Genomic DNA, 267376 nt, shown 5'->3' with positions numbered 1-267376 from the left:
CCATCAGAAAACAGTGTTCCTTAGAGATCATCCAGAAGATGCTTAATTTGTTACTGTTTGTCACCCCTTCCATCTCAACAGCCACATTCAGGTCTCACAGCCAAAGCCCATCCCCAGCCTTCCATGATGAACCTGAGCTCCACCATCTTGCAAAAGCCAAAATCCCAGAGTATTTCCTCCAGTTTGTTTCTGAGCTGCACACGATCAGGGGAGCTAAGCCTCTCAGAGCATGCTCCCAAGATGTCAGATTGGCCAGGAAGTGAGTTGCTGAGTGTGTGTTCGTTTTTAGGATGGTAAGTGGGAAGGAAGGCAGGCCTCGCTGCATCTGATCACAGGGCATCATAGAAATGTAGGGCTGGAAGGGCCCTCAAGAGGTCATCCAGTCCAGCCCCCTCCACTAAGACATTCTTTTATTGGTGCTCAACAATGAGGCTGAGGGTTTTGTCCCACTAACTCAAGTGCACACCAAATTACTAACCAAACCTTTGCTACAATAGCACCTAGAGGCTCCGATGGAGAGCGCTAAGCATTGTGCACACACGAGTCCCTTCCCTAATGAGCTCAGTCAATACATAGGACAAGGGAACAGGTGCATATAACCAATGGGATTGGGAGGGACAAGGTAAACCACTGTGATTAACATCATAGACAGAAGTGTTGGCAGGCCAGCTACAGAGCCATTGTAGAGGGTTCCGTAGGCAATATGGTGGAATTTGAAAGGAGCATATATTGGTTTGCAGATTTTTAGGGGCAGCTTCCCAATCATAGGGGCTGTGTGGGCAAAAGCACAGAAGGAGAAATTGGACTTAGGTCACCAAAAGTCTGGTGGCATTGGCAGAGCAAAGGTAGGAGTCAGTGGCTCAATGGCATGTGTTGTTGAGAGGGAGGGGATTGGCCAGGAAGGCCCTAAAGCTGAAGACTATCCATTTGGGTGTGGTGCCATGGAGAAAGGGGAAAGAAAGAAGAGGTGACAAGCCAAGAAGATTATCTTAGTAGCAGCATTTTTAATGGACTGGATGGGAGCAAAATTGCAGTGTTCGTGACTGCAGAGGATGAGGTAGTAGTAGTAGTCTACTCTAAACCCATGCTGATGTTGATGAGGGATGGACAAATTTTAGTTGTAGATGGATAATGTTGAATCCTGGAGAAGTATTGGGTGTGTGGGTTTAAAGAGAGGAATCTACCTGTGACGGGAGGTGGGAGAGAAGATTGTAGGTAGGAGGGACCTGTTGGAATTTGGTCATTTTATACTTGAAAAATTAGAGGGATGGTGGTGAGCTGGGGGGATTAGGTAGATTTTTGTCAACTTGGAATTTCCATTGAATGGAAACATCTGACATTTCAAAAACTATTTTGTTCAGATTCAGAACAAAAACTAGAAATGTCAGAATTTCCCATGCAAAGGAAATTCCCCCCAAAAATTGCTTTGGAAAAAAAACAACCATTTTTTTTAGCGCCCTCGTGACCAAGATGGAGTCTGCTCTGCAGGCAGCTCTGGCCAAGACATGGCGCATGCAGGAATGCAGCAGGAAAAATCTCTTCCACCCCAGGGGCACCTGTTTCAAACCCCCCAGAGTGAACACACACACCCACAGGAAAAGCACAATAAGTATAACAAAGGGAAATATTTATTTACAGAGGGATGAGAGGAGAAAAACAACCAGGGGAAGTATAGGGGAAGCAGTAGAACAGGGTTGCATCCAAACCAAGGTCCCTCAGGCCCAGTGGTAGCACAGTCTGAAAGGGCAGACACTAAGCAATGTGTCTGCACACAGAGTTCAGGAGTCCTGAGCAAAGTTCCCGTTCAGTGGTAGGTCTTGGGTGCTCCTGGTCGTCTTTGGCGCCTGTGAACTTTCCCCAACAAACCTCTTCGGTGCCCTCTTCTGCTACTCTGTGCCAAGCCACACAGAGCGATCACCTCCCACACTTAACTAGCTACAGCCTCCCTCCTTATTCCCAGTGCAGTCACAAGCCCCAGTACTCACAGCCCCATGCAGCTCTGGGCAGCAGTGATATTGGATCCAGCTCCGGCCTGTCCTCCTTAGGTGATTCCTCCCTGACATAGTGCTCCGGGCTCCTGTCCTGGGGTGTCCCCCACCGGTGGCCCTGTCCTTCCCAGGCAGGTTCTTTCTGCTTCACTTCATCCTGGGTCTCCAGGCTGCAGCCCGTCTCTCTCCCTAGCTCCAGAGCCACGCCCCTGAGTTTCCCTCTTTTCTCTTACTGCTCCCCCTCTCCCCTAGGAAAAAAAATTTAAAGGGGCCATGCTCTCTCAACCCCAAAGGGGTTACATTTATTTCATTTTTATGGAACAGCAGCCAGCTGCCCCTGCCTTGTGAGAGACTCCTTGAGCTGCCCCTGCCACAGAGCAGAGACCCTAGGCCTTAAGAGCCCCGGTTCAAGCTGGGGCATCCTGGCCCTGGAGCAGCAGGCCTCCCCCCAGGGGAGGTGACCGTAAACCAGGGAGAAATTTGCTGGGACTCAGCCTGCGGTTTGGCCACAGTTTGGCGAAACCGAAGTGTTTTCTTACAACATTTTGGTTTCAGTGAACAGGCATTTTCTGACAAGTGTTTTGTCAGAAGATTCCTGTCCAGCTCTAGGTTTACGCAGGGAGTTGGAGCTGAGTAGAGAGATCTCTGGAGGCCTCTGAGGATGGAGAAGTACAGGTGCTGGGCCAGGAAAATGGCAGTGCTAGAGGAGGCACGTAAACTCATTGTTGGGGAAGTCGATATGGCCATGGGATTCCTGCAAGAGGAATGGTGGTTGTTGGGGTTTAGCCGAGGGTAGGGTACTGGTGGGATGGATTCCCGCTAGGGGAGAACACAGAGTAGGAACCAGTGCCTGAGCTGACCAGCATGAGAATGAGGCGGGGTAGACATGGAGAGAGATGGAACCAGCGTGAGGAGGAAGGGGCAGGTGAGTGATGCTGAGAGACCGTTAGACAGGGAGACATTGGCAATAAAGGTGAGGGAGCAGTGCATGGTGAAGACCTAGTCAGCTGAGTGGCCACATTGATCCACGGCTACAGATAAAGAAGGTGGTGAGAGCGAAAATGTGTGGGACTGTGGGACTAAGGGCCTAATAGGACAGCAGCACAAAAGGGGAGGAATAGCTCTACATCTCTGCCATACAAGCTGTTATGTTCACAGCATACAAACAGAGAAATTAGATGGGGAAAAATGTTATGTTGCAATATTCCAGAAAGAATGACTGTATATCTTAAAATGCAGAACCCTAACGCACAAGAACCCAAAGCAGAGAGAGAGACAAAGCAGGTTGCTCCTTAAGGTAGAGAGGAACAACCCACCCACTTTGCTCTAAGCTGGTTCTTTGCAGACTGACTGCTAAAGTAACAAAACACAGGCTTCCTACAGAGCCCCCTAACCTGCAAGCAGGACCAGGAAGTCTCCATAAAATTTAAAGTGATAGCTACACTTTTAAGAGTTTTCAATATACCACCCAAGATAAACTGTCTGTTGAAAGCAGCCCTGCCCAACCTCTGCCACTAGTGCAGCATCCAGCTCTAACAGTGACTCAACTCACGGCTGTGCGGTCTGTGACCAGATCAGAGCTCCTGGCCCTATCTCTGCTTTCTGGCCCAGAACAGCCTGAGTGTGTCCCAGCATGCAGCCAAGAACATAGAATTACAAAAAAGGGGTGGGGGAGGGATAAGGGAAGGGGGCGGGAGGATTAATTTGAGAGAAGAAGAGCTAATTATGGATCTCTTGGTGAAGTGATGAGGACTGAGCAGTCTACAAATATTTGCGGGGTCTGAATACCATGGAGGGAGGAGGACTATGTATGGAAGTACAAACAGTAATAGGAAGAAAGGAAAGTTTAATATAGCTGGTTGACCGGGGAAGTTCCTCATGGTGAGGTGTATCAATCTGTGGAATGGACTCTCAAGGGAAGTTGTGGTCTTCTCAAAACCAGCCAACCACACTTCTTCATGGGTGAAGCTTTCCCCTGTGGCATGTACCTTTTGAAACGGGACGTATGAGCTCACTGAGAAATCCAATAAAAGCAGAATGTTCATTCGACAAGTGGATGAGCCCTGCACTTAGGACGGAAGAATCCCATGCACCGCAACAGACTAGGGACCGAATGGCTCGGCAGCAGTTCTGCAGAAAATGACTAGGGGTTACAGTGGACGAGAAGCTGGATATGAGTCAACTGTGTGCCCTTGTTGCCAAGAAGGCCAATGGCATTTTGGGATGTATATGTAGGGGCATTGCCAGCAGATCGAGGGACGTGATCGTTCCCCTCTATTCGACATTGGTGAGGCCTCATCTGGAGTACTGTGTCCAGTTTTGGGCCCCACACTACACGAAGGATGTGGAAAAATTGGAAAGAGTCCAGCGGAGGGCAACAAAAATGATTAGGGGACTGGAACACATGACTTATGAGGAGAGGCTGAGGGAACTGGGATTGTTTAGTCTGCGGAAGAGAAGAATGAGGGGGGATCTGATAGCTGCTTTCAACTACCTCTAAACTGTTCTTAGTGGTAGCTGATGACAGAACAAGGAGTAATGGTCTCAAGTTACAGTGGGGGAGGTTTAGGTTGGATATTAGGAAAAACTTTTTCACTAGGAGGGTGGTGAAGCACTGGAATGCGTTACCTAGGGAGGTGATGGAATCTCCTTCCTTAGATATTTTTAAGCTCAGGCTTGACAAAGCCCTGGCTGGGATGATTTAGTTGGAGATTGGTCCTTCTTTGAGCAGGGGGTTGGACTAGATGACCTCCTGAGGTCCCTTCCAGCCCTGATATTCTATGATTCTATAAGTAGCTCTCCCCTGTCCCTGTTCTCATGAGTACTCCTAGCTTACTGAGTCGACATCATCACCCCGCTGTGGCAGGACTCACCTGAGGAAGAGCATTCCTTCTACAGTGCGGATTCCTTCCTGCAAGCAGTGGGAGCACCAAGGCTGCGGGGAGATGCTGGTTTGAGGGCCAATACAACAAATCATTTGGGGATGTTTATGATCCAGGGCAATTTTTAAATAGTGTCTGTGCTGAACTGCAGTCTCCATAACCTGGAACCACATTCTAATCCGTGCCCGGCTTGACTTCAGCTGGTAACACCAGATACAGGGTTCTGACCCTAAACATATTGTGACAGACCTAGACCAGTGGGGTACAGGAGTCTGGTAGAAGGCAAATGTACTGGGCACTGGATGAATAGTTTTCTGTTCCCTGAGTAACCAGAGCAGGGGCTGCACTAGAGCAATCAGGAACCTGCTAGAACCAATTAAAACAGGCACACTAATTAAGACACCTGGAGCCAATTAAGAACATACTAGAATCAATTATGGCAGGCAGACTAATCAGGACACCTGGTTTAAAAAGGACCTCCCATCAGTTAGTGGAGGGTGTGCAAGGAGTGAGAGAGAAGGTGTGCTGCTGGAGGACTGAGGAGTACAAGCATGATCAGGCTTCAGGAGGAAGATCCTGCGGTGAGGATAAAGAAGGTGCTGGGGGGAGGCCATGGGGAAGTAGCCCAGGGAGTTGGAGTTATAGCTGTCATGCAGCTAATAGAAGAGATGTAGACAGCTACTATCCACAGGGCCCTGGGCTGGAACCCGGTGTAGAGGGCAGGCCTGGGTTCCCCCCAATTCCTGATTGGACACAGGAGGAGTTGACCTGGTCTGTGAGCAACACCAGAAGGGAAGGTCTAATTTAGAAAGGGATCTGGCCTGTCTCCGACCCACTAGGTGGGACAACAGAGACTGCAGAGATTGTTCTCCATTTTCCCCCATGCTGGCCAGTGATGAGGTTAGCTGAGTGAACAGCAGGTTTGAGCCTGTAGCAGAAGCAGCCAAACTGAGGGCTGCCGTGAACCTCTGAGGTGAGCAAATCCGCCAAAAAGTGCAGGACCCACCAAAGCAGAGGAGGAACTTTGTTACGATATGTTGAAATAAGGAGACCATGGAAAAAAATCCGTACCCTCCCTGGAGCTGGGGGCCTAGGTGATGGGCTCTTTCTTGCGTTTTATGTACTAAACCAGAGGAGACGAATGTGGACGGAGTTCCATGCATGGTGGAAGGTATCAACCAGGGTGGACAAAGAGAGAAAGGTGCCCGGACCAGCATATAGATAGTGGAAATGAGAATTGAGCGTAGGAGGGCAACGGCGGGGAAGGGCACCGAGATTAAGCACGGCCTTGGGAGGCTGAGGAGCTCTGATCTGATGCAGTAGGAAGCTAACAGAGGGATTGAAAGAGAATGTGATGCAGGGAGATGATTGCCTCTTATCACTCCTGTCCATCGAGAATGGTGCTGCCAGACAGAAAGGTGCAGTAATCTAGTAGAGAGATGACTGGGGTATGGAGACATTTTAATAGTGGGGTGAGGGATGACAGTTGGATTTTGGAGAAATTCAGAAGGCCCTAGAGAGAGACTAGATACATGAGGAAGGGAAAGGCAACCCAACAACTGAGCTGGGGCTGTGGGCCTACAACAAGAACAACAGCTGTGAGGTGGTTCTTGGAGGAAGAGGCTGGGGGCAGAGAGTAGTTCAGGTCAGGAGCGACCATCTGTAGGTGGGGTGTGGACGTCCAACAAGAGATGTTGGAGGCAGCTAGACACGTGAAATTGGAGGGAGAGGGAGAGGGACAGATTGGTGGTGGAGAGGTGAATTTGGCAATTACTGGAGTGGAAAGAGCAACTGAAGTCCTGGAAGAAGGTAAGATTATCAGGAGAGGGAGGAAGGAGAATGGAACCATGAGCCATCAACAACTGGGTGAGAGGCAAGATTGGTGGTGTTGCCAGCAAGGCCCCAGTGCTAACACACGGCCTTCATTTCAAGCAAGTGCACAAGTCCCACCAAGATGAGTGGGGCTTTTGGGCTCTGCTTTCAGCACTTGCTTACGAGCATTGCTCACTAGGGATGGCTTGCTAAGTTGGGGCACTGGGAGAGAACAGCACACGTACAGACTCTTGGGAAAGAGGGGCAGTGGAAGAGGAGATACTTTGATCAACAGTGTCAGACAGCGGAGAGACCCAGCCAGGTGGGTGGGGGAGAGCTAGGGGGCACCTCCTTTGTCAGAGAAAGGAGCAGATCTCTGACCACCTTGACCAGGGCAATTGCTGCACCTTTGCATAAATCTGTCTCAGCCAAACAGTATGGTAGCAAAGGTGGGAGCTCATCTCGAATGAGGGGTGAACTCTAGTCCCTGCCTCCCAATTCACCTTGGTAAGGCATGGACCTCAAAACCTAGCTTGACCCTTTTAAATGCTAACCTTATTAAAACACAGGCTTGCCCAGTTTTTTCCCTTTTTAACCCAAGTATGAGATGGAATAATAGGACCTTACTGCAACCCAAGGAGAAGAGTTAGGAATGTGAGAGTTAAGCTTCTGCAGCAACGCTAACTTGGCCACACTACACAGCCAGTCTGGTCTGTGGCAGAACTTCTGACAATGTTAACATCAGTATGGGGTAAAATAGGCCGTTTGCAGTGTTGCTGTAGCTGTGTTGGCCCCCAGGATTTTAGAGAGACAAGGTGGGGGAGGCAATATTTTTTTTTATTGGACCAACATCTGTTGGTGAGAGAGAGAACTTTCGAAGTACACAGAGCTCTTCTTCAGGCACCATTCCCAGTCCCAAAGAAGAGCTCTGTTTAGCTCCAAAGCTTGTCTCATTCACCACCAGAAATTGGTCCCATAAAAGATATTCCCTCCCCCACCTTGTGTGTCTCGGTGAAATAAGGAAAGCTGGGACTGAGAATAGGCTCCCAGATTGAAAAGGGCCATGCTTCTCCCTGCACATACTAACATGCAGACTATGATAGAGCATGGCCAAGTGAATGTGGCACTTGGAACCTGAACATCTGCATGTCCTCGTGATTTTTTATTTTAACATGAATTGTGCGGCTTTCATGTTGTAGGAAGGTAGTTTTTTCTGTACTTTAGCTACAGTACATCCACTAGGGGGCAGATGTGACGTATGTCTGAGAACCTTCTTTTTGTAGAAGTAAGAAGAAAAGCTAACTTTGGTCTGTCTGCATACACACCCATGGCATAATTATGTCTTGCCCTGTTATCAGAGGTCGAAGTGCTATTATTACAATGCCTTTAACAAGAAGTTTGCGTGGGGAGAGGAGGAGTTGAGTTGTATTTTAAAGTAAGTATCTTTTGTGGAAAGAAACTTTTCAAATTCAAACCTTTTTTCCTTTCAGGATTGCAACCGTTAACTAAATTTTCTCCTGTACTGAAATGGGAATCTCTGCCTTCCCGCAGGGATGCCGGGCATTTGTGATCTGTGAATATATACTTATTTCTTAGTTGTACAATTCTTTGCACTTCAGTGGATGGATAAATTGTGGAATGCATGCCTGCTCTTGTCTGACTGAGATTCAAGAGACCTACATTCTGCACCTGACTCTACTATGGACTTGGAGAGTGATCTTGGGCAGAACACTTTAACTGCTGTGCCTCAGTTTACCCATCAGTAAAATGGGGATAATACTAGCCCAGCTCAGAGGGTGGCAGCTGCCGGTTGGAGTTTTGAAATCTTGAGATGGAGGGCAGTAGAGAATGGCTGAGTGTTACTTTACACATAGTCAGCAAGTATGCAAATCCCTGTACTCTGCCTAAGGCAAACCAGCCCTCAGAACTGCTTAACCCCACCCCCCCCAAAAAAATGGCTGCCTCATACTTGAGGAAAGATGAGCATAGAGATGCTCTCCTCCTGAGAGGTTTCAGAGTAACAGCCGTGTTAGTCTGTATTCGCAAAAAAAAAAAGGAGTACTTGTGGCACCTTAGAGACTAACCAATTTATTTGAGCATAAGCTTTCGTGAGCTACAGCTCACTTCATCAGATGCATACTGTGGAAAGTGTAGAAGATCTTTTTATACACACAAAGCATGAAAAAATACCTCCCCCCCCCCCCCCACTCTCCTGCTGGTAATAGCTTATCTAAAGTGACCACTCTCCTTACAATGTGTATGATAATCAAGGTCGGCCATTTCCAGCAAAAATCCAGGGTTTAACAAGAACGTCTGGGGTGGGGAGGGGGTAAGAAAAAACAAGGGGAAATAGGTTACCTTGCATAATGACTTAGCCACTCCCAGTCTCTATTCAAGCCTAAGCTAATTGTATCCAATTTGCAAATTAATTCCAATTCAGCAGTCTCTCGCTGGAGTCTGGATTTGAAGTTTTTTTTTGTTGTAATATCGCAACTTTCATGTCTGTAATCACATGACCAGAGAGATTGAAGTGTTCTCCGACTGGTTTATGAATGTTATAATTCTTGACATCTGATTTGTGTCCATTTATTCTTTTACGTAGAGACTGTCCAGTTTGACCAATGTACATGGCAGAGGGGCATTGCTGGCACATGATGGCATATATCCCATTGGTGGATGTGCAGGTGAAGGAGCCTCTGATAGTGTGGCTGATGTGATTAGGCCCTGTGATGGTGTCCCCTGAATAGATATGTGGGCACAGTTGGCTTTGTTGCAAGGATAGGTTCCTGGGTTAGTGGTTCTGTTGTGTGGTATGTGTTTGCTGGTGAGTATTCGCTTCAGGTTGGGGGGTTGTCTGTAGGCAAGGACTGGCCTGTCTCCCAAGATCTGTGAGAGTGATGGGTCATCCTTCAGGATAGGTTGTAGATCCTTAATAATGCATTGGAGGGGTTTTAGTTGGGGGCTGAAGGTGACTGCTAGTGGCATTCTGTTATTTTCTTTGTTAGGCCTGTCCTGTAGTAGGTGACTTCTGGGAACTCTTCTGGCTCTATCAATCTGTTTCTTCACTTCCGCAGGTGGGTATTGTAGTTGTAAGAATGCTTGATGGAGATCTTGTAGGTGTTTGTCTCTGTCTGAGGGGTTGGAGCAAATGCGGTTGTATCGCAGAGCTTGGCTGTAGACAATGGATCGTGTGGTGTGGTCAGGGTGAAAGCTGGAGGCATGTAGGTAGGAATAGCGGTCAGTAGGTTTCTGGTATAGGGTGTTGGTTATGTGACCATCGTTTATTAGCACTGTAGTGTCCAGGAAGTGGATCTCTTGTGTGGACTGGACCAGGCTGAGATTGATGGTGGGATGGAAATTGTTGAAATCATGGTGGAATTCCACAAGGGCTTCTTTTCCATGGGTCCAGATGATGAAGATGTCATCAATATAGCGCAAGTAGAGTAGGGGCGTTAGGGGACGAGAGCTGAGGAAGTGTTGTTCTAAGTCAGCCATAAAAATGTTGGCATACTGTGGGGCCATGCAGGTACCCATAGCAGTGCCGCTGATTTGAAGGTATACATTGTCCCCAAATGTAAAATAGTTATGGGTAAGGACAAAGTCACAAAGTTCAGCCACCAGGTTAGCCGTGACATTATCGGGGATAGTGTTTTTGATGGCTTGTAGTCCATCTTTGTGTGGAGTGTTGGTGTAGAGGGCTTCTACATCCATAGTGGCCAGGATGGTGTTATCAGGAAGATCACCGATGGATTGTAGTTTCCTCAGGAAGTCAGTGGTGTCTTGAAGGTAGCTGGGAGTGCTGGTAGCATAGGGCCTGAGGAGGGAGTCTACATAGCCAGACAATCCTGCTGTCAGGGTGCCAATGCCTGAGATGATAGGGCACCCAGGATTTCCAGGTTTATGGATCTTGGGTAGTAGATGGAATATCCCAGGTCGGGATTCCAGGGGTGTGTCTGTGCGGATTTGATCTTGTGCATTTTTCAGGGAGTTTCTTGAGCAAATGCTGTAGTTTCTTTTGGTAACTCTCAGTGGGATCAGAGGGTAATGGCTTGTAGAAAATGGTGTTGGAGAGCTGCCGAGCAGCCTCTTGTTCCTATTCCAACCTATTCATGATGACGACAGCACCTCCTTTGTCAGCCTTTTTGATTACGATGTCAGAGTTGTTTCTGAGGCTGTGGATGGCATTGTGTTCCGCACGGCTGAGGTTATGGGGCAAGTGATACTGCTTTTCCACAATTTCAGCCCGTGCGCGTCGGTGGAAGCACTCTACGTAGAAGTCCAGTCTGCTGTCTCGACCTTCAGGAGGAGTCCACCTAGAATCCTTCTTTTTGTAGTGTTGGTAGGGAGGTCTCTGTGGATTAGTATGTTGTTCAGAGGTGTGTTGGAAATATTCCTTGAGTCGGAGACGTCGAAAATAGGATTCTAGGTCACCACAGAACTGTATCGTGTTCGTGGGGGTGGAGGTGCAGAAGGAGAGGCCCCGAGATAGGACAGCTGCTTCTGCTGGGCTAAGAGTATAGTTGGATAGGTTAACAATATTGCTGGGTGGGTTGAGGGAACCATTGCTGTGGCCCCTTGTGGCATGTAGTAGTTTAGAAAGTTTAGTGTCCTTTTTCTTTTGTAGAGAAGCAGTGTGTGTGTTGTAAATGGCTTGTCTAGTTTTAGTAAAGTCCAGCCACTAGGAAGTTTGTGTGGAAGGTTGGTTTTTTATGAGTGTATCCATTTTTGAGAGCTCATTCTTTCTTTCCCCGATTGCTGTAGAGGATGTTGATCAGGTGGTTCCGCAGTTTCTTTGAGAGCGTGTGGCACAAGCTGTTGGCATAGTCTGTGTGGTATGTAGATTGTGATGGATTTTTTACCTTCAGTCCTTTTGGTACGATGTCCATCTGTTTGCATTTGGAAAGGAAGATGATGTCTGTCTGTATCTGTACAAGTTTTTTCATGCAGTTGATAGATTTCCACTCCATACGGCTAAATGCAGTGCCTTGCATAATGACAGGTTTCAGAGTAACAGCCGTGTTAGTCTGTATTCGCAAAAAGAAAAGGAGTACTTGTGGCACCTTAGAGACTAACCAATTTATTTGAGCATAAGCTTTCGTGAGCTACAGCTCACTTCATCAGATGCATACTGTGGAAAGTGTAGAAGATCTTTTTATACACACAGAGCATGATTATCATACACATTGTAAGGAGAGTGGTCACTTTAGATAAGCTATTACCAGCAGGAGGGTGGGGTGGGGTGGGGGGAGGTATTTTTTCATGCTCAGTGTGTATAAAAAGATCTTCTACACTTTCCACAGTATGCATCCGATGAAGTGAGCTGTAGCTCACGAAAGCTTATGCTCAAATAAATTGGTTAGTCCTCAGGAGGAGAAAGAAAAAGGAGTACTTGTGGCACCTTAGAGACTATCTGACTTCATTCAGCAGAAACTGAATTTGTTTAACTGAGCTCTGAGCATTTGAAACTGTGTTCTCTGCCTGAGCCAGAGAGTCCTTTGTAAGCTTGCCATGTGTGCTCCTAAAGAGTGTCATTGTGCCGGGGGTCGGTCTCAGTCATTAAATGTTCACGGATGTGCCCAGTCCCCAGAGTTGCTTCAGCCAGGCTAGATAATCATCTCCAATGCTCCAATATATTTATATTGATGGTATAAAAAGGACGATGACCATGCTTGCTGTCATGACAACACTGGAGTGCTCCCTTGGCTCATGGTACTGAGTCTGGAGGCTACAGCCGGTCAGTTCTGGTCCCACTCCAGTGAACTGGGAAGCCGTAATCACTTTTGTTGTTGGGGTGGGGAAGAGTAGCAGCTGTAACCTACACCAGGGGAAGGGCAATGCAGAACTGGCAGCTTCCCCCTCTCAGCTGTGTTTATTGAGTGCAGCTGAGAATTGCACCCCCTTGTGAAATGGACAGTGTGTGTGCCCAACCCCAACAAAATGCAGAACCCGCAGTCAGAGACCCATATTGGAAACGTTGGCTCCAGAATTCCCATTGACCACGGGGTATGCTGAGTAGGTTGTAAGATGGAGGAGGGGAGAAAGAAGAAACAACCGGGAGAGCAAACACCCCAGAACATAACAGGAAATGTTGTATGTAAATGAGAAACAGGAAGCCATGAGTCACTGGAATCAGCGGGCTCCCAGGCAATAACATAAGCAAGTAAGGGAGATGAGGACTCTGCTAAGATGTTAATGGACTTCTCTGCATCAACCTGTGCTACAGAGGCTGTTGGGGAGATGCTCGGCCTAGAGCTTCTGTTTTCAGGTGTCTGACTGAGGTGTCAGAATAAGAGGTGATGGACTAAATACAGGGCCTGATCCTCAGCTGCTGTTTATTGGCATAGTTCTGCGTCAGGCAATGTACTATTCTGATTTGTACCAGCGGAGGTTCTGGCCCCAGGATCGAAAACACAATGTGAATGGTGTTCAGCAAGAGCTAGTTTCAACTGTGCAATGAATAGCCAATCAGACCGGTTTGGTCTATTTCTCTGTGTGCAAGGTATCCACAAAATGTGTCTGTAATAATTGTGACTTGTGGCTATGAACAAATACTTGCCTATGGATTCCTCTGCAATATCTGCTGGTGTTTGCCCTCCATAATTCTGGCTAAGTGATTGGTCTTCTAAGTCACATGGTATTGTTTCTGTTACCTGAAATTGGGCCAGCTAGTAAGCTTAGGGAGGACTAATGACCCACCAGAGTTTGGCAGAAAGCGGCACGTTATTATACTGATAGCTAAGCTCAGAAGAAGGGGCTGGGGGTCACACTCACATACTCACGCTCCCAGGACAGGCACAGCACTGGAGATGTCAGGATTCTTCAAGGCAAGTGTCCCACAGCGCAATGATGGATGGTGTGATGAAGGTAAGTCTTCCTGAGGCACAATAGAATGCAATGCGGTGAACCATTGGCCAGGCGGTCCAGATGAAGGGCCTTCATGGGAGGTACAAGCTTCTGAGTGCACTCCTGAGTGCATGGCCCCTTCCCCTTTTAAGGACCTGCTCCTCATGGCCTGCAACTAGAGATGACTTGGCCGCGTCTGGTTGGTCACATTCCACCTCGGCCAGTGCCCGTGCAGTGTCCGTGCATTGGGTGTGAGAGTACTGCCTAATTAGAGTCCAGACACCTTGTGTACCTGGGAGCTCTTCTGATCTTCCTGCTGTTCAAGCAGCCCATTCATCCCACAAGCATTCCAGGGGGGAGGGGGAAAGCCACTTCACAGGTATTCAAAGAGGGAGAGGAGACAAAAGGGCGGGGGAAGGTGTAACAGACCTTTTGAACATACAGGTTATACATAGCATACAGATAGCAGCTGCTGCTACAACAGTTTCTTTTGTCTGATTGGAAGAACTAGAGTTCCTGGATGGGAATGGTGACTGAACAAAGCTCAGACAGTGTGATGTTGCTCAGGGAGAGGTGGTGGCTCATGCCGCACGTACATTGGACAGTGCATGTTGAATGAGGCAGCTGGTCAATATTGATGTGACCAGGATCCTAGTGGGGGGCCAGATATGATCACTCAATTAGGGTGAACTGCAAAGAATGGGGCAGACAATCCCCATAAAGCTGGTGGATATTCCAGTACTTAGATTTACCAAGCCAGCATAAAACAGCTTCTTTATTACCTTACTGGTTACTCAGAAGTTCAAACAACACTGTTCCCTTAAAGTGATCCAGCCTCAGGCCTCCATCCAGGTACCCACATCAAATATGATGAAAATTTCTGTAAATTTTGTTTCATCATATAGAAGAGAAGGTTCTACTAATTCCAAAGGATTGGACACATTCCCCCCCCCCCCCCCCAGGTTATTGAATATTCCAGATATTACCCAAATTCACGTTAAAGCCAATTCTTATTACATAAACTAAACTTTTTCCAAACCCTCTCACTTTTATTTTTTAATAAAGATCAATATACATACAGACATGAGTTCAATTCATTGAAGTTCAGATTCATAGCAGAGAGGGTGAGCTTTGTAGTTGCAATGAGTTCTTTCAGAAATAGTTCACAGGTTATAGTCCAATGTCCAAATATCTTATTCAGGGTGTACCAGTATAACTGGGACCTCAGTTTTGTGACTCAAACTCCCCCTGATGAAGCCGAAGCAGATCTGAGATGACAGAATCAGGACCCAAGGATCTTTTATACAATTTCATGTCTTTTGACAAGTTGGGAGTTCAAAAGGTAATTAACATGACTTTGAAGGGGGTCTATCACTGGTACTTAGCTGTAGAATTAACATAAGGCAATTTGCTTGTTCTTCCACCATTCAGATTATTTGCCATACCTTTCAAAGAGATGAATATAGAGAGATCCTGTGTTTACAATTCATTCAAATGATGATAGGATGTTCTTTTGACGTTTGAATTATCAGAATATATAGAATCCTAGCATATCAGGGTTGGAAGGGACCTCAAGAGGTCATCTAGTCCAACCCCCTGCTCAAAGCAGGACCAATCCCCAGCTAAATCATCCCAGCCAGGGCTTTGTCAAGCCTGACCTTAAAAACTTCTAAGGAAGGAGATTCCTCCACCTCCCTAGGTAACCCATTGAAGTGTTTCACCACCCTCCTAGTGAAAAACTTTTTCCTAATATCCAACCTAAACCTCCTGCACTGCAACTTGAGACCATGACTCCTCGTTCTGTCATCTGCTGCCACTGAGAACAGTTTAGATCCATCCTCTTTGGAATCCCCTTTCAGGTAGTTTAAAGCAGCTATCCAATCCCTCCTCGTTCTGTTATCTGCTGCCACTGAACAGTTTAGATCCATCCTCTTTGGAACCCCCTTTCAGGTAGTTTAAAGCAGCTATCCAATCCCCCCTCATTCTTCTCTTCCGCAGACTAAACAATCCCAGATCCCTCAGCCTCTCCTCATAAATCATGTGTTCTAGTCCCCTAATCCATTTTTATTGCCCTCTGCTGGATGCTTTCCAATTTTTCCGCATCCTTCTTGTAGTGTGTGGCCCAAAACTGGACACAGTACTCCAGATGAGGCCTCACCAGTGTCGAATAGAGGGGAACAATCACATCCCTCGATCTGCTGGCAATGCCCCTACTTATACATCCCAAAATGCCATTGGCCTTCTTGGCAACAAGAGCACACTGTTGATTCATATCCAGCTTCTCATCCACTGTAACCCCTAGGTCCTTTTCTGCAGAACTGCTGCCTAGCCATTTGGTCCCTAGTCTGTAGCGGTGCATAGACAGGGATTGTTAATTACATTGTTGACCCTCCTCATACATATGTTTGTGTTTTTGTGTATTTACATCATCTCCCCACGTCTTTTGAGGGTTATTTATTTTGCAGGATGTTTAGCCATTTCTAGCCATGTGTCAATTGGTGTGTGTTTTTTTTTTTTTGATCCTCATTGTTTAGTAAGTTATTCTGTATCATCCAATTTGCATACTGAGTGAATCAGGGACAGGAGCTGCATGGGTCACCTTAACACTAGCCATTTGACTATGAGTGCTTCACTCTGCAGCCTTAATGTCCCTCTATAATGGGTTGTTTTTGTGATGGAATAAAACACATTAAATACCATGGAGTATTTGTGTTGCAATAAAGCCTATCTAGTCTGGATGCTTAAGGCACTGCACCTGCTGTTCTCATTGTGCTGGACTAGAGAGCCATGTCTGACAAAGTTTGACATTTACTGGGGATGGAGGAGGATGCTTGACCTCCCTGTCCAGGCAGAGCAGGGTGCACGTTTTAGGCCAGGTTCCTTGGCACCCAGAATTACCTGAAAGGGTTTTTCCCTTCCCTTCTGTTAGGACTTTGTCTCCTCTAGGAGGAGTAGGCTACTTTATGTTGACTCAGGTGTCAAAGGGAGGATATGACATACTGGGGTAAAATTCAGACCACAGAGGGCTGTATCACCCCTGTCCTGCAACCTTGGGCGCCTTACAATGGCTTGCTGAAGTAGTTCCCACCTGGGCCACTCACAAACAGCCTTCCCATATGCAAGCCACACACTGTCTGTGTGTAACTGCAGCCTGCCAGCTACACCCTGGCTCTCACCAGCCTTGGTTATACTACAGGGTGACCCCAACGCAGCCCCAGTCCTGGATCTTCTGTCAGAAATGTATGTCCTATACTGCCCAGCCATCTCCTGGAGAGGACAAATATTTTAAGTTCATTATTCCTTTAAGGGAATAATATATCTGCTTATTACTTTAAATGGAGTTACCCAGACACTTCAACTTAAGCACACTGAATTAGATAAGACAGTAAAACAAAGTTGTTAACTACAAAGAGAGAGAGATTGTGAATACAAGTAAAAGAGGCATAGAAGTCAGAAATGGTTACAAGAAAAATAGATAAAACACTTTCTAGTGCTAACTTAGCAAACTATATGAGATTCAAGAAAAATTTCTCACCATATGCTTCCAGCAAGGTTACTGACCAAACTCTTCAGGTCAAGATCCCTCCGCCCCAGAATCCAATAGTGGTTCTCCTTCGTCATCTTCGGTGCAATGCCAAAGGCAGACAGGGAGAGAGAGAGAGGTGCCTTGGGGTGGTGGTCCTCCTTTTTATAGTTTCAGTTACCTTCTTGTAAAACATTTCCATCAGAGCACCAGGAGACAAACCATCCTGATGTGTAGAAAGAACAGTAAATATGGCAGGTGACCAGCTTGGCTCAACAGTGAAATCCTTGCTGATCTTAAACACGAAAAAGAAGCTTACAAGAAGTGGAAGATTGGACAAATGACCAGGGAGGAGTATAAAAGTATTGCTCAGGCATGCAGGAGTGAAATCAGGAAGGCTAAATCACACTTGGACTTGCAGCTAGCAAGGGATGTTAAGAGTAACAAGAAGGGTTTCTACAGGTATGTTAGCAACAAGAAGAAGGTCAAGGAAAGTGTGGGCCCCTTAGTGAATGAGGGAGGCAACCTAGTGACAGAGGATGTGGAAAAAGCTAATGTACTCAATGCTTTTTTTTGCCTCTGTCTTCACGAACAAGGTCAGCTGCCAGACTACTGCAGTGGGAAGCACAGTATGGGGAGGAGGTGACCAGCCCTCTGTGGAGAAAGAAGTGGTTCGGGATTATTTAGAAAAGCTGGATGAGCACAAGTCCATGGGGCCAGATGCACTGCATCCGAGGGTGCTAAAGGAGTTGGCGGATGTGATTGCAGAGCCATTGGCTATTATCTTTGAAAATTCATGGCGATCTGGGGAGGTCCCGGATGACTGGGAAAAAGGCTAATGTGGTGCCCATCTTTAAAAAAGGGAAGGAGGAGCATCTGGGGAACTACAGGCCAGTCAGCCTCACCTCAGTCCCTGGAAAAATCATGGAGCAGGTCCTCAAGGAATCAATTCTGAAGCACTTAGAGGAAAGTGATCAGGAACAGTCAGCATGGATTCACCAAGGACAAGTCATGCCTGACTAATCTAATTGACTTCTATGATGAGATAACTGGCTCGGCGGATGAGGGGAAAGAAGAGGACGTGTTATTCCTTGACTTTAGCAAAGCTTTTGATACAATCTCCCACAGTATTTTTGCCAGCAAGTTAAAGAAGTATGGGCTGGATGAATGGACTATAAGATGGATAGAAAGTTGGCTAGATTGTCAGGCTCAACGGGCAGTGATCAATGGCTCCATGTCTAGTTGGCAGCTGGTATCAAGTGGAGTGCCCCAAGGGTCGGTTCTGGGGCCAGTTTTGTTCAATATCTTCGTTAATGATCTGGAGGATGGCGTGGATTGCACCCTCAGCAAGTTTGCAGATGACAGTAAACTGGGAGGAGAGGTAGATACGCTGGAGGGTAGGGATAGGATACAGAGGGCCCTAGACAAATTAGAGGATTGGGCCAAAAGAAATCTGATGAGGTTCAACAAGGACAAGTGCAGAGTCCTGCACTTAGGATGGAAGAATCCCATGCACTGCTACAGACTAGGGACCGAGTGGCTAGGCAGCAGTTCTGCAGAAAAGGACCTGGGGTTACAGTGGACGAGAAGCCGGATATGAGTCAACAGTGTGCCCTTGTTGCCAAGAATGCCAATGGCATTTTGGGCTATTTAAGTAGGAGCATTGCCAGCCGACCAAGGGACATGATCGTTCCCCTTTATTCGCCACTGGTGAGGCCTCATCTGAAGTACTGTGTCCAGTTTTGGGCCCCACACTACAAGGAGGATGTGGAAAAATTGGAAAGCGTCCAGCGGAGGGCAACAAAAATAATTAGGGGGCTGGAGCACATGACTTATGAGGAGAGGCTGAGGGAATCGGGATTGTTTAGTCTGCGGAAGAGAAGAATGAGGGGGCATTGGATAGCTACTTTCAACTACCTGAAAGGGGGTTCCAAAGAGAATGGATCTAGACTGTTCTCAGTGGTAGCAGATGACAGAACGAGGAGTCATGGTCTCAAGTTGCAGTAGGGGTGGTTTAGGTTGGATATTAGGAAAAAGTTTTTTTTCACTAGGAGGATGGTGAAACACTGCAATGGGTTACCTAGGGAGGTGATGGAATCTCCTTCCTTAAAGGTTTTTAAGGTCAGACTTGACAAAGCCCTGGCTGGGATGATTTAGTTGGGGTTGGTCCTGCTTTGAGCAGAGGGTTGGACTAGATGACCACCTGAGGTCCCTTCCAACCATGATATTCTACAATTCTATGTTCCATGCTGACTTTTTTCACCTGTTAGAGCTTTCTTTGTTTTTCTTTACTGCTGGATGACTCTGTTTACTACCCAAATGCAAATTAAGGCAAGCACATAATCCTTCCTTTGTTTAGGACAGACCTGACTTCTGCCTGGGCAGGGCTGTAGGGTTTGGAACATGGGTTAATAACATCATACAGGGGAATCTTTTAATTTAACATAGTGTTGCTACACACATTTTATCAGGACAATACCAACCAGCAAATTGAGTTTTCAGATGATACCTTACAAAGTCTACCTTGTACAAAGAGTATTACACTACTATGCAAGGTGTGAATACAGAGGTGTATTCAGTCACAGAAGGGGTCATGGCAGTTCTCTGAATGGTGCTGCTGACAGAGCCAATGATATCTGCTGTAGAAAACTCACTCACCTTTGCTTCCTGGCATCAGGTGAGAGGAAGGAGAAATTGCTAGCTACAAGGTATAGGAAATGAAGATGGAGGTCTGTCAAGCATTGACTGACATGGAGGGGAGCAAAAGTACAGCTAGGTGTGTGTGTGATGGGGGAAATCCTGGATTTTCTGAATGAAAAATGAACTGAAGTCCTCTTGGCAGTCTGCACTGAAGATTCTTCACAAGGAAATGGTCTAGATTGCTTGCTTTGTTTTTTAGGGTTTCACCTGGACAGCTTCTAAAGTCTGCAGGATGCTCATGGAGTGCTGAGAATTGGGGAAAATATATAAACCCCTTGGAAAAGTAATTCCCGAAACACTGCAAAACATTGTAAAAGACACCAGACCTCATGGAGGACACCACTTTCCAAGCTGTTTCCAAGGTACAATATTCCCATGACCACAAAAAATGAAGAAGTTTTCAAAATGTTGAAATCATTTGGCTTTCTCAGATGTACAAATCAAGAATATGTTGTCCAACAAGCCTCACACTTGCAAAAGCAAATTTTAAAACTTCTCCAGCAGAGGTGTATGACCAAAATTTCAGGTGGATGGAGTTAGTTCTGGTACTGTTCAAGTGGAATCAAAATAGGACTTATAACAAAGGAACCTCAACCTTGGCTACTCACAGGTGAAAGTGATGTTCGTTTTCTCTAATTATCATCTCCAGTTTACTTACAAGATTGTAGGCAGTGTGTAATTCACTGAAGCTACACAAGGCCAAAGGTTGCTGCTGCCGAAGCTAACTGAGGAGCACACATAGCCAGTATTGAACGTATGCAGTTGAAAAACGTGTCTCATTCTTTTGAGAGGGAGCAACTTGTGTCAGGGGTCCTTGGTTGCCAGGGGTCCTGAGATTAAATCTTGGGCAAACCATCTGAGATGGAGAAGGTGGTACCTTTTAAATCATATAAAATATTTCTTCAGACTAACTTATAAAATCCTTCACATGGGGGACATAGGCTCCAACACAATGTCTTGTTGATAAAGCAGTCTGTCTAAACATTTAAGTTAAAACCGTGCAACTTTCCTAGGTTTTAAAACAGATTTAGTTAAATTTGTATAAACCCATGTGTGACCTGGGAAATAGAGCACTGGACTGGGATTCAGGAGACCTGATTCTATTCCCTGCTCTCACTGGACTGTTGGGTGATCTTTGGCAAGCCACTTAACTGCTCTGTGCCTCAGTTTCCCCATCTGTAAAATGAGGATGATGATATTGATCTCCTTTGTAAAGTGTGTTGAGACCTACTGATCAAAAATGCTAGACAACAGCTATCTAGGCTACTATTTTTTCAGTATAAGAATGTTTTTTTTTTTTTTTTTCCAGTTTATCTTAAGTCATACGGAACAAACTATGGCACAGCAGATTTAGATTAAATCTCAGGATAAACTTCCTAACTGTAAGAACAGTAGGACAATGGAAGAGACTTCCTAGGGAGGTTGTGAAAACTCCTTCATGGGAGGTTTTCAAAAGGAGGCTGGATCACCATCTGTCTAGGATAGTTTAGATACAAGTCCTGCATCTTGGCAGGGGATTAGACCCTTGCGGTCCCTTCTAACCCTATGGTTCTATGAAATTTCAGCTTAACTGCAACAAGACTTTCTAAAACCAAAATAAGTATCCATACACACAGGGTTTCCACCAACTTAACTAAATGAGGTTAAATTCACACCTTATGTTAAACTGGGGCATCTTCCTCAAGTAGACAAGACCTTAAATTCAGGTCTGGGGTTCAAATTCTCAACATTGCCTGTAAGAGTGTGAAAGCTGTAGTCCCTTGAAATTTGATGACTGGCTCAAGCCTAAATCATGTGAGCAGAGATTTTCAAAGGAGCATAAGGGATTTAGGCACCAAAACACATTAAAATTCAATGGGAGTTGGGTTTCCTGAAAATGCCAGCCATGATTCTTCCCTGGATGTACACCATATATGGAGTCCAAATCAGAGTTCTGGCTTTTTGGTCCAGTTCTCTGTCTCACTTTGGATATAGTGTAAGTGATGAAGAGTTCAGTGCCTATTGGCTTAGACATTTAAAAATATCCTGAACTGAAGTGTGCCTGGTCCTCTCCCTTCTGGTGGCCAGGCCTTTCATAGAATCATAGAAGATAAGAGTTGGAAGAGACCTCAGGAAGTCATCCAGTCCAAACTCCCACCCAAAGCAGGACCCAACACCAATTAAAGCCTTAACTGGGATGATTTCTCAAGCCGGGCCTTAAACCTCTAAGGATGGAGATTCCACCACCTCCCTAGGTAACTCATTCACCACCCTCCTAGTGAAGTAGTGTTTTCTAATATCCAACATAGATCTCCCCCACTGCAACTTGAGACTATTGCTCTTTGTTCTGTCATCTGCCACCACTGAGAACTGCCGAGCGCCAACCTCTTTGGAACCCCCCATTCAGGTAGTTGAAGGCTGCTATCAAATCCCCCCCTCACTCTTCTCTTCTGCAGACTAAACAAACCCAATTCCCTCAGCCTCTCCTCGTAAGTCATGTGCCCAGCCCCTGATCATTTTCGTTGCCCTCCGTTTTCCATCCAAAAGTCAGTACACACTCGCTCTCTGCTGCTGTAGTCCAGACGTTCAGCATGAAATGATAAGTGCCTTAGAACAATGAATGGACAACTGTCGTGGGGGTAGTGAGACGGAACAGGGATGGGGTCAGGAGGGAGGGCATGTACTGCAGAGACCATAAGCTTGGTTCTGCCTGAGGGGTGGGATGGAAGGAGGGATATGGAGGCCAATGCAGAACAAAGGTGCTGCCGTTAATTGGCCAGAGTCAATTTATCTGAAAGCTTTCTCCACACAAAACACCTTGTTTTGCATGCACGGTTTTCCCTGTGGAAAGGTTTCAGGTCTAGAGTTCACTCTGGAAAGGGCTCTCAGAGAGAAGGTATTTTTTGTCTAATGCTTATCCACAAAGTAGTCCTTCCCCAGGAGGTGCAGATGTTCATTTTCTCTATGAAAGAGGCCAGATGCAAAGGTTTTTTCCTTTCAAAAGATTCACACACATGAGACTCCACATGCAAGGTCTCAACAGAATGTTTTCTGTCAACAGAGCTTTAATGACAAATACTGGGCCAGGCCCTTTGCCCTGTCCCACAGCCCAGCAGGGGAATCCTCTAGCCCAAGAACAGCCTTCCCTTCCATTGGTAAGCACAGGGACCAGCTCCTCTCATTTGCAATTGTATAACATCCTTGTGATAACTGCACTTATTGTTTTACATGGAAAATATCAGGAAAGTATTTCATGCTTTTTTTGGGAGGGTGGGGTGCCCTGTATTTTAAAGCAATTCAGCATCTGGAAAGGAGGAGGAGCCAGCACCATGTGACCTGCTACCTCTTCATTTACTGCTAGCAAGTGCCCAGTGACCACTGTTTTGAGAATCTTTGGGAGGATTTTTCTGTGTCCTATTGAAACAAACGATCAGTTCCACCAGCAGCCTGAGAGAAGCAACCTAACCGCCTGATGCATGTTCAGATACAATATGCATTGTGATGTCATTTAATGAGACAAGGTTTTGTTAGCAAAAACAAAACGATCCTGAAGATGGACACTAAGCATGCGCCGAAGTGATTTTTTTCGATCACATGTAACTTACTATCTAACCAATTTTTTTCTGTGTTCTTTACAGGTCAGATTTAAAGTGCCACTGCTCAGCCATTTCTAAATTATCTAGATGGAACACAAGGTAGTCAGATTTTAAGACAGCCCCTTCTCCCCCAATAATCAATCACCTTTGGGCACATATCAAGTATGGAAAACATGAGCACCATAGCTAATTGTATCAGAAAACTATGCAAACAGGTATTTAGACTGCATACTATTATGCAGCCTTATCTACTGGTATGACAAGAGTGATCATGTGCTTGCTAAAAAGTATTAACCACTTCTTGTCATGCCAGCTAGGAGTTTTATTGCAGAATTTTAACAAATAGCTGACATAAAACTGCCCAAAATGAACACTGCTCTCACCCACTGCTACTGCTTACAGGAGTTGTACTAGGTGTACAGTACCAGCAGTAGGTTAAGTGGATATTAGCAACAATACTATCACTTTTCCAGGAGCAAATGTCCAATGCAGGGGTAGGCAACCTATCGCATGTGTGCCAAAGGTGGCACGCAAGGAAGGCCGGTGCAACCACTAGGCAAACTAGGCAGTCGCCTAGGGTGCCAAGTGGTTGGGGGTGCCAAAAAGCAGTGCCCTGGCTCGGCAGGGAGGAGCCGCCTTCCGGAGGCACCAGAGAGCCACAGCGTTGGCTTGCGGGGGCGGCGAGCCCCAACCATAGAGGAGCCGGCACGGTTCAGGGGGGCAGCAGCCCTGCAAAGACGGTGGTGCTGCCAGTGGGGCGCAGCCGTGCCCCCTGCCCAGGCTGCAGCCCGGCCCCCACCCCTCGGGGGCTCCTGCAGGCTGCAGCAGATGCATGCGGGCGGCGGCCCCTGTGTGTCCCCTGGCTCCACCCTCGCCACGTTCGGGCTCTGCAGCTCCCGGGCATGTGAGCCGCTGATGAGGCAAGGGGCCCTGAGCCTGCTCCTGGAGGGGCAGCGGCAGCTCACACGCCCGGGAGCTGCAGAGCCCGAGCACGGCCGGGGGGAGCTGGGAGGTGCATGGGGGCCGCAGCCTGGGCAGGCGCACCCCTTGGTCTGACAGGCATGGGTATAGTAAGGGGAATCCTGGCCGGGGGGCAGTCAGGGAGCAGGGGGAGGGTTGGATGGGTCAGGAGTTCTGGGGGGGCTGTCAGGGGGTAGGGAGTGGTTGGATGGGGCATGGGAGTAACGGGGGTCTGTCTGGAGGCGGGGGTGTAGATAAGGATTGGGGCAGTCAGGGGACAGATAGGGGGTAGTGTGCTGGGGGGAAGTTAGGGTGGGGGGGTCTCAGGAGAGGGCAGTCAGGGGACAAGGAACAGGGAGGCTTAGGTAGGGGGTGGGGTTCTGGGTGGCAGTTAGGGGAAAAGAGGCAGGGTTGAGGTTTCTGAGGAGGGCAGTCAGGGGGTGGGAAGTGGGAGGGAGTGGATGGGGGCAGGGCTAGGGTGGGGCTCTCCCCGTCCTCTTTTTTGCTTGTAGGTAACCCTAGGGAAGGGGGAAGCTGGGGGGCGCATGGGGGCCGTCGCCCACATGCATCCGCTGTAGCCTGCAGAAGCCCCTGGGGGAGGTGCCGGGTCGCAGCCTGGGCAGGAGGGGCACGGCTGCCCCCTCTAGCAGCGCCACCACCTTTGGAGGGTTTCTGCCCCCCTGCTCTGCGCTGGCTTCTCCATGGCTGGGGCTCGCTGCTGCCGCAAGCAGGACGCTCTGGCTCTCTGGTGCCTCCGGAAGACGGCTCCTCCCTGCCAAGCTGCTGCAGCAGCCCAAGCCTGGCAAAGCCAGTGAGTAGACTCGGGGCGGGGGCTGCTGGGGTGGGGTGGGGAGGGAGGGTTCATGGGGGAGGGGGATGGGGGGCTGTGCAGCCTCCAGGGGAGTCAGGGGGTGGGGAGGGTGGAACCTGGTCTGGGGACCAGCCCCTGGGCACAGCTGGCCCCTGGGGTCTCTAAAGCCTCATTGCGATTTGCCCCTCAATGAACCAATGTGCGGGGGGGGCTGCAAGGTGGAAGTTTTGCCTAGGGCGCAAAATATCCTTGCACCGGCCCGTGGCAAGCTGATTTTCAGTGGCACTCACACTGCCCGGGTCCTGGCCACCGGTCCAGGGGGCTCTGCATTTTAATTTAATTTTAAATGAAGCTTCTTAAACATTTTAAAAACCTTATTTACTTTTACCTACAACAATAGTTTAGTTATATATTATATACTTATAGAAAGAGGACTTTTAAAAACAGTAAAATGTATTACTGACACTCGAAACCTTAAATTAGAGTGAATAAATGAAGACTCACCACACCACTTCTGAAAGGTTGCCGACCCCTGGTCCAATGTATGGTAACAAAACTCATATAAAAGCTAAACCAAATAACCTTATCTTGCATTTTACTGAAAGCTCAGGTTCTTTCAGATAAGCAAGTTCAGCTCTGGGAACTTATGGTGACAACATCTCCACTGATTTTAACTGCCATGGTGGAGTGTGGAGTATGGAGTGAGAGGCACCTCTCAGATAACAAGACCCCCCCACTGAGCTGCAGCTGAAAGCAAGAAAGCCAGGGCAGAGACTTGAGTATAGGTGTTATCTATCCATGTTGCCTGTGACTCTCTGGAGATGGGCAGCTGTGTTCTCTATTAGAAGGAACTCCCAAGTGGACTTTAGAAGTAGTCACAAGTAGAGCACACTGCAGCAGTCCAAGATGGAGCTGACATGATGTAGATGAGAGTTGTTGGATCTTCACTGGGGGGGAATGGATGTAGGGCTCTGTCCAGAGCCCGATAGTGAAAGGGAATATGATCCACAGATGGTGTTTGTCAAGGATTAGAAATCAGCCAGGAGGTAGGAATCGAAGAGCAGTAACAAACATCATTTGCAACTTGAAAAGAGGTTAATGGGTGCCCACAAGCATCTGTACCAGGAGGACTGGTGGTGTTAAATAGCTTAATGATTGGGGAAAGGGGAGGAACAGTGAAGTATCAGTTTGTGATGGACATGCAATTATTGGGTAGATTGCCCAAGCACTGTGATTGGTGATGCTGATTTCCTGGGATCTGTATCCAAATACAGCACTTATAAACAGAGTGGTGCTGTTAAAGTCAAGAGCTGCACTAGTGTTAAATTAAAAACTAATTCAGGGGTGGAGATGACTTGTAACGATTTATAAGATCATTACAGTTAAGTTAGAGCAACTCAGGGTCCTGTTCGTTAGTGCGGGGAGACATAAGTTGTCTGGGCAATTTAAAGCCAATACTAGCTACAACAGCAAGGTGTCTGTGTGAGTGTGTGTAGGGGGACCACATTTGTTATAGGGCCCATTGCCCATACCCACCTAGACTAAGCCACATCTGTTCAGAAAGGCCCAACACAAATGCACAGAAGAAATCCCACTGTTTCTCAGAATGAACAATAGGAGAGAATACTGTGATCGTGCATTACTGAGCCAACAGAGTGCTGTGCAGCTAGAGTGCCTATTATGAAAAGATAGGGGCATACCTTTATTTGTGCAGACGAAGCTAAATAAAACTGGGGATGAGGGGAGGGGTATATTCTTCTCATTTGATACAGGACCAGGGAGGGTGAGAAGTTGGGGAGAAAGGTGGCTTAAGTTTTCATCACCTTTGCAGCCTCTTTCTTGTGGAGTTGGCTCAGGGCCACTTTAGTTCCTGGTGCAACATACAGCAGTCTAAGTTGGTGTCAACGACACCCTGCTGCTTATAACCCCAAGAAGTTGTTCCAACATCTGGGGATTGCCCAAATGCGCCTACACTGGAACCTTGGGTAGGAGGGAAATGGGGGAGTCCGTGTAGAGTCATTGCCCCAGCGCTGTGTCACCTGGGGGATTCCCAGGTAGATGGTTAAGCCTGCTTTCTGGCTGTGTTGTGCCACCAGAGCAACACAAAATAGCTGTACTGAAGGGGAGAATTAGGGGCTTCCTCTCTAAATGATCAGATGCAATACTATTCTTCTCACTAGATACAGCTAGGAGTCTGGCAAGTACCGCTCTATCCTGGCAGTGACAAGCCGACAATTGTATCACTGCTTGGCAGATATGGCTTTCACTGCCTCCTGTTCAGCATTTCAGATATCTCAGAAATCATCCAAAGAGAAATGAGATTCGATGCAGCCAGCAGGGAATGAAGATTTATGTGGATGACATCATAGGTAAGGGAAGCCTGTGGAACAACTTAACCTAAGGCTAAAGCAAGTTCTGAAGGCTACGGAGAATGTGGGAATAAAATTATAAAGATATATGTGACAACAAACCGGCTATGGTTCTTAGGACATAGGATTGATAAAGAAGGGGTGAGGTTAACAATCGAAACAAAGCCATAGCTGAAAAGTCGCCTCCTACAATGTATCAGAACTGGGGCAGTTCCTCTGTATGGCTGAATGCTGGAGAATCTTCATACTTAATCATTCTCAAAAGGCCAAGTCCTTTATGAATTGCTTAAAACTGTGTGTGTGAATCTGGAATAAAGCACAGAGGCACACTTGTGGGGTTTTAAAATATCTGCTGACCACATTCCCAATGTTGGTATTTTATGATCTACAGTTCTTTCTGCAGATGCTGGTAGCTATGGTATTGGTGGGTTGTTACTCTAGTTACAGAGATTGGTGGAAATTGAGCAATTAGAATATGATTTAGAAAAATACTGGTTTGAAATTTTCAAAGTCAACTAGAAGACTTAGTCCCAGAGCATTTGTAGGGCTAAATAACCTAGAGGGCTTTGCAAATCTTGACCTATTATGCATTCAGATTCCAAGAGCAGGTGTGCTCAAAGAGAGAGAATATTTAGCAGGCATGTGGCCATGTAAGAGAGTCACAGGCCACTTGCGTGAACTTAATAATGTCATGTTGGTTACAGACCACAAAGTGCTTGTATTTTTAATAAACAGTATAGACCTAAACAAGATACATATTAAATACCAGAGATTGCTCATGTGTTTTGAGATATAAATGTATTGCAGAATAGGCACATAGGTGACTGTCCACCTTGTTAGAAAGACGAGAGAGGTGACTGAGACTGCACTGAGGAGCCCTAGTAATCACCCAGCTTCTCCAGAGGTGTGGGATGATGTAGATGCCCACATATGTGCTACTTAGCATATCCAGTCACTCTCACTACAGAACTGATTCAAATAGCTGCTTGAGCTGATGTACCACCAGAAACCACGGTTATGGTTGGCTTAGTTACTTATCAGAGGTTTAGCATCCAGTCTATGATTTTTACATAATAAGAGGTGAACTTTCTGAAGACGAAGGTCTGATTACGTACAGCATTTGTAGTGTGTTCTTACAGTCTTTGTAAAGGATACATAAGGAATATTAGGCCCTCAGAAATGCTGGAAGGAGCCCTAATGTCCGTGTGATGGCCCACTGTAGGGTGAAAACATGAATCTTGCAGAATGACCTGACAAAGACAACTCAAAGAACTTCCCATTGCTACAGGGCTACCTGATAGGCTTTGGAAAAGAAAACTAGATGTGTGTGAAGAAGAGACATGCCTGTTTGGTAACCACTGTTTTTCTAGATTTGTAAGAAGTCTACTTCTTGATAGAGTGGGGGTGGGCAAACTTTTTGGCCTGAGGACCACATCTGGATGGGAAAATTGCATGCACGACCATGAACTAGGGTTGGGGTGCAGGAGGGGGTGTGGGAGGGGGTGCAATGTGCAGGAAGGGGCTCAGGGTAAGGGGTTGAGGTGCAGGAGGGGTGTGGCAGGGGGCTCAGGGCAGAGATTGGGGTGCAGGCTGGGTTCAGGGTGCAGGCTCTGGCCCGGCAGCCGGGCTAAGGCAGACTCCCTACCTGCCCTGGCCCTGCAGTGCTCCTGGAAGTGGCTGGCACCATGTCCCTGCGGCCCCTGGGGAATGGGTGGAGGGCAGAGGGCTCCATGTGCTGCCCTTGCCTGCAGGCAGCACCCCCTGCAGCTCCCAGCCCCAGGGAACAGCGGCCAATGGGAGGTTCGGGGGAGGTACCCTCAGGATTCAGCCCGCAGGCCGTAGGTTGCTCATCCCTGTGCTAGACCCACTGGTCAACAGGGCTTAGCAAAGTTAAAAAGATCTTTTCTCAATTTGACATCTGGAAATAGTTTCTGACAATGGACCATAAATTGCCAGTTCTGAATTCCAACTTCGGGGGATATAGTGCATCAAGGACATTAACTCCAGACTTCACCACCCACAAAGGAATGCAGTGGCAGAGAAAACAGTACATATTAGCGAATTCTACAACAAAAAGACCCCATACTAGCTCTGTTGAGCTGTAGGGCAAACCTCCATGTTAGTCATCAGAGTTAACTCAGGGCAGCTGTTCGTGGGTTGACAGCTAAGAACAACATTGCTATTCTCAGAGGTAAATTTTAGGTCTGAGTGGCCCTGGTCAAAGGATGTGAAGCTGAGAGGTGCCAAATCTAAAAGGTGTTTTGGCTTTCTTCTTTAACTGTCAGAATGCTGACTGGAGCTTACTCAAAAGTAAACTCAGTCCTGAAAAAAATTCGATGAGAAGTACTGAACACCACCAGCTCCTAACAGTGAAACAAGCTGCACACAGCGATTCTATGTGGTCAAAACTAATTAAGGAATTCGGTACAGAGGAAGAGGAAGTATATTCAGCTGGTTCCAAGCCCAGCAGGACTGACATGACCCTATCTGCAATGGTACTATCACCACTGCCATAGTGAAAGCAGGTAATCCTGTTGAATCCTACTGAACAGCACTTTCCCTTTCTCGTATTTGAAAATTCAAGTGACTCAACTGGACAAAACCCTCCTCAAGGTCAGAAGACAAGACCTAACTGTAGGTGAAGCTGGGGTCTTTAATTTTTTTTTTTTTTTTTTTACATTTTTTGTTACCTTGTTTACACTGTGGGGAAAATGTGAGGATATGTTTCCTTAAATCTGTAGCAGAAAGCCAGGCAGGGGGAGGCTGAGGACAGTTGTAGGAGAAGCACTATAGGGAAACAGAGAGAGAACAACTTTAGGAATAATTCTGTTTTCTTTAGTTTAATACAGTTCTGTGTTAGAAGAAAGTAACTTTTTCTGTGGGGGCATGATGCTAACTGCTTGGGTTTAGGAACTTTTTCATGGTCACATGACACTAACTGCTTGAGTTTAGGAAGGAACTCTACTTGCATGGTCATAATATTCCTTAATTGGTTCATTGGAGTTTTACTTTATTTCAAGCATCTAGTCCGGTACCCAGTTGGTGGCAAGATAGATACAGATATAGATAGATTATATATAAAATAAATAAAAAAATCTAATAATAGGCTAGGATCAACTGTCAACCCAGTAGGCCCATGAAGCAGCAGTACATTTTGGCAAAGGTCAGGCATACTCCTTCAATTGATGGTTCAGCCCAAGCCTCCATTCATACATCTTGATGTTTTCCTTTCGCTTCCATCTCATCTGGATCGTGATGTAGTCAGTTCTCCTTCATCCAGAGGCTTATCTTGGTCAGGCCTTGGGAAAATAATGATGTTGTATAATATAACTGCATGGAAAAAAGACTTAGTGCTTAGTATCATCACCATATTGTTTCTACTGCAGCCCTTGCCCCCTTCAGGAATCTCTTGGGTGCCTCTCCTCATTGCCAACTCTGTGCTCCCTCATGCAGGGGTTCCCTTTCCCCAGCCCAGCTGACCAGAATTGCTGCCTCCTTCAGGAGGAACATCCTCACACAGGGGCAGAGACCTGTTCTTGCTTTAACTCTGAGCACTGCTCACTGTCTGCTGCAGGGCGTGGAGCAGGTGTGATCTGACCGACAGCAGCGGATGGCAGCTGGTGCCCTTTGAGTGGATGAGTAGGCCTAAGGCTACCACTATTGCCTCTACTCCTTTGCCCCATTCTCCTGCCTCCTTTTCCTTGCCCTTCTTACCCCATCCCCCAATTCCCTCTGATATCCCACTCTGCCCCCCGCTGCCTCTTCCCCTCAACTCCTTCTCCCCACTCTGGCTCCCACATACTCCCACTTAGCTCCTACCTTCTGCCCCCCACGTTCTGGCCCTTGCCCTCCCAATTCTGCCCACTACCCCCCATAGCTCTAATCCGCCCCCCACTCCTCGCATTGCCCCCCCATTCCCCCCTCGGCTCTAATCCACCCCCCACTCCTCACATTGCCCCCTATTTTCCCCTCGGCTCTAATCCCCCCCCCCACTCCTCGCATTGCCCCCCCATTCCCCTCTCGGCTCTAATCCGCCCCCCCACTCCTCGCATTGCCTCCCCATTCCGCCCCTTGGCTCTAATCCGCCCCCCCACTCCTCGCATTGCCCCCCCATTCTGCCCCTCGGCTCTACTCCGCCCCCCCACTCCTCGCATTGCCCCCCCATTCTGCCCCTTGGCTCTAATCTGCCCCTCTACTCCTCGCATTGCCCCCCCATTGCCCTCTCGGCTCTAATCTGCCCCCCCACTCCTCTCATTGCCCCCCCTTCCGCCCCTCGGCACTAATCTGCCCCCCCACTCCTCGCATTGCCCCCCCCATTCTGCCCCTCGGCTCTAATCCGCCCCCCAATCCTCGCATTGCCCCCCCCATTCTGCCCCTCGGCTCTAATCTCCCCCCCCCCACTCCTCGCATTGCCCCCCCATTCCCCTCTCGGCTCTAATCCGCCCCCCACTCCTCGCATTGCCCCCCCATTCCGCCCCTCGGCTCTAATCTGCCCCCTACTCCTCGCATTCCGCCCCTCGGCTCTTATCTGCCCCCGTTTCCCCCCTCGGCCCGAATCTCCTCCTCACGCTCCGCCCGCACAGTCCCCCCCCGGCTCTGATCTGCCCCTGACCCGCACCGCCTCAGTCCAGCCGCCCGCTCCCTGGCCGGCGCGGCCCCTTTAATTCCCTCGCTCCCTTCCCCCTCCCCCTCCCAGCCGCTCCAGCCTCCATTTTCCAGCGGATCCGGCACCTGGAGGCAGCGGCGGCGGGAGCGGCCCAGACCCCCCTGCCCGGGCATGGCTGCCAACATGTACCGGGTCGGAGGTAAGAGCCCCCCCACTCCAGGGGCCCGGGTCCCCCTCCCGCCGGCCGCTCCTCCCCGTGGGCGAGCGGCGCGTCACGGGCCCCCCACCCCGCCGGGAGCAGGGGGAGCCCGGGCAGGGGGCCGGCGGGGGCAGAGTTGGGGGCTGGCAGGGGACGGGTGCTGTGGGGTCAGGGGGCTGTAGGGGTGCGAGTAGAATCTGGGGTGGATGTGGGGCGGGGCTGGGTGGGTTTGGGGGTTGTAGAGCTGGGGGTAGAGTTGGTGGCTGGCGGGGGACGGGGGGTGGTGGGGGTAGAATCTGGGGTGGGACTGGATGGGTTTGGGGATTGTAGGGCTGGGGGTAGAGATGGGGGGTGGTGGGGGTAGATTCTGGGTTGGGACTGGGTGGGTTTGGGAGTTGTAGGGCTGGGGGCGGAGTTGGGGGCTGGCCGGGGATGGGTGCTGTGGGGTCGGGAGGGTTGTAGAGGTGGGAGTAGAATGTGGGGGGGCAGAGTTGGGGTAGATTTGGGGCTACAATTGAGGGGGGGCTGAGTGTTTGGGTGTGGTGGGGGTGGAGTTGGGGGGATGGCAGAGGATGGGTGCTCTGGGGCCAGGGATTGTAGGTGTGGAGGTAGAATTTGGGGCTGGGGTTAAGGGGACTGTGGGGGCTGGGTATGTTTAGTGATTGTAGAATGGTGGCTGGCATGGGATGGGAAGAGGGTTGTAGGGATGATGTGGGGAGGGTTAGTGTGTGTGGAGTTGGGGGAGAGGGGGTGGGTGGGGTTTGGGGATCTGGTGCTGGTAGGGGGTGGGTGTCATGGGGCTGGGAGGGTATTAGGGCTGGGGAGTTGGAGGGGGAAGGTTGCCTGGGGTGTGTATGTGGGATGAGGGCTTGGGAGGGGGTAGGGTTGGATGTGGTTCAGTGCTGGGGGTTGTGGAACTGGGGAGATGTGTGGGGGCAGAGTTGGGGGTGGGGGAGCATGTGGAGCAGAGTTGCAGGCTGAGTGTTGGGAATGAGCTTTCAGAGTAGAGTTGTGGGTTGATAGGTATGTAGGGGGTGCAGAGTTGGGGGATGTAGGAGTGAGGAGGTGCTTGTGTGTCTTTGCATGGGCTGAGGTGGAGGACAAGGAGAGGCCCTCTCAGTAGCTGGTACAGTGCGGGTGGGTCGTTGTGGGTGCATGGAGAATGGAAGTTTGTGGAAATAGTTCTGCTGGTTTCTGTCTTCCTCTCTCTCCACCATTGTTTTATGGTGGCTTTTGCTTGACTCCTACCTCTTCCCTTCTAGGCATCCTGCTCAGAGTCCCACACTTCTGTCTGACCCATGTTTAACTCATGTGAGGAGAAAGAAGAGGATACAGGAGTATGGGGTTGAATTTTAGGGAATTTAAACTTTGAAAGGGTGGCCTGGTGTGGATTCATCCTTAACTGGTTTCCTGGATGAAAGCTGTGCTGTGGAGCTTTCTTATTCCTGGGAGTGAGGTGGGGAGGAATAGTACAAGGGGGTTTTGTTCTGTATCAGTCCCCTGCATCTAAGAATGCCCCATTTCCTTTGGCGTCCAGAGGCCATTATGGTTCTACCAATTCCAGGAAAAATGGATTAATGAAGAAGATATGGCAGGAGTGACAGGCAAAGCAGAGAGTGGCAGGAGACCAAGTCCCAGTCCTGGCTTCCAACTACTGTCCTTTTTGCTTATCTCGCTCCACTCACCTTGGCCTACCTTTTACTATTCCCTTGCTTTTGGCTTCCCATTAGGTACCTGTTACTTTGTCACATCTACCCACTCCTCTGATTATATTTGGCTTGGTGAGGGGGTATGATGTGGCTCCCCTCTGTTGTAACTTTGCCTCTTTGGCTTCAGAGAGTGCTGAGCATAACTGCTATGGATTGGGTTTATTGAGGGCAGGATTGTGAAGGAGATAAATTGTAGGGGTTCGTGACTCTTCATTCCTGTTGTGATTTATAAAACAGATTATTTCGCAGGGATTGACCATTTGTTTGGCATTTAATGTCAGTCTCACAGGTCTTGCTGGAAGCTCATCTCTGGAGCATTGAATGCCAGGAACCCTGTTGTATGGGTCATATTGTTTAGGGAAAGGCTGTTAGCCAAAGCTACCACTCTCCATTATTTTACGTATGGATGGGGCCTTGACTTGACACACATTACAAGCCCTATATGGATGATCCAGCAGTCGCTAGATGACTATTACTATTAGAAGACATTAGTTCAGTCTGAGCTAATGAAGGAGGTTGTGTTGCTTGTATCACCTTGAAAGGAGAGAACCTCCCATTTCATAATTGGCTATGTGTGCACATCTTGAAAGGGCCATCTTCATACATTTCTGATTCCCTGCTGAATACTTGTTTTTGGTCGTCCAGGCTTATTGTCAGGAGTTACTTTAGCATCCATGGGAATTACTCCTGGGGGAATTCTGCGCCACTGCGCGTATGCAGAAGTCATGTGCCACACAGAATTTTTTCCTCTGCAGAAAATATATTCTGCTGGAAAGGTGCTGCAGTTGTCTTTCACTCACCGGGAACTGCTGTGGCACGAGAACAGAGCGGCCGCTCTTGGGTGGGAACAGTCCCAGCTCAGATAGGTAGCCTCTTTCTCTTCCCTTTCTCACAGCGCCTAGTCAATGGGGCCAGGTCAGGAGGAACGGGATATGGGTGGGGGGGTGGACAGTGTGGGGCACATGGGGGGGATAGATGGGTGGGGTGCAGGGCCACATGGGGATGGGAGGAGGGTAGCTGAGTGGGGGTGCAAGGACACATGGGGGTGAGGGAGTGCAGGGACACATGGGGCAAGTGTACCTGACTGAGTGAGAGACTAGGGGTCAGCCAGGGTCTCATGGTGGAGGCTCCCTAACAATCCCTACTCTCCCCCCCCCCCCCAAAAAAAAAAAAACCAAAAAAACCCCTGTTCCATACTCCTCCAACCCACACCCAACAACCCTCCCAAGTTCACACCCAGGCTCCTTCCCAGTAATGACTTCCTTTTCCCTCAGCTCCTCCATTACCCCTGACTCCCCCAAGCCTCTGCGCCGCTTCTGTAGGATGCGGTAAATACATTTCTGTATTGTAGTTTAAATGAATTATTACTCCGAGTTGTGTATTAATGTGCCTAGTAAGGAATCTGTTTGTCAAAAAACATTTCCTGAATCTTTTTTGTTGTCTGTAACAATACAGGCATCGTTGCTGAAAGGTATTTTGAAATAAATTAGCAAAATAATTGAGACTTGCATGATTATATTATTATTTTGACAAATAAAATATGCAGAATTTTAAAATATTGTGTGCAGAATTTTTTGGTGCGGAATTCCCCCTGGTGTAGGGAATGATGACCCTGGTATATTGACTCACGATCCAATGGCTGCCATAATCATAATGGGTCTGTACTAGGTAGATGGCAATACTTTCTAAACTTACTTTGATGATGGGATTGGCAGAAGTCATAGTGAAGATTACTTTGTTATGGTGTTGTCATAAACTTGTGCAAACTGTTTTCAGGGCTCACCTTTGCTGCGGCAGATGTGTGGAACCTATTTTATTTCTGTCCTTGGAAACTAACAGCATTTTCTAGTATAGACTACAATGCACCTAGTGGACCACTCTGTCATCCGATGAAGTGAGCTGTAGCTCACGAAAGCTTATGCTCAAATAAATTGGTTAGTCTCTAAGGTGCCACTAGTACTCCTTTTCTTTTTGTCTTTATGTGGAGCTTTCCATGGTGTTCTAGGATTTTGTACTCTCCAGATTGGATTACTGCAATGTGCTTTAGTTTTAGGTCACACCTGAAGGCTTCTAGAAACTTCTGCTGGTTCTGGATATGTTGCCATCTTAGTGGTGTTTGTTGGATTGGCCATATTAGTACACTTGTGTCAATACATTCCACAGACTTTAAATATCTTCCTGTGTACCACTTAAAATATTAATTTTCTTTGAATCCTTTATGGTTTGGTCCTGATCACTTTGTAGATATCTGTCCTTTTACACCAGGGGTGGGCAAACTTTTTGGCCTGAGGAACACAGCGGGGTTCCAAAACTGTATGGAGGGCCGGGCAGGGAAGGCTGTGCCTCCCCAGTCAGCCTGGCCCCTGCCCCCTATCTTCCCCTCTCCCCCACTTCCCACCCCCTGACTGCCCCCCTCAGAACCCATGACCCATCCAACCCCCCCTGTTCCTTGTCCCCTGACAGCCCCTTCCTGGGATGCCCCCCCCGCCAACCGCCTGCCTGGGACCCCACCCCCTATCCAACCCCCCCACTCCCTGTCCCCTGAGTGCCTCGTCCCCTGACAGGCCCGCTGGGACTCCCATGCTTATCCAACCCCCCTGTCCCCTGATTGCCCCCCGGAACCCCCTGCCCCTTATCCCACTCCCCACCCCCCCACTCCCTTACCATGCTGCTCAGAGCAGCAGGACTGGCAGCTGTGCTGCCTGGCAGAAGCTCGCAGCCCCGCCATCCAGAGTGCTGGCGCCAAGGTGAGCTGAGGCTGCGGGGGAGGAGGGATGGCAGGGGAAGGGCCGGGGGCTAGCCTCCCCGGCTGGAGCTCAAGGACCAGGCAGGATGGTCCCGCATGCCGGATGTGGCCCACGGGCTGTAGTTTGCCCACCTCTGTTTTACACGAGCGTGAGAGTTGAGATCAGTTAGGAAGCAATTTACTGATAGCTCCAGACTTGTATGTGAATGGGGCTGGGTACAGAGCATTCAAGGTGGGGCACTTTAAATCTAGACTTCACTTCTTTTGTTCTACAGAGCCTGAGTTACTGGCCTTCAAGGTATATTGCAACACCTCTTGATTCGGGCTCTTTTTTGTTCTTGGTCGTCGGCGGGGGGCTGGGGAGGAGGTGTAAGGTGGCTAGGATGGTTTTTTTTTTAATGGCTTAGGTGACATGTCTAAAAAGTTTTCTGGAACTGACATTGCAAATATAACTTGTTCATCTGCCTGAGGGTGGGCGGTGTCACAATTAGGGTTTATGCATTTATAGCCATCCTCAGAAGGGGACACCATCAACTTAGTCACTTATTTCTGAAAATGTTGAACCTGTTACTGATGTTGGTATCACATAAGATTATTATAACTGAAAGAGGTTAGATAACTTTTCTCTTTCACCAGTTTGATTAGTTGTGTACACTTGGCAGCACTTTGAGTCCAGTCAGTTCCACAAGAAGTAAGAACATAAGAATGGCCATATTGGGTCAGACCAGTGGATATCTAGCTAGTGCCAGATGCCTCAGAGGGAATGAACAGCGCAGGTCAATGTATCGAGTGATCTATCCCCCGTTGCCAGTCTCTACTTCTGGCAGTCAGAGGTTTAGGGACTTCCAGACTATGGGGTTGCATCCCTGATCATCTTGGTTAATAGCCTTTGATGGACCTATCCTCCATGAAACTCTCTAATTCTTTTTCGAACACGGTTATAGTTTTGGCGTTCACAACATCCCCTGGCAATGAGTTCCCCTGATTGACTGTGTGGTGTGTGTGAAGAAGTACTTCCGCATGTTTGTTTTAAATTAAGTAATTTCAGATGAGTCTCTGGATCTTGTTTAATATTAAGGAGTAAATAATAGTTCCCTATTGACTTTCTCCATACCATTCATGATTTTATAGACTTCTATCAAATCTCCCCTAAGTCACCTCTTTTCTAAGATGAACAGTCCCAGTCTTTTTAGTCTCTCCTCATATAGAAGCTGTTCCATACGCCTAATCATTTTTATTGCCCTTTTCTATACATTTTCCAGTTCTAATGTATCTTTTTTGAGATGGGGCAACCAGAACTTCAAGCAATAGGTGTGGTTGTACCATCAATTTATACAGTGGCATTGATATTTTCATCTTAATAGCTATCCCTTTGCTAATGGTTCATAACATTTTGTTAGCTTTTTTTTTTTTACTGCTGCTGCACATTGAGCAGATGTTTTCAGAGAACTATCCACAATGACTCCAAGACCTTTCTTGAGTGGTGACAGTTAATTTAGACCATATCATTTTGTATGTATAGTCGGGATTATGTTTTCCAGTGTGCTTTACTTTGCATTTATCAACATGGAATTTCATCTGCCATTTTGTTGCCCAGTCACCTAGTTTTCTAAGATCCCTTTAAAAAAAGAAAAGGAATACTTGTGGTACCTTAGAGACTAACAAATTTATATGCTCAAATAAATCTGTTAGTCTCTAAGGTGCCACAAGTACTCCTTTTCTTTTTTGCGAATACAGACTAACACGGCTGCTACTCTGAAACCTAAGATCCCTTTGTAACTCTTCACAGTCAGCTTTGGGACTTAACTAAATTACTCAAGATAGTTTTTTCTGCAAACTTTGCCACCTTACCGTTTACCTCTTTTTCCAGTTCATTTCTGAATATGTTGAACAGCACTAGTCCCAGTACAGATCCTCAGGGGAACCTGCTATTTATCTCTCTCCATAGTGAAAACTGACAATGTATTCTTACCCTTTGTTTCCTGTCCTTTACCCAGTTACTGATCCATGATAGGACCTTCCCTCTTATCCCATTACAGCTTACTTTTCTTAAGAGCTGTTGGTGAGGGACTTTGTCAGGGACTTTCTGAAAGTCCAAGTACACTGGATCACCCTTCTCCACATGTTTGTTGACATCCTCAAAGAATTCTAATAGTGTGAGGTGTGATTTCCCTGTACTAAAGCTGTATTGACTTTCCCCCAAAACATTGTGTTCATTTATGTGTCTGATAATTCTGTTCTTAGTTTCAACCAATTTTCTTTATACTGAAGTTAGGCTTATTGGACTGTAATTGCCAGGATCGCCTCTGGATCCTTTTTTAAAAATCGGTGTTATGTTAACTATTCTCCAGTCATCGGGTACTAAGGCTGATTTGAGTGATAGGTCACATACCACAGCTGGTAGTTCTGTGGTTTCATATTTGAGTTCCTTCAGAACTCTTGGATGAATACCATCTTGTCCTGGTGACTTATTACTGTTAGTTTAATCAGTTTGTTCCAAAAACTTCCTTAACTGACACCTTAATGTGGGACAGTTCCTCGGATTTGTCACCTAAAAAGAATTATTCAGGTGTGGGAATCTCCTTCAGATCCTTTGCAGTGAAGACCAATGCAAATAATTTGTTTAGCTTTTCTGCAATGGCCTTATCTTCCTTGAGTGTTCCTTTTAGCATCTTGATCTTTCATCCTTTCACAGCTTGTAGGCCTGTATTGTATATCAGAAAGGGTGAAAGAAAAACACTTAATTACCGTGGGTTTACAATTTTTATTATAGTACCTGATAAAACTTTTAAGGCTTTGTCTACACTAGCACTTTTGTTGGTAAAACTTTTGTCGGTCTGGGTGTGGAAAAAAAACACTCTGACCGACATAAGTTTAACCCACAAAAGTGCTGACGTAGACAGCACTGCGTCGGCAGGAGAGGCTCTCCTGCTGACACAGCTAATGCCGCTTGTTGGTTTTTTTTAAATTATGCTGGCAGGAGAGCTGTAGCGGTACAGCTGCTGCTGTAAGGTCTGTAGTGTAGACGTAGCCTAACTCTCTCTCCTGTTTTTTAAATTGACTAGATATTAAGTTGAGTATCCCTCTTTGTAAGGTTGCCTAAGCATTTCCATTCCAATTGGTCCTTTTCAGTTGTGTACATTTGTCATTCTTTTTTCAGCCAGAAATTTTCCATTTGTGTCCTCTTACAAAGTGGGGGTGTCTGTCTGTGTGTGTGTGAGAGAGAGAGCGAGAGAGTAATTTCAAAACCGATTTTTAGATGACAAAAGCAGCGTAAAATACATTTACAATTATTAATCAAAAGAAAAATAAAGCATATTTTAAACACTTCAGTAGTTTAGGGTAGGAATTTGAAATTTGATACTGTGTATTCCTGGGTAGGACTTTAGCCTTTTTTTAAAATAGTTTAGTGTCTGCTTTTATTTGCAGAGATCTAATAATCTTTTGACAATAATGTGGTTGTGATGTCATAAAGATAAAATTAGTTAACCACAGTGTCAAATGGGGGAGGGGGTTTGATACATTGGACTCTCACTATTTTATTCTTCTCTAACTTACAAACTTGATTCTTAAAAAATTCAGCCTTTTCTGTTTTTCTAGTGAAGTTTTAATAAGAGTCTTGAGTATCATGAGGTCTCATAGTACTAAGGCTCCATTACTTTACAAAATTAACTACAGTAGATCTCGAATACCATGAAGTATTTTTGAAACATCATTGCCTTGTAAAACTTTTTGTGTTCTTACTAATCCATAATTGGCCTGTTGGACTGTCCATCGTTACAGTAGAACCTCCTTAATTCTTACTAATTACCAAACAATTAGGAAAATCGTGTGAGAAGTTTGTTTAATGCTGAAATGCTTTTTTCAGTAAGAAAGTCCCTTTTTGAAGTAATTTTGATTACTCTAATTAAAGTTTCATACTTTAAAATCGTGCTTAGATGAGTGATTTCCATTAGCAGATAGCAAGTTTCTCTTGCTGGAAGTAGAAAGAAAGCTTTTTAACAAATACCCAGTAGTTGTGATAGAAGCTAATGATAAATTGGTGTTCAGTATTCAAATCTGAGCAAATGTAAGCCTTGAATATTTCTAATAAGCCTTTTCTCATCTACTTTTAGTAACATCATAATTTTGTGGTAAAGCCTAAATTGAACTTAATATGAAGAAAAAGTGTTGCTCACCCTTTCTCAAAAGCTACAAGAAATGTATCTCTCTTTTTTCAGGAGAATTATTAGAGCAGACTAGGATTATTTAAGATGCATTTTTTGACTATTTTTCTTTCTTGAAATTTAAAATACAACCTACAAAGAAATTCGCCCACTGTTCTGTTTATATATACTTTCCTAGTTGCAAAAGTTAAAGTTGCAACTTTCACTCACTCACTCATAAACTTCTCAAACTAGACTTAGTCCCAGTTGGTTGAAAATATTCCTCTATTCAGAGCTTTTGAATCTTTCCACATATTGCTCTTTTTGACTTTCATCTTGGGCAGAGCTTTTCTAACACAGGGACTTTGCAAGGCCCCCAGTAGCCTGTTTGCTGTTAGAATGAGCAGTCATATTTGAAACAGACTATGGAAACCACATGATCAAAAAATTCAATCCTGCAACACAAAATAAGTCTCTTACAGAGCCTGGAGCATCTTCAGGACATTGAGCAAAAGTATATACCTGACTATTTTTGGGGTATGTCTATACTTTGTCTATAACTGTGCCAGCATAGCCCCATAGTGTAGATGGAGGCTGTGCTGACAGAAAGGTTTTTCTGTTGGTATAAGAACACCATCTTGATGAAAACCCTCTTCAGTCAAAATAACTTCAGGATAGATATAGCTATGTCAGCATAGCTGCGTGAATTGGGGTGTGGTATTTTCATACCCTTGGCTGACGTAGCTATGCTGATATAACTTTTAAGTGTAGACTGTAGACCTTGTTAGAGCCTAGGCATGGCAAAGAGCGTGAACCAAAGTAGGTCTTGTCAGAATAGTAACGTCTCGGTATCAACTAACCAAGTAAGCACTTCCTGACTAGAGAGGATGGTCAAGATTACACCGACCCCTCCTAAAGATAAGGAGGGGTTGACAGGATAATGGTTGAGGATGTTTTGTTTCAACTAGCAGGTACAAGGTGTAAGGATGGTAACAATAGCAGAAGTGTAAAAGGTAACATGTTTGTTTCAGTGTGTGAAAAGCAGAAATCATAGGAGGGGCAACTTTGTATTGGCCTATAAGACAGCATTTTGTTATGCTGATTGCACTGATACCTTGTTGCAGGCAGGCATACATGTTGGTGTAACTGTAGAGCCAGGGCACTAGGACTGTGTCCTGTTGATAAACCTGGCCAGCAACCTTGGTCATTGAACCGAGCCTGTGGTCTTGTCTTTATAAGTGACAGAGGTCCGCTGAATCAGCAAGCTGCACTCTCTGCTGGTGCAGCTAGCATCTGAGCTCCACAAACAGTATAAATGCACCAGCACACCCAACAGCATTAACAGTGGTGACCCTAACTGTTGATGTGGTGAGCTGACCACTCTGAGGGTCACAACCTGAGATGGCAGAAAACTTGAAGCTAGAAAATCCCCACAGACAGCATAGGAGCAATGCACCAGCACACCCAATAGCACTAACAATATGGGTAGAGGTTTGAGCTCTGTCACTTATGGCAAAATAATTTACTTTGTGTGCACTTCCCTGGATGTCGTCAGGCACTTCAGTTTAGCAGAGAAGCTGGAACATAGGGTCCAGTCTCTTATACTCTTTGGCCTTGTCTTCACTATGAAAAAGAATGCGTCCTTACCTTGAGTTAAATAACAGGAGGTAAAAGACAAGTGAAGACAAGGCAGTTTGTAACTCACACATGAGTTAACAGGCTGCAATAAACTCAAGGCTTCTCCATAGTCTTTAACTCAATCTGATACCTTGTGTGAAAACTATAAACTGCCTTCTCTTCACTTAAGACATTAGTTAACTTGAGTCAAGAAACACCTTTTTGGTGCTTTAATATGGTACTAAATAACCTCAGGGGCTCTCCTTCTGTAGCCTTTGGAAAAAAAATGTTCAGGAATTTAAAACCATTTTCTTAATGGCCATCTTAGTTAGCTAGAGGGTCCTGCATTTTAGGCTCTTTAGAAAGGAAGCTCATGCTCAGAAATGAATTCTTCTCTTTGTCCTTAACAGCTGGTGTCAAGGTTCCTTCCCCACTCTGAACTCTAGGGTACAAATGTGGGGACCTGCATTAAAGACCCCTAAGCTTATTCTTACCAGCTTAGGTTAAAAACTTCTCCAAGGTACAAACATTGTCTTGTCCTTGAACCATATGCTGCCACCACCAAGCGTTTTAAACAAAGAACAGAGAAAGAGCCCACTTGGAGACGTCTTCCCCCAAGCCGTACACCCCCTTTCCTGGGGAAGGCTTGATAAGAATCCTCACCAATTGGTACAGGTGAACACAGACCCAAACCCTTAGATCTTAAGAACAATGAAAAAGCAATCAGGTTCTTAAAAGAAGAATTTTAATTAAAGAAAAGGTAAAAGAATCACCTCTGAAAAATCAGGATAGTAAATACCTTACAGGGTAATCAGATTCAAAACATAGAGAATCCCTCTATGCAAGACCTTAAGTTACAAAAAGACACAAAAACAGGAATATACATTCCATCCAGCACAGCTTATTTTACCAGCCATTAAACAAAAGGAAATCTAACACATTTCTAGCTAGATTACTTCCTAACTTTACAGGAGTTGGAAGGCTGCATTCCTGACCTGTTCCTGGCAAAAGCCATCACACAGACAGATGAACCCTTTGTTCTCCCCACCCCCTCCAGATTTGAAAGTGTCTTGTCCCCTCATTGGTCATTTTGGGTCAGGTGCCAGCGAGGTTATCTTAGCTTTGTAACTCTTTACAGGTGAAAGGGTTTTGCTTCTGGCCAGGAGGGATTTTACAGCACTGTATACAAAAGGTGGTTACCCTTCCCTTTATATTTATGACAGTTGGCCCACCATAAAAAAGGGAAAACTTGATAAGAATAGCAAGGGTCACAAAAAAGCAGGCACTCAACACACTTTTCGGGCAACAAGGATATTTGCCTTGGAGGCTGAGGTAGCTGAAGAGGGAACTTAGGAAAGGTTGTTGTCCAAATAGTTTCAAAATGGCTGTTGTGAATCCTAGATATACCACGCAAGCTTATGCCCAAATAAATTTGTTAGTCTCTAAGGTGCCACAAGGACTCCTTGTTGTTTTTACTGGGAACAGCACATTCTCAAGAGAGCAAAGCTTAGCAGAAGGGCACTAAATCCAATATAAAGGGTTTTATATCTGCCTCCAAAAAGAAATTAAGTATATCCGTCCTCTTGTTGCCAGACAGTAATCAAGTATTAATGGAAAAGCCACTGCAAGCATAAGACATTAATTAAATAAGCTCCAAAGTTTGATGAAAGACCAAGGCACACTAAGAAGCTCTATTGTGTCACAACATGTCTTGGTTCTAAAACCTGATTATGATGGCATCCTATTCACCTTTGCATCTTCTCCTCTGAGATACTAGATGGATATTTCCTGGGTAACCTGGACATTGAAGGGAAGTCATTGAAAAGGATAGTTTTCTGTCATCATACCTCTTGTTTTCAAGAAAAACTTTTCAGTTTGAAAAATATATGAGCATGTGATACAAACTGAATACCTGGTATAAAACAAAGGACATAATAAAAACCCAATCTGCCAATATACCTGATATATTAGGTTTCCTACAGGGTGTTGTGTCTTAGCGAGCCTGAAGTTAAAATTCCTTATACAAACATGCTTCAGCTGTCTCTAGGACACTGGGAATGGGTTAACGGGGATTGATTTCCTGACCACAGCATATGAATGATTTTGGAGACCAAAAGTGCTTCTTAATTCTCCAGGTAGTGCTTAATCTTGTTGTTAGTGTCCTTATAGAGTCCTCTTTCAAAACCCTACTAACACTCAGTGTCTCTATCTTACCTTCAAGTTAGAATTCCTAGTAGCAATTATACCATTTCACAGCTAAGAACCTTACGTATGGAATCTCACTAATATACCTGTCTACCACGCAGGGTGGACCAATGTTATTGTAACTGCTATTTGTCATCAGTATGGAGAGGATGTGCTTGTTTCCTTATTTCTCCTGCCTGGTGCACCCAGTGGGGGTGGGTGGGGGAAATGAGATTGACTGGATGGAAGAAGGGCATTTAGAGCACTGCTAGGATAGGAAAAGGTTTTTGCAAAAATACACAGATCTGCTCGTTCTCTATTATCTGGCAGTCAAAGAGGGGTGGGGGGGAACCCTTCAAATTCTTCCAGTGCTACATTGTTAAAGCTGTGTATTAAAAAGCTTATAAATTCAAAGCTATTAAACCTCCTGGAAAAACTGTGGTCTAGATTAGTGTGTCTATTTTTGCAGCAGAAAGTTCTGATTTTTCCAATGAAGAGATTTAAAAGGTGGCTGTGGGTTTCTGTTCATACATTTTTCTAGACATTTATAAACTAGATATACAGTCTTTGCTGAATGCTACCTTTTCAAGGGAGGTACGGATTTCAGCAATCCCTCTTAAGACAAAATAAAGTTGTTGGGTTTTTTTTGTTTTCCTCTCTCTTCAGCTGTGTACTACTTTTGAGTAAAAGACATTGTCACAGAGTGCCTCTGCTGTTTAAAATCTTAGTTTAGGGAGTGGTGACCTAGGCTATTGCTAGACAGATTTAAAACTGACTCACCTTGTTTTCCTTCTCTCAATGGTCAGATTAATTAGGCCATTCCTCCCTAGGTGTAAATTTTCCTCATTCTGAAGAAAGTGGAATGGGGATATGTGATGATTAATTTGGAATTTAGATGCACAATCTTAGATTCATTAAGGGGAGAAGCTAGACTGATAGTGGCATCTCCCTGGTTATTGATGTGGCCCTGCCTCCAGCTCTGCAGAGCAGAGGGGAAATCCCTTATTGGAAATAGTGAGCCTAACCACTGAGAGAATAAATTGCTCTTTCAGGAACCAGCCATGTATGCATAGATATGCTGACTTTAAATCTGTCCTCATGTTTCAAAGATGGTCATGTCTTTGCAAATTTCTACTCAGTTTTCCTCCACACACCCCTTATGGAGACCTGGCCTTCTCAAATGCATGGGTCCTTCCCTTGTGCACGTACATAAATCAGACGACAAAATCTGGAGTAACTATTTTTCCCCCCTCCTGGGTATGTGTCTCATATCAAATGTCATCATGTGGGTTTACGCTATTGTAATTGCGAATAGAATTTGGCCTAAGATAATGCACATCTCCGCTACACTCCTGCCATGTTTAGTGTGCATAGGGAGCCACTACTCTTGCAGTACATAGTCTCTAACCGGGTGTTCTCTGCGTGTGTGTGATTATGTTTATAAAGACTGTATTTTAGGATATTTGTATAAGGAAAGAGCCAAAACTAGGGGTATTCCTGTAGTCCATGACACTTCTTGACTTGTGAATGTTTCTGTTTGCATATTTAGCTTTCTTTTAAAGTAATGGAGGTTTTACGGGGTGGAGGTATTGAATTTATTGTATATAATTATATATACACACTCATCCTAGTTTTACAGGTTTCAGAGATACTTCCTATACTTAAAATGGGGACTACTGCAACCTGCTGAAGTGAAGAAACAGATTGACAGAGCCAGAAGAGTACCCAGAAGTCACCTATTACAGGACAGGCCCAACAAAGAAAATAACAGAACGCCACTAGCCGTCATCCTCAGCCCCAAACTAAAACCTCTCCAACGCATCATCAAGGATCTACAACCTATCCTGAAGGACAACCCATCACTCTCACAGATCTTGGGAGACAGGCCAGTCTTTGGTTACAGACAGCCCCCCAACCTGAAGCAAATACTCACCAGCAACCACACAACAGAACCACTAACCCAGGAACCTATCCTTGCAACAAAGCCCGTTGCCAACTGTGCCCACATATCTATTCAGGGGACACCATGATAGGGCCTAATCACATCAGCCACACTATCAGAGGCTTGTTCACCTGCACATCCACCAATGTGATATATGCCATCATGTGCCAGCAATGCCCCTCTGCCATGTACATTGGGCAAACTGGACAGTTTCTACGTAAAAGAATAAATGGACACAAATCAGACATCAAGAATTATAACATTCAAAAACCAGTCGGAGAACACTTCAGTCTCTTTGGTCACTCGATTACAGACCTAAAAGTTACAATTCTTCAAAAAAAAACTTCAAAAACTGACTCCAGCGAGAGACTGCTGCATTGGAATTAATTTGCAAACTGGATACAATTAACTTAGGCTTGAATAGAGACTGGGAGTGGGTGGGTCATCACACAAAGTAAAAGTATTCCCTCCCTCCCCCCTCCCACCCCCACTGTTCCTCAGATGTTCTTGTCAACTGCTGGAAATGGCCCACCTTGATTATCACTACAAAAGGTCCCGTTCCTCCCCCACCCCCCACCACTCCCCCCGGCTGGGAATAGCTCATTTTAAGTGATCTCGTTAGAGTGTGTATGGTAACACCCATTGTTTCATGTTCTCTATGTATATGAATCTCCCCACTGTATTTTCCACTGAATGCATCCAATGAAGTGAGCTGTAGCTCACGAAAGCTTATGCTCAAATAAATGTGTTAGTCTGTATCCGCAAAAAGAAAAGGAGTACTTGTGGCACCTTAGAGACTAACACGGCTGCTACTCTGAAAACTGCTAGAACTGATATTATTGCAGAACCAAAACTTATTCTAACTCTCTTTGTGTGCATGCACATAGAAGTCCTTAGCATCTAGGTGGTATGGTAATGTTGCCTTACCTGGATTCCAGCAAGCAGAGTGTTGGCTTCCTGCATAGTCCTGTATGCTTGTGTAAGGTCTAAAGATTGAAGGCTCATTGGGCTCTTCGAAGAAGTATGAGAAACTAAAAATGCCAATTCATTAATTGGAAGAAAAGGTATTTGTGAAAGTGTTGCATGTGCTGCATTTTGTTTATGTAAAATGGCTGCTGTTTCTCTTATAACTACTTGTCTATTCATGAAATTATATCTGAATTATTCTGTGTGGACACACACATTCTCGAGTAAGGCTATTCTAAGCTAAAAACTTTGATGCAAATTACACTGGCTTAAAGCTTGCTGCAGTTAGTATATCGCGTGTGCATGCTCAGTAGGCGTGCTTGTGTTGTTGCACAGTGCAGAGCACCATGAGTAGGTATCGGTGTGCAACTTGCCATCCAGCACACCGTCCTTTGGGAAGTTTTGACAGTGCAAGGTGGGGCAGAAATGAGCCAGGAAGGGGTGACTGGGAGCAAGGGTTCAAATTCCCAGAGTGCAGCTGTTTACATCACATAATGTCACCTATATTCCAAAATTTCTGGGCCTTTTTAAAAAAAAAAAAAATCCCACAAACCTGCTCAGCCTTCGTTGCTGTTCACCGTCTCTGACACAAAGCATGGCGCCTGCATGGCTCTGCACTAATTGTCATAAGTGTTCCAAGCACAGGATGCACGATCCTCTGGTATTTGCAGAACTGTAAGAAGAATCGAATCAGCAAGGAACATGGTGATTTCTTTGAGGAGAGATTGCTGCGGGACATAGCGAGAACCAGTTCAAGGTTATTGGTGGGATTCACAGAGCAGCTGCAGATGGTGAAGTGCTGCTTCTGGGAAATGAGCACTCACTGGTGGGATTGCATCATAATGCAGGCTTGGTATGATGAGCAATGGCTGCAGAATCTTCCCCACCTCCTCTTCCTTTTTGTTCATGCTAGGGGTCTGTGATTCGGGCTTCTCGGCAGTATCCATGGTGGTCTTCAAGTTGGTAGCAGGGTTTCTAAAAAGTATGTCATGCAGTTCTTTGTGAAAGTGGCAGGTCTGAGGCTTGGCACCAGATTGACTGTTGGCATCCCTGGCCTTCTGATATGCCTTGAGCAGTTCCTTTGCTTTCACATGGCACTACTACTGGTCCCTGTCATACCCCTTCTCCTGCATTCCCCGTACAACCTGCTCTTACGTGCCCACATTACGATGGGTGGTCCGTTGCTGTGTGTGCACAGCCTGTCCTCCGCACAGGCCCAGGAGATCCAACATCATCTGTCTACTTTAAGCAGGAGTGCGTTTGGAGTGTGTAGTCAGCATGGTCAGCTGGTCGGCTGCATGTAACAGTGGAGAGTTGCTAGGTGTGCTTGCCAAGCTGAAAAATTAGAAAAAGACCTTTCAAAAGTTCTCAAGGCTTAAAAGTGGGGATGGGCTTCTGGTCTCCATGATCTCTGGGCAGTGAAGTTCATAATTTTGACCAGAACCGTCTGTGTCGAGCTTTGTGGTACAGTGGCAGGAGGACTGTTAGGGTTGACACAAGTATGTTCACTCATGCTGCGTTGGCCTCAGTACATTGATTGTGGCTCAACACCCCTTGGGGAAGTGGTGTTACTGCATCGCTGTAATGGGGCACTTACATTGGTGGAAGACAAATTTAGGTGTAGACACATGCACGGCTAAGTCAATGCAAGGTGGCTCATGTTGACCTAACTTTGTAATGTAGACCAGGGCCTCAGAATGTCCACACACACAGTTAAGCCCTTACGTATTCCAAAACCTGGAGGTAGAAACCCGAGATTTCCTCCAGCAGCTGGTCTCTGGATTCTGAGGCTTCAGAACTCCAAGTGGAGTCTCTGTAAATCAACACAGTGGAGTGTGGGATGTTAAAGTCATTGGCAGAGGTGCTGCAACTTACGCAGCAGTAATAACATGCTGTGACTGAGTAGCAGCAACCCATACTGGAGCTAAGATATCGGATGGGGCAGACTGTACTAGTAATAGGGAATTTGTTAATGACCCAGAGGCATTCCCTGAGATGTTTGAATGACTGTCAGGAGACCACTGATGATTCTCAGCCCAGTGGGTTCTTAGGTGGGAATGTAAGGTAGCCTAGTCCAAGGACTGATAAACTATACTAAGTGATTATGAACATCTTAAATTGGGATTCTGGGTGGATTTGTGCTCGGTGAGGACGACGGTCACTGCCAATTCAGATGTGAGAAGTTGTAGGCTTTTGTCTCAGACAACAGCATGGAATCCTAGGGGTCCCTGTAACCATTGAGAGCAAGTTTCTGGATCTCAACAAAGTGGTGAAATTGGTGGTTTGGGAGTAACTCTGCTTCATTTTGCCAGCTCTGAGTAACTGCTGTTTTCACACCAGGTAATTAGTCATAAGAGTTGTGCTCTGTCTTCCAAGCCATGCTTTACACTGTTAGAAGTTGTGTGCATCAATTGCCAATTAGTACATTCCAGTCTTGGGTTAAAGACCCTTTTCTCTATCATCTAACCATCCTAGGTTTTTCTTTCCATCTGACATAGTAGTCACTGAGCCAGCTCACTCTGTTTATAGTGTTTGTATTCATCCTAAAACTTAAATATTCTGAACCCTCAAAACATTAGTTTTAGTGGTGGTCTTATATGTCTTTTTAATGTGCTTAGTCACAGTAAAATAGGAAGACTGGTCCAGGTCTCAGAGAGTTCGTGCAACAACCCAAGGTCCAGAAGACTACATCTGGCAGAGGGAATTTGAGCTAAAGCTTTTTTTTTAAATCAGGTTTGTTGGCCTGATGGCAGCACCAGCAGGCACTTGGCACGCATTTGACAACATCAGTGGAACCTGAGGTATCTGGTGATTAGTCGTACTACTTGTGCCTGGTACTCATGGACCTCATCATTTGTGAGGTATTCATATACTACATACACTAATGAAAATATCTTCAACGGTCCTGTGAGGCAGGAAAATATTATTTAATTTCCATCTTCACAGCTGGATATCAGGCATAGAGAGGTTAAATGACTTGTCTAAGGTACCACATGAAGTCTGGCAGAACTGGAACTGAACCCAGGTGTCAGGAGTCATGTTCCTGTGCCTTACCCACAAAACCCACCTCTGTGTGGCATGAGGATATCTTTGGTTGCTAAGCCAGTTCCATCACAATCCACAGTTGGAAAAAGACTTCTAAATTTGTCCAATACAGTTGTAGTAGGCACACCTAGTGTTCTTGTTTTTCAGTCCTCAACATCCTTTAGAGCAGGGGTCGGCAACCTATGGCATGTGTGCCAAAGACGGCACGCGAGCCAATTTTTAATGCCATTAAAAATCCTGCCTGGCCCGCTGTTCTCTGCCCCCCGCTCTCTCTTTGCAGGGCAGACAAGCTTCCCTCTCCCCCCACCTCTTCCCCCAGCATGCTGGGTTCCTGCTCTTCCTTCTCTCCCTCCCTGCAGCCGATCAGCTGACGGCCCTTGCTACAGAAGGGGAGAGGGAAAAGTGGAGCCGCAGTGCGCTCTCCGCTCCGGGGACCTTGGGGAAGGAGGTGGAATCGGCATATCCCCTCCAGCCCCCTGTTGTGAGCCACTCAGGGCAGGGGGATGGGAGCACCCCCACGACTCCAGCCCTCTGCCCTGACCCCTGAACCCTCCCACAACCCCAGCCCTGACTCCTGCACCCTCCTTACACATCCCCACCCCTACCCAGAGCACCAAATGTGAGCTCCTGCACGCGCATGCGCACACAGACACACACACACACACACACACACATATATATATATATATATATATATATATATATATATATATATATTCCCACCTGCACCCCTCACACCAAATGGGAGCTGCCCAGGTAAGCGCTCCACACTCAAACCTCCTGCCCCAACCCTGAGCCCCCTCCCTCATTCTAGCTCCTGGCCAGACCCTGCACCCGAACCCTCAGCCTGCTCCTTCATCTCCAGCCCTGTGCTCAGCTCACTCCCACCCTCATTTCAGTGCAGAGAGAGAGGAAGAGAGTGGCTAGAACCAAGGAGAAGGTAGGTATCTATTCTATGTGGGCAGGGCCGGGACCCCAGACCGGCAGCGGGCTGAGCGGGGCCAGCAGCCGGGACCTTGGCTGGTAGGAGTTGGCGGATGGAACCCCAGACTGGCAGTGAGCTGAGCGGTAGCGGGCTCAACCGCTCAGCCCACTGCTGGTCTGGGGTCCCAGCCACCGGCCCCGCTCAGCCCGCTGCTGGCCTGGTTTGAACGGGCCAGGCTGGCAGCGGGCTGAGCGGGCCGGCAGTGTAAGATCAGCATTTTAATTTAATTTTAAATGAAGCTTCTTAAACATTTTGAAAACAATAGTTATATAATATATAGACTTATAGAGAGAGACCTTCTAAAAAACGTTAAAATGTATTACTGGCACGCAAAACCTTAAATTAAAGTGAATAAATGAAGACTCAGCACACCACTTCTAAAAGGTTGCCAACCCCTGCTTTAGAGAGAGAAACCCATAAGCTTTGTGTGAATGTTCTGGAAATAAAATGTGAGTCTGAATACTCTTTAAGACCTTCAGAGTACTTCTGGTCCAAGCTAAGGCAGACACTGAAGTATCTACACTTCATATACAAGCAGAGAGGAATAGAATCGCACCACTTTGTGTGGGGAGCCCTATGGAGTGGGACCCGGCAGTATCCCAGAGGACATTTCTTTTTTTGTTGTGTAGGCAGAAAACATAACCTGAGCTGGACTGTTAGGATGTGATACCTTTTACTAGCCTCATGAAAAGTCTTTGGTTTAGGAGATGGTCGACCCAACCTTTTTTGAGTTGGGCATTCTGGAGATAGTTGCACTCATAATGTCTGGGTATTCGTAGTATTTTATAGCACCCCCAAGGTGTGCTAGGTAGTTCACAGAAGACTTTGTAAATAGTGGTCCCTGGCCTGAAGTGTTTCTCATCTAAAATTCTGAAGTGACTGAAAGTGATGGTGAGGCAGTAGGGAGAGAGGGACAAGGGTTGGAGCAGTAGGCCCACATGGATATTGGGCATCTTAGCTGTGTAGTGTGCATGAGGGTATATAGGTGAGTCAATAATTATGGCAATTGTAGAAGTATTTTCTGTGGACACTGAGCTTACTGGCATTCTACTTACAGTACGAATAGACTACTCTGTCAGGGACAATTACTCTATCCCCTAGGGAAATTGATATATGCCTTCCCACAGTTACCTTCTGGCTACAAAAGTCTTGATCCAGCTTGTGGCCCAGATGTCAAAGTGAACAAACATTTTCTGTGTTCAGTTTTGTAAATGCGACTCACAATTAGCATCTTCAGGAGGGAGGGTGTTTTCTCCTGCTCTTTCTTTGTTGACAGTAGATTATTGGTTAGGATTCAGGTGCAGAGTGTGGGTAGTGAAGAGGAAAATCACATAGAAATCTCCAGCTGTGGTCAGATTTGTTTTACCCCGGGGCAGCTATAAAGGTGGAGGGATGTAGAAGGTCCAGCTTACTTCTTTTGAAAATCGTTATCCACAGATTCTATAGTCAATGGAATATCTAGCAGAGATACCGCTAATTGCATTATGTATGCCTGTTAATTAGGTAGAAGAGGTACTTTCCAGAGAGAGACTTTTTACAGTAGACCTCTAATTAAAATGGAAACTAGACTTCAGTCATCTGGTTACAAATAGCTGTACAAATCAACATGTAATATGCTTCATGCTTTTACTTACTTTTATAGAATATATTCTAAATAATGGAAACTAGAATAACTACAGAGAAATGTGAGAGGGAGGAGGTTTTGAGAAGATGACTGAGATGTTTAAGTTAACTAGTAATGTGGCAGTTGGATATTGATTAACATCAGAAGAAAATGAGAACTTAAATTCTTAAGATACTGTGGGCCTTTTATGTCTTGACTGTAGATTAAATGACCCATTGAGCCAATGTCAGGATGTTCTCTTCACCATCTTTTGCTGATGACTTCATTTCTAGTGTAGTCTTCCTAGAGTTCTGACATCCATGAACTAAAGGCTGGCCCACCTTACACAGTATCCATAAAAAGAAGGTGGTGTTACATCCAGTACCCCAAATTTTTATCAAAGATGGTCTTTGGGGTGAAAAGTCAATCAATCCATCAGCCTGCCTTATTCTTCAATGCCTTATTACCAGAGAAGAGCAGGCTGTGGTACTTATATCGGTATATAAGCATCTGTAATTGTTACTTTTCCGCAGATTAATACAATTTATCTCAGCAGTTAACACAATTTCTCTCCCAAAAGATTTCAGTTATTGGGCAGACTGCATTATATAGACCAGAAATTTATTTATATTAGACCGACAGAATTCCAGAGTCTTGTGTGCTTAACTGAAACACTCATCCTTCTGTGGTCTCCAGACTGCAATGTTCCAGCCCTAACTATTCTATGTAGACTCATCACTCAGTATCTGAGTACCTTCCACTAGTGCATTAAGTGACCTGTTAACAGCTGTCACGTGGTATTTGTTCTTTCATCCTCCCTCGGGGGAAAGGTGTGGGCAGTGGAGTGGTTTTTGTTTTACTTTTTTTTAATATATGCACACACATGCTGTCCTCCATTTGCTGCTCTGTTTACCCATACTGTAGAAAGCTACATTGTGCCTGAGGAGGGAAGTTATCAATCAGTCTTCATCAGTCATTAGGTGCTCTCTTAGGTAACTTAAGACCAGGTCATTGAACATCTTGAAGACTGAATCCTTGAACTCTGACACAGAATTCTGCGAGAAGCCAGTGTAGAGAGTGGAGGACAAGTTTGATGTGTGTGAATCTGAGGAACTGTTGCAGATTGAGGTGTCATTAGAGGAGGCTGTGATGTTGCACTCCATACGTTTTATGAAAATATGCTTATGAATGTGAATATAATGTAACTGGAATATGCTTTATGCAAAAGATCTCTTATAAGGTATCATAACAAAGGTTATAACCTACTGAATATATTCCTCCTCTTTGTATGTATGTATGATTCTTGTCTGAAGCTAGAAATATGAAATATAACTCTGAGGTCCAATTGTAATTATGCAAAGTGTGGGCCATTAATGGTGGCTTAGAATCTTGATGGCTTCCATTGACTAGGACAATTGATTGTGCAAGCCTTCCTGTGTACCTGTGGGCCAGCCCATGGATAATGAAGAATGAGATCTCACAGGACATGTGACCATTTCACATGATACTGGAATCCATCTTAAATCTGGTACTTTTCCATTTAGAAGGGGGGGTGGGAACCCAGAGAGACACAAAATTCCTGCCTTGTGCCAAAGCAGGGGGTTGGACTAGATGACCTCGGGAGGTCCCTTCCAACCTTTTTTTTTGGGGGGGGGGGCGGGGGGGAGAGGGAAGATAGCTCAGTGGTTTGAGCATTGGTCTGCTAAACCCAGGGTTGTGAGTTCAGTCCTTGAGAGGGGCCATTTAGGGATCTGGGACCAAAAAAAAATAATTGGGCATTGGTCCTGCTTTGAGCAGGGAGTTGGAATAGATGATCTCCTGAGGTCCCTTCCAACTCTGATATTCTATAAAAGGGAATGGAACAGAACAAAGGGAAGCCAGTGATGAGAGAGCCCCTGTTTTCCACCTAAGATGTCTGCTGGAACTAACAAGGACTTTACCAGGGGAAAGGGGGGGAAAGGAGTCCAGGACAGCTGGCTGTATTTCAAAGAATCCCTATTGAGGTTACAGGGATAAACCATCCCAATGTGTCGAAAGAATAATAAATATGGCAGGCGACCAGCTTGGCTTAACAGTGAAATCCTTGCGGATCTTAAACATAAAAAAGAAGCTTACAAGAAGTGGAAGATTGGACAAATGACCAGGGAAGAGTATACAAATGCTGCTCGGGCATGTAGGAATGAAATCAGGAGGGCCAAATCGCACCTGGAGTTGCAGCTAGCAAGAGATGTTAAGAGTAACAAGAAGGGTTTCCTCAGGTATGTTGGCAACAAGAAGAAAGCCATGGAAAGTGTGGGCCCCTTACCAAATGAGGGAGACAACCTAGTGACAGAGGATGTGGAAAAAGTTGAAGTACTCAATGCTTTTTTTGCCTTTGTCTTCATGAACAAGGTCAGCTCCCAGACTACTGCACTGGGCAGCACAGCATGGGGAGGAGGTGGCCAGCCCTCTGTGGAGAAAGAAGTGGTTAGGGACTATTTAGAAAAGCTGGAAGAGCACAAGGTCATGGGGCCAGATGCGCTGCATCTGAGAGTGCTAAAGGAGTTGGTGGATGTGATTGCAGAGCCATTGGCCACTATCTTTGAAAACCCATGGCGATCGGGGGAGGTCCCGGATGACTGGAAAAAGGCTAATGTACTGCCCATCTTTAAAAAGGGAAGGAGGAGGATCCAGGGAACTACAGGCCAGTCAGCCTCACCTCAGTCCCTGGAAAAATCATGGAGCAGGTCCTCAAGGAATCCATCCTGAAGCACTTACACGAGAGGAAAGTGGTCGGGAACAGTCAGCATGGATTCACCAAGGGAAGGCCATGCCTGACTAATCTAATCGCCTTCTATGATTACTGGCTCTGTGGATGAAGGGAAAGCAGTGGATGTATTGTTTCTTGACTTTAACAAAGCTTTTGACACTGTCTCTCACAGTATTCTTGTCAGCAAGTTAAAGAAGTATGGGCTGGATGAATGCACTACAAGGTGGGTAGAAAGTTGGCTAGATTGTCGGGCTCAACGGGTAGTGATCAATGGCTCCATATCTAGTTGGCAGCCGGTATCAAGTGGAGTGCCTCAAGGGTCGGTCCTGAGGCTGGTTTTGTTCAATATCTTCATAAATGATCTGGAGGATGGTGTGGATTGCACTCTCAGCAAATTTACCGATGATACTAAGCTAGGAGGAGTGGTAGATACGGTGGCAGGTAGGGATAGGATACAGAGGGACCTAGACAAATTGGAGGATTGGGCCAAAAGAAATCTGATGAAGTTCAAGAAGGATAAGTGCAGGGTCCTGCACTTAGTACGGAAGAATCCAATGCACCACTACAGACTAGGGACCGAAGGGCTAGGCAGCAGTTCTGTGGAAAAGGACCTAGGGGTGACAGTGGATGAGAAGCTGGATATGAGTCAACGGTGTGCCCTTGTTGCCAAGAAGGCCAATGGCCTTTTTGGGATGTGTAGGGGCATAGCCAGCAGATCGAGGGACGTGATCGTTCCCCTCTATTTGACATTGGTGAGGCCTCATCTGGAGTACTGTGTCCAGTTTTTGGCCCCACACCACAAGAAGGATGTGGAAAAATTGGAAAGCGTCCAGCGAAGGGCAACAAAAATGATTAGGGGTCTGGAACACATGACTTATGAGGAGAGGCTGAGGGAACTGGGATTATTTAGTCTGCAGAAGAGAAGAATGAGGGGGATTTGATAGCTGCTTTTAACTACCTGAGAGGTGGATCCAAAGAGGATGGTTCTAGACTATTCTCAGTGGTAGAAGATGACAGGACAAGGAGTAATGGTCTCAAGTTGCAGTGGGGGAGATTTAGGTTGGATATTAGGAAAACCTTTTTCACTAGGAGGGTGGTGAAACACTGGAATGTGTTACCGAGGGAGGTGGTAGAATCTTCTTCCTTAGAAGTTTTTAAGGTCAGGCTTGACAAAGCCCTGGCTGGGATGATTTAATTAGGGATTGGTCCTGCTTTGAGCAGGGGGTTGGACTAGATGACCTCTTGAGGTCCCTTCCAACCCTGATATTCTATGATTCTTTGAAAGGATTGGGCCCAGACCGGGAAGGAGTCTAGTCTGTGAAAGAAGCTTATTGGAACATCTCTGAGGGTGAGATTTTACCTGTAATCACTTTCTTAATGTATTAGGTTTAGACTTGTGTTATTTTGCTTTATTTTGCTTGGTGACTTACTTTGTTCTGTCTGTTATCACTTGAAACCACTTAAATCCTTATACTTAATAACATCACTTTTGTTTATTAATTAGCCCAGAATAAGTGATTAATACCTCGGTCAGCAAACAGCTGTGCATATCTCTATCAGTGTTATAGAGGGTGGACAATTTGAGTTTACCCTGTATAAGCTTTATACAGAGTAAGATGGATTTATTTGGGGTTTGGATCCCATCGGGAACTGGGTGTCTGGGTGCTGGAATTAGGTGACCTGCTGAGCCGTTTTTGGTTAAAGTCTGCACTTTGGGTGTGTGTGGTAGGGGGCTTATTCCTTCACCCACTTACTTCCCTGGTCCTTCTCTCATGAACAGAGAGCAACAATACCCGAAGTCCAAAGGTGCAAACAATTCAAAGTTTATTGGGGTGAACTTCGAGCAAGCGTGATTCCAGTTTCCTTCTTTAGTGTCCCCCTTCCCAGCTCTGACACCACAGAGGCTTACCTGTGTCCCTGTTCCCATTTCCCCCTTTAGTTAAACATGGTTCCCATTTCCCCCACCCACTTCCTGATTGACTGCAGACCATATAGTAAAACTTGAGTTCTGCTTTGCTATACCTTAACCAATCATTTTACTGAAATTTAACTAACCAATCCAAACATATTGTAACATGATTATTTAACCAATTATATCCCACCACCTTAAGTAGCTTACACCCCGCAAAATTAATTATACAGCAGACAGAAACAATCACAGAACCAGACAGAGGTTATACAGACAAACAATAACAAAGTGGGAACTATAATTACAAAACAATACAGAAGTGAGGATTTCACATCCCAGCTATTGATAAGTGAGTTCTTGCCAGACAGGATGCTATCAAACTAAGTTTCCTTTTATGTTTTCTAGGCACTTCCCTTTCTCTGGAGGCGATAGGCACTATCAGGACAGGATTGTGTTCCTAACAGTCCAGTAGCACCATATTTCAATGTGACTAGTTTGGAATGTGAGGATGTGACTGGTCGCTTCCCAGCTTATGGCTGCCTCTGTTGCTTAGCCTAAGAACAGGGCCTCAGACTGTCACAGTAAGAGAAGGCCCTTACACCGGCAGACAGTGATTTTGATTCTTTCTTTTATACCTCTATAATTAGCCAAGTGATAAGAATACACCTAAATTCTTAGAACATAGGCCTTTACAGACAGTCCTGAATATCTATATCCTAACAGTGTGGACCAGACCTGGATCTGTGTTGCAGCAGGCTAGCATGTCTGGCTCAACAAGGCAGGGTTCTGGAGCCCCAAGCTGGCAGGGAAAACGGGTTCAGAGGTAACTTCAGCATGTCAGGTGACAGTCCCAAGGGGGTCTCTGTGACCGAATTCATCACAGAGGTTTTGGAACAAATGGATAAACTAAACAGTAATAAGTCACCAAGACCAGATGATGTTCACCCAAGAGTTCTGAAGGCACTCAAATGTAAAATTGCAGAACTACTAACTGTAGTTTGTAACCTATTATTTAAATCAGCTTCTGTACCAAATAACTGGAGGATAGCTAATGTGACACCAATTTTTAAAAAGGGCTCTGGAGGTGATCCTGGCAGTTACAGGCCAGTAAGCCTGAGTTCCGTACCGGGCAAACTGATTGAAACTATAGTAAAAAACAAATTTGTCAGACAGATAGATGAACATAATTTGTTGGGGAAGAGTCAACATGTTTTTTTAAAGGGAAATCATGCCTCACCAGTCTACTAGAATTCTCTGAGGGGGTCAACAAGCATGTGGACAAGGGGGATCCAGTGGATATAGTGTACTTAGATTTTCAGAAAGGCTTTGACAAGGTCCCTCACCAAAGGCCCTTAAGCAAAGTAAGCTGTCATTGGATGAAGAGGGAAGGTCCTCTCGTGGATTGGTAACTGGTTAGAAGATAGGAAACAAAGGGTAGGAATAAATGGTAAGTTTTCAGAATGGAGAGTGGTAAAAATAGTGGTGTCCCCCAGGGGTCTGTACTGGGACCAGTCCTTTTCAACATATTCATAAATGATCTGGAAAAAGGGGTAAACAGTGAGGTGACAAAATTTGCAGATGATACAAAACTACTTAAGATAGTTAAGTCTCAAGCAGACTGCAAAGAGCTACAAAAGGATTTCACAAAACTAGGCGACTGGGCAACAAAATGGCAGATGAAATTCAATGTTGATGAATGCAAAGTAATGCACATTGAAAAACATAATCCCAGCTATATGTATAAAATGATGGGATCCTTTTTAAACTCAGGTGCCCTGATTAGCCAGCCTGCCCTAACTGATTCTAGCAACTCCTTAATTGGCTCCAGGTGTCCTAATTAGCCTGCCTGCCTGAATTTGTTCCAGCAAGTTCCTTCTTGTTCTGGAACTGCCCCTGTTACCTTACCCAGGGAAAATGGACCTGCTTAATCTGGGACTTCTAACACTCTCCTGTAGCTATCTGGCCTGACCCTGTCACGGCTCAAAATATTTAATAATGGACTCTTCAATCCAGGAGAGACTGATATAACATGCTCCCATGGCTGGAAGTTGAAGCCAGACAAAATTCAGACTGGAAAGAAGGTGTACCTATTTAACAGTGAGAGTATTATCCACTGGAAAAATTTACCAAGGGTCGTGGTGGATTCTCCATCTCTGGCCATTTTAAAATCCTGATTGGCTGCCTTCTAAAAGATCTGCTCTAGGAGTTATTGTGGGGCAGTTCCCTGGCTTGTGTTGTACAGGATGTCAGACTAGAAGGGGCTGAGAAACAAGCTCTGTACTAGTGCTTCGTCCCCTCAATCTCCCTTTGTCAGACCAACTGATATTTTCCCAGCTGTATCAGAACCTTTAGGCTCCCCATGTTCCATTGTCCATTTGTGAGCTTTAGCCCCTAGCTACAGATACAATTTTCTGAAAATGATGACAGTTGGGCAGGTGGTGGTAAGGAAATATTGCACCCCTTTGTGCAAATTTTGGTGAGGAAACCTACAATAGTTTTAGTAATCCTATAGCATTAAAGTTGTGGGAGATGAGTTATTGATGTGACCAGTTTAGTTTAGTTTTCAAACTTTTCTTTTTCTTTGTCAACCCCCTTTTCCTCCCAGTGTTCTGGAAGATGCATATAATTGATGGATAATATGGAAAAGGAACTTTGTTTCCTAATCTCTCTCAATTCCTGAGAGAGGCTATGGGAACTAATCACATTATGTATGGGTAGTTTCTGATTCACCAGTGAGGGTAACTCATCTTTACAAGAGTCCCCCACCCTCTAAAGCACCATTTTAAGAGAGAACTCACTGAATTTTATGAGTTCACTGAAGTGTTTCTTTGTCAGAATATTTATACTCTAGTTGGAATCTTAAGAGCTATTGAGAGAATGCGAATGCTGTTCCACCCTCTGCTCTTTGGACATTTTTTACTTGATTTGTAGCGCACATTCTAATAATTAATAAAAAAAAAAAAGGCTAAAATATAAATATTTCCAACTAGCTTCAGTAATGTGAACTGGATAACAATTATCTTCACCTGTTTAACCTGTGGTGGGCCACTTATTGTGTGTGAGACTAATTTGAAACATGTATGGTAAGTGTTCGGTGTGTATATAAATTAAAGTTGAAGTATAAGACCTATTGGCAAATAAAAGCTTTATGGTATCACTAATGTTTTGGTGCAATGGTTTAAACATACCCCCAGTGAGTATTTCATCTGCAGAGAGTTTGCTACTGTTGATGCTTGGTGGCTGTCCACCCCCTACCTTTCTGTAGCCACTCAAAAGGTCACACCTACCTATCTATAGTCTGTTAGTGTGGGTGATGCTGAGATTTGGTTACGGATACTTATAATGGACTTGTAAATTGTGCTGTACTGTTCACTTCAAATCTAGTTTGTTGGGGTTAAAAAAGAAACAAACTAGAAATCCTGCATCTGGTATATTTGCAACCATAAACTGTAAGTGGCTGCTTTACGCTAGCTTTTGACAAGCCTATAATCTCTAATGATAAAACTGTTTTATTTACTCATGCCAGATTTTTGTAATAAGATCTTGTATTAGATGCACATTATTACAATTTTTCAATTAAGGTTGTCATTTTATTTTACATTCTATTGTTTGAGAAATAGTATGCAAAATGTAATTGAAGGTTTGTAATACCTACTTATACAGGGGTGGAGTTAAGGTTGTGTGTTCAGATGAAAACTTTGACGTTTATTTACTTTTGAGTTCTAAGATTTTCAATCTTACAGTTCATGAATGTAATTTCTTTGCACTTAGACCCAAATCCTCAGCCTCAAACTGAAAGCCTAAGGTGTACCATGTTAATTCTCTAAAGCCCTTTTAATCCAGAGAATTAAAGGTTTGTCAGTTTACAGCTCAGGGAGGAGATGATGCTGAGTGGCCTGAAGGTGTCCACTACGAAGGGAAAAGTGATGATGGCGTGGAAGAGGTGAACCTCTCCATGACCCTTGGGCATATGCAGCGACAGCAGATCAAGGAGCTGTGCGCTAGCTACGCGCCAACATTCTCAGCCACCCCAGGACTGACTGAACGGGCATACCACTCCATTGACACAGGTAATGCTCGCCCAATTAGGGTCCAACCTTACTGGGTGTCTCCTCAAGCTAAAACTGCTATAGAATGGGAGATCCAGGATATGCTACAGATGGGTGTAATCCGCCCCTCTGGCAGTGCATGGGCATCTCCAGTGGTTCTAGTTCCCAAACCAGATGGGGTGATACGTTTTTGTGTGAACTGCTGTAAGCTAAATGCTGTAACTCACCCAAACAACTATCCAATGCCATGCACAGATGAACTATTAGAGAAACTGGGACGGGCCCAGTTCATCTCTACCTTGGACTTAACCAAGGGGTACTGGCAAGTACCGCTAGATGAATCCGCCAAGGAAAGATCAGCCTTCACCACACATGTCGGGCTGTATGAATTTAATGCGCTTTTGGGCTGCGGAACACATCCACCACCTTCCAAAAACTTATAGATGGTCTCCTAGCGGGATTGGGAGAATATGCGGTCGCCTACCTTGACGATGTGGCCATATTTTCGGATTCCTGGGCAGAACACCTGGAACATCTACAAAAAGTCTTCGAGCGCATAAGAGAGGCAGGACTAACTGTTAAGGCTAAGAAATGTCAAATAGGCCTAAACAGAGTGACTTATCTTGGACACCAGGTGGATGAAGGAATTATCAGCCCCCTACAGGCCAAAGTGGATGCTATCCAAAAGTGGCCTGTCCCAAAGTCAAAGAAACAGGTCCAATCCTTCTTAGGCTTGGCCGGATATTACAGGCGATTTGTACTGCAATACAGCCAAATCACCGCCCCACTGACAGACCTAACCAAAAAGAAACAGCCAAATGCCGTTCAGTGGACCGAAGAGTGTCAGAAGGCCTTTAACCAGCTTAAAGCGACACTCATGTCTGACCCTGTGCTGAGGGCCCCAGACTTTGACAAACCGTTCCTAGTAACCACAGATGCGTCCGAGCGTGGTGTGGGAGCAGTTCTAATGCAGGAAGGACCGGATCAAGAATTCCATCCTGTCATGTTTCTTAGCAAGAAGCTGTCTGAGAGGGAAAGCAACTGGTCAATCAGTGAAAAGGAATGTTACGCCATTGTTTACGCTCTGGAAAAGCTACACCCATATGTTTGGGGACGGCGTTTCCACCTGCAAATTGACCATGCTGCGCTACAGTGGCTTCATATCGCCAAGGGAAATAATAAAAAACTTTTTCAGTGGAGTTTAGCTTTCCAAGATTTTGATTTCGACATACAACACATTTCAGGAGCTTCTAACAAAGTGGCCGATGCATTCTCCTGTGAAAGTTTCCCAGAATCAACTGGTTAAAATCGTCCTTGAGATGTGGAAAATATTGTTAGTCTTTATACAGTTAGTAGTATATTTAGAGGTGCATGTGTCTTATTAACTCTGTTTTTTCCTGGAGCTCCAGGAAGAAATCACAGCCAGTGTTTCACCCTGTCTGTGATTTGGGGGGTCGTGTCATAAATATAAAGGGGAGGGTAACCACCTTTTTGTATACAGTGCTATAAAATTCCTCCTGGCAGAGGCAAAACCCTTTCACCTGTAAAGGGTTAAGAAGCTAAGATAACTTCGCTTGCACCTGACCCAAAATGACCAATAAGGGAACAAAATACTTTCAAATCTGGAGGGCTGGGGGAACAAAGGGTTCATCTGTCTGTGTGATGCTTTTGCTGGGAACAGATCAGGAATGCAGCCTTCCAACTTCTGTAAAGTTAGTAAGTAATCTAGCTAGAAAATGCGTTAGATTGTCTTCTGTTTTTTGGCTTCTGAAATTTGCTGTCCTGGAGGGAATATGTATTTCTGTTTTGTGTCTTTTTGTAACTTAAGGTTTTGCATAGAGGGATTCTCTATGTCTTGAATCTGATTACCCTGTAAAGTATTTACCATCCTGATTTTACAGAGCTGATTCTTTTACCTTTTCTTTAAATAAAATTATTCTTTTAAGAACGTGATTGCTTTTTCATTGTTCTTAAGATCCAAGGGTTTGGGTCTGTGTTCACCTGTACTAATTGGTGAGGATATTATTATCAAGCCTTCCCCAGGAAAGGGGGTATAGGGCTTGGGGGGATATTTTGGGGGAAGATGTCTCCAAGTGGGCTCTTTTCCTGTTCTTTGTTTAAATCGCTTGTTGGTGGCAGCGTACCAGGTTTTTAACCTAAGCTGGTTCCCAAGGCAAGAAAGAAATCTGTGCCTTGGGGAAGTTTTAACCTAAGCTGGTAAGAATAAGCTTCAGGAGTCTTTCATGCAGGTCCCCACATCTGTACCCTAGAGTTCAGAGTGGGGAAGGAACCTTGACACATGATTTGAGTATTTTCGTAACTCAGCCAGAGATTAGGGGTTTAGGAGTGGATGAGGTTCTGTAGCCTGCAATGTGCAGGAGGTCAGACTAGATGATCACGATGGTCCGTTCTGACTTTCAAATCTGAATCTATGAGAGCTGTGTGGCAGATACACACTCAGGTACATCGCCCACCACCACTCAGTGCAAGCCCCCTCATAAGAAAATTCACTAGTTCTGCTGTGGGGGTGGTTTCCTCTAATTTAGTTATTGTTCCATTAATTCTTAATGTTTGTAAAGTGCTAAATATTGTTACTCCTTCAGACTGCCTGTTCTAGAATTTGTCACAGTGATTTTAACCCTTCGCTCCTACTTCATGTAATGTACCGGGCTGGTGTTTTCTTGTGATTAAAAAATGACACTTTGGGGTTCAGATAATACAGATAAGATTCAAACATTGGATCCTTTTCCAAACCAAATACAAATTCCAGACCTTTGAGGTTTGTCCATTGCTAACTCTTTAAATCTTGCATCTATTCAGAGTTTAAGAGGAAGTGGCTGTTGCAGAGTTAGGAAGAGGGTTCAGTCCTTGGTCCTTCATGCCAAGATAATGGTAGCCAACCTAAGGAGCTGGAGATACTCTTTCTGATTTCATGGAGTGCTGTTAGTGTAGTGTCCTTACACTTTATGATTTTTAATCATTTATGCAACACAAAGTATGTGTGTGTTGTGATAGTTGAGCCTTCCCATGCAACATTGTAACTCTTGTCATCACATAAATGCAACTCTGCATTGTCAAGGTGTCCTGCCCACATTTTGTATCTCTGTAACTTTACGTGAAAGATTAGACCCTGTTTTTTATTCTTAGTACTCTGGTGCATGCTTGCTGACTTCATTGGGGATGCACTGGTACACCGACTACAGAATACCACACTCTTGTCTAGCTGTTGAGAGGGGGTCCAGTCAACTCTGATTTATTAGCTCCGCACTCCCTACTGTTCTCCAGCACCTGTTGGTTGACAAGTGAATTGTTGCACTTATCAGTGCTCCATTCGCTCAGTTACACAACTTGCAGACCTGTGGACTCCAACATGCAGTGCCCTAAAAAGGCTGTATAATCAGCGGTTGAGTATCATTACTATGGGCAGTTAGACAGGAATGTTGTGGGACCAGGGTTCAGTTCAGTGAAGCCTGAGTATACTCTCCTTTTCTACCCTTGCTCCCATTGAATTCAGCCTGGATTACTCTTGCAGCAGGGAATTTCATCATATCATGGGTGTCTCACTCCAGAGGCAGAGAACCTCTGTTCTGTTCCCATCCCCTTGAACAAGAGGGAAAAGAGAAGAATCTCTGGTATTACAGACCATTTTTATGAGAATTTAATATGGGGGCCAAAGTCGGGCTTATAATTGAAAACACTTCTCACCTCTAACTATGAAAGTGCCTTTGCCTCAACAAACATATAATCATGGCAGGTCCTGCCAGTGTGCTCAGGGCTGAGTAAGACATGATTCCTGCCCTGAGGGGTTGTTGAGCTTAAAATCTAAATACAAGTGAGACACAACTTCCTTTTGGATCGCCCCCCCATCTTCAATTTAGTAGATTATGATATCAAGAGCTACTTTAGTTGGACCTGGACAAGAAATCCATTAATGTTCAATAGACAGGGGGCCAGTATCACAGGATGGCTGGCCCTTTAAGGGGAGTTTGGCCCAACCCCATCTCTGACTAATCACTGTCTCCCACAGAGGCTAGGGATCGTAATAGGTGGAAGATTACCTAGTCCTCATAAAAATGAGCAAGAGCTCAGTTGCTAAGGAAAAATGCAGGGAGGTAGTCTCTAGGTGGAGGAAAAGAATCCAATTTATAGGAGACTCTCTAAGGCAGAGGGCCTGAGTAGTGTAATCCTGTGGGGAGCAGACTCTGAAGGAGAAGGGAGCAGACAGTCTCACCTTGAGTCCAAGGCAGACAGCTTGTGGAGTGTAATGCTGTAGGAATTAGATAGGTCCGTGAGGAGACCAGGTCAGGGAAAAGAGCATGACTGAGATGAACATGTGCTGTGTGGTTTTATTTTGAAGAAATAAAATCAACACCCTGAAAAAATGGGGACTAGAATCCTAAAGCTGGTGAGTGTTCTTTGGTGTGTGGGCTGATGAGAGAGCTCACTGTCTTACAGGCCCTTAAAGTATATTTAAACTTAAAGTAGGAGCATATAACAATTAAGTATATTTGATTGTATCCCATTCCCCCACCTTTTATATATTTTGTCTTAAATTACAAGGTCTTTGAGACAGTCCATGTCTTGAACTCTCTAAACGTACAGTATTGAGAAGTTTTGCCTCAGGGACAGATCACTGGACTGGGACAAAGGAGACCTGTGCTCTGTTCCCAGCTCTGCCACTGGCCCACTGTCTGACCTTGGTCAGGTCACGGTCTCATTCCGTGCCTCAGTTTCCCTATCTGTAAAATGGAGATAATACTAACCTCCTTTATTCAGTGATTTGAATCTACTGATGAAAAGTGCTTTATAAGAGCTGGATATTATTACTCGATCTCAGAGTTAGGCGTTCCCATGCCGCCCTCCCTTGGGGGATTAATATTAAGTCATATGCATGGTGATAGCACTTTTACTGACCTGGCTTACATTTATGGGGTTTACAGAAGAAACAAATTTTGGTGAGAGATTAGGAAGGGAGAGGGTGTCTGTGGATAAAGAGGCAGTTTCAGGCATAGAAATAAAGGTAAATAAGAATCAGATAAAGAGAACAAGAGAGAAATGAGGCATTATTCATAGGTGGAGCAAATGGGAGAGAAGATGAGACAGGCTGGGGGACAGAATTAAACCAAGTCTTGAAGGCAAGGACAAGAAGCTAGAACTTGATATGGAAGGAGAGAGGAGGCAAGTAAAGGGACTTGTAGGTGGGGACATGGTCTATCACAGGGAGATATCTTAAACATTGCTTTCTGAATGCACAGGTGGCAAGAGAATTTCTTATGTAACTTACCCCATTTTGAGGGTGGGATTTTACAGCCTTCAAATGTCATTATTGCTGGTTTCTTATATTAAATGTTATGTGAAGTTAGACTGGATTATGATTATGCATCTCTTCACATCCTGTATAATCTTCAGTTACTGGATTTAGATGGGTCACTGGAATTGTGCTTGCTGCTAAAATGAAAGTAGTGCAGTGTCATTTTGTCATTTGGGGTTTTTTAAGCAATGCCATTTCAAGTGTTTATACTTTGAAGCAAAACATACTTCTTAACTTTTGTTTTCCTTCTGTATTTTTTCAGATTATGTCTACTTTGAAAATTCTTCAAGTAACCCTTACTTGATACGAAGAATAGAAGAACTCAATAAGGTAATGCAGTGCTAATGTTTTTTCCCAGGTGTCTGAAACTGTTGACTGTATTTTCTGATGTTGTTTGATTTGAAAATAACTTAATCTACTTTTACCTCCCTTTTTATCCGTTTGAAATAATTTGCAGTATTTTTTTTAAGCTGCTAGCAACTACAAAATATTATACCACCTGATCATTGCCTGGAGTATCTGGGGGCAGTCACTCATTCAAGAAGTGCTTGTCATGTGCTGTCTGCAAAGGCCAGAGAACACCAACTAAAAGTTATCCTGATGGTGACCCTACCCTCCCACCTTGGCCTATCAGACAAGGTTTAGTCTGCAGTTCTTAAACTCTTGGTGCTGTGATTGTTTGATCCAAAGATGAAATATTAGTTGGCCTGGAGAGAGGATGAAGAGCCTTATGGTTTGAACTCCCTAGGAGCCTCTCTTATGAGGAAGAAGTAGACCTGATCCTCAAGTCAACCAGCTGAAATCTTTCTCTTCTCATGGTCCCTGGAGCTGGTGTATTGTTTTAGTGTTCTTAGTCCTCAGAACACTCTTCTTGCTTGGAGATGAAAAAGTAGCATGATAGGCACTGCCATTCCAGTAGAACAGATGAAAGGTTGTAAGGGGGCCGGGGAAAGGAATCTGAATCCTTTGGTACTGAGGATGAATTTCAGCACAGAGATCCTATTCTGAAGCCCTCGACTGCTGTCCCTACTATACAGTGTCATTTTAGATTTAACTCCGAGTAAGGTCTCCTGTGGAGGAAGTTTGTGTCCCCTCCATGGTGGACACAGTGATAACCTCCTCAGTACGTGCTAAATGTGGTTATCAAAGGCCTTGTCTACACTGTCAAATTTCTGCGCAGTAAAGCAGCTTTCTGCATTGTAACTCCCGAGGTGTACGCACCGCCGAGCCACTTAGAGCACAGAAACTGTACAGTTGCAGCGCTGTAAAAAAACCACCCTGATGAGAGACGTAGAGCTTTCTGCGCTGGGGCTACAGCGCTGCGGTGCCAGTGTAGACACCCTGATTGATTACAGCACTGCAGTTGGCCTCTGGGAGGTGTCCCATAATGCCTGTTCTTGCCTCTCTGGTCATCAGTTTGAACTCTACTGCCCTGCTCTCAGGTGACCAACTGTGAGCCCCACCCCTTAAATTCCTTGGGAATTTTGAAAGTCCCCTTCCTGTTTGCTTGGTGATGCATGCAGTCGTCTCAGCATATCTTTCCCGATGATCATGCCTGCTCCACGCACCAGGCTTGGAGCAAAGCTGAGCTGCTATACCTCATCAGCATTTGGGGAGAGGAGCCTGTCCAGTCGCAGCTGCTCTCCAACCCCAGCCGCGCTCCAGCCGCGGGAATTATGACACCTATGGACAGATTTCACAATGTATGACAGAAAGGGACCATGACCGGGACACACTGCAGTGCAGGGTCAAAGTGAAGGAGCTGCAGAATGACTACCATGAGGCGCGGGAGGCAAATCACCACTCCAGTGCTGCGCCCATGAGCTGCCAGTTCTACAAAGAGCTTGATGCGATACTCTGTGACCCCCACCTCCACTGCAAAGGCCACTATGGATGCTTTGGTGGCTTGTGTGCTAGTCGAGAGTGGACTGAGCCAGGAGAAGGAAATCTTGGATGAAGATGTGGAGCAGGAGGGGGACCCAGAGGCAGAGAGAAACTCTGAGGTCAGATATGCATGCAGTCAGAAGCTCTTCTCTACCCCAGGGGAGGCTAGCCAGTCACAGCGGTCAGAGCTTGGTGAAGCGCAAACAGGAGAGGAGGCCCCTGGTAAGTTGCTTTGATTTTTAGGAATCGCTGAAGCAAGGAGTGGGGCAGGAGGGTTGCAGAAAGCAGGCTTGTCTGTATGATGCGTGTACCACCACATGCCTAGTTTGAGCAGCGGAACAGGGTATTGATTGACTTCCTCACTTCACGGGAATCTGCCTCAGATCTCCATGAAACTCTCATGGAGATAGTAGCAATCCACTGCCGCAGGTTCTTTGGCAGAGCTGCTTTGTTTCTTGCCCCATTAAAGTTAACTTTCCCACACCATTCTGCTGTCATAGAATCATAGAATATCAGGGTTGAAAGGGACCTCAGGAAGTCATCTAGTCCAACCCCCTGCTCAAAGCAGGACCAATCTCCAACTAAATCATCCCAGCCAGGGCTTTGTCAAGCCTGACCTTAAAAATTCCTAAGAAAGGAGATTCCACCACCTCCCTAGGTAACGCATTCCAGTGTTTCACTACCCTCCTAGTGAAAAAGTTTTTCCTAATATCCAACCTAAATCTCCCCCACTGTCACGGGAGGGTGCAGAGTGGGGGACCATTGCTGCACAAAGGAAAGCCGCATAAGGGCCAGGGTGGAAGCCGTAGTCTTGGAGAAGACCCTCCCTTGATGCCCTGCTCACACTCAGCAGCAAGATTTCCTCCATAATGATCACAGCCTGTGGAAAATGTGGGGCAGTAATGATTATAAGGCCCCCCATACAGTGCTCGCTCTCCCTAAGAGCCACATGCCTAGTGTACAGCAGGGTCCTGGAATACTGATTTGCCCCTGCGGTTACTCACCATTTTGGGGGTCTTGTGGCTCATGTATGCTTGCCTGGGGTGAGCCAATTAGTGACAGGTATGTGAATAGTGGCTGTGTTTTAAATCACTGAATCAGTGGTCTGTGTGTTGCAAACAATACTCCTTCTGTAAAATGCTGCATTTTGGCTTCACAGATATGACCTTAGGAGCCCAGCCTCCCTCCTTGTTGTTGCCGGCTGAATGGCTGTGCAGACTTAGAAAGTGGCCACGAAGAACTAAAGAGGACTTTCTGCGTGATGTCATGATACACTCCGTGGCCAAAAAATATAAATTGAAGGAGTGGCGGGACAGTGAGAAGAGGGACTGAATGGAGAACATGGTGTGTCAGAATGAAGCCCTGGAGTGGCTCCAGGTGCTACTAGCACTGCAAACCCATCAGCTCTGCGCCCGCCCTCCCCTGCAGCTGCTGTCACGAAACTCTTTCCATACGTCCCGCAGACACCGCCAACATGCTCTTATCAAGCTCCTGGCTCCAGTCTGTACCTACGGCACTCCAGTCTTCCCCCATTACAGTCCATCACTGCGGACTCCCAGTACCCACTGCACTCGACACCCATCCCTCTGCAGTTTAGCCCTGCTGAAGTACAATACCTGCCGTACTGTCCTCCAAAGGAGAAGGCTAGATATAATACCTGGACATATACAAATCTTTAACTGTCCTGGGACCCCACCTCCTCCTGGGACCCTCCCTTCCCCCATCCCCCTCAGTGCTGATGGTTTTTTTGTTCCTTTTTGTTTTATTGTGTCTCTTCTCCACTTGTTTTTTAATAAAAGAATTGTTTTGGTTTGAAAGCAATCTTTATTCCGTTAATTGAAAACAAACAGAGCCCTGTAAAGCAACAGGCAATTTTCTTAAACCTTCATAGTGCATCGTCTGCACCAATCACAATCCCGTCCTAGCATTACAAGCACTTCACTCCTGAGCATAGCAACAAATAATAGTGGCTTTCAGCTTCAAATTGCTGCCTCAAAGCATCCCTGATTCTTGTGGCCCCATGCTGTGCCCCTCTAATTGCCTTGGTCTCTGGCTGTTCAAATTCAGCCTCCAGATGCTAAGCCCCTCCAGATGCTAAGCCCCACCAGTCCAGCCCTGAGTGAAACTTTCACCCTTCCCTTCATAAGTATTATGGAGCGTAAAGCACGAGGCTATAAGCATAGGAATATTGTCATCGGCCAGGTCCAGCCTCCCATATAGGCAGCACCAGCGGGCCTTTAAACGGCCAAAAGCACACTCAACAGTCATTCTGCACTTGCTCAGTCTGTTGTTGAACTGCTTCTTGCATGTCAAGATGTCCTGTATATGGCTTCATAAGCCACGTCATTATGGGGTAGGCAAGGTCTCCCAGGATCACAGTGGGCATTTCTACTTCCCCTACAGTGATCTTCTGGTCTGGGAAGAAAGTCCCTGCTTGCAGCTTCTGAACAGGCCAGAAACACTCCTATGAACACTTCTAGTTCTTAGGAAAGTAAATGGCTCCAGACCAAGTGTGGTATTTGGACCTATTGGCAGTTTCATGGGAACCTTTCTCCCAGTCTTACAAAGAGGGTCAAATACTCAACCCAGATCTAGAAATCTGCCATTTTGTGTCTTGGTTTATGGGTCCTCACATTTTCAGAATAATCCAGAACTGTTAAATATTTGAGATAAACTTGGTCAAAGTCTTCAAGCCTTGCACCAGAGACCACTGTGCCTCTGATTGGAAACGTTTGTATGTGTGCACATAAGTGTTGCCTGATGTTTCTAATTCTAGATCATTTGATAAAATTAAAGATCTTGATCGTTGTCCTTCCACCATTAAGGTTTTAATAGCGACCTTATATATTGGACTTTTATTTCCTTGTGCATGGAATGTCACTCCTCATTCATCTTTGGTTTTCTGGGTGGGCTTTTACATCTCTGTTCCCCAAACTGCCAGTCTAAGCAACGTTGAGATTTAAATCTAGATCTTGCAGAACTCATCAGTGCACTGCTCTGGGATGCTGTAATTTTTTTGTTTTCATCATTCAGGCATTTTGGGGAGAAAAGTCTACAAGAGAATTAAGATCTGCTCAGCGTTCATGCAAATAGATAAAACTATGCGAGCAAGCCTATTTATTACGAACAGAAATACACAGTCCGCTCAAAAATTGTTAGGTTTATTACCTTATTTTAAGAAAAATGAGTCAAAAAATACAAAAGCTCACCCTTTTTCATATAGTTGTCATTGACAAAAATCTTGCTGTCTGTCACATTTTTATTGTTGCTCTTTTTGGAATTTCCCTTGAGCTACTTACTCTTCAGTTGGGAGAATCTTGCACATGTGGTATCAACTTGGCGGATTCTTTCTAACCCTTCAAACTCTGAAGGGACAGAGGAGGGGAACCTTTTGGAATTGTTAGTTATCTTGCAACTTAAATATTTTTTATTATACTTTTTTGAGGCATTAACTTCTCAATAAGAAGAAAGGAGAGCAGCAGAATACAGACCCTGGACTTCAGAAAAGCAGACTTTGACTCCCTCAGGGAACTGATGGGCAGGATCCCCTGGGAGAATAACATGAGGGGGAAAGGAATCCAGGAGAGCTGACTGTATTTTAAAGAATCCTTATTGAGGTTACAGGGACAAACCATCCCGATGTGTAGAAAGAATAGTAAATATGGCAGGCGACCAGCTTGGCTTAACAGTGAAATTTTTGCTGATCTTAAACACAAAAAAGAAGCTTACAAGAAGTGGAAGATTGGACAGATGACCAGGGAGGAGTATAAAAATATTGCTCGGGCATGCAGGAGTGAAATCAGGAAGGCCAAATCACACCTGGAGTTGCAGCTAGCAAGAGATGTTAAGAGTAACAAGAAGGGTTTCTTCAGGTATGTTGGCAACAAGAAGAAAGTCAAGGTAAGTGTGGGCCCCTTACTGAATGAGGGAGGCAACCTAGTGACAGAGGAGTGGAAAAAGCTAATGTACTCAATGCTTTTTTTGCCTCTATCTTCATGAACAAGGTCAGCTCCCAAACTACTGCACTGGGCAGCATAGCATGGGGAGGAGGTGACCAGCTCTCTGTGAAGAAAGAAGTGGTTCGGGACTATTTAGAAAAGCTGGACGAGCACAGGTCCATGGGGCCGGATGCGTTGCATGCGAGAGTGCTAAAGCAGTTGGCGGATGTGATTGCAGAGCCATTGGCCATTATCTTTGAAAACTCATGGCGATCGGGGGAAGTCCCGGACGGCTGGAAAAAGGCTAATGTAGTGCCCATCTTTAAAAAAGGGAAGGAGGAGGATCCTGGGAACTTCAGGCCAGTCAGCCTCACCTCAGTCCCCGGAAAAATCATGGAGCAGGTCCTCAAGGAATCAATTCTGAAGCACTTAGAGGAGAGGAAAGTGATCAGGAACAGTCAGCATGGATTCACCAAGGGCAAGTCATGCCTGACTAATCTAATTTTCTTCTATGACGAGATAACTGGCTTTGTGGATGAGGGGAAAGTGGTGGACGTGTTGTTCCTTGACTTTAGCAAAGCTTTTGACATGGTCTCCCACAGTATTCTTGCCAGCAAGTTAAAGAAGTATGGGCTGGATGAATGGACTATAAGGTGGGTAGAAAGTTTGCTAGATTGTCGGGCTCAGCGGGTAGTGATCAATGGCTCCATGTCTAGTTGGCAGCCGGTATCAAGTGGCGTGTCCCAAGGGTCGGTCCTGGGGCCGGTTTTGTTCAATATCTTCATTAATGATCTGGAGGATGGTGTGGATTGCAGCCTCAACAAGTTTGCAGATGATAGTAAACTGGGAGGAGAGGTAGATACGCTGGAGGGTAGGGATAGGATACAGAGGGCCCTAGACAAATTAGAGGATTGGGCCAAAAGAAATCTGATGAGGTTCAACAAGGACAAGTGCAGGGTCCTGCACTTAGTACGGAAGAATCCAATGCACCGCTACAGACTAGGGACCGAATGGCTAGGCAGCAGTTCTGCAGAAAAGGACGTAGGGGTTACAGTGGACGCAAAGCTGGATATGAGTCAACAGTGTGCCCTTGTTGCCAAGAAGGCCAATGGCATTTTGGGATGTGTAAGTAGGGGCATTGCCAGCAGATCGAGGGACGTGATCGTTCCCCTCTATTCGACATTGGTGAGGCCTCATCTGGAGTACTGTGTCCAGTTTTTGGCCCCACACCACAAGAAGGATGTGGAAAAATCGGAAAGAGTCCAGCGGAGGGCAACAAAGATGATTAGGGGACTGGAACACATGACTTATGAGGAGAGGCTGAGGGAACTGGGATTGTTTAGTCTGCGGAAGAGAAGAATGAGGGGGATTTGATAGCTGTTTTCAACTACCTGAAAGGGGGTTCCAAAGAGGATGGCTCTAGACTGTTCTCAGTGGTAGCAGATGACAGAACAAGGAGTAATGGTCTCAAGTTGCAGTGGGGGAGGTTTAGGTTGGATATTAGGAAAAACTTTTTCACTAGGAGGGTAGTGAAACACTGGAATGCGTTACCTCGGGAGGTGGTGGAATCTCCTTCCTTAGATATTTTTAAGGTCAGGCTTGACAAAGCCCTGGCTGGGATGATTTAGTTGAGGATTGGTCCTGGTTTGAGCAGGGGGTTGGACTAGATGACCTCCTGAGGTCCCTTCCAACCCTGATATTCTATGATTCTGTGAATTACTTGGATTCGCTAACTTTTTTTTGGGAAGGTTTTGGTCCCAACTAGATTACAAACGGACTGGAAAGTTGTAAGAGTGGTAAATTATTCTCTGAGGCAGTATGCAATCCCCAGTGTGAGGCTGGTTTGCTCTCCTACTGAAACTGCTGCCCTGAGACCTAGGCATGACAATTCTGCGGGAGAAGCAGAATTACAAAGAAAAGACCAGATTCTGATCTCCTTACTCCTATTGAATAGTACCTGACAGCACCACTTGGATCAGTGTTTAGAGTAAATGGGACACTTGTGGAATAAGGTTCTACTATGTTCGAGATAGGATCAGAATCTGATCCTGTGTAGGTTTTTTTCTTCATTTCTGTATAAGGTCATCTGGTCCATTTGGTTAAATCCTTGCTTAATCTACAGATAAGGTTAATTAAAATTGCCTGCCTCAGGCAATCAAGATAAGTGGGTGTGAGGTCAGGAAGGTGTTTCCTGCTGACATCCTTTGTGTACAGCCCAGTCTAATTTCTCAGAAGCCTTGTGAGATCTTGTTTTTCTTCCTCTGTACCATCCAGTATAGACCATGACTGAGAACAAGAAATGGGATTTAGAACAATTGTCTGTTCTGGTATGATAACTTCTATTTTTCAGTATTGTAGATCTGCAGAACACTTGCTTAGTGTTTCATTTTCTATAGAAATGCATTCTATTCGTAGCAAGGTTCATGCGTTTGATTGGAGTACTTATGACTAAAATTTCTAAATACTTCAATGGATTTCTAGTGTAGTAGTTTGAGATCCAGTTTTTTATTTATGCCCAAGAATAATTTTTCTACTCACTGTTACAGACGGCCAATGGAAATGTGGAAGCAAAGGTGGTGTGTTTCTACAGAAGAAGGGACATATCGAGTACGCTTATTGTACTGGCTGACAAACATGCAAGTAAGCTTGTTTATTTTAAAACATTGATTTTAATTTCTACATTTGGATGAAGTGGTGATACATGCATCTTTAAAATAGCATCTTGGAGCTAGGTCATTTTAAATTTATGATCCCCATCCTAAGCAACTAAGTAGCATCTCCAACAATTAGTTGTATCACTTGATTGGCTGAGTTCTGACCTTTTCATTTAAGAAACAAAGGCCTGTTGAAAAGTCAATTGACTGGTGTGTCATTTGGTTGTCACAAGGGGTGTGTGTGTGTGTATAATATATATGTGAGAGAGCGCAACATCTATTATTAAACGTAACTGTCTCTCACTCTCCCATTGGGCTGAATAAAAGTGCCTGGCTCTGTCTATGTGAAGGTGAATTTCATGAAAACATTTGAGGAAAATTACACGAATTAAGTTGCTTGGGAAAGGAAAATATACGCCTTACATTTAAACAACAAAAACTGGTCATACTCTGTTTGCCAGTAACTCAAACCTTAGATCATTAAAACATGGCCTGTTAGTTTTCTATCAGAAATTGTTTCTTTGACAGGTTTAAAAATTAGTTAAAATTGTGAATATTGTCAAATTTGCCTTTGAGCATGTTTAGTAGAACTTCTAAAAGTTAGTGATCTGGGGACATCCCACCATTATGCGATGTCTTGAATTTATGGCCTCTGTTAGGAGATTGTTAATTTCCCAGCTGGATGGAGGTCTGAAGAGAGCTAGTTGCTGCTTAGTGGTTTGAACACTGTAATAATTCTGTTTAAAAATAAATGAGAATTTTTAGTTTCATGATTAAGCATTGCAATGTCAGGAATGTAGCAAAGTTTTTTGTTCATGCAACCTTCACTTGGCCTCCCTTTTGTGTATGCCTTATGAAAATCTTTACTTGCATGCTCACAAACTATTCCTCAGTTTTTCTCTTTAGCCTTCTAACTACACGTATGTATCATCTTGTAGGACTGTATGCTCGTCTGTTTATAACAGAGTTTCATAGGAAGAATGCATGGCATATCTACTTACGTAGAGCGAAGTTAATTTAAAAAGAAAATAAGATACCCAGCGCAGCAATGGAGCTTAGTTAAATGTGTAGCTTCTTCTAGTATCATGTTACTCTGCATATTCCAGAGAGATGCTTCTTGTCATTTTTTATTTTAAAAAAAAAAAGTAGTTAAACTGTTGCTGAAGTATTTAGAGTAATTGGGAGAAGCTTATACATAAGTTTTCCTTAAATTACAACTTAAAACCTTTAATATCTATGCCGGTTGTCACTATTATCTGTCTTTAAATATGCTACAACTGTTTTATACCATCAGATACTAAGCACTTTGAAATGTGCGTACATTTCAATGTCATTTTAGTGAGAAATTTTCACTTGTGCATATATTAACTATCAGATCAATAGAGTGCAAATTCGGTACACTTGTTAGCGAAACAGTTTAACAATATTTTAACATGCTTTTTTCCCAGTATTTGATGTCTCATTTGAATTTCCCTAAGATAGAATAAATATAGATATGGAAATGACAGATTAGCTAGCCATCTACTTAAGTCCTCAGTCAAACAAGAAATAACAAAAATGTTCACTAGTAATAAGTCTGACTTCCTTCCAAAGCAGCTGAGATCATAGAATCATAGAATATCAGGGTTGGAAGGGACCTCAGGAGGTCATCTAGTCCAACCCCCTGCTCAAAGCAGGACCAATCCCCAATTTTTGGCCCAGATCCCTAAATGGCCCCCTCAAGGATTGAACTCACAACCCTGGGTTTAGCAGGCCAATGCTCAAACCACTGAGCTATCCCTCCCCCCGATACTATAAAGATGTGGGTGCTTTTTAGGTCAATTTAAATTTTAGGACTATGACACAATACGTTACTGTGAAGGGGTGCCTCTATCTATAAAGGAGGAAAAATAACCTGTTAAATGACATGAGTACTGATATCAAAGTATTAAAATACGTACCTTACAAATCCATCTTCTTCCTCGTAATGATGAAGCCAAAAATCTGAGTACTACACTTCTGAATACTGCCATCATGCCATTGGAAAGGCCCAGTAAAATTAGACCTGGGCATGCTCTCGACCTTCCAAATAGCTTTTTTTCATATTGTTTGTAATAGGTTTGAACGTAATAGAATCTGTGGGCTGTACTCATGCAATTATATCTTGGTCTATGAATTCATATGGTACTGGTATGAGATTTGGTCATGTTTTAGGTGATTTTTTTGTGGTCACAATCCATAGTTTTACTGATTCTCTCTCTCGTGCCATAGCTGTTCCATTGCTTAGGAATGCTGAAGTTTAATACAAACCTCCCTGCAAACAAAGTAAATATGGTGACTTGTTAATGTGTGTCTCCGTTCAATAAGTTGGTAAAGGAAGTGAGAAGGAATTGCTGAAACTTTGAGGATGAAGATGAGAAATCTTGCTGTTAGCCACCATTAGCCATTCCTTGAACCTGCAAGTACATATTTTTTTTTTCTTTTTGAAATGAAATGAACAATTTTGATCCAAATGGAAACTAGATCATTGTTTCACTTTCATAGCTATTTGGAAGATTGTCAGGAAGATCCAACTATAGAGCAGTGCTATTAATGGAAACATCACAGAAACACAGACAATGTATGTCAGTTTAGATTTCCTTTTCTGCAGTTGTTCTGTGTTGTGTTATTTTGGTACAGGTACCAGTTCATTCCCCAAAAATAGATTTTTATTTTATTTTATTTTGAATGGTCCTTTTTGTGTGGCTTCAGTTGTTGCTTTTTAAAAGTAAAAATATGCATGTGGTTAGCAATCAATACTTTCTAAATATAATTTATAATCAAAATATTATGTTAAAAAGACTATAAATAGTCTGCATGTTGCAATTAAATTACTCCTAATTTCCTACAAAAATTCTAATACAAATACTTGATCAGAGAGAATTAACATTCTTACTGATTTCTGAGTTGATTGCATAATCCCTTTTCATAAAGTGTACTGCTGCTTCATTTTGTTGCATTTGCAGTAGACGTACGTATCTGCATCACTGATCTTTTAACTGCCTTTGTTCAGCTGATTAATGAAGCTGTGTGACTGCAGACCCTTCTGGATTAAATCAGTCTTGTAATTTCTAAGTGTTAGTCTGCTATTGATGCCTTTATAATTTTAGACCTACCAATGATAAAACTATGAAAAAGAAACTAATAATGGGCAAATATGTCCTACTCAAATGTTGTGCAGTTTAGCAAAACGTTTATCTATTTCTCATTTTAAATAGAGGTATGGAGAGAAAAATGACACTGATATTCAAGTAAATAAAAGTAAAATAAATAGGAATAAAATAAAATTTTCAGTATAATCCATCAGATACTTGAAAATTAAAGAAAGATTCAGGGGTTTTATTTTGCAGCCATTTTCCAAGAGGAGAAGTGACTTGCCTTCTGCAGGGATGTTTATAAGTTTATACCTAACGTATGGAATATGATTAATATGTCTGAACTGCAAACTTAAGTTTTTTTTACCACCTGATGTGAAACTTGTCTGGGGTTATGGTTGAATAATGATGGTTGCTATACCTTTTCTCGCAATTTCCATTCTTTAGATTCCATAATCACTTAATAAATTATTCAAAGGAAATGCAGCTATCTCAGTGGTAGAACACAATTCCTATTTAACAGGTCTACAGCAAAACTGCACAACAGTTTGGGCAGAAGGTGGGGGCCCACAAGGACTCTAAAAATTGCCACTCAGATGTTGCCACTAGCTAATTAAACAACACGTGCACAAACCTCTTAAGACAGAAAAATCCAATTCTGTTCTTAAAGGTAAATTTTATTAATAAAAAATAAAGAAAATACATCTGGGAACTTAAGCATTTGCTAAATTAAAAAAAAAATACCCAACAACCAAGGATTAAGCATCAAGAATAACTTTCTTGGGGTCCAGTTTAAAGGTTACAAGCAAAACAAAAGCACCTGGGGTTAGCACACAGGAGTCCACAAGCCATAAAGAAATAAAGAGAGATAAACCTAATCACATCTTCTGAGACACTTCCTGATCTGCTTACATATCTGGGGTTTCAAATGAGTAGTTTCTAGGTATGATACCAATGATTTTTCATACCTGGCCCCAAGCTTTACAAGCATGGTTGTAGCCCTGTCTGCCTGTCCCCAAAGAACAACCACAGACAGAGAAAAGGGGATTTGTTTCAATTTTTAAAAGTTCTAGACTTCCCATTGATTCTTTTGGGCAGGTGTCCACTCACTTCCTTTTTCCTATGCATAGCAGTGAGACTTTTTAACCTTTTACAGGTGAGCAATTAGAGAACAGCTACTAAGAGGGATTTTATAGCTACTGGCTGGCTGGGTGCCCATTAAAGGGAGCTACCCACTGTAACAAAGCGGCCTTTGGCAGGACACCACTGAGAGTATCAATTCAGGACAAATTGCTTAGAGCAGGGCATTTACAGCCCAAGGCTGGTGTTCCTTCACTACTGAGGCACACCAAACCAGCCAAACAGAGAGGACTTCAGTTTTACCCCACTGGCTAACCAAGAGTCATACAAGCAATTCCGTTAGACACCTCCAGTTGCCCAGTATCACCACCAGCGTCACTCCTTATGGGGATGAATGGTTATGAAAACCAATACTCCAGTAAAAGAAAAAGGGTTCTCCCCATCCCAATGGACCAAGCTCCAGACCCAGGTCAATATACAAGTCAGATCTTACCCACAAATCATGCTGTTGCCAATCCTTTAGAATCTAAAATCTAAAGGTTTATTCATAAAAAGAAAGAAATATAGATGAGAGCTAAAATTGGTTTAAATGGAATCAATTACATACGGTAATGGCAAAGTTCTTGGTTCAGGGTTGTAGCAGTGGTGGAATAAACTTCAGGTTCAAATCAAGTCTCTGCAGTACATCCACAGCTTGGATGGTCGGTCATTCAGTCCTTTGTTCAGAGCTTCAGTTTGTAGCAAAGTTCCCCTAGCGGTAAGAAGCAGGTTTGAAGACAAAATGGAGACGATGCAGCTGCCTTTTATAGTCTCTTGCCATGAGGCCTGTGCTGCTTTTATTCCAAACACAAGCTGCCCATCACATGGCTTGAAAGCCTTAGAGTCTTCTCCGTAGGCATGCCCCTGCATGCCTTGAGAGTCATAAGGTGTATCTGCCTTCTCTCAATAGATCATTTGTGTAGTTGGTGGTCCTTAATGGGCCATCAAGCAGGCCAGCCAGTGCTGATGCCAAAGTGTCTGGGGTGTTACCCAGAAGCATAGCACAAGTTTGAAATACAGACAGTATAGAGCCAATACTTATAACTTTAAATATAAAAATGATACCTGCATACAGATATCATAATCATAACCAGCAAATCATAACCTTTTTATAGGTTTCAGAGTAGCAGCCGTGTTAGTCTGTATCCATAAAAAGAAAAGGAGGACTTGTGGCACCTTAGAGACTAACAAATTTATTAGAGCATAAGCTTTCCTGAGCTACATCTCACTTCATCAGATGCATTCAGTGGAAAATACAGTGGGGAGATTTATATACACAGAGAACATGAAACAATGGGTGTTACCATACACACTGTAATGAGAGTGATCAGGTAAGGTGAGCTATTACCAGCAGGAGAACGGGGTTGGGGGGACACCTTTTGTAGTGATGATCAAGGTGGGCCATTCCCAACAGTTGACAAGAACGTCTGAGGAACGGGGGGGATAAACATGGGGAAATAGTTTTACTTTGTGTAATGACCCATCCACTCCCAGTCTTTATTCAAGCCTAAGTTAATTGTATCCAGTTTGCAAATTAATTCCAATTCAGCAGTCTTGACCTCCTTTGTACAAGATTTGGTGCCACTATAGGACCTTGGTTGCAACAATGATCTATACGGTCACAGTTCATGTCAATAACGTCACCCCCCGTTCATTTATCAAACCATACCATATCAGATCAGTAGTCCATCTATTCCAATATCCGGTCTGTGATAGTGGCCAATACCAACTGCTTAAGAGGAGGTGCAAGAAACCCCATTATAGACCATTCTAAAATAAAACGTTACCTGCCTGTAGGGGAAACGTCTTCCTAACCTTTGATGTACTGGGGCGTGTGTGTATGTATGTATCTATCTCTATATATAAATAAAAAGAATATACTACTTTTTTTTTCTTTTTCCTGGTGAGGGTTGTGTGGAGAGTAGGGAGGACCCAGACCTTCTTTTCCTCTGCAACAGGTTCCAGCTCATCCTGGGGGATTCCCCAGCGTTCCCAGGACAGTCGGGAGATATTATCCCTCCAGCATGTCCTGGGTTGGTCTTTGCCCTGTGGGATGTGCTCACTGTAGTTCCAACGGAAGCCTGCCACGGGCATTCTTATCAGGTGCCCAAACCACCGCAGCTGGCTCCTCTCGATCCGGAGAAGTAGCGGTTCTACTCCCAAGGCTCTCCCGAATAGCTGAGCTCTTCGCCCTGTTTCAAAGAGTAAGCCCAGCCACCCTGTGTAGAAACCTCATTTCCGCCGCTTGTACCCACGATCTCGTCCTTTCGGTCATTACCCAAAGTTCATGATCCTAGATCAGGATCATGTAAATGTAAATCTTCCTGTAAATCGAGAGCTTCGTCTGAGTAGTCAGCTCCTGCTTTACCACCGCGGATCGGTACTGCCGCTGCCGCACATGTTGATCTCATGCTCCCACTTGTCATCACTCGTGAACAAGACCCCTAGATACTTGAACTCATCAACTAAGGGCTGCTGCTCTCTCTTCCTTCCTCCCCCCGCCCCTTCCCCACACACCTGGAGAGAGCAGTCCACTTTCTTCTGGGAGTGGACCTTGACATCTGATCTGGAGGTGCTGATTCTCATCCCAGCAGCTTCACATTTAGCAGCAAAACGTTCGAGTGCACATCGGACACTGCAGTCTGAAGAAGCAAAAAGGACAGCATCATCTGGAAACAGCAGAGATGTCATGTCTGAGTCACCATACCGGTTGCACTCCACAGCTCGGCTGCGCCTTGATATCCTGTCCGTGAAAATCAGGAACAGGAGTGGGGACAGGACACACACCCTTGGTGGAGTCCAACGCCCACCTTGAACGAACTCTGCTTAATGCCAAGAATACAAACACCATTCTATTCCAGAGAATAGAGGGACTGGATAGCACGCAAAAGCGCCACTGGCACCTCATGCTCCCACAGCGCTTCCCACAAGACATCTCAGGGAACATGGTCATATGCTTTCTCCAGATCTACAAAACAAAGGTAGACCAGATTAGGAAACTCCCACGACCCCTTGAGTATCTGTGAGAGAGCAAAGAGCTAGTCCATTGTTCCACGGCCAGGACGGAATCCACATTGTTCCTCCTTGAATCTGAGGTTCAACTAATGGGCATAAGCTCCTTTCCAGTCTTCGGCCCAAAGTCCTCTGGTACCAAGTTCTTTTATGAGCAACTTTGTGTTCAAACATGGTATTCGTTATGGAGACTCCATGACTAGCACAGAAGTCCAATAACAACTCACCTCTTGGGTCCAGACCAGGGAGGCTGTTCCTCCCGGTATCTCTATCGTTCCCCACATGAACGTTGAAGTCCCCCAGTAGAACTATGCCTTTAAAAAAAAATCCTATGTAGTATAACTGTGGTGGTGATCTCAGTAGAGATTAAAAAACAAAACAACCACCTGCTTACACACCTCTCAGGGTCCCATGTGATTTTTTTATAGGCTTATTAGACATGGAAAAGACCTATTGGATTATCTAGTCAATCTATGCACATGAAGCATTCTTCAGTATGTCATCTTAAGTTTTTGTACAGTCTTGTTATAAAAGTCACAGTTGTGGAAGCCCCACCACTTACTTAGATGATTTTGTAGGTTAATAGCACTGATTTAAATAGCTTTTTCCAGATATTCAGCCTAAATATTTTTTCCTGTTTCATTATTTTCTCATCCTATCGTTCTTACTTAAACTAAGAATATTATGCTAAATTCCTCTTCTCCAAATATTGTAGTCCCTCCTCCCTTTTTCTTATTGCTTAGCCAAGATGTATATATTAGCTCTTTTACTCTTCGAGTCCATTTTGTGCTTGCTTTTGTATTTTTTCTGAGCTTTTTTCCAATTGCTAATATTTTATAGTAATGTGATGCCTAGAATATAAAGGCACTTAGCCCTTCCTCCCTCTCTGATTATATATACTCCACCACGCATTGATCCGTATCGCATTGCAAGCTTGTCTCTCTCTCTTCTTTATAGTGACTATTACTATGTACATATGAAGATGATTGATTAATTTGCCACCTACTACCTCTAGGTCTCTCATAATTATAATTGTTGCTTCTCGACTTTCTCCCTCCAATTGTATATCTGCATTTTCTAATTAATTTTCCCTACGTTTATTAGCTTTCACTCTTCCAAATTGATTGAGAACTTGGATAGAAGAAGTGACAATCTGCCTGTATCTCACCTTATTATTTCTTTGTTTTCACTAGTGTTCAAGTTTCCTTCCAACATAGTAACCACACACTTTTTTAATGCACTAGTAATGGTCCTTTTTCCAATTCATTAATACAGACGTTAAATAAAACTGGACCTAACACAGATCCCTGCAGAACCCCTTTTGGGCACCTCCCTACACTCGATATATTGCATGTTCCTGTTTGTGTAAAGCGTTTGTTTTTAGTTTTCAGTCTGAGTGTTCCAATCCTAGATAAAATCTTACTTGAAAATTAATTTCTTACGTAACGATGTATCAAATGCTTGTTAAAATCCAAGTATATTGTATCTACTGTGTTCTATCGTCACTTATTCTGTAACCACCATAAAAGCAGTCAAATTTGTCTGAGAAGATTTGTTCTTTAAAAGGCTATAATAGTGCCTTTTTCTCATTTGGTCATTCTGTAGGGTGGTAATCCACTGCATTTATGTAACATCTGAGTAATTGAGCTGTGTGAGGATGAAGCACACATAGGCTTCAAAGGTGAACTCTGCTTCCCAATCTGTGGCCAGGGACAGCCCCTAGTGCAGATGCTGAGTCTTTCTGCATGTGCAGGGTGTGCAAAGGTACCTTTGTGTGGTCACTGCACCCATGGCCAACCCTGCACAACTTCAGTGTGGTGCTGAGGGCTTTGTGTTGGCCATTTGCTTATACGAGTGCTAAATTCATCCTATGTTCTCTACACTTTTATTATGTATAAATTCATCAGATTCATGCTTTTCAGTATTAAAGGAGTCTCAGCAAGAGGGGCAAATATATTTGCATACAGCTTTTTTTATTCTTCAGAGTTCCTACCCACTTCTATTATCAAATGCTTTAGCAATTTTGTGTTGGGCTTTTCTTCACTGTTACCGTATAGGAAGTCTTTCTTTCAAATGTACTGAATTGTGCCTTTTTATTTTGAAAGGTTGTGCACACCAGGGCGAGCGCAAAAGGAAATGTGTTGCTTCACAGCCTCCATGTTACATTTACAAAAATGAGCCAAACAAATAAAACACTACTTGGATTAAGTTCTTGGTTGAAGATGAAAAAAATTGCAGTTTGAGATTAAATTTGTTTTTGCTAGGTTTCATTTTTTTGTGTTGTAGATTTAATTGACAAATAGTGATTAATACACTTTTTTTTTAAAAAAGCGTGAGGTTTTCAAATACACTAGAGCAGTGGTTTTCAAACTTTTTTTTCTGGTGACCCAGTTGAATAAAATTGTTGATGCCCATAACCCAATGGAGCTGGGGACAAGGGTTGTGGGAGGGGCTTGGGACTGGGGCAGAGGGTTCAGATGTGGGGGTGAGGGCTGCGGGGTGGGGCTGGGAATGAGGTGTTCAGGGTGTGGGTGGGGGCTCTGGGCTGGGGCAAGGGGTTGGGGTGTGGGAGGGGGTCAGGGCTCTATCCTGCCAGTGCAGGCTCTGGGGTGGGGCTGGGGATGAGGGGTTGGGGGGGGGAGCTCAAGTCTGGGGCAGGGGATCAGGGTGCAGGATTTGGGCATGGTCTTACCTCCGGTGGCTCCCGGTAGTGGTGCAGCTGGGGTGCAGAGGCAGGCTTCTGTCCTGGCACTGTGGACCATGCTGTGCCCTGGAAGCGACCAGCAGCAAGTCCGGCTCCTAGGCAGAGGTGCGCAAATGGCTTTGCGTGGGGTAGCACTGCCTGCTGTTGGATATTAGTAGTGCCATTACAGTAGCTGGCAAGGTTGGCCCTAGGCATTTAGTTGGCATCACGAAACTTGTTCTGTGACTCTACTTAATGCTGTGGTTGGTGTGAGCTGCCTATTTCAATGGGTTGCAACTCTTGGCTACAGCAGTAAGAGACATAGAGGAAAATGACTTAGGTACCATGTATTGTGGTTATTTATGGTTTAATTGTGGTCTTGTGAGAATGCATTCCAATTGGCCAAGCGGTACCATTTGCAATGTGTGTGATATTAAACTTTTTATCCCCCTTGTGTAACTAGGGGAAATGGAAGAAGAGATGGAAAACCCAGAAATGGTTGATTTACCAGAGAAACAGAAACATCAACTAAGGCATAGAGAACTGTTTCTCTCACGACAGCTGGAATCTTTACCTGCCACACACATAAGGTAATGACTTAATTCTTCTAGCACTGTTTAGTCAAGAAGCAAACAGTGCAATGTTAGTCCAGTATTCTTCCTGTGTAAGAATAAACTTTATGCAAAAGTTAGTAATACCATTGTATATATCCTAAGTTTAATGTATTTTTTTCATAAAATGTGATTTCTTTCTTTTTTAGGGGCAAATGCAGCGTTACTCTGTTAAATGAGACAGAATCCCTTAAATCATATCTGGAACGGGAGGTATGAATCCATTTTGCGAATTGCAAAGCTTCACCAGGTTATTTTGCCACAGTTTTGTATTGGTGGCTCTCTGCAAGTAGCCCAATTATGAGGTTTTCTTCTTTTCTCATTTCTGGGGTTTATTGGGTGTTGTCAGGGCCACTAAAAAACATTAAGGTCAATAAAATTGTCTGGTTCTGCAATTTTCATTTTGCTGAAAATTTTTTGTGGCTCTAGCAGGCAAAAGCCCATTGTTTAAATATATATTTGTGACAACACTAAACCATTCCTCCTCTTATAAAAGAAACCATACTTATTTTGTCAGCCCAGTAGGATTTGTTCAAAGATTAAGATTCACCTGTTGACAGGAATAAACTGAAATACGTAATAAAAGTTGCTGTTAGCAACCATTATAGTTGAGACTGCAAAACAGTTTGTCCTATTTTTGCAAGGTCATTTTCTGAAACTACCTACTGAGGCTGAAATTTTGGTTGGTATCTCTTCAAAGTTAAATTATTTCTGGAAGGTTCAATCAAATCTATTCTTGAGTTATAGGAAAGTGTGTGTGTGGGGGAAATACCCCCTCTTTTTTTGGGGGGGGGTATCCATTCATAAATTAATTTTTCTAACCAGTCTATTTTTAATGCAACAACATAACTGCTAAAGCGTCAAACTTGAAGCTAGGATTAGACTTTCAGTGGTAGTGAGAGTCCTTCAGAATTTTTATTCATTCTTCTTAATGAGGAGCATGTGCTCTAGTAAGCCTGCGAAAGAGAAAACAAAGGTTTTAGACAATTACAAAATTACTTGTGAACAAACTCAGTGGACATCTGCTGAAGTTTTAACAGAGGTCATTGAAGCCTCATCTCTTCTATGACGTTAGTGCACATACTCTCACTTTCTAGGCTGATGGATGCAAAGACAGTTTGTCAAATTGTGCACACTGGAAAATTTTATATTATTTTTCTGATTAAATGCACCGCATACTATATTATTTGATGCTGTAGAATATATACATCATAGGATATAGAAGCTATTTAAATTGGCTGAATTAACATTATATTGGAACCCTAGGGCTACATTTTTGCTAGTGACTCAATTTTTGGTTATCCAGATTGCTTTTTAGGAAATGTCAAGCACCCACCCTCTGGATGTTGGGCCTATTAAAGTAGCTCTAGCTGAACACCTAAAAATTGGGGCATTCCAAACCACTAGTATCTGCTTAAGATTTAGGCCTTGGACCTTACTTTCTGGTATTTTTGTGAATTTAAACTGTGCAGCCTTAATCTTATATTAACACATTTATGTGTGTTTAATTTTAGTTACAATTGACATCTCTGAGCTGCCCGCTGGTGTCAGCAATCTTATTGGAATTTGACCTGACTGTCTGGGAGCTTCGTTTCAGAGATTAGCAAGTTTTTTTTTTAATTTTATTTATATGGCGAGGTAAAAGGGAATTTTAGTATGAAAGTAGCATTACAAACATCTGCAAGGGTGTTGTTGTCCTTTGAGCAGACTTAAATGTTACATAAGTATGAGAGACAGGAAAAATCTATTGATTGAAAACATTATGGCAACAGCTGTTAACTTGTTTAAAAAATGAAAACAGGTCTTGCACATTGTAAACTGGAATCTGTTCCTTGATCAAGCTTTCTTATAAACACATTTCTAACCTACTTTAATACTTGTTTAATAGTCAGAAAATTAAATTGAATCTATTATTCATGTTTAAGATTTTTTTTAAAAAGTTACTTAATTGCTGAATATTCAGTTTTCTTTTCAGAATGTTAAACTAGAAACATGGCGAGTCTCACCTAAGGCTGCCAAATGGACAGGGTGTTAAACAAGGCCCATTGAATTCAGAAAATGGTCACCAGCAGCAGGTAGCTGAGAAAATGCCAATTGAAAGCGCAAGTTTAGAAAGCCTAGTTAGTTTCATAATTCGATAATACTTAGTTGCTTAGTGCTCTTCATCCTACAGATCTTGAGACACTTTTCAAAGGAAAGAAGTATATTTATCCCCACTGTAGAGATGGATAAACTGAGGCAGAGGGGAACTGACGTGCCCACGGTCATGCAGCAGTTTAGGTGCAGATCTGGGATGAGAACCCTGGTAACTTTCCCTTTGAACTGTCAGAATTCTGGGCTGAGTGATGTTGGCTATTTTTAAAACTGAGCAGGCACTTTGGGAAGAAACTTCACACAATAAGAGAGGTTTCATGAAGGTGTTCTGTTACCACAGCAAGGACCTGTTTCAGTGCTAACAAACTTAGTAGACATAGAAGATAGAGAGAAATGAAGAGTTTTAGAAAACATGTGGGTGTGGACAATGGAGAGAGCAATGAAAAGAAAGGGCTGAAGAGAGTGGGGAGAATAGGAGACAATTGCCCTCCCATAAATTCATAATAGGTGGTAAAAAGAAAAGGAGTACTTGTGGCACCTTAGAGACTAACCAATTTATTTGAGCATAAGCTTTCGTGAGCTACAGCTCACTTCATCGGATCCTTATGAAGTGAGCTGTAGCTCACGAAAGCTTATGCTCAAATAAATTGGTTAGTCTCTAAGGTGCCACAAGTACTCCTTTTCTTTTTGCGAATACAGACTAACACGGCTGCTACTCTGAAACCTGTCATTATAATAGGTGGTGTAATACCTGCCTATCCCTTTCAACCTCCTTACCTTTTCTCCCCCATCCCTGAAAACCTCACTTTCAATTTCAAATGTGGCTGCCACTGAAAAAGGAAAAACAGTGTCCTAGAGATCTGGAATCTGGCCCCCACATATGGTGTCCGCTCCCAGGGGAGAGGGAGTCAGACCTGGCACTGTGTATCCAGTAGTAAGTGAGACAAACAGGCTAAACTTCTGGGGAAGGTCATGGACAAAACAAAAGTGATCTTCATCTGGGTAGTGGAGATTTGCTTAGATACCCCTTCCAATGGAAGGTTTTGTTAAACTCCTTGGGACAGGCTAGCACTGATACCACTACTGGGTCAGATTGCATTTGGAAGAGGGGAAGAATAAGGAGGAAGAGAAGTGTGGGGAGAATCTGAATTTACTGTAGTCGTTGATCGCAAAGAGGCTTGGGATGAGAACACAGAACCACTTACAAGGGTGGCAGAAGCACTTAAGCTAGTCTTTCCTCCTCCACTCCAGGCAATGTTTTATGTCCCCAAACTATTTCATTGCCTTGCAAGCATGCATCCAGCAGCCTGGGAGAACTTTGCGCCATGGATGGTTGCCCAGGCTGCTCACTAGTCTGTGAATGGCCCTGAAAAGGAAAAATAAACTGTAGTATGTTTCAAATGTGTTTTAATTGAGCTGGCGAAATCTAATTAGCAAGGCAGTTAGCTAATTAGTGTTTCTGACCTTAGATTAGTTGTGTACGACCAACATCTCTTGATTTCTGTATCTTCCTTAAAGAGATGTGGGGGGGAAGGGGGAGAATATCTTTTAATTGGACCAACTTTTGCTACTGAAAGAGACATTCCTTCATGCTCTGTGCAAGCTTGTGTCTTTCACCAGCTGGAGTTGGTCCAGTAAAAGATCCTCAGTCCAATACAGCCACAATAACACTGCAAACAAAAAAATATTTTCCTGTCCATTTCAGCCATATTTTTTTCTGGCCATTTCCCTTTCCCTACTTTTCTGTAATTTCCTTTGGCTTTGGTCTTTGGCTAAAATTACTGACAAACTAGGGTGGGGTCAGGGTCAGAAAGGGACATGCAGAACACATCTGCCACACCTCATTTTCTTCATAGTTCAATTCTAATTCCAGCAATCCATTTTGATTTTTTCTAAACATGTTGAGCATAAATGATATTTTATATATTTTTAATTTTCTCTTCTCTTCCTTTCAAGAATTGCTGTGAAAGAGGTATATACAGTTTTTACGGCTAAAATGAGCACAGACTTTGTGAAAGGACTGTACCATTTCCTGTGTAGGTTTGAATGTAACTTTTTCCAGCATTTTGACTCTTCTGAAAATGGTCTAATGTGACTTCCACTACCATGTGGTACAGAAGAGTCCATCTGGCCTTTTGAGATGACGGAACTCTCAGCGCCCCTGGAGTATGCTTTGCATTTGGACTCCAGTAGGAGTGAGACTACATTGCTACAAACTTAATTCCACAGGAGTAGGTTTTTGAAAAGCCTGTTAAACGAGCAGCATGCAGCTTGTGAGAAGAACTTGTGTTCTTCCCAGTGGTGTCTTGGAAGAAGATGGCAAGGGCTTTGTTCCATAGCTTGGGGCAACAGGCTCCCTTGCTCAGGGATCCCAGGTGTCCATCTTCCTTCTAATGGGTGAGAGGAGGACTGTAAGTCAAGGCAATTTTCAGTATTTTAGATCTTTATGTTGATGAATCTGCTAAAAAACTTAAGAAAAACAGAATTTGGCATATTTCTTTTGGGAACAAGGATGAGAACAGTAGAGAGGGTTGGGTTTTTCTTCCTAAACAGAAATGGAAAGTGTTTGTTTGTTTTTTTTTTTTTTTTTAAATAGAAATGTGTTTGGGAATTTCAGTAAGTAAATATCTACCTTCTCTAGCCAATGAAACGTACAGTAGCCAACTTACTGGCAGAGGGAAGAAATGTAAAAGAGTTACAACAGGACACTAAAAATGCAAATCCCACATGAGACACCATTTTTTCCAAGGCTAAAGTTTTTAAAAATGGATGCTAGGAGTTGGCTCCTGGATCAGATCTGATCTTCCAAAGTGTGGTGAGCACCCAAATGCTGCCAATAGAGGTCATGGGAGGCGATGGTTACAAGGCACTTTAGAAAATCTGTCTGTTTACTTAGGTGCTGAAATATACAGCTAGAAGCCTTTAGAATCCAATTTTTGAAAATCTTGACTGGAGAGACGTTACAAATCAGAACTGGGGTCTGTGTTGTAATAGCATGCTGCACGTACATTCTGCCTATGCCCTACTGCTGACATGTCCCTTCTTTCCCATATTGGCAGGGGTGGAGGGTAGATGTCAGAACTGGTGGCAGAACCATCTCACTGCTAGCAGAAAGTTCATCTGCACAAGCAGTATTCTTCTCTGGCCATTTTACTGCTTTAAGGAGTGGACTGGAGTATCTGGCCTCCTGAGCCTATAGCATGACATGCTACATTGCTTTGCTTGAGAATTTTCTGGGCAATCTGCCTGAAAATGATGACTGTTACACTAGAGATGGATACTTTTGGGGCTGAAACACAAATAAAACACTCACATTTGTAATACTGAGACATGCAGAACAAAAACTCCCTTTACTCTTGTTTGTGACAATACTGACTTAAATGTTTTATAACGGACAAGATGATGAGCCTAATCCTGATGAGCACTAAAGCTGCCTTGCACTGCTCTTGCATCAATTACTTTTACACCCTCACTGCGGCCCCTTTGTACTGTCAGAGTGATGTAAAGCACCATTAGTGTGCATGAGTATTAGGCCCAATATTCTCATTTAGATTCATATAGGCCCTGCTCCAATGACTATTCAAGTCCAAACGAATGCTCCCATTTTCATGAATGGGCTTAGGATCAGGGCTTTGTTAAGCACCAGCGTCGTGCTCCATACTGTGCAAGACACAAAATAAGACTCTTAACAGGCTTGGAGAGTTCAGTCTAAAGTGGAAATAGGATGGGTGTTCCGTCTGCTGCTGGAGATCAGGACTGACTCTTTCCTTGCTATCGAGACTATTCAAAAGTTTAAAGTTCTTGGATTTGGTAACTGGATACCATGATTATTGGTGCAATAGAAATACAGCAAGATGGGGGAAACTTCATAGATCCTTTCTTATCAACCCTGGATGTGCGTGTGGTATGTGTTTGTGCATGCAAGTGGGGCTCAGGAAGCAGAAGTGACTTGCAGTTGTAAGCCTTCAGGCTACAGTAGTCTACCAAGTGTATGAATGTGCGTTGTGACCTAGCAACGGCTTCTTCCGTTCCTTGGGCTTGTACAACTTATTGTCCCCATTGAGGCTCAAAGTGAGCTGGAGTGCACAATACCGCCATTCTGCAGCACTGCTTTATTTTCTCTGCCCTCTACAGCTCCATGTATGGGCAACAGGGAAAGTATGTTGTGAGAGGAGTCCACATACCATCGCAGTGTAGGTAGCTGCCAAAGGGCTTATTGGTTGCTCTCTGGAATATTGCAAGGCATGGTCGCATTTTTAATTGCCTCAGCAGTGCCATATCGTGTAGTCTTCTGCGAGAGGAGGAGAATTCACTACCATCGCGTATTGATTTTAATGGTTTTGTTTCGATCCTTATACCGTGTATGTGTCACATTTTTCCGGGATGTTATTCATTGTGGTGCCAGACCCCCATTTGCATCACACAAGAGGAAATTGTGCTCATGTTAGCTGTAACAACTGTATATGTGTTCCTAAGTAAATGAAGCCATTTTGGAGGAGTATTGTTTTATTTTCACAAGAAAGTCATAGCATTTCATTTTGTTTTTTAAGACTGGTGTTTGGTTTATAGTTCATCCACCTGATTAAAAAAATATAGATAAAAACTGGCCACTAGCTACCAATAACGTTAATAATGTTGCTTGCCTTTTGTCTTTTTTTGTTTTGTTTTTAGGATTTCTTCTTTTATTCACTAGTGTATGATCCACAACAAAAGACTCTCCTAGCTGATAAAGGAGAGATTCGAGTTGGAAACAGATACCAGGCAGATATAACAGACTTATTAAAAGAAGGTAATTTCCATGATTTTGTTAGAATTGTCAAGATACCTTGTTGAAAATGGCCTTTTTTTGTTTTGTTTTATTTTTGGAATGGTCTGTTGGCTCATGGGTTATGGAATCTTTCACCTCAAGGTAACATGGTGGGTACTATGTCGTGGTTTCTTAGAGGCTAATGTGGTGTTACCAGCTGAAGGCAATTAGTTGGGTTTCAGTCCAAGCTCAAGTGGGCAGCTGTCCAGGTCATAAAAGCTGTTGAAACAAATTGGATTAATTGGTTCCCTCTGCGCCTATTCTTCTTTTTTTTTTCTTTTTTTTTTTTTTAAATAAGATGTCTGAGAATTGCCAAATTTTCACCACGCCCATGAAAGGTGTTTTTGTGTTCTGAATCAACCCTCTCCTCACACCAATGGTCCTTTTCAACCCGTCGCCCATTAAATACTGTCTGCTCATTACTCCTGGATGCCAACAGCCATCTAGCCACCCATCACTTTTGGCTGTGATGCTGGAACTCTCACTTATAGAGCAGGAGCGATTAAGGATTTGCTGGCATTCCAGGACAAAGGAAATTGTGGGGATTTACTGCCGTCTCCTGATGTATGTAAGGGAGAAGAACTGTAGGATTCATTGTCCCTTTTCCTGCATGCCCAAGGAAAGGGAGCTGGAGCTCTGGGGATGTTTGCTTTCAAACACTCCCAGGCCTTGAAGGAGGGGAAGCAAACAGATATTCCCTCTTATCCCCTCCGGTTTTCTATCTCTCTCCTGGGCCGGGGGTGGGGGTGGGGGTGTTCTTTCCTTCCCTTCTCTGGGTGGGGAACAGCTGTGAACCACAGTACAAGGATCTCCATCATATCTTCTGATTGTGCCATTCTTCTGGCCTGAGGTGTGAAGTAACATTGGTGCTTTGATCTGTGCTTGCTGACATTGTTTAGCTTAGTTTTAGACCAGGCAGAAGGGGTGGATCACAGATCAGCATTTGTTTGCTCTGCTTGGGAAACTGGTATGTTTCAGCTACAACTGGGCTAGCCTCCCAGCATGAGAGGAGGAAGAGTTAACCTTTATGAACAGTCCTCTCCACACATTGGGAAGACACGGCTGAGGGAAGAAGGATCTTCTAGAGAACAAAAGGGAGGCCCATGTTTGCTGGGCTGGGAAGAGAAGAAACTATAGTGAGGGAAGATGGTCCAGGAAAAGATTTACCAAACTGTGTGCTGATGTCCTTCATACAGCTCCACTCCCCCACACAGCGCCGCCACCCCCCCCGCCCCCTCCCCCATCAGTTGATGAATGTGTATTGCGGGGACTGGAGAGAGTTTTTGTGATGAAGAGAGAGAAAAAGAATGGGAGGAAGAAAGGTAAAAAATGTAGGGGAACAATGGGGCAAATGACACAGGGAAGGTGAAAGTAAAAGGTTTGATAGAGGAAAAAGAGGTACACTAATATAGAGACTGTAAAATGTGGCAAGCCTTAAAGTGGAGGAGAAGTGAAGGAATAATAGCAATGAAGGTGTGCATTAAAAATTTATTTAATGGATAAATGAGTGTGATATGCATACTGTGTGGAAAGATCCCAAATTCTCAGCATTCTGTTATCATTGTCAATCACATGGTGTGTTTGAACTTTATGCTCCAGCATGAACTTCCTGGTATTTCTAGGGGTTGCTTGGGTCATTTTTAGAATGGAAAATACAGTGATGATATGTAAGAATACATTTTTGTTTAAAAAATATTAAAGTATGCAACATCTTTCTATAGACATAACACACTAAACATATAGGCCAACTTTTCCTGCGTGACATGGTGAAAAAGTTGTCCAGACTGTCATTGTATTGCACTTTTGGCCCACATCCCATTATCACTGATCAGGTGACCATATTGTCTGGACAGCAGTTACAAGTCCACTTCTCCATGTGCCACAAGACTTGAAAATGGACATTATTATGGGATAGCGTGGATATGAACAGACTTAAAAAAGTTTACCAGATATCCTGACTACTAGCGAAAGCTGATCCACTGTGATCTAGGGACACAGCTATGGTGGGAACATAGCCTATATCTTGCAATAACCGTGGCAGAGCAGATAGCTGTGTAGCTGGGTTGCAGTTGCCACAGGCAACTGCTTGAAAGGCTTTCCAGCCATGGCGACACAAACAGCAAGATAAAGTGCTTTAATAGACCAAGGGCCTGGCAGTTACATAATTTTGGGGTGAGATGAAATACAGAAGAGAAAAAACTTTTATTCTTTCTGAAAGTTGCTATGCCAAAACATTTCTAACTTGCATTTCAACCAGGTGAAGAAGATGGAAGAGATCAATCAAAACTTGAAACAAAGGTTTGGGAAGCATTTAATCCGCTAATAGACAAACAGATAGACCAGTTCTTGGTGGTAGCACGGTAAGAAAATTTGGCCTTTCCTTGGGGAAAAAAACTAAAGAATTTTTTTTTTTTTTTTTATTTTGGTGGTGATTTCTTGTTTCACCTTCTCCTATCCCAAACCCAGTGTTCATGTTTGTTTCTCTGTCTTCTGGTATGAACTTTTTTGGTTGCTCGTTCACTTCTCCTTTCTGAAAAAGGTGTGTTTCGCTTGCCTAAATGGGGTATGAGACTGAATAGTTGTTCCCAATCTGAGACACAAAATGCAGATAAAATACAGGCATTATGGACAACCATATCCTGAGAGTTTACTGAAATACCTATTTTTAACATTTTGATGGGAGTGTGGTAAGGGTTTTCAAATAGCATTGCTAGATTATGTAGATACAATTTATTTTGGGGCAAAATCTTCAAAATCTGTACAGTTAATAGATGTTGAAAATGTACATTTTTCCAGCTCAAAACCCCACCCCAATCCATGATGATTTTATTTAAAAAAAAAAAAAAAAAAATCTTGATCTCATTACTCTGAAATGTTTTCATGAACATAGCATATATTTGAAAGTTTTTCACAGTAGACCCATTAGGCTCCAATTTAATTCTGTGAATGAAAACTTAATTCTAAAACATTAAATGAAATTGGTGAGAATATCAAATTTCTTCTTGTGCCTATCAGGTAAGTTTACAGAACTGTCTGAAAGCCTGGAAGGAAAGGGGAATGGGTGAAGTAATTGGAGAGAGGGGTGTGGTTAGTGAATGGAGTCAAATGTTATTGGATGTTGAAGGGAGGAGAATGGGTGAAGTTACTAATTGTTAGTGGAACTTGGGGTTTGCTAGAATCTAGGAACTTCTGCAAGTTATGCAGGGCATCTGATAACGTGGACCCTGATTCAGAAAACTGTCAGTTCTGTTGCTGATGTACATTGCTGTATAGGAATGATAAACTAAACATGTCCCTTTTAAGTGTTTTGCTGAATTGGGGTCATGGTTTTAAAAGATATTTAGCTTTCCTATTTTTCACTTGTAAGTGTTCGTTGTGTTGAATTCACAAGATGGTGGTACCCATTCTAGCACTGGTTCAGGAGAGCATTCCTAATTGAAGGCTAGCACTTAAGCATGTGCTCAAACTTTTCTGAAGGCTGTTGATGAATATTGCAAAAAAGTATTTAGCATTTACCAAACATCAGGGAACATCTTGTTTATCCTCGTCCTGGTACCCTCACAGGGAACGTACAGGTGGAGATACCTTGATGCATGTTGTTTGCAGATGATATCCTTCTATGCAGTGAGGGGAAATATAGTTTAGAAGAGGATCTTGATAAATGGAGAGATGTGTTGGAGAGACATGGATGCAAAATAAGCAGAGGAGGAAAAAAAAAGTATGTGGCATGTAATGTGAACACTGAAGAATAATGGTTGAAACTAAGTGGGCAGACAATACCGAAAACGCAGAGTTTCAAGTATCTGGGCTCCAGACTCTGGGGAAAGGGACGATGAAATCAGAGCTTAGATAATAAATGCGTGGCTCAAATGGAGAGAGATAAGTGGTGTAATGTGTGACAGGAAGATACCAATAAGATTAAAAGGGAAAATCTATAGAATTGTGGTCTATCCAGTTTGAAAGTATGGCTGGGAGTATTGGGCAATAAAGAAGAAACATGAGCAAATGATCACTTCCACAGAAATGCGAATGTTGAGATGGATGAGTACTGTAAACAAGAGTCCACATGAGGAAGGAGTATGTTGGCAGCAAGCTCAAAGTAACACTCAGAAATGGAAAAAATGAGGGAGTGCAGGTTCACATGGTTTGGTTATGTAAAATGCAGTACTGACAACTATGTGGATAAGCATCTAACAGATCAAGACGGAAGGAAAAAGAGGCCAACCCAAGAAGAAATAAAGGAACACGTTAGCATGTAGTGTGATAGAGGATACGGGACTGAAGGACTTGTAGCGTGAACACATTTGATGCAGTTAGCACAAGCGAGAAGAAAAAACCATCAGTGTAGGAGTTTAGCATGTTGAGTAAGATGCTGTTGAAGGGCATAGTAGGGAACAAACGAGTGAGTGAAGTGAAATAGTAAAGGGAAATAATTCTTCAAAATAAAATGACAAATATTGTTAAGAAGCAAGATGGAAAGAGCTCATACTCATCTCAGTGTACACAAAATGGTTTATTTTTCTGATTCTCGAATGTGCTATTGAAGGGAACGTTCATCAATATTTTAAAAAATGACTAGCAATTTTTGCTTGTCCAGTTTGGGACAGCTTAAAGTGCTAGACTAAGTGCTCAGACCAACTGGGGAGCCAAGGGTTGACCTCGGTTGGCTAAATTGAAATAAAAATATTAGCTTGTATCTATACTACAGAAAATGTCAGAGTTCGCTCGGGGTTAGCTAATGCTTGTTTGTCATTTGCTAACACGTTTTTCCTTATCTAGATATACCCTTTCTCGTCCTGCATTGTGGCTGAGCTAAGATGAATTCACTGTGGAATTCATTGGCTTTAGTAAGTTTTGTGTTGATGCTCCCACAGCATTTCTACTTTCTGTGAAGAGTATGAGTAGAGAAGCAAAACTTACTAAAGCTAACCTTAGACACATCACAGTGGATTCTAGTGGAACAGTGAGAGGGAGGAAAATGGAGAACAGATAATTGGGGAGCAACAGCCAGTGGGAAATAAGGGGAGGCAAATGAGGGAAAAGGGGAGAACACACATTTTTTTTTTATTTATATAAATAATAGTATGCTTCTTGCCAAGACTCCCACCCGCTGATATATCTGAGAAATTTGGAAAGACCTGACAAGCTGGGTGTGACAAGTGGTGAATGTGGATATGGTAAAGGCTGGGAATGAGGAAGGTCATGTGAGTTTGGGGGCGTAATGAGTTTATATAATGGGCATGGTAAGCTGGAAAGGCTGGAAAGAAGAGTTGGATTGCTATCTCCCTCCTCCTCCACCACCACCAACTATAAATGTAGGACATAGGTTGCAGAATGTGAAACTGTTTAAATGTGAATAGACTGTCTTCTGAAACTTTCTTAGAGGGATGATGATTGGATCACTGCTGTTCCTCCTTCCACCTGTTATCTTGGCAGCTATCTCTTCTCCTTCGTGCCTTCAGTTAATTAAAAACTGCTCTTATCTTCATGGAAAGGGTTTTGATGTGCCTGAAACTTGATGTAGATCAGGTTTCCAAGTTCCAGGCTGACCTAGCCATATCTCTTGCGGGGTGGGGTGACAAGGATACACCCCAATGTGATCCCCGAGAGTTTCTCTCTCCTTGTGCCTCCTGCTATGCATGAACGTAACTTAAGGCCTTGTGAGCTAAGCAGAATGAAGCATATGTAATAGCAAGCCACATGATGAAAAGGATCTCCGGCTCAGAGCCAGAACATAACTGTAAGTCCTGATACGACAAATGACAGCGCTGTTCACTGTGAACCTGCTAGCCTCAGAAATTGTGTGTGTGGATTTTCCTGTATTCACTTTGCATGCAAGATTAATATTCTCTTAATCCTTTTCAGCTCTGTTGGTACATTTGCCCGGGCCCTAGACTGCAGTAGTTCTGTCAGACAGCCAAGTTTGCACATGAGTGCTGCTGCAGCTTCCAGGGACATCACACTGGTAAGATTAAGAGGATTTTGAGAGAAATGTAAAATGTGCACCTCTGCTACAGCAATAGGCACATGTAAGGATGGACAGGTGGATTGTGATCGAGATTCAGCTACTGCTTTTGTAAAGGTACAGTTAGGTAAATGCTGCAATTAGATTACTGCCAACCATTTTTGAATTTTATTGCAATGTTTCCTGCCCAGTGCTTAGTCATCTCCTGTGGTACACACACTAAGAATCAAATGAAGTAAAAATCTTAAATGAATCCACATGTTCCATAGAATCTCTATGGATAGTAATTCCATGCTCTAATAAGAATATAACAGTAGGGATCTATTATCGACCACCTGACCAGGACAGTGATAGTGACTATGAAATGCTAAGGGAGATTAGAGAGGCTATCAAAATAAAGAACTTCATAATAATGGGGGATTTCAATTATCCCCATATTGACTGGGTACATGTCACCTCCGGACAAAATGTAGAGACAAAATTTCTCGATACTTTAAATGACTGCGTCTTGGAGCAGCTGGTACAGGAACCCACAAGGGGAGAGGCAATTCTCGATTTAGTCCTGAATGGAGCACAGGATCTGGTCCAAGAGGTAACTGTAACAGGACCGCTTGGAAATAGTGACCATCATAATATAACATTTAACATTCCTGTGGTGGGAAGAACACCTCAGCAGCCCAACACTGTGGCATTTAATTTCAGAAAGGGGAACTGTGCAAAAATGAGGAGGTCAGTTAAACAGAAATGAAAAGGTACGGTGACAAGAGTAAAATCCCTGCAAGCTTCATGGACACTTTTCAAAGACACCATAATAGAGCCTCAACTTAAATGTATATCCCAAACTAAAAAACACAGTAAAAGAACTAAAGAAGAGCCACTGTGGCTTAACAACCATGTAAAAGAAGCAGTGAGAGATAAAAAGGCATCTTTTAAAAAATGGAAGTCAAATCCTAGTGAGATAAATAGAAAGGAGCATAAAAACTGCCAAATTAGGTGTAAAAATGTAAAAAGAAAAGCCAAAAAGGAGTTTGAAGAACAGCTAGTCAAAACCTCAAAAGGTAATAACAAAATGTTTAAGTACATCAGAAGCAGCAAGCCTGCTAAACAACCAATGGGGCCCCTAGGCGATCGAGATACAAAAGGAGCACTTAAAGACAATAAAGTCATTGCAGAGAAACTAAATTAATTCTGTGCTTCAGTCTTCACAGCTGAGGATGTTAGCAAACCTGAGCTGTTCTTTTTAGGTAACAAATCTGAGGAATTGTCACAGATTGAAGTGTCATTAGAGGAGGTTTTGGAATTAATTGAGAAACTTAACAGTAACAAGTCACCGGGACCAGATGGCATTCACCCAAGAGTTCTGAAAGAACTCAAATGTGAAACTGTGGAACTATTAACTATGGTTTGTAACCTGTCCTTTAAATCAGCTTCTGTACCCAGTGACTGGAAGATAACTAATGTAGCGCCAATATTTAAGAAGGGCTCTAGAGGTGATCCTAGCAATTAGACCGGTAAGTCTAACGTCAGTACCGGGCAAATTAGTTGAAACAATAGTTAAGAATAAAATTGTCAGACGCATAAAAGAACATAAATTGTTGAGCAAAAGTCAACATGGTTTCTGTAAAGGGTAATCATGTCTTACTAATCTATTAGAGGTTTCAGAGTAACAGCCGTGTTAGTCTGTATTCGCAAAAAGAAAGGGAGTACTTGTGGCACCTTAGAGACTAACACATTTATTTGAGCATAAGCTTTCGTGAGCTACAGCTCACTTCATTGGATGAATTCAGTGGAAAATACAGTGTGGAGATTTATATACACAGGGAACATGAAACAATGGGTGTTACCATACACACTGTGACGAGAGTGATCACTTAAAGGTGAGCTATTACCAGCAAGAGAGTGGGGGGGGGACGACGGACATTTTGTAGTGTTAATCAAGGTGGGCCATTTCTAGCAGTTGACAAGAACGTCTGAGGGGCGGGGGCGGGGGGTGGGAATAAACAAGGGGAAATAGTTTTACTTTGTGTAATGACCCATCCACTCCTAGTCTCTATTCAAGCCTAAGTTAATTGTATCCAGTTTGCAAATTAATTCCAGTTCAGCAGTCTCTTGTTGGAGTTTTTTTGTTGAAGAATTTCAACAAGAAAACTTCAAAAAAAGACTTGTCAACTGCTAGAAATGGCCCACCTTGATTATCACTACTCTCCTGCTGCTTAAGTGATCACTCTTGTTACAGTGTGTATGGTAACACCTGTTGTTTCATGTTCTCTATGTATATAAATCTCCCCACTGTATTTTCCACTGAATGCATCCGATGAAGTGAGCTGTAGCTCACGAAAGCCTATGCTCAAATAAATTTGTTAGTCTCAAAGGTGCCACAAGTACTCCTTTTCTTTTTAATCTATTAGAGTTCATTGAAGGGGTCAACAAACATGTGGACAAGGGGGATCCAGTGGACATAGTGTACTTAGATTTCCAGAAAGCCTTTGACAAGGTCCCTCACCAAAGGCTCCTGTGTAAATTAAGTTGTCATGGGATAAGAGGGAATATCCTTTCATGGATTGAAAACTGGTTAAAAGACAGGGAACAAAGGGTAGGAATAAAAGGTAAATTTTCAGAATGGAGAGGGGTAACTAGTGGTGTTTCCCAAGGGTCAGTCCTAGGACCAATCCTATTCAATTTATGCATAAATAATCTGGAGAAAGGGGTAAACAGTGAGGTGGCAAAGTTTGCAGATGATACTAAACTGTTCAAGATAGTTAAGTCCAAAGCAGACCGTGAAGAGCTTCAAAAAGATCTCACAAAATGAAGTTTTTGGGCAACAAAATGGCAAATTGAATTTAATGTGGATAAATGTAAAGTAATGCACATTGGAAAAAATAACCACAACTATACATACAATATGATGGGGGTTAATTTAGCTACAGCTAATCAGGAAAGAGATCTTGGAGTCATTGTGGATAGTTCTCTGACGACGTCCACACAGTGTACAGTGGCAGTCAAAAAAGCAAACAGGATGTTAGGCATCATTTAAAAAGGGATAGCGAATATCTTATTGCCCTTACATAAATCCATGGTACGCCCACATCTTGAATACTGCATACAGATGTGGTCTCATCTCAAAAGAGAGATACTGGCATTAGGAAAGGTTCAGAGAAGGGCAACTAAAATGATTAGGGGTTTGGAACGGGTCCCATATGAGGAGAGATTAGAGGCTAGGACTTTTCAGCTTGGAAAAGAGGAGACAAAGCGGGGATATGGTAGAGGTATATAAAATCGTGACTGGTGTGGAGAAGTGAATAAGGAAAAGTTATTTATTTGTTCCCATAATATAAGAACTAGGGGCCACCAAATGAAATTAATGGGCCGCAGGTTTAAAACAAATAAAAGGAAGTTCTTCACACAGTCAATCAGTGGAACTCCTTGCCTGAGGAAGTTGTGAAGGCTAGGACTATAACCAGGTTTAAAAGAGAACTAGATAAATTCATGGAGGTTAAGTCCATTAATGGCTATTAGTCAGGATGGGTAAGGAATGGTGTCCCTAGCCTTGTTTGTCAGAGAGTTGAGCTGGATGGCAGGAGAGAGATCACTTGATCATTACCTGTTAGGTTCTCTCCCTCTGGGGCACCTGGTATTGGCCATTGTCAGCAGACAGGATACTGGGCTGGATGGACCTTTGGTCTGACCCAATATGGCCATCCTTATGTTCTTAAATAGCTGTCTTGAAAACAACAGATTAGTTGGCTGTGTGAAACACGATAACTTTGGAACACCTGCATCTGATCAATTCCAAAAAATCAGGGAATATTCTAGCTATCTATGGGTGAAAAAGATCAGAACAGAAAACTTGGCTATCAAATGTATTGTTCCCTAGTAGTATTTGCTCAATTTCAGTACAGACTGTTCCTTCTCTATTTTGAGTTATTTATAACTAGAGACCTACCAAATTTATGGCCGTAAAAAACACGTCACAGACAGTGAAATCTGGTCTTTTGAATACTTTTTCCCTATATTACACAGATTTCACAGGGGAGACCAGCATTTCTCAAATTGGGGGTCCTGACCCAAAAGGGAGTTGCAGGGGGCTGGCAAGGTTATTTTAGGGGGGTCACAGTATTGCCACCCTTATTTCTGTGCTGCCTTCAGAGCTGGGCAACCGGAGAGCAGCGGCTGATGGCCAGATGCCCAGCTCTGAAACCCTTCCCCGTCAGCCGCAGCACAGAAGTAAGGGTGGTAATACCATACCATGCCACTCTTACTTCTGCGCTGCCGCCTTCAGAGCTGGGTGGCTGGAGAGTGCCGGCTGCTGACTGAGAATCCAGCTCTGGAGGCAGCAGCGCAGAAGTAAAGGTGGCAATACCACACCAGGCCATCCTTTCTTCTGCGGTGCTGCTGGTGGCAGCTCTGCCTTCAGAGCTGGACTCCCAGCTAGCAGCCACTGCTCTCCAGCTGACCAGCTCTGAAGGCAGCACCATTGCCAGCAGCAGCACAGAAGTAAAGGTAGCAGTACAACACCACCTCCTTCGATAATCTTGAGACTTCTTTTTGGGGTCCTTTTTGGGTCAGGACCCATACAATTATAACACCTGACATTTCAGATTTAAATGGCTGAAATCATGAAATTTATGATTCTTAAAATCCTGTGACCATGAAATTGACTAAAATGAGCTGTGAATTTAGTAGGGCTCTATTTATAATAAAGTTCACCAAGTGGTAGTATTGTGATATAAAGTAATGTTTTACAATCATTTGTATTTAATGAGACAAAAAGGAAAATTCAAGCTGTGTATCAACTTCCTGACAATGAGATGCATGAATTTGTTGAAGAGTCTCCAAAGGAAAGTATTGGAAGCCCCAGTGCTTGGGTCATTTCAACTGCACAGGACAAAGCACTGTAGAATAAATCCATAATGCACAAAACTGTAAGAACAGTCAAGGTTCCTAAGGGTGAATAACCTGTAACTTAAAACCACCAAAATTAGGAAATAGAGTAAGGCCTTCACCCTGTATCATCTCTCTCTCTCACTCATCACATCCCTACTCCAAGCAAATTATCCATTATCAACCACAGACAAGGTTAACTCTGCCCTAGTTGGTGTGGTTTTGATTGAGGTGTGTTTGCACTTTGGAACTTAAACTGTTTTTAAGGGATTTTTGGTTCTATATTAGGTTGTAGTTAGTAAGATGCATTGATACGGGTTTTTTTGTTTGTAATGTAATTGCTATTGATTATGAGTAAAAGAAGATGCACGATAAATTTGAGTTTGTGTGGCTTGCCCTCAAAGGCTCCCTCACCTCTGCTCCATTCATGGATGGAATCTAACAGGGCTTTCCCATTAGAGGTTTCTACGATTGTACCATTTCATTAGGTTTTTACATCTAGTGACTGAATCAGATTAGTGCTGGAGTAGATGAGTAGAAATTATGGATACGTGGGATCAACTTTTCCAAAAAAATGCCATTACTAGGTGACCATCGCACCCATTTACTAGTAGTGAATGGTCAGTCTAGGACTGGGGAAGTTCTTACTAATGTATAGTAGTGGAATATTTTACCCCCCTAATTACAGCATGTGGGATATGTATAACACATCTGATTCTTGTCGCTAGCTTCATGTCTAAGCATTTTACTTTTTGTATGCCCATCTTTTGTTAATTTTATTTTTTTTTAAACTTCTGTTTAGTTCCACGCTATGGATACTTTGCACAGAAATGTCTATGACATTTCCAAGGCGATCTCTGCCCTCGTGCCACAGGGTGGGCCAGTCCTGTGTAGGGATGAAATGGAAGAGTGGTCTGCTTCTGAGGCAAATCTCTTTGAGGAAGCATTGGAAAAATATGGAAAAGACTTCACTGACATTCAACAAGATTTTGTAAGTATAAATGGAGGCTGTGCAATTAAATTGTGCTCTGCTCTGGGACTTCATCTCAAACAGAGTCTGAGCTAGAGTGGCACTTGGCCTTTTGTTCCTTGAATGGCCTGAAGTGGAACCAGCACAGCATGATTTTACCTACCCTCTGCCCCACTTCTGAAGTGAAGGCACTGTACTTGAATGGCATTTATTTTATATGGCCACCAAGAATGGTTGGTGCCCCTAATAGGCACTGACTGGCTTCTCTGTTAGGAGGAATTATAGTCTATAAAACACTTAACTGAAAGGCTTCTGTCAAAAGATTCTTGTGAATTTCAATGAGGCACTAGCTTCTTGTGATGACTGTGGCTTTTTCTTCATGTCCCTAGCTTCCATGGAAGTCCTTAACCAGCATAATAGAATATTACTACATGTGGAAAACTACAGATAGATATGTTCAGCAGGTAAGAGAGATTCAACACAGTCCATTGAATTTTAAAAGGAGCTGCCTTTGTCTTTAAAGGAGGAGTATTGCTGCTTTGAACTTCCCCTTGGGAATCAGTCCAGCAGGTGGATTTCACAGTGCTCCAAAGCACTAGAAATACCTCCCTTGCCACAGAAGTCTTCAGCCATCCTATAGAAGTCTGAGAAATATGTGGGTTTGCCATGTGTGTTCCTATCACATATGCCCCTTAATTTCCTGTCTGTTAGAGAAGCTTTCAAATGACTGATTTGGAATTTGTCTCACAAGTGTGGGAAGGGGAACAAAACTAAAATCTTTTTATGTTTTTGTATTTAAGGTCAGCATTAATTTTAGCAGGAAGTTACCCAGGAATTTGTGTGTGAGAGGAGGATGCTGTGTAAAACAGCCCTCCCTTGGCTGTTCCTTACTTCTGCCTCCTCATGGCTCCCAGACTGGAGAACCAAGTGCATGCTGTTCATATGGAGTTGCTTCCCTGCAGTTGGAATATTGTGGGAGGAGGTTGATGCCTGGCATTCCTTAACCCGCACACTTACCAGCCAGTTTTGGCCACTATTTGCGCTCATTTCCTCCATCTTTGTCTAACTGTGAAGATAAGGTGATCCCTTAAATAGTCAGAATACAATACAGAAACATAAAAATGGGTTCTGTAGAAATCTGGTTACTGAAAACTAGCTGTAAGTGTTGGGTAAAGTGGCAGAAAGGTTAGTTGCAAAGGAAGATAAAATGTGGATCAGTGTAGGTATTTCTGATATACCCATCACCATAATATTTAGAAATACAATGAGGAGTCCGGTGGCACCTTAAAGACTAACAGATTTATTTGGGCATAAGCTTTCGTGGGTAAAACACCCACTTAAGATGCATCTGAAGAAGTGGGTTTTTTACCCCTAAAATCTTATGCCCAAATAAATCGGTTAGTCTTTAAGGTGCTGCCGGACTCCTCGTTGTGTTTGTGGATACAGACTAACACAGCTACTCCTCTGATACTTGATGTAATATTCAGATCTAATACACTTACAACTGGATTGTAAAATGGAGTGCTTGAGAGAGAGAAAGTGTACAACAGTCATATTCTGCTAACTCCCTCCAATGGAGACTTTGCCTGAGGGTAAGGATATATGGCTGGGCCACGTGTATTTGGCCTGGATCAGACAGATTACATAATTCACTCACTCACTCTCTCACACACACACACACACATTACCCCTTCCTCCCTCAAATGCTTTTCACATTGACATCCTCAGCTCGCCACTGACTGTCTAACTCTTTCTGTGAGGCAGACGTACACTGATTCCCCCTCCCCTTCCAGCAAGATAAAGAGTTAAGCACTAGGAACATGGGACAATGAAAGAAGTTGGTGTGATGGGGATATGTTGACAGGAACCTATCCTTTTCTTTCTCTCTCTCCACTGTGAGCACCACTGACACAGTAGTTAGCTGCTTCTTCACTGCTATGTGTGGCTGTCATTATGGGGTTAGATACTGGATAGGCACACTTTCCCAGTACTGCTGATAAGGCAGCTGCTTTGAGGGGAATCTGCTTGTCTCCCTCCTTTTGTAAGGTACTCCTTGATTATTCAATGAAAACTCAGCCCCCTGGAAGTGGGGACAAGGTGGCTGTTCTCTGTGAGAAGTCTGTCAACCAATCAAAACTGTGCTGCTCACTGCCTAGTTTATTAGGGTCAAAACTGTATATCTGTCTGCTCTCTTGTGTATCACTGGCCACTGACACTGCCCTGCACCACACACTGAACCCAACAGCTGAAATTAGATCAAAGTATCACAGCCCACAGCAGATTAGATTGTTATGTGCCACAGTCAGAGAATAGAAGGCACCAAGGTGCACCAGTGCCTGAGGTCCCCACAGTGTTGGGGAAATTCTTGTGAGATACAGCCAGACAATCCTGGCAACTGACCTGCAGCCATGTGTTGCAGGGCAAGGTGAAGAACCCCCAAGATCACTGCAAACCCTTGGGTCTAGCCCTTGACCTTAAAATCTCCAATATGTGTGTTTCTGCTTGATTTACAAACTGCAGACCTTTTGTTTACTAGATAAATGGTGTGATAACCCTATGCTACTAACTTATTTTGGGAAGGTCTCAAACACAATTTGTATATGTTATGGAAACAACGCATAGGATAGGTATAGCATCTCCTTTTTGAACAAAAATCTCTTCACATTCTCTGAAACGATGCAGCTGGTCAGGAGATCACTCTGAATAAGATGTTGTACCAGTTCAGGTATATTCTGGTTGGGTATGAGCTAACAAGGAGGACAAGCCCAGAACACTTGAGATCTTTCTTTGAGCACACGCATTCCTGTTGGACTAAAAGAGGATGCAATGAGTGTCCTTTATGAGAAGTTGTCTGACTGTAGGTTTGGAAATGGATTGGTTGAATTCACAGAAGATGCTTTGGTTGACTCTTAATGCCAACAGTTGATTTTCAATGGATATTTCTGTGTCAGAAAGGGAATACATGACAGCCGCTAATGCCAGGAAGTGAATTTCATTACTGTTCATTAACAGATCTGTAGGTGCTAGGGGTTGAATCGCCAGACTCCCAGCTAAAATGGTGTGAACATTCGTCTTTTATTTTTTGTTTTTCACTTTTAACTTTCTCTTTTGTATTTAAGAAACGATTGAAAGCAGCGGAAGCAGAAAGCAAGCTAAAACAAGTGTATATACCCAACTAGTAAGTATCTTTCCTTATTGATGAATTTCCCATTTCATTATGGATGTTTTATATAGTAGCATTCTCCTTTGCCTGGCAGTATGATGCACTGATTTTATTTGTAAAACTGAAATAGAGTAGCCATCAAATGTCCATGCCAGAACAATTAACAAACTGGATTATTAAATAGGTGAGTAAGGAGGAGTTCTGGTTTTGAAGAATAAATTAGCCATCAGTCTAATTTGGATATATGTTCATCACCTGGAATATGCACTCAATAACTCTACCATCTGTTGAGTCCAATGGAAGGCATTGTATTGTAACAGACTGACCAGAAAATGAGCATCTGTAGCTATTTTTACAGCCTACTGGCCAGAGGATTGAATGCACATGTAAATGTCGTCTCTGGCCTTTTAAGTGTCTGAGTTGTGTTTTTCTTACCAGACACACTGGGCAAAATGATGGCTGTTATTAGCCAGGGGAATGCATGGAGCTTAATGCCTCTTGTGCTCTGGGTGGAGCTGGCTAGGAGTGCGCAGCCACTGCTCTTCCTAGTGCCATTATACTGCTGCTTGCACATGCATGGAAGGCAAGGCAAGGCCATGTTCCTGTCTTGCCAGACAACTTGGCCAAGGACTGCTTTAGACAGTGCTGGTGGGCTTCCTCCTTGGACTCCCAAGGTTAAGATTGCCTCGTGCATGGGTGCACTGTGGGTGGAGGGACTCTTTGTGTTCTCTTCACCCCCATATAGCACAGTGACACAGGGCTGGCTATAACTTGGCCCTTAGAATTTTTGAGCCGTTTTAATAAATACAAAATCTTTCTTAGTCTTATTTTTCACATAAAATATGGATTGGTGATTTTGGTAGATCAGGAGTGTAATGGCCAAAAAGGGGTAGCTAATAGTTGCTGAATAATAATAGTTCTCTTCCTCCTCTAGATTTATATATTGAGCTTGCAACTCGATCCCCAAATCCCTGATCATTTTTGTTACTCTCTTCTGAATTCCTTGCAACATGCCAATATCTGTCTGGTAACAATGTCCAAAATGGAATGTAATACTCAGAATGAAGTTGAGTACAATTTTTCTCCCATTATTATTCAGTGGTAATGTCCTTTATGGAAGCTGATACTATTCACGGTGACACAGGATATCAAATTAGACATAAATGCATAATATGATAAGACAGCAAAACAAATGCCATTTTAGACTGAAGATACAAAGGATATTAACAGAAAAGACACATTATTCCCCCTCTCAGTTGCTTTGGTCACATAATAAATGAAATTGTTCATAGTTTTCTGTACGGGTTGGTTAATTTCCTCTATTTGTGTGAACGGTTTGCCTTTTTCCCCTTTTTTCCAACCTCAAACATACATGTGAAAGTATTCTGTTATTTGCAATGACACTGTCATACCGTGCAGGATACATCTGTAGGCTCCTTACTTATATGCTCTTCTTCTGATGTGCTAAGAATTTTAAATACCATGAGCCTCATTCATTAAAATCTGATTCTCTTGGTAAGGGCTGTAACCTCAGTGTGCAGGTGATGGGACTACACACTTGAAGCCTGCCATCACAATTCTGCTTGCCCGAGTGGGGAGAAGCCTATTCTGCCCCATGCTGCTTGATGCATTGTTGAGGATAGTGGAGTTCATTGGGTAGTCAGAGCTGGCTGAAAATTTTCCAACAGAATGCTTATCTGTTGGAAAATGCTGCTTAGATGGAAGAAATGTTCCATGCAAATTGTGTCTTCCCACAGAAGTGTAGCAGGTAAGCTGGTGAGAGCGTGACTGTCTACCTGTTTCCTGCCAGCCTGGGCTCCCTCAGCCCCTGGGCAGTCTGACTCCCAGGGAGCTGGGCAGCACAGAGAGCTGAGCTACCTGGAGAAAGCCAAAAAATTCTTCCAGTTCTCCTGAAATGGAACTTTTCAGAATGTTTCCTCCTGTAAAAGAATTCAAATTTTTTACTCTTTATCCCAATTTGTGGTAATGAATTTTCTCCCACAATCAAAATTTTTCATGAAATTTTACAGCCAGGTCTACCAGTCGGCTAATCTGGGGAAGTCTTTCACACCCCATTCCCTACTCTGCTTGTTACCCTCAGCACAAGCACTCATGCAGCATTCTGGTGAAGGGACAGACGATGGATGGAAGAGTCCAGTCTGCAAAGCAGGGACCTTCAGCTCTGCTTCGCAGATGCCTTTCACCTTCTCCCCTGCACACAATACTAAGGCATGAATGCACAGGTGACTTGAATGGTAGTGTACTATAATTTACATAGTAAGCCTTTAAGCAAGTATAGCATACACTGTCCTCCACTTCTGACCTTCTCAGCATGTATCAGGAAAAGCTGCAATTCTGTGCACAGCCCTCTTCTCTCCCCCAAGGGCTATTACTGCCTGCCTGTCAAATTTCAGATCAAGACATGGAACTGAGACCACTCATGACATTGATGGATGGGTAGAGGTCACGTGCTTGTTCTGATGGATTTTTACTACATTTGGACACTGTGGTTCATTAGGTTATGGCAGGTGTGGGAGGAGTTGCATGGCTCCACTCACGCTGTAGTGATAAACATACTACAAGTACCTAAATGCATAGAAACACAACCTGGTGTGGCATTGGCTGGTTAAACTACTGTGCTCATTTGTGTTTGAAGATTTAACAATAATGATCCATGTTTGTCCTCTTAGGAATAAACGATTGTCACTTGCTCCAATGCTGACAAAGACCCACCTACAAGCAAGTAAAGCTGCTCAGTGTTTGCCCTAGAATTTGACTGCAAAGAGTGATCTAGAAAGCCCTTAGGGAATGTGTGCACTGCAAAACAACAAACACACACATACAAAAAACCGCTGCAGCAATGAGTCTCAGAGCCCTGGTCAACTGACTTGGGCTCATGCTTCAGGGCTAAAAACAGTGTAGATCTTCCTGCTTGGGCTGGAGCTTGAGGTCTGAGACCTTCCCTTCCACCCCCTTGCTGGGTTTCAGAGCCTGGGCTTTGGCTTGAGCAGGAACATCTGCAGTGCTACTTTTTAGCCCTGTAGTTCAAGCCCGAGTCAGCTGATCTGCGTTCTGAGACTTGCTGCCAGGGGTTTGTTTGTTTGCTTGTTTGCACTGAGTGCATGTACCCTAAGTTAATTCAGGACACTTTTCTCTCGGTCTCTGGGCACTTCAGCTGATGGAACCCTAGTTTTCTCTTGTGCTGATAGTGGGAAAGGCACTTGAGAGTTGGTAGGAAGAGAAAATAGAGCCAAAGCTGTGGTGTGTTGTTAACTGTCTGTGGTTCTTCTATGGCCCCCATTATCAAACTAATAGGCAGAGGTGCCTCTTAGTCTTTAATGTATTTATCCCCAAAATGCCCTGTGGGGAAGGGCAGTGCTATTAACCCCATTGTACAGATGGGGAATTAAGGCACAGAGAGACTAAGTGACTTGCCTAAGGCTACACAGAGACACTATGTGGAGCATCAAGTTGAACCTAGATCTTGAGTCCCAGAAAAAATGCCCCCTACCATTGGACCAGCCTTCCTCTCCTCTCAGACATGATTATGGGACAGACACCTACAGTAGATAAAGGTGAACCACCGTTTGTAATGCACAATAGTGCCTTTCACCCTGAAGGAATCAATGTTGTGTATCTAATATGTCTGTCTACTGCACTGCTACAGACTAGGGACCGAGTGGCTAGGCAGCAGTTCCACAGAAAAGGACCTGGTGGACGAGAAGCTGGATATGAGTCAACAGTATGCCCTTGTTGCCAAGAAGGCTAACGGCATTTTGGGCTGTATAAGTAGGAGCATTGCCTGCAGATCGAGGGACATGATCATTCCCCTCTATTCAGCATTGGTGAGGCCTCATCTGGAGTAGTGTCCAGTTTTGGGCCCCCCACTACAAGAAGGATGTGGAAAAATTGGAGAGAGTTCAGCAGAGGGCAACAAAAATGACTAGGGGGCTGGAGCACATGACTTATGAGGAGAGGCTGAGGGAACTGGACTTGTTTAGTCTGCGGAAGAGAAGAATGAGTGGGGATTTGATAGCTGCTTTCAACTACCTGAAGCGGCAGAACAAGGAGTAATGGTCTCAAGTTGCAGTGGGGGAGGTTTAGGTTGGGTATTAGGAAAAACTTTCACTAGGAGGGTAGTGAAGCACTGGAATTGGTTACCTAGGGAGGTAGTGGAGTCTCCTTCCTTTGAGGTTTTTAAGGTCAGGCTTGACAAGGCCCTGGCTGGGATGATTTAGTTGGGGATTAGGTCCTGCTTTGAGCAGGGGGTTGGACTAGATGACCTCCTGAGGTCCCTTCCAACCCTGATATTCTATGATCCTAAGGAATACAAAAATAAATGGCAAAATCAACAGCATTGAAAGAATATTTGAAAATGAAACTTGTATTTCACTGAGTTTGAGTCACGTGTGCTATAGAGTAATTCCTCCAGGAAGTTTAGTAATGCCACGCTTCTTGTACTTTCATTATGCAGTCTGTTTTCCTGTGAGGTGCTGAATACAGGGACAGAGAAAACAAAAAGACAAGGCAGTTGTAGGCAACAGCTAGCAAATAATAGGAAGTTTTGATCCCTTATTTCTGTACATAATAAAGAGTTGTCTTGAAACTGGTCTTGCTCATCAGTAAGATACAACATCAGCAAGAAATATTCTCATTGGTATATGTATTAAATACATTTTGAATAGATTCCATGTAGAGCTCTGCAATGGGACTGGGATCCTGCGGGTCACAGAGGAAATGCTGCCGTAATAACAGGAGTGAGTAAAATGTACTTTGTTGCAGGTAGGGTTGGGTGGGCAAAAAAACCACTGCAGGACAACACTAAATGTCTCGCATGTTTGTCATAAATAACATTTCAGCAATGTAAAGCAAGTTTTTCCTTTCTCTCTCTCTCTCTCTTTTTTTTGAATAAAGGTTTTAATACTTAACTTTAAGTGAGGGATAGAAAGAGATTTGTCGTCTATTCTAACAGGAGTTGAAGTATGTTTTTTACATAGTTTATGCAAGATTTGTTCTTTTAGTAGTAAAAATCGTCTGAATTCAGTTTTTTTTACTTTATATACCAACCTTTTTTGTGGGATTTAAGGTTTTCGCAGGTGGGAGCAAAATAGAAATGTAAGAAGCAATGCAGGAGCAGGTGGCAGTGCGTATTGCAGGACGGGAGCGGGATTAAAAGAATAGTCCCATGCAGAGCTCTAATTCCATCTTCCTATCCATTCCAATCTACCACCACCACTATCCATTAATAATCCTGTTGTAGAGAGAGATTTTGCAGAGATTGTGCTTAAGGTGAGATTGGAAGACTTAGGAAATCAACTAGGCATGAAGAAGTAGTGTGCTTGTTTCAGAGACTGCTGCTAACCATGAAGACATGGAAGGCAGTCTAATATTCAGATGCAGGGAATGAACCGGATAATAGAAAAACTGAGGGACGGGGGAAAGTCTATGGAGGAACTGAAAAGCAGGAATGACCTTTTTGTGCCAGATTTTTCAATAGAAAGGAAACCATTGTAGCTTCCTGTATCTTCAGTTGTGGGAGAGGAGATATGTAGTGAATATACAGAAAGTAAAAATTAATCTGCAAAATACAGAAAAGGGGAGATGTTTGTAACTCATAATAGTATTTAAATGCATAAATTCACTTTAAAAGTTACTTCCTTTGCAATTTCACTAAACTGTTAGCAGGGCTTGTGGATCAGTATGGTAGCCGGATGCATATGACCTTATTGTTGCCACTTATGTACAATGAGAGAAGACAATATTTGGTTTGCAAGCAGTGACTTAATTTAGTCTATATACTTGGACACTAATTAAACTTTGTTGTAACAGCCTTATTCTCAAGAATGACAACAAAGGTGCTACTATCAACTCATGCCATGTAGTTAATATTTCAAATATAATTGGATGGCTTTATTAATGTGAATTTGGTGTCTCTCCTTTCCTGGTTGGTCAGTATCTCTAGTGCAGATGTAGCATCTCTTTATTACAGAATTTAACCAAGCAGACTCTCCAGGATGCTGTGGAAGTCATATCTCAGTCCTATTTGCTTTCTCCTGGGAGGGCATCACTTGCTCTAGCTTGTGGTACCGATCTGGTGGTATTCTGGATATTTAGTTGTATCTGGGGGCAGGACTTCTGGAAATAGCACCATCAGGATAGGAAAATGGAATCTGGCATGGCTCCTCTGGTTCTTGCTTAAAGATTTGTATTACTTTATATTACAAAGGAAGGGCATGGTGAAAATCTAGTAAATGTCCCATGTAGTCCACAGATTCCAAGAAGGATTTCAACCAATACTTTCTTTTCATTGATATTCTCATATAGAAGGCGCTAAGTTCATTTACAAACTCAACAAATTTTGGTTTACAAAACCTCTGTGAAAGAGGAAATTTCTCCTTGTCAGCATTCTAACAAGGGTAGTCGGGGCCAAGGGATTCAATGGGGGCAACTGAGGCTGGGAGTTGTGGAGGTATTCATAGTCAGGGTCCAGGCCAGGGTTGGTACTAAGGGTCAGAGTCCAAGTCACGTTTCAGGATTGCATCAGGAGGCAAAGTCCAAATGAAGTTGAGGTCAAAGCCAGGAATTTAGGAGCAGGAATAGTTGTGGCAGCCACAGGAGATCTGTACTGTTGCCAGGACACTTCCTGGAATACCCTTGGGTTTATATGGGGCAGGGAGCCAATCAGGAGCCATGGGGCTGCTGTCTGTCAAACTCTTGAGGTGGAACTTGCCATGGTCTGGATCCGCAGTAGGTCACAGGAAGTGGAACGCAAGCTGGTTACTGCTACTGCTGGGTGGCAGCATGGAGATGTCAGCTGTCCTGGTAGCTCTGCAGCTGCCTGGATTCTAGATTCACAGGGTCTTACATTACCCAATCCAGGGGTGCCCCCTGCCAGCCCGGGTTTGTCAGGATGGGCCGCATGGAAAGCTGCCGTGAGGTTGCTAGGTGATGGGCACTCCAAGTGTGTCTGTTGTCCATGGGAGTTCCACATTTCCCAGAAGTGTTCCTTCTGTTTGGCCCTTAAGTCCAGGGCTAGGAACAACATAGAGATAAAGCTCAGACTGTTAGCCATGGAATGCTCCTCCTTCCCCTGTACATCTCACCCCGGACAGATCCAGCACCATGTTGAGGCTTTGATCCCTAAGCCCTTTAGTACCCATCAACCCTTAACCTGGGGGCAAGGCTACTCAGGAAGACCAGGTCTTTAAAAAGCCCACTCTTAAGTGACCAGAGGAGCTAGCGAACAGGGGAGTTTGTGAGGGAGTTCAGTGGGGGAGTGGGAGGAGGGGCTAGATGCACTTAAAGCCAGAAACACCCCCAATAAAGACAAAACATCAACAAAGGAACAAGCTGCAGAGTTTAAAAAAAAAAAAAAAGAATGCAGGTAGAAGTTCAGCGACAGAGTGGGGGCTAGTCCAGCAACAGGCTATCCAGTTTATTGCACCCAATGCAGCATGTATGGTTGCCTGTGTGTGCATTCGGTACAGGAAGCTCCTGGCCCTCAGAGACCATGTACAGGCTTTGGAGACCAGAGTTGTTGAACTGGAGGAGCTAAGGGAGACAAAGAGGTACGTAGACGAGACTTGCCGGGACATAGTAGAATGGTCCAACTCCCGGTCTGACAGTCTCTGTGCTGTTGAGAAGGATGAAAGTCTCAGGGATGGAGAACATCCAACTGGAGCAGAGGGAGACGATCCCATAGTTGAGACCCTCCTTCCAGATGATGATGTAGTATCCTCTTGCACTGAGGATACCTCTCCGGGGGGGGGGGGGGGGGGGGCGGGGAGAGGGGGAACGGACTCCAGTTATTAGGAAGAGGCAGGTAATAGTTATGGGGGATTTGATCATTAGAAACATAGATAGCTGGTTTCAGAGTGGCAGCCGTGTTCGTCTGTATCAGCAAAAACAATGAGGAGTACTTGTGGCACCTTAGAGACTAACAAATTTATTTGGGCATAAGCTCATGAAAGCTTATGCCCAAATAAATAAATAGCTGGGTTTGCGAGGACCAGGAGAACCGCATGATGACTTGCTTGCCTGGTGTGAAGGTTGTGGATCTCTCGAGACATCTAGATAGACTTGTGTAGTGCTGGGGAGGAGCCGGTGGTCTAATACACATAGGTACCCATAAGCGCTGACTTTTATTTTTCCCAGTGGGTGCTCCACCCCCACTCTGCCTCAAGGCCCTGCCCCACTCCACTCCCTCCCTTGATGCCCTGCCCTCGCCCTGCCTCTTCCTGTCCCTGCTCCACCCCCTCCCTCGAGGCCCCACCCTCACTCCTTCTCTTCCTGCCCCCGCTCCGCCCTTTCCCCTGAGGCCCCATGCCAGCTTCCAAACAGCTGAATGGCAGCGACTGGTGGGCGTTGATCACCCCAGCAATTTTTTTTTCTATGGGTTCTTGAGCCCTGGAGCGCACATGGAGTTGTTGCCTATACCTGATTCTCTCCTCACTTGTAGCAGTTTAAATCAGGAGCAACCTCAGTGAAACCAGTGGAATTACACTGGTATAAAAGTAATGAACCACAGGTGGTTCACCAGCCTAGGAAGCAGTCTGAGTGGTGCTGTGGTTCGCCAGCAGGTATAAACCAATCTGACAAGCCAGAGAAGGCACATCAGACTGGCATTGCTGGCAGTGCCAGCAGGAATCTGAAACACACTACTTGAGTTGAGGAAGGTACTAAGCAGGGGGCGTAGCTGGCATAGCTATACTGGCAAAGGCACTGTAGTGTAAACAAGACCTGCGTTAACCATGTTTTGGGGCTGTTAATTTCCCTTGTTCCTTGAGGAAGAGGTTTTCATGAGGGGGGCATGATTGGAGGGCATCAGTGGGAGGGGTATGATCTGCCACTTTAGCTACCAGCTCTGCCCTCCTCCTGGCCCCACCATACTCCTAGTAGGGCTGGAAGAGCCATGGGAAGAAATGAGGATGGTAATTGGTGGGCTGTGAGGAGGCTGGAGGCAGCAAGAGGAATAGCAGGTAGTCCCAGACTTTGTATCTACTTGAGGAAGGAAGTGGCTCTGCACAGCCCTCTGCAGTACAGGAGTACTGTTCATGTGTGGAATGGGCCATTCACCTCAGCGGGGTGTGCTCAGATGAATTAGGATGCTCCAAAGAGATGAACAGTCTAACACAATAGCTCTGGGTGGTGTGAAATGACCCATTCATCTCAATGGGAGTTCCCCTCTATCTCAGTTTCAGTTGTGGAATTCCATTGTTCAAGGTAATCTCACTATGCATATCAGTTTTATAGCAATTGGACTATTAACATTTTCTTCTTCTTGCGGGGAGACAGTGTCTGAGAAACACCTGAAGCAAACTCTGTGGCTATTTTCAAGACAAGATTATTTTGAGGGCCTCTTCCCCTAATCAGCTTTCTCTTACCCTAACCTATTTTGTTGTGCTCCCAGCAAACTATTCTGTATGTTTCAGAGTGGTAGCCTTGTTAGTGTGTATCAGTAAAAACAATGAGGAGCCCTTGTGGCACCTTAGGGCCTGGCTACACTTGCAGATGTAGAGTGCTGTGAGTTTAAACCAGCCCTCAGAGAGCGCAGTAGGGAAAGTGTTGCAATGTGTTCACACTGTCAGCTGTAAGCGCACTGGCATGGCCACATGTGTGGCACTTGCAGTGGTGTTGGGAGCGGTGCATTATGGGCAGCTATCCCACAGAGCACCTCTTCCCATTCTGGCCCTGTGGCTTGTGGGAAGGAGGTGGAGGGGGGCGGGGCATTCTGGGCCCTGTCCCAACTTCCCTTGATGCATCGCTTCGCATAGCAGTCCCTGTGCTTCCATCCACATTTGGTGCCATCTTTCAACGTTTTTTGTACTGCACGCTCTGTCTTCCTTTTCAGTCTGCGGGAATGGATCCCGAAGTGCTGAGGAATATGCTGATGGGTCTTGCCAGCATATCACATTTGGCAGTCTAGTTACTCCTTAAGATACAAACTGACAGTGAGGAGTCCGATGATGATGTCGACTCGCATAACTCGTATGACACGAGATTGCTTGTGGCATTCATGGACATGCTCACCCCCATGGAACACCGCTTTTGGGCTCAGGGAAACAAGCACTGAGTGGTGGGATCACGTCGTCACACAAGTCTGGGATGAGGAGCAGTGGCTGCAGAACTTTTGGATGAGAAAAGCCACTTTCATGGGACTGTGTGATGAGTTCGCCCCCACCCTGCGACGCAAGGGCACGAGACTGAGAGCTGCCCTGCCGGTGGAGAAGCGTGTGGCTATTGCAATCTGGAAGCTGGCAACTCCAGTCAGCTACCGATCGGTCGCTAACCAGTTTGGAGAGGGAAAGTTGACAGTTGTAATCGTGTTGATGCAAGTTTGCAGGGCTATTAATCAAATCCTGCTCAGAAGAACCGTGACTTTTGGTAACGTGCATGACATTGTGGCTGGCTTTGCACAAATTGGTTTCCCTAACTGCAGAGGGGCGATAGACGGCATGCATATTCCAATTCTGGCACCAGCCCACCTAGCCTCCAAGTACGTTAATTGGAAGGGGTGTTTCTCTATGGCTCTCCAGGCGCTTGTGGATCACCGTGGGCATTTCATTGACAGTAACGCAGGCTGGCCCGGAAAGATGCGTGACACACGCATCTTTCGGAACACTGGCCTGTTCAGGAAGCTGCAAGCTGGGACTTTCTTCCCAGACCAGAAGATCACCGTAGGGGAAGTCGAAATGCCCCCTGTGATCCTTGGAGACCCCACTTACCCTTTAATGCTGTGGCTCATGAAAACCTACACAGGGAGTCTTGACAGCAACAAGGAGCGGTTCAACAACAGGCTGAGTTGGTGCAGAATGACTGTGGAGTGTGTTTTTGGCTGTTTAAAAGACTGCTGGCGCTGTCTGTATGGGAAGTTGGACCTGGCCGATGACAACATCCCCATGGTTATAGCCACGTGCTGTATTCTCCATAACATTTGTGAAGGGAAGGGTGAAAGATTCACTGAGGCATGGAACTTGGAGGTTCATCACCTGGAGGCTGAATTTGAACAGCCAGAGAGCAGGGCTATTAGAGGGGCCCAGTGCAGGGCTGCAAGGATTAGGGATGCCTTGAGGGAGCAATTTGAGACTGAAAGCCAACAGTAATGTTAGTTGCCCTGCATGGGACTGCAGAATGTTAGTAGGAATCTGTGTTAGCTACACTGACTTGCAGGGCCTGTTGCTTTCCTGGGCTAAGGTAACTTTTACTTAATACAATAATAAAGAATGTTTTCAAAGCCAAAAAATCCATTTATTGAAAAGAAACACAACTGCTTGGGAAACAGAAAGGGCAAGGGGATGGGGAGGGGAACGGTTCAATCACAGATTTGTGTATGTCCTCCTATCATACTCAGCCTTCCTGTCTGGAGTGCTGCATTTCAGGCTGGATAAAATGCATGGTGATGGGGGTTGAGTGCAGTGGGTAAGGGTCATAGTTTGCAGGGCTGGGTGGTGAAGCTACAGGTGTTAGAGGCTGCTGGTGGCAATAAGAACCCAGATGTGGGAGAAAGTGGGTTGGAGGTGACATGGGGGCACAAGGGAAAGAGTTTTGGGACAAGGGCTGCAGGGGAGATAGATGCGGTAGTGCTCCGCCTGCATGGCTATAAGCGCATGCATCGAGTCCGCTTGGCGCTCCATGATGTTTAGCAGCCGCTCCGTGCTTTGGCGCCGGTGATCCGCGTTCTGCTGGCAGGCCCTCCTTTCACTCTCCTGCCACTCCTGCACTTTTTGATTTTCATTAAGGGACTGCTGCCTTACTTCATGCAGCATGTCCTCTTTGCTTCTATGTGGCGTCTTCCTAATTCTTTGGAGTCTTTTGGCCGGTGATAACAAGGACGGCTGAGATCTCAAGTTTGCATCTGTAAAACCAAAATGCAACACTTGAAATGCAGCATTGTTCACACAAGACAGAGCAACGATTCGCCTATACTTAAAGACAAGCAGAGTCTACACAATATCAGAATTTGCCCATCCCAAAGCGAGCACACACAACCCACAGGAGCCCCAAAATGGTGAGTAAGTACAGGGGCATGGGGGACTGATTGTTTCATGGCCGTACTGTCCTCTGGGGTTCTGTGCCTTGAGGAGAGCTAACAGCTGCAGGGGGCCCCTATACTGAACACTGTCACCACACTTTCCTCAGGAGTTCGTCCTGGAAGATACCTTGCTTCTGAGGGTGACCTGGGAAGCAAAGTAAGGGAGGGTCTTCTACTCAATGCGGCTTCTGCCCTGGACCATATGCAGCTTGCCTATGTGCAGCAATGGTCCCCCGCCCATCACGGCACAGTGGCGCGGACGTGTTAGCCTGACTGGGACAAGGAGCACAGTAGCTCTGCCAAGGAAACTGCGCAAGCGGATTGCCCAGCTTCTTCATGAGACTTTTGAAGAGAGCACTGAGGCCGATTGCCGCGATGTGAGAGAGCACATCAACGCCCTATTCCGCATCGAGGCATTCGTTCAGCCCTAACCCTCCTTGGCCCAAGAGCTCACACTGAACAATTTCCTTTCCAAAATAAAAGCCGCTTACCAGGCATCACCTCTGGTGTTTGTCCTTCCCCAAGCACCAGGCACCGCGACTGGCTACCTTTCTCCTCACTTGAGAACAGCTCCTGGCTGCATGCATCTAGGGATGCTGGGGTGTCTTCCTCCTCCTCAGCATCCTCGCTCCCGCTTTCCTCCTCCTCCTCCTCCTGCCTTGTTGAACTGGGCTCTGAAGTGTCCATGGTGGTCCTCGGAGTGGAGGTGGGGTCGCCCCCAAGTATTGTGTCCAGCTCTTTGTAGAAACGGCAGGTCGCAGGGGCAGCACCAGAGCAGCTGTTTGCCTCGTGGGCTTTGTGGTAGGCATTCTGCAGCTCCTTCACTTTAACCCTGCACTGCAGGGCGTCCCAGTCATGGCCCCTTTCCATCATGTCCCTTGATATCTGCCTGAAGGTATCATAATTCCTACGGATGGAGCACACCTAACTGGACAGCTTCCTCCCCCCAACCACTGATGAGGTCCAGCACCTCGTCATTGCTCCATACTAGGGATCGCCTGGTGTGTGGAGGAATGGTCACCTGGAAAGATGCGCTGAGAGCACCCAAAGCCTTGCTGAGCAAATAGGAAGGGGATTTTCAAAATTCCCAGAGAATGTAAAGGGTGGGTCTGACGGTTGGTCACCTGAGGGCAGGGCGGTAGAGTTCAAAGTGATGACCAGAGCAGGACACTCCTGGAGGCCAATCAGAGCACATGAATAGACCAGAGCATCCACACTGGCGCCACGGCGCTCCAGCCGGGGCACATCGAGTGTTATGCTTCTTATCGAGGTGGATTACCAGGAGCGCTCCAGCTGCAGAGTACGCTCTACGTGCTTTGCCAGTGTGGACGCGTCGTGAGTTAGGGCACCCGGGGCTGCTTTAATGTGCTCTAACTCGCAAGTATAGCCATGCCCTTAGAGACTAACACATTTATTTGGGCATAGCCCACGAAAGCTTATGCCCAAATAAATGTGTTAGTCTCTAGGTGCCACAAGGACTCCTCATTGTTTTTTCTGTTCTGTGTGTACATGCAGCGGTGGAAAGGAACAAATTTTCATACCCAGATCCAGTCTTTCAGCCGCACAAAGTCAGCAGTTACCCTGACTTTGGGAAAGTAGGAACGTAAAGGATAATTTTATTTTTAAAGGTGATCTGTAAAGGGGCAATAACTTGAGACTGTGCCTTTGTTTGATTTTCTTCTGATGTATAAAGAAGGCATGAAGATTCGGGGTCTAGGTTTTTGTTTTGTCTGTATGTTTGTTTTTTGTTTTGGCAAGGGAAGACAGGTTTATGTTGCCTCCTTTTATATTAAAAATCCAGATCCTGTCTAGCCTGGGGGACTCATGCTTTGGCTTTGCTTAGACTAGAGTTGGTGGTCCTGTTACAGTTTGAGCTAATTGGTCGTACATGCTAATTGTGTTGATAACTGAGGCTCTCCACAAATGTTTGTTCTGGTGCACATTATTTTGTGGTTTGCCTGAAGCTGAGCCACCACATCCTGATACTTTGTCAATTGCTTGTTAAGTGACTGTAAATGCTAATCTAGATGCAAACATTTGCAGTCAATTACAACAGGAGGACAAATGCTAGTCCAGACAAAGCCTATGATAACAGAAGAACTAGTGAAATGATAACATCACAAGAGTCAAGAGACAGTAAATTGAGCAATGGAGAGGGGAAGGGATTTTAAATCATATTTTGAAAAACTTGGTTTTGTCTGATTTTGTTAACACCTATTTAACTTCAGTGCCAAATGAGTATTTTGGATAAAGGATGCATGGCTACAAGGGAGGGATGAGACACACATTTTCTCCCACATTTGTACTATCCTGGGGAGCCAGGACAGTCCCCCCCAGTTCTTTCCCTAAATGGCACCCCTGAGGGCAGACGCTTCCCCACCTACGCAGAGACGCTCGGTAGAAATGGGGGAAGGCAGTGGCAGTGACTCTGCATGTCCCACAGCCCCAAACTGCACCCATGGTGGACTTCCCTCTCCATCTTCTGACATGGCAGCGCAGCCCCCCGCCCCACTCCTGCCAGGCTCCCTCTGCCTGAAACAGGACTTATCTAGTGCTGCCTGCAGTTGGAACCCGCTGGGAGCTGGATCTTGCCCAGGAGATTTAGGTGGGAGGCGGGGTGACCCAGGTGAGCAGGGTCTTATTGCTACTGACCAGGCTGGTCTTCTACAGAGCAGAGGGAGCCCTGCGCTCTCCCCCGTCACCCACCTCTAACCCTGGCTGGAGCAGTGGAGCAGTTACCTGAGGCTGCTGGAGGAGGGGCCCCACCCCACCACCGAGGGCAGAAGCAGGGCTGGGTCAGCCTCTGCTGCAGCAAGCCCAGAGGCTACAAAAGTTGAACAGCTCATAGGCAATTAACACAGCCCTCTACCAGCTGTTTGGTGTGGGTGAGGCTGCAGCACTATTGGCGGTGGGTGCTAAGCACCCGCTAATTTTTTTCCCCTGGGTGCTTCAGCCCTGTAGCACCCACACAGTAAGCACCTATAGGTACCAATGACATAGGGAGGGATAGGAGACAGGTCCTGGAGGCCAAATTTAGGCTGCTAGGTAAGAGACTGAAGTCCAGGACCTCCATAGTAGCATTCTCTGAAATACTTCCAGTTCCACTTGCAGGGCCAGTTAGATAGGCAGAACCTCAATGTGGGGATGAGATGATGGTGTAGGGAGGAGGGGTTTAGGTTTATTAGGAACTGGGGACACTTTTGGGAAAGGGGGAGCCTATACAGGAAGGATGGGCTCCAGTGAAACCAAAGTGGAACCAGATTGCTAGCACTTAAAATTAATGAGGTCATGGAGCAGTTTTTAAACTAAGGGCTGGGGGAAAGCTGACTGGTGCAGGGGAGCACGTGGTTTGGACAGAGGCATCGTTTAGGGGAGATCCCTTAGGATCTGATGAAAAATAGTGAAATTAAAAAAAGTCCCATTCAATTACATCATGTAATGGCAGACAGCTAAAAAGTGGCAAGTTTTTAAGTGCTTATATACAAATGCTAGAAGTCTAAATAATATGGGTGAACTAGAGTGCCTCATATTAAATGAGGATATTGATATAATAGGCATCACAGAAACTTGGTGGAATGAGAATAATCAATGGGACACAGTAATATCAGGGTACAAAATATATTGGAAGGACAGAACAGGTCGTGCTGATGGGAGAGTGGGACTATGTGTGAAAAAACGTGTAGAATCAAATGAAGTAAAGATCTTAAATGAACCAAACTATATCATGGAATCTCTATGGATTGTAATTCTGTGCTCTAATCATAAAAATATAGAAATAGGGATATATTACCGACCACCTGACCAGGGTGGTGATAGTGACTGAAATGCTCAGGGAGATTAGAGAGGTTATAAAAAATAAAAAGTTCAGTAATAATAATGGGAGATGTCAACTTCCCCATATTGGCTGGGAACATGTCACCTCAGGATGGGATGCAGAAATCAAGTTTCTTGATGCCTTTAAATGACTTCTTCTTGGAGCAGCTAGTCCTGGAACCCACAAAAGGAGAGGCAATTCTTGATTTAGTCCTTAATTTAGCACAGGCTCTGGTCCAAGAGATGAATATAGTTGGACCCCTTGGTAATAGTGACTGTGATGTAATTAAATGTAACATCCCTATGGCAGGGAAGACACCACAGCAGCCCAACGCTGTAGCATTTAATTTCAGAAAGGGGGGACTACACAAAAATGAGGAAGTTTAGTTAAACAGAAATTAAGAGTTACAGTGCCAAAAGTGAAATCTCTGCAAGCTGCACAGAAACTTTTTAAAGACACCATAATAGAGGCTCAACTTAAATGTATACCCGAAATTAAAATACATAGTGAGAGAACCAAAAAGGTGCCACTGTGGCTAAACAACAAAGTAAAAGAAGCAGTGAAAAGCAAAAAGGCATCCTTTTAAAAAGTGAAAGTTAAATCCTAGTGAGGAAAATAGAAAGGAGCATAAACTCCGGCAAATTACATGTAAAAATATAATTAGGAGGACCAAAAAAGAATTTGAAGAACAGCTAACCAAAGTCTAAATAAAATGGGTGAACTAAAGTGCTTCATATTAGATGAGGATATTGATATAGTAATAGCAAAAAAAATAGCAAAAAACTGTTTAAAGTTCAGCAGAAGCAGGAAGCCTGCTAAACAACCAGTGGGGCCACTGGACGATCGAGGTGCTAAAGGAGCACTCAAGGATAATAAGGCCATTATGGAGAAACTAAATGAATTATTTGCATCAGTCTTCACAGCTGAGGATGTGAGGGAGATTCCCAAACCTGAGCCATTCTTTTTAGGTGGCAAATCTGAGGAACTGTCCCAGATTGAGATGTCATTAGAGGAGGTTTTGGAACAAATCTATAAACCCAACAGTAATAAGTCACCAGGACCAGATGGTATTCACCCAAGAGTTCTGAAGGAACTCAAATGTGAAATTGCAGAACTACTAATTGTAGTCTTTAACCTATCATTTAAATCAGCTTCTGTACTAAATGACTGGAGGATAGCTAATGTGACACCAATTTTTGAAAAGGGCTCTGGAGGTGATTATGGCAATTACAGGCCGGTAGGCCTGAGTTCAGTAATGAGCAAACTGGTTGAAACTATAGTAAAGAACAAAATTGTCAGATAGATTAACATAATTTGTTGGGGAAGAGTCACATGGTTTTTTAAAGGGAAATCATGCCTCACCAATCTACTAGAATTCTTTGAGGGCGTCAACAAGCATGTGGACAAGGGGGATCTAGTGGTTATAGTGTACTTAGATTTTCAGAAAGCCTTTGACAAGGTCCCTCATCAAAGGCTCTTAAGCAAAGTAAGCTGTCATGGGATCAAGAGGGAAGGTCCTGTCATGGATACGAAACAAAAGGTAGGTATAAATGGTCAGTTTTCAGAATGGAGAGTGGTAAATAGTGGGGTTCCCCAGGAGTCTACACTGGGACCCGTCCTATTCAACATATTCATAAATTATCTGGAAAAAGGAGTAAATAGTAAAGTGGCAAAATTTGCAGATGATACAAAACTACTCAAGATAGTGAAGTTCCAAGCATGCTGCAAGGAGTTACTAAAGCAGGGGTAGGCAAACTTTTTGGCCCAAGCGCCACATCTGGGTATGAAAATTTTATGGCGGGCCATGAATGCTCATGAAATTGGGGGTTAGGGTGTGGGAGGGGGTGAGGGCTCTGGGTTGGAGCCAGAAATGAGGAGTTCAGGGTGTGGGAGGAGCCTCTGGACTAGGGCAGGGGGTTGGGGTGGAGGGTGGGGTCAGGGGTGCAGGAGGGATGCAGGCTCTGGGCGGTGCTCACTTCAAGCAGCTCCCAGAAGCAGCGGTATGTCTCCCCCTCTGGCTCCTATGGAGAGGCGTAGCCAGGCGGCTCTGCATGCTGCCCCGTCCGCAAGCGCCACCCCCACAGCTCCTGTTGGCCACAGTTCCTGGTCAATGGGAGCTGCGGGGGTGGCGCTTGGGATGGGGGCAGCATGCAGAATCCCCTGGCTGCTTGTATGCGTAGGGCCGGGGGGACGGGGCATGTCGCTGCTTCCAGGAGCTGCACGGAGCCACAGCATGCGCGGAGCAGGGCAAGCCCCAGACCCCGCTCCCTGGCAAGAGCTCGAGGGCTGGATTACAATGTCTGAAGGGCTGGATGTGTCCCCCGGGCTATAGTTTGCCCACCCTTGTACTAAAGTATCTCTCAAAACTGGGTGACTGGGCAACAAAGTGGCAGATGAAATTCAATGTTGATAAATGCAAAGTAATGCACATCGGAAAACATAATCCCAATTATACATGTAAAATGATGGAGTCTAAATGTGCTGTTACCACTCAAGAAAGAGGTATTGGGGATATAGCTCTCTGAAAACATCCACTCAATGTGCAGTGGCAGCCAAAAACGGTGAACAGCATGTTGGGAATTGTTAAGAAAGGGATAGATAATAAGACAGACAATATCATATTGCCTCTCTATAAATCCCTGGTATGCCCACATCTTGAATACTGCGTGCAGATGTGGTCGTCGCATCTCAAAAAAGATATATTGGAATTAGAAAAGGTTCAGAAAAGGGTGACAAAAATGATTAGGGGTATCCATTTGAGGAGCGATTAAGAAGACTGGTAATTTTCATCTTGGAAAAGAAACGACTAATGGGGGGATATGATAGAGGGCTATAAAATCATGACTGGTATGGAGAAAGTAAATAAGGAAGTGTTATTTACTTCTCATAACACAAGGACTATGGCTCACCAAGTGAAATTAATAGGCAGCAGGAAGTACAAAATACAAAAGGAAGTATTTTTTCTCACAATGCACAGTCAACCTGTGGAACTCCCTGCCAGAGGATGTTTTGAAGGACAAGACCCTAACAGCATTCACAAATAATTAGATAAATTCATGGAAGATAGGTCCATCAATGTTTATTAGCCAGGATGGGCAGGGATGGTGTCCCTAGCCTCTGCTTGCTAGAAGCCTCCACCACATTCTATGGCTGTCGACTTTAGGCAGTCTCAGGACTTCCTTAGAATGGAAGTAGACACCTTGCAGATCCCTCTGGAGGAGGCCAAAGATCAACAACACGAGCTGCTAGATATTTTGCACTCTGCAACACTCTCCAGAGTGATGCTACCTATTAATGAGGCTCTTCTGGATCTGGCGAAGACAATCTGGCAAATGCCTGCCACTATTCCATTAAGGTGTAAAAGGATTGTTAAGTATGATGTGCCCCTTAAGGATTCTAACTTTTTATTTTCCCATCCCCACCTAACTTCCTAGTAGTGGATGTGGTGAATGAAAGGGGTAGGCAGCATTGTTTTGAGACCTACCCCATCTAACAAGGATCGAAGGTGGCTGGATTTCTTTGGACAAAAGTCTTACTCGGCAGGGTTGCAGAAGTTCTGGATCACAAGATACCATACCAAGTATGGCCAACATACAACTTTTACTAATTACAACAAGCACAGGGCTTTTATTGAGCAGCTGCCACATATCTGCAGGGAGCAGTTCCAGTCTGTCGTTGCCGAGGGTCAGCTGTTGGCCAGAACAGCTCTCTGAGTGTCTCTAGTTGCTGCAGATAGTGCTGCCACATCCATCTCTGTAGCAGTAGTTATGCATCGGGTATCATGGCTCCAACTTTTGGAGTTTCTAAGAGGTTCAGAACACAGTAGAGGATCTCCTTTTGATGGTCATAAGCTTTTCTTGGAGACACAAATGATTCCCTGCACATGTTGAAGGGCTCTGGGGCTACCGTACATTCCTTGGGCATTTACACACCTACAAGCAAGAAACGTTTTAGTAGGTCTCAGGCTGCCCAGAGGTCATGCCCTTCTCAGTTCTTGGGAGTACCATAAACCCCCAGAACCTCCCAGAAAGAGAGACAAGTTTCAGAGGAAGAGGGCTGCTCAGCCGCCCTCCAAGATCACCCAGGCGTCCTCTAAACAACAGTTTTGATGGATTGGTCTAGGGTTGGATGACGACAACTCTGGATTTACAGTTTGTGCGCTCTAGATCACCTCCCTGCCTTTGGGGACTGTCTTGTCCATTCTGACCAGGTTTGGGAGTGAATCACCATGGACTGATGGTTCTTGAAGGTCATAATATTGGGATATACTATCCGGTGTGTCACTCCTCCCTTTCACCCGCCTTCTTCATCCCTCTTCAGGGACCCCCCTCACAAGTTTATACTGAGGAAAGAAGTAGACTTTCTCCTACGACTAGGAATGATAGAACCAGTCCCTTCCACTCAGAGGGTCAGGGGCTTCTACTCAAAATATTTCCTAGGGCCAAAGGAGGACAGAGGTTGGAGGTTGACCTTGGATCTGAGACTGATAAACAAATTTGTAAAGCCTCAAAAGTTCAGGATGGTGACTCTAGTAACTTTAATTCCTTTACTAGAGAATGGGGTTTGGCTTTTGTCCCTCAACCTACAAGATGCCTACTTTCATATAACTATACACCCATCACACAGGAAATGCCAGCGATTCATCATAGACCAAGATCATTTTCAGTTTTGAGTGCTCCACTTCGGCCTATCCTCAGCTCCAAGAGTGTGTTCAAAGGTTCTAGTAGTAGTGGCAGCTTACCTTAGGCAGGAAGTGATATTGGTCTTCCTGTACTTCCACGACTGGCTACTCAAGAGCAACACCTTTGAGGCAGTGTTATCGCCACCCAGATGACCCTTGCTCTGTTCCAAGAGTTGGGCCTACAGTTGAATGTAAAGAAATCCATGCTGGTACATGTACAAAGGATACAGTTTATAGGGGTATACTCGTACCTCCCTTTGGACAGATTTGTGATCTTGTCTGGTCTGGTAGGGACAATTCAGGGAAGCCCTCTGATCACAATAAAGTACTGTCTTCAACTCTTGGGCTGTGTGGCAGCTTTTATCTTTGTGACCAGTCACACAAGGCTACACCTCTGCTGCTTCCAAGGTTGGCTAAAAGCTATCTATTCTCTGAACAGGGTCACTTTGGACAGGGACACTTTGGATAGGCAGGTGACAGTCCCCTTGCACTTACAGAACTCCCTAGACTGGTGGAAGAAGCAACACAGCATTTGTGCGAGTATCCCTTACTGTCCCCCAACCCTAACAGTGACTAACCCTGATGCTTCCCTGTTAGCATGCGGGACCCACCTCAACACCCTCGTGGTTCAAGGCAGATGGACAGCCCTCAAAACCAATCTCCACATCAAACTGCTGGAGCTAGAAATCTCTGATCAAGGGCTCAAGAGGTAAATGCACACCTGAAGTAGAGCACCCATAAGGGACACCTCTTGAAGAGCCATAGTCACAGCACAGGAAAAGTAACATTTATTTGTGGCATAATTGAAAATAGACCCTCTGCCTCTTGACTCATCATTTTATGCCTTAGCCCCAAGACCATTCTTCCTCCCATTTAGGTAGGACTATTTGGAGACTCCGTATAGACTAGAAAAATTTCCATGCATGATTATATTCTATCCCTCTTTTGTAGGTGTGTTTAAACGATAGTGATCTGTACCTTTAATGCTGGTGGAGAAGGATCTTACCAATACCTAAGGATACTTTAACAAACATTGGACTTTTTTTTTCTTTTTCCACAAGTGGGCACAGAATAATTTTAGGCACTTGTTTTCAGATACACAAATTAATGGCCTGACAAATCTTTACATGCAGTAAGGGGAGAAGTGCCATTCTCTTTTATCATGATGTTATATTCCAAAATGCGTTTCTCATGACAGGACCAGAACATCTGGTTGTACGTACCTGGATGACTGAAACCATTCCAGTGGTGGTATTATACTCAGTCTTCTAAACAATAAAACCAGTTTAATCTTTAGCTACCACATGTCTTGGGCACACAAGTTTCTCCTTTCCAAAAAGTAAGACTTCAGTTCCTGCTCCCATGTTAATTTAGTGCTATCAACCAAGTGCATAAGGTTGATCACACATTGGGAAAATGTCAATGTTTTGTGAGCTGTTTGTCAATTCATGATCTAAGGGAAGCTGGGAGCCAAAACTTCTTACAAGGATCTTGTCACTTTAATAGATTCAAATGTCAGAAGCGGCTATATTATGATCACCTGGTCTGATTTCCTGCATAACAGAGGCCAGAGAATTTCACCCAAGGATTCTTGCATCTAGTACACATACTCCAATTCAACCACAGATCTTTTAGAAAGGCATCCAGTTATGATTTAAAGACTCCTCCAAGTGTTGGGAAAGCTTACCATACTTGTTGGTAATCTGTGTAAAATGTGCATTTTATTTGCGGTTTGAACTTTGCTGACTTCATCTTCATTAAGTAACTAATAAATTGATTAACAAGTTAACTTAATTAGACTGTACCAGCCTTTGAAGAAATATAAGGGTTAAGTGCTTAAGGTAGAGTACTTAAGTCACAATTGATTTCATTATTCAGATGCCTGAGGTAGCATGCTTATGAAGAAAAAGTTATGTTATTTACCGTAAGTGGAGTTCAGAGAGAGACATTCAGATCATCCCCAGGTTTTTTCAGTATGTCAGTTTCACAAGACAACCAGGAGTGAAGGAGTTTGGCCATCGTTTCCCTTTCTAAATGTGATCTTAGCACTGTGGGACACATATATCAAGGTGTGTCATCCTAGTTAATTGTATGTGGTTTCTGGAACTGTGCAGCATAGCATTCAACAATAGTAATAGTAATATATCATCACCAAGCTCTTATAGTGCTTTTCATCAGAAGGTCTAAAAGGGCTTTAGAAAGGATCATATCATTTTATAGAGGGGGAAACCGAGGCACAGAGGTGAATGACTTGTCCAAGGTCACTCAGCAGGCCAGGTGGCAGAGCTGGGAATAGAAACCCAGGTTTCTTTGCCCTAGTCCAGTACTCTATCCACTAGGCAATACTGCCTGCCAGTAGTGTGACTCTGTAGAGATAATACTTTTCGAGAACCCCAGCTTCCTTTAAATCTAGTTATATTTGCACAAAATGAATTTTTGGTGAAGCAGAAGCTACTTGGAGGTAATTTTTAATATGGCAGCAATCAACAAAATGCGGACTCATGCGAAGGTACCATATTCCATTCTTCTCCTTCACAAAATTGCCTTTGCGGGTCTCCCAGGGTTGGAGCGTCATGCGATGGCTTACAAATCCCAGAACCATTTCAAATCCATTAATAATCAATCATTGAAAGTGCATCAGCTGAAGAAAAGAACAATTGAACCAAGATTTGAAGAAGGTCCCTGTTGTTAATTCTTCTTTTTTTGCCTTGCCTGGGGAGCCCTGCAGACCAGAGAAGTCCAGAATGTCTGTAGAACTCAGCAATACACAGACCTTCCCCCTCACCCACACTTCTTCCTCTCAGTAAGCCCACTATGTTGTACAAAGGAGAGTGTAACAGGTCAGTCTGAAGCTTCTCCTGCTCTTGGAAAAGGCTCCCTTGGTCACTTGTGGAGCCTTTATGGCCCTTGTGTGCCACTGTAGCAGAATCTGCATGTAACTGTTTATATTAAAAAAAAAAAAAAAAAAAAAAAAAGCATTGTGTGTAGGCATTGTCTCTCAGTGACTCCCAATCACATGTAATTAGTTCCAAGTAAAAAGATTCTTTTTTCTAACAGCCCTGGAAACACAGCGATTGGGGAGTTTTCTTTCTTTCCCTCGTATCACCACTTGTCTTGTAATTTGGCCTAGAGAATCTTTCTTATTTATGCCTGCCCAACCCCATTGTCTCAAGAATAATTCCATATGCAACCTCTTTGCCTTTGATTGGTTTATACAGGTATAATTGATTGAAATTTACTAACTCTTTATGTTGAAGCTTCATCAGAAGGAATAGACTCTGTCTTTCCGCTGTGTTGGCTTTCACTTAGTGAAAAGTGGTAAACTGTGTCACTGAAGTCAGCAGATGAGATGCTGAATACACATACAGAGCAGTACTGCTTTGTAAAAAGGTATGCAGCCCAATGGTCTACACAGGCACATTAATGCACAGCACATGAGTGTGCTTTAGAAATCGCATCCCAATAGAGTGTCTTCTACTATTTATGCAAGCCCTAAATGACTAGCCAAAAGTCACACAGGAAGTCTTGGAATTGAACCCAGATCCCCTGTGTTGCAGTCTGGTACCCGAACAAGTCTAATTCTGTTGTGGTTTTGTTGAAGGGAGTAGTAAAATAAGGTCTGTAAATGAATCTGATTCTACATGTTGGCTTGGAGCGCCATAATCTCTGTGCTAAATGGGATGGTATGGAGCTCTTGACCTTTTAAGATGCTTCCTTTCACATTTCTCTTAGGAAATTGCACAGGAAATACCTATGAATCAGATGGAGAAAACTGCTGTTTGTACAAGGTATTCCCATTTGGGTTATCTGAGGATTCAGTTTACACCTTTTACTCTGCAGTTCTTTTTAATACTGTAGTGGCAGTAGGTGCTTGTTTCAGGAGGGCAAACTTTGAGTCTGAATTAGTACTTCTGAGCTCTTGCCTGCAAGCTTGCCCGTCTACTACAGAGAGACAGGATTTGAAGAGGCAATTTTCTGAAGGAGAAAGAGAGGCTACTTTACCACGGAATTCTCTGAATCTGTTGCCCTTGCAGATCCACCTTGACTTTCCCTCCTTCCTCACTTCTTTAGAGGCTTAAGCAGAATATTGTTCAGGCAGAGAGGAACAGAGGGATGTGTGTCGATATGGCCCTTTTGTCACCTAGATCAGAATGTTTTTGGATCAGTAATCAAGGTGTACTCATGACCAGAATAGTTAACTGTTTTTAAGTGGTTCAGAGACTCCTGAGAAATGGCATGAGACTTCTACAGTATGATCTGCAGAGGAAATGTATTCAGAGAACTCTAATTACTGGTAAGTAATGTTTGTTGTTTTGGAATTCATAAACATGTGAGAAATGCAAGTCTTCAGTTCTAATCTTCTGGGCCATATTTTTTTGTCACATAGGAAAGTTACTTGTCACAATCAATTAATTTCCCCCCTTTTTTTTTGCTTTGTGTTTTAAGTAACAAGCCAAACCCCAACCAGATCAATGTAAATAATGTCAAACCAGGAGTGGTAAATGGTACAGGAGGACAGGCACAGAACACGGGAGCAGGACGGGCCTGTGAAAGCTGCTATAGTAAGTGATCTACAAATGTAGCAATTGTGCAAGAGCAGCAGAAGTACTCTAGCACTAAGACTAAAGTAAAGCTTTAATAAGTTACCATGCAGGGTGGGGTGTGGGTGAAATAGGCAGGGTTTTTCTTCATGTGAATGTTTCTAAGTTTTTAGAGTGGGTGGATTTTTTGTAAATAACTGTAAGAGCTGATGTTTCCTGTGAAATAATAGATGGCTCCTGAGTGAAGACGAGTCTTTAATTCACTGGAGAGGCCTTGGTGATGTTTTCACAGCTATAATGGTAGTGGAAAGTCCAAAGAGCATGGTTCCATCCTTGTATTCACTATGGTCTCATCTGCTAATATGTCTTAGCCTAATAGGCTTCCCTGTCTTTTATGGAGAGCCTTTTAGATGTGCTAAAACGTAGGACTGTATGGAGAGTCAAAATGACTGACTCTTTCTCTTCCCTAAGTAAAGTTGGGGAGGGGATTTCTAAAATAGAGGGGGAAAAGTTACAGTGCCCCCTTCGGAGTTACAGCATAAAATATCTCAAAGGCATTACCAGGAAATTTCCACATCCTAATGACTTACTCATTTTACTGTTTTAAATGATATACTGAAGAGTATAACTACTTGAGCTAACGTAATTATAAGAGACAAGGTGGGGGAGGTAATATCTTTTATTGGACCAACTTCTGTTGCTGAGAGAAACAAGCTTCTGAATTTATACAGAGCTTTTCTTCTGTGTAGCTTGAAAGCTTCTCTCTCTCTCTCACCAACAGAAGTCGGTCCAGTAAAAAAAAATTACCTTGCTACCTTGTCTTTCTAATATTCTGGGACCACCATGGCTATAACAACACTGCAGAATGCCATTATAAAACATTTAATGATGATGAAATTTGCCTCATTTCTGATACAGCAAGCTTATAATCTAGTTTTGTTACCTTGTGAAGCTGAAAGGTCTTTTTCTCCTTTGAGACTTTAAAGATGGTTGTAAAGGCTATAAACTTTGAAAATCAATTCTGTTTAAGAATATATATATTTCCACCTTTATTATCCCTAGCCACACAGTCTTACCAGTGGTATTCTTGGGGTCCCCCTAACATGCAGTGTCGTCTCTGTGCATCCTGTTGGACTTACTGGAAGAAATATGGTGGCTTGAAAATGCCAACGCGATTAGATGGAGAGAGACCAGGACCAAACCGCAATAATATGGTATGTGCATCCAGTGTAAAATATTATGGTATGTACATCCGTTGCAGGCGGCTCAGTACTTCAGGTTAGGGAACCAGTGCTCATTCCAATGAACAGTAATGGAAAAAGTATCCCTTATTCCTGCCACACACAACCACATCAAATAATATACAGTAGAATCTCAGAGTTATGAACACCAGTTACAAACTGACTGGTCAACCACATGCTTCATTTGGAACCGGAAGTATGCAATCAGGTAGCAGCAGAGACCAAAAAAAAGCAAATACAGTACAGTACTGTGTTAAATATAAACTACTAAAAAAGGGAATGTTTAAAAAAAAAACAGACAAGGTAAGGAAACTGTTTCTGTGCTTGTTTCATTTAAATTAAGATGGTTAAAAGTAGCATTTTATTTTCTGCATAGTAAAGTTTCAAAGCTGTATTAGGTCAATGTTCAGTTGTAAACTTTTGAAAACAACCATAATGTTTTGTTCAGAGTTACAAACAGCCTCCATTCTTGAGGTGTCCGTAGCTCTGAGGTTCTACTGTACAACTGTTTAAAGTCTAAACCAACAGAATTATTAGTCAGATCTTGGCTTTTTTATGACATGGTAAGGATCTGGCCTGTGCAATAATTGGTACATCATCTTTGTCCATGTGTAGTTAAGTATGTACACCTTAGCCCAGTGCCAGCCTTCTAAGATATTGAATGCTTAAATTGGTCCACATTAAAGTATAGGGCCAACGTTTTCAAAAATGAATAGTGGCTAGCGAAGAGCCACAGCAGTGAAGATGGGAGAAGGAGTGGAGGGTTGTGTTATGTTCTTAGCTTGTTGAGTCTTCCCTCCTAATCTCTGCCTCCCACTCTTGTCTTTAGCTCTATCTCTGTGGCTTTCCTTCAGTGTGTATCAACTCCAAGGGTGTAGGTGGAAATGACTTGTAGAATGGACTATGTATGTGGTGTTTATTGCTGCTGGTTTCTGGTTTTCTGCAAATTTCTAATAAAAATCAGTCATGAACAATAAAAGTGCTTGTGCTTTTTCCCTTTTCCCAGAGTCTTCATGGTGTGCCAGTGCGAAACAGTGGGAGCCCCAAATTTGCCATGAAGACACGACAAGCCTTCTATCTGCATACAACAAAACTGACAAGGATTGCCAGACGCTTGTGTAGAGAGATCTTGCGTCCTTGGCATGCAGCAAGACATCCCCACCTGCCTATCAACAGTGCAGCAATCAAAGCAGAATGTGAGTATTTATCCAGACATCCAGCTAGTTACTATGAAATTGGGAAACCAGAATTTGAGATTAATTCCTTTGGGAAAGCCTTGAGTTGGATCTTTCAAGGGCACTGTGGCTAAGCACAGATGACCTGCTGTTACTTATTTCCTTTACAGAAATAGCCTAACTCATCATACTATTATCAAATAACACATTTGAAATTGCTCAGCTTTTTTTTACATGTCACTTGTTTGCCAGTATGCAGCACATTCCTTTGCCTGTGTGTACACTTGCCAAAACATGCACCTACTCTGTAAACATCCTTTTTTACTAAAAAGCGCTCCAGAGAAAAGTTGTTTTAGACTAAGTTAATGTCTAAGACTCCATTCATTTTTAATAAGAAAATAAATGTTTTCCCCAATCCCAATATTGTCTTCACAGGCACAGCACGCTTACCAGAAGCATCAGAAAATCCATTGTTGTTAAAGCAAGTTGTTCGAAAGCCTTTAGAAGCAGTACTCCGGTATTTAGGTAAATATGCTACAGGCTAATTCGCCTAACTGTTTGCATATTTTCATTGTTCTGGATCTAGAAACCAGGGCTGGGTAAACTGATCTGGAAAAATAGGATTCCCTCCCCCTCCAAAATTTTGCCCATCTCAGGAAATAAGGCAATAACCTTTGGTAAGGTCCTGAAATGTTCAGTTTATAGACTATTGTTTCCTCCTCTGGAACAGAGGAAAGTTCAAAATGGCCCCTACAGCCTTTCTCCTCTTCACACTACGTAGAGGTGTGGTGGCTCAGCAGCCTACTATCCACCCTACCATATGTGAAACTCCTCTTTAGCAGTCATGAGGCAGCCTCTGGTGTCTGAGTGAGAGGCCTTCTGCTTACAATCCATAAATGTGATCGGCAGGATGCAGTTGGCTGGTCCACAATCCCACTCTGGTGCAGTCTTAATGTAACTCCTACAATGGGATCCACTGTGCAGCTTCTTCTCAAGTCTAGAAGGCTAAAGGGTACAGAACTTTTTCTATGAAGTTCTGATAATAAGTGCTATGCAGGAGTTATAGAAGGAGACTGCAGCTCTGCTGTGGGCCTCTCCTTAGCATCATAATCACTACACAGTAGGCAAACGTCTGATAAGGATGTCATCAGAGTTTAACAGAAAATGAGTTGGTATTTGCTTGCTTGACCTTTCATGCCTTTGAGGGTAAAGTTTCTGTAGTGGAAGAGGTTTAACTCGAGAAATTATGGTCAGTGAAAGATTAATAGATTTCAAGGCCAGCAGGGACCATTGTGATCATCTAGTCAGACCTCGTGCATAACACAGGCCACAGAACTTCCCCAAAATAATTACTAGATTGTTAGTTCTTGCATCCAACTACTGATCTCAACAAAACATGTAGGTGCCAGAGGTGGTTCAGTAGGTAGTCCTGTTCCTCCCAAGTGAGTTTGAATCAGGGTGAAGTTAGTATCTATTGTGCTGTTGGAGGTTCTGTCTTTCAGATTGCACAAAAAAGGAAGGTCTGGATCACTTATGACTATTTTAAAGCAGTCAAACAAAACCCCAGACTGCTTCCCTCTTTTACAAAAGTAGGGGAATTAATTCGTGTCCTGTCCAAAAATTCCTTCTGCGGTTTTGTTTGGATACAGCATTCTTCTCCTCCTGTCCTAAATAGTTTAGCATTGTTTTGTGCTGTTAAACATCCATCACAGTCTTCCTTAAGAGTGGATGGCATGATTTCAGGTGTGTATAGTTTGCAATGTGAAAAGTGCTTTGGGATCTTTGAAACAAATGGCTATTTTATTAGCAACTTTTATCCAAGTAAAAAGAAAAGGAGTACTTGTGGCACCTTAGAGACTAACAAATTTATTTGAGCATAGGCTTTCGTGAGCTACAGCTCACTTCATCGGATGCATTCAGTGGGTAATACAGTGGGGAGATTTATATACACAGAGAACATGAAACAATGGGTGTTACCATACACACTGTAACGAGAGTGATCAGGTAAGGTGAGCTATTACCAGCAGGAGAGCCGGGGATAAAAAAAACCTTTTGTAGTGATAATCAAGGTGGGCCATTTCCTGCAGTTGACAAGAACGTCTGAACGGGGCGGGGGTGAAATAAACATGGGGAAATAGTTTTACTTTGTGTAATGACCCATCCATCCAAGTGTTTCAGTAAATAGAAGTGAAATTGTGCTTAATTTGATCTGTTGCTGTTTCGTATAAATATATTGCTCTCTGCAAATTATCATATAATCACACCTGAACCATACATTGCCTTAAAGAAAGATCCCATATCTGGGAATGCTGTCAAATTAATATTGCAGTAAGCCATGATATTTTGTTCATTAATTGGCTGTTGGTGCATGCATTGAGTGTGTCGTGGGGCAGAAGGGTGAAGGCCCTATGCTTTACCACAGCCCGTGCTGGCGTCAGAGTGGCTTATTAACTGTTTCTTTTGTATTTAAAAAAATTATGGTACTTAATGTATTGCACCCTTCTACTATTCAAAATATAAGGATAAGAGAAATAATAGGGGAAAAGGCTACAGAAGCCCTGCTTGTAATATTTTTGATGTAGATATTTTTAAATTAGTTGTTTTAACTTCCTTCTCTTCTCTCATTACTTAATGTTTGTTTTTGTAGGTAACTGAACTCCTTGGCCCCGCTACCCTCTCTAGTGTCCTATGACTTAGCTCTCTCTCCACTGCAGTTTGTGGCCAGACAGCCACTCTCAACTCACTTTCCGTTGAAGTTGAAATTTAAGACTCCCAATTTTTTAATTAAATAACCATTGAGTTTAAAGGGACCAGAGGCCACAAACTGCTCCTGAGGGCCTGGCAGGTGGCGCGGGTGGGGTCCGGGGCAGTAGTAAAACTGTCATGCTTGTTCCTGGCCTCCTCCTCCTGCAACAGATGCTGCACAGCCTTTTTCCAACTAGACTGGTTAGTTTAAATACTGAATTTGGGAGCCTTAAATGAGCACCCAGAACAGTGCTCTAACATGAAAAGCATCCTCTAGCCACTTGTCTAGTCTTGCTGAGTGATATGGATGGGGAAGTGGCATTTTCCCTGTGGAGACTAGCTTTGGTATCTAGAGCACTGTTCAACTGCTTCTAAATTCCATAGAGTTGATTTGGGAGTTACTTTAAGGCTCCCATTTCAGCAATTAAACTAATTATCTGTTAACTTTGATAGGAGGATGTGAAGTCAGTTTTGTTTCTTTGAGTATTTTTATTTATAAAACATAAGCTTCTGTGCGTATATTGCGTTACTATTCATTAAATATGGTTTGTCTGCTTTTGTTCTAGATACAGTACTTAACAATGAAAATATTCTGTAATAATAAATATCCCAAAAAACTCCCAAAACTGTATACATGCAGCACAACCAAAATGTAGCCACTAAAGGGAGAGGAAATTTTGCTACGGAATCCTAGGAAAAAAGCCCACTCTTTATGAAGAGTACCATAGGATCTTTAATGCTCGCACAGGATAGGACCTTGGTTTTTAACGTTTCATCTGAAAGCAAATGCTTCAGTGGTGTGACAGATTTCAGTGCGGTTCTTAGACAGGAAAACAGAGCCATTCTCCTTTTGATGTAACTATCTTCAGGAGTGTTGTGCTGCTACTTGCTATTACAGAGTCAAAGCTATGAATCCATAGTTAGGACTGAGAAAGAGCAACTCATTTTAAACCCCTGTTTTCAGTTGCTTGTAACTTTCTCAACATCTTTTCCTTTGGCATGCCATGCCTGATCTCTGCCTCAGCCAAAAGGTTAGATTTAAATTCTGTGCATGTTCTTGATAGTTTTGTTTTAAGTCTTCAATGGCTTGGCCAGTTTAGGAACTGCATTTATAGAATACTGATGAAATTGGCAAAGTTATAACTTCCGGGTAGCCTGTGGGTGTTGCATGACTTCTTGAAGATGGCTTCTAATATAGAGCAGCCTAGAAATTATCCAGAATTAGTGGAAAACATAGTTTTAGAAAAGGATACAAAACAGCCTTTTAGCACCTATTTTAGGATTATATTGCAGTGAATATTACAGCACAAGTTAAGCATCCTTAATGAAGTTGAATTCATCAGTATATTTACAGTGCTTTATATAAGTGGCAATCTTCTGTTAGACTTGGGGCCAAATTCAGAAGTGATATATGTGGCAATTTGTGTTCAGACCTCTTTTCACTAATATAGATTCCTCTGCATATCAGTAGAGTAGGCGTAAGTCAGTATAAGGCAGTTTGAATGTAAGGCTTTCTGTTAGCATAAGAGGGGTGTGCCTTACATTATCTCTGAATTTTTCCCTTTGTGTTTGGGTTTATAGTCTCCGTGTATCTACTGATAAAAATAACACATTGCTGTTTTTATAACAGAATCTCATCCATGTCCTCCGAAACCAGACCCTGTAAAGAGTTTGTCCAGTTCTCTTAACAATCTGACTCCTGCCAAGTTCACACCTGTCATAAACAATGGATCCCCAACTATCCTGGGAAAAAGAAGCTATGAGCAACACAATGGGATGGATGGTAAATATTTTCTAGTACATGTACATTGTCATCTGTCGGGTGTTTCTTGTGTCTTCAAGCAAAGTATTCCTGTTAATTATTTCCATTTCAGTATTTTGTAAAGAGTATGGCCAGATGGACAGCATCAGTCCTTATTCCATGGGAGATTGCTTTTTTTTTTTTTTTTTTTTTTTAATTTTAGGTGCCTTCATAGTTTTGAACGAGACATGTTATGATTTATTTTTCTCTTCTTGCAAAGACTGATTTGATTTTGCTTGTGCAGGCATGGATGTGTATGATCTGAGTAGTACATTTACACAGAGCTGCTAGGCTAGTGGAACTCTGCCTACTTTGACCATGTCTTGATGTCAAGCTGATCTCAGCCTGGCAAACATGAGAGAATAAGACAGACCTCTTTTTTTTATTACTATTACTACCATGAAAATTACTACAGAAAATTTCCCAGATAGTTTTTCTTCTTTCATTAAGAATTTACTCCTCCTTCCCTTGTTGGCCCTCTCATTGAGAGTCTCCTCTCATTATTGATGGGACTCACCCCTTCCTTCACCCCAGTAAATAGCATGGGTTAAGGCAGCATGTGCTTGCAGCAGGAGATGGAGGTACGGTTCTCCTGGCATGGAGTCCAGGGCTCTGTCCTGAAGAGCTAGCCATCAGCTGAGGATCGCAAAGCAGGGAAAGTGCCACTGGCTCCTCAGTCAAGAATGAGAGGGCCTATTCAAATGGCCTTAACAGGAATAGGAAGGTGGGGAATGGCTCAATTAAAAGAAGGAGCAGCTACAGTGTGGGACATAACAGTGATTGTGACAGGGTGAGGAGAAAAACGTAGTAGCTTCCAGCTTTCTCAGAAGTGAGCAAAACTGGTTGTCATGCCTTCAAAGACCTCCTTTGGGAGTGAGACCAGATTCTCTCCCATTCTGCTCCATCCCCAGAGCTTTCATACAGCACAGTAAATTTATCTTGCCATTGCATTTCAATGCAGCCACACTGGGTTTTTTCCCCGTTCAAATTTATTCTTAGATTAAATTAGCATTTATATTGAAGGCAAATTACACAAGCAGCAATGGACATCTTACTGTTTGTTTTTAATATTTAACTTTTAAAAAAATGCTACTGTTCAGATTGCTGATTTGGTGTTTTTTCTCTTTTTTGTTCACTTGTGCTCTGTCAGGGAACGTGAAGAAGCGCCTATTGATGCCTAGCAGGGGTAAGACCTCAAAGCTGTGCTCAGCTTATGCTAGGAGAGTGTGATTTTTAGTTTCATCTGTTGGCTTCTCTAGTTTGCTTGTTCTGCTTTGTGGCTACTAATGCTCTGTGTAAATTGTGTGTTGGTGTCTAAATGTTCTGTGAATAATCTCTGTACCCATGGTCTGCTAATTATTTTTCAGCCTTTTTTCACATGTGGGGCGAGTAATGGTACAACCATAGTTGTTGCATGGAAGTGGTAATGAAATCAAATACTCACTTTATGCTACTAAAAATCCCCAAATTATCCGACATTGTTCTAGCAGTTTTGTAAAAGCTATTTAAAGTTTAGGAATGTAACAACAGCTTGGGTGGGTTTTTGGTTTCACTATATAACCTTAGAAAATGTAGGCGTCAAATATTCTATATGAATTTAAATATCAAACACATACAGATCAAAAAAGAGGCAAAATCTAGTAGGATATACTCTGCGTTTTAGTCATGACCCTTCATAATGTCAGCGACACTGCTAGCTGTTTGATTGGCCAGTGCTGCTGTGTATCTCTATCTTTAGCAACCAAGTACCTGTAATTATAATACTTTGCTTGTACGTAGCGCTTTTAATTCATAGATCTTCAAGTACTTACCAGGTTAGTAAGAATTATTCTTCTTCCAGTGCTGGTCCTATGCATATTCCATTCTGGATATGCATGAACTCCATGCACCTGGAGTCAGAATTCTTGCAAGCAGCATCCGTTTATATTTGTGTGCACCCTTTTCCGCCTTGTGTTTCCAACTGCGGGCATAAAAGGGTGAAACGGACTGGCTGCCTCTCCAATTCCTTCTTACTGCTGCATGGCCTGGGTCCAAACCTCAGTGTCCAGAGATCTCCTTTGATTTCTTCTATCTGTAAATATTTCAAAGATTGCCTTTAGTGCATTTTGTATATAGTTATTTGTAATTAACTTATTTTAATTGTTTTTAGCAAAGATTTCTAGTTAGATATAGTCCCTGGCTTGGGGAAACCTCTTCCCCTGTACCTGTATCCTACCCCTGTTCCTTCTCTGTCAGTGACGACCATCAGCACTGCTCGTTCTGTTTCAGGGAGGCACACGATGCTCTTTCACTAGCCATATCCGGGAGGAGTGGGAACTTCGACTTAAAAAGCATCTCATGGAGTAGGTCGTGAGGCCACAGTTGGACCCAGGCTGAGGGATCTTGCCATACATTGGCCGGAATCGATACACAGTGCACCTCCCACCATGAGGTCCACGGGTACTTCTTCAGCACCAGGAAATGTACTTCCTAGTCCCCAAAAAAGAAGAGAAGCTGGAGACCTGTCCTCAATCTCCACAATCTCAACCACTTCATGTGAAATTTTAGCTTGCGAATAGTCACTCTGACATCAATAATCCCATCCCTGGAAAAGGATATTTCGTTTACAGCTCTTGATATGAAGGATGCTTACCTTCACTTGAATGTTCACCCTGCCCACAAGTGTTTTCTCAGATTCATGGTGGGCACTGACGACTTCCAACACAGGGTGCTCCCATTTGACTGTGCCACTGTCCCCCTTGTCTTTAGCAAGGTCTTTCTGGTAGTAGCAGCTCTTTTCAGATGGAACAGCTACACCATCTTCTCCTATCTCAATGACTGGCTTCTTCTTGCCAGGATGTGTCAAGAAGCCTATAAGTTGACCTCATAGAATCACAGAATATCAGGGTTGGAAGGGACCTCAGGAGGTCATCTAGTCCATTCCCCAACTAAATCGTCCCAGCCAGGGCTTTGTCAAGCCTGACCTTAAAAACCTCAAAGGAAGGAGACTCCACCACCTCCCTAGGTAACCCATTTCAGTGCTTCACCACCCTCCTAGTTAAAAAGTTTTTCCTAATATCCAACCTAAACCTCCTGCACTGCAACTTGAGACCATTACTCCTTGTTCTGTCATCTGCTACCACTGAGAACAGTCTAGATCCATCCTCTTTGGAACCCCCTCTCAGGTAGTTGAAAGCAGCTATCAAATCCCCCCTCATTCTTCTCTTCCGCAGACTAAACAATCCCAGTTCCCTCAGCCTCTCCTCATAAATCATGTGTTCCAGTCCCCTAATCATTTTTGTTGCCCTCTGCTGGATGCTTTCCAATTTTTTCCACATCCTTCTTGTAGTTTGAGGCCCAAAACTGGACACAGTACTCCAGATGAGGCCTCACCAATGTCAAATAGAGGGGAACGATCACATCCCTCGATCTGCTGGCAATGCCCCATTTTATACAGCCCAAAATGCCGTTAGCCTTCTTGGCAACAAGGGCACATTGTTGACTCATATCGAGTTTCTCGTCCACTGTAACCCCTACGTCCTTTTCTGCAGAACTGCTGCCTAGCCATTCGGTCCCTAGTCTGTAGCGGTGCATGGGATTCTTCCATCGTAAGTGCAGGACTCTGCGCTCATCCTTGTTGAACCTCATGAGATTTCTTTTGGCCCAATCCTCTAATTTGTCTAGGTCCCTCAGTATACTATCCCTACCCTCCAGCATATCTACCTCTCCTCCCAGTTTAGTGTCATCTGTAAACTTTTTGAGGGTGCAATCCACACCATCCTCCAGATCATTAATGAAGATATTGAACAAAACCGGCCCCAGGATCGACCCTTGGGGCACTCCACTTGATACTGGCTGCCAACTAGACATGGAGCCATTGATCACTACCCGTTGAGCCCGACAATCTAGCCAGCTTTCTATCCACCTTATAGTCCATTCATCCAGCCCATACTTCTTTAACTTGCTGGCAAGAATACTGTGGGAGACTGTGTCAAAAGCCTTGCTAAAGTCAAGGAATAACACGTCCACTGCTTTCCCTTCATCCACAGAGCCAGTTATCTTGTCATAGAAGGCAATTAGATTAGTCAGGCATGACTTGCCCTTGGTGAATCCATGCTGACTGTTCTTGATCACTTTCCTCTCGTCTAAGTGCTTCAGGATTGATTCCTTGAGGACCTGCTCCATGATTTTTCCAGGGACTGAGGTGAGACTGACTGGCCTGTAGTTCCCTGGATCCTCCTCCTTCCGTTTTTTAAAGATGGGCAGTACATTAGCCTTTTTCCAGTCATCCGGGACCTCCCCCGATCGCCATGAGTTTTCAAAGATAGTGGCCAATGGCTCTGCAATCACATCCACCAACTCCTTTAGCACTCTCAGATGCAGCGCATCTGGCCCCATGACCTTGTGCTCTTCCAGCTTTTCTAAATAGTCCCTAACCACTTCTTTCTCCACAGAGGGCTGGCCACCTCCTCCCCATGCTGTGCTGCCCAGTGCAGTAGTCTGGGAGCTGACCTTGTTCATGAAGACAAAGGCAAAAAAAGCATTGAGTACTTCAACTTTTTCCACATCCTCTGTCACTAGGTTGTCTCCCTCATTCATTAAGGGGCCCACACTTTCCTTGACTTTCTTCTTGTTGCTAACATACCTGAAGAAACCGTTCATGTTACTCTTAACATCTCACGCTAGCTGCAACTCCAAGTATGAATTGGCCTTCCTGATTTCACTCCTGCATGCCTGAGCAATATTTTTATACTCCTCCCTGGTCATTTGTCCAATCTTTCACTTCTTGTGTGAGCTTCTTTTTTGTGTTTAAGATCAGCAAGGATTTCACTGTTAAGCCAAGCTGGTTGCCTGCCATATTTACTATTCTTTCTACACATCGGGATTGTTTGTCCCTTTAACCTCAATAACGATTCTGTAAAATACAGCCAGCTCTTCTCATTAATGCTTCAGCCACTTTTCTCTCTAGGAGTCAGACTTTTCCAAGTTCAGAGAATCCTTGCTCCAATGCAGACTATAGACTTCATGGGGACCACTTCTAGATTCACTCACAGTGAGATATTATCTACCAAGGGACCGGTTTTGCACTATGAACAACTTGATAGACCAGGTTATGCGCAAATCTCAAGCTCCAGTGAGAACTTTTCTTTCCCTCTTGGGGCACATGGCTTCATGCACTTACATTACCCCATTCGCCAGAATCCACCTATGTTTCCTTCAGATGTGGCTCCATACAGTGTATTCACCAACCAAATGCAGCATAATTACCCTGGTAACAATTCCTTCGAGTAACATGGTGGAAGATCCTCATCAGCAATGTGTGGGCATCCCCTTCCTACCATCCTTACCAGACAAGATGATCATTACACGCATCTCTCTCTTAGGCTGGGAAGCCCACATGGAAAGTCATATGGCACAGGGCACTTGTAGACCAGGATGCACACCAACCGTCTGGAACTTTGAGCAGTCAGAGAAGCTTCGAAGGTTTTTCTGCAATTTATCCGGTCCCACCATGTCCTCGTAATGTCAGACAACATGACAACCACCTCTTACATCAATAAGCAGGGAAGGGTGAGATCCATCTCCCTGTGTTGAAGCAGTCACCTTAGGGAATTGGTGCATCAGGAATCGAATCACCCTATCAGCAGCTTACCTTCCAGGAACTCAGTGTTGGTAGACACTCTCAGTAGGCCTTTTGTGGTCAATCGTGTGGGGATTGCATAATTCAGTGGTTAATGGAATCTTTGCTCAATGGGGGACCCCAACCTAGGATCTCTTCTCTTCCCAAATGAACAGGGAATGCAACATCTATTGTTCCAGAGGAGTTCTGGGTCTACGCTTCTGGGGAAATGCTCTCCTTCCCTGGTCAGGACATCTGACCTATGTCTTTGCTCCCTTACTACTCCTGCCTCAAGTCTCAAGGAAGATTTGACAGGACAGGGTACATGTCATCCTCATCAACTGCTATTGGCCGAGACAGTTTTGTTTTCCAAATCTCATCCTCTGATTAGCTTGCAGTCCTTTCCCAGTCTTTTGACCCATGAGAAGGGCAGAATCAAGCATTCTAGCCCTGAAGCACTCCATCTCATGGCTTGGTTTTCGGAAGGACATCAATACTAGAACATTCCTGCTGTGAAGCCTTACAAATTAGCCTTAACAGCAGAAAAGATCATAGAATCATAGAATAGAATCATAGAATATTAGGGTTGGAAGAGACCTTAGCAGGTCATCTAGTCCAATCCCCTGCTCAAAGCAGGACCAACACCCACTAAATCATCCCAGCCAGGCTTTGTCAAACTGGGCCTTAAAAACCTCTAAAGATGAAAATTCTACCACCTCCCTAGATAACCCATTCCAGTGCTTTGCCACCCTCTGAGTGAAATAGTGTTTCCTAGTATCCAAGCTAGACCTCCCCCACTGCAACTTGAGACCATTGCTTCTTGTTCTGTCATCTGCCGCCACTGAGAACAACTTAGCTCCATCCTCTTTGGAACCCCCCTTCAGGTAGTTAAAGGCTGCTATCAAATCTCCCCCCACTCTTCTCTTCTGTAGACTAAATAACCCCAGTTTCCTCAGCCTCTCCTCATAAGGCATGTGGCCCAGCCCCCTAATCATTTTTGTTGCCCTCCGCTGGACTCTCTCCAATTTGTCCACATCCCTTCTGTAGTGGGGGGACCAAAACTGTATGCAGTACTTCAGGTGTGGCCTCACCAGTGTCAAATAGAGGAGAATAATCACTTCCCTCGATCTGCTGGCAGTGCTCCTGCGAATACAGCCCAATATGCCATTGGCCGTCTTGGCAACAATGGCACACTGTTGACTCATATCCAGCTTCTCGTCCTCTGTAATCCACAGGTCTTTTTCTGCAAAATTGCTGCTTAGCCCATCGGTCCCAAGCATATAGCGGTACATGGAATTCTTCCTTCCTAAGTGCAGGATTCTGCACTTGTCCTTCTTGAACCTCATCAGATTTCTTTTGGACCGACCCCTGGGGCACTCGGGTTGATACCGGCTGCCAACTAGACATTGAGCCATTGATCACTACACATTGAGCCTGACAATCTAGCCAGCTTTCTATCCACCTTATAGTCCATTCATCCAACCCATACTTTTTTAACTTGCTGGCAAGAAATGCTGTTTCACCAAGTGGAAGCATTTTCCCATCAGGACACAGCAGAAACACACATTTCCTGAGTCAGCAGATAGTCCCAAATAAGGGGACTGTCTTCTTTCCCTCAGTTCTGTATGAGTTCACATGGCAGCAATTAGTGCGTGGCATCCACCATTGGATGGTTTTTCAATAACCGATTGACTGGGAGATTCTTGAAGGGCCTAATCAGAACCTTCCCACTAGTAGAGAAACCTACTCCTCATTGAGGCTTAAATCTTGTACTTTTGGCCCTCTCAAAGCCTTCCTTCAAACCATAAGGTGAGACATGGAACGTGTAGGTATGAATGAAAGTTGCATTTGTTGTGGCCATCGCCACAGCCAGTAGGGTAGGTAAGCTGGGAGCTCTAATGACAGATTTGCCATACACTGTACTCTGAAAAGATAAAATCTCATTACATTTATATTGGAAATTCCTCTCCTCCAAAGTAGTTTGGAGTTTCACATAAACCAGTCAATCCACTTTTCTGGGTTTTTTCAAAAATGCATGCATCTGAGGAGGAGAGGAAACTTCATTTCCCCCAGCTCTTACTTTCTACCCGCAAAAGACAAAACCAATCAGAAAATCACCTAGAGTGGTTCTCTCTATATCAGAACTAGTCCAAGGTCAAGCTATCCCAGAGATTCTCTAAATGGATCTTGGACTGTATCCTGCTCGGTTACCAGTTGTTGCATCTTCCTCCCACTCATGGGGTGAGGGCTCATTCTGCAAGACTACAAGCAACTTCAGTGGCATCACTTCAGGAGGTACCATTACTTGACGTTTGCAGGGCAACTACATGGAGTTCCATCCACACGTTCGCAAGGCATTATGGTCTAGTGCAGAATATCTCCACTGACACATCTATTGGGACAGCAGTCCTCCAGGCTGCTCTGCAGTCTGCATGTTTGCACCCTCCTCCTACTTAAGTACTGCCATTCAGTCATCCACACTGGAGTACACATAGGGACCAGCACTCGAAGGAGATGAAGTGACTTACCTTATACCACATGGAAGTTCTTCGTGATGTGTGGTCCATATCTGTATTCTATAACCCACCCTCCTTCCTCTCTGCTTTGAATCTTTACTGGATTCACAATAGAGCAGGAACTGGAGAGGCAATCAGTCCATTTGGCTATTTATGCTCTCGGTTGGAAACATGAGGAGGGCAAGGAGGCATGCATGGACCAACACATACTGCTTGCAAGAATTCGCTGGTTCTGGGTGTGTGGAGAGCATGCGAATCCACAATGGAATACTGATAGGTACCATAAATCTCAAAGAACCTTCAGTTACTATAAGGTAAGTAACTTCTTGTCACAATTTTGCAAATGGAGAAACTGAGCCAAATTGGTCTTAAGTGATGTCCCTACACACCAAGAAAATGAAAGAGCTGGGAATAGAACCCAGGTATCCTGACTCCCAGGCCGTTGTCAATGCCATGACACCACATTGCTCATGTAGACAACAAAACGTTCTACTGTGCATGTACAGAACATAATTTTCAAAGGATCTTGGCTATTAAATAAAAACATTTTTCCTACTAAGCAAAGATGCTTCTGTTCTAAAGACTGTCTGTCAAGTTTCACACTTCCATTTCTTACTGAAGCTGTTTTTTAAAAAGCATGGCAAGATTCTCATTTCCTCACTGGTCATAGCAGGTGGAAAATGTTTTCCCCCCATTAAAAATTGAGAAAAAACTCATCTCCTTTGGTGAGAAACCAACCATGGAGAGTTTTTTGTTCTGGAATAATTTGGAAAACTATATTTAGTAAGAGTGACTGGCATCTGCTGTCGACAGTGCAGTGAAACCAGGCTATTAATGCAAGTTTAGGTTGTGTTCAACACAAATCAGGCAATGCAAAAGTGACGGTTTGCACAATAAATATTAACTCAGCTGCACTGCACATCTCTTGAATATTAAGGTTACATTAGCAGCCTAGTTAGTAATTGAAAATATATACATGCAGTATGAGTACATTAGAGTTAGCACAAGAAGAATCTATTTTCTGATTCTTAACTGTGCACTAACATAGCTCTCAACGTCATTTTTAGTGTTCTTGTTTTTGAGGGTGAATTTCAGTAAAGTAATAAAGAAAACTCTCCCTGTTCACCCATTAAGTCTCCTCCTCCTGGGCCGCCGCCACTCACCATGCCAGAACAAAGGGATGTTCAGGGGAGCTCCAGCGTGCTGAATAGCTTGCTGACTTTCTGCAGCTCCTGTTGATAAGATGGTTGTGGTCATGATTTCCGCTTCCTGCTAAACAGCTGATCATCAGTGAGGGAACTGCTGAGTCACTCAGCAGCTGAAAATCTTCAGAAACCCTGACCAAGGTTGTCTGGCCTCAGGGTGGGAAGTGGAAGAAGAGAGAATCAATTCCTCCTCCTATAAGGTGCGGCCTCTGATAATGTTTTGCTATTAGAGGTGGAGAATCCCTGAGGTAGGGTTCCAAAGTGTCCACTTGTTGGTTTGAAGATTTTACTGTGTGTATTTCAATGACACCTAAAATCTCTCTTTTGAAAATTACCCCAGACACAAAGTCCCTGGTCAGACTGGACCAAAAGAGTGTTGTGTGGTTCTTTCTTCCCCCCTTGTGACGTCCACTGGGCTGTGTTGACATTAGATGCTATTAAAATTTTAGTAGATGTGCACCTTCCATACCCACAAGCCATCATTTAATTTCTTATCATTTTTTATCTGCAGCTTCTAAGTAGCTCAGTGGTTTGTTCCAGGAACCTGCCTGCTCCCTTTCTGCCTTGTGTTAGCTTAGATATCCTGTGTCTAGTTTAAAAGTAGTATAGAGTTGTTGGTTTAGACTTAGTTTTTATAGGGAAAATATTTTGGAAACTTTCCAATTTATAAATTTTGAATATTTTCTGATTTTTAGGACAATGGAAGCCTCAACCCCAGTAAGAAAACAGGGTCTAAATAATGTGGACCTGATCTGCTTGGCATAGGAGAGTGAGGGCTGGTGGCATCATGGAGCCATCTCTGGTTCCCTGATTCTGTGAGCTGGTCTGCGCTGGTCCCCGTGTAATTTAGAGCAGCCGGGGACTGGGATGGGCCCAAAGTTCAAAAAGCAATCACTTTTACACTGAGACCACTCCCAAAAAGAAAACATTGGAAAAGGTTTTAGGAAAGTGAAGATAGGGTTACTGCAAATCCTGTGTTACCAGAAACAGACAGGCAGGATATCCCTTGTAAATAAAAAAAACATGCTGGAACTGTGAACATCTACTTACTATTGGGATTCCTTTTTTTTCTAATGGTCCATTATATAGATTGCTGGGCTGGCTCAGGCGTTTTTGTCTTGGGTCTGTGCTAGAAAGAGGCACAAAAAGAAACAGATGGCATTTTCAGATGCTGTTACACCAGTACTGAGGAGTAATGGGGCTAACATAAATAATATTTGCTTCCAAATTACCTATGGTATGTTGGTCTCTGGGTTAGGTGTATAGAGCCACCTACATTAGTGAAATCACCTGTCTCTCCACATCTAACATACTCTTTAAGGGGCCATTTGTGAAATGTATTTCCAGCCACTGTGGACGGACAAAGCTGCTTCAGTTGGCTTGCTACATTGTAGCCCCTGGAAATGAATTTGCTCCCCCTGAAGGAGGGTGATATAACTAATGTCAATCAGTCCTGTTTTGAGCAGGGGGTTGGACTAGATGACCTCCTGAGGTCCCTTCCAACCCTGATATTCTATGATTCTATGAATGTGGGAATAGAAAAAATAGATCTTGCCAAACTAACTTGATTTATTTTAATGAGATTACGGGTTTGCTCGTTAAAGGTAACGGTGTAGATGTAATGTACTTAGGCTTCTATAAGGTATTTGAATTGGTACCACATGACTAAAGCTAAGATTACGTCATAGAGGTCATGTAAGTCATGGATTTTGTGACTTCCAGAGACCTCTGTGACATTTTCCACTTCAGCCTTGGAGCTGAATTTATTTAGCTTAACAAAGAAAAGTTTATGGGGTGACTTGATTCGTCTATAAGTACCTATGTGAGGAACAAATATTTGACGCATAGCTTTTCAATCGAGCAGAGAACTGGTATAACACCAGTCAGGGCCCTCACTGGGGGTGTGTGGGCCCGGGACAGCCCAAGCCCCCACCCCACCTCTTCCTGCCCCCAGCCCATCCCTTCCCACAAGTCCCAGCCTCACTTCTTTTTGGCTTCCACCCCCTTCCCTGAGCAATGCCAGGAGCTGGTGGAGTGGGGCGGGCTGGGGCTGGATCACTCACTACTGCCAGCGCTAGGCTCCCCGCTAACCTCCCAGGCTACCCTGGACCCCGTGTCCTGAAGCGCGGGGCCCTCCAAAACACGGCACCCGCGGTGGTTGCCCCATTCTGTCCTAAGGATGGCATGGCTCTGACTCCAGTGGCTGGAAGATGAATCTAGATAAATTCAGACTGGAAATATGGCATAACAGTGAGTAATTAATCACTGGAACAAGTGTCATGGTTGCTTCTCCGTCACTAGTCATTTTAAAATCAAGATGGGATGTTTTTCTAAAAGATCTGCTCTAGGAATTATTGTGGGATAGTTCTCTGGCCTGTGTTATGCAGGAGGTCAGACTAATTGATCACAATGATACTTCTGGCCTTGGAATATACAAACCTGACAGTGGGCAGCACCAAGGTGCCTTTGCTGAGTTTCTGTGCTAAGGCTCTTTGGTACTTGTGACGGGTTAGATCACAGAAACCCCTTTGAGACTCCCACCTGATGTGCCTAGACTGCCTCTGAGCCCATTTTCCCAGCTTGGGACTTTCCCATCAGCTTGCCTTGTTTGAGCCAGACATGCTTGCCTGCTGCAAACAAAGATCCAAGTCTGAACCACATCCTCCACAAGCTGCAGGCTTAACTGAAAGCAGCTTAAGAAGTGCTCCTGTCTCCAGCACTCAAATACCCAGCTCCCAATGGGTCCAAACCTCAAATAAATCTGTTTTACCCTGTATAAAGCTTGTACAGTCTAAACTCATAAATTGTTAGCCCTCTGTAACGCTGATTGAGAGAGATGCACAGCTGTCCCCCTCCCCCCGGTATTAATATTTACTCGGGTTAATTAATAAGTAAAAAGTGATTTTATTAAATACAAAAAGTAGGATTTAAGTGGTTCCAAGTAATAGACAGAACAAAGTAAATTACCAAATAAAATAAAACATGCAAGTCTAAGCCTAATACAATAGGAAAGTAAATGCAGGTAAATCTCACCCTCAGAGATGCTTCAGTAAGCTTCTTTGACAGACTAGCCTCCTTCTAGTCTGGGTCCAGCAATCACTCACACCCCTGTAGTTACCGGCCTTTGTTCCAGTTTCTTTCAGGCATCTTTTGGGGTGAAGAGCTGGTGGCATCATGGAGCTATCTCTGGTTCCCTGATTCTGTGAGCTGGTCTGCGCTGGTCCCCGTGTAATTTAGAGCAGCCGGGGACTGGGATGGGCCCAAAGCTCGAAAAGCAATCACTTTTACACTGAGACCACTCCCAAAAAGAAAACATTGGAAAAGGTTTTAGGAAAGTTTTTGGGGGTCCAGGTTCTGGGGTTTTAGGTTTTAGGAAAGTTTAGGTTTTGGGGGTCCAGGTGCTGGGGGGATAGTTTCTCAGCTGACTGCTTTAGCCTATCAGCTGGACAGGTGTGCATGTGGCCAGGAAGTAATGCCACAGGTAGCCCTTTAATACAGTTAGGATGAAAGAGAGGATATCTTGTGGGAATTGGGGCCAGGATTTTCAAACATGGGTGCTTGAAGTCAGACACTTAAAATCATTATATAGGCACATACATAAGTGACTTGATTTTTAGAAGGTTCTAACACTTTTCGCTCCCTTTTACTTCATCTGGAATTGAGGCTGTTCAGCACCTCTGCAAATCAGGGCACATATTTAGATGCCTAAAATATGGATTTAAATGCCTTACTTTATGCACCCTGATTAGAAGATTTTGGCCTCAGATTTCTCTCACCTTTAATGTCGGTAGTCAGAGGTCAGAAATGTAGGACTTGCTTGCAGTATCATAATTTGTAATACAGAAATGGAACACCCTAAATGCAATCTGATGCTTCTACACCAGGTAACACCTCTCTCAGAAAAATACAAGTTTAGAATGTTGTCTGTTCTTTGTGGTATGGATTTTAGGTCTTTATAATGATAAATGTTATGTTCCTTTATCTCTTCTGTTCATATTTTAATACTGTGAAAGATGTGGAAAAAAATGCTACTGCCTTGTTATAACTCATAGCAACAAAATAACTGAGCCAAAATAATTCCAGCCCTATGGAAAAAGTAACATGAAGTAGCTGGTTTTATCCCTTCACGTAAATCTATATTAACCTCAACTAATAAATCCCTCATAGCATGAGGTGGTAGTAACACTTGGGATTTTTCAGGACCAGAATCCTTTCGATACGTTTATTGAAGGGTTAGGTCTACATTTAATAATATGATTGGTGGTAGCAATATCATTTCCACATCAGCAAATCCAATGTTGGGTTTACTTGCAATTAATTTAAATTGATATTCTTTTACTTTTATCTCAGCTCTGCCCCTCAAACCTGATGGGAGAATTTAACTCTAGACATTTAAGAATTAGAGATTCAACCTCATAATACTGAAATTTCATCTGAGTTTTTAAATGGGGGGGGGGAAATGACATTTTTCTCTGCACCATTGCAGTCTAGCAATCTAGCCAGCATCTCTGTCTTCGTTACAGCCAAACTTTGTAAAGTTTGGAATATGGATTCATCTGGTTAAGCATCAAAAACTAGTTGCCGCTCAAATTATAGGAAACCTTCCAGAAGCACTACAATGCAGTTCACTCCCCTTTCCCGCACAACACTCCCACTCTTCACCCACAGGCCCTGGCTAACCTGTTCTATTGCCACCTTCAATACTCTCAGCTTGTGGGAGAAGCTTAGTGGTTCTATTTCCAGGAGTGGTTTCTGAGAAACCTGTTCTCCCTCAGAAGCCAGTGGAGGCAATTTCTGAGCATAGGAGACCTTCCCAGCTCCCTGTTTGTCAGGAGAGTAAAACTCCCCACTGGGAAAGATGAGGGCCCCCTAACTACAGGCTGTTAGGGTACCTTAGACATATGTCCCTGATCATTATCTAGTGGGTCTACATGGAATTTGCTCTTACTGATACCCAAAAAGATGGAGGCCTTCTGCTCAGCCTGGATCTACGAGACTTTAGTATTTCGGGGTGGGGATCCTACCTCCCTTACAGGAAGAAAACTGACTTTGGGCTCTGTACCTTGCAGATGTTTGCTTCGCAGATTTCTAATAACGGAATAATACTGACAGTTCCCTAGATGGGGACTCTATTCCCCATGACCCCCAACTGTTTTTCAGAATCATTGCTTCCTAGGATAATCAACTGAATGTGAGCTCCCAGTGCAGTGCTATGGCCAAAAGGGCTAATGTAATCCTGAGAGAGATAAATGGGAATATCGAGTAGGAGTAAGAAGTTATATTTCCTCTGTATTTGGTACTGGTGTGACTAATATGGGAATACTGTGTCCATTTCTGGTGTCTACAATTCAAGAAGAATGTTGTTGAAAAATTGGAGAAAATTGAGAAAAAGTTGTGATAATTTAAAAATAGGAAAACATGTCTTAAAGTGAAAGACCCAAGAAGCTCAATCTGTTCGTTAAGCTAAAGAGAAGGTTGGTGAGGGACTTGCTTAGTCTATAAGTACCTACATGGGGAACAGAAATTTGATAATATAGGGGTGTTTGATCGGTCAGACAAAGGTATAACTAGATCCAATGACTGGAAGTTGAAACAAAACAAATCAAGACTAGAAATAAGGCATAATTTTTTCACAGTGATAGTAATTAACCATTGGAACGATTTACCAAGGGTTACATCGGTTCTCCATCTCAGGATATCTTTCCATCGATGGATAACGGATATGCCATAGTTCAACATCAGCTGTGGGACTTGAAGCAGGAATTAATTCAGGGAAGTCCTTTGGCCTTTGTTATGCAGGAAGTCAGTGTAGATCTTAATCTTAGAGAAGAGTGAGGGGGGATTTGATAGCAGTCTTCAACTACCTGAAGGTGGGGTTCCAAAGTCGATGGAGTTAGGCTGTTCTCAGTGGTGGCAGATAACAGAACAAGGAGCAATGGTCTCGAGTTGCAGTGGGGAAGGTCTAGGTTGGATATTAGGAAAAACTATTTCATCAAGAAGGTGGTGAAGCACTGGAATGGGTTACCTAGGGAGGTGGTGGAATCTATATCCTTAGAGGTTTTTAAGGACCAGCTTGACAAAGCCCTGGCTGGGATGATTTAGGTGGTGTTGGTCCTGCTTTGAGCTGGGGGTTGGACTAGATGACCTCCTGAGGTCTCTTCCAACCCTGTTCTTCTATGATTAATGGTCCTTTCTGCTCCCCCGCCCCCCCCCCAAAAAAACGGTGAACTCTATGTATTGCCTTTTGGGTTGGCTTTTGTGCCGCATATATCTTACAGAAAGTATAGTTGTGGCTATGTACTTATCTGGATCAAAGAGAGAAGTTTGGATGGGCAGTCAGCCATCACCGGGCTGCCAAAATCACAATCATTTAAAATGAACTACCAAAGTCTCAGTTTGTCCACCCAGAAACAATTTAAATAAACCAGAGCCCTGATCTCCGCCACTTCATTCAAAACCTTCCTGCGGCCGGACAGGAGCCTGGTTGCAGTGGTCCTCCAAAGTTAGCAGATATCTTAGTGCAGATGTTGACCCAGATGGCCACAACAGCATTTGTGGTACACGATGGCATGCCTACATGAGAGAAACCTTAGTTGAAGCTGTCAGTGGTGTCAAACCACACAGAGAAGTAGAAAAAGATTCAGACCCTGAACAAAAGGAGGAAATGGCAGGTCTTGGAGACATACCTATATGCTAAGAATTAATTATTAAACAGATCTGACTCTGGTCAAGGACCTGGATTCAAAAATTCCTGCAGCAGTGGCTTATGGCCATGGACCCTAAAATCTCTGCAGTGTCCATAATGGTGAATATAGTTGCTGGCAAGCAAAATAAGTGCATGGAAAGGGTTAGTGGGGGACTGAATGGGGGGAAGGATAGCTCAGTGGTTTGAACATTGGCCTGCTAAACCCAGGGTTGTGAGTTCAATTCTTGAGGGGGCCATTTAGGGATCTGGGGAAAAAATTGGGGATTGGTCCTGCTTCAAGCAGGGGGTTGGACTAGATGACTTCCTGAGGTCCCTTCCAACCCTAACCTTCTATGATTCTAAGACTTCTTTCTTTGAAGATGAATGTCTGTGAGCTCACAAGAGATTGCAGGAACTGGAAAGAAGATCAGAAGAAATAGGGAAAAGGCATTCAGATGCACAGAAGAGAAAAGGAAGAAGTCCCCTCCCCACAGTGAGGCCTCCAAAAGACAAAGGAGGAAAACTCCCTATTCTTTTTGAAACTGATAAGCTTGGCCTGATCTGTAGACACTGTGGGGCTGAATCTGGACTGGGCTCACTGTGTGCTAGTAATGAGCAGCCGTGGGCAGTAATTCTGCAGATAAACTAAAGATCTTGGAAACCCCACAAATATGCAATACTGTGGAAAGACTGAAAGGTAAGATTTAATTAGGATGGAAACTTAGTCGGGGGAAGGGATCAGTTGTATGGATGCGAGCGTTGAATCCTGTGAAAAGCTCACATGGTCAGTTAGAGAGATAATAATGGCTTGGTAAAAAGACTGTTCAACTGCACAGAGCACAGTTTGAAATGAAGGTCAGGCAGATTCAAAAACATAAAGGAAGTCAGCATGCTGGGCTCCCCTCCCTCCACATAATGTTCTGCTCAGTGGAGATTCGTGAGCTGCCGTGGCACAGCAGGGCTGAGTCTGTGCAAGGGGAAATAGAGGGAAACATTTTCAACCATAGAAAAGAGCATGTTCTTTTTGGCCAAGTAGAAATAAAGCAAACATTGACGAGAGCAGAACAGTGTTTCAGGGCAAATTTCCCCAGCCTTGAAAATAAACTACTCAGCAAGTCTTGGTATTTAGATAGCAATGGAATACAAGTGTTCTCTGATTCTGGATTCCACTGGCATTCTCTCTTACTGAAATGCAGTTCTGAACTGTAGGAAATCTTTCAAAATGTAACTTCAGTATTATTGAGGAGATAGATTTACTTTTATCTATACATATGCTAACCAGACACAGCCAATATTGCTATAGTTACTTAAAATAATCTAAAAAGAAAAGGAGGACTTGTGGCACCTTAGAGACTAACAAATTTATTTGAGCATAAGCTTTCAGGAGCTAATCATCTAATTATTCCCAAATAAGTATGAGGAATAGAGTTCATGACTGCTCTTAAGAATATTGGTAGATCTCATTTATTCGTTCTAGATCTGGTTTTTGAATGAACCCTGAAGACTATTGTGCCCGAAGCAGAACTCTTACTCACTGACAGCTCGCTTGGGCTGTGCCCTTATATAGCCATTCAGGGGCATACGAGAAAGTAAGGGTCTAGCCACAGTAGCAGCCTGTGTGCTCATGGGAGCACAAGGACTGCATCCAAGATGCTTCTCCCCAAGGAGCTACTGTGGGGAGAATGGGTGGAGCCATAGCTTCACCTGCTTGCATGTGGGTTCGTGGAACTGGCTGGATTCATGAGGACAAGTATTCTATACCCTTCTAAAGGGATGTAGTGAATCATTGCCACCAGCATGACTGGAGCGATCCAGGCAGCATTGTTCATGTTGCCTCCCAGTGCTTCCTGCTGGGATGGTGAGCCTATGCAACACCCCTGGCTGTGAATTGCATGCTAAAATCACTCTGTCCTTTAGAAGGCTCTTCTCCCCTCTGCACGCATGCACTTAGGAGATAAACCACTTTGTGAGAAGCATGTTGAACTGCATGTCCTCAAGGTACAATATTTATATTACAGTAGTGCACAGAGGCCCTGTGCTGGACTCTGCACAAAGTTAAGCCTGAGCCTCGTCCTGGAAAGCTTAGTCTAAAAAGATCAGGGGCAATGGAGACAAGTATATCATTTTTATATTTATAGCAAATGCTGAGATACATAGATAAATTTTTCCACCTGCCCTCAGCCTAACCATTGTACGCTGATTAGGTTTTTATTGGTAGTGTGGAAAACATAGGTCTGGAGAGAGACTGCCACCTTCGCCTCCAAATTTCACGGATCTATTCCGGAAGGGCACTCCATCCATATAAGGGACAGCATGGAGAAAGGCACAGAGAGGTTTGTTTAGAGTGACCAGATAGCAAGTGTGAAAAATTGCGGGGGGGGGAGGGTATAGTTGTCTATATAAAACAAAGTCTCTGTCAGGATGGTCCCGATAACATTGGGATGTCTGCTCACCGTAGGTTTGTTTGAAGAGAATCATAGAATCGTAGGACTGGAAGGGTCATCTAGTCCAGTCATCGAGGTCATCTAGTCCAGTCCCCTCCACTCATGGCAGGACTAAGTATTCTCTACCATATCTAAAACACCAGGGGCTGGCATCATTGACTCAATTAAGGAACAGGGTAGTGACAGTATAAGAGATGCGTGAATCCGTAGGGAAGGGACAAAGTTGTGAATTGCCTTGAAGATGACAACTGGTAGCTAGGACTCATATTTGTTATATAGGGTTCAATTTGTTTGTCCCAGGTTGGAGAGTAGCATGTAATTGAGCTGCTTTCAGTTTCTGTCATCCAGATTTGACAGCTCCTAAAGAAACAAGATTTTAAAGTGAACTTCTCTCTTCCTCCAGGACCTCACATCTAGATAGAGTACAGTAACTCCTCTCTTAACGTTGTAATGTTCCTGAAAAATGCGACTTTAAGCGAAATGATGTTAAGCGAATCCAATTTCCCCATAAGAATTAATGTAAATGGGGGGGGGGGGGGTTTAGGTTCCAGGGAAATTTTTTTTTTGCCAGACAAAAGATTACACACACACACACAGTATAAGCTTTAAACAAACAATTTAATACTGTACACCGCGATGATGATTGTGAAGCTTGGTTGAGGTGGTGGAATCAGAGGGTGGGATATTTCCCAGGGAATGCCTGAGTGCTAAATGATGAACTAGCAATTGGCTGAGCCCTCAAGGGTTAACTCATTGTTCTTAATGTAGCCTCACACTCTACAGGGCAGCACGCATGGAGGGAGGGGAGACAGCATGGCAGACAGAGACAGAGAGACACCCTGTGTGTGAGAGAGAGATGCACATTTCCCCTTTAAGTATGCTGACACCACTCTTAAGTACACTACCTGTTAAGTTAATTAGCAAGCTGGGACAGCAGCAGCTGCTGGCAGGAAGTTCCCTCTGTCCTGAGCCCTGTTGTGTGTGCCCCCCCGCCCCACTCTATGGAGATGGGGTATGCGGGGTGCAGGAGCAGGGGGGAGGGGGACACCCTGACATTAGCCCCCTTCTCCTCTCCCCCCACTCCCCCCAGCAAGCAGGAGGCTTTGGAGAGCAGCTCCAAGGCAGAGGCCAGGAGCAGCACATGGCAGTGGGGGGAGGGACAGCTGAACTGCTGGCAATTGATAGCCTGCTGGGCAGCTGCCCTGCGGGGAGCTGATGGGGGGGCTGCCGGTCTACCCTCTTTCCAAGCCCCCACCAGCTAGCTCCAACGGGATGCTCTTCCTGCAAGCAGTGGACAAAGCAGGTGGCTGCCAAGACGTTATAAGGGAGCATTGCACAACTTTAAATGAGCATGTTCCCTAATTGATCAGCAACAAAACAACGTTAACCGGGATGACTTTAAGTGAGGAGTTACTGTATAAGAATAGGTTTCAGAGTAGCAGCTATGTTAGTTTGTATCTGCAAAAAGAAAAGGAGGACTTGTGGCACCTTAGAGACTAACCAATTTATTTGAGCATAAGCGTTCGTGAGCTACAGCTCACTTCATCGGATGCTATTTTAGGGATGAAGCTGACTACTGCTGACCCATTATGGACTAAGCTCATCTAATCACCAGTGGCCTTTCTCATGTGGAATAGGACCTTGCTTCACAAAGAGTTCCATCTGATTCAGTGGGACTACTTGTGGAGCAGGGTGCTACCCAGTATGAGCGAGGGCATCGGAACATGACCATGTAGTGTGTTGGTAACAAACTGATTCAGTATAAACAGCTGTAGTACTGAGCATTTCAGGATCTACTGTACAAGACCAATAAATACATAATATGCAAGGATAGTGGATGGATGTGGGCAAAGAACAACTTTTTTTTATGTCCAGAGAATCCAATCTGGCCTTTGTTTTATCTCGTATTTGGAGAAAATTAATTTCTATTTTAATCTTGCCTCATTTAGTGTAATATCAAACATTCTAGAAACTCGGTCACTCTTGCTCTCCATTACAATCAAAATAGTTACTTTGTTTTTCTGCTTTTAGTTCATATAATCTTTCCTTTTTTAACTTTAAATCTTTTTTTTCCTTCTCCTTTGCCAATCTTGGTAGGAACTTATTTAGGTAAGTAACTTATAATTTTAACTTTGTACGCACAACAGATTTTTATAAGAAACCATTAGTCTAGCCTACATGCCATTCAGTATAGTCTACATACTGTTCTGCTAGTTGCATTTCTGTACTTACACTCCTGCAGGTTCACCCACTGCACTTTTAAGGTGATGGGCATATGACAATTTGCTCACAGCTCCAACAATGTACAATACTGGCACTATTTTCTCAGCAATTAAAGGAGTGGTCTATATAATTTCCATTATTTATTTATACACACCCCTTCTCTTCCCCCCCCCCCCCTTTCACTATTTAAAGTTAAGCTTGAAACTCGTTTTGCAACTTGAAAATGAAGTCTGTTTCCTTATCAGAAAATGCTGACTCTGTCATGTGCACACACTGGTTTGTTATGGTTTGCTCAGGAATGTGGGACTGCTGCTGATTTTGTTGTTCTTGAGAAGAACAAGATCCCGGAAAAGGCATTGGCTTTTTTGGGTTTGGTTCTGTTTTTGGAGGGGGGCAGGAAGATGGAGAAAATGTGTGTAAAAATATTACATGGACTTTGAAAACAAATCTATGTATTTTAAAAGGTAGCTTAGATTTTAAACTAACTAGTTTTGACAGTGTATCTTTCCGTTTTCTATGTACATGGCAGTTTATCACAGCTACATTTCTGAATGAGTTTTCACACTGCATGTATTACATGACAGCTCTCTTCGCAAAGAGAAATAAATATGAAGATTAACTTCTTGCTGTGCTGATTGACAAAAAGAGGACTTGGGCCTATGCGAAGTGGATGTGCATTTTGGGGGAGCAAACTTTAGTGCATTGTGTGGTTGGCCATGCCAAAGTGTAGGGGAGTGAGTTAAAAGTTCTGTGTTATAAATTAGGCCATTCCAAGGCATGCCCTAAATGGTTTGGTGTTAGACTGTGGTTTTCCTTGGGACTAGGTCTGTGCTTCAGAGGTTGCTTGTGGGGAGCTGCATGCTATCTGCTGGTGGAGGAGAGGGATTTAGGCAAAGATTTTTGTGGTGCTGAGGTAAAGTTGATCTAAAATGAGGGTAAGAAAAGAGGAACAGAAAGGAGCTTAGAGATTTCTAGTTACATGAAATAGTGACTAGCAGAAGGAGAGGTGCTCACTTTCTATTCTGCCACTTCCTGACTTTTGCCTTAGTGATATGTTGGAAGGTTCTCCATTTGCTAGACGCCCAGGTGTGAATGAATACTTCAGAGGTTGGATTCGGGGATTTGGCTCTCCCACCTTTTGGCAGTGACAGGAGTGCATTTTGTAGAGGTGCTGCGGAAGGAGTTTGCACTTCTGTAACTGGTAGGCAATTTGGGGGAGTGATGCCACCACTGTGGCACAGCGACGACTTGCTGGATTCCGTACAAATAGGGATTGTGTCAAATAGAGCATGCACTTGTGTGCTCTTGCAGATTTCCTCAGGAAATCAGCCATGCTAGCAGGTTTCCTCTGTAGTATGACAGAAGCTAGACATCTCACTCTGATGCTGTGCAGTCAGGTGGGTGCAGTGGTGAGTGCTAACTGCTCCTTGGCCCCAGCAGCACTGCAGGAGATTCAGAGTTGAGTGCTCCCAGGAGTCATGAACTCCCTCAGGTCAGGTATCTATTAGATTCATTAAAAAAGGAGGGGTAGGATTGGTGTACAGGGGGCAATGTTTTAGTATGATGGCTTTTTTTTAAAATTGAGATCTAATCTAGGCTTTAAATTTGCCTTTATCTCATTGGAGTAAATTAAATAGAAATGGAATTGAGCTGCAGTGAAATAGAAATTCATTGACTCCTGGATCATCTTGGGAGGAAATATATCCCCTTGCAACTCTGACACTCTAAGAAAGGCCAGTCATAAGATCATTATAACCTATTTTGTGACTACTCCCTGTGAAGCAAGCTGCCCTGCAGAATGGGTCTTGTGCCAGAGAGCAAAGGTTTTGATGCCTGTGCACTATTCAAGAGCTGAGACATGCTTTGAGGGCTTCATGCACTGTCTATAATATGGCTGCTTGTTCTATAGCCATTTCATATAACATTCCATATAACATTCCAGAATCATTTGTGGCTAAGGAGCTCTAGGTTACCTGCAGAGGTGCAGACAAGTTCTTAACTTAATTTGACCTCTTGAAGTTCCTGTGGTGGTCATATTTATCTCACTCTGAGGCTTTAGGAAAATTGAAAGGCAGCAGACCACTCTCCAGGGCGATGAGTTTTTTTCTTATTGTTCTGTGGAAATAAATCCTAATCTTCGAGATTTCTGAAAGCATCTTAGTTTCTGTAGCCATCTACCTTGTAGCTTTCATCTCTAAAAAGAGGGAAAATCTGGTTAGTCAGGGGAAAACGTATGGTCATCAACAGCCTTCCTCCTCCGTTTTGGATTGTCACTGAATATCCCTTAGAAGCACACAGCTTGACAGTATGCCAGAGGAACTTGAAATAAATCCTGTGTTTTCCTAGGTTTCTCTGCTTTTGCGGGCAGTCAATGCCGTATTTTCAGGTTTCAGAGTAGCAGCCGTGTTAGTCTGTATCCACAAAAAGAAAAGGAGTACTTGTGGCACCTTAGAGACTAAAAATTTATTTGAGCATAAGCTTTCATGAGCTACAGCTCACTTCATGGAAGTCTATACCTTCAGACAGTTGGGTTTTAGAAAAGGGTTATCCCAGAGCCCCTTCCCAGGGATCCCTATAATGAGACACTGTTAAGAGAAAAAGTCTCCTTTTAAATATAGAGGGCTGTAGAAGGGGTGCCAGAGCCGTCTTCATTTTTGTCCCTAATATATATACTTAGGTCTAAGACTTCAGTGTGTGTGTCTCCCCCTCACTGCCTCATTGTGTGTGTTTGGGGGAGAAGGATGTCTGTGTTCCATTCTCAACCCCTGAAAAGTTGAACAGCAGCTCTGAGATTATATTTGGAATATGTTATAGCTATGGTACTGTATCTCTGCTACTGTGAAGCAATAACTATTGATAAAGGGTGCATTTTAAATGGCCAGCCATTATTTCTAATGTAATTTTCTGTCATAACACAATTAGTTTTTTAAATGGCTGTTGCTGTATTTTTTCTTGTCTTCTATATTCCAGGTATATATAGATTTGTTGAAAGGGAGTTAAGTATTGGTGTGTTGCCTATAGATATCTTAACATCAAACATAGTGTAATAGCAAGGCTATAAAAATTGCTTTGAAAAATGTATCTATTTTATGTTGCTGATTACTGGATCAGCGAAATGATCAACTGTATGACATGGCTCACTTTTTCCTGGAAGGAACAGCTTACTTTTGAGGTTGTCCATAGGTTGGATGCTTAACAGGTTTTTTGGTTGTTGTTGTCTATGGACTTGAAGCACAAACTCTTGGAACCAGCAATGATTTCTGCCCGGCTTTCACCTCTGAGTCTTGCTTTTGTCACTCTCAACATGTGACATCTGTGTCTTCTCACCATGGAGGATCTGAGTTACTACTGATCTTGGAACTTGGGAATAGACTTGCTACTGACTACTGCTTGTACACCAACATCCTCCTTTGCCCCAGTAGCTACCTCTCCTCTCTGAATGGAAATCCTTTGACATAGCTGCCCCTATTGCCCTGTCTTCCTTGGCATCAAGTGTATTCAGCCCTGTGCCTTCCATCCACAGAGCTCAAAGGTATTCACAAACGTCAGTTGGTTAAACTTTTCAAATACCCCTGTGAGCAAGGACAGTATTATCCTCTTTTTGTAGAAAGGGAAACTGAATTACGGGATGATGAAGTGACTTGCCCAAAATCACACAATGGATAAAATTGCGGAGCAGTCACTAGAACTTAATCTCCTGACTTCCAGTCCCATGTTGCAACCTAATGACTGTGCTCTTCCCAACAGCTCTCTCAAGCTCTTTGTCTACATCAGGGGCCTCAAACATGCAGAGGCCTGCGGGGTTATTTCTGGCAGCCTGCCAAGCTCCCTGTGCCCTCCCCTGCCCCTCTGGAGTTATTTGCTGTGGGCTGCCAAGGTCCCCTCCCCCCAGCGCACTGTGTCCCCGCTCCTCTGCCTACCTCCAGGTGCTTCCCGTTTGGTGGCGCTTAGCACTTTCCAGGAGGGAGCGGGGAGGGGCGGGGAGCCACACACTCAGGGGAGGAGGCAGAGAAGAGGTGGGGCAGGGGTGGGGATTTGGGGAAGGGGTTGGAATAGGGGAAGGGAGGGGGCAGGGGTTGGAATGGAGGTGGGGAAGGGGTGGAGAGGGGGCGGGGGGTGTCAATGATGTGGGCCCTCGGGCCAATGTACTAGTCCTCATGTGGCCCTCCTGGTGATTGGAGTTTGAGATCCCTGGTCTACATCAACTGGCCATTCCTGCTACTGCCCTTTGAATGTGACTGCTGCTTATGTGGAGACTTACATTCCCTTCACCAACAGAACTCCTTCCTCATACTGGATGTATCACTGGTTTCAGAGTAGCAGCCGTGTTAGTCTGTATTCGCAAAAAGAAAAGGAGTACTTGTGGCACCTTAGAGACTAACCAATTTATTTGAGCATAAGCTTTCGTGAGCTACAGCTCACTTCAGCATCCAGTGAAGTGAGCTGTAGCTCACGAAAGCTCATGCTCAAATAAATTGGTTAGTCTCTAAGGTGCCACAAGTACTCCTTTTCTTTTTGTGGATGTATCATTGGTTGACATCTCCTTCATTAGAGAGACAAGGTGGATGAGGTAATATCTTTTATTAGACCAACTTCTGTTGGTGGAAGGTACACTCTTTCGAGCTAAACAGAGCTCTTTCAGGTTTGGGGTCATCTATCTTGTGTCTCTAATACCATGGGACCAACACAGCTGCAACAATGCTACAAACAATCATTAGGTGATCTCAAGCTCTGAAAGTGGATGTTTAAGCACTGAAGTGCCAGAAAATGAAGACGTGTGCATAGGTGCTGGAACTGGGAGTACTGCCGCACCTCCTGGTTTGAAGTGGGTTCCATCATCTACAGGGTTTATAGTTTGGGTTCAGTGGCTCTCAGCATCCCCTGATACAAATTGTTCCAGCACCCCTGCATGTGTGTGTTTGTCTTCATACGTTGGTAGTTACTTATATCTGCCCTTTTGCAGGAAGGTGCACTGTTACCATAAATGATGCAAACTACAGATTTTACTGCAATATTACAGTTAAGACCACCCAAGCACTCAAAAAAAGAAAGTCCAACAGTTGTATTTTTTTCCTGAAACATTAACTTGGCCTCGTTGTAGATCCTATATGTTTTACTGGTGTCCTTACTAAGTATGTTAGGGTTTATATTATATAAAGGAATCTTCAGATGTAGCCAGTTTTGACGTAGGCATCTATCTGAGGATTATGGTTAGAATCTTTTAAAACAGGAGCTGTGTGGTATGTGTGTGAGAGAGAATTGTTGCCGAATTCTCAAATAGCAGCAGGGACTTTGCTCAACCATATATTTTGAAATAAAAGTTCACTTTTGGTCAAAGACCAAACAAGGAAAATTTCAGGCTAAAATGTGTGTGTAAGCAAGGTTATAATGGAAATCCATTTTTCAGCTAGTGCAGGCACTAGTAGCTGCCACTTATAATACACATTCTCTTTGTGTCTAGAACAGTTCCTTTCTGAGCCAAAAAGGGGCCCAATGATGCTCATGTGCATTGCAGTTGATGAAATGTGATTAAAGTTTTGGGAACGTGCATGCTGGCACAAATTAACTGACATAGGTAATAATAAAAAAATCATTTGAACTGACCATAAAGTAGTAAAAAGGTGGCATGGAAAAGATGCATTAGGTTACCTAGGCCATTCCCTGCCATACCTTTGCTGCAGCTCTGTACCAGGACTTCATTCTCTTGCATACTGATACTTGTGTGTGTCCAGTAATATTCCTGTTTGTTTAGAGCCCTGGTTCAGTTTACACACTTGCTCTGCACTTAAAACATGGACCTTTCGCAATGCAATGGAATATCTAATACTGTTACTAGACTACCATTTACTATATCAGATCATTGTGCCTGTAATATTTGTGTTATTGGAGTATCACCTTGTGTGATGGAGAGATTGCTGAGTTCTATGACTGTCAGAACTAAGATATTGGAAGTCTTTACTTGTGACAGGTTCTTATGGACTGAGCAGTTCAGTAGATGAAATCTGATTGTACATCCAGGAGATAAAATAGCTCCTCGGATTTTCCCAGATGATAGTAAAGATTTTACTCTTTGCTCCCTTGATAGTGCAATACCATCCTTATCTTTAAATCATAAAATCAGAAAACTGGAGATGTTCTCAAGCTATTAAGAAGGGGCTTCCAGATCTGAAAGAGGGGATTTGATTTTGGTGGTAGTTTCCCATGTATTGTCTAGTAAGGCATGAGTGAATGGAGAATAAAGTAGGTAGCATATTTAAACTTTTTGGCCTTGTTTTTTAGATTGCGTTGTTAGGGATGCTGTCTTCTCAGTTATCCCTCAAGGAGGGAAAAGATTAGGGTGGTAGAAAACGGCTACATCATAAAATCAACCCAAATGCAAACATAGTTGTGTTTGTTTGATTTTGTATTTTTTCTGTCTTGGAAAATCACTGCTGTCTTACGAGCTCTATTCTCTTTCCTGTTTGTTAGGTCTGCCTAACCACGGACAAACCAGACAAATGGTAAGAGAATGTTCATTTAAACCAAAAAGGGGGGGGGGGGAGAAAAACCCAAACCATAACTCTCTAGATAGGCTTTAAAAGGGTGATCTAGTTTTTTCTGCTTTTGCTATTCACAGTTATTCATACGTTATCACTTTTTTTTTTCTTCCAATTAGCCAGGATAGTTTTCTGTATGAAAAACAGATCTGGGTGTTTAAATGAAAAAAGACACAGTGCAATCTGTATCAGTGAAATTCTGTTTTGAATGGAACGCTTTGTGTGTCCACTCATACAGAAGTCAAGAGAGTGGCTGTTCACAGCAAAGCCCTGAAATGTGTTTTAGGTGGAGTGTGTTTCATTGATGGAAGAAGGGATGACATGACGGAAGGGTTTTTGTTTGGCAAATGGTTTCTTATTTTTTAGGCAGTTGGTGTGCAAGTTGTCTGCTGAACATGTGTGTGTTGTTAAAAGTAAAAAATCATTTTAGCCTTTCATCCATTATGCTGAGAGCTTTATCAGGCGACAGAAGCAAATAGCCAGTCTAATTTATGGGTTTCTGGCAAAGTGCTTTTCATGGAGTGGTCCTGGGGTCCAATTCACCCCCTTTCAGAGGGCCAGCACAAGGGTGAAGTGCCACTTTAAGCCATCAAAATGGAATTTAATGGCACATAGTCCTTGTTCTAGGCCTCTTCAGCGGGAAGAATTTTGCACCCTGGGATTTTTGCCACAAAGCACCCTTTCGTGGTGTTGCTACAGCGGGATTTGCCCTGTCTGGTAAATTGCCACAGTGTACTGGTGTGAATGGGGGCACTCAGAAATTAGTAAATCTGCAGCAGGCCTGAATGACAGTTATTGAATAATGACTGAGTATTATCAAACCTAATGCTTCTGCCTTGGGTAGAGTATAATATCTTATGGCCAGGATTTAATTTTGTCATGCTATTTTAGTTGTAATAACGAAGCAGATCATTTTGTTTGTCACATTAGCATTTGATAAGTAGTGGTGAATTGTATTTTTAATTGAATTCAGTTTCACCTCTTATTGCAGAGGAGACTGGCTACTTGGTTGTGTCTGCTGTGTAAACAAACTCGCAGTGTAGTGGGAGAAAAATAAGAAATGGCCAAACCCCCGTCACCCGCAGGGATAAAAATGCTGAAATTTCTCACTGCTCTGCTTGTGTGATAAAATGTTCTACTGAAAATGAAAGGGCCGTGTTTCAGGATGTAACAGTTGAAGTGATGGCTCTGTTTGGGGAGAGAAAAGGTAGATTTCAAGCACAGTTCCTACTCTTGCCCAAGCATTTCCGAGAACTTTCACTGCCATCGTTCTCCTGACACTTAACACAATGGAGAAAATAGTCTTCACACAGAAATGAAAAGGACTCTCCTTCAGAAATCTGGAAACACGATATCTCAAACATTGTTCCCTACAGCACAAAAGTAAAAGCTGAATTTCTGAAAGTATTTTGATGGCTTGTTTTGGTGCTGAAATTGTCTGAAATACAAAGGAGGCAGAAAAACGTTGAGAAAAAATAAATTGACTATGCCATTTATGTAATAGAAGTGCGGCAACTGCCTCCAGTTTTCAAGGAGTTAAGAAAGAAAAGGATTTAGCTCTTTTATAGACTTGTATTGTCTGAGGGAGAATAGGAAAATGCATCCAACTCTAAAGCAGCCAATGGCATTTATACTAGGGCTGCTACACTATATTGTCAAACTTTTTTGAGAGAGAAAATTGGGTTTTTGACTAAATGAAATTTTCACAAAGTATCTGATTTCTGCAGAAATTTTTAATTGTCAAAAAAAACCCCTTAGATTCCTTCCCCTCGCCCAATATTTCAACTTGGGTATGCTAGCAGAGTACCTCTCGGGAGTTGTAATTTAGGTGCTTCATGTTTTCATTCTGCTGTTACAGGGTGGGCTTCCCAGTCACACTGCATCTCCCATGGTGCACCATGGCCAGGAACTCCCATGATACACCACCTCCCCTCTCCAAGAGGGGTGATCATCATGCCTTATGGGAGATGTACTCTTCCATGAGGCACTGGGGCTGAATTTCCTAATCAGAATTTTTGGTTTTTGGCTACAATTTTTCAGGATTCCAATTTTTCCCCCCAAATCAAAATTTTCCATGGACATCTTAGTTTTCACAAACTTATTTTCACTTTCATCAAAATTTTCTTTACCACTATAAAAAAACTTTCTGGACAATTCTAATTTGCGCACCTCAAACTTTCAGTGCCTGATTCTGCAACTTCAGTCCGTTATGAGCGCTGTTAATTTCTGTGGGATTATTCTAAATAGTACTTACCGTGAGTACAGGTGGCACAACTGGATCCCAAGTGATTCAGGACAACTATACTTGAGTAGTTTAATTCCTTGCATGCCCACACCTGCATCTTTATAAAGCTAGAACTATAATTTTCAAAGGAGTGGCAGGGGCTAACTTCATAAAGCGAGTTCAGTATATGTGGGGGCATCAGAATAAGACCTATCACAGTGAGACCTTCTAATGATCACCTTAAGGTTTCAAGTATCGGGGTAGCTGTGTTAGTCTGTATCCACAAAAACAACAAGGAGTCTGGTGGCACCTTAAAGACTAACAGATTTATTTGTGCATAAGCTTTTGTGGGTAAAAAACCTCACTTCTTCAGATGCATGGAGTCATCTTAAGGTTTGTTATTTTAGGTTTCCTAAAAGAATTTTTAACTATATATTGCCCTACTTAAAAAGGAACATCCTTAAAGCAAAAGGGATGCAGGTGAGTGTGAGAGTTTGAGTCAGATTTTTAACCTTAGAGTCAGATTTTTAAATTTTACTAGGTGTAAATCCAGATTTCCTTCTGAAATTCAATTATTCCACATTTACAGTAGTGTGACTGAGAGCTGCATCTTGACTCAGTCTTCCAAACTCGATGTGATCCGTTTGTGTACAAATGTAGGTTAACTGGCCATACAGTTTTTCTCCTTTTTTTACCACAATCCTGTCCTATTGTAATTTTAAGAGGACCTCAATCTTTAGTACTAGTGGCCAGTTGCTTTTTCATGAAATTTACATTCACTCATGGGAAGGAGGGGGAGAACTTGCAATGAATTTTAATATCTGATTTGGCAGCTTTAAGTCCTTCTCTCCTCTTGTTTGATTGTTTATCACATGACACCATGGATTAGCTACAGTCCATAATTTTACTTCTTTATATATTGTTAGGGACCAAGCCGAAACTTGCTGCTCAATGGGAAATCATACCCAACAAAAGTCCGATTAATTCGTGGTGGATCCATGCCTCCAGTGAAAAGGAGGAGGATGAATTGGATTGATGCTCCAGATGATGTGTTTTATATGGCCACTGAGGAAACCAGGTAGGGAATATATGCCAATCAATTGATTCTCACTGGGGAGCCTGACAAACTCCTTTTGGTTTCTACTTTGCATTTATCATCCCTAGCACTATTCATGCACACTGATAACATGTGTATGACTGCTCAGAAAGTCTCTTCACCAGGCCTGGTGTTGCATTTTTAAAAACCCAAGCAGCTGCCTACGGTGTTTCAATAGAATGGATCCCTGGCCAACTGTGTGCCACCGCAGCACTCGACAGAAAGTGGATTCATAGGGACCTAGGACTGGAAGAGACCTCCTGGGTCATCAAGTCCAGTCCCTTGCTGTCACAGGCAACTCATTATATAATCCCAGTCATAAATTTATCAAGCTCCATCTCAAAACTAGTTGGGCTGTTTGCTGCTCCTACTGTTGGGAAGCTTTTTCAGAAGCTAACTCCTCTGATTGTTAGAAACCACCTTCTCCCTAGAACTGAACACTGCTCCTGTGAATGCTGTTGATTTGAATCGGAGCAGGTGTGGATTTCTCTGTTGACTTTGAGGCCCAATGAAGTGAAGAGTGTTATCGTCACTTGGATTGACTTGGTCACCTGCTGAGGTGATCTTCCCTGAATCAGCCAGTAGTTGAGGCAAGGGTTTACCTGGGTTCTCTGCCTTCTTTAAGGAACTGCTATGATCGCCAAGCTTTTGGTGAATATTCTTGGTGCTGTGGATACAGCAAAGGGTGTAGGAGCCTGTACTGGGAGTGACATGTTCCTACCAGGAATCTGAGGAGTTTCCTGTGGACTGGCTAAATGGATACTTGTAAATAGGCATTTTGCAGGTAGAAAGCCACAAATCAGTCTTGAGGGTCTAGGGCAGGGGTTCTCAAATTGGGGGTTGGGACCCCTCAGGGGGTCGTGAGGTTATTAAATGGGAGGTCACGAGCAGTCAGCCTCCACCCCAAACCCCGCTTCGCCTCCGGGATTTATAATGGTGTTAAATGTATTAAAAAATGTTTTTAATTTATAAGAGGAGGTTGCACTCAGAGGCTTGCTATGTGAAAGGGGTCACCAGTACAAAAGTTTGAGAACCACTGGTCTAGGGGAATTGTGGAAGCTAGAATTACCATCCTGAGTTTGAAACCGTGGATGAATCTAAGATGTTGAAGACAGCCTTCTTTCTTCATTGGAATGAGAAAATAACTGGAATAAAATCCCCTGACCTTGAACTCTCTGGGCATCTCCTCCTCTGCTCTCAGGTGTTGAAGGTGTCACGGAGTGTGGGGGAGTCCGGGCCCTGCACCCCTCTTCCTGGGATTCACCGTGATTCTCAGCCAGCCAGTAAAACAGAAGGTTTATTGGACAGTAGGAACACAGTCTAAAACAGAGCTTGTGGGTACAACCAGGACCACTCAGTCAAGTCCTTCTGGGGGGCAGGGAGCTTAGACCCCAGCCTTGGGGTTCCCTGCGTTCGACCAGCCAGCACAAAACTGAAACAAAAAACTCCTCCAGCAGGCTCTCTCCTTTAACCTTCGTCCAGTTTCCCCGGCAGAGGTGTTACCTTCACCATCCCCCTCCTGGCTCAGGTTACAGGCTCTCAGGTATCCCATCCCCAGTGAAACTCCCCTGCCACATTCCCACGTCAACACTCCCCCCTCCCTGCTGCATCACAGAAGGCAGTCCATTTCTTGCTTTAACAGTATCTTGTGAGGGTCCCTGAGAGAGAACAGGGAAGGTAGGAGGAGAAGGGGTACGAAGGGACTGGAACTGAATAGAATACTGCTTCTTCACAAGCACCAGGACCCAGTGGTCCAAGGTGATTACAGTTCAGGCTTCCTGAAAACATGAGGGTTTACCAAAGGGGAGGAGAGGTGGAAAGGAAAATATCCTTGGGTGGTTCTGTCAGGCTCTCCACATGGGCATCAAATCTGCTGCCTTGTGGAAGCACCTGATTGTGGGGGCAGCTGAGGCAGGGGGTCATCTTCAATGGAAGCTCTTTCTGTAAAATTCGTGCTGTTGTATTCCATGGCCAGAAGGGGAGAATGTGGAGAAAAACAAAAGTGAAACTTCAGAAATACCAGATTTTGAATACTAAATAAAAAATACTGATTTGGAATGAAAACTTCAATTTGAGTATTTTAGGAAGAAAATGAGTGTTTGTGACCAACTTTATAAAAACATTTCTGTACGTAAAAATGTGGGAATCTCCTTTTTCCAATGGAATAAATTCCTTGGCTCCATAGCAGTCAATGGCAAAGCTTCTGTTGGAGTTGATCAGGTTTTCACCTCTTCTTTCTAGCTCTAGAAGAGCACAAGATACCAAATATCCAGGTAATGACATTTTTGCACATAGGAAAGCTGTTGCAAACACAGGATTGAATATTACCCATTCTTGGGCTTGGGCCTGTGTAATTTTGGCAAAGAAATGCCAGGATTTTCTACTTTTGTGACAAACTCCTTTTTATTTTCACTGTCTGTAGGAAAATTCGCAAGCTGCTTTCATCCTCTGAAGCGAAGCGAGCCGCCAGACGCCCTTACAAGCCCATTATCCTCCAGCCAGTCCAGGCAGTCCAGTTACGACAGCCCATGAATGATGAACCCATAATCATTGAGGATTAAAACAAACTGAGCAGCCCTCACAATGCCAGTGGGTCTGCCTGAAAGAATCTCTCTTCCGATACACACTTGAGGTTTTTATGGCTACCGTGTTGAATGAACTGCTGAAGACTGGAAAACTTTAAGGAACTGTTCTGCATCTTTTAAATCCCTAAAAGGAACTCAGCCCCATCTGAGCCCTGATGACCACAGACTGTGCGCTCGATCTCTTGCGCATGCTCTTTCCTCTCCTCTCCTCTCCTCTCCCTTTTTTATTTTTGGTAGCCTATTTTCCCCTCTTGCTTGTAGATTACTCTGCCTTTTTGTAGACATGTGGGAAGGAAGGTCAGTTTAACTTATTAAGAGAACGTGGAATAGTAATTTTTAGCTTTGTTTCCTCTGACCTTTGAAGAGCTAGACTCCTTTGTTTTGTGACTGAGCTCTCATTGCTAACCATTTTTACAAGGCTGTGTTGTAAGATTTTTGTGTGTGTGTGTGTGTGGACGGTGCCATTTTTTTCTTTTTTGTTATTTCTTTTGTAGATAAAGTTCTGATCTGTAACTCAGATATTTGGAAATAGAGGATTTGAAAGCCAGCTACAGGTTCAGCTAGTTTTCTTGGTCCTGTCCCTTGTGTTTTTTGGATAATTTGGCATGGCCAATTTTGCTTGTCCTCAGGCACAAGACAGAAACAACTCAGGCTGAAAAAGGAGTGAGCTAAGAACTGAAGAATCTTGCAGAACATTACACTAACGCTGAAGAACTGAGGCCAGGTTACTGTAACTAGCTGTTTTATTCCAGTCAGTCCCAGGGAGATCTGGCCTGTGGCGTTTTTCACAGTAACCAGAATTTTGTGTGCTGCCTTCTGTCTGCTTCTGGAATCCTACGTGCTATTATAACAACAAGGACCAGCAGTAGGCCCTCTAGTGCAACTAGTGTAATGAATTGCTTTTCTCTGGCTCCAAGAGTCAAGTCCACTGATGCCCAGGGACATTTTGCTTTGAATTCTGAACCTATTTGTGCATCAGTGTTTTTTGAACACACCTCTCCACAGGAAGCCTGGTTTCTGTTAAATTACATTACTGTACATTTCCCATTTTGAAGGGAATTTCAAATTAAATTACAACTGGGTTTTAATTAGAACAGACTGTGTCTGAAATTGTTTTCCTCTTGACATTTTTGTGTTTGAGGTTTTTCTTTTTTTGCATCTCCTGAACTTATTGTGTATTAGCAAGTCTGTAATTTTTTTCGTATGTCTTCTCATGGCAGTGCATTTGCTTAATGCCCTGCTTTGTTTTGACAGGTTGTAAACTATCATTTGCAACTTGTGTTGATCTGTACATGTACCTGCCTCAAACAGACACAGCATGTAATAATGCCCAAGTCATTCCACATGTGTCAGCAGTGAGATGAGCCAAAGTTGTATTTGGGTTATCACAGTCCAGCCGTGATTCTGTGCAACACTGCTACCCCTTTGGGTGAGGTCAAAAGGAATCTCCGCAGAACAAAAACAGTTCAGTTAACTTTGCTTAATAAACCTGGAACCCGAGCTTTTGTGAAACTGCTGGTTTTTTGTCTATGTTCTGAAATGTTAACTCAAACTTGACCTTTGCCAAGGCACCATCTGCCTGTGGAATGTGGAGCTGCACCTGCTTCCTAGAAATCGCTTTGATTGAAAAGTGCTTGGATAACTCTGCTGCTGTGAACTAGAACTTCTTCACGTGATTGCTCTGTCAGTCTGTTATTTTGGGCAAGCCTAATTCATAGTTTGATCCCACCAATATACTTAGTGTATGTCTAACTACGTTTTAAAATCTGCGGCAGCAACTCAGAGTCCAGCTCTTCAGACTTAGGGTTGCACTTCGGCACTAAAAACAGGTATGTAGACATTCTGGCCTCGGTTCTGAAACTCATCCCGCTCCCCAAGCTTCAGAGCCCGAGCCTGAATGTCTACATAGCTGTTTTTAGCGCTGTAGCATTAACCCAGGCTCTGAGACTCACTGCCAGGGGTTTTAAAATGCAGCGTAAGCATAGTCTGAGATACCGCTAACCTTTTTGAGTCTGGAAGATTAAATTATTTTTAACTCCTGTACCATGGCTCTTTTAGGGATGAGGGGACAGGACTCTGAAAACTGCCCTTCATGAAAACAATAGATTCGACAGTGAAGCTTTTGAATGATCCTATTGCATGTGTGACCTATATCCTCAAACTGAGCAGGGGTGTAAGTGTGACATGGCAGGATAGAATCCCAGTGGGTTAACTTCTGAATATGTGGCCATTTAAATATTTCTCTTCTGCATTAACTCACTACCAGGATGAGCAAAGTTAGTTCAGCTGCAGTGCTTCCGAGTGGGGACAACCTGATTCTTGTAGTTTGTACTATTTGTGCTGCCGCCACATACTTTATATTCTCCCTTCACTGCTGACCCCCAACTTCAAAAACCAGAGAGGACAGCCAGGGGTTGAAAGAAATGTCAGATGTGCAAGGCAGCCATGTCCAGTAGCATGGTGTGTCCTAGGCCATGGTGGAGTGTTGGTGTAGTAATACCGATTTGTGCCCGCAATACCACTTCCTGCACTAACAGTTTTCATTTGTTTGTCATGCACATGTGGCATAACTCTACCCTTTGCATGTGAGGTCTGATGAGCGACACTGCCTCAGGCTGTTCACTACAGGAAGGCCTCAAGTCCAGTGGCATGTGACTTTCCTCTAGGAGGAGGAGAACAACCTGAAGTGACTACTCTGGAAATTGCAAAATTAAGTCCTTGTAGGCCACTCTGAAAAGACTCTTTATTTTTAACTTATCACTTCAAGATGGGATGCAGAGATAAAGTTTCTTGACACCTTAAATAACGGCTTCTTGGAGCAGCTAGTCCTGGAACCCACAAGGGGAGAGGCAGTTTTTGATTTAGTCCTAAGTAGAGCACAGGCTCTGGTTCAAGAGATTATATAGTTGGGCCCCTTGGTAATAGTGACCATGATGTAATTAAATTTAACATCCTTGTGGCAGGGAAAACACCACAGCAGCCCAATACTGTAGCATTTAATTTCAGAAAGGGAGACTACACAAAAATGAGGAAGTTAGTTAAACAGAAATTTAAAAGGTACAACCCCAAAAGTGAAATCTCTGCAAGCTGCATGGAAACTTTTTGAAGACACCATAACAGAGGCTCAACTTACATATATAACCCAAATTAAAAAAACCTAGTAAGAGACCCAAAATAGTGCCACTGTGGCTTAACAATGAAGTAAAAGAAGCAATGAGAGGCAAAAAGGCATCCTTTAAAAAATCCTAGTGAGGAAAATAGAAAGGAGCATAAACTCTGGTAAATGAAGTGTAAAAATATAATTAGGAGGGTCAAAAAAGAATTTGAAGAATAGCTAGCCAAAGACTCAAAAATTAATATCAAATTTTTTTTTTTACGAACATCAGAAGCAGGAAGCCTGCTAAAAAAACAGTGGGGACGATTGAGATGTTAAAGGAGTACTCAAGGATGATAACTAAATGAATTCTTTGCATTGGCTTCACGCCTGAGGGTGTGAGGGAGATTTCCAAACCTGAGCCCTTCGTTTTAGGTGACAAATCTGAGGAACTGTCCCAGACTGAGGTATCATTCAAGGAGGTTTTGGAACAAATTGATAAACTAAACAGCAATAAGTCACCAGGACTACATGGTATTCACACAAGAGTACTGAAGGAACTCAAATGTGAAATTGCAGAACTACTAACTGTAGTTTGTAACCTATCATTTAAATCAGCTTCTGTACCAAATGACGAGCATAGCTAATGTGACACCAATTTTTAAAAAGGGGCTCTAGAGGTGATCCTGGCAGTTACAGGCCAGTAAGCCTGAGTTCAGTACCGGGCAAACTGGTTGAAACTATAGTAAAGAACAAAACTGTCAGACAGATAGATGAACATAATTTGTTGGGGAAGAGTCAACATGTTTTTTTAAAGGGAAATCATGCCTCACCAATGTACTAGAATTCTTTGAAGGGGTGTACAAGCATGTGGACAAGAGGATCCAGTGGATATAGTGTTCCTAGATTTTCAGAAAGCCCCTGACAAGGTTCCTCACCAAAGGCTCTTAAGCAAAGTAAGCTGTCATGGGATAAGAGGGAAGGTCCCCTCATGGATGGGTAACTGGTTAAAAGACAGGAAACAAAAGGTAGGAATAAATAGTCAGTTTTCAGAATGGAAAGCGATAAATAGTGCTGTCCCCCAGGGGTCTGTACTGGGATCAGTCCTTTTCAACATATTCATAAATGATCTGGAAAAAGGAGTAATAGTGAGGTGGCAAAATTTGCAGATGATACAAAACTACTCAAGATAGCTAAGTCCCAAGCAAACTGTAAGGAGCTACTAAAGGATCTCTCAAAACTGTGTGACTGGGCAACAAAATGGCAGACGAAATTCAGTGTTGATAAATGCAAAGTAATGCACATTGGAAAACATAATCCCAACTATACATATAAAATGATGGGGTCTAAATTAGCTGTTACCACTCAGAGATATTGGGGATATAGTTTTGTGAAAACATCCACTCAGTGTGCAGCGGCAGTCAAAAAGCAAACAAAATGTTGGGAATGGTTAAAAAGGGATAGATAATAAGACAGACAATATCATATTGCCCCTATATCAATCCATGGTACACCCACATCTTGAATACTATGTGCAGATGTGGTCACCCTATCTCAAAAAAGATACATTGGAATTGGAAAAGGTTCAGAAAAGGGCAACAAAAATTATAAGGAGTATGGAACAGCTTCCATATGAGGAGAGATTAATAAGACTGGGAGTTTTCAGCTTGGAAAAGAGACTAAGGGGGGATATGACAGAGGTCTAGAAAATCATGACTGGTGTGGAAAAAGTAAACAAGGAAGTGTTTACTCCTCATAACACAAGAACTAGGGGTCACCAAATGAAATTAATAAGCAGCAGGTTTAAAACAAAGACAAGGAAGTGGTTTTTTCATACAATGTGCAGTCAACCCATAGAACTCTTGGCTAGAGGATGTTGTGAAGGCCAAGACCACAACAAGTTTCAAAAAAGAGCTTGATAAATTCATGGAGGATAGGTCCATCAATGGCTATTAGCCAAGATGAGCAGGGATGGCATTCTTAGCTTCTGTTTGCCAGAAGCAGGGAAGGGGCAACAGGGGATGGATCACTCGATGATAGATTACCTGTTATGTTCATTCCCTCTGGAGCACCTGGTATTGACCACTGTCAGAAGACAGGATACTGGGCTAGATGGACCTTTGGTTTTACCCAGTATGACTGCCAAGCCCTCTCAGAGGTCCAGAGAGGCCTGGGCCACTTCCAGCTTTTGAGGCCCCAATCTATAATAAAAATAAAAAATGACTACACATGAAAACAAAATAAGGCACCAAAAAAAGTGAGACATAATTTGAATATTTTTTTATTTAACAAATACTTTTCTAGCCTTTTTCTGTGCAAATGCACTAATTATTCAGGAAAAAATCTAGCTTCCATGCAATATCACAGTTGATATTAAGCATGGCGAGCCCATTCAAATGCTCTTGTCCCATAGTTCAACAGTGATAGTTCTTTACCTTTTTCAACACGTTGAAGGTGCGTACAGCTGAAGTCACTGATACAGGCAAACTGACAAATGCGCAATGCAATTGTGATATTAGGAAACCCCAGAGAGTCCAAGCTCGAGTATTTCTTGAAGCAATTCCTTTGGCTTGCAATCCAATTTAAATTCCAATTCATGGAATATATTCGTTTGAGGAAGATGACCTCATTACTGAGATCTTTTGAGATTTCTTTGTTGTACTCTTTGCTGAAATTGTTCAGCTGCGGAAAGTAGATCTTCATTTCTCAGTCTGTTGAACTTCCAAAGAAACCCCAAAAGGGTACAAATTAGTCACAGTGACTCAAATGACCTGTAAGACCTGAATGAATAGAGTCAATGATGACAAGGAAGACCTTGATCCTATAGTGCTGCTTGGTATCAGATTCAGTAGGTCAGTTGCGATTGGAGAACTCAGATGAAATGTCAATTTCTGTGCTACTAATTTGGACTCAGGATCGCATTCCATTGTTCACGAATCTGTTGAATGTCATTGATAAGACTTTCAATGTTATCCCTCTCAACATCAGGTGTAGCATTGCGTGCTTCAATTACCAGATTAGTAGTTCATCCACAAAGATGACATCAGAATGCATTCAAATTTGAACATGTGCTTCTGAATAGACTGAAGTTCAGTTCGAGCCTGTGCAGTGAGATTGAGAGATTCCAGCTCACTTAAAGCCTTTCTCATTGAATTTAAATGCTGTGCAACTGGTTGAACACCATCAATCTGTGCAGGCCATCTAGTTTTGGCCATCCCATGCAGTGAAACAGGAAGGTATTGTTTCAGAATTTCCCACCTTTGTGGACTGCTGCTGAAGGATTGAACATTTGCTAAACAGTTCCAAAGCAAGTAATTGCCTCCTTGACTGTGCTGAATCATGCAACACCTACAAGGTTTAGTGTGTGGTTTCTACAGTTGGAGAAAATAGTTCAAATTATGCTCAAGCAGAACTGCTTGTACACCTTTGTACTTCCCAGCCATATTAGATCCATTGTCATAGGCTTGACCAATGCAGACTTGAAAATCTATCTTAAAACCTTCTAGAATTGCTATACTCAAGCAGCAATTTCTTTTCCAGTTTTTCTCGTGAAATTATCAAACAAACCTTTCTTCAACTGAAAACTGAAAATTTTGAGCTGTCTACAATCTTAACATATCGAATAACCATAGTAGTCTGTTCCTTGTGAGAACAATCTGGAGTTGCGTCAACAACATTTGAAAAATACTTGGCATTTTGAATTTCATCAAGAATTGTTGTTTGTATGAATGACCCACATAGCTCAATAAACTCGTTTTGTATGCGTGTGGAGAGATAATGGATTTGTATACTCTTTTGACTCTCTTGCGATTCTTGAACACGTTTAACATGCTCTGATAAAAGTGGGTCATATTTTCTGAGGAGCTCAACTATGTCTAGAAAGTTTCTATTTGCATGATCACCAGTACGTTGACTGGAACCAAAGAAAGCCAATCCCCACTCAGAAAGAAAAAGGATGACATTCAGGATGCACTCAAGAAGTTTTTTCCAGTTATTAGTTTCTGTAGAGTTCAGTCAAGAGTAAATTCTCAACTGAACTTTCAGCTGATGCTGCCCTACTGGCTGATTTCCATGCAACATAGATTTTTGTGTGACGAACTCTCATGTGATGGTATTCGGTCTTTCAACTTCCTCCAATCTCTGTTGATGCTCCATCCTGATTGATCAGAGAGAACTGATGCATTTGAAGCACTTTTGTTCAAAATGAAGCAGGGTGCACAGTACAGAGATTGTTTTTTCGTACTCTAGCATAACCAGTCTATTGTACAGGTCTCACCATTTGGAAGAGTTTTTGTCAGCAGACGAGTAGGGAAAGCATGATTATCAGCATCTTGTAGAATGTTACTTGGAATTGCAATCTTTTCTTAAAATTAATTGTTTTGAATTTGGGCAGCATTGCTCTTTTCAATAATTCCAATGTCAGTCACAGTCAAACCTGTAATACTCATGAATTGCTCTTGCTGCGTAAGATCTACATCTTCCTGTTGCTGTTGAGTTTCTTGATTGTACATAGGATCTTCTGCTGCTGTTGGCACATCTCCTTCTTGAGGTATTGGCATTGAAATATCACCTGTTGCAGTTGCGGAGTTTTCATTATCTGTAGCATTGTTGGGTAAGGTGTTTTCCAGTGGTTTGAGAAATGAAGTTATTGGCTTTGAGCTCTTAGTTGCTGCTTCACTCAATTGTTTTCTACATCTCTTGCTTGCATCACTTTCAAATCTCCTCTTCATAGTGATCTATCTGGTCAATATGTAGCCTATCCAAACTTGAAATATTCTGCTGTAAAATAAGTAGCTTATCTACACTTGAAATCTTCTACTGTAAACATGTACACAAATACTGAACGGTACCCAAATGCTGAAAAAACTTAAAACGAAGGAATACTAATTAAGAACACAAAATGAAAGCGTCAGACAGGATATTATCCTTATCACTGAATCAAAACTCAAGCACGCAAGGTAGAATAGGCTGAGCTGAAGACAAAGGGATGGCATATATATAGTAAACACAGATACAGACATGGGGCTAATGTTCAAAAATTTCAAAAGTGTGTCCTCACGAAACTCACTGTACAAGATTGTCCTCACAACTTTTCACCTTGAATCTGGGCCTATAGACTACGAAAGCCTATGGCTGATGGCCAAGCTACCAAAGTAGGGCTCAACCAACCAACCAGCCACACATTTTAGCTACCATATGAAGATAATAATGAGGAATTCTCACACACACAAATAATTCCTTAGTCAACTAGATGTAAAACTATAAAGACACTAAAATGTAACAATTCTCTACCTTTCAACACGCACTTGATCTAGCACCAGCCACTAGTAGTGGTTTGTTTATATAATCTGAGAGGACACTTTCATCATGGTCTAATCTTGTGCATCAGAACAGATACATTTTTAATTAATATTTATGAACATTTTTAACTTTTATATGACAAAATCTATCAGTTAACAAAAATATTGTCTTTTACCAAATCACATCTCTTATTTGCTTAAATTTGCAGCTCTAAGCGAGTGTGTGTGTCGCATTTTGGTCCAATAGCGATGCACATAAAAACAAGTTGCGAAACTTATCAAATGCCAAAAACTTAACAAGTGTCTAAATTTGAGGCCCCCTTTAAGTTTGAGGCTCAGGCCAAATGACCCTCCTGGCCCTCCCTCTGACTGGCCCTGATGGCCACTCTTACGTTCTTTAGTGTCTGATTTAATGCCACTACCAGCTGGCAGTGAGGGTTATTGCTGATACTCCTGTTGTACTGTATTATGTCATGTCCACTCGAACATACACCTGTGTTCGGGGATCTCAGCCTGGAGAGATGCATTTTGGTTTTCAATTGAGAAATTACAGATAAAGTCTAATTTCATACTATATATGCAACGAGGAGTCCAGTGGCACCTTAAAGACTAACAGATTTATTTGGGCATAAGCTTTCATGGGTAAAAACCCCACTTCTTCAGATGCATGGAGTGAAAATTACAGATACATGCATAAATATACTGGCACATGAAGAGACAGGAGTTACCTTACAAGTGGAGAATGAGTGTTGACAAGGCCAATTCAGTCAGGGTGAATGTGGGTCCACTCCCAGTAATTGATGAGGAGGTGTCAATACCAAGAGAGGGAAAATTGCTTTTGTAGTGAGCCAGCCACTCCTAGTCCCTATTCAAGCCCAAATTAATGGTGTTAAGTTTGCAAATGATTTGTAGCTCTGCAGTTCCTCTTTGAAGTCTGTTTTTGAAGTTTTTTTTTTTGTTGAAGGATGGCTACTTTTAAATCTGTTATTGAATGTCCAGGGAGACTGAAATGTTCTCCTACTGGCTTTTGTATTTTACCATTCCTGATGTCTGATTTATGCCCATTTATTCTTTTACAGAGAGACTGTCCAGTTTGGCCAAGGTACATGGCAGAGGGGCATTGCTGGCATGTTATGGCATATATCACATTAATAGATGCGCAGCTGAATGAGCCCCTGATGGTGTGGCTGATGTGTTTGGGTCCTCTGATGGTGTCGTTAGAGTAGATATGGGGACAGAGTGGGCAACGGGGTTTGTTACAGGGATTGGTTCCTGGGTTAGTGTTTCTGTGGTGTGATGTTTAGTTGTTGGTGAGTATTTGCTTCAAGTTGGGGGGCTGTCTGTAAGTGAAGACTGGTCTGTCTCCCAAGGTCTGAGAGAGTGAGGGATCGTTTTCCAGGATAGGTTGTAGATCGTTGATGATGTGCTGAAGAGGTTTTAGCTGGGGGGCTGTAAATGATGGCCTGTGGTGTTCTGTTGTTTTCCTTGTTGGCCTGTCCTGTAGTAGGTGACTTCTGAGTACCCATCTCGCTCTGTCAATCTGTTTCCTCACTTCCCCAGGTGGGTATTGTAGTTTTAAGAATGCTTGATAAAGATCTTGTAGGTGTTTGTCTCTGTCTGAGGGATTGGAGCAAATGCGGTTGTATCTTAGGGCTTGGCTGTAGACGATGGATCTTGTGATGTGTCCTGGATGGAAGCTGGAGGCATGTAGGTAAGTATAGTGGTCAGTAGGTTTCCAGTATAGGGTGGTGTTTATGTGACCATCGCTTATTTGCACTGTAGTGTCCAGGAAGTGATCTCTTGTGTGGATGGGTCCAGGCTGAGGTTGATGGTGGGGTGGAAATTGTTGAAATCCAGGTAGAATCCTTCAAGGGCCTCCTTCCCGTGGGTCCAAATGATGACATCATCAGTGTAGCACAAGTAGAGGAGGGGCTCTAGGGGACGAGAGCTGAGGAAGCGTTGATCTAAATCAGCCATAAAAACGTTGGCATAGTGTGGGGCCATGTGGGTACCCGTAGTAGTGCCACTGACTTGAAGGCATAAAGTTGTCCCCAAAAGTTCTTCTACATCCATGGATGCAAGGATGGTGTTTTCAGGAAGATTACCAATGCATTGGTAGGTAGACTCAGGAAGTCAGTGGTGTGTCAAAGCTAGCTAGGAGTGCTGGTAACGTAGGGTCTGAGGAGGGAGTCCAAATAGTCAGATAATCCTGCTGTAAGATAAAATGTAAGACAATCCTGCTACCAATGCCTGAGTTGATGGGGCATCTAGGTTTCCAGGTTTATGGATCTTGGATAGCAGATAGAATACCCTAGTATTCTAGGTCAGGGCTCTAGGTGTATATCTGTAGATTTGTTCCTGTGCTATAGGAGGGAGTTTCTTGAGCAGATGGTGTAGTTTCTTTTGGTACTTCTCAGTGGAATCGGAGGATAGTGGCCTGCAGAAGGTTGTGTTGGAGAGTTGCCTGGCAGCCTCCTGTTCATAATCCGACCTGTTCATGATGACCACAGCACCTCCTTTGATTATAATGTCAGAGTTGTTTCTGAGTAACAGCCGTGTTAGTCTGTATTCGCAAAAAGAAAAGGAGTACTTGTGGCATCTTAGAGACTAACCAATTTATTTGAGCATAGGGTTCGTGAGCTACAGCTCACTTCATCAGATGCGTACTGTGGAAAATACAGAAGATGTTTTTATACACACAGACCATGAAAAAATGGGTGTTTATCACTACAAAAGGTTTTCTCTCCCCCCACCCCACTCTCCTGCTGGTAATAGCTTATCTAAAGTGATCACTCTCCTTGCAATATGTATGATAATCAAGGTGGGCCATTTCCAGCACAAATTCAGGGTTTAACAAGAACGTATGAGGAACAGTGGGGGGGAAAGGAATAAACAAGGGGAAATAGGTTACTTTTTATAATGAATCAACCATTCCCAGTCTCTATTCAAGCCTAAGTTAATTGTATCCAATTTGCAAATGAATTCCAATTCAGCAGTCTCTCGTTGGAGTCTGTTTTCAAAGTTTTTTTGTTGAAGGATAGTCACTTTGAGATCAGAAATTGAGTGACCAGAGAGATTGAAGTGTTCTCTGACTGGTTTATGAATGTTATAATTCTTGACATCTGATTTGTGTCCATTTATTCTTTTACGTAGATACTGTCCAGTTTGACCAATGTACATGGCAGAGGGGCATTGCTTGCACATGATGGCATATATCACATTGGTAGATGTGCAGGTGAACGAGCCTCTGATAGTGTGGCTGATGTTATTAGGCCCTGTGATGGTGTCCCCTGAATAGATATGTGGGCACAGTTAGTAACAGGCTTTGTTGCAAGGATAGGTTCCTGGGTTAGTGGTTCTGTTGTGTGGTATGTGGTTGCTGGTGAGTATTCGCTTCAGGTTGGGGGGCTGTCTGTAGGCAAGGACTGGCCTGTCTCCCAAGATTTGTGAGAGTGTTGGGTTGTCCTTCAGGATAGGTTGAAGATCCTTGATAATGTGTTGGAGGGGTTTTAGTTGGGGGCTGAAGGTGACGGCTAGTGACTTTCTGTTATTTTCTCTGTTAGGCCTGTCCTGTAGTAGGTGACTTCTGGGAACTCTTCTGGCTCTGTCAATCTGTTTCTTCACTTCAGCAGGTGGGTATTGTAGTTGTAAGAATGCTTGATAGAGATCTTGTAGGTGTTTGTCTCTGTCTGAGGGGTTGGAGCAAATGCGGTTGTATCGCAGAGCTTGGCTGTAGACAATGGATCGTGTGGTGTGATCAGGGTGAAAGCTGGAGGCATGTAGGTAGGAATAGCGGTCAGTAGATTTCCGGTATAGGGTGGTGTTTATGTGACCATCGTTTATTAGCACTGTAGTGTCCAGGAAGTGGATCTCTTGTGTGGACTGGACCAGGGTGAGGTTGATGGTGGGATGGAAATTGTTGAAATCATGGTGGAATTCCTCAAGGGTTTCTTTTCCATAGGTCCAGATGATGAAGATGTCGTCATCAATATAGCGCAAGTAGAGTAGGGGCGTTAGGGGACGAGAGCTGAGGAAGCATTGTTCTAAGTCAGCCATAAAAAAGTTGGCATACTGTGGGGCCATGCGGGTACCCATAGCAGTGCCGCTGATTTGAAGGTAAGACTGGGAATGGTTGATTCATTATGAAAAGTAACCTATTTCCCCTTGTTTATTCCCCTTCTTCCCCCCCCCCCCCCACTGTTGCTCAGACGTTCTTGTTAAACCCTGGATTTGTGCTGGAAATGGCCCACCTTGATTATCATACACATTGTAAGGAGAGTGGTCACTTTAGATAAGCTATTACCAACAGGAGAGTGGGTTTGTGTGTGTGGGGGGGGGTGGGGGGGTGGTCTGTATGGCTGAGGTTATGGGGCAAGTGATGCTGTTTGGGAGTAGACCACATCTACCTTGACTGAATTGGCCCTGTCAACACTCGTTCTCCACTTGTAATTCCCTTCTCTTCATGTGCCAGTATATTTATGCCTATATGTGTAACTGTCACTCCATGCATCTGAAGAAGTGGGGTTTTTTACCCACGAAAGTTTATGCCCCAATAAATCTGTTAGTCTTTAAGGTGCCACTGGACTCTTTATTGTTTTTGTGGATACAGACGAACATGGCTACCCCTTTGATACTACATATGAAGTAGCTTAAAGTGACCACTTGAGGGCGCCAAGCCTGCAGTTTCAGTGACTGGAACAATGTGAACACATTAATATGAACTACTAGAATGTTACTCTGATTATTTAAAATCAGACTAGGCAATCTCTGGAGGATATCCCATAGTGCGCTGGCCTCCAGGGATCACATGGCGGCTGCTGCTTAATAGGGCTTTCCTAATCTATGCTCTCCTGTGGCAGACTGCACTTAGCCTGGCCTTGGGAGAGGGCAGAATAAGATTTTATTTTATTTTTTTTTTAAAGCACCTGCTGGGTCATGCTCTATCCCAGGAAGTGAACTATGCTGAGATTCATGAGGGGCAGATCTCACAGCCTGCATCCTCAGCTCTAGCACTCCTTAACAGCCTGATTCCCCTTACCAAAACCCTGTCAGGCCATCTCCCACTGCGATCCACTTCCTGCATCTCGCCAATGGCACTCTCTCTCCTTCAAATGGGACTTTGAAAACCATTCTCCCCCAGCAGTAGTTATGCAGGGCAGTGGTTCTTGTCGGGACCTTGTAAGCAGGGGAAGTAATTAATCACCGGAGTCCTGTCTGTACCCTACTCCAGTCAGCTGCTGGACTTTGGCCACTTCCCTAATCAGCCGTTGGGACTACTGTCCAGATGCCTTCCTGAGCTAAGGAGTAACAGCCGTGTTAGTCTGTATTCGCAAAAAGAAAAGGAGTACTTGTGGCACCTTAGAGACTAACCAATTTATTTGAGCATAAGCTTTCATGAGCTACAGCTCACTTCATCGGATGCGTACTTTCCACAGTATGCATCCGATGAAGTGAGCTGTAGCTCATGAAAGCTTATGCTCAAATAAATTGGTTAGTTTATAAGGTGCCACAAGTACTCTTCTTCTTTTTCCTGAGCTAAGTTCTTAAGGCCAAGTTCTAAAGAGACTTTTAAGGGAGTTAGCTGTAAATTACATCACATGACCTAATTAGACTCAGCCACTTAGAGATGATGTCATATCTCTGTGATTGGCACCCTCTAAGTCAGTGGTTCTCAACCAGGGGTACGTGTGCCTCTGGGAGTACTCAAGTCTTCAGGGGGTACATCAATTCATCTGGATATTTCCCTAGTTTTACAATAGGCTACATAAAAAAGCACTAATGAAATCAGTACAAACTAAAATTTCATACAAACAATGACTTACTTCTACTGCTTTATATACTATACACTGAAATGTAAGTACAATATTTATATTCCAGTTGATTTATTTTATAATTGTATGGTAAAAATGAGACCGTAAGCAATTGTTCAGTAACAGCATGCTGACACGCTTTTGTATTTTTGTCTGATTTCGTAAGCAAGTAGTTTTTAAGTGAGGTGACACTTGGGGGTATTCATGACAAATCAGACTCCTGAAAGGGGTACAGTAGTCTGGAAAGGTTGAGAACCACTGCTCTAAATTTTATTTTGCTTCCATGTAAATCAATGGCAAAGTCCCTAGCGGAGTTTATGGAGTCTCTGGCATTTCTCCCTTGATGAGGTCAGCAACATTCTGGTTGGGGGTAGGTTGTTTTTAGGGTTGGGAGGGGTTTGGAAATAAAAAGGATGTTTGACTTGTGAGTGTCGCTCATGATGGAAAGGCTGTCTCAAAGAGGAAGGCTTGGCAGCATTTCCTGAAGCTGGTCAGACTCTGGATTAACCTGATCTCCTTTGGAAATTGTCCCATTGTTGTGTCCCCTTGATTGAGAAAGCTTTGGTCCCAGCTCTCAGATGCTTTGCGTGATGCGTTGCCCCAGGGGAACAGACAGATAATAGATCTAAATTCTGTCTTTGATGTAGCTGGGGCTTGATCCGTTAATTGCTTTGAAGCTCAGAACCAAGGCTTAAACCAGCACTGGAAGCTGATTAGGAACCAGTGGAGGAACTTGAAGACAGGCCTGATGCTCTCAGCAGCCTCAGCCATGGAGAAGGTAGGCAGCTACATTCTGTACCGGCTGGAGTCTGTGCATCAGCTTCAGCAACAAGAAGTTACAGTGACCCAGCCTGGAGGTGACAAACGCTGGATCGCTGTGGCCAGGGCCCCATCCGAGAGGAAGGGGGAAGTTTCCTAGCAAGCTGGAGGTGAAAGGTGGCATTTATGGAAACTGCTGCTACCTGGTCTTCCAAGCATAGCGAGGAGTCAAACAGGAGCCTGAGGCTTTTCATCACGCTGAGAAATGGGGGCTGTCTTTGGTGGAAAGTGCAGACAGCATCTCGGCCAGCCCTTCAAAGCATTTTCTCTTTCCAACCAGCATCACAATAATCTGGCCTGGGTTCAGCTTCAGCCAACTGCTCTTTACCCAAGAGCTAATTTCCTGTAGGCACTCGGTGGTGATGGTTACATCAGTTGAGTGATATGTAGCTGAGTGCCATCAACATACTGTTGGCAGCTAAGGCCATGGTACCTCTCTCTGCCCCAGTGGTCTCAAGTAGATAGTGTGGGGATAGTGTAGATCCCAGTGGAACCCTGGAGGTGAGGGCCTTCTGAGAGCAGGCGCGGTTACCCGTCACCACTGTGAGTGCTGCTGGAGAGAAAATGAATGGAGCTGCTGTTGAGCTGGGCCAGGCACTCGCTGTGTCTTGAGGTGGGTGTCCATTGTGTCAAGCCTGCAGAGAGGCCCAGCAGCATGAGCAAAGGGATCTTACCTGTGTCCATGGCCCTGAGCAGCCTCTTAGTGCCACTACAGCTGTGTCTGTGCAGTGCCTGGTCTGGGCCCTGATTGTGAAGCATCCAGGATGTTGGCTAATGTCACGTTGTTGTAGGAGCTTGGTGGTTACTTGCAGTCTAACTCACATGCCGAGGAACTGGCATTGGGGGATGAAGTGGGAACAAACCATTAACATGTGAGGTTAATTAGTTTCTTTCCCTGCTACAATCCTCTATGGGCCCCTCTGCACAAGTAGCACCAACTTACGCTCAGACTGATGGTGTGTGTTCATGCACACACATCTACAATGTGACTCCGTCCTGCCCTGAGTGCTGCTGTGCAGCCATCAGGTCACTGCTAGCTTTTGGCAGACTGCCCTTTCTTTGCCCATACTCCGCCTGTTTCACCTTGTGCTCCTGAGAGCAAGGAGGTAGGCATGCGGTGGGCTTGAAACTTCATCCAAAGTGTGGGAGGCTCAGACCCCCTTCACCTGCTTCACTTAACCGTCAATGGAGCATGTCAGGCTCAAAACTTGCTGCACGCTGTAATAGGACAGGCAGCCTCAAGGCCTTTGTTTAGCCAGTGCAGAGATGTTGTGTAGGTCAAACATCAATAAGCTGGTGAGTCAGTTTTACATGGTGACCAGCCCAGCTTCAGCAGCTCGGACTCCTCTCTGAGCTGGAGTGCTGGAGGAGGAGCATTGGATTCGTCTACTGACCAGGGAGCACAAGAAAATGCTCTGGGTACTCTGCGTCTACACTTAGACCAGGAACAGTCAACGTGTTTAGACCATGGCATTTAAGAACATCTGGATCAATACGGTCCCTTGCAGCAAATCCTCGGATTGAGGGAAACCTCTTTTGGGTACCTGTTGTGACTGGTGGGGCCCAGCCGGTCTATGCTGTTTTCCTGAGAGTTCGATCAGTGAGTGAGTGCAAGGGAAACATGCTATCACTAACTCTTACAACGAGATAGCAGCATACATAATGAGAAGGAAAGATGTTTCCACTATTTAGCCAAGCTCGGATCTGGCACAAACACAGAATTTTACCTTGTTAATTGTTTTTTTTTTTCTTTTTTTTTTTTAACATGGGGCCTTCCAAGCAAATCCAAATTTTCTAGCTCCCAACTCACCTGTGGGAAACCTATCAGAGCCTGCAGTGATAGGGATCACCCTGGATTTCTGCCCCCTGGGAAGGGAAGGCTCACTTGCTCATTTATGCCACAGCAACATCTAAGGCAAATGTATCGTACGAGCCAGTTGTCTCCGCTGCTGCGCCAGTGGAATGAGATTGGAACAGCAAGGCATTCCCATGGGATTCTTCAGATGGGTGCTGCCCCAGTCAGCCTGTTCACTTCCCACAGAATCTAAAAAAATTAGATTTTTTTTTTTTGCTCCAGGCACAGGGAGAATCCATGCCCTGAATGACATCTTGCGGCATTGGAAGCATTCCGGTTCAGACAGGAAGAATCAGCCTTCTAGGTGTCCTGCCTCCTCATTCAGCTGCTCAGACTGTGTGATGGTCCCCTACCTCTCCACAGTCATCAGGAAGATCAAGCCAGAGAGGGCAATTCTTTACTGGCCCTGGTTCTTTGGCTCAAAAAGTCCCTCCACTGTTACAAGAAGACACAGTAAGTTCAGATCTCAGAGTAGCAGCCGTGTTAGTCTGTATCAGCAAAAAGAAAAGGAGTACTTGTGACACCTTAGAGACTAACAACTTTATTTGAGCATAAGCTTTTGATGAAGTGAGCTGTAGCTCACGAAAGCTTAGGCTCAAATAAATTTGTTTGTCTCTAAGGTGCCACAAGTACTCCTTTTCTTTAAGTTCAGATCATCTCTTTTCTTCTACCCTTAGCTACACAGTATGAAACCCTTTCTCCTATTGCACATGCTCATGCAATGGAGGTGGTTTTAAATGCACCCACATACGTGCTACTCCCAGCCATAGATTAATTGATTCCAAGGCCAGAAGGGGTCACTGTGATCATCTAGTCTGACCTCCTGCATAGCACAGGCCAGCAGGTCTTTTAGAAAAGCAACACTCTTGTTTTAAAAATCATCAGAGATGGAGAATCTGCCATGACTGTTGGTAAGTTGTTCCAATGGTTAATTACTCTGACTGTTAAAAGATTAAACCTTGTTTCCAGTCTAAATGTCTAGCTTCAATTTCTAGCCATTGGATGGTGTTAGACTGGAGAGCCCATTATTAAATACTTGCTCCCTGTGTAGGTATCTATAGACTTGTGTAATCAAAGTCCCCCTCAACCTTCTCTTTGTTCATATAAATTGATTGAGCTCCTTGCGTCTATCACTATAAGGCAGGTTTTCTGATTCTTTAATCATTCTCGTGGCTCTTCTCTGAACCCTCTCCAATTTATCAACACACTGGTGCCAAATATAGAAGTAAAATAACACCTTTGCACCTACTCAAGTTTCCCCTATTGATGCATCCCAGGATTGCATTAGCTCTTTTGGCCACAGCATCACAGTGGGAGCTCACGTTCAGCTCATTATCTACCACAACCCCCAAGATGCTTTTTGGTCCTAATAAATTTAAAGACTACAGTTCAAAGTGTGTTCTCTTTGTATTATACTGTGCTGAGGGACACCAGCTGCTTTTAAAGGGGATGGGGATAAAAGTTGATGAAAGGAAAATACTGAAATATTCATTAGTTTATAGAGAGAGATTGGATAGTCTGGCAAATCCAGACAATGGAAAACAGGAAGGGAAGAAAACTAAAAGGACAAAACTAGAGACAATCTGAAAAAATAGAAATAAGAGAAAAACATGGGGAGGAGGCTAAAATAAGCAAGAGTAAAGAGAGACTGAACACACTATGGGAAAAGAAAGAGACAACAATATGGTAGGCATGTGTGTGAGTTGGCAGAGTGGGACAGAAAGCAGAAGGAAAACTCCATCATGTGGCCCAAGCAACTGGAAATGGTCAAGATCATCCCTATAGGAAAATGGCCCCTCTCACCCAACGTAGGCCCTCAGAAAGAGAACATGGCAGTTGGATGAGGACCCTGCTTGCTTGCTGTTCTGCCCTGAAAAATGGCAGCAAAGACCTACCAGCTTGGATCTAGAGCAGTGGTTTTCAACCATTTGTGGACCCCTAAAAATTTTTTTAATGGAGGTGCGGACCCCTTTCGAAACCTGAGAAACAGTCTTTGGAGCCCCAGTGGTCCGCGGACCACAGGTTGGAAATCACTGCACTAGATAAACTGAGACACAACAGGCTCAGTCTGCAAATAAAACCTGGTTTCTTCTAACTTCCGGCCCTGAAGTCTCAAGCTGGAATCTGAGGGTCAAGCCACGATTCTTTTGCTGCTTATGGAACCCCTGAATTCTGCCTTCTGCCCCACCCCTGCAAATCTATTTCTTCCTTTATTGGCACCTTTTCTCAGTGGTTCTTCACAGGTGCGTTTGACTCCAAATCAAATTCAGTAAGCTGATGCACAAGAGGAAATAAATTCCAGGTGCCTCTTCCGTAGCCAGTGCTGAGGGAGTATTAGGAAACATGAATAAGGGTATGTCTGCCCAGCAAACGAAGGCCTGTGCAGTAAGTCAGAGCCCAGGTCAACTGACTCGGGGCCTCGGCTCTTGCGCAGCAGAGCTAAAAATAGCAGTGTAGCTGTCCAGGCTGGTGCTGGAGCCTAGGCTCTGAGACCTGGGGGGTAGGGAGGGAGTGTCTCTGAGCCTGAGTATCTATCTGCATTTGCTCACACAAAGTACAAGTGCATGAGTGACTACCTATCTGCATGCACAATTAACCAGTCTGGATACACACCTGTGGATTTGTGCCTGCATACGTTTAGAGACTTGCAAGAAGTTTTGCACAGTGTATACAATCTGTTCCCCCCTTCCCCAAAATCACCGTTATCACTTTCTGATACGGGGACAGTTTCCAGCCTCCCTGTCCTCCCACCCCAAGTTATTCAGACTTTTATTTATCCTTTCTGAGTGGTTAAGACTCATTGTATACCCTAAAGCAGAAAGTGCATCTGTCTGCATTTCATTTTTCTCCGGTCATGACTGCTGTGCTGCCCTTAGCCTCACTCATTCTGCATTTGGTAACAGACTGCTGCTTGTTTTGTATATTTGATTGCAACAGGAGATTTACCAGCAAGACGCTTCTATGTAGTAATTGCTGCATTCTTCAGCGTGTAGGCAGAATGAAGTCTTTCTAGGGTTAAGTCCAGTGTCTTGAGCACTGCTTTTGAATAGGGTTATTTGTACTAATTTCAAGTTTTGACTTCTGGGAAATGTGGCCCTGTGGGAGTGGAGTATGTGATTAAATCAGACTTTTGTTTTACTGTACCAGATCATTTGGTGCTTTGTGGGGGAAAGAGTCTCTCTTACTTTGATCAAGGTGCTGTCCTAGTAACTGGTTTCTTTTTCTGTATGTTGCTTTGCAGGGAGTCTGATCTTGTTTTTGGGTTTGCAGCCAGTGCAGAGAGCTTGTGATTACATAGTACTAGAGCAGGGTGAACAGTGAGGGGTGGTGTTCATAAAAGCTGCTGTGATTTCTAAATAGATTTTTCACTCCGGCTGTGTTTGCATATGTATAAAAAACGTAGCATGGGAACCGCAGTTCCCAGGGAGATTCAGTTGCACAACTCAAATGCACTAGATGATGAAACTCATTTTAATTTGGGAGGAAGGGCTTTCTGAAGGTGAGGTTGTGCAGTCAGGGAAGAGGCACGAGGAGAATTCTGGTGACTATTCACACGGCTCCACTAGTGGAACTGTGAATACTGAACACTTGAAGAAGCACTCGCAGCAGGCTGTTTGCCAGCAATCCATTGCCGTAAATTTGTTCGCACAAGACATTTGTTGTGAAATGTAGAGCAGGTCAAATAATTGGAGTCAGATTCGTTTTGTGAGTAGATGGTTCAGACCCAGGGTAAAGACACAATGCCCAAGACAGCTGGTAGAAGTCAGCCTCTCAGCTGACTTTAATTGAGCTGAATTGATTCACACCATCTAAAGATCTGGCCCTACGTTCTCTGCAGAGTGTTGAGAGTTATTTGTCCAACAGTGCATTGCACTAGTTCTCAGGATTCTGTAGCGAGGTTTGGCTCGTCCACCCGCTGAGTTCTGAACGCTGGCCTCGTTCAGCATTGCCTCAGGAAAGGCCAGATTAGAGATGCTGTGCTAGGTCTTTGGTAGGTATAAATTAGCCTAGTTCAGATCATCCTCCCTTCTTCAAGCACAGGTTGGTTGGACGCTTGCATGAGCCTTAACAAGTGGTATCCCCTTCAAAGGGCAAATAAAATGCTGCTGCTCTGTTGCAGCCGCTGCAAGGCTACCGGTGTTAGGAGACCAATTTACAGCAACACTTGCTGGTAGCTAGCCCACGCAGCAGCAGCAGCAGTCTCCACTGCCCACATAGCAGCAGCAGTCTCTGAAATCGGAGAGTGCGAGCAGCCTTGCCCTTTCATGGGAGCTTTGACCATCTAGCTTGGAGGAAAAGCGGAAATCTTGGCACCAGCCAGTTGAAGTGCACAGGAGCCTATACTGGCTGGACATGTCCTCAGGAATGCAGATGAGGGGGCGTGGAAGCTAACTCCGGTTCCAGAATGCCCTTCTCTTTTATTGCTCACCAGCTGCATGTCTGCAGAGGCAGTTGGTGTTTTCTCTGAACAAATGTTTTTCTGGGCCTTGGAGCCCGGGCTTGCATTGCTCAGAAAGATTCAGTTTTCCCCTACTTCTGAAGAGCTCTCCAGGTTGAACAGAGCTGGACCTACAGATGAGGTTTATTCATTTTCCTCATGACAATGATTTTGTCCTGTCTGCTCTCGCTGAATCCAGAGAGGTTTCTGGCTAGGGTTGTGCAGGTTCTGGATTCTGTCATAACTAGCATCTTCTGATGGTGGTGATTTTCATTCTTGGGCATAGCTTTCCAGCCCTCAGGACTTAACTTTAAACACCAGAGTTGAAAGTCTTGGCCTGAATTCAGGCCCTTAAAGAAGTGTCCACTTCTCCTAGGTTGATAGGTGGCAAGCACCCAGCAGCTCACATTGGCCTATGTGTGGCTTCATCCATTCAACTCCCCCTTGGAAAACAGACAGTTTGAGCTTCTTGTGCTCGGTTTGTGCTCTTCTCAAGTGTGGGGCTCCTGTGTCCATGTTGCGTCTCTCACCTCTGTAGTCTTTCCCATCACATTGGATGAGTGGGGTCATGGCTCCAGTCACCCTCCAACTCCACCTGATGGTTGGCGTGCAGCGAGCTAGCATTGCATTTAGTATGCTGAGCCACAGAAAAGCACCGAAGGCCTCCAGCAGTGAAGAAGCTGCTACTGGTGCTGGACAGGGGCTGGAAGGTCTTGGCATACCCTCAGATTCTGTTGATCTACGAAGTCAGGGAAAGACAGAGCCAAGATGCAGTTGATAGCCATGGCTCAGACTTTACAGTTTCCAAACTCCTGAAGTGAATGTCAGAACCAGGAGTTCTGCTTCCCATCCATACCCGCTCTCCCCTCTTTGGGTTGGAGTGAGATTCTTCACCCAGACCCAAAGTGCCTCAGGCTGACCATGTTCTCCTAGTGTGCAGAGAGCATTAGGCTGGGGGTGTTCTACTGACAGCCCGCAGATCCTACTGGGGAAAAGAGAGGGTTTCAGCCACACCTACCTGTTCAGTACATTGGCAGACTTTGCATCTAGGCAGTACTAAAGGAAGCAGATCTGAGAGATTCTGCTTTTGCCCTTGCCTTAGACTGTTAAAACCATTTATTAGAGTCCAATAGGTACTCTTCAATTTTGCTGCACAGGCCGATGGGCTCTACTCACCTTACAGCAGCCATGTTTTTGAAAGGCTTGTTTCATGATTCCTTCTCGTGAGAGCCATCTCTAAGGGACTGGCCCCTTGTTCTGGATAAGCTTGTAGAGCTACCATATGAACCTCTGTTCCACTGTTCTCTACACCTTGTCTGTGAAAACAGATACAATAGCTGCCACCAGAGAGTTGGAGAGAAACAGGCCCAATGGCTGATCCTCGCCACACCGTGTTCCAAAAGGAAAACATGGTCCTACGTCTTTACCCCAACTTTTTGACTAGGTTGTCTCCAGTTTACATCAGAAATCAGTCCAGTCCAGCCTCTTAGCCTCATTTGCCTCCAAGGATCCCCGTACTTCACAAAATGCACAGGGCCTTATGACGTTGTTGATATAGGACCACACCTATCCACAATTACCCCAAACCTCAGTCAGGGTAAGAGCAGGGATTGTCCCAACTCAGCTCAAAGGCTGTCCAAATGGATTAGACTAAGTCTACACAGTTTTCATGGTCTAGCGGGTTTACAGCCCACTCAGCTAGGTCTATGTCTGCCTCCACAGTATGCTGTTACACGTGCACATTACTAGTATGTGTAAGGCCACTACATGGAGCTCTGGCCCTTTTTACACAGCTTGGTCTCTAGGACAGATGTCCATCGGAATCAGCTATCTTGAATCCCTTCCAGTATTCCTCAGACCTCTTTCCATGGCTCACTGCTTACTTCCCCAAGAATGAGGATCCATATGGACAATTACAGAGGAAAATAATTACTGTAGTAAGTGTGTAGCCTGGAGACTATCGTGCTGCAGATGTAGCATAGAAACTACATGCTATAGACTCTTGGGCATGGTGGCGAAGAAAGAGCCAGTAGTTCATTGTAACTATCAAAGATAAAGGACTTTCAAATTTAAGTCAAACGTACCTTTTAGGGGATCTTAAATTTCAGTCTTAGGAAAGTCACCCCCTTCTAAACTCTGCCCGTAAGGGCAAGATGGCACCAGCCTGAAACCCTTGAGCTGAGGTCTAACCACCCTGCATCCTGACTTAGACTGGGACCTTGGCCTGGAGATGTGGGTCTCTAATGTAACAGAGCCGAGTATCAGCCACTTTGCCATAGTCTTTGAGAAGGACCACGGGTTCTGTAGCCCCTGCTAGCAGTAGGTTCTGCATTCCCTCCAACAGCTAGCCTGCATAGAGGTCTAGGGCTGCTGCCGTTTCTGTGTCAGGAGATTTGGCTGTTTAGCTCAAGTGGAAGAGGCTCATGCTTTGCTTAGATCCAGAACTTATTGGTTCAGTCCCTGCTGACTACCAGAATGAGGGTGGTGGCAAATGGGACTAGGTTGTCTGTAACCATTAGCCTGCACTCTGCTTCCAGCAGCAAGAAGAGAAACCAAGAATCCTAGTGTGTCTCAGGCAGTGGTGAGCCCACTGGCAAGGCAGGGTTCTCTCTCCCTCTGTGTGAGACAATGCATAGGGGATAATAGCACACTCTCACCTCAACATTTACTTCACTAGCTGATGTGGGAAAAGTCTACACTGTGAATTTCAAGGGTGTGGGTTCAGACCCTACAGATAGCCCATGGGGGGTGAAAACCAAACCGCGTATTAATGTTACTGTAAGAACCCTGGTGTAATTATTGGAATGATGTATGTCACTAACCACTTTAATTAGACTGAATCTGGGTGTTGGGCTAATATTTCTTTGTTGCACTTTTATTATTTGTAGGTGGTTAATGGGAGCTGCCCCTTTCAGTCACATGGCCAGCCACACCCTGGTCTTAGACAGAGCAGTGAGTGAGCCTGCCTAGGTCCGCTCCACAAAGGTCAGAATTGGATTTCATAAACTTATCGTGCAGCAGCCTCATTCCCTAAGAAGTCAGATGGGTGCTGGGGGTCGGGGGCTGGGTGCCTCAGGGCATGGCCATTCAGCTATAGGGCACCACTTGGAATGCTGACCTGCTCAGCAGAGATTACCTGCAGTTCCCATCTCATGGACGACTGGTAGCTCCTTCACAATCAGAACTTGTGTTGCTGCACACACCATTCAAACCTTGCACTGGATACACAGGTTTTAGTTTCCTGGTGCTCTCAAAACATCTGAGTGCTCTACAGCTACTGATTTATCTTCACCACACCCTTGTGTGATGATGGGCCCCTCTTGGACAGCTGGGGAACTGAGGCGGGAAGATTGAAGCCAAAATTGTCAAGTGTTTGCTAATTTTGGGTGAGACACCTAGGCCCTTATTTTTTTAGAGTACTTAGCATTTTTATAGTATTGTGTGAGTTCAAAGCGCAGCTCCCATTGACTTCAGCGGCCGCTGTGAGTACCCAGAACTCTGGCAGATCTGGCATTCTCAAGCAAGGCTCCCAGAAAACGAGGAACACGATTAGTGTGAAAAGTCTGGTTTAAATGACTTCCTCAGCATCACACAGGAACTCTGTGGCAGAGGCAGGGAGAGAATCCAATTCTCCAGGGCAACATTTGACTGCCCTAGCTCCAAGACTATCCTTTCTCTTCCAGAAGCCCTCTGCCTTGTTTTAGATTCATAGATACTAAGATCAGAAGGGACCATTATGATCATCTAGTCCGACCTGCACAATGCAGGCCACAGAATCTCACCCACCCCCTCCTGCGAAAAACCTCTCACCTATGTCTGAGCTATTGAAGTCCTCAAATTTTAAAGACTTTAAAGTGGTTTAAAGACTTCAAGGAGCAGAGAATCCTCCAGCAAGTGACCCGTGCCCCATGCTACAGAGGAAGGCGAAAAACCTCCAGGGCCTCTTCCAATCTGCCCTGGAGGGAAATTCCTTCCCGACCCCAAATATGGCGATCAGCTAAACCCTGAGCATATGGGCAAGATTCACCAGCCAGATACCCAGGAAAGAATTTTCTGTAGTAACTCAGATCCCACCCCATCTAACATCCCATCACAGGCCATTGGGCCTATTTATCATAAATATTTAAAGATCAATTAATTGCCAAAATCAAATGAGGGAGGAATCTTACAGTCTCCTTCTGTGCCTAACCCTGATCCAGCCTCTGTACACGGTTGACCCTGTGCAGTGAATGAGGCAGTGGTCTGCGGTTGTCTAGAAATGCTACATGATCATTTAATTAGAGACTGTTGCAATGCATATTCTGCAGCTTCTCCCATGTTTGACTGCTTCACTTGCAACCTAAACAAGCAAACATTCTTTTAGCATAGTTTTTTGTGTGTAATTCCTTAGGTTTTAAAGAGGAAAAAAGATAAAACCAGATTCTGTTAAGTACAGCCCCCGTATGATCATGTAATTAAAAACTACCATAATGCATATGCACAAAGGGGTATAATGAATGTTACTTGGGTGTGCTTAATTCCAGTATTTCCTAACTTCTGAGTGCTCGATTTTGCAGTCTTAATGATTTAACAGTTATTTATGTCATTTCCTAAGCTTCTAGAAAAGCAAACTTTAATTAAAAAAATCCATCATGTGGAATCATATTGATCCCTCATAGGTAATCAGCAGGATTGGAATGTTTAGATCAACAGCACAAACATCTACTCCTTGAGTTAACAGTAATTGGAAGCAGTAGTAGGCTGTTATCCACTGCTAGTTATTGGTTCACAGAGGTTAAGACACCCAAACTTTGCCAGTGGGTTTCACAGCTGTTTGCGGACCAGCAGAGGGATGTTGGAGTCTGAAATCCTGGATTATTTTCTAGGTTCTAGAGGGGAGAGTCCTCTAGTGGTTATAAAAACTTCTCCGCAGCATCGCTTCCGTTCTTCCTCAGCTATGTCCCTCAGTTTCCCTGCCAAATTGAGTCCCTGCACCAAAACACGAACAGTTCTAGTGCCTCCAATGGATCACCTGAGAAAATTTAACAAAGCAAAATATTTTCCCCTAATCTCATTCCTGGAAAGGGCGGTACCAGTTTGCTCTATTAGCAGAAACCCAGCATGGGTTAAATTCCAGCAAATGCTTATAGTTAGGCCAAGTTATAAGCAACTGAAAACAGTCATAGAATAAAAAGTAGTAGGCAACCTTAACTGTAGGGGCCACTGTCAGCTCGACCTATATTTGTTCAAGTAATCAAGTAAGTTCAGAATTTAGAATCGTAGAAATGTAGAGCTGGAAGCGACCTCAAGAAACTGTGTTAAATTAAATTAACATTTCTTGATTGAAAGTAGCTTAATACAATAAGTCACATGCAAAAAATCCCCCTTGATACAATATGGAGGTTGCCCAGAGAAGCATTCCAAAAGTAAAGAAGTGCCAATCTTAAGGATGAACCCACAACCTGAAGTTTGCCTATGTCTCATTACTCAATCTTTACATGCTATACTGTAAGTAGTAGTCTCTTCTATGTACATGTAGGATCTACTAATATTTGTGTCATCCTTATGCACAATGGTAATCTTTAATAACTTAAAGCCCAGTTTAGTGACTTCTATGGACTTATATACATAATAGACAACAAGACCTTGTCATATCCAGTGTATTTACATTTTGTGCAGTGCAACTTACACACCGCATCATAATTTCCCCTTCCCCTCTTTGGGTGCAGCTACTCTTCTGAGCAATATTTTACTAATTGGTGTAATGGTTTACTAAGGGTGAAATTCATGCCTGTGCTCCGGTGGAGGGTGGGGGGGTGGGGGTGCAGTTTCACTCTAAATGTTGCTCAGAGAAATACTCCCGGAGCTTGTTTTTCCTCTAACTCACACTGGATTTACAAAAGAACTCCACTGAAGTTTCATGGATGAAGTTTGGTTAAATGAGGCACACCAGACCTATAGAGTTGCATTAGCAGGATGGGTATTCTAATGCTGTTTGTTTTACAGTGGGCAAGGTGTAAGTCAGCGTTGACTTCAGTGGCAGCTGTTCCAGTTTACACTGTGGGGATCTGGCCTTATGTCTTATATCTAGATATGTATGTTGTTCTGTGAGTATTGGATGTAGTTAGAATATGGTAAAACGAATTGTTTCATACAGTTCGTTGTGCCCTTGTTTATCCCTCCCATAATTCATAGAATCATAGAATATCAGAGTTGGAAGGGACCTCTGGAGGTCATCTAGTCCAACCCCCTGCCCAGAGCAGGACCAATCCCCAACTAAATCATCCCAGCCAGGGCTTTGTCAAGCCTGATCTTAAAAACTTCTAAGGAAGGGGATTCCACCACCTCCCTAGGTAACGCATTCCAGTGTTTCACCACCCTCCTAGTGAAAAAGTTTTTTCTAATATCCAACCTAAATCTCCCCCACTGCAACTTGAGACCATTACTCCTTGTCCTGTCATCTGCTATCATTGAGAATAGTCTAGATCCATCCTCTTTGGATCCACCTTTCAGGTAGTTAAAAGCAGCTATCAAATCCCCCCTCATTCTTCTCTTCCATAGACTAAACAATCCCAGTTCCCTCAGCCTCCCCTCAGAAGTCATGTGTTCCAGACCCCTAATCATTTTTGTTGCCCTTTGCTGCACTCTCTCCAATTTTTCCACATCCTTCTTGTAGTGTGGGGCCCAAAACTGGACACAGTACTCCAGATGAGGCCTCACCAATGTTGAATAGAGGGGAACGGTCACGTCCCTTGATCTGCTGGCAATGCCCCTACTTATACAGCCCAACATACCATTGGCCTTCTTGGCAACAAGGGCACACTGTTGACTCATATCCAGCTTCTCGTCCACTGTCACCCCTAGGTCCTTCTCTGCCAAACTGCTGCCTAGCCATTCGGTCCCTAGTCTGTAGCGGTGCATTGGATTCTTCCGTCCTAAATGCAGGACTCTGCACTCATCCTTGTTGAACCTCATGAGATTTCTTTTGGCCCAATCCTCCAATTTGTCTAGGTCCCTCTGTATCCTATCCCTACCCTCCAGCGTATCTACCACTCCTCCCAGTTTAGTATCATCCGCAAACTTGCTGAGGGTGCAATCCACACCATCCTCCAGATCATTAATGAAGATATTGAACAAAACCGGCCCCAGGACCGACCTTGCGGTACTCCGCTAAATACCGGCTGCCAACTAGACATGGAGCCATTGATCACTACCCGTTGAGCCCGACAATCTAGCCAACTTTCTATCCGCCTTGTAGTGCATCCATCCAGCCCATACTTCTTTAACTTGCTGACAAGAATACTGTGGGAGACCGTGTCAAAAGCTTTGCTAAAGTCGAGGAATAACACGTCCACTGCTTTCCCTTCATCCTCAGAACCAGTTATCTCATTGTAGAAGGCAATTAGATTAGTTAGGCATGACTTGCCCTTGGTGAATCCATGCTGACTGTTCCTGATCACTTTCCTCTCCTCTAAGTGCTTCAGAATTGATTCCTTGAGGACCTGCTCCATGATTTTTCCGGGGACGGAGGTGAGGCTGACTGGCCTGTAGTTCCCCGGATCCTCCTCCTTCCCTTTTTTAAAGATGGGCACTACATTAGCCTTTTTCCAGTCTTCCGGGACTTCCCCCGATCGCCATGAGTTTTCAAAGATAATGGCCAATGGCTCTGCAATCACATCCGCCAATTTCTTTAGCACTCTCGGATGCATCGCATCCGGCCCCATGGACTTGTGCATGTCCAGCTTTTTTAAATAGTCCCGAACCACTTCTTTCTTCACAGAGGGCTGGCCACCTCCTCCCCATGCTGTGCTGCCCTGTGCAGTAGTCTGGGAGCTGACCTTGTTCGTGAAGATAGAGGCAAAAAAAGCATTGAGTACATTAGCTTTTTCCACATCCTCTCTCACTAGGTTGCCTCCCTCATTCAGTAAGGGGCCCACACTTTCCTTGGCTTTCTTCTTGTTGCCAACATACCTGAAGAAACTCTTCTTGTTACTCTTAACATCTCTCGATAGCTGCAACTCCAGGTGTGATTTAGCCTTCCTGATTTCACTCCTACATGCCCGAACAATATTTTTATACTCATCCCTGGTCATCTGTCCAATCTTCCACTTCTTGTAAGCCTCTTTTTAGTGTTTAAGATCAGCAAAGATTTCACTGTTAAGCCAAGCTGGTTGCCTGCCATATTTACTATTCTTTCTACACATCGGAATGGTTTGTCCCTGTAACCACAATAAGGATTCTTTAAAACACAGCCAGCTCTCCTGGACTCCTTTCCCCCTCATGTTATTCTCCCAGGGGATCCTGCCCATCAGTTCCCGGAGGGAGTCAAAGTCTGCTTTTCTGAAGTCCAGGGTCCGTATTCTGCTGTTTTCCTTTCTTCCTTGTGTCAGGATCCTGAATTCGACCATCTCATGGTCACTGCCTCCCAGGTTCCCATCCACTTTTGCTTCCCCTCCTAATTCTTCCCTGTTTGTGAGCAGCAGGTCAAGAAGAGCTCTGCCCCTAGTTGGTTCCTCCAGCACTTGCACCAGAAAATTGTCCCCTACATTTTCCAATTGATTCTAGTTAAATCTATTTCTGCATTTAACAGTTAAACTAAAGTGAAAACTGGCTTTTTTCTGATTAAGGACAGAAGTTGTATGTGTTTTAAAATGTTTATTTCTTTGTCTTGAACAGTACATTAATGGTAGTTGAATCATGCAGTTCTTTGAAGTCAGATGGGAGTTTGGACTGGATAAGCACTGACAGAGTGGAGCCAGAAAGATTTTTATATTGCTCTCTTCACGAAAACAACATGATGTGGCTACTGAAAGAGCTCTAGCTGCTGGTTTAATTGTCAGCACCTAACACTACTCACTGTTACTGCATTTTGCTACAGTGCAGCAGTAGTAGGTTGCTTAAAATTAATGAGTTTCGTTTAGGAAATGTCTTTATTACAGGAAAATAATTAGTAAATTGTCAATATTTTGCATCTAAAAAAAGCTACTCAACTGCTCAAAGGTATGAAAGATCTTGGCTATGATGATTGGCTAGGCTTGGGTTAAAGACTGCACAATTTGGGAAAGAGGAGGCTATAAGGTATTTTAATTCATAGATATTAAGGCCAGAAGGAACCAGTATAATCATCTCTTCTGACCTCCTGAATAACACAGAGCAGAGAATTTAATCTAGCAAATCCTGGATCAAGTCCAGATCTTTTGGATGAGCTCCAGCATCTGTATTAGAAAGAAGACATCCAATCCTAATTTAAAGACTTCAAGTGATTGAGAATTCACCACATTCTTGTGCAAATTGTTGCAACAGTTACTTACATTCCTTGTTTTCAGTCAGAATTTGTCTGCCTTTAGTTCCAGCAACTGGGTCTGGTTATGCCTTTGTCTGCTAGATTAGAGAGCTCTCGCAGAAAGTTTTCCCAGGTAAATATTTCTAGACTGATCAAGACCCTTCTTAGGGAGCTCAGTCTATTTAGTTTATCCAAGGAAGGCTAAAGTCTTTCACTGTAAGGCAGGTTTTCCAGAACACAAGTAATTCCTGTAGCTCTTTCTGGAACTTTTTCCCCAATTTGTCAACATCCTTTTTGAAATTTTGACATCAAAACCAGACACAGTTTTCCCAATAATAGTCTCACCAATGCCATAGACAGAGGTAATATGTCATCCTAAATTCTACTGGACATTCCCCTGCTCACACATCCCAGGATCGCATCACCCTGGGAGCTCATATTCAGCTGGTTACACACCATGACACTTCTGTTCAGAGTCACAACTTTCCAGGATACAGTTACACATCCTGCAAGTATGACTTAAATTTTTCATTCCTAGATGCATGACCTAGCATTTGGCTGTATTAAAATGTATCTTGTTCAGATGAGCCCAATTTCCCAAGTGATTCAGATCACTCTGTAAAACTGACCTCCTGTTTGCCACTCCACCAATCTTTATCAAGGATTTGGAAGGAAATGTAAAATAGTTGCTGGTAAAGAGATTGACTAGCATGCCAACAACAGATTCCTGGGGGACCCCACTAAGGCCAGCTCCTTTGAGGGAGAATTCCCAGTTTACAGTAATGTTTTAAGATATAGTTTTAGTTTTGAATATTCAACATTGATTACAAATTAGCACTGTGCAAAATCAGAATGTCCTGCAATACGAAGTCCAAGTATGTTACATTAGTTCCTTTATCAACGATACTTCTAATCTTATCCAAAAGGGTAACAAGTTTGAAAAGACCGGTTTTCCATAAACCCATGCTGCTTGACATTAACTGTGTTAGCCTTTAGTTACAGCCTTTTAGTAACTCATATGCAACAAGAAGCCAATGGGGTCATGGAGGAGGCCCCCATTTGAACTATACAGAGAGGGCACTTCTGGAAATTAAAAACGTTAGATGCATCATATGCTCCGCTCCTCCCCTCCCCCGGTAATGGTGTCTGTGTGAGGGGGTGTTCACCCCACATTAACCTCAAACTGGTTAATGGAGGACAGATGGGCCAATTAACCGATCAGGTTGCAAGATGGGGGAATTAATCATAGAATATCAGGGTTGGAAGAGATCTCAGGAGGTCATCTAATCCAACCCCCTGCTCAAAGCAGGACCAATCCCCAATTTTTGCCCCAGATCCATAAATGGCCCCCTCAGGGATTGAACTCACAACCCTGGGTTTAGCAGGCCAATGCTCAAACCACAGAGCTATCCCTCCCCCCCTGAGGCTGAGAGGAAGGGGAAGCTCACCTGTGCCAGAACAAGCAGGGGGCTTCTCTGAAGCCAGGGAACTGACAGCAGAGAGGGGCTGCAGGGAAGGAGTCTGCAGTACCTCCTGGGGGAAGGGAGGTGTGTTTGGGGCTATAAAGGCAAGTAACCTACAGTTAATCTCTGGGAGAATGGAGCTGTGGGGCTGTTGAACCCAGAGGAGGGAGAGCCGGAAGGAGTAGGTAGGAAGGGCTGGGAAAAGGTTTGGGATGGAAAAGACCCTGGTTGCTGACTAGAGGGTCCGTGAGCTGGAACCTGGAGTAGAGGGTGGGTCCAGGTTCCTCTACCAGCCCCCAGGGAAGTGGCACCATAGGGGCAGTGAATGGGAAGACTGCTGGTAAGGAAAGGCTTTGATACCCCAGAAGGGGTAAACGTACAGTGACTAGCTGGAAGGCTGAGTCTCAAAGAGTGACCAGCAGAAGAGGGGGCCTTGTACCTGGAAAGAGCTAATCCCCAGAGCAGCCTGGAGGCTGCACCACCTGTGGGGAGTGGGTGCCGTGCCAGTCCGCTTCTTTGGACCTTGGATGTGCTGATGATCCATGTTACTGACACAAGGAAAAGGAATATTGACACCAGCCTCCTCTCTGGTCTGCTGGGCAATCTTGTAAGCACCCCCGAGCAGAGCAGTACGCCTTCCCCCCAGGCTCCATGTAGTTAGGGGTTGAGCAGTACCATGCAGAATTGGGTCCCTAATGCTTAATTGTAGCAGTTGCTCTGGGTCACGGTGATCAGATTGGGGGCAGGAAGGAAGTTCTTTCATTTTTTTTGTAGGCATTTTTAACCCCCCCAAAAAAAGGGTAACGAGCAAAAACTTGTTACCCTTTTTCCTCCTCCTTGCCTCTGCAGTATTGAATTGTATTGAAGGTAGTTCCTGTGCAATGCAGCTGCAGAACAGTAGTTATTGGTGCTCTTGTTGTTTTAGAGCTGTTTCCCCAGCCTTCCCCTGGCCAGGATGTAGGGGGTACGCCTGGCCGAGGCTGCTCTTCCCTTCTCCAGTCCAGCTTCTAAACTGGCGTAGCAGAAGTGACTGGCTGCCAGAGGCTGTCATACTCCCACAGAGGAGACTGGCTGCCAAAGGGCTGATCTCTCAGACACAAAGCATGCTTGTGTGCCCTGCCTGGAAAGTTCCCTGCCTTTATACAGCTTCCAGAGCCACGTGTGTTCTCAGTGCTACTTTTCCCCTTGCCTCTCTATTTATGGCACTTATACACTCTCCATTATTGTATTATCTAAGCACCTCTGAACTGGCAATGGATTTATCCTCCCCACCCCCTGGGAGACAGAGCAGTGCTGTTATCCCCATTGTAAAAATGGGAACAGCGGCAGGGAGCAACAGAGGGTTTGTCTACACTGCAAAGTTAAACCCGTGGCAGGGAGGCTCATGCTAAAAGTAGCATCATAGATGTTCCTGCTTGGACTGGAGCCTGGGCTCTGAACCCTGGCAAAGGGGTGAATCTAAGAGCCCAAGGTGGAATGTCGACAGTGCTATGGGGCTAAAATTAGCAGGAGCCTGGGTCAGGTGGCCTGGACTCTGAGACGTATCCCCCTTCAGGTTTTTTGGCAGAGTAGCTGTACCCTAAGTGACTTGCCCAAGGTCTCATGAAGTCTGGGGCAGTTCAGGTCCCTCCTTCCTCTAATATGTTACCATCCCTGTCTAGAGAAGTAGCCGCTCCATCCCTGTCTCTCAGGGAGTGCATGGGTTAGCCTTCAGCCTCAGAAAGCAAGTGGAATTCTTCCTCGCAGCGCTTCAGCCCGGCCCAGGACTACCACCAGCGTGTCAGCAGCAGCAGCAACCCATGATACCTAAAAGGTCACTTCTCCAGTATTGCTTGGCCCCATGCTGCTGAGCACATGCCGAAGTGGATGCAATAGCAGGTCTGTGTTCATGTCATGCCACAGGTTCACCCAAGGCTCTGCCACTGCAGATAATGGTGGTGACAGCTGCTCAGAGGTTCTTGGTTCCCTCGCAGGAACCGGGAGGAGGCATTTGCTCAGCACTATGAGGAAGCACTGGGTTAGCCTTCCTGACAGGAGGGCTAACGAGGGGGGTTGGCTCCATGCCGCTGTGCCCAGCTCAAGGTAGTGAGGGGGGATGGTGAAAGGGTTAACCCGAGTACCAGAAGGTGTTTGGGGAATGCATGCAGAGAATGTGCACTTTGTGCCAACCACTTAGCCATCTGAAGAGAGGGCTGTGCAAGCATCTGTCCTGCCCAGAATGATCAGCCCTGCCCTTCTCCATAAGCCTTATCTAATACTTTTAGATTCTAATCCCCATAGCGGGGCCAGATTATTCCCCACCCTGGGTTGTGTAATTCATACAGCTAAGGGGTATTGTGAGAGCCAAGGCACGGGGGAGCACAGACTTTTGGCAGGATTGCTGAAGTGCAATGTTTTTCTCCAAGCATATCCCTTGATACAGTGTTTCAGGGACCAGTCCAACTTCCTCTGCCCTTGTACCATCCACCAAAGCCAGCTGCATGCCTCCTTCAAACACATGACCGTAAGCATTGGGACCAAAGACACCAGCAGTGCTTTCTAGCATAGGCTAGCTGCAGGGATGGGATTTAACCATTCAGAGGAACCGTCCGTTCTTCTTTGAATGATTGTTCACATCCATTACAATGAGGTGTGTGCACGCCGCATGCACAGAAATCGGAAACGTTTTTCCCTTAGCAGCTCCAGTCGGGATGACAAGGGAGCCCTCTAGAGTGGCACCCTTATGGTGATGCATATAGTACCCTGCCAACCCAACCGCCCTTCAGTTCCTTCTTACTGTCCGTGGCGGCGTTGGAACGTTCTCTCTCTTGCTTGCGAGTGATCCATTAGCCTTTGTCTTCTAGTTGGAATTGTTCTTAGGTAGTTATCAGTTAGTTAAATACCATTGTATTCAGGTGTCTGGAAACTAGTTCCAGCACCAGCCCTGGGCTGTGGGACATGCCGCAAGCCCAGGGTTTCAAATCTTGTGCCATGTGCCGCAAGTCTATGCCTAACAGTGACCCCCACGACTCCTCTCTCCGGTGTCTGGGAGAGGCTCATCAGGCAGAGCACTGCAAAATCTGCAAAGCTTTCAAACTGCGCATTAAGAAATAAAGAGACTTTCGCCTTAAGCAGTTGCTCATGGAGGCTGCATTACAACCACCAGCCCCAGACCAACCAGCACTGGGCCCGGCTTCCTCAGAGCAAAGTGCCCCAGCATTGGTGCGTGATCCGGCACCACCCAGGCACCGTAAATCGCCGGCACCGAGGCGGGACGACCAACCTCGGCACCAGTCGACCTCTCTGGCACTGACTAATCATCACAAGAAAGGGGAAAGAGCGCTCTCCCCAAAGAGCTGCCAAGATGCTCAGAGAGGCTCCCAGCACGCAAAGACAGGTTGCGGGCCCGAGCCAAGAACTGACATCTTCGACTCCGACACCACAGGCCCCGTTGAGTCCGGTACCCAGCGAGTTCAGTGCCGATTAATATCTGGAGGAGGTCCTGGAACACCCCTCCACGCCTGACATGTTTGAGGCAGTGAAAAACCTCATTGACCTGTTGCTGCCAAATCCCCTCCCGTGCAGGGAAAAGCCTCCAGCACCGCCTAGGAAGGTGCCATCCAGAGAGAAGCCAGCAATAGTGCGCTGCTCGAGGTCACCGTCTCTGCACCGCTCACGGCACCATTCCCGTTCGAGCTTGGTGTCCCGCTGCTCCCCAGCACCCGTGACCCAGCGCAAGGTTACGCCACCGGAGGCGAACCTACCAGCTGTACTCGCGTCAACTACATGCCAGTCCATGATGCCATTGGTTGCCTGGTGCCGGAGCACAGCACCAGCAACCTTACCGCCACCGAGTGAGAGGCTCCGGTCCCGGTCCCGAGACTCTCGGTACCATTCGTGGTCCCAGTCAGCCAGACACCGCTCCCTGACACGCACCTCGCAGCACCCTACAGCTGCTCGTTTGGCACCGCCCTGGTCCTCTCCGTCTGCATCCTCTGGCTCCAAGGCCGACTCTGGCCACTCCAGATATAGCAGGCATCAAACTGTGGCCAGCAGAGAGTCCCACTCAGCATGGCAGCCACCCTGGCCCTTCTGGACCCCATGGGCCTACCATCAGCAATAGGTCACCCACCATCTCCAGAGCCTCCAGGTCTGGGCATTCCATGTAACGCCATTCCAGGTCTCCACACAGGCACACATCAATGGCAAGGGAGGCCAGTCTCTCCAGGCCACCCTCGGATACCCAAGAGCAACCGGCGATGGCAGACCCAGTGCCCGCGGCGGTACAAAGCACTACAACACCTCGAGAGGTGTCAGCCCCGTTGGGCCCTGAGGTGACCCAGGCCTATGGCGACCCACAGGAGGGTCTAGACAAGGGCACCCAGCAGCAACTCACATCCTCCTCTTCCCCAGACAAGGCAGCAGCGGGTACATCAGTCTCAGGACCGCTACCAATCGACCACAGGGCTCACCAGGAGCTGCTCTGCAGGGTGGCCCTCAATATGGGCCTCCAGGCGGAAGAAATGGTTGAGCAGGAGGATCCGATGGTGGACATCTTGGTTCCTGAGGGTCTCTCCAGAGTAGTGTTCCCTCTCATAAAGACCATACTGACAAATTACAACACTATATGGCAAACCCCGGCCTCCATCACACCGATGGTCAGGGGAATAGAAAGGAAATACTTCACCCCATCCAAGGGCTACGAGTTCCTGTTCTGCCATCCAACTCCCTGCTCCCGAGTCATTTCAGCAGTCAACGAGACGGAATGGCAGGGCCAACAAGCCTCAGCCCCAAAGGCCAAGCGTCTGGACCTCTTCAGTAGAAAGGTCTACTCATCCAGGTGCCTCCAACTATGTATAGCCAACCAGCAGGCGATCCTTAATAGACCTAACTTCAACTCTTGGGTGGCCATGTCCAAGTTTAAGGATTGCCTGTCCCAGGACTCGCGATCGGAGTTGGCTGCATTAATCGAGGAAGGAAACGCAGTGGCTAAGACTTCGCTACAAGCCTCCCTCGATTCAGCTGTCCCTGTGACCAGAACCATTGCCTCGGGGGTAGTCATGAGATGCTCAGCATGCCTCCAGGCATCAGGCCTCCCTCTGGAGGTCCAGAACACCCTCCAAGACCTCCCCTTTGAGGGCGCAGGCCTTTTCTCGAAGCAAACCGACTCCAGGCTGCACGGCCTTAAGGACTCTAGGGCCACTCTGAAGTCACTAGGGATGCATATGCCGGCAACCCAGAGAAAGTCCTTCAGGCCTCTGCCTTTGCAGCAGAGGCAGTATCAATTCCACCCCAGACAGGAGCCGTATCACAGGTGGGGCAGAAACAACAGGCGTAGCAGCAGAATAATGGACCTAATCAAGGCCAGAATAAACCCCAGCCCGGAAACAAGCAAGGGTTTTGAAGGCACGCTCGAGGACAGTGTACTAACACAGTCCTCTGTTTTTAAACCAGCTATCCCACTTCTACCGTGCGTTGTCCTGTATAACATCGGACCATTGGATCCTATGCACGGTACAGGTGGGATACTCCCTCCAGTTCTCCTCTTTCCCTTCCTCCCACTCACCTTCCCCGTCCCTCTTCAGGGATCTCTCTCACGAGCAATTCCTTCTGCAGGAGGCCCGTTCACTGCTCGAGATACGGGTGGTGGAGGAGGTTCTGCAGGAGCTAAGGGGAAAGGGGTTTTACTCCCATTACTTTCTAATCCCCAAGGTAAAAGGGGGTCTCCAACCCATTTTAGACCTTCGCGGACTCAAAAAATTTATGGTCAAACTCCAGTTCCGCATGGTCTCCCTAACCACTATTCTCCCATCACTGGATCCGGGGGATTGGTACGCTGCCCTTGACATGAAGGATGCCTATTTCCACATTCACCATCCATCCGGCACACCACCGCTTTCTCTGCTTTGTCATAAACCAACATCACTATCAGTTCACGGATCTCCTGTTCGGCCTGTCCACAGCCCCCCGAGTGTTCACAAAATGCATGGTGGTGGTGGCGACCTTCCTACAGAAAAGTCAGATTCAAGTGTACCTGTACCTCAACAACTGGCTACTGACAGGTCATTCCAAGGACAAGGTCCAGTCCTATGTGATAATGGTCATGGACACCTGTCATAAATATAAAGAGAAGGGTAAACACCTTTAAAATCCCTCCTGGCCAGAGGAACAACTTTTCACCTGTAAAGGGTTAAGAAGCTAGGATAACCTTGCTGGCACCTGACCAAAATGACCAATGAGGAGACAAGATACTTTCAAAGCTGGAGGGGGGGAGAAACAAAGGCTCACTCTGTCTGTGTGACGTTTTTGCCAGGAACGGAAAAGGAATGGAGTCTTAGAACTTAGTAAGTAATCTAGCTAGATATGCGTTAGATTCTGTTTTGTTTAAATGGCTGATAAAATAAGCTGTGCTGAATGGAATGTATATTCCTGTCTTTGTGTCTTTTTGTAACTTAAGGTTTTGCCTAGAGGGATTCTCTGTTTTGAATCTGATTACCCTGTAAGGTATCTACCATCCTGATTTTACAGAGGTGATTCTTTTATTTTTTTTCTTCAATTAAAATTCTTCTTTTAAGAACCTGATTGTTTTTTCATTGTTCTTAAGATCCAAGGGTTTGGGTCTGTGTTCACCTATGCAAATTGGTGAGGATTTTTATCAAGCCTCCCCCAGGAAAGGGGGTGTAGGATTTGTGGAGGATTTTGGGGGGAAAGTCATTTCCAAGCGGGCTCTTTCCCGGTTATATATTTGTTAGATGCTTGGTGGTGGCAGCAATAAAGTCCAAGGGCAAAAGGTAAAATAGTTTGTACCTTGGGGAAGTTTTAACCTAAGCTGGTAAAAATAAGCTTAGGGGGTCCCCACATCTGTACCCTAGAGTTCAAAGTGGGGAAGGAACCTTGACAACACCTTTCACAGACTGGGGCTCCTCCTTAATGTACCCAAATCGTCACTCATAGCTACCCAAAGGATAGGGTTCATAGGGGCAGTGCTAGACTCAGTACAGGCAAAAGCGAGCCCAGGTTCCAAGCCATCGAGCAGATTGTCAAAACAATGCTTCAATATCCCACCACAACAGTCAGGTGTTGCCTGCACCTAATAGGGCATATGGCAGCATGCACATATGTAGTCAGGCATGCGTGACTGAGACTCAGGCCCATACAAGCGTGGCTCGCACTGTCTTACCGCCCATCCCGAGACCCCTTGGACCTTCTGGTGATGACCCCAAGGCAGGTACAAGAATCCCTCCGTTGGTGGCTGGACCGACCAGTGGTCTGTGCAGGGGTCCCCTTTGCCAAGCCCCAACCTTCTCTGATGTTAGTAACAGATGCGTCAGGTCTGGGCTGGGGCACACACTTATGGGATCTGAGGACTCAAGGCCTGTGGTCGAGGGACAAGATGCCTCTCCATATCAACCTGAAGGAGCTCAGGGCAGTTTATATGGCCTGCTAAACCTTTTATGTTACTTTGCGAGGTCACGGTGTGACAGTCCTGACAGACAACACCACCGCCATGTTCTACATAATCAAACACGGCAGAGCCCACTCCTCACCCCTCTGCTGCAAGGCTCTTCTCCTCTGGGACTTCTGTATAGCCCAATCCATTCAGCTGGAAGCTTCCTACCTTCCAGGGATACAGAACAAGCTGGTGGATCGCCTCAGCAGGTCATACCACGTGCACGAGTGGTCAATCAGATTGGACATCGTACAGTCAGTCTCCCAAAGGTGGGGTTATTCCCAAGTAGACCTCTTTGCCACCAAGAGCAACACGCAGTGCCCTCAGTTCTGCTCATTCCAAAACCACAGTCTGGGCTTGATTGCCAACACGTTCCTAATCCCGTGGGGCAAGGGGCTGAAGTATGCCTTCCCTCCTATCCCGCTGGTCCTTCTCAAAATTTGCAGGACAGGGTGCAGTAATCATGATTGCCCAGTCCTGGCCATGGCAGCATTGGTACACGACCCTCCTAGAGCTGTCCGTAGACGCCCTGATAGCCCTGCCCCTCCACCTAGATCTGATCACGCAGGACCATGGGCGCTTTCTCCACCCGAACCTGCAGTCTCTACATCTCATGGCTTGGAAACTCTGTGGCTAAATCCCATGGAGAGCCAGTGCTCTCAATCAGTGAGAGATTCTCCTCGGTAGTAGGAAACCTTCCACTAGGGCTACCTACCTGGCAAAGTGGAAAAGGTTTTCCTGCTGGTGTTAACCCAAGTGCCTTCAACCGCTCCAGGTTCCTATCCTGGTTATTTTGGACTACCTCCTACACCTTAAGCAACAGGGTCTGTCCCTTTCATCCATCCATCAGGGTGCAGCTGGCAGCCATTTCAGCTTTCCATCCAGGAGAGTCTGGGCCCTAGGTGTTTTCAAATCCCATGGTGGGGAGATTCCACAGAGGGCTGGAGAGTGTGTTCCCATATTCTCGCCCGCCAGTCCCAATCTGGAACCTGAACCTGGTCCTCTCCAAACTCATGAGCCCTCTGTTTGAGCCCCTGGCCACTGGTTCCCTCCTCTACCTTTCTTGGAAGGTGGCATTCCTGGTGGCCATTACAATCGGCAAGGAGGGTGTCCAAACTGAGAGCTCTCACCTCCGAACCCCCTTACATAGTGTTGTGATGAAGTGGGTATGTTCTTAATGTTTTCTCTGAATACTGTGTGAGTGCCTCAGTTTCCCCTATGCAGTTCTTAAGTATCTAGGTGGTGGGATAAGCTGGGTGATTGTTGCAGAGCCTCAGAGGGCCAGTGTGATGCTGTCTGCACAGAGAATGGCCAATACCCTGTCTCCTGATGGCCTGGCCCCCTCCTCTGCAAAGGTGCCAACTGAAGGTGTTGGAGAACAAAGATCAGGTGGCCTCCTGGCCTGGGAAAGAGACAAAGGCGAGAGGAGAGGCTGGAGAGTTTTTTTGGAGCTGGCTGAGGAAATGGAGGGAGGCCCAGATGGGGCTCTGGCCTCCTTGCCCCAAAAGACGGACCTGACTGAGGGGTCCTGTTCTCTGTACCTACAAGCTCTGTTTTAGACCATGTTCCTGTCATCTAATAAACCTTCTGTTTTACTGGCTGGCTGAGAGTCACATCTGACTGCAGAATTGGGGTGAGGGCCCACTGACTTCCCCAGGAGCCCGCCTGTGCGGACTCGCTGTGCAGAAGCGCACGGTGTGAGAAGGGGATGCTGAATGCTCAGAGGTCAACCCCGGGAAGGTCGAAGCTGTGGAAGCTTCTTGCCCTGGAGACAGACTGCTCAGAGAGAGGAGGCTCCCCCAGAGTCCTGACTGGCTTTGTATGGAGTAGTTCCAGAGCATCGCCGGTGACTGTGACAGGTGTTTCATAAGGACAAGGTGCAGCTTAGACCGCATCCCAAATTCCTCCCCAAGGTGGTCTCCCAATTCCACATAGGACAGGACATTTGCTTGCTGGTGTTCTTTCCAAAACCCCACATGAGCCCACAACAGCGCCGCCTACATATGCTGGATGTTCAAAGGGCCTTAGTGTTCTACATAGAGCGCACTAAACTTTTCCACAGATCAACCCAATTGTTTGTTGCCATAGCTGATACAATGAAGGACCTTCCGGTCTCTGCGCAAAGCATATTGTCCTGGATCACAGACTGCATTCACATGTGCTACGAGCTGGCCAAGGTCCCAGCCCCAGCGATTATGGCCCATTCAACCAGAGCGCAGGCATCTTCGACTGCCTTTCTGGCTCAGGCCCCCCATCCAGGAGATCTGCAAGGCAGCCACCTGGTCTTCAGTGCACACATTTACAGCTCACTAGGCTGTCACCCAACAGGCCAGAGATGATGCGGCGGTTGGCAGAGCTGTTCTTCAATCAGTTGTTCCATGACTCCTACTCTCCTCCAATGTTAAGCTTGGAAGTCACTTAATTGGAATGGACGTGAACAATCACTCGAAGAAGAAAAGACTGTTACTTACCTCTCGTAACTGTTGTTCTTCGAGATGTGGTGTTCATGTCCATTACCATACCCACCCCCCTTCCCCTCTGTCAAAGTCAACGGCAAGAAGGAACCGAAGGGGGGTCGGGCTGGCAGGGTACGATATACACCACCATAAGGGTGCCACTCTAGGGGGCTCCCCTGCCATCCCAACGGGAGCTGCTAAGGGGAAAAGTTTCCGATGTCCGTGCACGTGGCGTGCGCACACCTAATTGGAATGGATTTGTACAACACATCTCGAAGAACAACAGTTACGAGAGGTAAGTAACAGTCTTTTCCATTACTGTCTTGCAGCAACACTTTAACTCCAACCGAGTCCTATTCCTCTCTCCTCGTTGAGGCTAAGAGATCCTCCTCCTACAGGTCACCCACCAGAACTTTTCCAAGCCATGGCCTGTTTTGTCAACATGAACACACCATGCTCCAGGCATGAGAGGAGCCACTTACATTCACCCACCTCCAGGAGGTGCTGTCTGGACAGCAGCCGCCGTACATGGAGCCCACAATGGAATCCACACCAGCTCATTGTCTTACATGGGCAGAGGAACATGTACGAGTTCTTGCCAGTTGCACCTTTGCTGCTCTGCTTGCATGTGGGACTGAGCAGCCCTGGAGCAGACAGTCAAAAATTATGCTAATGTGCTATACTCAGAGACCTGCCATGATTATTCAATATTTATACCGCAGTGGTGCCTGGAACCTAGGAAGACCAGGGCCCCAGTGAACTAGGCTCTCACAAACCTAGAAAATGATTGCCACTGCCCCAAAGGAACTGCTGCATGTCTGAGCTAAACAAGCCCAGACTGTGCAATGCAGGTACGGCAGTTGGCAAACTTGCTGAGCGCCAGAAGAGAAGATGCATTTGCTCTTGACTGAGAACTCTTGAGGCAGTCATAGATTTTTCTCCTGTATTTACCTTCAGGGCAGTCGCTCCTCAGCTTGTGTGGGATCAGGGTCAAAATTCAGCCTTCAACACGTGCACCAGTGCGCTCCTTGGTCACTGCTCAGAGGGGCCTGCGCTAGGGTCAGGGGAGTTGTCCTCCTATTTATTGCCCTCCCCACCAGGCAGGACAGGCAGCTGCCTCATACAGCCTCCTTCCATACTCCCCATCCACCACCAGCCCCCTACCTTCACTTACCCCGCATATTTCCCCTCAGTCTCCTGTCCATCATGTTCTCCCTGCCACACCCTCCCATCAGTCTGTCCACCCTCCCTTCCCCTAACTCCTCAGTTGCCCATCCTGTGCCCCGGCCCTTCCTCTCTTCTGCTGCCCCCACCATCCCATTCTAGCACCTCCACCTTCCCTTGTGCCCTGCCTGGCCCCACATAATGAGTAAAAGGCTGCCATCTTCCCTCAGCGCAGCTGGCCTAAGCCCCCCTGGGAACAATGGATAATGGCATCCATCTTTGGTAGTGCAACCTCAATTTCATCTACCAAGGACCATGGCAACTATCTTCCTGAGGGTAGCCTGTGCCTCCAGGCCTACTGCCAGCAAAAGGAGGTGGTGGCCATTGGCAAAACTTCCGCAGACCAGGGAAGAAATGGGAAACGCCTAAGAAGTTTAACAATTCCTCCAAATCACAAGAGACCCATTAAACACAGGAGTTAGCAATGCTGTGACTCTGCCCCCGCCCCCACCCCCCATCTAGGACCAGGCCCCAGCCTGGGGCTGTTTGCATCCTCAGACAAGGCCCTTGTCCTGTTTAGAAAACAGAAAGGAGGTGCTGATCATCGGAGCCCTCTCCTTACCGTGCCCAGCACATGCCCACGCACCCACCCACAGTCTGTGTATCAGCTGTCACTCCAATGGGGCACTCCTTGGCCATCTTCCTCAGTCTAACCCTTGAACTCCAGATGCTGATTGACTAGGACGTTCTTGCAAGACCCAGTGATGCTCCAAGACCTGCACTCCCCCACCCTGCTGCTCATGTATCCGATCCCCAGTATGTGGCCAAATCTGAATATCACTGATGCTTGAGCTGTGCACTAGCTTCAGCTCCTGCTCCCACAGCTTTCAGGTGGCTTTCTGAAACTCAGCTTCAATAGATGGCCAGGACACCTGGAAGCAGCCCCACTATTTAAGATATGGCACTTGCCCAGGGATCAATAGCTTCCCCACTGCCTTCCCAGGCACAGCGCACAGCTCTGTTTGCAGCAGTAAATCCTCAATGTTCTAGACTCCTGGCAGATCTGTTACCTCAGGCCTTTTCTTCCCTCCTTATCGCTGTTCCTGGTTCTCCTCTTTCATCATCATCCCTGTGACCTCAGAGCTGAAGGGGAGATTACGGTGGTGACTGGAGCTGTAAATCTCACTTACGAGGCAGCGATAATATGAGCACAGGCATCCGGCTATAAGTGCGCTCTTATCAAATACATTCCGCACAGCCAGGAGTGGCGCTGGGCCCAGCCGAGAGCACATTTCCCCCCTCCCCATCCCAATATGGACGTGCTGTAGGGAGCCCAGCGGGTGGGTGGGGGTATTGTCCCCCTCACCAAGCAGGTTAGAGATCAGAGGAGTGCAAGCTCATACCTGGATGTGCTCTGTGGCACCTCTGACAGTCTGTTGTACCAAACTGGCTCTGGGTTTAGCTGAAGCTCCTCTGTGCTTGGATAGCAAGTAAATTAGAAGCAGGACACCTTAGAGCTGTGCATTCAGAAGCTAATCCAGCCCTCCATGGCTGCCAGTAATTGGACCAGAGCACAATTTCTTGGTTTGCCAGACCCAGAAAATTTATTCAAACAACTTAGGAGGCATTTGTCATAGGCCTCTAACTCAGATCTATTTATTCCATCCTATTGGCCATTTCCCCCTCCATTTCTCCCCCCCTCCCCCAAGCTGTTGCCACATTACCCACCTCTGTCCAGAGGGTGATGGGCTTGCTGTCCCTGCCTACTTTGATAACAACTCGGACACAGATGCCTTTAAAGGAAACAAGCTACAAGCAGATTTCTGTAACTCTGAATATAAGTAGTGAAGTGATAAATCAATGACATATTCTCCCCCCTCTCCCCGCCCCACACACCACCTTCCAGGGCCTGGAGACAGCTGACAAACTGTGGCATGTGCTTCTTGACAGATTCCAGCTGGGAATGACTCCACTCTGTCCCATCTACCCCCACTCAGCCTGCAGCCTCTTCAGGGGGTGGCTGGGGTGGCTGCAGCTGCAAGAAGTAGTTACTAATTTTTACTCTCCATCTATGCAAGGCAGAGAACTAAACCCTTTCCTTCAGCAACAGTCCTGGACCCCTCTAAGTCCTCCTAGGCCCGAAGAAACAGTAGCCTTGTGTACATATATGGTATCCCTCTCCTTGGCTCGCCTGTCTGCTGTATTCATGTGAGGCTTCTCAAAAAGGCCTTAAGGGGAGATTTTTATTTTTAATGCAGTCAGGTCATACAGATTCCCTAGGCAGGCCTGCAAGTGGGTGTCAGGTAGGAGGGGGAAGAGTTTGAGCACAGATTGTGTGGGTTGCAGGGAGGTGGAGTTCTTCCAAGCCAGGCAGTGTAGGTTGGGAAAGGGTCCAGAGCAAAGGCAGTGGGTCTGAGCTTTGGAAAGTTTAGCTCTGAAGAGAAGGAGGGGATGGAAGCAATTAGTGACTGACCATATGAGTGAATTCATGGGGGGCGGGGGCAGAAGAGAAGGAAAGACCTAGATGGAAGAAAGAAAAAGTTGGGAGAGCACACTGAAGAGTTTGGAGAGATTATAGGCAGCACTTATCTAAAGTTAAGATTGTCTGACACTTATAAGACCCTGTTTTCAGTTGCCTATAAACTTTGCCATGCTTTAACCAGTTGGGTTGAAGTTGTATAGAGCAGGTTTCTGTCTCAGGCTGAACGTTTTTGGAAGGTTTCAGATTAAAGGGTTCAGTCATTTCTGAGAATAAGGTTAAGGAAAACGTTTGTTTACCCTGTGCTAAATTCTTATAGCCATTCAACTGAAAAGCTCTAGAGCAGTGGTTCTCAAGCAGGGGTCTCGGGGGCTGTGAACAAGTTTCAGGGGGTCCTCTAAGCATGGTCAGTGTTAGACTCACTGTGGGCCCAGGGCAGAAAGCCGAAGCCTCACCGCATGGGGCTGAAGCCCCAGGCCCTGAGCCCTGTCACCTGGGGCCAAAGCCTGAGCAATGTAGCTTCGTGGGGGCCCTTGTGGCATGGGGCCTCAGGCAATTGCCCGGCTTGCTATCCCCTAACGCCAGCCCTGGTTTTTATATGCAGAAAACCAGTTGTTGTGGCACATGTGGGCCAGGGAGTTTTTATAGTGAGTTGGAGGGGCCTCAGAAAGAAAAAGGTTGATAACTCCTGCTCTAGAGGCTCCGTGCTCTGGAAGTGGGACATAGAAACATAATGGCCCTACTGGGTCAGACCAATGGTCCATCTAGCCCAGTGTTCTGGCTTCTGACAGTTGCCAATGTCACGTGCTTCGCAGAGACTGAATAGAACAGAGCAATTACCGAGTGATCCATCCACTATTGACATGAAAGTTAATTTGGGGGGTGCGGTATTGTCCTGATATCAAGCTGTGCCTTCTGCTTCCCCTGTGAAAATCCATCCAAGTTTGACCAAGTTATAAGACTCTGACATTCACAGCTCACATATGCGCAGTTAGAGGCCAGAAGCACTGTTATTTGAAGGTTTCAATCTGCACCGAGCATGCTCAGTCCCTGCACAACTTCTATGTGCCGCCCAGGCTATGTGTCTTCTACACCGAGGATGAGAGCGTTCATCCTTCACAAACCTGCAGGGCTGGAGTAGGACTTCTTCTGCAATTCCTCCTATGCACAACTGGTGGGCCACCATGGTGCCAGGCACAAGATCTGAGACCAGGGGAGACTCTCTCCCTGCCTTGTTCACTACACACCTTCCAACGCCTGCAACAAATGAGGCAGGGGTCCTACAGACAATAGTGCCCCCCGATTCATCCCAGAATGCCCCCCATCCCATGCACTGAATGAGGCAGGGGTCCTGTGGAAAAATTAGCATGCACTCATGTAATGAGTGACTGACATTGCAACCTAAACACTTAACTTTTTATGTGATTTCCCCTTTTTAAAATTAAGATAAAAGGCAAAAATGAATTCCATTCTGTACAACCAGCCCTCCCCCTGCATCATCATTAACATTTGAACCCTGGGCTTTCAGCACTGCACTTCAGCCTGCTTCCACTTAAGGTACAGGATTAACCAAGTTGGTGGCAGTGGGAGATGGCCACTGGGACTCTGTGCTGGGTCAAGGAAGCTTAAGGGGGCACCCAGCCCCTCCCTATCTTGTCCCTGCTTCCACACACATCCCCACTCAGGAGTTGCAGGAGCTCCTGCCTCACAGGGATGCCCCCTTAAGGGGGATGAGTACAGGTTGCTGAGGTCATGTGCCTCCCCCACCCCCCAAGTCCTGAGGCATTCCCAGTGCCGGCCGCACTGGTCCTTCGCTGGCAGCATGGGCCCAGCTCTTTACAATGTTTGTTTTCAGCTATTCAGTTAAAGTTAGGGTAGTTTTGAGTTATCAAAATAGCCATAACAGGTCAGACCAATGGTCCATCTGGCCCAGTGTCCTCTCTGACCGTGGCCAAAGCCAGGTGCTTCAGAGGGAGTGAACAGAACAGAGCAATTATGTGATCCATCCCCAGTCATCCACTCCCAGTTTGTGGTAGTCAGAGGTTTAGGGACATCTAGAGCATAGGATTGTGTCCCTGACCATCTTGCCTAATAGCTAGGGGGCCTACCAAATTCATGGCCATGAAAAATGCATCATGGACCATGAAATCTGGTCTTTTATGTGCTTTTAGTCCATGCTATACATATTTCACGGGAGGGAGACCAGCATTTCAGAAAAAATTGCAGGGGGGGCACAGTTATTTTAGGGGAGTCACAGTCTTACTAACCTTGCTCCTGTGCTGGGTGGCTGTAGAGTGCCAGCTGTTGACCGGGTACCCAGCTCTGAAGGCAGCACCCGGCCAACAGCAGCGCAGAAGTAAGGGAAGTACTGCGCAACCCACTACAATAACCTTGTGACCACCCCACAACTCCTTTTTGGGTTAGGACCCCCTACAATTGAAACACCATGCAATTTCAGATTTAAATAGCTGAAATAATTAAATGTATGGTTTTTTAAATCCTATGACTGTGAAATTGACCAAAATGGACCATGAATTTGGTAGGGCCCCACTAATAGCCTTTGATGGACCTATCCTCCAGGAACTTACCTGATTCTCTTTTGAACCCAATTATACTTTTGCCTTCATGGCATCCCCGGCAATGTTGTATGTGGTTGTATGAAGAAGTACTTCCCTTCATTTTAAACCTGCTACCTATTAATTTCATTGGGTGATCCTTGGTTTTTGTGTTATCAGAAGGAGTAAATAACACTTCCCTATTCACTTTCTCTACACTACTCTTGATTTTGTAGATCTCACGCCATCCCTTAGAAAGTTGTTCCCGGGGTTATTTACCCTCACTGTTAAAAACTGCCACCTTATTTGTGGTTTGAGTTTGTCTAGATTCAGGTTCCAAATATTGGAACTTATGCCTTTGTCTCCTAGGTTTAAAGAGCCTACATCTCGTGTGGACTGCTCAGGTCACCTCTTAACCTTCTCTTGGGTTGCTACCAGCTCCCCCCATAATGTAAGTGCATGTGTGTCGCTGGAGATTTTTGTTTTACTGGAGTTTTGATTCTTCTGTGGATCAGTTTGAAAAGTGTCTCCTCCCTAAGGGAGCTGCCAAGGAAGAAATACGTGCGGCAGCATTTTTTGTTTTAAGGAGGAGAAAACCTCAGAAGGTATTTTTGACAAACTTAGCACCACCACAAACCAGAGTAAAAAGGCTTAAAAGCTTGATTTGGGGGGGAGGGGGAAGAGAGGGAGAGAGAGAGGGGTTTCCAGCACAAAGTTAGTTGTGGAATGTCTTAAAGCTGTACTTGCAGATCCAGCTTTGATTAGATCCAAGATCCTCAAAGTTCAAAGGGGTTAAAATATTGTGTTCTGGTTCTGATCCATCTCTCTAGGGCAGGACCTAGCTGTGAAATTAAGGGACGAGCTCGGACAGCCTATGAAAGTATTGTATTTAAGTCCCTGAAGACAGCTTTAGACAGGTGTCATGTTATAAACCATCATCATCCATTGCTTGTGTGATGATGTGCCACAAAACGTACATTCCACCTTTCAGCCCAGACCTGGGGGGTAAGGGAGGAGGGTGAATCGATACAGAGGCCTCATAGATTCCAAGGCCAGAAGGAACCAGTGTGATCATCTATAACACAGGCCAGAGAACTTCCCCAAAATAATTCCTGGAGAAGATCGGTTAGAAAAACTATCCATTCTTCATTTAAAAATTGCCAGTGATGGAGAATCCACCATGATCATTGTTAAACTGTTTCAATGGTTAATTACCTTCACTGTTAAAAATTTACACCTTGCTCCCAGTCTGAATTTGTCTAGCTTCAACACCCAGCCATTGGCTAGTGGTCTACCTTTCTCTGCTACATTGAAGATCCCCTTATTAAATATTTAGTTCCCACGGAGGTACTTATAGACTTTGATCAAGTCACCCCTTAACCTTCACTTTGTTCAACTAAATAGACTCAAGGAGCTCAGTCTATCATTATAAGGCATGTTTTCTAACCTTTAATAATTCTTGTGGCTCTTCTCTCAACCCCCTCCAATTTATCCATATCTTTCTGAAATTGTGAGCACCTGCACTGGACACAGTACTCCAGAAATGGTCGCACCAGTGCCAAATATAGAGGTAAAATAAGCTCTCTACTCCTACTCAAGATTCCCCTCTTATGCATTCCAAGGTCATATTAGCCCTTTAGGGCAGAGTGTCACCCTGGGAGCTCATGTTCAGTTGATTATTCCCCATAACCTCCAAATCTTTTTCAGAGCCGCTGCTTCCCAGGGTAGAGGTTCCCATCCTGTTAGTATGGCCTACATGCTTTGTTCCTCGATGTACACATCTAGTATTAAAAGTGCATATTGTTTGCTTGCACCCAGATCACTCTGAATCAGTAACCTGTCCTCTTCTTTATTTACCACTCCAATTTTTGGGGCATCTGCAAAATTTATCAGTAATGATTTTGTTTTCTTCCAGATCATTAATAAAAATGTTAAATAGCATAGGCCAGGAATGGATCTCTGAGCAACTCCACTAGAAACACACCTGATCAGTGATTATTCCCCATTCACAATTACATTTTGAGACCTACTATTTAGCCAACTTTTAATCCTTTTAATGTATTCATGTCATTTATATACTAGTTTTTAAATAAAATTGTCATGTGGTACCAAGTCAAATGCCTAACAGCCATCTAAGCATATGATGTCAACACTATTAGCTTGGTCAACCAAACCTGTGATCTCATAAAAAAAATCAAGTTAGTTTGGCAAGGATATATATTCCATAAATTCATGTTGATTTGCATTAATTACATTACCCTTCTTTAGTATTTTATTGAGTCCTGTATCAGCTACTCCATTATCTTGCCCAGGATTGATGTCAGACCAACAGGTCATCTCATTTACCGTTTTAAAATATTGGCACAACATTAGCTTTTTTCCAGTCTTTTGGAACTTCCTCAGTGTCCCAAGACTTGTTGAAATCAACATTACGAGTTCAGCAAGTTCCACAGCCCCCTCTTTTAAAACTCTTGGATGCAGGTTATCCAGGCCTGCTGATTTTAAAATGTCTGATCTCTAGTAGCAGCTGTTTAATGTTCTCCTAAGATACTAGCGGAATGTGAAGAGTGTTATCATAGGGTATGACTACATCACCTGTTTTCCCCCCCCCGTACAGAACAGAAATATGTATTGAACGTTTGCTTTTTCTGCATTATCAATAATATACCATTTCCATGTAATAATGGACCAACCTTATTGTTAGGATTCTTTTTGTTTCTAATATACTTTAAAAACTTATTGTATTTAACTCTGCTGGCCATAGAATTCTTCTTGAGTCCCTTTTCTTTCCTTATCAATTTTCTACAGTTTCTAGCTTCTGATTTATATTAATCATCATCAACTTTTCTTCTTTTTCCCCCCCCTTTTAAAAAAAAGGACCCTTCACTTTCCCTCTAAACCAGCTTTGTTTAACTAACATGGGCATTGATTAACTGTTCTTAAGCAAAATGTTAATAATTGGGAATATTTGTTTATTAAATTCTCCCTCCTGGCTGTTTTGGCTCAGTTGTTTTCAGCTTTGTGAAATTGGCCCTTTTAAAGTACCAAGTACATATTACTGATCTGGACTTTATTCTGCTTGCACATGATAAATGTGGTCAAGTCATTATCATTTGTGCCTAAGCTATCCATTAATATTTAGTTTGGTGATCAGTTCCTCTTTGTCAAGACAAAGTCTAATACAGAATCCCGCATGTTGGAGGCAACACTTCAGTTAAGAAATTGTTATCTATAATGTTTAAAGAAAAGGAGGACTTGTGGCCCCTTAGAGACTAACCAATTTATCTGAGCATAAGCTTTCGTGAGCTACAGCTCACTTCATCGGATGCTCATGAAAGCTTATGCTCAGATAAACTGGTTAGTCTCTAAGGTGCCAAAAGTACTCCTTTTCTTTTTGTGAACAGAGACTAACATGGCTGCTACTCTGAAACCTATAATGTTTAGGAATTCCAAGGATGTTTTAGTCCTGACAGCATGAAGCCTTCCACATATGTCACTCATATGAAGTCCCTTATGATCAAATAGGTTTTTCCTCCTATGGATTACAGATATCTGTCCTCTTCCTAGTGTGATTTGGTGGTCTGTTGCAGACATCAACTATTACCCCATCTTGCGCTCTCTCTGTTAGGACATTGATCTATAAAGCATTCAAGATCATCTTTTTCAGAGGTATCAGTGACTCAGAAACAGGTAACATCTTTTAACAGAGTGCTAATTCCCCTCCCCTTTGCCCACTTGCTCCTTCCTGATAACTGATTTTAACATTCTAGTCTGGGAGGGGGATTTCCTTCCTTGCTTTGCGAGGGGCCTCAGAGTGGGAGAGGTCTCTCCAGGCTGCCCACCAATTAGTTCCCCCCCGGCCCACACACACACACACTTAATGCAGGGTACACCAGGCCCCCAGTGCAGGCTGACACCCCATCCCCACCCCAGTACATGGTGAATGTGGTTCTCCCCTCTAACTGTGGCACTGCTGTAGCTTCTCAGGGGGAGAAGCCAAGTTGCACCCCAGAGCGAGGAGCTCTGCTAGGCTGAAATGTCATAGGGAGAGGTGAAGTAGGAAGAGCCTGGCATAGCAGCTCTGGTCACCCCCCACTTCTGCTGAGATTGGAGCCATCCTTAGGTACACACAGCTGTGTAGGGCACCTGAAAATTTGGGGCACCCTTGGGTCTTCATGTCCACCTTCCCACCTCTTCCGACCCTTCCTGCAGGCTCCCACCACAACCGGCTGCTGCAAGCTGGTGAGTCTTCCTCCAGAGGGGATCTAGTACTTAAATGTGAAGAAGTCTTCCAGACCTATTAGTACAACAATTAGGTATTGTTTCATGGTCTCTCTGTGTATATAATGTCTTCTGCAGTTTCCACGGTATGCATCCGATGAAGTGAGCCGTAGCTCACGAAAGCTCATGCTCAAATAAATTGGTTAGTCTCTAAGGTGCCACAAGTACTCCTTTTCTTTTTGCGAATACAGACTAACACGGCTGTTACTCTGAAACTAGTACAACACTTGCATCACTTGCCCCATAACCTCAGCCATGCGGAACGCAATGCCATCCACAGCCTCAGAAACAACTCTGACATCATAATCAAAAAGGCTGACAAAGGAGGTGCTGTTGTCATCATGAATAGGTCGGAATATGAACAAGAGGCTGCTCGGCAGCTCTCCAACACGAGTTTCTACAAGCCATTACCCTCTGATCCCACTGAGAGTTACCAAAAGCAACTACAGCATTTGCTCAAGAAACTTCCTGAAAAAGCACAAGATCAAATCTGCACAGACACACCCCTGGAACCCCGACCTGGGATATTCTATCTACTACCCAAGATCCATAAACCTGGAAATCCTGGGCGCCCCATCATCTCAGGCATTGGCACCCTGACAGCAGGATTGTCTGGCTATGTAGACTCCCTCCTCAGGCCCTATGCTACCAGCCCTCCCAGCTACCTTCGAGACACCACTGACTTCCTGAGGAAACTTCAATCCATCGGTGATCTTCCTGATAACACCATCCTGGCCACTATGGATGTAGAAGCCCTCTACACCAACATTCCACACAAAGATGGACTACAAGCCGTCAGGAACACTATGCCCGATAATGTCACGGCTAATCTGGTGGCTGAACTTTGTGACTTTGTCCTTACCCATAACTATTTCACATTTGGGGACAATGTATACCTTCAGATCAGCGGCACTGCTATGGGTACCCGCATGGCCCCACAGTATGCCAACATTTTTATGGCTGATTTAGAACAACGCTTCCTCAGCTCTCGTCCCCTAAAGCCCCTACTCTACTTGTGCTACATTGATGACATCTTCATCATCTGGACCCATGGAAAAGAAGCCCTTGAAGAATTCCACCATGATTTCAACAATTTCCACCCCACCACCAACCTCAGCCTGGTCCAGTCCACACAAGAGATCCACTTCCTGGACACTACAGTGCTAATAAACAATGGTCACATAAACACCACCCTATATCGGAAACCTACTGACCGCTATTCCTACCTGCATGGCTCCAGCTTTCACCCTGACCACACCACACGATCCATCGTCTACAGCCAAGCTCTGCGATACAACCGCATTTGCTCCAACCCCTCAGACAGAGACAAACACCTACAAGATCTCTGTCAAGCTTTCTTACAACTACAATACCCACCTGCGGAAGTAAAGAAACAGATTGATAGAGCCAGAAGAGTTCCCAGAAGTTACCTACTACAGGACAGGCCTAACAAAGAAAATAACAGAACGCCACTAGCCGTCACCTTCAGCCCCCAACTAAAACCCCTCCAACGCATTATTAAGGATCTACAACCTATCCTAAAGGATGACCCAACACTCTCACAAATCTTGGGAGACAGGCCAGTCCTTGCCTACAGACAGCCCCGCAACCTGAAGCAAATACTCACCAACAACCACATACCACACAACAGAACCACTAACCCAGGAACTTATCCTTGCAACAAAGCCCGTTGCCAATTGTGCCCACATATCTATTCAGGGGACACCATCACAGGGCCTAATAACATCAGCCACACTATCAGAGGCTCGTTCACCTGCACATCCACCAATGTGATTTATGCCATCATGTGCCAGCAATGCCCCTCTGCCATGTACATTGGTCAAACTGGACAGTCTCTATGTAAAAGAATAAATGGACACAAATCAGATGTCGAGAATTATAACATTCATAAACCAGTCGGAGAACACTTCAATCTCTCTGGTCACGCAATCACAGACATGAAGGTCACTATCTTACAACAAAAAAACTTCAAATCCAGACTCCAGCGAGAAACTGCTGAATTGGAATTCATTTGCAAATTGGATACTATTAATTTAGGCTTAAATAGAGACTGGGAGTGGCTAAGTCATTATGCAAGGTAGCCTATTTCCTCTTGTTTTTTCCTACACACCCCCCCCCCAGATGTTCTGGTTTAACTTGGATTTAAACTTGGAGAGTGGTCAGTTTGGATGAGCTATTACCAGCAGGAGAGTGAGTTTGTGTGTGTATGGGGGTGGGTTTTTGGAGGGGGGTGAGGGAGTGAGAGAACCTGGATTTGTGCAGGAAATGGCCTAACTTGATTATCATGCACATTGTGTAAAGAGTTGTCACTTTGGATGGGCTATCACCAGCAGGAGAGTGAATTTGTGTGGGGGGGGTGGAGGGTGAGAAAACCTGGATTTGTGCTGGAAATGGCCTAACCTGATGATTACTTTAGATAAGCTATTACCAGCAGGACAGTGGGGTGGGAGGAGGTATTGTTTCATATTCTCTGTGTATATATAAAGTCTGCTGCAGTTTCCACGGTATGCATCTGATGAAGTGAGCTGTAGCTCACGAAAGCTCATGCTCAAATAAATTGGTTAGTCTCTAAGGTGCCACAAGTACTCCTTTTCTTAGTACAACACTGAAACTGTTAAAGAGCCATTCAAGTGGTAATGAAGCCATTTAACAGGCATTTGCCAACCCCAGGTATATACTGTCAGTTTCTGAATTTACTGACAAAAACAGTTGTTCTGAGTAAAGTAAATATTACAGTAATGCACATGTTAGTCTACAGGACCTTAGCTTAAAATTTGCTTTAAATTTATTTCATTAGTGTGTTGCTGAAGATTATAAAAAAAGTCACATTTCTAAAAAATCCTTGCATAGATTTTTAGATGCACAATCTGTGTATTCATCTTTAGCATTAAATGCTTGGATCTTCAGACATAGTTTTTTTTAAAATAAATCCTTCAAAAGACCACCCTTACCTAAAATATACATGCCGTCGGGCATAGGGGCACCAGTTTAATAATACTGCATAGGGCCCCATAAATCCTAAGGATGGCCCTGCCTGGGATAATGCCTTAATGCAGCAGCTCCTCTCCATCTTTATTCCTGCCCTCCTGAACAGGTCCTGTCAACACAGCTGCTCCGCCAGCCTCCCTGTTCCTGGGAGCATGAGGCTCCGTGGCTACAGCAGGACATGATGCAGGGCAGGGGGACAGAGCTGCTGCTGGCTGCCATGGGGTGGGCATACCACACTGTGCCATGCAGCAGATAGCTGTCAGTTTGCTCCTTCCATTGCAAGTTCTTCAGGGCAGGGACTGTCTCTTGCTCCACATACAGCAGGCCCTGATCTCAATTGATATCTCTAGGCACTGACTGGAATTCTAGTAATAAACTCCATGTTCCCAGCAAAATCCCAGCCAGGTGAAGGGAATGCAGCCAGCTTCACCATGCAAACATGTCTTCTGGTGTGGCACAAACCTTTCCCCAGCCAGCAGCCCCCTACCTGTTTCTTGTATCTACCCCAGGCTGGATTACTGAAAGGTTACTGAGCCTCCACTGCTTCTGGGTTCAGTTAGCTATTTCCTTCCTGGCTTGGAGCCCCCAGCATCCTTCCGTGGGCCCACCCCTAACCATTCTGGGCCCTAGAGGAACAATATATCCAGTCAGATACTTTGAAAAGGGCAGATTTGGAGTCTACCAATTAGAAAAAGAGGACTTAACAGGAGCCTAGATATTTAGGAGTCAGGGCTGCAGGAGGAGGAGAGAACAGAGTGTCAAAGATTACTCAGGGTTTGTGACTGGAGGCCAGACTGATAGTGAAAGTGTCAATGAAGCCAGGGAGACAAGAAGCAGTGTTCTGATGAGGCTGAAATGGTGTCCAGACACTGCAAGAAGAGGCAGTGAATAGAACTGGGTGAATTCGCCCCCCCCAGGAAATAGTGAATTTCCCCTCTAAAATGTATTTTCAGGGCACTGAAACTATCTGCAATTTCGGGTCAAACTCGTGATTTGCTTCAGCCAAAAAATTAAGTTGGCATGTTTTGTTTCGCCACACAGCTCACCACAAAAACTGAACACCCAAAATAAAAAACTGGAAAATTTTTTGGGTCAAACAAAATGTTTTGTTTAACCTGAAACAAAGCTTCTGGTTTCTTGTTTTGGGGCCGGGGAGGGGGAGGGAGGAGAGAATTCTGCTTCAGTTCAAACCAAGTTCTTTTTTGGGTCAGCCCCCGACTGTACAAATATCTATTATTCACTCAGCTCTAGTGCTGATGTGCAGACAGATGCAAATCTGGACAAAGAGGGAGAGGTGGTAGGTGGAGCCATGGGAAGACAAGACCAAAGTTAGACCCGTTAGAGGCATTGACAGATAGTTCCAGTCTTCCTTCTACCCTATTAAAGATGCAATGGAACTGTCAGTAGGAGAGGAGACTAGCCAAGAGCACAGAAAGCCAAAAAGAGAAAGCAGGAGTGCAATCAGCAAGAGATCAAGAAAGCTAAGCGCAGAGACCCATCCCTTCCGCTCAGCTAGGGGAAGTCTTGGGAGGCTGCTTCACAGCATGGGGAGGATGGAAGCCAGACTGGAGAAGACAGGAGAGGGGAATTCTAGGCAGCAGAAGCCAAAAGCCTCACCATGATTTCAGAGACACAGAGGCACGAACGGAGATCGGACAGTGGTTGGAAAGACAAGTGGGATTGAGGGAAGGTTTGTTTGAGATAGGACAAAGCATGCTTGAATAGACAGGGAACAGAGGCAGGGTGGAGAGAGAAAGGGTAGGAAAGAATTTAAGAAGGGAGTTGGGGCCAGCGGATGGTGAGAAGAAATGTGTTATGGGAACTGATTAGGGGGATGAGAGAGATGTCTCAGAAATACCAGTGGAACATGACACCCTGTGTACCCCACAGTGGCAGCTTTTTGGGAGGAGAAGCATTTGCCTGCAGCTACCTGTTACTGTCTGAGAGAAGAAAAGGAGGACTTGTGGCACCTTAGAGACTAACAAATTTATTTGAGCATAAGCTTGAAGTGAGCTATATATAGCACAGTCCATATGATGAGAGTACTTTACAAAGGAAGGTCTGTATCATTCCCACTTTACAGATAGGGAAACTGAGGCAGGGAGAGGGAAAGTAACCTGCGCAAGATCACCCAGCCCAGCCTGGAATGGAACCCAGGTCTTCTGACTCTCCCTCTAGTTCCCTATTCATTGCACTATGCAGTTTCCCAACTTTAGCCACCTCAGCAGCATTAGCATTTTAATACATCCCACCCAGTTTGTTCTCCTAGGCACTCGCTCAGAATGTGACAGATCTCCACTTATCTTTCACTGTATATGAAGTACTGCCCCAAGATGGCCCAGCGCTTGGACAAGATGAGCTCCAAGAAGAGCAGCTGACTTAAGCCAAACCTGAACTAGAGAGAGGCCATGTTGGTGGGCAGAGGAAAGTGTTTTGATGAGTTTGCAGCCATAGTGCAGCCTCCTGTGGTGGGAGGTTCATACCTGCAATTGGTCAGTTCAGGCCGTAGTCTAGGAGTGCTCTAGGGTTCCACACTGATGCAGAGCTCTCACATAGAAAGCAGCATCCACCAATAATGCTACCATCTCTGGCTGGCTAAGAAACTCTGTCCCATCCCAACAGACAATCAACTGGCCTCAGTTATTCACATGTTTGTCGCTTTCCAGCTGGACTACAGCCATGCAATATACCTGGCCCTGAAGCCTTCGGCACTTAGGAAAACATCTCTCTATAAAATATTAGAGCACATCATCTCCCTCGCATGGGCTACCATGAGCCCATCACACCTACTCTGAGCTCTACACTGGCTTCCCCTTGAATACTGAGGCGAGTTCATAGAGACCTTGAACTTCTATGATTCTCTCTCTCTCAGGGACCCAGGCCCATGATATCTAAAATGACCCAGGCTCCATTCCAGAGCCTTAGGGTAACAGCTCCATTTTCTGGCTCCCTGGAGCTCTACCACAAGGTTACAGCTCATCTGTGTGGGTGCCAGAGCTTTCCTGGGGGCTGGTTCAAGACTGTGGAACAGACTTCCATAAAAACCAAGGGTCATCACAAACCTCAACACTTCAGCACAAAGCACATTTCTTTGGCCTGCTTTCTCCAATATAAACAGCATGTACATTTAAAAAACCCTACCAAAATAAAATTCTCCTACAGGAAGAGTGATCAAGAGAACGAACTATAGACAGATGCCAATCATGCATTGTACAACATGACTGACAGGCGCTCAGCTACTGTGGTGATGAGGGTGGTATGAATACCCATACAGAACAGAACATCTTTTAGCAGTATGGGAAGTGCTGGGTAGTTAAAACAGTACACTTCTATTTCTCTGAAGATCTTTAAGTAGTCTTATGGTGCTTGTTATAAGTTTGTCTAGTTTTGCTTAAGTGATGAAACTCCGAGCTCTCTGCAATATCAGCTTGTGACAGGGCATAATCCAGTTAGTTGTACTCTGCACCTGAGGTGTGAGCCTTTGTCTCCATGTCAGAGGGGGTGGAGCTAAGCCTTATAAGTAGTCTAAGGGGGTGTAACTAGGCACAGACTCACCGGTGGCACCTCCTGCTGGTCATCTCAGGGAATTAGCGTTCCAGCCTCTGGAGCGCCCTCATCAGGCCAGTGTCTCGCCTTACTGCTGGCTCCTGTGTCCCTCCCAGGACCCCAGTGCCCCTTTCACTGGGTGCTGCCCAGTGATGAGCTGCCAAAATTTAACGGGTTCCCTCCTCACCCCACTGGGGGTCATTGCCTACCCCCAACCCTGTGTTCCTTGACACCCCCCAGGACCCTTGCCCCATCCACCCCCCTCCCCTGACTGCCCCCAGAACCGGGCAGGAGGGTCTCGCGGGCCACTGTAGTGGGTGCCCACCCTAAGAGCCAGAGGCACTTGCCGGGGGGCGAGGTGGGGAGTCCTGGCAGTGCTTACCTGGGGCAGCTCCCAGGAAGCATCCAGCAGCTCCCTCTGACTCCTAGGGGTGGGGGAGTGTAGCGGGGGGGGGGGGGGGGAGGGAGAGCAGCCACTCCTCCACTGATCACATCAAAAGTGGCACCTTAGGCACTGACTCCCTGGGTAATCCAGGGCTGGAGCACCCACAGGGAAAATTTAGTGGGTGCAGAGCACCCACCAGCAGCTCCCCACCCCACACTGCACCTGGCCCCAGCTCACCTCCACTCCGCCTCCTCCCCTGAACACGGCGCCCCGCTTCTCCGCGCCTGCCCCCAGCTTCCTGCGGATCAGCTGTTTGGCAGGAAACCTGGGAGGGCAGAGTAGCAGGCCGCAGCTTCCCGCTCAGGCCGAGGTGAGCTGGGGCAGGGAGCGGTTCCCCTGCGCGGCCCCCCAGGTTACCTGCTGCAGCACCGGTGGCCCTCCTCGTGCCCCCCCGCACCAGCTCACCTCCCTGGGCTTGAGCGGGAAGGTGCAGCCTGCTTCTCAGCCACCCCGGCTTCCCGCACAAACAGCTTATTCATGGGAAGCCTGGGGGGGGGGGGGGGGCCTTCCAGGGAGGAGGCAGAACGGAGGTGAACTGGGGCTGGGGTAGGGAGCTGCCGGTGGGTGCTCTGCACCCATCAAATTTTCCCCTTGGGTGCTCCAGGGCTGGAGCACCCATGGAGTCAGCGCCTAAGGAGCCACTTTTGGCCAGTTAAATTTAGAAGCCCTTTTAGAACCAGTTGTCCCTCATTGAACAACCGGTTCTAAAATGACTTCTAAATTTAACAGGTTCTAGCAAACCGGTGCAAATTGGCTCCAGCTCACCACTGATGCTGCCCCTTGGCAGTCCCCCACAGTTCTGGGTCTCCCCCTTCCAGGGGAACCCCCCACCCACTATCCCTACCTCACCTCAGGCGTAGGCTCTTGCCAGTCACCAGCTAGCCCCTGCGCCCTGGGGCGGACTGCAGTATGAGCCACTCATCACAGGCAAGGCTGCCTCTGCAACTCCTGTACCTAATAGGTCTTCCCAGGCCTGCAACCTGGGGCTTTCCTAGGCCAGAGCTCCCCAGCCCTGCTCCAAACTGGGTCCTCTATTCAGCTCTCTGCAGCCAGATCCCTCCCTCTCAGAGCTAGAGAGACAGTATACTCTTCTGCTCTAGACTTCCTTGGCTTTTATAAGGCCCACTGGGTCTGTTTGGGGCGTGGCCCCCAGCTGTGGCTGCTCTGCTAATCTGCTCTGCTAATCTGCTCTGCTCTGCCCCCAGCTGTGGCTGCTCTGTGCCCAGCTCTTCCCTGCCCCAAAAATATGAAAGCCCAAGATGCTGTTTTTTACAGTCACTTTTCAGAGAAGTTCCAGCTTCTGCTCTAGGTGTTGTACACAGTGAAATACTAGCCACAAGTACCCCAATGGCCAAGACTCAAAGAGTAACTCTGAGATGGTCGCATGACTGACTGGTAAGGGTGGTGTTTTGAAAACTGTTAAAATTGTAAGCTGTCACTTGAAATTCTCAGGGAGTTTCCTGGTCCTGCTTTGTAGGGAAGTGTGTGACCTGTGTCTCTTTCAGCAGACAGCCTGCAAAGAATTAGTTGAGAATGAGGTGGGCTGAGTTGTGCCTCACTCCTTAGGGAACAGCCTGTTTTCTCTCTCTGTATTAAGGTTCTGGATTTTAATGCAACCTTCCAGAAAGATTAACAACGAACTATTCTAACTTCTCTGTGTGCTGCAGTGTAACAGCTGCAATGCTCTTAAGGAGACTTGGAAAGCTCTCCTGCTTTGGCATTTGTGCTCCCAAATATAGGAAAGCTGACTAGTGGCTGATTATGATTTGGCTGGCTGAGTAGGGCTGGCTGGTTTGTTGTTTAATTTGCAATCATTAATAGTAATACTCTATAGATCCTCTTTATCCAAGGATTTCAAGGTGCCTTGGAAAAATTAACCTTCGCACACGAAACTGGTAAATATTACAGGTGGGGAAACTGAGGCAGATAGAGGCTGGGTAACTTGCCCAAAGTCTGATAGTAAATCAGGAGCTGCCCAAGATTAGAACCCAGGACTCTGCTCCAACCCTGACTGCCATTTCCCCTTCCACCCTGCCTGATGTCTTTTATATTTCAGTATTTAAAATATTAAAATTAACATGTGAAAATCCTTGTGCAGCCATTTATGTTGTTGAACACACAGTCTGAGAAACCATACAAACTCACCCACTCTGCTGCTTTGTGCAGAAGTTATGCAGGGGGGGTTGGATAGAGGGCAGGAGAGTTTGGGCGGTGGTCAGGGGCATGGATGGGGTTGGGGGGTCAAAGGGCAGGGAACAGGGGGGTTGAATGGGAGCAGGGGTTCCGGGGGGGGGCAGTCAGGAAGGAGAGGATGGGTTGGATGCGGTATCAGGGGGTGGTCAGGGGACAGGGAGCGGGGAGGGGGTGTGGATGGGGCAGGAGTCTCAGGGGGGCAGTCAGGAAGGGGGGGTTGAATGGGGTGGTGGGGGCAGTTAGGGGCAGGGGGCAACTAGGGGCGAGAGGTCTGGGAGCAGTCAGGGAGAAGGAGTGGTTGGATGGGGCAGGGGTCCTGTGGGGGGCAGTCAGGAAGGGAGGAGGTTGGATGGGGCAGCGGGGGGCAGGTAGGGGCGGGGGCTCCGGGGGCAGTCAGGGGACCAAGAGCAGGGGGGGTGGATGGAGCAGGGGTCCCCAGGGGGCCATCAGGGAACAGGGGGGGTTGGATGGGGCAGGAGTCCCGGGGGGGCTGTCAGGGGACAAGAAGCGGGGGGGTTGGATAGGGAGCGGGGACCAGGCCATGCCTGGCTGTTTGGGGAGGCACAGCCTCCCTTAACAGGCCCTCCATACAATTTCAGAAACCCGATGCGGCCCTGAGGCCAAAAAGTTTGCCCGCCCCTGTCATAAAGAATACCCCCTTGTTTTGGTGCGCATGTGTAATTGGGTAATTCTGGCAATACAGAAATCAATAAATATCAAATATTAATGCCTCACGCTGTCATATTTATTCAGCCAACAAAGCCGGAAAGTGGAAGCTGCTCAGAAAATCTGGCTGCTGTTCATGGTGGATCTTTGAATGAGAAGAGGCTGAACTGACAGGCTGTCTTGCTGTGTGATTGGTGGAAAATGGGTCACTTAGCTATCAGGGGAATAATTCACTTCCCCACTGAGTCGCATTAGACTTCCAGGATACATGTGCTAGGAAAGCTCATGCTAGGCCTGGTAGACTGGAGAGCCATCAGGAGGGTGTGTTAGATCAGGGGGCTCACAAGAAAATTTTTGTCGGCCTTAATCAAATTAATTAAATTAATATTTGATATTTATTGATTTCTGTATTGCCAGAATTACCCAATTACACATGCGCACCAAAAATGCAACCCTTGCTGGTGGCAACTCTGACAATTTTTCCTAAAATAGTTAATTAACTTTAGGAAAAACAAATACATATGCACAGATCCATGTCCAAATCATTGTCATTTATTTATGTAGGGTATTATTACAGACTCAATTATAAAAGTAATGTGCAGTTGTCTCTATGCTTTACTGGACCTAAACAGAACAGAAACAAATAAGGTGCTTTGCATGTTCTTATCTTTTGTTATTTCTTTTGGGAAGTTTTTTGGTTGATTTTTTTTAATGTCTTGCTAGCTAGTAAGTCTGTTTCTGTGAAAAGTGATATTTGTATGTTTAGCACTGATCCCCTGGCCCCATCATCACCCAGGAGGCTGTGATGGCACGAAAAGCCCCTAGTGGCTGCATCTGAGAAATGCTAAGCTAGATCCATGTCCCTTCAACAGTGTTGTACTTTCCTTCCCAGTCCTGTGAGCAGGGGTGGTGGGCTGAGGTGTTGCTGAAGACGCCTCTTCTGTTCTTTACTTTGTGGCCTAGGATACCAGTTTTGGAATTTGCTCTGCATTTGAAGGGAAAAAAGGCCAAAAAGAGCAGTTGTGATGTAACATCAATTGCTATTGCTAGGGAAACCCAGACTCCTCACTCAGGTCTTGGCAGGTAAGAGAAGGCAGAATCAATTGCCCAACTGTTGATTTTAATATGCAGCTGTACCTGTCACTTGTTCAAGGATGCTGAAAGGTTTTTCTACCTGATCTAGGGTCTTAGAGTGGATGGTTCTTCCGAGCAGTTCTAGTGCATCTATAGACAATGGCCTGGTCTACACTACAGGGTTAGGTCGAATTTAGCCACGTTAAGTCAATTTTAAAATGAATGCGTCTGCACAACCAACCCCGTTGCATCGACCTAAAGGGCTCTTAAAATCGACTTCTGTACTCTTCCCCGGCGAGGGGAGGAGCACTAAAATCGACCTTGCTGGGTCGAATTTGGGGTAGGGCAGACGCAATTCAATGGTATTGGCCTCTGGGAGCTATCCCAGAGTGGTCCAATGTGACCGCTCTGGACAGCACTTTCAACTCCGATGCACTAGCCAGGTACACAGTAAAAGCCCCGGGAAATTTTGAATTTCATTTCCTGTTTGGTCAGCATGGCGCGCTCAGCAGCACAGGTGACTATGCAGTCCCCCCAGAATCGCAAACGAGCTCCGGCATGGAGCGAACAGGAGACACTGGATCTGATTGCTGAAGAATCTGTGCAGGCTGAACTCTGATCAAAAAGGAGAAATGCTAATATATATGCCAAAATTGCACAGGGCATGGCGGAGAGAGGCTACACCAGGGACACACAGCAGTGCTTCATGAAAGTTAAGGAGCTCAGGCAAGCCTACCAAAAGACAAAGGAGGCAAATGGTCACTCTGGGTCAGAGCCCCATACATGCCACTTCTATGATCAGCTGCATGGCATTCTAGAGGGGGACCCTACCACTACCCCTCCACTGTTCATGGACATGCAAGGGGGGAGTCTCATGCAACAGGGAGGAGGATTTTATGGATGAGGAGTAGGAGGAGAATGCACAGCAGGAAAGTGGTGAATCTGTTCTCCCCGGCAGCCAGGACCTTTTCATCACCCTGGAACCAATACCCTCCCAAGGCGGGATCCCCAACCCTAAAGCCGGAGAAGGCAGCTCTGGGGAGAGCGCATTTGTAACTACAGTACAGAGTTTAAAAGCAATAGTGTTTAATGTTTGATTTGCCCTGAAGAATTGGGATGCATTTGCGGCCAGTACAGCTACTGGAAAAGTCTGTTAACATGTCTGGGGATGGAGTGGGAATCCTCCAGGGACATCTCCATGAAGCTCTCCTGGAGATATTCTGAAAGCCTTTGCAGAAGGTTTCTGGGGAGGGCTTCCTTATTTTGTCCTCCACGGTAGGACACTTTATCACACCAAGCCAGTAGCAAGTAGTCTGGAATCATTGCAGCACAAAGCATGGCAGCGAATGGTCCTGGATTTTGGTCGCATTCAAGCAACATTCAGTCTTTATCTTTCTGTGTTAGCCTCAGGAGAGTGATATAATTCATGGTCACCTGGTTGAAATAGGGGAATTTGTGTAAGGGAACAGTAAAAGGACCACGTTCATGCTGGGTCATTTGCGCTTGGCTAAAAGGGATCATCCTGGAGCATAGCCACGCAGCGGGGTGAGAAGTGAAGGGGTCATCCCAGAGAACAGGCATGCAATGGGGTGGGGAGAGGTGTGTGCTGCACATCCACCCGAAAACCACCCTCCTTTGTTAAACCCAACCGGCATTACTTGCTATGGGAAAGGATGGCGCTGCAGTTTGAAACCATTCCCTCATGTTATGAAGGCGTAAGATGCCAACCCCGCAAACCAAAAGGCTTACCATGGCTGCCTGGAAACCGAATTCTGTTGCCCAGCCTTGTGTGATGTGTCACCCTACCGGCAGGCACTCAATATAAAAGGCAAAATGTGACCTTGTACCTAAAGCACATGTGCTCTCTGCTGTGAATTGCTTGATTCACTGTGAAAGAGTCTCCCTTTTGTTCTCAGAAATGTATCATCTTAAATTTTACTCTCCCTTTTTATCTCCCCCCAGGTGCAAATGTGTCTATGCTCCCCCTATCATCTGCATCCCTGAGGTTATCGCAGATTAGAAGGCCAAAAAAACGCACTCACAGTGACATGTTTTCTGAGCTCATGCAGTCCTCCCGCACTGATAGGGCACAGTTTAATGCATGGAGGTATTCAGTGGCAGAGGCCAGGAAAGCATTAAGTGAGTGCGAAGAGCAGAGACAGGAGGCAATGCTGAGGCTAATGGGGGAGCAAACAGACATGATGAAGCATCTGTCGGAGCTGCAGGAAAGCCAACAAGAGCACAGACCCCCGCTTCATCCATTGTATAACCGCTTGCCCTCCTCCCCAGGTTCCATATCCTCCTCACCCAGATGCCCAAGAACGTGGGGAGGCTCTGGGCACCCAACCACTCCACTCCAGAGGATGGCCCAAGCAACAGAAGGCTGTCATTCAAACAGTTTTGATTTGTGGTGTGGCTACAATAAGCAATGTGTCCTTGTCCTTCCCTCCTCCTGCACCTCACCCCACCTGGGCTATCTTGTCAGTTATCTCACTTTTTTTTTAATTAATAAAAAAAGAATGCATGGTTTCAAAACAATAGTTACTTTATTTCCTTTGCCAGCTGTGATCGAAGGGGGGAGGGTGGTTGGCTTTCAGGGAATTAAAATCAACAAAGGGGGCGGGTTTGCAGCAAGGAGAAACACACAGAGCTGTCACACTGTAGCCTGGCCAGTCATGAAACTGGTTTTCAAAGCCTCTGATGTGCAGCGCGCCTATCTGTGCTCTTCTAATTGCCCTGGTGTCTGGCTGCTCAAAATCGGCCGCCAGGCAATTTGCCTCAGCCTCCCACCCCGCCATAAACATCTTCTCCCTTACTCTCACAGATATTATGGAGCACACAGCAAGCAGCAATAACAATGGGAATGTTGGTTGCGCTGGGGTCTGACCTAGTCAGCAAACAGCACCAGAGAGCTTTTAAACGTCCAAAGGCACATTCTACCACCATTCTGCACTTGCTCAGCCTACAGTTGAACTTCTCCTTACTACTGTCCAGGCTGCCTGTGTACGGCTTCATGAGCCATGGGAGCAAGGGGTAGGCTGGGTCCCCAAGGGTAACTATTGGCATTTCAACATCCCCAAAGGTACTTTTCTGGTCTGGGAAGTAAGTCCCTTCTTGCAACTGCTCAAACAGCCCTGAGTTCCTAAAGATGCAAGCGTCATGCACCTTTCCCGGCCATCCCATGTTGATGTCGGTGAAACGTCCCTTGTGATCCACCAGTGCTTGAGAAGTACCCCTTGCAGTTTATATACTGGTTGGCAAGGTGGTCTGGTGCCAAGATAGGGATATGCGTTCCATCTATTGCCCCACCACAGTTAGGGAACCCCACTGCACATTTCCCAGAGTCACTATCCTTGATAGCAGAATGTCAGTGATTGCATTGGCTACTTGGATCAGAGCAGTCCCCACAGTAGACTTGCCCACTCCAAATTGATTCCCGACTGACCAGTAGCAGTCAGGCATTGCAAGCTTCCACAGGGCTATCACCACTCGCTTCTCAACTGTCAGCTCTCATCTTGGTATTCCTGTGCTTCAGGGCAGGGGAAAGCAACTCACAAAGTTCAAGAAAAGTGGCTTTACGGATGCAAAAGTTTCGCAGCCACTGTGAATCCTCCCATACCCGCAACACTATGCAGTCCCACCAGTCTGTGCTTGTTTGTCGGGCCCAGAATCGGCCTATTTCAACCAGCACCAGTGCCACCATGATGTCCCAATTGCCACAGCCCGTACTTTCAGGAACATTTGTGTCCATGTCCTCATCACAATCGTCCTCGTGCTGGCGTCTCTTAGCCCAGTTCTGCACATACTCCAGGATAATGCGTGAGATGTTTACAATGCTCACAACAGCAGCGGTGAGCTGAGCAGGCTCCATGCTTGCCGTGGTATGGCGTCTGCATGGGTAACCCAGGAAAAAAAAGGCGCGAAACGATTGTCTGCAGTTCCTTTCACAGAGGGAGAGAGGGAGGGAGCTACAATTGACGACATGTACCCAAAACCATCCTCGACAATGTTTTTGCCCCTTCAGGCATTGGAGCTTAACCCAGAATTCTAATGGGCAGCGGAGACTGAAAGAACTGTGGGATAGCTACTCATAGTGCACCACTCCATAAGTCGATGCTAGCCACGGTATTGGGGACACACTCCACCGACTTAATGCGTTTAGTGGGGACATACACAATCGACTGTATAAAATCGATTTCTAAAAATCGACTTCTATAAAATTGACCTTATTTAGTAGTGTAGACATACTCACTGAAATGCATTGCTGTCCAGTTACCAAGTGGTGGCAGATTTGGGGGCCTGGCAGGAGGTGAGTTTCTGTTGGAGAAGAAATGGGTTGCACAGTCAGGATGTTTTCATATTTACTTACCCGATAGATACATGCTCTGTTTACCTGGACCAGAAGTGGTCACAAATGTTGTCAGGTCCCTTTTGCAGACCTCAGGCTGTCACCACTCTCTTGATCCTGTCTGCTTAAAAACACTGTTCATTCTGTGTGGCTAGTGCCCCTCACCTGGGAAAGCCCTAGTCCAAAGCTGTTCTCCCAGGACACCAGAGGAGCCTGGGCATTAACTTTCATGCAGCTGTTCTGCATCAAAAAGGAGCCACAGAAAGGTCTGAGGCATCCACAGACAATCCCCTTAATGACTGTTTGGCAGTAGCTACTGTACAAGGTCTCTTTGCTTCTTACCAGAGAGGGTTTCACACTGCATGTGTATATTTCAGTGGCTCATAACACGCATGATTTTGGCACCATTTGCTGTGTGTGTCTGTGTTAGCCCCAAACTCCACAAGGGATGTATATCTTGATCTCACTTTAGGAAATTATATACAGCCTCAACCCACATTTCCTTGTGCCCTCTTCTCCCATAACAATCTAGCAGTCCCTCTTTTCCACACAGTCTGGATGTCTCACTCAGAATCTGTGGCCCTTTACCTTACAATTAAACTAATAGTAAAAGGAGAGGGTAAAAAGAGGGAAGATATGAGCACTCAGCATAAAATTGAGATATTGAGAACAAACTTGACGGAGAAATCAAAGGATATGGAGAAGCAATTATTGAATTGCCTGTACACCAATGCTCGGAGCCTGGGTAACAAATGAGAGGAATTGGAATTGCTAATTAATGAGCATAAATTCGCTCTAGTTGGTATTAGTGAAACCTGATGGGATGATTTGCATGACTGGAACATTAAAATCAATGGTTATAACCTATTTAGGAAGGATTGAGTGGGTAAAAGGGGAGGGGCAGTGGCACGCTGTCAAAAATGGCATTACCTGTTTCTGAGTCTCTGATAGTTTTCTTCCAAGTTATCTTGAATGCTTATGGATCCGTGTCCTCACAGATAAAGCACAAGATGGGGCATTAATTGGTATCTGTTACAGACTACCAAATCATGCTAAGGCAATGGTTTTCAACCTGTTATCCGCTGACCCCTGGGGTCGTCCCAGACTATGTCTAAGGGGTCCGCAAAAGGTTGCCATTACCATAGAACAGTGGTTTTCAACCTGTGGTTCTATTGACCCTTGGGGGTCCTCAGACTATGCCTAAGATTTCCAAAGGGGTCTGCAATTCCATCAAAATATTTTAGGTGTCCGCAAATGAAAAAAGTTTGAAAACCACTGTGCTAGGGAACAGTATGACCATCTCCTTGTGCACCTATCTACAGTGTGTAGGGAGAAAAACTGTGTGATCGTGGGAGACTGTGAACTGAGCGACATGTACTGGAGGAGTAAACACCCTTGGAATTTCTAACCATTATCAATGACAGTTCCCTAACTCAGAAAGTGTTGCATCCAACATGGGGGAATTCTGCCCATCTGGCAGTGACACCAGAAGCACCTGCTCTCTTGGGCATTTCAGCCCTGCCCTGCCCTGCCTGGGATGGGAGCCCAGAGGAATTTTTGGGTCAGGGAGGTGGAGGCAGAAGCAGATACCATTCTCACAGGATGGGAGGGGAAAGGAGAGAGCAGAAAGAGCCCGCTCCCTCTTCCTCCACCCCCATGAGCAATGCATCAGTCTGCCCTGTGCTCCCTGCTGCCCCTCCCTCTCGGAAGCAACAGGTCACTCTGCTCTGTGCCTCCGCCCTCCCTACAACACCATGCCTGGAGGAAAGGAGAGGACCTGTAGGGACCGGGGCATGGGTGGTCATGTCTCTGGAAACGGAGCTGGATCAGAGGCAGATTGCCAAGCCAAAGTTCAGAGCCGAGAGAGTCGGGCACCAAGCCAGGGTCAGAGATAGAGTCAACATCGGAGGCAGGACGTAGGAGCAGGAACTTGGAGTGAGGCAGGAACTGGGAACAAACTAGAGTCGGGGATAAGGAGGACAGAAGCCAGGGACAGGCTGGAGCCAGGGGTCCGGAGCCAGGCAAATAGGCAGAGGCCAATGTAACAGCCTACCAGGGGTTGTTCAGACAACTTCCTGTGCCTCTTTCTGGCTTAAGTAGCGCTTCCCAGTCAGGAGGTTCATAGGCAGGGCCCTTTGTGAGCTAGAGCTTTGTTGGCCCTCTCCGTCAATTGTTCAGGTGGGCTTCTGGGTGGTGGCCATGATCTGAGTACTGCCTTCGGCCCCGTCCTCCCACACATTGCACCCTGAGGTGGTAGTTGGCCAGGTTTCTGAGGCTGGGATAACCTCAAATATCAGCGGGAGATAGTATGAACCCTAGGAGTTCTAGGGAGGACTTATCAAAGGCACAATTTTCTACCTTCACATAGAGGCCATGTTGGTGCAGCCTCTTCAGGAGGGAATGGACATGCATCCTGTGGTGTCTGGTGTTGGCCAAAAGAAATAAAGCATGTCACCCAGGTATGCTACCATATACTGATCCAGGATGTCCCTAAGTACATCATTAATAGACTTCTGGAACATTGCGGGTGCAGTTGTTAAACCGAAGGGCATCATGGGATAGTCAAAGTGACCATAACATGTTCAAAAGTCAGCCTGCCATTTGTCCTTAGTTCTAATACGTATCAGGTTGTATGACCTCGGAGGGCTAGCTTTGTGTATAGCAGGGCAGTGCTCACATGGTCCATTAGCTCAGGGATTAGTGGTAACGGATATCGGTTTCTAATTGTGACATGACTTGGGTCCTGATAGTCCACAGATAATCAGAAGCTTCCATCTTTTTTTAAACAAAGAGGACTGATGCTCCCACAGGCAAAGTGGATTTACTTATAAAGCCCTTGGTTAGGTCCTCCTGAAGGTATGTGCGCAGCGTGGCTAGTATTCGGGCTCCGACATGGCATGTATACACCTGGCCAGAATGTCTGCCCCTGGGTGTAGCTTGATTGGCCAATCACAGCCTTGGGTGGCAGCAAGGTGTCTACTTTCTGTTTTTTAGAAAACATCTTTGTAGTCGCTGTATTTGGATGGAGGTCAAAGACCAGAGTCAGCAGGCAGCTTTGCAGAGCCAGCTACCCTGGCATGCGACCCCTGGGGAACTACTGCACACTTCCTGGGGTCAAGCAGTGCTGCCGGCAGAATTCTGAGAGAAGTTCAACTCCAGGATCAGAGGGAAATGTGGGGAACGGATGAGCCTTGGATGTCCTTGGATAGTGACTTTGAGAGGAATGGTTTCTGTGGCTACGGAGCCAGAGGATAAGAGGGAACTGTTGATCATCTCTATCAGATCCAGAGAGATCTGGCTTGGGCCACAGGGGAATCTGTAGTGGCTGGGCTGCCTCTGAATTGATACAGTTGTCTGCTGTGCCTGAGCTGATAAAGGCTTGTGGTGGAGGAAGTGGTTGGGGATGACCCAGGATTTGTACTTGTAGATGTGGTGCCACTTGACGGGAGATGGTGTATGTTCCTGTCAGAAGCTCAGGTCGGGTTTCAGGGGGCATTTTTTCAGGACACTCAGGCTAGCCCCTTTCACTGAACCTGGGCTGGCTCATTTTCTGGATTCCTTTGGACTGGTTTCCTCGTGGGGCAATTGGAGATAGCCTGGCCCACCTCACCACAGTGATAACACAGGTTCAGGTGTCACTGGGGCATTCTCTTCAGAGGGGAGTTGCTGGTGGCTCAGGTCTATCTGCATTGGTTCAATTGGTGGGGCAGAATCCGACAGTGGAGGGGTACAGTTGTGATGCTCCTCTTCTTTCTTCGAGTCACTCTCACAGGCACTTTTCAGTACAGATACAAGATCTATGACAGTGTCCAGACCTATTGGGGTCTTGACTTGCCAGTTTGTCCTTAAAATTGTCCCACAAGCCCGGAGCCAGATTAAGACCTTTAGAGGCCCTAAGCACTGAAAAGATTATGGTGCCCCCACCAGGTAATTCAAAATAAAAACAATTCTATACCATAAAATAAAATTTTATTTTTTGAAATGACACAAAACTTATATGTATGTTGAAATTAGAATAACTTCTTTCTAGATTTTCTGATTGCAAAATTCTGGATACGTTCATCGAAGCATGTCCGCTTCCATACACAATAGGGAAAGTGATTCAAGTCTGTCCTGACACATTGTAGTTCTCTGAGGGTTTTTTATTCTTTTTAGCTGAGAAAAAGAGTGTTCTGTGGAGCAGTTAATAATCATCAATGATAGAAAAATATGTAGTGCGAGCTCTACATTTGGAAACACGCATTGTATTCCGTCTTTCAATATTGTGTCATGAAGATCAGTGTGACTGAATTTCATTTTACCTGTTTCATTAAACTTTGCATGCATATAACAGTGGAACTGCCTTACTTCTCCACAGAGATTCATGTTCAAGTCAACAGGGTATGAGTCAACTAGCTTTTGGGAACCTTGTGACTATTGTTCGTCAGATAAGTCCATGTCGTTTAGAAAAGAAAATCTACTTGATACTTTTGCTCATGCTGTAAATAATAGGAGAAAAGATCCTGGTATTTAGGTTGATTTCAGTACCGATGACGTAGCTTACTGGATAGATCATGGACCAAACGACTGTCAACACCACACTTGGCCATTTGAGAAATCACGTTGGACTTTTATCAATGGCAAACAAACAAGTTATTGTCTACAAAAAATATTTTTCGGCATGAAAGCGAATGGTGAGAAATATACTTGAGAATGGCTACTGTGTTCACCATCAACAGGGTCTGTGTACTGTTTTCTTTGCAAACTTTTTGCATATAAAGCTTTAACATCCCGGTTTGCTGCAGATGGATGTAGTGACTGGTGGAATACTGTTTTAATTGAACAACATGAAAATAGCACTACTCACAGAGATTCAATGTTGACATATTTAAATAAAAGACAGGGCTTTGGATTGACACAAAAATTGAAAGAACATATTAAAAGGGAGCGTGAATACTGGCAACATGTCTTGCAGCATGTTGTAGTTGTTCTTCAAACATTAGCTGAATGTGGTCTGGGGATCAAATGACACATTTGGATCATTGCAGAATGGAAATTTCTTGGTATTGTTGGAGCTTGTGGCTCAGTTTGACCCATTTTTAGCAGGCCATATCTCAAAATATGGGAATGCTGGCAAAGGTAACCCATCATACTTATCCAAGACAATATATGATGAACTCATTGTTTCTAATGAGTGACAAAGTTCGTTCAGCTATTGTGGATGAAATAAGTACTGCTGGGTATTTCAGTTTATCTGTCGACTCTACACCTGATCTTTCACATATTGATCAATTGAGTATTGTACTAAGATATGTGTCTCCCACAGATGTAAAACCAGTTCAACGATTTATAACATTCCTCAATCTGAAAAGCCACACTGGTGAAGAAATGATTGATTGTTGTCCGGTGGCAGTAAGTTTTTTCTCAACAGTCCAGTTACTTTGTACATTTTTCTCTGCCTCAACACACTGATGGGCAATTCTTAAAACATATTTGGGCAATGATTGTCTATTGAAATCTCTTTCTAATACTCGCTGGGAGGCACATACAGTGGCAACAAGTCCAATTCTGGAGTCCTACTCAAAGATTGTGGATGCATTAGAAAGTATAGCTAAAGACCAATCACAAAAGGGAGAAACTATACATGAGGCAGAAAACATTGCAAACAAGATGCAAGAACTAGAGGTTGTATTCATGTTGACCATGTGGAATGAAATTTTACAACACTTTTACCACACAAGTCAAGCTCTCCAAGAAAAAGAACTGGATTTGAAAACATGTGCAGACCTCTGTCAACCATTAGCAGACCACTTATACACCTTGAGGAATGATTTTGAAAGATCTGAAGACATATCAAAAGATATCTTGGCTGATATTAACTACAAAGAAGCCCAGTCCTGCAAGCTAATCAGGAAAAAACAAGCAAATGATAGCAGTGCAACAGAAACAGCATTGAATCCTAGTGACAAATTTTGTGTATCTACTTACTATGCTATAATTGATACACTTGAAGCTCATATGAAGAGGAGAGGTGAAGTGTACAAAGAAGTATCAAGTAGATTTTCTTTTCTAAACGACATGGACTTATCTGACGAACAATAGTCACAAGCTTCCCAAAAGCTAGTTGACTCATACTCTGTTGACTTGAACATGAATCTCTGTGGAGAAGTAAGGCAGTTCCACTGTTATATGCATGCAAAGTTTAATGAAACAGGAAAAATGAAATTCAGTCACATTGATCTTCATGACACAATACTGAAAGACAGAATACAATGCGTATTTCCAAATGTAGAACTCGCACTATGCATTTTTCTAACATTGATGATTACTAACTGCTCCACAGAACGCTCTTTTTCTCAGCTGAGAAGAGTAAAAAACCCTCAGAGAACAACAATATGTCAGGACAGACTTGAATCACTTTCCCTATTGTGTATGGAAGCAGACATGCTTCGTCGAGTCAGCTTTGATGAACGTATCCAGAATTTTGCAATCAGAAAATCTAGAAAGAAGCTATTTTAATTTCAGCATACATGTAAGTTTTGCGTCATTTCAAAAAAAAAAAAATTTATTTTATAGTATAGTATTGTTTTTATTTTGAATTATATGGTGGGGGCACCATAATCTTTTCAGTGTTTAGGGCCTCTAAAGGTCTTAATCCGGCCCTGCCTGGATGGCATTGTTTAATGACCCAAGTGGTTTCAACAGCAGACTTACAAGAGAGAGAATGGCAATAGTCTTCTCTGAACATAGAAGCAAAAGTATTCCTCCAGCCTCACTACTTAGATATATCCCATCTTGGTAGATACTTTCCAAATCCAGTAATAATGGCTGGAGTAATTTTAAGACAACAGCCAAGGATCGCTCATGAGAAAGCCAGAGGGTTTTCCCAGGTTGGACTAATTTGAACTTCAGTCCCAGTGTAATCTTCTATATTTTCCAAGAAATTCAGTCTTTTTGGACTCTTGCTGAAAAAAGAATATAATGAAGACATTAAATGTATAGCTTTTTAAATGTCTTTTGAAGAGTCTGCAGCTCGTACTAGCGCTAGTTGGAGTAGATGGCCTCTGCAGTGCGTATAGGAGAGATTAGGGTTACACTTTTCTCTGAGCAAAGCTTATGCTCCACCATGTCTTCCAAAGATGTTTGCAGCTCCATCAAAAGCACAAGCAGCTATCTGTTTAGGGTCCCGTTGTCAAGCATTTAACTCTTCTAAGATGTGGGTTGTCACAGATGCAGCCAATCTGTCTTCTATAACTTGAACATCTAGAAATGCAACTACTGGCCTACCACTGACATCAAGATAACATTCACAGTGACTTAATACTTGATGACCATTTGCATTGGTGCATTCATCAGCCATGTATGCAAATTTTTGAATGTGGTGAGAGAGTTCTTCACTTTTCCAACTGTTGAGTCTTTCACTGTTGCACCACATGTGTCTAGCCAGTCAGTTGAGTTTCTTGCAGAAAGATAGTGAGCATTTGCTGGTCTTGTTCGGAACCAGTGTTCAACTTCAGGATGAACAAGTGACAATTCACTTAATATTGGCCTCTAGTTTGTAGTGTGTGGTATCTCTTGCTTAAATAGAAAGTATGATGCCACGGCCATGTTTGTTCGCGTGAACTGTGTTGTGATTCCAGCATTCTTAACAGCCTCATTAACATTCACCGGTGTTGTCCTTGGTCAGTGGAGACTCAGAGTTCAGAAGTGCTTTCACATGAGTTCACCTCCCAGGTGGGGGCAAGAAGGCACCTTGCTCGTTTCTCCAGCTGCTCACTGTTCGCTCTGGCCACTGTTGTTCGCTGTGCCACCGTTCACTCCATCAATCTGTTGCCAATGGCCCTGCACTGTCACCTTCTCCTGCCACTTGCCAGTGTGACCTCTGCGAGTTGGTCTCTTGAGGTTCCACCCACCTCTCAGTGATTTCAGCTGCGCTCTCAGTGGGGAAACCTCGCTGCTAGTGCAGACTGGGCAGTCACTTCCACAGAAACACTGTCCCACAGCAGGTCTAAGCACTTAGATCTGATTATCAGTGATTTCAGCTGTAGTGGTCACTTAACACAACAAAAGACTATCTATGGAGCCTAATCAGCTCTGTCTTTAAACAGTGGAGAGGGGCAGGTCAAATAGTACTTGTGACTCAGGCAGACCATCAAGAAAACACCTGTCCCCACCCTCTCTTTTGATGCCCTCAATCAGCAAAGGCTAAGTACAGTTCTACTTCCCTTTACTCAGACAATAAGAATAACAACATTTCATTATTCCTCCCACCCTCTGTATCCTATCCCTACCCTCCAGCGTATCTACCTCTCCTCGCAGTTTAGTGTCATCTGCAAACTTGCTGAGGGTGTAATCCACGCCATCCTCCAGATCATTAATGAAGATACTGAACAAAACTGGCCCCAGGACCGACCCTTGGGGCACTCCACTTGATACCGGCTGCCAACTAGACATGGAGCCATTGATCACTACCCACTGAGCCCGATGATCTAGCCAGCTTTCTATCTACCTTATAGTCCATTCATCCAGCCCATACTTCTTTAACTTGCTGGTAAGAATACTGTGGGAGACTGTGTCAAAAACTTTGCTAAAGTCAAGGAATAACATGTCCACTGCTTTTCCCTCATCCACAAAGCCAGTTATCTCATCATAGAAGGCAATTAAATTAGTCAGGCATGACTTGCCCTTGGTGAATCCATGCTGACTGTTCCTGATCACTTTCCTCTCCTCTAAGTGCTTCAGAATTGATTCCTTGAGGACCTACTGCATGATTTTTCCAGGGACTGAGGTGAGGCTGACTGGCCTGTAGTTCCCTGGATCCTCCTCCTTCCCTTTTTTAAAGATGGGCACTACATTAGCCTTTTTCCAGTCGTCCAGGACCTCCCCCGATCGCCATGAGTTTTCAAAGATAATGGCAAATGGCTCTGCAATCACATCTGCCAACTGCTTTAGCACTCTCGGATGCAGGCCATCCAGCCCATGGACTTGTGCTTGTCCAGCTTTTCTAAATAGTCCCGAACCACTTCTTTCTCCACAGAGGGCTGGTCACCTTCTTCCCATGCTGTGCTGCCCAGTGCAGCAGTCTGGGAGCTGACCTTGTTTGTGAAGACAGAGGCAAAAAAAGCATTGAGTACATTAGCTTTTCCACATCCTCTGTCACTAGGTTGCCTCCCTCATTCAGTAAGGGGCCCACACTTTCCTTGACTTTCTTCTTGTTGCTAACATACCTGAAGAAACCCTTCTTGTTACTCTTAACATCTCTTGCTAGCTGCAACTCCAGTTGTGATTTGGCCTTCCTGATTTCACTCCTGCATGCCTGAGCAATATTTTTATACTCCTCCCCAGGGCCGGTGCAAGGTTGTTTCGCACCCGAGACGAAACTTCCACCTTGCACCCGCCCCCCGGGAGTCCTTTGGCAGCTTCTCCCCACAAGGCTACCCCTGCAGCAGCACCCCCCCCCCGCGGCAGCTCCTCTTGGCGACCCCCTGCGGCAGCTCCCCTTGGCCCGGGGAGCTGTGTGCGGCAACTCCCTGCAGTACGGCAGCTCCCTGCCCCAGCTCACCTCTGGTCCGCCTCCTCCCCAAGCACGCCGCTGCCGCTTCTTCCACCTCCCAGATTTGTGGTGCCAATCAGCTGTTTGGCGTGCAAGCCTGGGAGGGAGAGAAGCAGAGCGGGGCAGCATGCTCAAGGGAGGAGGCGGAACAGAGGTGAGCTGGGGCGGGGAGTGGTTCCCCTGCGCACTGGCCCCCTCATACTTGCTGCAGGTGGCCTGCCCCGCGCCCCCCTGCCCCAGCTCACCTCCGCTCCACCGCCTCCCCAGAGCGCGCTTTTGGCCGGCCCCAACCACTTGGTGCCCTAGGCGACCATCTAGTTCGCCTAGTGGTTGCACCGGCCCTGCTCCTCCCTGGTCATTTGTCCAATCTTCCACTTCTTGTAAGCTTCTTTTTTGTGTTTAAGATCAGCAAGGATTCCAGTGATTTGTAACCCAACCCCAACCAAAATCTATCACTTGGGCAACACAGCTGTATTTGCTAGATACCTAGGTAGATTAGGTGTGAATGTAAATCCAATCTGGTCCTGAAGCCTTTCCCCGCAGCCCCCAGCTCATCACTAGCTGTCAGGGAGACCTCATTTAGACTTTGCTTATAAATCATAATTTGAAATTATTAGGTTGGTCAACATCACTGAAATGAATGCACTGACATGGTCATAAAAACAACAGCTGTATAAGGAAACTGTTCATACTTTTCAAATCTATTATACTTTTTCAGATACACGTATTTTATGATACAGATTATTATTATTATTTCAGATACACATTATATACTTCTAAAGTGTGTATTAATGTTTCGATTTCAATTCAAATTTCCAAACAATCACTAAATTGGCAACACTGCATGTAACTAGTTCACAAAACTGGGGGGCGGGAGTGTTGGGGAAATTTGGGGGGTAAACACGCCCATAGGGGGCATGTAGGGAAATCCCTGGACCAGGGCATGGGTGTTCAGGCCTAATGGTTATAGAGTCAGGAGCTTGGAACAAAGCCAGGGTCAGAGACGGGTACCAAACCAAAGGTCAGAGCCAGAGATGGAGTCAGGAGTCAAGCTAGAGGTTAAAGCTGGAGTCAGTATCAGGGGTAGGACATAAGACCAGGGACCTGGAGTGAGGAAGGAGAGCAGGAACTGGGACTAGATGGGGGTCTGAGAGAAGGAGGGCATGAACCAGGAACAGGCTGGGAGTCAGGAACGGGTAGGAAGGCAGGGCTCAGGCATCAGGCAGGAACATAGGGCCCACTGTAGCAGCCAGCCAGAGTCCTCTAGTTGGCTGGACAACTTCCTGTGCCTCTTTCTGGCTTAAAGAAAAGGAGTCCTTGTGGCACCTTAGAGACTAACCAATTTATTTGAGCATGAGCTTTCGTGAGCTACAGCTCACTTCATCAGATGCATACCGTGGAAACTGCAGCAGACTTTATATATACACAGAGAATATGAAACAATACCTCCTCCCACCCCACTGTCCTGCTGGTAATAGCTTATCTAAAGTGAGCAACAGGTTAGGCCATTTCCAGCACAAATCCAGGTTTTCTCACCCTCCACCCCCCCACACAAATTCACTCTCCTGCTGGTGATAGCCCATCCAAAGTGACAACTCTTTACACAATGTGCATGATAATGAAGTTAGGCCATTTCCTGCACAAATCCAGGTTCTCTCACTCCCTCACCCCCCTCCAAAAACCCACCCCCATACACACACAGACTCACTCTCCTGCTGGTAATAGCTCATCCAAACTGACCACTCTCCAAGTTTAAAACCAAGTTAAACCAGAACATCTGGGGCGGGGGGGGGTAGGAAAAAACAAGAGGAAATAGGCTACCTTGCATAATGACTTAGCCACTCCCAGTCTCTATTTAAGCCTAAATTAATAGTATCCAATTTGCAAATGAATTCCAATTCAGCAGTTTCTCGCTGGAGTCTGGATTTGAAGTTTCTTTGTTTTAAGATAGCGACCTTCATGTCTGTGATTGCGTGACCAGAGAGATTGAAGTGTTCTCCGACTGGTTTATGAATGTTATAATTCTTGACATCTGATTTGTGTCCATTTATTCTTTTACGTAGAGACTGTCCAGTTTGACCAATGTACATGGCAGAGGGGCATTGCTGGCACATGATGGCATAAATCACATTGGTGGATGTGCAGGTGAACGAGCCTCTGATAGTGTGGCTGATGTTATTAGGCCCTGTGATGGTGTCCCCTGAATAGATATGTGGGCACAATTGGCAACGGGCTTTGTTGCAAGGATAAGTTCCTGGGTTAGTGGTTCTGTTGTGTGGTATGTGGTTGTTGGTGAGTATTTGCTTCAGGTTGCGGGGCTGTCTGTAGGCAAGGACTGGCCTGTCTCCCAAGATTTGTGAGAGTGTTGGGTCATCCTTTAGGATAGGTTGTAGATCCTTAATAATGCGTTGGAGGGGTTTTAGTTGGGGGCTGAAGGTGACGGCTAGTGGAGTTCTGTTATTTTCTTTGTTAGGCCTGTCCTGTAGTAGGTAACTTCTGGGAACTCTTCTGGCTCTATCAATCTGTTTCTTTACTTCCGCAGGTGGGTATTGTAGTTGTAAGAAAGCTTGACAGAGATCTTGTAGGTGTTTGTCTCTGTCTGAGGGGGTTGGAGCAAATGCGGTTGTATCGCAGAGCTTGGCTGTAGACGATGGATCGTGTGGTGTGGTCAGGGTGAAAGCTGGAGGCATGCAGGTAGGAATAGCGGTCAGTAGGTTTCCGGTATAGGGTGGTGTTTATGTGACCATTGTTTATTAGCACTGTAGTGTCCAGGAAGTGGATCTCTTGTGTGGACTGGACCAGGCTGAGGTTGGTGGTGGGGTGGAAATTGTTGAAATCATGGTGGAATTCTTCAAGGGCTTCTTTTCCATGGGTCCAGATGATGAAGATGTCATCAATGTAGCGCAAGTAGAGTAGGGGCTTTAGGGGACGAGAGCTGAGGAAGCGTTGTTCTAAATCAGCCATAAAAATGTTGGCATACTGTGGGGCCATGCGGGTACCCATAGCAGTGCCGCTGATCTGAAGGTATACATTGTCCCCAAATGTGAAATAGTTATGGGTAAGGACAAAGTCACAAAGTTCAGCCACCAGGTTAGCCGTGACATTATCGGGGATAGTGTTCCTGACGGCTTGTAGTCCATCTTTGTGTGGAATGTTGGTGTAGAGGGCTTCTACATCCATAGTGGCCAGGATGGTGTTATCAGGAAGATCACCGATGGATTGAAGTTTCCTCAGGAAGTCAGTGGTGTCTCGAAGGTAGCTGGGAGTGCTGGTAGCATAGGGCCTGAGGAGGGAGTCTACATAGCCAGACAATCCTGCTGTCAGGGTGCCAATGCCTGAAATGATGGGGCGCCCAGGAGTTCCAGGTTTATGGATCTTGGGTAGTAGATAGAATATCCCAGGTCGGGGTTCCAGGGGTGTGTCTGTGTGGATTTGATCTTGTGCTTTTTCAGGAAGTTTCTTGAGCAAATGCTGTAGTTGCTTTTGGTAACTCTCAGTGGGATCATAGGGTAATGGCTTGTAGAAACTCGTGTTGGAGAGCTGCCGAGCAGCCTCTTGTTCATATTCCGACCTATTCATGATGACAACAGCACCTCCTTTGTCAGCCTTTTTGATTATGATGTCAGAGTTGTTTCTGAGGCTGTGGATGGCATTGCGTTCCGCATGGCTGAGGTTATGGGGCAAGTGATGCAAGTGTTGTACTAGTTTCAGAGTAACAGCCGTGTTAGTCTGTATTCGCAAAAAGAAAAGGAGTCCTTGTGGCACCTTAGAGACTAACCAATTTATTTGAGCATGAGCTTTCGTGAGCTACGGCTCACTTCATCGGATGCATACCGTGGAAACTGCAGCAAATGCTGTAAACTTTCTAAACTACTACATGCTACAAGGGGCCACAGCAATGGTTCCCTCAACCCACCTAGCAATATTGTTAACCTATCCAACTATACTCTCAGCCCAGCAGAAGCAGCTGTTCTATCTCGGGGCCTCTCCTTCTGCCCCTCCACCCCCACGAACATGATACAGTTCTGTGGTGACCTAGAATCCTATTTTCGACGTCTCCGACTCAAGGAATATTTCCAAAATACCTCTGAACAACATACTAATCCACAGAGGTCTCCCTACCAACACTACAGAAAGAAGGATTCTAGGTGGACTCCTCCTGAAGGTCGAAACAGCAGACTGGACTTCTACATAGAGTGCTTCCGCCGACGTGCACGGGCTGAAATTGTGGAAAAGCAGCATCACTTGCCCCATAACCTCAGCCATGCGGAACGCAATGCCATCCACAGCCTCAGAAACAACTCTGACATCATAATCAAAAAGGCTGACAAAGGAGGTGCTGTTGTCATCATGAATAGGTCGGAATATGAACAAGAGGCTGCTCGACAGCTCTCCAACACGAGTTTCTACAAGCCATTACCCTATGATCCCACTGAGAGTTACCAAAAGCAGCTACAGCATTTGCTCAAGAAACTTCCTGAAAAAGCACAAGATCCAATCCGCACAGACACACCCCTGGAACCCCGATCTGGGATATTCTATCTACTACCCAAGATCCATAAACCTGGAAATCCTGGGCGCCCCATCATCTCAGGCATTGGCACCCTGACAGCAGGATTGTCTGGCTATGTAGACTCCCTCCTCAGGCCCTATGCTACCAGCACTCCCAGCTACCTTCGAGACACCACTGACTTCCTGAGGAAACTTCAATCCATCGGTGATCTTCCTGATAACACCATCCTAGCCACTATGGATGTAGAAGCCCTCTACACCAACATTCCACACAAAGATGGACTACAAGCCGTCAGGAACACTATCCCCGATAATGTCACGGCTAACCTGGTGGCTGAACTTTGTGACTTTGTCCTTACCCATAACTATTTCACATTTGGGGACAATGTATACCTTCAGATCAGCGGCACTGCTATGGGTACCCGCATGGCCCCACAGTATGCCAACATTTTTATGGCTGATTTAGAACAACGCTTCCTCAGCTCTCGTCCCCTAAAGCCCCTACTCTACTTGCGCTACATTGATGACATCTTCATCATCTGGACCCATGGAAAAGAAGCCCTTGAAGAATTCCACCATGATTTCAACAATTTCCACCCCACCACCAACCTCAGCCTGGTCCAGTCCACACAAGAGATCCACTTCCTGGACACTACAGTGCTAATAAACAATGGTCACATAAACACCACCCTATACCGGAAACCTACTGACCGCTATTCCTACCTGCATGCCTCCAGCTTTCACCCTGACCACACCACACGATCCATCGTCTACAGCCAAGCTCTGCGATACAACCGCATTTGCTCCAACCCCTCAGACAGAGACAAACACCTACAAGATCTCTGTCAAGCTTTCTTACAACTACAATACCCACCTGCGGAAGTAAAGAAACAGATTGATAGAGCCAGAAGAGTTCCCAGAAGTTACCTACTACAGGACAGGCCTAACAAAGAAAATAACAGAACTCCACTAGCCGTCACCTTCAGCCCCCAACTAAAACCCCTCCAACGCATTATTAAGGATCTACAACCTATCCTAAAGGATGACCCAACACTCTCACAAATCTTGGGAGACAGGCCAGTCCTTGCCTACAGACAGCCCCGCAACCTGAAGCAAATACTCACCAACAACCACATACCACACAACAGAACCACTAACCCAGGAACTTATCCTTGCAACAAAGCCCGTTGCCAATTGTGCCCACATATCTATTCAGGGGACACCATCACAGGGCCTAATAACATCAGCCACACTATCAGAGGCTCGTTCACCTGCACATCCACCAATGTGATTTATGCCATCATGTGCCAGCAATGCCCCTCTGCCATGTACATTGGTCAAACTGGACAGTCTCTACGTAAAAGAATAAATGGACACAAATCAGATGTCAAGAATTATAACATTCATAAACCAGTCGGAGAACACTTCAATCTCTCTGGTCACGCAATCACAGACATGAAGGTCGCTATCTTAAAACAAAGAAACTTCAAATCCAGACTCCAGCGAGAAACTGCTGAATTGGAATTCATTTGCAAATTGGATACTATTAATTTAGGCTTAAATAGAGACTGGGAGTGGCTAAGTCATTATGCAAGGTAGCCTATTTCCTCTTGTTTTTTCCTACCCCCCCCCCCGCCCCAGATGTTCTGGTTTAACTTGGTTTTAAACTTGGAGAGTGGTCAGTTTGGATGAGCTATTACCAGCAGGAGAGTGAGTCTGTGTGTGTATGGGGGTGGGTTTTTGGAGGGGGGTGAGGGAGTGAGAGAACCTGGATTTGTGCAGGAAATGGCCTAACTTCATTATCATGCACATTGTGTAAAGAGTTGTCACTTTGGATGGGCTATCACCAGCAGGAGAGTGAATTTGTGTGGGGGGGTGGAGGGTGAGAAAACCTGGATTTGTGCTGGAAATGGCCTAACCTGTTGCTCACTTTAGATAAGCTATTACCAGCAGGACAGTGGGGTGGGAGGAGGTATTGTTTCATATTCTCTGTGTATATATAAAGTCTGCTGCAGTTTCCACGGTATGCATCTGATGAAGTGAGCTGTAGCTCACGAAAGCTCATGCTCAAATAAATTGGTTAGTCTCTAAGGTGCCACAAGGACTCCTTTTCTTTTTGCGAATACAGACTAACACGGCTGTTACTCTGAAACCTTTCTGGCTTAAGTACAGCTTCCTAACTAATCGGTGAGGCTGGATGTCTTCTCCAATCAGGAGTTTCACGGGCTGCGTCCTTTGTGACCTAGACATTTGCGGCCCCGCCAGTCCCCTTCTCCAGTCATTGAGGTGAGTCGCTGGGTGATGGCTGTCACCTGAACACTGCCTGGGGCCACTCGGGCTCAGGTTTGAAGCCTGAAATCTCTCACAGGACCCTGCTGCAGCTGCCTCCAAGGCCTAGGATGGGGGGTGAAGAGCCCCTAGGGCTGCAGGAGGAACTCATGTGGGATCTGGGGGCTGGGCAGATGTGGGGGGACACCCAGGAGAATGCTGGGATTGGGGAGAAGCTGAAAGCTCTGTCAGGCCACAGCGTGAGCTGCTGCAGCAGAGCCAGAATCACCTTGCTCAATACCTGGGGTGACACCAATTGTCTGTCTCACACACACTGAGATGGATGCGCACACTGAGACAGGCGTGCACTCACACACACAGTGAGGTGGGATAGGGAATCAAATCAAAAGACAGACTAAAGATGGACAATATAATATTTAAAAAAACCCTGTGATTTTGCTGGGGGGAGCCTGAGTTCGGAGTTTTTGAAGTTTGGGGGATGGCCATAATGTAACTGCTTAACTATGAAACCTCTTTCTCACAGGTACTCTTTCTCACTCTGTACATTAAAATCTTTTTTTTTAATGGGGAAGAAGAAAATCCACTCTGTATAAGCTATGAGCTCCAGCATGGGTTGCCAGCAGGGTTTGATCTCCTGCTCCATCCATATTCACACCGGGAAACTGCACTGAAAACTCATCCAGTTTCATTTTTGTTAGATTTCAGAAAAAACATTTTCCCTTCTCACTTGTCTGATTATTGCTGGGATTTGCAACACCGCCTAATGGCTTTAGCTACCTAGCTCACATTGAAAGTCATCAGTGCCCAGCTCCCTCAGGCCGCCTTTAAAGAGCCAGCCTATAACTCCAAGAAACTGTGAGTAGGTTAGGGAAGGAAGAATTCTAATGTTAATGTATCCCAGCAAGATCAGGGAGACTGATATTAGCCCTGAGAAATTACACAAGCCAAAGAGATTGTTTGATGACATCAAAATTCATCTTTAAATTCCTCTCTGAATGTATTCCCTTCGTATGGCTGTGCAGGCCATGATGAGAAAAAAAACCGTTTTGCAACAATAGAAATACCACAGATCAACAGCCAGAGAGAAGCTTGACTACAACATGCACTCCCAGGCATACTAGAATAGCCAAATTAAATCAAAACACAAATGCAGCAGGAATGTCATGGTTCCAAACATAATTGCTGTGCTGTAGTATTGAAACAGGTAGTGTTCCAGGAGCTGCTGAGCTTGCTGTGCTTGCATTGTGTGGTTTCTATCTATTGCCACTTGAAGGTTTTTAAATGCATTGCAGGCATTCCGGAAACTGCAAGGGGACCTCAAGGTCCTGGGTGAGTGATGCCTGGAGTCTTGGAGCTGAACTAATGGAGGTGGTAAATTTCAAATCCAGTAGCTCAATGAATACCTGGAGCCTCCCCAAAATCCTTTAATATATTATGTAAGATCAGGCTACTGTTGGCAGGCAGCATGGTTGAATGGACTGTGCATGGGCTGTCAGTGAGAAACTCAGGAGTTCTAGTCTCATTTGCTATGGAGCCTGCTGTGTGGCCTTTGGCACATCTCTTAACTTCCCTGTCTAAGCTGCCTCATTTGTATAATCAGGGTAATTATGATTTATGGAGTGCTTAGTACTTCGCAGGTAATTCAGAATGATAGATCCTGTGCAGGGGAGCTTTTATTGTGCCTCGAAGTGTCATTATGAGCGTGATGTTTATACAGGCCTAGCCTAATGCACCACGGAAGTACTAAATATTGCTGCTAGGTAGAGGGTCATTTTAGAGTGAGCAGTTCCTTGTTGGAAGAGAAATCACTGACACAGACTTGAGACTCTTTTCTCTTAATTACCATGTGGACCTAAATCCTGGTCACCTGGAACAAAGATGGCAAAAATGATTGTAAGACAGTTCCACTCGAGAAAGCCAGCTAATGCACACAGTTCTCAACATCTCTTACCAGCAACTTCTCCCTCTGACTCTGTGCTGCTTCCAGTATTCCAGCTGCTAAAACTGGGCTGGATGGAGGTTTCCAGGCCACAAAGCCACAAGCAGCAGCAGTGGCATTTGTGGCTAGAGGCACCAGTCAGGGATCACAGTGCCAACATGTAGGGTGCTGGAAGGCGGGCATGCAATAGAAAGTTTGCAGTCTCTTTGGGGGTCAGCTTATCTATGTTGTGACAAGAAGCAACAGCTGGGGGAGCTGGACAAGCAGGGTGTGTGGTGGGGGAAGAAGGTAACAGTAAAGAGAACAAGGCGTAATACAATGAGTAGGGGGTCTTGGTGCAGCACCTACCTAGCCAGTGCCACTGGGCTGCTCTGTAGGCAACAAGGCAGAAGTAAGTTTAACAGACTCTCCCTGAGCACATGGACTCACTCATTCTCACTGTTGAACTGGCTAGTCTATCTGTGTCTGGCTGTTAACGCCCTGCATCCAACTGCCCTGCAACACAACAGCCCTCCTTAGCTAGGTTCAACCAGCAGCCCCATCCACTGCAACATTCTTCATCCACACGGAAGTCTCACAGTCACCCACGGACCCTTTAGTGACCATGCTTGTGCCAGATCTTTTGACCAGGCCTCAGAAGAAAATATCAAGTGTTCCTAAAACACTAACTCCATACCATATGTTTCATTCACAGTATCAGGTAGTAGTTTGTTCCAATAGATGTGGCACTAGCCTGAGGCCCTGCTGACCTGGCTGCTCTTCCCAGCTTCACCTGCTGTGTGACCTGAGGCCAGTTGCTTTGCCAGAGCTGCTGGTTCAGAAATCCAGAGCTTATATAAAAATGGACTAATATGGGCAACAGCTGAATATGCAAGTACGTTATTAACAAACATAAATGACCAATGTCCTGGTTACCAAGCGGCTGGGTGGAACACTGTGCATTGTGCCCAAGTAACTCTGGCAGCTCCTGGGGTGGGGAGGGCTGTTGCTGTGTGATTGCCCTGGGCTGGAAAGGTGATCTGGCAGCTCCAGGGATCAGCTGAGGGATATTGTGGCTGGGTGTCCATTTGCTCCCTGGCTGGGGTGAGAAGGTGAGGAATCTTTGGCTACAGTTCACCCTAGCTGTCGTTCCAAGCCTATGGCCATGGGTGGATTGGAAGGCACTAGGCTTACAGCTCTCTGGTCAGAATCCTCCAGCTGGTGCTCTGTGTGGTTAGACTCCTGGAGGGCTCTAAGCATAATGCAGAGCAGCTAAACCAGGAGCCTTCTGGCCAGAGCAGGTGACTAACCAGGCCTGCAGCAGCTTTCAGGTTAATACCCTCCCTGGCAGAGGTACCGCCCTGGGTCTGTTTTGTCTATCTAGATTGTAAGCTTTTGGGGGCAGGGAGTTTCTCTGTTGACACGTCTGCACACTGCCTGGCACAATGGGGCCCTGGGCCCTAACCATGCTATTGTAATACAAATAATAATTTAGCCAGGACTAACGCTTACTACAGGGGTGAAAGTAACTTAAAGGATTTACCAGTATGCTGGAGTCCTGAGCAGGGGCGTGGCCTCAACTGGAAAAGGCGGGGACTTCAAAGATTTAAGGGCCCCAGCTGCGGCTGGGAGCCCTGGGGCCTTTAAATCACCCTCGGAACTCCCAGCTGCTGAGGCGGCTGGGAACCCCGGGGCTCAGGGGTGATTTAAAGGTCCTGGGGCTCCAGCCACCGCTACCACAGCGGAGCTCCGGGTCCTTTAAATCACTGCCCAAGCCCGGCTGCCTGAGCCCCAAGGTAGCAGCAGCAGGGCTCAGATGGCACTTTAAAGGGCCTGGGGCTCCTGCCGCTGCAGGGAGCCCTGGCCCTTTTAAATCAACAGCCTAGGGAAGCTGGTCTGGTCTGGCACGGTGTATCAGCTCTCGCCGATAGGCCGTACCAGACCGGCTTACTTTCACCTCTGGCTTACTATAAAACTGTGTGGGCATCTCAGCCCCAGCTACTGCTCCCGCAGCACGCCTGCCTGACCGCTTTCATACCTGGAGCAAAGAGGCATGAAAGGTCTTGGCTCTCGCTGAAGACATTGCGCCCCCCTTGCTGGAGTGCCTGTGGGATGAAAGGTTTGATTCCTGCTGTCATCCTCTCCTGCGTATGCCCTCTTTATCCTCCACAGCTTGTCCAGTTAGCTCTGAACCACACAGCCCACCATGGCAGGATGAGCCACCCTACCAGCCCTGTCCAAGTGTGCAAAGGGATAGGCCAGAGACCAGCCAGATGTCAGCCCAGACTGGGGAGATGGGCGTAGAGCTACATCTGTTTGGGGATGTTTTGCATATATAGCTTCCTGGGACCTCCTCGGACTGACAGCCACATCTTCCTGCATATGTGAATCTCTGTTTTAGGAGCAGGATTAACTGATGACAACTGTTGAGTAGAGCTGAGCGAATAATTGATTTTTTCCGTTCAGTGGCTAAACCAAAAAAGAAAAAAAAAATTGGTTTGTTTTGAACCCAAACTGATTTTTTTCACCGTTTAGTCTCACCAAAGCGAAAAGCTGAAACCATTTGGCTTGGGTCAAAAACATGGATTTGAAACAAACTGCTGAAATGCTTTGTGGTGACATTTTCAAGAGGAGACGTTTTGTTTTGTAAAGGGGGGTAATGTAATTAATGCCAATGAGCATGGGTTTATGGAAAAACTGATTGTCAGACTGACTTGATTGCTTTTTTTGGATGGGATTACAAGTTTGTTGATAAAAGTAATAGTGTTGCTATAATATACCGAGACTTTTGTAAGGCGTTTGGCTTGGTACCGCACAAGATTTTGATTAAAAAAATGGAATGATATAAAATTAACACGGCATTACAATGGGATACATAAACCCTGCAGTGGCATGGAAGGGGTTAAGGAGCTGCTTTGAGCTGCACCTGCAAATCACTCCAGGACTGGAGGAGGTGTTAAAAAGAGGGACGTCCATGCAGATGGGGGCTGCTCTAGGAAGGGAAAAGGCTGAGGTTCTCTGGCCCTGGAGAGAGGGCTGACAGCCTGCAGAGCCCCTGCCCTTGCAGAAGGAGGTGCAGATCCCCTGAGCTGAAGAGGAAAAGAGCTGAGACTTGTACTGGAGCCCAGTGACCTCTGATGTGGACAATGACATTGCTTCTGAAATCAGAGGGGCCCATAGCCCTGAGGAAGCTGCCTACAGGTTTTTCTTTTCCGTTCTGTTGGTGTAACCCCTTTTGCTGAATACAGGCTGTTTGGTGGCATTGCCAGGGACACAGAGTGGGGAGGAGACAGTCGAGAGGTCCTGGACCGAAGCTGAGTGCCAGACAGCTAGAAAGATGCCCCACAGCATCCGCTGGGGTGGGGCTGGAGTAATTGGACTCATGTGCACGCACTCCCCATGTAGCATAAAGATGGTGCCCTACCACAGATTCATGACAGGTACACATTAAATGGATTAAAAACTGGATAACTGATAGGTCTCAAAATGTAACTAAACAGGAAATTGTCCTTGAGTGGGTGCATTTCCTGGGGGTCCCGCAGGGATCAATTCTTGCCCCTCCACTATTTAACAGTTTTATTGATGACCTGGAAGAAAACAAAATCATCACTGATAAAGTTTGCAGATGACACACAAATTGGTGGAGTGGTAAATAATGAAGAGGACAGGTCGCTGATTCAGAGTGATCTAGATCACTTGGTAAACTAGGTGCAAGCACACAACAGGTGTTTTAATACTGCTAAATATAAATGTATACATCTAGGAACAATGAATGTAGCCATACTTACAGGATGGGGGACTCTAGCCTTGGAAGCAGCGACTCTGAAAAAGATTTGGGCGTCTTGGTGGACAATCAGCTGAACATGAGCTCCCAGGGTGGCATCGTGGCAAAAAGAGCTAATGCGATCCTGGGACATGTAAATGGGAATCTTGTGTAGGAGCAGAGAGGTTATTTTACCTCTATATTTGGCACTGGTGCGACCATTACTGGAATATTGTTTCCAGTTCTGGTGCCCACAATTCAAGAAGGATGGTGATAAAATGGAGCGGGTTCAGAGAAGAGACACAAGAATGGTTAAAGGATTAGAAAAAAAGGCCTTACAGTGATAACCGCAAAGAACTCAATCTATTTAGTTTAACAAAGTGAAGGTTAATGGGTGGCTTGATCCCAGTCTGCAAGTACCTACATGGGGAACACATTTAATAATGGGTTCTTCAATCTAGCAGAGAAAGGTATTGCATGGGCCAATGGCTGGAAGTTGAAGCTAGACAAATTCAGACTAGAAATAAGGCATACGTTTTTAACAGTGAGCGTAATTAACCATTGGAACAACTTACCAAGGATTGTGATGGATTCTCCATCACTGACAATTTTTACATCAAGATTGGATGTTTTTCTGAAAGTTCTGCTCTAGGAATTATTTGGGGGCAGGTCTCTGGTCTGTGCTATGCAGGAGGTCAGACTAGATGTCCACAATGGTCCATTCTGACCTTAGAATCTAGGAATCTATTTCAACATAGATGGAATTTTGGTTTTCAGGGTTTTTTGACTGAAACTGTTCACTGAATTAGACTCAAATTGACAAATAGTTTTGATGCCCTGAAAAATGCATTTATCTTAAAATTTACTATTTGCTAAAATAAATCAGCCAGATGAACTGTTGGACTGAAATCCAGTATCCAGCCTAACCTGTCTCTCCCCCGCTGTCCCTTTTAATATCAGCAAGGAGCTGTCTGCCCAATACCTTTGCTAAAAACCCTAGCCAGACCCTTCTGAACAAAGAACCATGTCTCTGTCAGATCTCCAGGGTTTCATCTTGAGTCTTCTCTCTGTTTAATAAATAGCTGAAGGAATTTTGATGCTGCAGTTGCCATGGTAACCAAGCAAAACTCTGCTGCAAGTCCCTGGGCACTGCTAGCTGTTTGATGATCTGGCAATAAATGAGGAATAATCCTTTTAATTTATTTTTGCAAGGGCTTGATGCTGCTCAGGCTTCTGTGGGCCTGGAAGGGAAAGAGGGCATATCTCTGTACCTCCCAGCTCTGTGCAGAGTCTGGACACACAGGGGTGAGGAGGGGCATGGGGGCAGATCCTTCACCCTTGGAAACAAAGGGTGGTGAAGCAGCTGTATTCCCCAGATCTCCACAAGACATGGCGGCCTGGAGCTTCTGGGGGTCGTACATCTCCCAGCAGTCCCCATATGGGATGTGACTGAGGACCCACAGTTGAGCAATGAGTGTGACAGAGTTTGCTACCCATCTGGGGTTCAAGAGATGCAGGAATTCCTCCCTTTCCTGGGTTTGTTGGCAGGAGTCAGAAGCAGGCAGGAAAGGGCCTGAAAGGTCATGGCAGGGGGAGCTCATTTGCGACTAGGCCCTGCTGCATCATACACCCCGGAGGGTGGGGCTGTGCTGACTGCTGGAGAGAGCTGCTGGCTTGGTGGTGGAGGTGGAGGTGGCCTGGTTACTTTGGGGCAAGCTAACTGTGTGACAACCAACACTTCTGAGCTTCACAGAATTCCAGCTCTTCCAGCAAATACTAAACCCACCTGCTTCAAAGTCAGGGAACGTCTCATTAAAGACATTATCAATCCCACACTGCCCCGTGAGAAACACACTCGTACTGCGGGGGTCAGTTAAAAAACCCATGTCATCACAACCACCTTAACTAAATGTCAAATAAATCAGCTAGAAGAGTCACCAGAGTGCTAGGTTAAGGAGTGGCATTCACTGGACAAGGAGCAAATGGCTCCTGTGGAGCACTATATCCTTCATTGTACACCTGACACCATTACAGAGCTAATCTAGCCCTGCAGAGTGAGCAGCACCTTCAATACCGGCTAGTCAATGTGATGGCACACCCACCTATGTGCTCACGTTTCCACAGCCAATGCCTTACCCACTGTGATACCAGGCCTCGTGTCCAGGCTACTTAATCTTTGGGGTTTTTTAAATTATCCTATATCTGGGAAAAGTGGCTAATAATAATACATTGCACATACACAGTGCTTTTACCCCCTTGTAGAGGTCAAAAAGCCTTATTTTTACAGGTAGCCTAAGTAAGTACAGAGGCATTAAGCTGTTTGCATCAGAGGCACTGTGACCCGGTGGCTCAGATGTGAGCCCATCACTTCCCAGTTCAGTGTTCTTTCCCCAATTCTGCCATAGGCTTTCTATGTAACCTTTGCAAATTGCTTAAATCTTCTAGGCAGTCTGTGTGACTGCCGCCTTGTAACCTACATCTGAGTAAAATGCCATCATTTGGACTGGGTATGACTGTGCTCGGGTAGAAATAACTGCACGAGGATCATCGTCGGGGACAATCAGGCCTTCTGTTATCCCCTCTGGAAAACAGACCTGGGTTTTTTTGCTCAGACTCTCAAAGGTATTTAAGCACCAAACTCCCATTGATTTCTGTTGAAGTTAGGAGCCTAACAACTTTTGAGGATCTGGGCCTTTTCATCCTAGGGCAAGTGGGAACTGATGGGAAGGACCGACTCCAGCAGTTATGAGGTTTGCCTTGACCTTTGAAAAGGTGCAGGCTAACAACAAAGACATTACCCATCAATGCCACTTTTTGTGTGTCTCAGCTTCATTGTCTAGTTTTCAAAGAAGGACTGTTTCCGAAACCCTTTGCTATTCTTGCTGTTGAAAACTGCCTCTAGCTGGAGGCAGTGTTCAAACCTACCTGTATCTCATATGGTGTGGTGGGATGTTTTCAAAGGATGCACAGAAGCATTAGACGCTTTGTAAACGCTATCAAATGGCGCCATTTACCTATAAGTCTTTAACAGGCCTCCTTACTCAGACAAATCAATATGTTCAGAAAAACGTCCCTAGTGTAGGAATGCGTCTGTGAGTAACGCTTTCTACCATCTTTGGCTCGGAGCCTCCACGCCATTCTGGCGGATGGAGATGTGGCCTCAGTTCTTCTTGCCTTTGTCACCTCTTATCTGGATGACACCAGTGTGATACAGCTGGGCATGAAGCCTTCAGCCTTTGAGACATTCCAACTAGTACAGAATGCTGCAGTGCGTCTCCTCAACAATGCGGGCTCAGTAACCACCTGCACATCAAACCTGCCCTCCACTCCCTACACTGGGTTCCCATATTTATCAAGTCAGGTTCAAGGTCTTGGTCCTTCAAGGAGCTCCATGGCCTGGATTCAAGGTACATGAAAGGGCCTAAAGCCCATGCTGAGGTCCATAGCTGAGAACTTCACTCCTCTGCCACAGTGGAATTCTCTAGCCCAAGGGGAAGGCTTGTCTTTGCAGACGCCAAACCTTTTGTGGGGGCTGGTCCCAGATTGTGGAATGAATTCCCACAGAAACTAAGGATCACCCCAAACCTCACCACCGTCAGCTCCAAGAGCAAGGCATGTTTCTTTGACATGCCTTCACTAATGGACACATAGAGCCACATATGTGTGTGTGTATTAATTTTTTTTCCAAAACAAAACACTCCCCTGCACACCCTTCTCCCTACGGGGCAAGGATGAGAGAACAAACCCATGACAGATGCTAGTCAGGTGCACTACAGGAAGGCACTCAGCTACTATAGTGCTGAACATGGCATAAGAACCTATGTAGAATGGATCTGGTTTAGGCGTTGGCTATTGCAGAACCCTTATGAGCAATATGTGCACACACACCCAGAGCCTGATCCTGCTCTCCATGGGTATTCAACTCCCATTTATGTGAATGGGAGCAAGAAAAATCCCACTTGTCTCTTGTCTCCTCCTCCTGATTTGAAAATGGACGGTTAGTTCCCTTTGGAACGTTCCCTGTAGTTAGATCGCCTTCAGCTCTCATGCTTGGGCTCTGCTGGAAGGAAAGAGGTTGCAATTAAGCAAATTGATCAAAGAGTTTTGTTGTAGGTAATTTTGAGCACAATCCTGCTTCCTTTGATTTCAAAAAGAGGTATGGACCCAATCCTGCTCGTCTCCCCTATCCCTATCCTCCTTTTTGCCCTTTCACTGCCACCTGCCACCCAGGGCTGGTGGGAACCATCACCTCCGCAGCTGGCTAGGAGCGCTGTGCCCCCTGACTCACTGTCAGTGCCTTCCCATCGCACATGCCTTTCTCCTGGGCTTGGGCCTCTTAATTTGCTATCAGTTTTGCGTCTGTCACTCCCTGCAGCCTTGGGGGCTGGCGTTTCTACACATCCAGGGGAACT

General features: G+C 44.9%; 1 protein-coding gene across 5 annotated transcripts; it reads left to right on the top strand.

Moving 5' to 3' along the window:
• Positions 1-32175: 32175 nt before the first annotated feature.
• Positions 32176-174764, top strand: MTA1 (metastasis associated 1). 5 transcript variants are annotated; one of them, XM_077824301.1, is made up of 20 exons: positions 32176-32268; positions 67491-67558; positions 75597-75690; positions 86095-86221; positions 86392-86455; positions 93008-93125; positions 95401-95503; positions 99009-99108; positions 104792-104980; positions 105349-105423; positions 108079-108137; positions 133095-133210; positions 134252-134403; positions 135437-135626; positions 136041-136130; positions 139981-140133; positions 141302-141337; positions 167292-167323; positions 170510-170661; positions 173102-174764. In XM_077824301.1, the coding sequence occupies exons 1-20, from the start codon at positions 32241-32243 to the stop codon at positions 173238-173240; spliced, it is 2085 nt and encodes a 694-aa protein (XP_077680427.1). In that variant the 5' UTR covers positions 32176-32240; the 3' UTR covers positions 173241-174764. The 5 variants fall into 5 exon arrangements, with proteins under 5 accessions (XP_077680427.1, XP_077680429.1, XP_077680430.1 ...); XM_077824303.1 differs by lacking the exon at positions 167292-167323 and having other exon boundaries at positions 173102-173234; XM_077824300.1 differs by lacking the exons at positions 32176-32268; positions 67491-67558 and adding an exon at positions 68878-69334.
• The last annotated feature ends 92612 nt before the right edge of the window (positions 174765-267376 follow it).

Source organism: Eretmochelys imbricata, chromosome 8 (genome assembly GCF_965152235.1).
Source record: "Eretmochelys imbricata isolate rEreImb1 chromosome 8, rEreImb1.hap1, whole genome shotgun sequence".
Lineage (NCBI taxonomy): Eukaryota > Metazoa > Chordata > Testudines > Cheloniidae > Eretmochelys > Eretmochelys imbricata.
The sequence above is the reverse complement of the archived record's forward strand: the minus strand, read 5'-3'. Positions and strand labels throughout refer to the sequence as shown.

Coding starts and splice junctions, on each gene's coding strand:
- MTA1 (XM_077824300.1), top strand. CDS start 69,182: ATGAAGATGTGGAGCAGGAGGGGGACCCAGAGGCAGAGAGAAACTCTG. Junction 104,981..105,348: donor CTGACATTCAACAAGATTTT/GTAAGTATAAAT, acceptor TCATGTCCCTAG/CTTCCATGGAAGTCCTTAAC. Junction 136,131..139,980: donor AGCAGTACTCCGGTATTTAG/GTAAATATGCTA, acceptor TTTTTATAACAG/AATCTCATCCATGTCCTCCG.